The sequence below is a fragment of the Tauraco erythrolophus genome, chromosome 6, assembly GCF_009769465.1.
Source record: "Tauraco erythrolophus isolate bTauEry1 chromosome 6, bTauEry1.pri, whole genome shotgun sequence".
NCBI classification, from domain to species: Eukaryota; Metazoa; Chordata; class Aves; order Musophagiformes; family Musophagidae; genus Tauraco; species Tauraco erythrolophus.
Genome location: NC_141470.1, coordinates 68271391 through 68553409, shown reverse-complemented (window position 1 = coordinate 68553409; position 282019 = coordinate 68271391). Strand labels below are relative to the sequence as shown.

Sequence of the window (282019 nt, the reverse complement as noted above, 5' to 3'; positions counted from 1 at the left end):
AAAGGCATCACCAGTGTCTATGCGTGAGACAAGAAGTGTCCCCCACCCAGATTCACAGGGCCTGTTCCTTTCACCGCAGAAGGGAGTTAATCCACCTGCCGCAGTTTGATGTTGGCACATCTGTGCCAGCTGTTACTTCTCGCTACTAAGTAATTTGGTGCTTTTCTAGATTTCTGGAAGCCCTTTCCTCCCACCAAGGTTCCAAGGTATTTGGTGATAGCTTCAAGATGGTATACGCCAGTTCCTCAAGCACCTTGGGATAAATCCTGTTACTTCAGATCATTTGTAAGCAGCTACTGTTTCTACATAATTTAGCCCTTCCCTCCTCTTCATTTTTATCCTGTTTCTACCGGTGTTAACAACCTTGGCCATTTGTTAACAAGTAAACGTTCAAACAACAAGGCATTACACATTCACAGCAGTTGTCCTCGTTTATTCACGTTATCTTAGATATTTGCCACTCTTTGTCCTATTTGTACAAGCCCTGCTGAGTTTTAAGTCAAGACAGGGCTTGTGAGTCAGCCCATGTCTGTCCTTCACTACTTTTGCTGTCTCCTCCACCACCACCTTCTTCTCTCATCCTTTAGAGGATGGCAACGCTTTAGAAAATACCCGCTCCCGAGGCAGCCTTGTCTCTTTGACTTACTGCCCATAGGCTCCCACTTACCAACTTTCTGAACATACTGAAATTTGGTCCTATTCCCTCTCTTTCTCATGGCTAGAGTTCTCCAAGCTTTATTTTACTGTCACTGCCTCCCACATTGCCTTCTGCTTTCCCTTCATCAGTTGGCTCCTCAGTCCTCAGAATGGGATCTGAATGCAGACCATGTCATATCTGCAGCAAGAATTTACTGAGCAAACAGCATAGACAAAATACAAGGTGTTACCAACAGCACCTTTGAAGGTGGAGAAAAACAAGCCCACCCAAAGGTATGTCCATCCTGAGAGGACCATGGCAGGAAATCCCTACAGCCCTCAATCCCAAAGGAGCCGTTAGATGAGAGTTTTGTGGATCCCCGTTTGGGAAGTGCAAGCTTCCCTGGAAGAGCTGTTGGTAGCACCAATGGCCGTCAGCGGGAAGTCCACAGAGGCATCTTGGGGTTTTTCCTAAGGTTCCTTCCCTTCATGCCACCTCAAGTTATTCAGGTGCAGGGAACAGAGAATAGAGTTTTAACTCTCAGTCTGACTCCCGTTGACATTAATGCTAAAAATTCCTTAGGCACAAGTAGGACTCTTTATACGCCCAGCATAGACCACTCGGATAGGTGCATCTCCTTAATCATCTAAAATTTTCCTTCGTTATTTCCATAAATTTCATTTTGCCCTTTGATGCACCAATCTGCCAATTTTCACAGGAATGAGATGATGATTCATGCAGGGGAGCAGGATCTGAGAGAAAGCAGGCTCTGTCCTCCTAAAAATGTTATCCTAAAAATTATCTCTCGTGAGCAGACTGGCAATAAAGCCACTGGCTCTCTCCACCCACACCCAGATTCAAAGGACCAGAGGTTCATTGCTCCCTGCAGCCCTTCCAGGAGACAGGACAACCAGCAGCATGTCCCTAAGAGTCTTTCAGGAGAAACCAGCATCCTTGGAACTTGAGTGCTAGTCCATAAGGAGCTGCTTCATGTGCAGGATGTCTGGAAGGAAAGCAGTTCCACCAGTCCATTCCAAGTCAATGGGGCAAGAGAGGAGCTGGAAAACAGAGGAGTTGTGCTTCTCCCAAGGGAAAGGATGGCCCACTGCACCCAAACCTCACCTCTCTGCCCACAAAGGGGCTGCAGGGCTCTCCTGAAAGGCTTCCCATCCAAGATGGACCCATTGGCACAGTTGCATCATCCTCAATGAATCAAGCCACATGTTGAGAGGGAGGTCTCGACTCTCATGTTGGTTTTTTTCAGGGAGTCACAACCCACGATGCACCTAAAAATCAGCTATTTTAAGGCAAAGGCCTGTCTCCTTTTCCCCTTCTTGCTTTCGCGGAGCCTCCTAGAAACCTGGTTGAGCTCTAGGTAATTTTTTTAAAGCCTGATGCCATCTGTAGTGCCATGTAACAGCAGTGAACTGATTTTCTACCCAATGAGATCAGCTGGTCGCTTTGGTTTTCTCTAGAAACCTATCTCTTCAGGATCTTTTTTTTTTTCTTTTTTTTTTTTCTTTTTTTTCTTTTTTCTTTTTTAAGTCAAAGTCTGTTTCCCGTTTGGTAGGTGACCTGTTTAATGTTTTCCCTGTGTCTGGGAACTCCTTAGTGTAATTAGCGACCTTTGAACTCCACAACTAATCCTGAGCTATTTTGTATTCCTTACTCATCTTTAAGGCTGGACCTTTCTTTTCTTTTGAGTCCGCTGCCACAATTAAAGAAGAAACAGCTGCATTTCAAAGGGATTCCAATTCCAGAAGCTTAATCGTGATTGACATGTTCTTATTCTAAGCTATAAGAAACTCTAAGAGTCCTTTCTTGGGTTAAAACTTCAATCATTTTCTAAAAAATTATCTCAATATGGATTTTATTCATTTTCTTTGATAACCATTCTTTGCGATTTTTTTAACTTGAAAGATGCTTTGAGTTTGCGATGAATATGAACTGCGCCCACTGAAAGAATGAATGGAGTCAGGCACAGGCTAGATGCAGAAGTGGCTAAATTCCATTTATTGTCAAAATCTGATTATGAAACCTGATGTCTGCCATGTAGCTTGACATCCTTCCATATGCCCAAAAGGTAGGAGAGGTGGAAGCGCTTGCAAATGAACCCCAGGAAGGTCTGGGGAGGGAGACGGCATAAAGCATTCTCCAGAAATCTACATTTTTTTAGCTGTTTTTCCCAATTTTTATAGCACAGATTAAAAAGCCGTTGCCTTCCAGCCCTGGAAGAGCCCTTCTTCTCTCTTGGAGAAATGAATCCTCCACGAAAAGTCACAGCAAAAAGCGACTGCCGTAAACCAGGGATAATTTGTTTGGTTTAAAATCGTTGCCACAACCGCACAGCAAACCCTGAACAAGACTGCGGCGGTTAAACCTCTTCCGAAGGCTGATCCTAGAAAATGACGGCAGCCTGTTGGGTCCCGTTATTTAATTATCTCCATCTCACTTCCATTCGAATTCAGCGTGACCTCCGAAAGACGGGTGCCAAAAGAATTAAAAAAAAAACCAAACCCAAACCTGAAAATCTGTTTGCGTGCGCGTGTTTGCACAGACCCACGTGCGCGGTGGGCACATTGACCCGTGGGCATCGCTCGCAGCCGTGGCTATAAACCTGTCCGAAACGATCCCAAAAAATCCCAAGTAAGGCAGCAGGCAAGACCCGGTGTTTCTAAGACAAAGGTCAAATAAAAAAAAAAAAAAAAAAAAAAAGGATGTTAATAAACAGCCCTCTGGTTTAAAGGGACTCTTTTTAAGGATTACATCTTAAATTCCAACAAATCAGATTTAGGAGTTACTGAAAGTGAAATTGATCCATCCCTCAGCCAAACTTTGCAATACTTTCCTGTTCTGACATCATTTAGATAGTTAGCTGTATTATCAGATTAAAAACCATTGTACAGGGCCGCTGAAAGGAAAAGGAGCCAAAAAGCTAAACACTGCCTGAATTCTGAACCTTTTAACCTGGCTGAAGTACGTTGGTCCCTGTTATGCAAATACCTCCAATCCTCTGCTAAGTTCAGTGGAAATAATTTTCTTGAATGACAGGTTTATTCAGCAAGGATTCAGTTGGCGATTAATCCCCCTTTGATCTAAGGTATTTCACTTAACTACCAGTTACCTCGTCCTGACAAAGTGCAACCGAGATTAGGGAGATCACTAGAACACGACCAGGGTGTGCGTTTATTCTCCCCAACCGTTCAAAGCGAAGGGCCAAGAATGCAATCTATTTCCAGTATTTGAAGATGGAAAGTCCTGTCTCCCAAGTTAGAAAGTCAATTGAATACCAAATGGTGTTTGGTCCCGACGGAACGGGACAAACGGCTGAGGCGGCGTCTTCGAAACCGCGATATTCCCACTCGCTGTGGTTTTTGCTCTGCCCTACCCCAGACCTTGTTCTGCATCCAGGTTTTTCCTCGCTCTTCCAAGGCTGCCGCTTTCTTTCAGATTAGCGCGTGGCGCCTGTAGAAGGTCTCAGCTTTCGAAAAAGCAGATAAGGCACAACATTTTCATCCGTTCCATATGATTCCTTGGGATTCATCTTGCTTTTTGCTAAAAATTCCTTTTCTACTTCTCCAGCGAACACAGGCGTGGTGCAATATTTTGTGCCGAATCCTGTTTAGGAAGGAAAATACATTGCGACAGATTACCGAAGTCATTCACCGAGATAAAAAATTTCCGGCAACTGATCTGTGAAGTAATTATTTGAAGTAATATTATTTTTTTTCTTTGCTTACTCATTCACCAGTGTTGTCCCTTTGCTGAATTATGACACCATTTCGTCGAAGCGTTAAGTGTAAAAACGCTGCAGCGACCCAGACGGCACCACGGGAGCGCGGTCCTGATCCGGGGCTTAGCTGGGTCAGCCCGTGAGAAGCTGATTACGGGGCTGGGCATAAAGCTGTATTTTCTTATTGCAAGTGGAAAAGCGGAACAATATCATTTGTGGGATTTTTTTTGTTTGGTTGGTTGGTTAAAGCAGCCGCCAGGATTTTCACTCTAGACTCTCTGATTTTAGGAGGGGTGTTTGTAGGTAAATATGGCTGAGGGAGGGGAGAAAAATGATTTTATTCTACTTTTAGGACCTTACTCATCCTGAGATACTAGGTAGTTACTTAAACAAATTCCTTGTCTGTAGGAACTGTTAAAATCAATCTCCTAAAGCTAAACTGTGTAGGTATGTCCTTGTAGAATCGGGGCTGTATTTGAGCATTTCTGCATTCCACAGGCAACATTTAAACCATCCTTTAGATACGTTGTTGGGTTTTTTTATTCCCTTATGTTAAACACTTGGAGTTTTTAAAAAGCTGCTCCACAGAGCGAGAACTTGCATGGGAAGGGGCTGTAGCCTGCACTGGTGTCCCCCCACTCCAGTTGCATCCTCTCCTCATTTACTCCCATTTCCAATGAAAATTTCCAAAGCGTTTCCTTGCGGGACTCCTTACCCACAACAACCGCAAAATCCCCCCAAAGGCTCATCAAAGGCCCCCATCACACTTGATCAGGTCAATAATACAGAAACTAAGCAGGATTTGCACTCGAGACAGTAACAGCTTCTTAAGAGCCATTACAGCGTAGTGGGTTGAAGAAAGAAATCCCTTTTAAGAAATGCCAAAATCTGGAGTAACACGATAGTCTGTAAGGCTTTATGGTCTTTCTGGTAATTATAATGTTACGTTTACTTATGATTTGGGAAAAATAAAAAGGGAGGATTCTAAAATATTTTCTATATTTGATATGTTGACTATATGAACTCCACAACAAGTCGGTGAAGGAAAGAAATGAAGCTTTGAAAATAAGCCCAAACAGTTTTCTGCCCAACGTTAGAGCACAGCAAACACGACACAGTGACAACGAGCGACCAAAGTGAAGCCCCATGCTGGTCCCTGTACTGCCTCGTTAGTGGTAGATAACTGATGGCTCGATTTAGCTAATGACTACATTAAATTATTTCGGAAGATTGGGTTGTATTTATATGAGATATAGAAAATGCCTCAACTGGATCACTTGTGTTTTGAGCAAAAAGAAAGTGGTGGAGGGGGAGTGCTTTTTTTTGCATAGGTTGTATGTGTCTGTGTGCATGTATATACAACATATACGTATATAAGTAGTACAAATAAGATGAGAAATATCTTAAAACAAAATACCTGAATGGCATTTAACAGTTTTGTTGGCTATTTTTCCCCTGTCGAGTAATAACAAAGTTTCATCAAATACACAATATAGGATGATATTCTATTCTGATTACAGTAAAAACTGTTTCCTGATTCATCATAGTAATCTGTTGCTTAATTTCTTAAGAAAGAGATGTTTGCTCACAAACGGAAGATATCTCCAAAATCCCTAGTATGTGGATAATTTCTCTTTTCAGCCCTCAGCAGCACTTCTAGAGGACAAGTACCTTAAACCACTGCACAGAGCTCTGGTTTAAATGTGATGTACACTAGGTCAACCTCCTAATTTCAACAAAAGGCAGGGATATATTAATAAAGAACTTTACTTACTTCAGCAGCCCTGCAGTTTTCATGGACAAGGCTGATATTCTTCAAAGGCCTTTTCTGCCCTCCGGTGGTGACATTAAACCAGTGCTTCAGCTGCATAAAACAGCCTTGCAGGAAGGGATGGCTTCTTAGTTGTCGTTTATTTATGTTGCTTATATACGTCGCGTGGTTTACCCAGCAAGTAGCTGGTTCACTGGTGCAACTGGTTTGCTGAACTCTTATATATCGTGTGAGCATTGCAAACTCCTTTGCTCGGCTGCTTTGGATTCGGCCATCCCAGTCTTCACCCTTTTTATTTTATTCTTTCATTTATTGCTCCTCTAGGTAGATGTTTCCTCAGAGTCTGGCTAGGGCTAGCTTAATTTTGGGGCTGGAAGAGGGTTGGGAACAACTTCGTTACCAAAGCTTGGCCTTTACAAATATTTAGGCTCATTCTCAGCTTAATGCTGCAGCAGCTCCCGTCCCTTCTGAGCCCAGAGCAGACCCATCTCCAGCCCAGGCCACCAACAGCTCCCTGGAATGGTCCAGGTGAGCAGGGGTGCATCCTGCCAGGGAAACCTCTGATGACTACAACAACCTGTTCAAAGCTTTGAAACAGACTCAGGAGTATATTCTCAGATTGCTATGAAATCACTTTGCCACTTGCAGGACTTCTCCAAGGTTTCTTCCAGTTTTGAGATGCCACACTTGCAAAACTCAGGAGCACAATATTATGTGCCTTTCACCCCTAAACCTCATTAAAAGCACAACAGCAAGCAGAAACTATGATTTTGCTTCCATTTATCTACTTATTGACAGAAAAAGTGTGTCCATATTTAACCCTGAGCTTAACTGAAAGCCAGCAGAAACAAGGTCAGACTCGAGTCGGTATCGTTGCTTTTATCGATACCAGTGGGTGAGCCGAGACTGCAGACTAAGCAGTTAGAAAAAGAACGCTTCGCGTTGCTAAAACAGACACATTTAGCCTCAAGCCGCAGAGAGAAAAAGCAGCATGAAACGACATCAATCCGTTCCTACAAAATCACTTTTCAAATCGCTGCACTCCCAGTCCTTGCCCTTATCCATCCATTATGCTTCTCAGGCTCGTTTGTGTTTGTCCAAGGAGCAGGCTGGAGAATAACCGGTGCCAGATGAAGGGAGTTTTATTGTCTGACCAATTTGAGATGAGAATCAGGGGGAATAAGTCATCTCTAGACATTTCTTCACCTTCTCAACAGGTGCACGTATCTGTTTCTGCGGCCGAAGGGAGCTGCTTTCCTACATGAAACCGTAGATCCGCAGGCAAGCTCCTGGTGGCACTTCTAATTCAATTAACTTACTCACTGGAACTACCGGAGAAACTAAATATGAGGAGAACAAGAGGAGAGGCTGGGCCAAATTAATGGGACGAGATCCTTTTACAGGCTGGCCAGCAATCCTGATCAGCAGCCCTGAAAAGCAAATTGGAACAAGCAAATTGCTGTTGAAAAATTCTTTCAGCACTCGGCTGTCGCTACTCAGCCGGTCATCGCCGGGAGTCAGAGGTTGAAAAATCCCAGGTTGGTGCTGACAATGGAGGCATTATTATAACAAACATTTACATTTTATTTATTGAAGTGTTGGAGGTAGATTAGTCTCATCTTCAACTGCTCTGGATGGACTGCACCGTTCCGAGGGAAGACTAGAGGAAATAAGCATTTTATTGTGGAAAAAAAATAAATCTTATTTCCCACTCCCAGCATATTGAAAGGACACTCAGGTTTTGAAGATTGCACTCAGGAGAAAGCTTTCTTCCCCCAGCACTCCTTCTTTTTAGGAAAAGTGCAGTACCGAGTATTTTTTTCCCGATTCCAAATCAAGTTATCCCGAAAAGTATGTCATTTTATGCATACAGCTGACTTGACATGTACTTTTTGAGGAAGTCCTGTTGCTTTCCTTCATGGAGACCAGGGTACACAGCAAATCATCCGTTCAAAGTGTCCAACCAAAGCTTTATACAGAGGCAAACTAGTGTGTGGGTATTGTTTAAGTGGTTGTGTAATTGAATATCGTGATCACATATGCATGGGATATTCGTTAGCTTGCAGAAAGATTAATTGCATGTTTGTAGCCGCAATTTCCACTGAATCTGTTGACTTTAAATAAGTGGTGGAGAAGGAGAGGGAGGGGAAGCTGAGCTGGGGGAGCGGAGACAAGTAGCAAATCACATGTAAGTCATGAGACATCCTTCTTCTGACTTACGTCCTGAATTTTGTTTTACAGATAATAAAGCACTGATCCATCTGTAGAATAAAATGTTGGGGAAAAGAGAAGGGAAACATGCCCAGTTGGAGGCCAAGTGAATGGTTTCAACTGGAAGAATAATGACAGCGATTAAGCTCTAAGTTCCTGTCTCTCGCGGCAGTGCCGGCTCCGACGCGGTGGGTCCCACTCCAGGGCTCGTGTTTCTGGGGAGGGCTCTGACCTCAGATGTCCAAGCTGGGGGCACCATCTCCGGGATTCTGACCTAAAAAGCTTGGGGACCGCTGCTATAGAGGAAAAATATCCATTGCCACCCTCTTCCTTGGATCTTGTGTGACGGGGCATGCAGCAGAGAGCAGGTCTGGAGCTGATGTAACGACCTCAGTCAATTGATGTAACGACCTCAGTCAAATTGACCTCCTTGTCAATTATTTGGGAATGCTAAGCCCCAAATCTCTTCACTCTCTCTTGTCGCTCGTGCCTGCTGGCTCACAGACAAGAGCTGACGGAGCCCTTGTTCATGGGAAGATTTTTTCAATTTTTCTGTGGTTTCCTTCTCTTCTCCTTGACATCTGGGGAGGAAGGAAGACCAGAGAGAGGGTAGCAGCCAGTCTCTGATCCTTGCATCTGGCGAGTTCTGGCCCCAGTTCCAGGCTCAGTACAGACCTCAGGGATCAGATTTGTGTGTTGGGTGTTCTTGGCCAGCAAGGCTGCTGGTGACCTGCATGCCCAGACCGTGCCCTTCTCTAGAAAGCCATGAGCCTCCAGCACTCTTCTTCCTCAACAGGAGAAGCCATGCATGTCCAGCCCGCCTTGGCATGCCGTCGCGGTACCAGGCAGGGGCTGTAGCGACACAGTCATGATGGACAAGAGCATTTTGGGGGTGATCTTTTGCCTGTAGATCCCAAAGCGGGGTACTCCATGGGCCATAACATCTCTCCTGCCCTGCACTCCAGAATCAGCAGAATAGTAAGTATCAAAGCAATCCAACAAGTTGCCCCTTGCAGCACGTTCACTCTGGCTCTTCCTAGGCTGCAAAGGCTAGAACAAGCCATAACAGCTCCAACCTATATTGGAGGTTTGATGCCACACCCAGGCAGCCCTAAGATCTGGGACAATGGCCAAGGTCCATCTTGATCTCCAAAGCTGCACCAGATTGAATTGCAATGAGACCACGCTGGCCAGCAAAACTACTACTGCTGGACTTGCATGCCTACAAGTAGGTGTTGCTTTGATTTCCATCTAATGGTCAAAAACTGGCATAAAACATTGTTTCTGTGACCGCTCTCCAGTGTTCTCCTTTCGTGGCGCAGCCCCAAAGCAAGGACCATCTTTGCTTCGTGTCTTGTACAATGTTACCAGCGAGTTTCACAAAAGCACAACCTAAACAACTTGCTCAAGCAAAAATCCACAGGTGCTTCTGTCAGTGTCCAGCTAAATCATGCTCTGCAGTGAAACTTGGAGCATCATCATGCACTAAGGAAGGAGGGAAGGATGGAGAGGAAAGGTATCCACTGACTTTCTTTTGCAAAAGCATGATCATGTATGGAAGGAACTCTTCCACCCATTTTAGATGAGATTAGCAATAAATCTTCTTTTACCTCTGGGTAATGGGTGTAGGATCCCTTTACGCACCCTTGTAAGACTAAGGCAACCCTAGGAGCGTGAACAGTTGGACTATTGACAGCTGGTCCAAAGAGTAAGTTCATTATATTAAATTCTTTGAACCCTCTTAATTCCAGTGACTTTATTTAAAGCATTCAATATTTTCTATCATTTTTATTTCAACTTATTTTTAGCCTTTTTTTCATTGTCAAATGTATTGAAGCTGACATAATTATTGCTCTGACTTCCCCAAAGGCATGTATTTACCTACTTGTTAAAAGGCTTTTTCCATGCTGCCATGCTGTTGCTGTGACAAGATGACTTTGAAGGCACAGTAGGTAAAATAATATTGTATATTGCACAGCAACCCCAACAACGAAATGTTAATTTAACCAATAAAGTAACCACATCATAATTATAATAATCACTATTCCTTATCTCTTAACAGGGCTAAAAGTGGAATTCAGATTTGCCATGTAGTGCTTGTCAGCTCTGAAATTACTACACAAATCACTCAAAGCAGTAAAGTTTTTAGCCCCACTGCCTCTAACTCTGGGAAAGTGAGGAAAGAATTCCTGGTGGAGGGGACCAGTGTGGTCTCATAGCCACCATCTTCCTCCTCCAGCTCCCTCCTGCTCCAGCTTCCCATCCTGCTATGATTTTCCTTGTCAATGAGTGGGACATTTGGGTGGACAGTTGAGCTTTTTCCATCTGAGTACTTCTGCAACTGCTGTTAATGCATCCCTCTGCTCCATAATTCTAGGGGTCAAGCAAAACAGCCATCTTTAAAGCAACCAAATTCAAGGCATTAGCTCTGAGGAGCAGATGAAGGGCAACCACCATCACCCACACAGCAAGGGAACCTCTCAGTTTGGCTGAGCCCAGCTGGTGTCACAGGTTGGATCTACACTTCCCCATGTTTTATGCTCAGCTGTGCTAAGGCACGGTCATCCACACTATCCAGACTGGGCCAAATTTGGGGAGCATGTGACTCCCATCTCTTTTACATGTTTTCATCTTCCTTCCATCAAAATTGAGGTTCAAGAGCAGCAGCGCTCAGGCAGATCTCCCGCTGGTAACAGGTCATCCAGGGGGTGTGCCAGGACATTCTCTCTGATCAGGATGGTGTAACTGAGGGACAGTGTGCTATAGAGGTCCTTTATTCTGCCACCTCAGTGAAGGTAGGGGATGGAGACCCATGCAGCAGCAAAGACACAGGAGTTATTGAGATGTTAGAAACCACAGAAGTGCCTGTGTGGGAAAATGACTGAAATTGGAGGGGAATGGGAGAATATTGTTCCCCAGAATTCAGCTAATATTAGAGCAGCTCTGACATGAAGCACAGCTGCTGCTCTCAGGAACAAACAAGGCCTCAATATCCTTGAAATGGGGAGTAGAGTGATACGAAGGTATCATGGCTCAGCCCTGTTATCGGGGACAAGAAACAACGAACAAGGCCCACGCAATACCCTTGAAATGGGGAGTAGAGTGGTACGGAGGTATCACGGCTCATCCCTGTTATCAGGGATGAGAGGCGCCTGGTAAAGATAACCATAAAAATGCCATTGAGGGAAGTGAATCACAACCGCTGTCTCAGCAGTGATGGCGAAATTGTGTCCTTCAGCTACTAAGTCACACCTCCACCCGCCTCCGAGCTGCGACCAGCCCTCAAACGAGCAATTTACACCAATCCTAATTTGTGAACACCCCTCACGAGAGAAATTTACACTAATCCTAATAAAAGTTATGTATGACTAGAGTCACTCGAGCTCCACCTAAAAGATATGAAAAAAGTATAAAATAGCAGCAAACAAAGGGGATGTTAGGGAGAAGCCCCCCCCATCGGAACGTCTGGGATCAGTCAACGGGCTGAACCTCTCTTCTCCCCCCCATAGGGACGCCTATTGGGTAAGAACTCTGTGTTATGTGCACTTACTTAATTACTTACTAACATCCTGCTAGCTATTTAATATTATCACTGATCAGTAATCGTTTTATATTATCACTGCAGTATTTCAATTAAAGTTGTTTTTGTAGTCAGTCACTATCACCGGCTATCCTTGAACCTGTATTCTGTCACAAATAAAATATATATGCATGTTTCCGGAAACTTTTGAATTATTATAAGGAGTTGGCCCATAGTACAACTAGTGACGATCCCTTAATAAGTGGGTGAATCACCCTCCGACCCACTGAGCTGCCAAGAGAAGGCAGGGGGAGTCGGACCCAAGGGTCTCGCCTGACTTGGGAGCTGATAGACTGGTCTTTTGACCTCAAAACGTGACATGCCTGAAAACAGTCTCATAGGAATTAGGACTTCTCCCCCCAAAAAGGTGGCAAGGTCAATAGCCTAACTGAAGTGCATCTACACCAATGCATGGAACATGAGCAACAAACAGGAGGAGCTGGAAGCCATTGTGTAGCAGGAAAATTATGACATAGTTGCCATCATGGAAACATGGTGGGACGACTCGGACAACTGGAGTGCTGCAATGGATGGCTATAAGCTCTTCAGAAGGGATAGAGAAGGAAGGAGAGGTGGTGTGGGAGCCCTTCTTTGCCTCAGTCTTCAGTAGTAAGATCAGTTGTTCTCCAGCTACTCAGCCCCCTGAGCTAGAAGACAAGGACTGGGAGCATAATGAAGCCCTTATAATCCAAGGGGAAATGGTGAGTGACCTGCTACGTCACTTAGCTACAAACAAGTCTATGGGGCCAGACAGGACCCACTCAAGGGTTCTGAGGGAGCTGGTGGGAGTGCTCACCTAGCCACTTGCCATCATCAGTCAGCAATCCTGGCTAACCAGGGAGGTCCCAGTTGACTGGGGGTTAGCAAATATGATGCCCATCTACAAGAATGGCCAGAAGGAGGACCCAGGAAACCACAGGCCTATCAGTCTGACCTTGGTGCTGGGGAAGGTTATGGAGCAGATCATCTTGAGTGCCAGTACACTGCACATACAGGACAACCAGGTGATCAGGCCCAGTCCACGTGGGTTATGAAAGGCAGGTTCTGCTTGACTGACCTGATCTCCTCTATGACAAGATGACTCGCTTAGTGGAGGACAGAAAGACTGTGGATGTTGTTTACCTGGACCTTAGTAAAGCCTTTGACATTGCTTCCCACAGCATTCTCCTGCAGAAACTGGCTGCTCGTGGCTTGGACAGGCATATGCTTCACTGGGTAAAAACCTGGCTGGCTGGCTGGGCCCCAAGAGTTGTGGTGAATGGAGTTAAATCCAGTTGGCAGCCGGTCACAAGTGGTGTTCCCCAGGGCTCAGTACTGGGGACAGTTCTTTTTAGTATCTTTATCAGTGATCTGCATGAGGCGATCGAGTGCACCCTCAGTAAGTTTGCAGATGACACAAAGTTGGGTGGGAGTGTTGATCTGCTCAAGGGTAGGAAGGGTCTACAGAAGGGTCCAGACAGGCTGGATTGATGGGCTGAGGCCAACTGTATGAGGTTCAACAGGGCTCAGTGCTGGGTCTTACACCTGGGTCACAACCACCCCAAAGCTGCCAGGTGATAAAGGACCTGGGGGTGTTGGTCAACAGCCAGCTGAGTATGAGCCAGCAGTGTGCCCAGGTGGTCGAAAAGGCAAATAGGATCCTGGCTCTTATCAGAAATAGTGTGGCCAGCAGCACTAGGGCAGTGATTGTCCCCTATACTCGGCACTGGTGAGGCTGCACCTTGAACAGTGTGTTCAGTTTCGGGCCCCTTACTACAAGAAAAACATTGAGGTGCTGGAGTGTGTTCAAAGAAGGGTTATGAAGCTGGTGAAGGGTCTAGAGCACAAGGAGCAGCTGAAGGAACTGAGGTTGTTTAGCCTGGAGGAAAGGAGACTGAGGGGAAACATTATTGCTCTCTACAGCCACCTCAAAGAAGGTTGTGGCGAGGTGGGTGTTGGTCTCTTCTCTCAGGTAACAAGCAATAGGACGAGAAGAAACATCCTCAAGCTGTGCCAGGGGTGGTTTAGATTGGATGTTACGAAAAATGTCTTCACCAAAAGGATTGTCAAGCATTGAAATAGCCTGCCCATGGAAGTTGCTGAGTCACCGTGCCTGGAGATATTTAAAAGACACGTAGATGTGGTTCTTAGGGATGTAGTTTTGAGGTGGACTTGGCAGCGCTAGGTTAACAGTTGGACTTGATGATCTTAAAGGTCATTTCCAACCTAAACGATTGTATGATTCTATGATCAGGCAATTTGCTATCAGCCATACGATTTAGCTATGAGTCTTTTGTGCTTCTAAACCTCTCTGCTGGCTTTGAAAGCTCCATCCTGAAGCTCATTCCCAGTGTCACATAGATAAATGGATGCCAAATTCTTTTTTAGACTCAGAAATTATTTACTGAAAATACGGTAAATCTGTCGCAATGATGGACATTAAGGAAGGCAGAGAGTTTACAGTGGGAAAGAAAGGGAAAGAGAGAGATGGAGAGTGTTTTTTGTGTTTGAAGGCATGGCAAAGAGATATGACAAAGCTCCAAAAACTGTGCTTGCCCTTTTGCTGAGCAGCAAGTTAGAAATATTGTGGTTCCGTGTAGCTTGAAGGAGGATGATCTAAAGCTGTACAAGGGAATTAGCATGCCTTAATCCATGTCTGCTCCTCAAAATGGCAAGGCAGGAGCCATCTCAGGGTGGTTATCTCAGCCCCAGCAAGGAGGAGTTTGGCACTACAGATCTCACTGCTTGGACTGGCAGTGAAAGGGCCATGGGGCCCAGGCTGTGCCCAGGGTCCCATGCATGGTGTGAGACCTACAAGCAGACATGACACATCCAGAGACTTGCTTGGGAATCGTGTCCAGTTCAAGCAAAAGGGGCTGCCCTTACAACCACCTTCCATGACAGAGACAGGATACTTCAGCATGCTGAGTGCTTGCTAGCCCCTCATCAAGGGCAAGCTCAAATGCCTGTGTCAGGAAAGTGCCACAAAGCCTCCTGATATGTGGGGCAAGACTCTAGTGCAAATAGAACCACACAGGCTGGACAGGAGACAGCTGCAAGTAGAAGACCCCATAGATCTCTCAACATGGTGTTAAGCCTGGACTAATATCTATTCCTGCTCCAGGACGTGGCTTCCAGACCCAAGATGTCAAGGTTCCCGCTGGCCAGGAGCCCCTGTGGTACCAGGGCAGCTGTTGTACCCCCTGAAGGGACAGATCTGTGGGTGATCACAGGAAGGTCTCGACATCCTCTACAGAGGGGCTTTATGAGGACAATTATGTTACAGGCTGAGCAGCATTGAGATACTCTAGCACCACGAGCCTGTTTGAGGTCCGAAAACAGATTTTTCCCTTCTCACATTTTATGGGGTGTTGAAATAAAGCCAATCCACATTCCAGGCCAAATCTCCCCATCAAATGCCAATCTGGCTCCTGACTGTGATCCTCAAGCTACTGTTAATTTGTCACAGAAGCAATAGCAGAAATGAAAAGTGTGAAGAGAGAGCCTGGGTCCACAGCAGCATAGGTTCTGAATTTTGCTCCAGAATTTTTGACATGAAAATTGATCTATGGCTTTTCAACCCACCTTAGGAGTCACCCACAAGAAAGATAGGGACAAACTTTTTAGCAGGGCCTGTTCCGACAAGGGATAATGGTTTTAAACTAAAGAGGGTAGATTTAGACTAGATATAAGGAAAAAATTTTTTACAATAAGAGTGGTGAAACACTGGACCAGGTTGCCCAGAGAGGCAGCATATGCCCCATCCCTGGAAACATTCAAGGTCAGGTTGGACAGGGCTCTGAGAAACCTGATCTTGTTGAAGATGTCCCTGCTTATTGTAGGGAGGTTGGATCAGATGACCTTTAAAGGTCCCTTCTGACTCAAACTATTCTATGATTCTATTAAAGATCAGCATACCTAACAGTTGCTACAGGCAGCTTTTCAAGATACCATAGTTTTTCCCTTGCCTTAAAAAGCCATGGAAACAGCAGTATTTCAGGTAGCACAATGCAGCAAACCTTGGTAAATACTGAACTGCAGTCCTTAAACTGGCCTGACCAAATCACCCCACAAGAAAAGCAGCAGCTCTTGGTGGGTGCTGTAAGCCAGGGCTTGAATTGTGCTTTTGCATCACTAGCCACTATAAGTCCAGCAAGATATTTCCTATATTTCCCATTGTTACTTCAAAAGCTGATCTTTCTTCTTTCTTCTCCTCTGGGGATATCGCAGGGGCTGGACACCAGAAAATTACCCGCAGTGAATCCATCCTTTCCTCCTGCTAATGAGGAAATGTACCAGTAACTCTTCCCTCTGTGTTAAAAGAGGAGGGTTTAAGCCATCTCCACATGCCTTCTCATCACCCCAGCGCTCCCAAGAGCATTTAACACCAAATCCGCAACACGCATGGCATTTCCCAGGTCCCGGTGGTGAGAAACCTTCATTGTCACCAGCAAATGCCACATTGTACATTCTGGGGACTAATGGTGAGAAAATGTAACTGTGCCTCTTTTTAATTTTCTCATCAGGTTAGAGGCATGTACGTCGTAGGGGTTAATTGTCAGAAACTTTAATTGTTACCCTATGACTCCTGCTTCCCTTGTGTGCTAGTGGCACGCAGTCGGGGCTAATAGTGAGAAAATTTGACTGTAGCTCTACCACACTCTCTTCATTAGGCTAATGGAACATTTTCCTCTCATTTTCTCCCCAGGGTAGCTGTAGGAGTGCTACCTTATAATTGTTGCTCTTACTGTAATTGGCAGTAGTAGGAGGATGTATAATCTCATTGTCTTTCCTGTGCAGTGGTAGATTTATTTATGACCTATTGACAATTCCCAGCCAGCAGCTGCAGCGCAGTGAGTATTGCATTAGCCTTTCCCCCCAGCAAAGGGAAGACTACACGAAGGCTGTCATTAACTAGAAAGAACATGAACTCCAGATGTCCCACAGGACCAAATATTAACATCACTAACTGCAAACAAAGGCGCCGCTGACCCTGAGGATACGTCGGCATCTCATTCCCAGTGATAAGACCAACCTCTGTGGATCTGCTTGGTTTCTGGTGTGCTTCATCTCACCGGTAAAACACGAATGGTTAAATCCATCTTGAGAGTTGCTTCAGCAAATTAACACCAAAGATGGACCAGGCTGTCTTGGTGCAGATGCCACATGACTTTGCACCGTAGCTTGGTGAGAAAACGAGGTCTTGACTCAGCGGAGCCCATAAGTGAGGGGGGATGTTCCAGCCCCACTCAGTAAAGCACATAAAGACACGCTTAATTTTCAATTCCTGCCTTGGAATTTTGCTGAACCGGGACCTAAACTGGTTCGGCATGAATAAACCTGGTCCTTCTTCCCAAATATGACAGTTAGGATCCAGAAGCGGCTTGTAGGTCACAGGTGCTGTTGCCAGGTTGCTGAAGGACGCAGTTTTTTTGGATGACACCCTGCAAGAGGCTATTTCCACCCATGGCTGTGAGCAATCTTATGTCCCCGTGTCCTTCCTCTCTTGTCCTCAGCTCTAGAGGAAGACTCTGTGCTTACTCGCAGACCAATGTTTTCATCGCAGCAGCCTCAGACCTTTCAAAAAGTTGGAGTCAGTGCAAGTTGTGAAGCTCTCCAAGCTGGAGAAGCATCCTCCTGCAACAGCCTGTGGATGGGCACTTATCCAACGGGCCGAACAGGGCCAGGACCAGGCCCTGAGCTATAGTGTTACACTGTGCTATAGCAGCCACTGTGTCAAACTGCTGCTCCATGACCACCCAGGGCGGAGAAAATAATTAAAGGTAAGTAGTGGTGTAAGTCAGTGCGGGATCAGAGCCTGAATGGAGCTAATGCAGACCTCTTCCGTTTTCTGTTTTTCAGTAGGTGAAGTGATGCTCTTTTTTCCACCCCTCATCCCCAAGGCTGAGGCAATCAAAGCAGCATCTGGAAAATCCCTGTGTCTCCAAAATAGGGAGTACATGAAAAGCGAATCTCCCTCCTCCACGCTACTAGCTTTATTTATTTGTTTTTCCGTCTTCTCTCTGCTTTTCAAAAATCAAAGAAGAGAACAAATTAAAAAAAAAAAGAAAAAAAGAGGGAAGTAAAGAAAAGAATACTGACCCAAATTCACTGGCAAAGCCAAAACAAAAGAAAGAGGGAGGGAACCATAAGATGTTTGCATCCTGGTTCTGCGTTTGTGCTCACGACAAGGATCCTGCTCACCTTGGCACTGCTCAGCCAGGTCTATCTGTGCTCCCAGCTCTTCCCACCCCAGGAAAAGCAGGTTTAGAGCTGGTCAAGGGCATTTCATAGCAGGCAGGATTTTCTCTCGCAGAGGCATTTGCCAGCTACGCCCCAGAACGTGACCCAGGTAATGAGCTTTGGCATTTGCCACGTCACATGCGGGAGCTATTTTGGGAACCAAACCAGCTTTCCTATGCTGCTGAAATGCTTTGAACTCGGAAGGGTTGTCTCAGGGACGCCTCTAACAATGACAGCCGTAACACCCACCCTGACATATCTAGCACAGTTCACGGTGGAAGCTCTCCCAAGAAAGGCTGGGATTTTCAAAGGGGACATTGTATCTTTGGGGAGGATAGGAGATCCTGCCCAGCCAGGGGCAGAGATGCTGGAGACGGGGCTGCCCATGCTTGGCTGGAGCCTGGCTTTACTGTGGTGGGAAACTGACACATGTAGATGCTCTGCAGGAGCGAGAGCTTGGGTTGTCCCACGAGAACATGAGTCACAGTGGCCCTGAGGAGTTGTACCCTGAAAACAAAATTTTTAAAGAAAGAAACAGGCACATGGCCCATTCTGCTCTTCATATGAAAACACTTGACCAGAGTCAAAACATCCCAACGAAGCCAGCAGCGAGCTCCCCACTAACTTCGATGAGACCAAGATTTCAGCATCATTCACTGGTTTGTGCAGAGAATATTTTAATGAGTTCACAAAAGGAATTACTCTCTCTGGAAAGTACAGAAAAAAAGAAGAAACAGATCTATTTTTTTTTTTTTTTTAGAGCCTGTAAATAAAAGCTAGAGCTCATTGATGACTTCAGAAGGAGGATGAGTTTATTTCCCCAAGCTGTAACCATCCATGTCGTCATAGAACAGGATTGTCGTTGCTCTACCAGACCCAGCCTAGCAAACCTGGGATGGGCCAGATGACCATGTGTTTCAGACTCACACCCAGAAAAAAAAAAAAAAAAGGTAACACTTTTATAGGCTCCTGAATCCAGGAAAAAGGATTTTGCAGTACATTCGCCTGCGTTGCAGCTGGACCTCCTTCTTCCTGGCACAGCTGCAGGGATGCGACCAGCCACATCTGCCCCCTCATCCAGCTGAAAACTAACCAGGTTCATTCTCAACTACATCCTCTCCCTGACCTGGCTGGCCACAGCTTGGGAGCTGATACAAGCCTCCAGGCTGGATACAGCCCAGAACTTCATTTCACCTCCTAGATAGAAGATTATTCTCATTTAGGTATTAGCTAACCCTGACGTTTCACTGGTGGGCAGCTGGAAGTAGTACTCCCTTCAACTGGTGTCAGATCCAGCAGAAGACATCTGCCTCTGGCCAGAGGAGGTAATCTCTCTCTCATGTGCTCCCCAGCAACATGCACCATCCAGCGTTATCAAATCCAGCTGGTCTGCGTGACTGGCTCTCGCTCAATCAGCAGCTTATTTAGAAAAGTCAGTTTGCTAATTGAGAAAAGTTTAATGAATTTTTGGTGTATGAAAAAAAAAAAAAATTACTTTATATTACCAATGTGTTCATTTGAAAAATTCATTACATTTATGTATTGTGTTTTCATGTAAATACCTCTGCTAAAATGTATTAGCAAAGAATACAATATTATGGTTCATGCTTCATGTGGTATCTGAAAGGAATAATTGTATAACTAATCAGTGAAAACAAAGTAAATGTTCCTCTTGAGCTTGTACAATAAAAAACTGAATTAAAATTATTCAGGCTCAAAAATGCAAATATGCCATGTTTCCCATCAGCAAGAAAATAAAAAATTAATATTTAGAAACCTTATAGGAGATCCAAGGTCTCTGGGATTTTCTGACAGTATCATCACAAGCCACCAGTCTGGTCTTTGTTCAAACCATTTCTCTGTAACACCAGCCCCACCAAACAGTCCAGGGCTGGTTTGGGTTAGTTTATTTTTAGGGGGTGGTTTTAAACTGCAGCTTTCTCAAATGATGTCTCCAGTGTCAGGGCAGAACGGGAGCAAAGCAATACAGGGAAACAACCCCGGGGCTGTCTCGGAGAACGATGTGCTGTTGAAGTATATATTTGAATATATTCAAGAGCAGATATAATGCTGGCATTTGTAATTCATAGAATCATAGAATGGTTTCAGTTGGAAAGGACCTTCAAGATCACCTAGTTCCAACTCCCCTGCCATGGGCAGGGACACCTGCCATGGGCAGGGACACCTGCCACCTTGCGACCAGGTGGCTCAAAGCCCCATCCAACTTGGCCTTGAACACTGCCAGGGATGGGACATCCACAACTTCTCTGGGAAACCTGTTCCAGAGCATCACCACCCTCACAGTGAAAAAGTTCTTCCTTAGATCTAATCTAAATCTGCCCTCTTTCAGTTTAAATCTATTGCCCTTTGTCCTATCACTACACGCCCTTGTCCAAAGCCCCTCTCCAGCTTTCTTGTAGGCCCCCTTTAGGTACTGGAAGGCTGCTGGAAGGTCTCCCTGGAGCCTTCTCTTCTCCAGGCTGAATAGCCCCAACTCTCTCAGCCTGTCTCCATAGCAGAGGTGCTCCAGCCCTCGGATCATCTTCGTGGCCTCCTCTGGACCCGCTCTAACAGCTCCATATCCTTCTTGTGTTGGGGACCCCAGAGCTTAATGCAGTACTGCAGGGGGGTTCTCATGAGAGCAGCTCTCTCTCGTGAGAGCTTCTTGGACCAGCTGGCCACACTTCTTTGGATGCATCCCAGGATAGGGTTGGCTTTCTGGGCTGCAAGTGCACCTTGCTGGCTCATGTTGAGCTTCTCAGAGCCAGTCCTAGGGGAGCAGCACTGGGGGAGGTGACTCCAGCCTGAGCTACAATCACCATGACCGGGTCTGAAATGGTGCAGAACTAAGGGACAACAAATTTGCCTTCTGCTCTGGGTGCTGCTGCATCTCAGCCCAGCTCCAACAGCATCTTCCTGGAGAACTCGGACTTGGTGACTCTCTTCTCTCCATTTTATAGCAAATCATCTCAGAAATCCTCAGGGCAGGATAGTCTGTCCTGTTACCTGCACAGGTCCTCACCCCAGACCCAGGAGAGAGCAACGAAGCAGAGGAAAGGGCTTGGGATGGATTTAAACTCGCCACCAAGAGCGCAACAGAGTCATGCCCAGCACTGAGCAGCCGGTGGCAATGGCCATTCGCTGGGGAAGAATCAGTGCAGCTCCCATCCAAGCCTTCAGGAGTTATCTGGGGTTTCCTGCAAAATACAGATAGGAAGCAATCAGCAATACCTCTGGGTGGGAATATTGCTGAATTAAAGTAATTTCCCAGTTATTTCCCATCCATGTATCTCTTTCCAGCTCAGACTGGAAGCATGAGATGTTTTTTCTCACTGATCTCTTGAGGATCCCTGTCCTTACATAGGCTACTCTGAAAAGCCACAGATCAGAGCTATGCCAAGATGGTTTTTTGGAAGCAGAGAGGCTGGATGAGCAGCACAGCCCATGTAATTGGTACAGCAAAGCCACAGCCTCTGGGTTTTCTGAAAGGTAGGGAGAGTTGGCGAGCAGGTCAGAAGGAGGGAACAAACCAAGGAGAGTCCTCCTGACCCTGGGCCCTCCCAAAAAGTGGGAGAAAAGGAGGTTTTGCTCAGACTACAGAGAACTCAGTGTGGTCACTGATGGACTCCATAGCATGTCCTGACAGCATATGGAGCTGGGTGCTGTGAAAACTCTCAACCCTATGCAGGTTGCATGTCCTGACAACAAAGGAAAAAAAAAAAAATCCACTTTCAGCACCATTTTGGGACTTTTTGATTTTCACAGCCAAGTGCCAACACCTTTTTCTTCACTTGGGTACTAGCAGGGTTGATGGGCTTTACCCAGACTGCCAGCAAAGAAGTGGAGGAGATTCAGCGGAGCCAGGCCGACAGCCAAAGCCGCAGGGTACAAGATGGGGAGCACCCAAAGCTGCTCACTTGGGGGGGATGTGTAGGCAGAGCTGCCTGTTCCTGAGATAAACAAAGTCATCCAGGATGCTTTATGCTGGATGACACGAATCCCATCCCTCTTAATTGAGTGGAGACCCCAAACCTCTACACCTCAATCCAGCAGCTGGGGTGTTGCTTTCCCCAGAACCAGGCTCATTCCTGCAGAGGTGTAAATATCCGCAGTGCTAAATTATTTACTGCCTCAAAGCCAAAGCTGGATAAAAGCACTCACGCAGGCTTTTAAAGCATTTTTTGGAGGCTACCACAATAGCCTCGATCATTATGGATGCAGCGGCTGAGATGTATTAGCTGATGGCCTCTTGGTGGGACCAGCCCGGGCCCTGGGCGGGCAGGACAAGCCGCAAGGCCATCTCTGCTCCTTTGGGCTGCCGTGCGCAGGAATGGCCTCGCTCCAGCGTGCACTAGCTGTCACTAACCACAAGAGTGAGCCTGGACCACAGTTTTGGGAAAATGTTAGCATTCTGCTATGATGATGTTAAAACTTAGAATCATAGAATCATAGAATGGTTTGGGTTGGAAGGGACCTCAAAGATCATCTAGTTCCAACCCCCCTGCCATGGGCAGAGAAACCCTCCACTACACCAGGTTGCCCAAAGCCTCATCCAACCTGGCCTTGAACACTTCCAGGGATGGGGCAGCCACAGCTTCTCTGGGCAACCTGTTCCAGTGCCTCACCACTCTCAATGTAAAAAATTTCTTCCTTAGATCTAATTGAAATCTCCCCTCTTTCAGTTCAAAGCCATTGCCCCTTGTCCTATCACTGCACACCCTTTTAAAAAGTCCCTCTCCAGCTTTCCTGTAGGCCCCCTCTAGGTACTGGAAAGCTGCTATAAGATCACCCTGGAGCCTTCTCTTCTCCAGGCTGAACAGCCCCAACTCTCTCAGCCTGTCTCCATAGCAGAGGTGCTCCAGCCCTTGGATCATCTTCATGGCCCTCCTCTGGACTCATTCCAGCAGCTCCATGTCCTTCTTGTGTTGGGGACTCCAGAGCTGAACACAGTATTCCAGGTGGGGTCTCACGAGAGCTAAGTAGAGGGGCAGAATCACTTCCCTCGACCTGCTGGCCACGCTGCTTTTGATACAGCCCAGGACACGTCTGGCTTTCTGGGCTGCCAGTGCACATTGCTGGCTCATGGTGAGCTTCTCATCCACCAGCACTCCCAAGTCCTTCTCCTCAGGGCTGCTCTCAATCCATTCTCCGCCCAGCCTGTACTTGTGCTTGGGACTACCCCAACCCACATGCAGGACCTTGCACTTGGCCTTGTTGAACTTCATGAGGTTCTCACAGGCCCACCTCTCCAGCCTGTCAAGGTCCCTCTGGATGGCATCCCTTCCCTCCAGTCTGTCCACAACACCACACAACTTGGTGTCATCAGCAAACTTGCTGAGGGTGCATTCGATCCCACTGTCCATGTCTCCAACAAAGATGTTAAATATCACTGGTCCTGGTACTGACCCCTGAGGAACACCACTCGTCACAGGCCTCCATGTGGACATTGAACCGTTGACCACAACACTTTGAGTGTGACCATCCAGCCAATTCCTTATCCACCGAGTGGTCCATCCATCAAAACCATGTCTTTCGAGTTTAGAGACAAGGATGTCATGTGGGACAGTATCAAATGCTTTGGATACGTCCAGGAGGATAAGTCCAGTCTCTTCATCTTCAGGAGAAAGGTGGTGGCTCTACCCTCCTGCCCACACAGGATCGCCCAAAAGATCGCTATCTTCTCTGGAAGGTGCCTCGCTCCTCCCAGTCCCAACCATTACTGCTCCTTCTGTCTTGCATCCACTCGGACCCCAGCAAAACTGGGGTTTGCTTGAAGCACTAAGATGAGGTCTAGCTGTCCTGGGAAAGCCTTGGTCCTCCTCTTATTAAGGACCAGCCATGATCCTCTGCAGGCTTGGAGAGAACTAGGAGTTTGGAGCAGGCACTGTCTTTTGTTATGTGTCTGGGTAGGGGTTTTCCGCCCAAAGAACATTTTTATTTCCAAGTATATACCACAGGGCATCAGTAACGTTCCTTAAGGCTGTGAACACTGGAAATGAGTCCCTGTGTCTGCAGGGTGGGATCCTTCTCATCAGTCTTTAAGGGGTGTCCTAACTGCTAACTTCATCTGAGCTGTTTACTCAGGTTCTTGATTATAAATAGGCACTTTTAGGGCAAGACTCATCTGAACTGCTTCAGTCAGCAGCTGTAGGATGAGCATGGGCTGCAGGATTAAAAAGAGGGCTTCAGCCCATGTAAAGGAAGGCAAGGGTGTCTAGCTAGCCCAGCTGTAGGTGTTGGTGCTTGTAGACATTGTCTTTAGTCAGCAAACCTAACCTTCACTGTCTGGATATGACACATTTTTGTATGATTCTTTGGGGTAAAGTATCACCCTGGGAGATTATTTTAGGGAAAGCCAAACTGATCTGGAAATTCACTCCTGCTATTTGAGACCCACTTTCCATGCAGGACCATTCTCTCTGCTCTCACTCTGCTCTCATGAGACCCCACCTGGAATACTGCGTTCAGCTCTGGATTTCCCAACACAAGAAGGACATGAAGCAGCTGGAGCGAGTCCAGAGGAGGGCCACAAAGATGATCCGAGGGCTGGAGCACCTCTGCTATGGAGACAGGCTGAGCGAGTTGGGGCTGTTCAGCCCGGAGAAGAGAAGGCTCCGAGGTGATCTTATAGCAGCCTTCCAGTACTTAAAGGGAGCCTACAGGAAAGCTGGAGAGGGGCTTTTTACAGGGGTGTGTAGTGATAGGTCAAGGGGCAACGGCTTTAAACTGAAAGAGGGGAGATTTCGATCAGATGTAAGGAAGAAATTTTTCACTCAGAGGGTGGTGAGGCACTGGAACAGGTTGCCCAGAGAAGTTGTAGGTGCCCCATCCCTGGAAGTGTTCAAGGCCAGGTTGGATGAGGCTTTGGGCAACCTGGTGTAGTGGAGGGTTTCCCTGCCCATGGCAGGGGAGTTGGAACTAGATGATCTTTGAGGTCCCTTCCAACCCAAACCATTCTATGATTCTATGATTCATATTCGTCTATCACTCACATAGCTGGGAGTGACTGCTCTGAGCTTGGCTTAATCTCAGATCATTTGAGCATCAACTTCGACCCCTTACTGCAAGTGCTCTGTTCTGCCAGTGTCCTCTGAATCAGCCCGTGCTGGTTATTGCCAGAAGTAGGAGGTGGTGGAGCGATGAGTCAGTGCTGCATGGCTTCATCTTCTGCACAGATGGGCAGCCTTCTGCAGCCAACACCAGCTGCAAGGCCCAACACATAGGCAAGAAGTTTTTGTCTGCAGGGAGAAGATGAGCTTGAGAATAAAGCTCTGTGCCTTTAAATTCACAGTGACGTATGTACCAGACTGATAAAAGTGATGGCTGACCTGCATAGAGTTGAGAGTTTTCACAACACTCGGCTCCATATGGTGGGCTCACACTGAGGATCTGAGGTCTGGTTTGGAGCCGAACACTCCCACGTCCATGGGTATCTGGATGAAGCTGTTTGGGAGCCACTGTAGGAATCAAGCCAAGCTGCCAATTCTTGGACGTGGTGCAAAGCCTAGCTCCCTCAAAGCAAAGGTGATGGGGAAGATGGATTCGGGTTGGCAATAGCTCCCTGTCATTTTCCATTTGCGAATGAAGACCAAAATCTGCTGGCAGTTGCCATCTGTATCAGCCTACTTGGATGCAGCCACTTCTCTGCACGGGATCGAGGCAAAATAAGACGTCCAAGATAAACATTTGGTTCAAAAAGGGCTCACAGCCTACCAGGAGCAAAATGACATATTGTGTATCTGAAGGCCAGGGCTCCTCTTGGTCCATGTCTAAGCTCTCCAAAATGGGACTGGTGGCCTGCCCTGTTCATTGGTCTTGACATCATCTTTTTTTACGGATATAGGTGGGAGGATTGAACATAATATACATGCTATGAAAACAGTAGAGTAGATAACATTTTGGAAGCTACCGGGGTATTTCATCAGCAGTGGTTTCCTCGTTCTGCATCTATGTGGCTTCTCAAATAAGCTCGTTTTGAACAGCTTTTGTTGTATTAATTCAGCAGAGCTGTTTCTGTGGGCCTTTCATGGGGGGAGGTTGTTGATGCCCTCTGTGTGTGCACTTAAATGTTTTCTCCCTGTGCTTTGCGATGCAGCAGACTGAGGAAGCATATTCTGATCAGGCTTCTCAGCTCCCATGTGTCTTTACCAGCAAAGCATGGATTTGCAGGACTTTTTCTGCCTCTCATTCCACTGATACAAGAGTCAAATGTTGTAGCCAATAAAGCAAACACAGTAAAAAACCAAAATTCTTCCATATAAATAAGTATATAATACTTTCTTGTGTTTTGAATTATACCTTATAGATGAGGTAACGCTGTCAACAGCACTGGTCTAGAGCAACAGTTATGTTCAACAAGAACATCTAGAATATAAATGGGGCTGACAAATAACTGCCTATATGTTATTCCAATAGTCTTTGAAAAAAAAAAAAAGTGGATTATGTTAGGACACAGATTCTGCCTTCTCTTTCTCTGCATCATTTACCTTACAGTCACTAGGTATTGGGATCTATTCTCTTCCCTTGACATAAACCTTTAGCTCTGACCATCCCACGTAATTGTGTACTGCCAGCAAGCTGTGGCACCCCAGAATTCCCTTTTTTTTCAGGTCAGCTCCAAATATTCTGAATAGTTTGAGAAGACCTTTAGAGGACCCTGCTTGATAATCTCTCCCTGGTGAAAAATGATCATTATTTTTATATTTTCTTTCCTCTCTTTAAAAAAATAGTAATTCCTGAGAGGGCTTCCCTCTTACCCCATGAAAATGTAATTTCTTAAAGAACTTACTGCAATAAACCTGCTAAAAAGCTTTCTGTAGTGACTGATCTTCCCCAGTTTCCAATATTTCTGAGTATGATCTTTAAAGTCCTTTCCAACTCAAACCATTCTGTGATTCTATGATGAATCTTGCCAATGTGCCTGCTACAGAAACAAGACCTGCCAGTCTGTGGTTTCAGGGTGCCCCTTGCCTCACCCAGCATCATAACCACACTGCATCAGACTGATGGAACCCACGCTTGCTTTTTATCCTGTCTCCAGCACTGGACAAAGTGAATACCTAGGAAGTACAAGAACAGGATGACCATAAAGTGGTTTTTCCTTCGATAGCATCTCAGTCTCCAACAATTTGCCTCTTGGCAACTTCCTGAGCCAAAGATGTTTGCAGAGAGCTAGAAGCCTTCAGTCGATGCTTCTCGCTGGCCTCTTGAACCCACATACATTGTTGTCATTCACAATTCCATAACAATATTAAAAAAATGGTGTTATGTTTACCACTTTCTGTAAGCATCTCTGTGTTTGTAAGATTTTTTGGTTACATTTCTCATGCTCATTTTTTCTCTTTATAAGATTCAAATTCACAAGTCTGACATTTTCTACCCTGAATGTTTCAGAGGATGCTGGAAAACATCCAGTACTCATTTTATCACTCTACTTTTTGGCCAGATTTCAGTGTAGCCTTTTTGCTTTCATGCAGAATTAAAAGATCATATAACAGGTTAGTTTTTCATATGTTTTATTGTTTTAAATAATTAGATAAATTTAAGCTCCTTTTGAGTTCTCTTTTCACAGACTATGCAATCAATGTGTTTACTAGCAACTGAAGACATCATGAATATATGTGTGTATTAGAGGATAAATGCAGAAATTACATTTTGAATTCACTGACATGAGCATTCACCCCTACAACATGATTTTGAGAGTTCAATCAAGAAACAAAAACTTGTGAGCCCAAACAAAACATCTTGACTTTCTCATTTCAATTGCTAAATACTCACCCAGGCTGCATATGAATGAATTACCGACCCGAAATTATGTGCATAAATTATTTGGCAAACAAGTCTGAGTAATGAACAAATGTGGGTGAACTGCTGTGTTGGGGAAGAGAAAGCGAGGCACGATTCATTCAATCACCTACTCGTTATGGCTGATTCCCTAGGCTCAAATTAGGCGATAATCAAGGATCCTTCAGCGCGGCGGCTGGGGCGAGCTCGGAAGGGCTGTGAGCCTGCAGATGCAGGATTTGAGAGCTTCTGCATAGCTGAGGCCAGTGCCTTCTGCATCCGACGCTCCATAGCACCGGTGCACCCGGCCAGGTCTGATGCAGACAGAAACCCCACATGGATCAGGAAATTGCAATTCCTGATCTCACTTCAAAATACTCTGTGTATCTCTGTGCCAAATAATAGTCAACACGTGGGCTCAGCCAGAGCGACTGCTATCTCGTTGTGTAAGCAGGGTTATCACATAGGCACAGGTCAAACTTCCTTGTGCTGTATCCGAGTTTCAGTACTTACACTGGATATGGAACGTGCACTGAAGCCTCCCAAGGATAGCTCCTGGAAACTCCGCTTTTGGCACATACCATAGGATAAGGATAGGTTGGATGAGGCTTTGGGCAATCTGGTCTAGTGGAAGGTGTCCTTGCCCATGGCAGGGGAGTTGGAACTAGATGATCTTTGACATCCTTTCCAACTCAAACCATTCCATGATTCTATGATTCTATAAACGTCGATGAGGATTTCTTTGCAAGAAGCCCTGTCTTTCAGTCTCAGACCGTGTTGTGGTTTAGCCTGGCCTGCAACTGAAGGCCACCCAGATCCCAGGGGATGTGGAAGAGAATTAAAGGGGAAAAGGGAAGGAGATTCGTGCGTTGAGATAAGAACAATTTAATACTACTACTACTACTAATATATTAACATAAATGTGTATAATGATAATAATATATACAAACAAGTGATGCACAGTGTAGTTACTCACTACCTGGTGACTAATGCCTGTCCTGTCCCACTTAACAATCCTGAAACAGGTAAGTCCCAACACCGCAATCCCAGACAAGTGAGAAGACTGAGAAGAGAATGAGAGTGAGAACATGAGCCAGCAATGTGCGCTGTCAGCCCAGAAAGCCAACCGTATCCTGGGCTGCATCCAAAGCAGTGTGGCCAGCAGGTTGAGGGAGGGGATTCTGCCCCTCTGCTCTGCTCTCATGAGACCCCACCTGCAGTACTGCATTCAGCTCTGGGGACCCCAACACGAGAAGGACATGGAGCTGTTGGAGCAGGTCCAGAGAAGAGCCACAAAAATGATCTGAGGGCTGGAGCACCTCTCCTGTGAAAAGAGGCTGAGAGAGTTGGCGTTGTTCAGCCTGGAGAAGAGAAGGGTCTGGGAAGACCTTCCAGCAGCCTTCCAGTACCTAAAGGGGGCCTACAAGAAAGCTGGAGAGGGATTTTTTACAAGGATGTGTAGTGACAGGACAAGGGGTGATGGCTTTAAACTGAAAGAGTGTAGATTTAGATGGGATCTAAGGAAGAAATTTTTTACAATCAGGGTGGTGAAACACAGGAACAGGTTGCCCAGAGGAGCTGTGGATGTCCCATCCCTGGAAGTGTTCAAGGTCAGGTTGGTTGAGCCTTTGAGCAATGTGATCTAGTGGGAGGTGTCCCTGCCCGTGGCAGGGGGGTTGAAAATGGATAATCTTTAAGGTCCCTTCCAACTCAATCCATTCTATGATTCTATAGCACTCTGAGAGTCTGAGAGTGAGAGCCCCTAGAAAAGCAAAAGCCCTTCCTTCTGGTCAACACTCATCTATATACTGGGCATGACACTACATGATCTGGAATACTTCATTGGCCAGTTTGGCCCTCAATCCTAAATCTAAATTCAAACCATAAGGGGAGTCATGGACCCTCTGTCCCGGCCATGCTCCCCCCCAGCCTGTTGTGCTCCTGCACACTGGCAAAAACACTGAAAAGTCCTTGAGGTCTCAGTGCCAACTATAAACATCAGTGCGCTGTCAACATTCTTCTCATAGCAAATCCCAGACTAAATCCAAAACACAGAGCTCTTCTAGCTGCTAAAAAGAACCCTGTCCCAGACAAAACCAGGATAGATGGAACAGATCACTCTAAATATCCTTCCATAATCCTTGTCCTTGCAGTGTGGTAGGGCAGAGGGAGGAAGGGCTCTCACTGCCACTCCCAGGACATCAGTCCAAACCCTCCAGTCAACTTGGTGGTAAATGAAGAATCACTCAGGCTGAAGCAGAGCCACCACCCTGCCACCACACCGTTGCCTGCAAAGCTCTCCCCTATGCTCTCCCAAAGCATCTAACGAGACTTTGACAACAGGCTTCTCAGTAAACAGGTTATACTGCAGGATAAATCACCCCTTGTTCTGCTATCTGCTGCGTGATGACTTCCTGCTCTGCCAAGGAGCAAGAGGTACTTGTTTCCAAGAGGTATCATTATCCGCCAATGTGGAATTGGCTATTCCACATCCACAGAGTGGAATAGCCAATACCTGAAAATGTGAAAATGATGCATAGACCAAATCGAATCCAAATCTGTATTCGCAGTTGGAATTACAGAAGAGGTTTAAGAGTGATTTAGGACATCTCTGCCTCTTGAATAAGGTTGTCATCTAATCATTTCTTCAAAGGCACATTCTTCTTCTTCCATGCAGAATTATTGGTCACTTGGATTTTGAGGTTTGCGTAGGATTTCTGGAAACCTCGTTCTTGCTGAAGGATCCTGACAAACCTGTATGCAGCTTACACATGGAGCGTGACCTCTCACCAGCAGCTGCTCTCCATCCAACCATGCCCTCAGGCCCACCTCCTGCCCACACTCACAGCTCAGCTTCATGGCTTTCCGACTGCCCTTCGGCCTCACCGGGCACGTGATTCATAGCTCGGATGTTCTGGGAGAAGCATTGCGCTGTCTGTGCTAGGTGGTTACTCTGTGCGTGCATAAAACAGGGCCAGCATCCAGAAATCATCCAGGTAGCCAAGGATCAACAAAACATCCTCCATCCTGAAGTTTTTTAGTTAAACACCTCTCCAATCAGACTTTTGGCTACTTAATCTTCTGCTGAATGACAGGACGCAATGCACACTATAGTGGAGAGCAGTAGGTGGAAGTTTTCTTTGCAAACATGGGGCTAAATAGATTATTAGCATGGGCCAAAATGAGCTACGTTCTCCTTTTGAGTGTCCCCATCACATTTTCAGGGTCTGCCCTTAAAATGCCCACAGCCTTGGTTTGGTGGGCAGTGCTCACTCAGTGCTTAGGCAATGTGGACTATGTGTTTAAAATACTTTGAGGAATGTAGAAGCTATCTCCGTTTTAAAGGAGAGGAGAAATAAAAAAAAAAGCAGTCACATAGTGAAGAAGGTTTCCGCTGTACAAGGCCGCTGCCACCTTGACAGCTTTACCATCAAATGTCATCTGATTGTTGCAAAGGCTGTAGCAGCCAGTTGTTTTTTTATCCAAGGCACAACTTTTAGATCAAAACTGTAATTGTACCAGTTTCGTCCAGAGTCACGACAGGGGAATCAGTGAAGGAACAGAGTAAAAGCATCCAGAGCATCAAGAGTCCTGTTATTTTTCTTTCAGCAGAAATACACAGCGAAACAAGATTGAACATTCAGCTAAATTTGAATTTTGGTTCTGCTGACCATCAAAACAAGCATAAAGGTGAGATTCCCCGGCAACTTTTACTCCTGCCACCCTCCTCCAGCCGCTCCTGATTTCCCAAGTATCAGTAGCAGGTGGTGCAGGAGATACTGCCAAGGCTCACTTGGCGGATATTTTTGAAAGTATTAAAAAAACTCCCTTGAACTATTCTGAGCACTGCAGGCAGCACTTTTCTGCCTCAGAAAGAAATGTGAAAACTTGTATTTCCTCACTAAAAGCAAAATCCTGCTGCCTATCTCTGGCTCTGCAGGAGCCAACTAAGCCTCAGTGTAGAAGAGACAGTCTGAGTTGAATTCGTGCCCCAGGGAAATCAGAGCTGAGTTATTGTTCAGTGGCATCAGGATTTGATTCAGTGGGAACGGGAGAAAAATCAAGGCAAAACTATGAGATCCCAGCCAGCCATATACTGAAACCCACATCTAAGCTTAAGGTCACGAATAGTCCCAAATCAAATGCAAGTATTGGTCTTCAGTGAGAAAAAATGGGTTTATGCATGCATAGTAATAAATTTTAAGAAGGATGATGGTTTAAGTCGCCTAATTCCCTGCAGCATTTTGGAGTTTCTGTTTCTAGCTATCTTAAATATCTACGCCATGATGAAGAGAGAGTGACAAGATCAGCACTGCCGCAAGCAGGAGTTTCATTTCCCAGGCCAGCTATTCTCCTTCTCTGCTCCCTGAGGGAATCCCGTTGAAGGGGAAATTTTCCCCTGTCGTGTCATATCAGAGAAGCGAGCAACAGTTTCACATGCCACTTTACACCAAAACATTTAATGCTTGGTGCAACGTAACTTTTAGTATAATTAGATTAGCAGCCACAAAATACTTTGCTAGTTCTGTTGTCAGCGCCCGGCTGGAGAAGTTAATACAAAGAGTGATACGGCTTAAGCTTCCCGTTTGACACACCTGCCTGTGATGTAAACCCCACTTTTGACAATAAAAGATCATTCTATTGCTGGAATTTTCATAAAAGCAGAGTACGAAAAGACCTCAAGAACATTCTCTAGTCTATTCCTGTGTAACAAGAAGGGATCGGATGTAGGTTTTTTGTTCCTAAAAGCTTTCCCTGATAATCTTCTCCAGGAGCTTATTGCAAGACTCCACTGTCCACACAGTTAACATGTTTTTCAGAATTCTCTTGGTCAGTACTTCCTGTCATAGAATCATAGAATGAAGGGACCTCAAAGATCATCTAGTTCCAACCCCCCTGCCATGGGCAGAGAAACTCTCCACTACACCAGGTTGCCCAAAGCCTCATCATACCTGGCCTTGAACACTTCCAGGGATAGGCCATCTACAACTTCTCTGGACAACCTGCTCCAGTGCCTCACCACCCTCTGAGTGAAAAATTTCTTCCTTATATCCAATCTAAATCTCCCCTCTTTCAGTTTAAATCCATCGCCCCTTGTCCTATCACTACATGCCCTTGTAAAAAGTCCCTCTCCAGCTTTCCTGTAGGCCCTCTTTAGGCACTGGAAGGCTGCGGTATGATCACCCTGGAGCCTTCTCTTCTCCAGGTTGAACAGCTCCAACTCTCTCAGCCTGTCTTCATAGCAGGATCATCTTTGTGGCCTCCTCTGGACCCTCTCCAGCAGCTCCATGTCCTTCTTGTCCTGCCCACCATGGACATGAAGAAAAGATTATGGGGGTCCTGTGTGAGTTGACTCTTTAATAACCTGAAGAACCCCAGCCTGCTCACTTTTCCATCACAGGTCCTGTTCTCGAGCCCTCTGCTCATTGCTGTGTGCTACTCTGCACGCTTCCGAATTAGCCCCCATGGTTCTTGCAGAGCAAAGCCCGAAGATGGGCTCCAGCTGGTGCTCCCTGATGGCTAAGGGGAGAGAAAGGGCTCCCCTTCATGCTCTTTCCCAAAGAACTCCAGCTGTTATCCCATTGTTCTCCAGCCTGTATTTGTGTAGCTGTTTGTTCCTTACTCAGCCTAGCAACTTGTGATCATAGAATCATAGAATCATAGAATCATAGAATCATTAGGGCTGGAAGGGACCTTCAAAGGTCATCTAGTCCAACCCCCCTGCAAGGAACAGGGATATCTCCAACTAGATCAGGTTGCTCAGGGCCTCATCCAACCGGGCCTTGAACGTCTCCAGGGATGGAGCATCCACCACCTCTCTGGGCAACCTGTTCCAGTGTTCTACAACTCTCATGGTAAAAAATTTTTTCCTAATATCCAACCTGAATCTACCTCCCTCTATTTTAAAACCATTACCCCTTGTCCTATCACAACTGGCCCTCCTGAACAGCCTCTCCCCATCTTTCTTGTAGGCCCCCTTGAGGTACTGGAAGACCGCTATAAGGTCACCCCGGAGCCTCCTCTTCTGCAGGCTGAACAGCCCCAACTCTTTCAGCCTGTCCTCATAGGAAAGGTGCTCCAGCCCTCTGATCATCTTCGTGGCCCTCCTCTGGACCCTCTCCAACTGGTCCATGTCCTTCTTATGTTGGGGACTCCAGAACTGGACGCAATACTCCAAGTGAGGTCTCACAAGGGCAGAGTAGAGGGGGAGAATCACCTCCCTTGACCTGCTGGCCACGCTCCTCTTGATGCAGCCCAGGACGCGGTTGGCCTTCTGGGCCGCAAGAGCACATTGCCGGCTCATATTGAGCTTCTCCTCCACCAGTACTCCCAAGTCCTTCTCCTCAGGGCTGCTCTCGATCCATTCTCCGCCCAGTCTGTATTTGTGCCTGGGATTGCCATGACCCAGATGTAGGACCTTGCACTTGGCCTGGTTAAACTTCATGAGGTTGACACGGGCCCACCTCTCCAGCCTGTCGAGGTCCCTCTGGATGGCATCCCTCCCTTCCAGCGTGTCGACGGCACCACACAGCTTGGTGTCATCGGCGAACTTGCTGAGGGTGCACTCCATGCCACTGTCCACGTCACCGACAAAGATGTTGAAGAGGGCCGGGCCCAACACGGACCCCTGAGGGACGCCACTCGTGACCGGTCTCCACATGGACATCGAGCCGTTGACCACTACTCTCTGAGTGCGGCCATTGAGCCAATTCCTTATCCACCGAGTGGTCCATCCATCAAACCCATGCCTCTCTAGTTTAGAGAGAAGAATGTCGTGCGGAACAGTGTCAAAAGCTTTGCACAAGTCCAGGTAGATGACATCCGTTGGTCGACCCTTGTCCACCGATGTTGTCACCCCATCATAAAAGGCCACCAAGTTGGTCAGGCACGATCTGCCTTTGGTGAAGCCATGTTGGCTGTCACCCACCACCTCCTCGCTCTCCATGTGCCTTAGCATGGTTCCCAGGAGAATCTGCTCCATGACCTTGCCAGGCACAGAGGTGAGGCTGACCGGTCTGTAGTTGCCCGGGTCCTCCTTGTTCCCCTTTTTAAAAATGGGGGTTATGTTCCCTCTCTTCCAGTCATCGGGGACCTCGCCAGACCGCCACGACTTCTCAAATACAATAGCCAGTGGCTTGGCAACTTCATCCGCCAGTTCCTTCAGGACCCGCGGATGGATCTCATCAGGTCCCATGGACTTGTGCACCTTCAAGTTCCTCAGATGTTCCCGAACCTGCTCTTCAAGTACAGTGGGCGGTGGTTCATCCTCACAGTCCCTGCTAGTTCTTTCCACAGCTTGGGTGGTAAGACAAGAGGCTTTATCAGTGAAGACTGAGGCAAAAAATTCATTGAGTACCTCAGCCTTCTCTATGTCCCGGGTGACCAGAGCACCAGTATCCTTCCGGAGGGGGCCTACATTCTCCTTGGACTTCCTTTTGTCCCCTAATCACTAGCAACTTGTGATTGTCCTAATCAAAGTGTCCTGCCTTTTTCAGACTGTATTTCTGATTTCTCAGGATCCTTTGTGACTCTAACTGTGTCTCTGAAGTCCAACCTTGCGTGGCTTTGCCTCCAAATGTAAAAAATATCCTTTCTAGTCCACTGAAAATATTGAATAACACAGCAGCTCTCGCACAATGTCTCTTACACTTTACTGGTGAACCACCGAGAATTATTCTCTGAAACAATTTGCACTCAGCCATTCAAAACTTCATATATACCACATTTCCTTGGCTTGCTTATGAGAATGTCCCATCAAAAGTCTACCTAATGTCAAGACTTATGACTTGAACTATTCTTTCTCTGTCTCAAAGCCCGTTACCCTGTCATGTAAAGAAATGAGATCAGTTTGACACGATTTGCCCTTGACAAATCCATGTTGACTGTCATTGATCTCCTTGTATTCTCTTAAATGTTCACAAATTGTTTGTTTATTTGTCTCAAGATTTTTCGTGAAATTGCAAATAAGATGATGTGTCTATAATTCCCAAACTTCTCCTTCCAACCCTCCCCTTTTTCAGTAAGTTTCGATTCCCATCTTCCTCGTTCTCCACTGTTTTTAAAGATACCTACTCCCCTAAATATTTCATACCATAGGGAGTCTCTCAGCAAAAGAAAAACAGCAACTGGCAGAGGACTTTTTAAAAAGATTGTCATACTTTAATGACCATATGCTAAATCATATTTCAAACAGTTTTAGGTAGATTTTTTTCTGTTCTGTCTCTGTTCCTGCTGAAGCAAATCACAGATTTCTCACTGGCTCCAATGGAAGGCCACAGATTTTGAAAATTTATTTCCCCAAGTCCAGAGATGTTCAACATACATTGCTATGGTGAATGGTGAATATGGTGCCTATTGCCCAGTTTTCAGCAAGCTCACTTAAAAGGTTGCCCAGAGAAGTTGCAGATGCCCCATCCCTGGAAGTGTTCAAGGCCAGGTTGGATGAGGCTTTGGGCAACCTGGTGTAGTGGAAGGTGTCCCTGCCCATGGCAGAGGGGTTGGAACTAGATGGTCTGGAAGGTCCCTTCCAACCCAAACCATTCCATGATTCTATGATACAGTCATGTTCTTTTTTAATATGCTGTAACTGCATTCTCTTTTTGCTTGACAGCTGTAAACTAAATGCAACTGAAGTGGTCAAACTGAGCCTAAAACTGTTGATGGGTGTTACTGCAAGAAAGTATGCCTGAATTTCCTGCCAGTGTGCTCCTTCACACAATAAAGTGGGATGGGTCAGAGTGTGTGGGTGAGCAGTTCATGCAAGAAGATCAACATAGTGACTTGCTCAAGTGAAAATAGCTCCTTGTGCAATACTGAGAGCACCAAACAATGAGGGAGCAAGGAACCAGCTGGATGAGAAAGCCAAACACGTGTAATTCTCACAGCACTTTCCCTTCTGTGCCAGAGACTGTTTTCAGTGGAGTTGGGTCTGTACACACCAGCCGAGATCTTAGCTACCTACTTTGGCTTTGCAGCCGTACATCGCGCTTTCCCGTACATCACATTGGCAGCTTCCCTCTGAACCCCTCCTTCTCTGCACTTTTTCAATAAAGGGTTGGGAAGAGAAGAGCTGTCTCCAGCTGTTCGCAGTGCAGCGCATCATTTTAAATTAATCATTCCTCATTAGCTTCACAGTCCAGATGCCAGGCACAGCGGAATCAACTCTTTTCTATGGAATCAGCTCTAAGTAAGCATCTCTGCTCTTAAGTACATTTTCACTGGGTTTCTAAGCACACATCAAATCCAGGTCCAACAGAAAGGCAGAGAGATTCGTTCTCTGTTCTTTCTATTGTTTCTTCCAATACTTGTGAGGGCTGTTGTGTCCCCATGACACCAGGAGAAGTGAGAGGAGTCTTGGCAAGGTAGCAAAGACAGGAAGAAACTGTTCCTGAAAAGCTCAAGAGCTCCTTATTAGAGAGAGCATTCTTGAATGATCTCACCGACACACCTTCTCCTCCTCCTGCTGAGCCATGATTCCTTCCTGCCATTTAGAGCAGGCATCGGTAAGAGAAGCCAGCTTTAGCTATCAAGAAGGCACATGATTTCACCTATAGCAGAGAAAAAAAAGGTAAGACTGAGAAATGGGATAAATATTGTCATGATTGGCTCACCCTTCACAGAACTCCGCTTTTTTTTTTTTTTTTTTAACCTATCAAACCTCTCTCATTGTCATTTCACACAGTTGAAACGTAGCTACAGAGCTGGAGATGGCAATTCTGCTGCTGTATTGATCCTGACCCTACAAGTCCTTGTCTCGCACGGAGAAAAACGTTATCTTCCCAGGGACTGCTGTCAGAAGAGATGCAGGTAGTGACTTTTGCATCTTCCTCTGGTAAAACAAACTTGGTTTATGGCACAGGGTCACTGCTGTGGGAATTGCAGAGAGGCTGGAGTGCTGTACAACACTACCCCCTTGTGATTTCTCTTATTACAACACTTTCTAAACGGCAGTTTTTCCAGACTGACCGTTTTACATGGAAGACTCCCTCTCTGAGCAAAAATCCTACCATGAATCAGACAGTTTCCTCAGTAGGATCTGAACACCACTATTTGATACATACAAATACATTTTGGTTTTCCTGAATTCCTCTTTTCTTGTGCCTGTAACCTCCCATAATTTTTTATATGACTCTGTATTTGCTTCTTCAGGAACTTGGACAGACCTGGTACTTCCATCTCTGCCAGCCCATGTTGCACCTCCTCTCTAAATGCAGAGTTGAGTGCAGAAATTTCAGACGTGCACGTACATCTCTGCTGTCGCCTTGCATTTATCTGAGCTGCAGAGGGCCAAGGCCGAGCTGCTTTAGTTGAATGCCAGCATCTTTGCTCACACAGTTCATGGCTGGGCTCTGAGGTCACAGCTCAGCCAGAGCAGCCAGTGCAGCCCTGCGGAGATTCCAGTTCAGCTCCCGAACCACACAGGTGCATGAGCACAGCACTCTAAGCACAAAAGCTGTGGGCATTTAGCAGTAGCCTCACTTCAGCTGGATTCATGAATCTGCACACCCTGGGCAATTGTTCCCACCTTCTCTTTACCCTTAAAGCATCACAAAGAAAACAAGGAAATCAGCACAGGGATCCCTGTGGTGGTGAAACACTAGAACAGGTTGCCCAGAGGAGTTGTGGCTGCCCCATCCCTGGAAGTGTACAAGGCCAGGTTGGATGAGGCTTGGAGCAACCTGGTGTAGTGGAAGGTGTCCCTGTGTGGATATGCATCCAGCTGGCATGAATTTGTAATTATGTAATTAATCAAGGTTTAGGCCCTTCCTACAAAAGGCAGGCCATTTCCTCCTGGCTGTGGGAGATGTGACAATCTGCTGTGCCTATGTTGGTGAGCAACATCTGGTGACCCTGATGTGATTGAAGAATCTTTGATAGAATAAAGAGACCCTGAGCCAGAGCGAGAATTCCTTTGCCAAAGAAGGTAAAGCTGCTACCCTGACAGAAAGAGGGAAGTGAGAATTTATGGAGTCAGAATGTTGTGGACAGAATGAATAAAATCTTTGAAACTATTTAACTCTGCTCACTGTGAAGTTCTAAAAACTAGTAAACAAAAAGGGGGAATTATGGATATGTATCCAGCTGGTACAAATTTGTAATTATGTAATTAATCAAGGCCCACCTTCCTACAAAAGTTGGGCCATTTCCTCCTGCCTGTGGGAGATGTGACAACCTGCTGTGGAGCTGCAGCCTATGTTCGTGAGCAACATCCCTGCCTGTGGCAGCGGGATTGCAATTAGATGATCTTGAAGGTCCCTTCCAACCCAAACCATTCTATGATTCTATGCTCTCCATTGTGAGGTGCAGGCATGCTTGTACACCCAGCTGTCAAGAAACAGCAAAGCTGGATGCTGGTCCAGAAGGGAAGGGAAGCCAGGGACTGAGTGTGACAGCAAGGTGGGCTCAGTGGAAAAGATGAGGACAACAGGGTGGCCTCACTGACAAAAGGCACAGCCCAACAGCACCTGAGCAAAGCAAGCAGAAACGCTTCGGTGACAGTGACCAGGTTCAGCTGAGAGTCCAGCTTGCCAGATGAGTCCATGGCGACGGGGCAAGCGCAAGGTGAAGCAGGCATGGTCGTGCTGGTCCAAACCTCCAGGAAAGGGGATGCCCTCAAGGCCGTAATGCTGCCAAGGCCCACAAAAAACTTTTATGTGCCTACTTGAAAAATCAGATTCCAAAATGCCTCGTTTGTTTTTGGCTCGACAACTGGAAATGAAGAAGAGACGTAATTTTGTCACTGCTCTGCTGCTGAACTTAGAGCTGAAGTAACATGGTCACCGTCACATGCTGGGTAACTTTTTTAAACGATCGTTGTTGACAAGCAGAGAACAATGGAGGACGTTTTAGCTGGAAGGAATACTACTTCCATGTCAAATGCTCACGTCAAACTACTTCCTCTTCTTTGAGAAAAAGAAAAAAGCTTCTTTGTTAAGCACTGACTTGCAGCTGCAGTTTATTGCCCAGATTAAGTAGAATTCAACATTCTGTCTCCAACATCCTTATTTCTGGGATGTCATCTTTATTATGACAGGGAACACGACATATTTAGATGTCAATTTTCCACCAAGGTTTCCTTGAGTCCAGATTTAATGTAGAGCAACTGAAGCTAAATCAATGTGTAGGTACTTGCCTTAAATATTTAGGAGAAAAAGAGGAAGGCCATCAACAGCTCCCTTTCTTTTCACAGATAACAGAACTATATAGGAAGAGTTTCCTAAGTGTGTGCTGTTTCTTAATGAATAAATTAGACATAGAAACACCCAAGGTCATAGAATTACTGAACAAAGAGCTAGGAAAAAAGAGGCTGGTGTTCAAGCCCCATCTCTGCTTCAGAAGGTGTGGTTTGCAACACCATGAGGGCGCTCAGGGCTGCTGGAGGTTCAAAAAACAGTGAGAGGAAAGCTAAGGAATAAAATCCACCTAGTTATTAAAAAAAATGCGCTACTTCTGACTCAAAACATTCATTTCAAAAGCAGCTGTTGTCATAATAAAGACAAGAAATAAGACAACTAAAAGGCACAGTAGGCACTCAGGCTGAGAACATCTCGACAGTGGCCATAAGATGCCTTCCACCTAACTTCAGAGAGTGACAGTGGGGGTATCCGTCTGAGATGAACAGCTTATGCTGAGTTCCCTTGATTTGATGGGATGATGGCAACTCCAAAGCACAATCTACCTGACTTGCTTTAGAAATCCACGTCAGGATGAGCTGAGTCCCAACACAGGAGTGCCTCCTCCTCTTCATCAACATTAAGGGAATCAAAGGCTCCAGCTCAGAGGTGTCAGGGGAATCAAAGGCTCCAGCTCAGAGGTGTCTGTCCTACTCATGTCTACCTTTGGACAATGAACTGTTAAGATCGACATCAGAACTAGGACCTTCTGAGTTTGGAAGTGGTCCAACAGGTATCGGGAGTGGAACAAAAAACGTTACCAGTGTGTTAGAGAGCACCCAGAAGAGGCTTTTTTTTCCTGGTACCTGTAACCTCATTGTATGTAACACAGTGTTTTCATGATAAGTTAGATCATCTTCACTCTCCCCAACAACATTTGCTGGTGCTGGATCATCTTAACACAAGTATCACCCTACCATGTGGCTTGGGCGCTCTCAATCACACTGCTGCAACGTGGCAAAAGAGAACCAAATTCGGGCTGTCCCTACAGTGACAAGACATTTGTTTGCTCTTTCTGTTTAAACTACCTGAGGACAGTGAACCTCACGGCACTGCCGGTGTGCCAGAGCAGTTCCAATCAGGCCCACAACTGTCCTGTGGTGCCTGAAACTGCACACACAAAAACCCATTAGACCCTTGAACAAAATTATGTATGTGAACATCTTTGTACAGCAGATAGAAGTGCCTAAAAACCGACCTGCAGAGCAACTGGAGGACACAGAAAGCCAACATGAATAGCAATAATGAGCATTAATCTTTCTGATTGGAGTCTTGCAAAAGAAATAAATCTAAAAGGATATAGAGACCTGTTTCATTCTCAAAATTTAGGTATTTCCATCACCATTACTTTGAATAAAAGCCTTGTAATTCACTCAAACAGGTACTTTACTTCAGAACTCAGCAATTCGTGACATGAAGCCTGTAATGCCACAGTCTATGTTCTTCCTAACAGAACCCTGCTAGGACATGTAGAGCAGTCACTGGATTTTCCTTTTTAGTCCAGACTTGTCACTTCCTTGAAAAATAAATGTACCAAACGACAATGAGAAAGTCTTACAACGGCCCTGCAAAGCTTTTGTGTGAGAAAAGGAAGTACCGACTCCTTCTCTCCATTTTGAGAGGCCACGTGTGCTTTTTAACAGAATCCTCAAATCAAAAGGACTTGTTTGCTGCTATGATATCTAGCAGAGCGTTCTTAAAACAGAGATTATTTAACGCGGAGCAGCAACAGAGATGGCTGGAGACTCCTTCTTTCGGCCTTGCCGAGTTTCTGCTGTTATCAGTCGCACCACGCAGCCCAAGGCCTGCCTTTGCCTATCCCGACGGGGAACGACGTCCCTCACATTGCTCTGAAAAAGGAAGAGCAACAACTCCTGCACTCTTCTCTGCAAGAGTGCCACCAAAACACCGCTGGCAGTGTCCCTGTGGGCACCACCGCTGCCCAGCCAGCTTTGGGCTGATCGAACAGAACAAAGCACTAATGTAAGCGTCTCCTGGGGGTGTGAGGGAGGCAGCGAGGGGAGACGTTTGAGGGCAGCGGTGCCGGTACCAGAGAACTCACAGGCAAAGGGACACCCGCAGGCCCGAGCCTGACCCCAGCGCCGGCCTCCCCCGGGCAGGCCGCGACCCGCACGGCAGTGCCGCGGGTGGGTGCCCGGAGCCGCCTGGGCTGGTCAGCGGGGGGCGGCAGGGCCCTGCGGGACAAACACGCCGAGCTCTGGGCAGCGGGTCCCGACCGTCAGGGCGGCCGGGCCGGGCCGGACCCCGCCACCGCCCCGCTCCCGCCCGCGCCCGCGGCGGGGCCGCCCCGCCCCGCAGTCGCTAGGCCGCGCCGCCAAGGGAGGAAGTGTCGTAACGCCTGACAGGAAACTTGGCGGCGGGTTACGGCAGCGGCGGCCGCGCTTGGCGGCCGCTGGATGAGCGGAGAGTGGGAGCCGCGGCGCTGAGGAGACGCGGGGGTGAGTGGCCGCGGCGGCGGGGGGGGAGGCCGCGGCGGCGGCGGGGAGCCTCCCGGGGCCCGCGAGGCACCGGGGAAGGGCCCCGGCGGCGGCAGCGGGGGAAGCGGGACGGCAGGAAGAGGCGGTGGCGGGGCGGCGAGGCGGGGCCCGGGCACCGTCTCTGCCTTTGTTCGCGCCCCCCCTCCCCCCGACTGCGGCCCGTGAGGAGGCCGCTGCCCCCCTCCCCGTCGCCCCCTTCTCGTCTGACGCCCTCCTTTTCGGTGGGTTTGTGTCGGTCTCTCCCGTAGGACATGGCCGAGGTACCGCCGGGGCCTAGCAGCGTCCTCTCCCCGCAGGGGGACACGCTCTCCCCCTTCCCCGGAGGAGGAGGAGGAGGGGGGGCTGCTTCCTCCTCCTCTTCCACCTCCTCCGCTGCCGCCGCCGCCTGCACCGGGGCCCAGGACGAGGAGGCCGAAGAGGAGGAGGAAGAGGAGGGACCCGCGGGCGGACGGGAGCAGCAGCAGCGAGGAGGAGGAGGCAGCGACGGCGGCAAGGGGGGGCCGCAGCAGCACCGCCTCCACCACCACCACCACCATCCCCCGCACCACAACCACCAGCTCAACGGCCTCATCAGCCCCGAGCTGCGGCACCTGCGGGCCTCCCTCAAGAGCAAGATCCTCAGCTCGGAGGCAGGGGCAGCCCCCGAGGGGCTGGAGAACAAGCGAGCCAGCAAAACAATGGGCTCCGGACAGCAGCAGCAGCCGTCGCCCCCGACCACAGCACCGTGCTCGTCCCCCCTTACCAACCACCTCCCTGCCCAGGGAAGGACTGCACCCTCTCCTCCTCCTTCTCCCCCAGCAGCAGCAGCAACAGGGGACAGGAGCCAGCCTGCTGCCACTACAACTGCTGCTAAGACTGCAGCCCGCAATGGACTGGCAGGAGGGACTGGCTTGGAGGAGGAAGAGCAGGAGGAGGGGGATGAAGGAGGGGAGGAGGAGGAGTCCTTGCTGCTACTCTCCAGGTCCTTAGCAGCAGCTTGCAGTTTGAAAGGCTCGGGAACGGACTCTCAGCCCGAGGAGGACCTAACGATACGATACGTCCGATATGAGTCAGAGCTGCAGATGCCCGATATCATGAGACTGATCACCAAAGATCTGTCTGAACCCTACTCCATTTACACATATAGGTATTTTATCCACAACTGGCCACAACTTTGCTTTTTGGTAAGTGCCAGAGGGGGCAGGGAGGGCAGGAATTGGGAGTGGTTTGGGGCTGGGGAGGAGAGGATTACAGGATTCAAATTTGTGGAAATGCTTCTAATAATCTTATTGTGAATGAGCTTTTTTGGAAATACCTGTCTTCCTAATGAAGTTCCCTCGTGACCCATGCATGTATGAGCAAAGCATATGCTTGAAGTTCCTACTTCATTAATAGATGTTTTAAGTGGTGGGGAAAGGGTTTGAGCGCAGGGCTAGCATCCAGGAATCCAAGGCTTCTAATCTTGGTTTTGACATTGACTTTTATGACCTTTGGTAGCTCGTTTTATCGTTCTGTCTCACTTCCTAGGTTTGTGTTTCAAAAGGAGAGTACTTAGTCCACTAGTGTCTTACAAGTGCTTGGTAGTTCTTGCACGCTGGTTTTAAAACAGACTGCAGCACGGCCAGCCCATAAATGTTAAGTGTTACATGGAGAGGCACTGTTTGTTAAAAGGTTTTGTAGACTTTTTGGTCTACTAGCTTTGGGAATGTCAGCTGTATTGCTTCTTCCAGGTGTGATAGTGTATGCAGCATGCCGAAATTCTCGTGCTGTACTAACGATGTGTTTAGTTTTATATTCTTCCTACTGCACTATTGAAAAGATTCATTTAGCTGTCATCCTGTCTTTCCAAATGTTCAGCTCTTCTTATGGGAGAACTCGTGTGTCAGCTGAAAAACATGCTTTTTAGGATGCTAATCTGTCCACAGGTGTATGAAAGTGAGCGTCAGTTGGCCTGAGGGGTACACATGCACAGTGGGAGCTCAGCTGCGTTTGATTTACCCGTAGGAAAACTCCCGTCTGCAAAACACGTTTGTGGGAGTGTATGGCACTTCTTTGCTAAAGTAAATGATGAGTTCTTCTCTCTTGATGTTTTAATCAAGGCTGGGCGCCTCTCTGAAAGGAATGATTTAGCCAGAACCAAGACACCCTTCAGTTTAGGAGGATCTCTGTAAAATTTTAGTGGAATATGAGTACAGGAGGTGAGGCTAATGGAATCCATCTGGCTTTAAACTTCCTGAATGTTCTTGGTTTAGGGTCTGGTATAATTTATAGCAGGATTTATATGATTTATAGGAGGATTTTCAGAGCTGTGCCTCTTAAAACCCTGAAGAGGGAATACAGTAGGATTATAGGAAGTTGAGCAAACGATTACCTTCTGGAACAAAATAGAAATACGAAAAATATTTGAAAACATTGTTCGATGCAAAGTCATGTTTGCCATTATAAGGATGCTGATCAGAACAGAATGGTATTTTTCAAGCACTGAGCTATGTGTGTGACTAATTTACCTCGCACTGGAAAGAAGTGCTTGTGAACCACAGATGTCCCTGCTTTCAGCATCAAGTGTATCGTTAGTAATGCCAAGGTAACACTGGATACTCTTAGATCACAATGCATTTGTTTAGACTTTAAATCTCTATTTTTTTTTTTGTCAGGGAATAACTTGAGAATTTTGTTATGAAAAGAGCAATGGCACGTTGTTTGACAGAGCACTAAAACAGATGATTTCAAATATTTGTTTTTAACAAGCGCAGTCAAAGAGTAAGATTATCACTCAAGGAAAAGAAAGTTTCTTAGGTTTATTTTGTAGTGACAGCTTCTTTTTTTAATAGCCTTGAAGAGTCAACAAAACTTTCCTTGAACTCAGTGTATTTGCCATTTTTTTGAAGGGTGAAACAATGTAGAGTACATAAAACTAGAGAAGAGTATGTGGCTACGAATGTCTAAAACTGTTAGCACATTGTTATCTACCTTATAATTTGAAAGCTTTTGCAGTATGTTATGTCAAATTTGATGGTTTTTTTTTTTGTGACTGGCTTTAGTATTTTCAAGGTTTGTTTTTCAGAAGTTGTCTTGAAGCCTTTCTGTTCTAAAAAATTTAATTTGTTCCTGCAGTTAATGGATTCCTGAACTACTTTTATCTCGTAAGTCTTTTTAAAATATATATCTTCAGTCAGGGACTGCATATTCCAATTAGCAAGAACAGTGTCAGGGTGGTGAACAGAAGCATAGTGCCTGACCTCGTCTTTAATGCCTTGTGGCCTCACACCCTCCTGGTTTCAGGTTTTGTTTTGGTTTTGATTGGTCTTGGCGAGAGAGATTAGACTGAAGTTTGATTGTTTTAGAAAAACTATCTGTAGGGGTTCAATCAATTCCTTTACTGAATTTTGCCATCACCATTTTCTAAAATGGTCCAATGCACGCTCACCTGTCTTCATTGCACTGTCTTGAGCTCCTTTCCCTTTCTCAGTGTGTGAGGGGAAAGTACTAGCACCATTTAAATTTGAATGGGATGTGTGTTTTCTGTGAATGATCAGCGATTGTCCCCTGCTGTATTTATTCAGTAAGCCATCTTAAACACCATAATTTTGCTTTCTAGCATTTTGGATACCTGAAAGTGCAGACCTGTTTTCTGGAGGCTTTATTAACGTTATACCTGACAACGATTATCTCGTGGATTTGAAACTTGCTGAGTTTTGGCTTGACCTTCCCAAGGTGCACCATTGCTCTAATGACTAGTGCAACCAAAAGGGCTGCTGCTTACTTTTCCATTTTGTTCAACACAAGAAGAACATGAAGCTGCTGGAACGAGTCCAGAGGAGGCCACAAAGATGATCCGAGGGCTGGAGCACCTCTGCTATGAAGACAGGCTGAGAGAGTTGGGGCTGTTCAGCCTGGAGAAGAGAAGGCTCCGGGGTGATCTTATCGCAGCGTTCCAGTACCTAAAGGGGCTACAGGAAAGCTGGAGAGGGACTTTTTACAAGGGCGTGTAGTGATAGGACAAAGGGCGGTGGCTTTAAACTGAAAGAGGGGAGATTTCAATTAGATATAAGGAAGAAATTCTTCCCTCTGAGGGTGGTGAGGCACTGGAACAGGTTGCCCAGGGAAGTTGTAGATGCCCCATCCCTGGCAGTGTTCAAGGCCGGGTTGGATGAAGCTTTGGGCAACCTGGTGTAGTGGAGGGTTTCCCTGCCCATGGCAGGGAGGTTGGAACTGGATGATCTTTGAGGTCCCTTCCAACCCTAACCATTCTGTGAACTACTTCTTCCAGGCTTGTGCCAACCCTTGTGTTTCTCTGATTTGGGAAGCTGAGATAGTCCTCCCACCGCCACCACCACATATATATGTATGTGTGTGTTTGTTTTAGAGCCAGGTTTCTGTTGGTTTAAGGCTCCAAACATGTTCATAGTAGGATGTCGCAGACACTGGTGTTGGTGCCAGGGAAGAGGTGAGAATGCACAGCTGGAAGGAAGGCATAGGACCAATCCTAACCAGTCACTAGTGTGGTTTTGCTGTATAAAACCACTTCCTGACTGTACACTTAAAAAATAAGTTCATATTCCACTTTAAAAGGACCTGGAGATGCTAGGAATCTTCAGAACCTCTTCATTTTAAAGTCATTAATCTGTGTAACTGTCTTCCTGACTTGAGGGGTGACCAGTTGAGAATAGTCGACCAGTTGTGTTGCACTGCAGCATTATCTGGCTGAGCTGTTGCAAGGTAATAACCGTCTGCTCCACGGTCTGCAGCTGCCTGCTTCAACTCAGGTGTCACCTGGCTTTGGAAGAGCAGGTTTGCACAGTGCTAGGTGTGGAAGCCCTGTAAATGCCTGGGTTTTACCTATTCCCAGGAGCTCTGTCAGCCCAATTTCTCTTCAAATGACCCATGGTAGCCACGCCTCTGTCAAAAAACGACAGAGGGACGGGTTATCTTTTGTTTCATGTGAAGCATTTCTAAGCATCACTACAGCTTTGTCCCCCTGTGGATTGTAAATGTGCTTTTGAAGTTGTAGCTTGCTTTTAAAGTGTTTTTGTGGCTTCTGCTCTTAGCAGTGTTAAAATCCTGAAACTTCCATTTAGAAGTGATGCATTAAATGTTTCAGAAAATTGTTTTCAAAATACTTTAGCGTGGGAGAGGTGAGCTTAGGAAACCTTGCTCTGTGCCAAAGTTTGGATAAGACGGGACGTAATAAAAGCAGAGTTCTGGCTGAGTGTTGTAACCTCTCCTGTAATTCACAATACTGCACCACTCATCTGCCTTTAAGAAAAGTCTGGAAAATCTGTGCTTTTATTGGGTTCTTAACTTTGCCACTAGCTATAGCAGCATTTATAGTTTAAACTTTCACAAGTTTAAGAATAACTTATTAATTTCATCTAAGTGGTTTATATGTGTTGTAAATCCTACATGACTGCAGTTAAGATCTTGTTTTATAATAATGTTTTGCCTTTTTTTAATTGGAAAAGGTTTTTTATTTTATTCAAGAGTCTAAGCGTACTTCACGTTGAAATTAAGACTTGTAAGACGTCAACCCTGTTTTTCAGTTGCGGAAAACTTGGGGCATAAAAGAAGAACCAGAAAAGTTAGGAAGCTGTCTGGGAAGTCTTCCTAGCCTCATGGCAGATGTAGGAAGAAATTCTGTAACATCCATTCGCGATTTGCAAACTCTCTCTGTATTCCAGTGTCCTCTTAGGAATGGTGGTGATTTCAGGTACAGGCTTGCTGTGCTGCTTCTCCGTGTCAGAGGCTTTGTGAAAACTTCAGTCCTTGCAGCATCTGAGTGCGTAACAACAGCCGGTGGAGTTATTCTGGCAGTGCCCTTGGACATGAGGGAGTTACTCGTGTCCAGTTTCACAGAGTGGAAACAGAGCAACTTAGTGATTCGCCCAGTATCATAAAGGGCTCTGGCTGAACTGCCAGCCTTTAGGTTAAAACCGTTAGCCTAAACGTATCCTCTGGTGGCATTCAGTGACATGATCGCTACCTGTAAGCTGAAGGAGTCATACAGAGCTGTTTCTGTGATACAGATTAGATTTAGATGAGATCTAAGGAAGAAATTTTTCACTTTGAGAGTAGTGAGGCACTGGAACAGGTTGCCCAGAGAAGTTGTGGCTGCCTCATCCCTGGAAGTGTTCAAGGCCAGGTTGGATGAGGCTTTGGGCAACCTGGTGTAGGTGTCCCTGCCCATGGCAGGGGGGTTGGAACTGGATGATCTTTGAGGTCCCTTCCGACCCAAACCGTTCTGTGGTTCTATGATTCTATACTTTGGGTTTTGGGGTATGTGCAGAAGGGAAGCTGTGTTGCAGTTTTGCGTTTGAATCACAAAATATTTCTCTGTCAGGGGCTAGTTGGTTGTTTTAATCGTCTTCAAATGGGAAGAACTGTCACACAATCTGGTTGTGAAATGCATATTCAGACTGTGGCTGACAGACTTAATGCCATCTTTGCTAATGAAATGAATGCCAATTGTTTAATTTTGTGAAAAGTAATGTGCTTACTGATTTACAGACGTTTCTGTTCTAACTCTTCCGGTAATACATGGTTGCAATATGAAGATTAAAACATTAAAATCTAGTTTGTTTTAAACATTTAAACTTATTCATAAGAACAAAGTTGATGCAAATATGGGATCTGAAGTCACGTATGTTAATCCTGCTAATGACTTACGATTGAAGTAAATCTTGTAGTACTCTGTGGGGTTTAGAATATTTAAGAGTAACTTGAGCTGAATTCTGTTAGTGGATGCTCGTATGCTTAGAAGTACTGTCATATACCTGAAAAAAAAACTTTAGCCCACGATTGTTTTTTCATAAATGGTGTTGTGTGGCAACTACTTTCTCTCTCCTCCCACTCTCCCTGTTTCAGTCTGTTTTGTTGTTTTTTTTTAATTTGCACAGTTTAGTCTTCTCCAGGGAATTAAATTACAAAGTTTTACTTCACATTTTAGGTTCATTGCCAGCTTTAGATAAGGTTGGAGAGAAGGAGAAAGGAGAGGAAAGGCAACAAAAAACCCTGAAATTGAGGTGGAAATAATGCAACACTACCTCTGTAAGTGGAACAATTATAGATTAACTGGCAGACTTACGTGCCTAAAGACAGAGAAATAGACTTAAGGATTTGGGGAACTGGTAGCAAGGTCATACTTTATTCAGCTCTCTAGCAACAGTGGTAAAACCGGTGGGTGTTTGCTTCTTTGATCACTGAAACAAAATTCTTTGCTGTTCATTTAGCGTTTTAAATATATGATTAATGAACATAGCTTTTCTGAAAAGTGCCCTAAACAAGAAAGAACACAGATATGCAATGTCTAGAATGTCACTGCTCTTGAAGTGTGTAAGGAAAAAAAAAATCTTAAAAATTCTCCACATGACTGTTATAATCAATGATTTGCACATGCACGTGTTCGCTTCAGGGCAAAGCATAACTATAACATGCTAGTTTGTGGTGTGCTCTTTTTTTTTTTAGTGAGGTATAAGATTACATCTGGGTACTCTGCGTAATTATAGCAATGTTATGAACAGTCTGTCTGATGATACCCTCTATTTAACTCCCTGGTTTTCTCAGGTCTGAGCTGAGATAGAAAACTCACTGTGAGCTGACACTTTGCATACACAGTTTTAAGTACAGCTTTGCTTTTCTATGGAGTGAACTATGTTTTAGAACGAATGAAAAACTGCTTAGAGGCTGTGTGTTTCAACCCATTTAGATCATGCTACAGGTTTTTTTAGAAACCACTTGTTTAGATTGTTCAGGGTTGTTCTTGGATACTGCTAAAAAAAATTCCTGCCAGATAGGCACTGGAACAGGCTGTCCAGAGAAGTTGTGGCTGCCCCATCCCTGGAAGTGTTCAAGGTCAGGCTGGATGAGGCTTTGAGCAACCTGGTGTAGTGGAGGGTTTCCCTGCCCATGGCAGGGGTGTTGGAACTAGATGATCTTTGAGGTCCCTTCCAACCCTAACCATTTGAGGTTTCTATGATTCTATAAAAACTTAGCAATAATTGTATTTGCATGGTGAGCTTAAACTATATTAAAAATGGTGTTAGGATAACGCTGTGTCATAGAGCTTTGAAACTGCATCTCATATGTTTTGGGCTGCTGCGTTTCACCTTTGATACAGCTCCTGGTTGGCAGCTAGCTTGGTTAATAACCCACTATCCAGGTAGAGAGGCTAGAAGACGTTATTCGTCCTGGGGGGAAAAAGCTGTGAGTATGATCTGCACGAATGAATCTTCTGCCTGTAGAGCCTTAGCCTGCAAGCTGTGTCCAAACAGTTCCGGTGGTGGGAGTATGTTCTATAGCCTTTGGAGGAGCGAGCGCTGGGTTCACAGGTGGGCTGCACTGAGGCCTGGCGAGTCCTTTTCGTTTGGTGTGTCTTGCTGTTGTAAATTTGGATTATCCAGAAGCGCTTGTGCTGGCACATGCTTGTGCCAATCATGTGCTGCAGTCCCGGTGTAGCCGCTGCTCTTGAGCTGAAGGCTGGTTCCCCCCTGCAGATACAGGTCTGTCACAGTCTGTGGGTCCACTTAGACACCCATACGTACAATTTCGAGTTTCTTTTTATCTCTGTCTGTCTTTCCTGAATGAAGAGGAATTCATTCTCCCCTTGGATACTATCCCACTCTGCAGCATTATTCAGTTTTACTGCTGCAGGTTATAATGTCATCAGTCTCTCATGCTGCCTAATCCTTCGGTTAACATATGACTTAGTTTTTCATACACCCTTTCTCTAATATATTTCATGGCAAAATTTTGGTGAACACAGGGGTTGTGTAAGTGGCTTGATAAGTATTTGGGGAGGAGTTGGGTTCTTTTTTTTTTTTCTTTATATTTCAGAATAACTACATCTCCTTGACCATGCTTTTTTTGTGACAATACCGTTGGGATTAACTGTCAACACACAGCTCTTAACGAATGAAATCTTTGAACAGTTAAAATGTGTGAAATTAACTGTGCTTTCTTGTTTGTTCTTTGGGTGTCATGTGACTGAAAATGACAGTTTCTGAAGATTAAACGCAGCAACGTTTTTTGCTGATCCATTGTGGCCTTGACATTAAAACCAGACAGAAATTAAGCACCTTATCTATCACAGCCTTTGTACGTGAAAATTCAGATTACTATAAAACAGGAATGGACTTTTGCTCTGTGGCAGCCCATGTGAAAGGGTTATTTATGCCTTAACTTGATCTTGTCTTTTCTTTTTCTTTGGGTCCCCCCCCCCCCCTTTTCTATCACACGTGTTCTTGTCTGTAGACTTCACGGAATGGTTCTGTCCAGGACAATTCATTGATTGTTAATTGCCTGTAACTTTATTTGAGTGTAATAAAGAAGTAAGAGTCCTTTAATCTTATTTATACTTTTGGAGATGTTTTTAAAAATTATTTAATTACTTTTTTGTAGCTTTATGCAAACAAATTTTGTGTGACTGTTTCACTTAAAATGAACTGGTTTACTACTTTTGGCAGCACTGTAGATCACAAACTGAGAATTCCACGTGTATGTTTGTCTTTAAGGCCATGGTAGGTGAGGAGTGTGTAGGTGCCATCGTCTGCAAGCTGGATATGCACAAAAAGATGTTCCGCAGAGGTTATATAGCCATGTTAGCAGTGGATTCCAAATACAGAAGAAAAGGAATTGGTAAGAATAGCCTTTTTTGTTATTTCTTACTTAAAACCTGTAGTTGGGATAACTGTAGCTGTCATAAAGATTTAAGCTGAACTGAACTGAACTTGTAGATGTGGTGGTTTGTCTGTCATCCCTGCCTTACTTGACCACACAAGCTCCCCAGTGGCTTTTTTCTTTTGTTAAAATAACCTGAAATGCCCTATGAGATTTCCATCTAGGATACGATAAAGCTGAAAAGAAAGGCAGTCAGCAGTCCCTTACCTCTGCCTGTTACTGCTGTCAGATAACAACGGTGGGAATTGCTTTGTGGTTTTGTGTGTGCCCTCATGACTCTATTTCTACATTATGTTCAGTCTGTCTTTTTTCAGTGAACTTATCCTCTGGCCTTCCCCTATCAATTATGCACATATTGCCCGTTGGGGAGAATGTATGTAGCTCACTGTTGTGTTAATAAGTGAAGAAAAATAGGTTTGTATTCCTGCTCAAATGACTGAAACAGAGATCTGTTTTGTTGGGAAGTTACAGGATAAAAGAAATGGCTCTTGGCAGGGAGTTTGCCCTCCCTTGTTGATCAATTTTGCCCCGATGAAGGAATGTTCATTCTAACACCGGTTCTCCTAGCTGACTTAATTAAAGATCTGTTCTTATGGAACTTATTTTTTTTTGTGTCGGTTATTGTGAAATTACATTTTGTAACATTTTTATTTTAAAATGTAGGCATCAACTTTGAAGGCTAGAAATGTGCTTCACCGCTCATTCACACTGAACAGCTCAACTTTCATGATTAAAGACAGAAAGTTACTTGCAATCCAAAAATACAGTGATATATTGCAGAATGGTACCATTGTGTGTGTTCTCCTCTTAAAAAAAAAAACCAAAAAACCCACTACCAAAACCCTTCAAAAAACTTGAAGCACTACGTATTATCATGACTATTCAAGCATGTGCTTTTTTTTTTTTAATTCAGTGCAATTCTGAAGCCATTGTTGGTTTCTGTAGTGGAGCAGAGGGAAGAGGATACTGAGAAATCACTGTCTCTCCTTCCCTTTTAGCTGAGTCATGAAGGAGCCTGCCATAATTTAATTGCAGGTGCTTGGATTCATAAGTAAATAAGAACTAATGCTGTTATGATGAAGATCTCTGCAAGGTTTTTCCCTTGCTTTAGTCAGTTCATCATTTTAGAATTGCATAAACAGAATTTATATTTAAAGCCCTGCTTACTTTAGCATTATGTATGTTGACTTTCCTACACTTGCCACCTTGCTTTTTCCCAAAGTACGCTGTTAATCTGAAGATTTGTTCGAAATGTAGTACAGTTTTGTCATACGTTCAGTGAAAATTAAAGCTTTGAGAATCCTTTAAAACATTCTCTAGATTCCTTTGGGCTTTTTTTTCCTTTTCCTTAGCCTTCTTATGGAAGTGAGATTTATGCAATTTCATTGAACAGCAGTTTTTTCCACTAATAACTTTGAAATCAACTTTCAATTTCACCCCAATTCTACAGACAGGTAGGGATATGACATTTGTAGAACTGTTGTGAAATAGATGAAAAATAATGATAAAGAATTAAATGAATGCTTGACCAAGGGGAGGGGACGGGCTTCAACCATGTTACTAGATACTAGCAAATCCAAATGGGAGCAAGCCACAAGAAAAGTGGTTTCATAAGTTCTGTTACTAATAGAAGTATTTGTTTTAGTAAGAGGAAATTCCCTTGGAAGATGAATGTCCTTCAAGTACGTGCCAGCAGATTTTGACTTTAAATGCAACAAAAAGGAATGAATCACATCTTGGAAGGCTATATATAACACGATGTTAAACATAGAAGCCTGTTTCTAATATCCTTGTGTTAGAAGAATCTTGCGCTCAAGCTGAGTCTCTGGATAACTTTATGGATTATTTTGATGTTCAAACTTGAGACTGCAACTTGACTGCAACTTCTTGTTTCTTTTTTCTTTCTTTCTTTCTTTCCTCCCTGCTTGCCCCAGGTGTCGTGTCGTGTAGGTAGCACACACGTTAGTCATACATAAACTAGCATCTTTTTGTGTTGCAACTCTGACACTTACTGAAATCTGTATTTCAGGTACAAACTTGGTTAAGAAAGCTATTTATGCTATGGTTGAAGGAGATTGTGATGAGGTAAGATTTTATAATCCAAAACTTTCCTAATGTAAACGGTTTGCATTCTCCTTTATGTGGATTCATTTCACAGGTTTTTCTTCCACAGGACTTTTTTTTAGGTGGGGAGTGGGTTGGTAAGAAGCTATTCCTTTTTTAATAAAGGGAAAAATAACCTCAGAGAAACGCATGGCACAAATAGGAGAAGGATTTTCTAATTTTGTTCTAAGGGCTCAAAATCAGTGAGTGCTTCAGGTTTTGTTTTACTTGGTGAAGCTGCCTCAGCCTTCGGTCACAGGCACATTTTCCTCCGAAGACTCTAAGGTGGTACTGACCAGTATAACTTTCATGTTTCGTGTAATGCTTGCATACTTTCAAAGTACCCAGAGATACTGGAACGGTTTGTGCTGTGGTATTGCAGAATAAGGTTTTATCACAGCAGGTTGTCAGGCTGTCGTGACAGTGCATAGCTGTAGTACATCTGACTAACAGAACTCTCATCATTTAGCTTGTCAACGAAAACTTGGAAGGAAACTGACTGAATCAAACTTTCTCTGGCCTATATGTTATTAGTCTTTCCTTTTACCAGATTACTGTTCCTACTTTTTTTTTTTTTTTAAGTATAGAAAGGAACTAACTATCTTTATATGCCATATTTAACTTGCAAGGAACTCTCCCTGTATCCATCCTTTTTAATCCAATTATCTGTCCCTTTAATTTTCATCTGCTTGGTACAATGCAGTTGTTAGCTTGTTGCTGATACACGAGCGCTGTGTCATTTCAGCGTGTCATAGTTAATGATCCTTTGATCTCTCTGTTATCTCGTTTCAACTGCTCCCTCAATTGTCCTCCTGCAGTGTGGCGAAGGTTCTTATGCAAAATTACAACCTGTGTCGCAGGACTCCTGGCACGTTTATTCTTCTGCTTGTGTTACACCTCTTGCAGCATCCTTGCATGTGTTCTGACTTCGTTCATTGTTTGAGATATTTATTCTTCCCTTCACATTCCTTCATGTCTCTGCTTACTGGTGTCTTCCCCCTCCTCCCCCTTTATAATTTACGTTGTGCTCAGGCAGCGTAGTGCAATCTGATAGTTCTGCAATTCTTTTAAGTTCTGTGTTTTGGCTTGTTGCTTCTTTCATCATATGCAATATGCTTTGCTCTAATCTGTTTTACTGCTTGCTACATTGAACTAATCCAGAAAAGTTTTGTTTGTTTGTCTTTGCCACTGCTAGAGTATTCAAGATTTAAAAAAAAATAAAATAATTGAGGAATAGTATCACACTGTTCACATCACAGTTGGGGAATTGAGATGCAGAGAAGTGAAGTGAATTGCCTGTTGTTGTCAGAGAGTCAATACTGGCTATTTCTACTCCAGCTACCATAGTTGCAACAGTTACCAATGATTTACAAGTGTATGTACTACTTGTCATGTAACTTCATTTCTAAATCAGACTGGCTAACAGGTATATGCATAATGATCTCTGCCGTGTCTTTCATTTTTTTCCTCCTACTGTAATACTAGTCCAAATACTAGTCCAAGAGTCCTTCTTGCTGTTTTTTATCTTTGTGCAAATGAAATAAATGTGATAAGGATTGCAGGCTAGTCTGCAGTGAGACCTCGTTAAGTCTTAGTCACAGATTTTCATCCATGGTGTTGTTTGAACGCTCTGTAGGAAGTGCAGAGGACATCTTTGGAGACTGTTGCTATCCCTCTTTAATCCAACATGCTACAGTTCAAGCTCCTTGAAGCTGTGCTGGAGGGGTGCAGGCATGTTCCATTTCCAGTTTGGAAACTGTGTAACTGTTTGTGGGATGATGATTCTGAGCTAATTATGCCCTGCTTCCTGGGGGCTTTTGTATCAGCTGAGCCTTGTGCTGGCACGGAATTTTGAAACAAGATCTTATTACGCTTGGGCAATGTGGAGCGCAAGCAGAGTAAATTTCTGACTTTCTACACTGGTCAGCAGAGGTATACCCACACTTGTGCGATATGTTTATGTCGTTCAGGTATGTATGTATATACAGGATATCTACAGCCAAATAGCCAATGTTTTCTGCTTTTCTACCAAGTGTAGGTTTCTTCCAGATACACATGGTACAAAATAACGATGTTGTCAAACCGCTATGCGGTACAAGTAACCGAGTTTCCAGTCATGGCCAGAATTTGAAAAATCCAACTCTCCACCCATTAAAAGCTCTGTCAGACAGAGCCAAGACACGTACCCTCACCAGTTTTTCCAGCAGTTGTTGGGAGAATAGTTTCTGGCTGTCTGATTGATGCCTAGAGCTGATCAAACATGAAGTAGTGCATCACAGTAATTTGTCTTTGTGAGGTGTGTAAATAGTTTCATCATTTCTGCTGCTCTTAAGCTATTTTTCTACATCCCTTAATAAAATCAGAGGCATGCTGAAAATAAAAAGATGCTGCTACTTGATATAAGATGAACTGCGATGCAAAAAAAAAAAAAAGCTGTTTTTTGAAACTTGCTTGGAATAAGATTAAACACATGAATATGCAGCTGTGGGTGTCGTGAAAAATTTCCAAAGGCAATTTTTGGAAACTCTTCCCTTCAATCTAATTATGGAATAGATGCAGTAAATGTACTTAATTTTAATAACTTATGGCATATAATCTGATAAATGCTTTGTTCAGGATGTTACTTTTTGAAGTACTGTAGATTGGACTTCTGAGGTATCAACGTCGAGTCCTGAAAAATAAAGGATTTATACAACACCATAGATGAAAATCTTGAAAAAATCACTATTGATGTGCGGACATTTCAAAGTGTGCTGCAATATTTTGGTGATTAAGGACTTTTTTTTTTTTTTTTTCCTGTAAGCTAATTTATTGGGAATAAAGTAAGCCAGGCCTATGCAGAAAGTGATTTACAGCGCAAGCTTCTGTGGTCAGTCAGCTGCCTAAGACGTAGCTTATGCTATATGCCGTGCTTCAAAGCTGAGAGACAATGTCCTTCCAGCCAGGGGTTGTTTCCTGACTTGAGGAAGCTGTGAGTAAGTGAAGAAGTGAATTGGCTGGGGTGGAATCTGTGTGAAGGGGAGGAGATGGCTGTGAAGCTGGCCGTGGCCTGTATTAGAATAGAAACGAGGGAAGTGATCAGATGTTGGGGGCGGGTGGTTGAACTGGAAATAACCTTCAAGCCTGAAGAAAGTACTCAACAGCATGCTTTGAGCTGGAGTGTCTGCATATAACAGTACAAAACTTGAGGGATCTTTGATTTTTTTTAAATTTATCTATTTTTTTACCTCGCTGACTTTCTCAAGCATTTGATGTTAACGAATTCTAATATTTGGGGTAGTGAACTGAAGGTTTTCAAGGTTATAATGGGGTGAGTTTCCAGTAGGTGTCAAAGATTTAGAATAACTTTATGGGCTGGTTGCATAGAAAATGCGTACTATGGAAATAAATCAGGTGAAGGTGAATAGTTTTTCTCCCATCCTCAAAGTTTTGAATATAGTATTCTTCCAGTATAAAAAGGAAAGTATATGCTGACTTCAGCAAGTTGGGCATCTGGCTGCTTTTTGTACATTTGCTTAGTTTTTACTGACAAGCAATTTTCAAAAATTGTACTGCCTGAGACCTTCATGTGGAACTGTTACATTCCTAAATCACAATTAGGAAGGAGGAGTTGTTCATTCATATGTAGGTTTTCCATCTGTACTAAATGACTGTAAGTAATCTGCATACGATTCTTTCGCTTCATATTACTGAAATAACGTCCCGTGTAACTGGCAACTAATCAAAATGAGACGCTAGTGAGTGAGAGTTTCAGGAGCTTTTTTAAGCAAAACGTAGAATGTGAAAAGGAGTTGCAAGTTCTCATAAGAATTTCCATTGAAACTTTAGAGAGATTTAAAGTGAGGTTTTCTGACCACACTAGTAGATGTGTCATTTTAAGTCAGTACCACACTTGTAAAAATTAAATGTATATTTTCATATAATCCTGTTATGAAATTCTCAAACTATTGACATCTTACCTTTTTCTTCATCTACAAATCATCTATTGTGGTGTTATATTTTGGGTACTATCTTTCATTAAAAGTGAAAGCAGTTCACTGGTTAAGGACACTGGAGAATCACCCGTAACTGGAGTCTGATATGCCAGATTTACAAGTAAGAGTAGCAGCCTCTTCTGTGGGTGCTGAGAGAGCACTTTCTTTGCTTGCGCGTTTGGTTTGGCTGTCTTCATTCTGTGACTTGATTTCTAAACTCGAGTTTGTTCAGAGTTTGAACTGAAGCAGCAGGAAAGCTTGACCTCTCCGTTTTTCTTCAGTTTAGGAATAAATTCTAGCTATGAAAATGCAATGACAAGAAATATTGCACTCCCTTCTGACTGTAGAAGATTTCTTGCTTGTAAACCCAGTTAAAATTAGAGCGTTGAGATAAAATGTTAAATTTATGAAATTTAAGACATGAGAGAAAATAACAGCCTTCAGAAGGTTGCAACTTGTGCAGGAAATGCTGTTAAATGCAATCAGACCTCTCCTGGTCTCCAGGTGAGGATGTGATTGTGGTATTGGACAATTTAACAGGCATATGAGTACAACAAAATAGACCCTATGAAACCAGAAATAAATGTAATGGTTGAAGGTTTGCAGCTTGATTGAAAATCTCACACAGGAAGAGATTAATTCTTCACAAAACGAAGCTAAATTTGGATAAAATATGACTGTGTTTCCTTTTTAGGTAATAGAAGTGTGTCTTTAGCCCTTTGAGATCAATGCAATTATGTTGAGATCAGGGAATTATTTTTTATTGTGCTGAGTCTTCCTTGGAAATACCAGAGCAAATCTCTTGCGTTTGCTTTCAAGATGAGCATTCACTCAGGTAGTGGGATTCCAACAAACCTGAATTTCCACATTTAACCACTCCCTTAAATTTAGTGATCTGCAGCGTTGGAAGTCTTTTAGCACAGTAAGATGTGCAAGCGTGCAGTTGGATACAGGCTTGTTCTATCCCTCTGCCAGGTTGCTAAACGTTTACGAGAGGGAATGCCGTTTGTAGCTGGAGTCCAAATAATAGTCTCCTGCACTGTGGATTTACGTGGATCACATTTCCTCTTCGGCGTAATGCTTTGTTTTAATTTGAATTAAGAAGCTGTACAAGATGCTTCATTGTGTAGAAGACAGCACTCTTCAGGGAAACTGTTACACGTCGATAATTTGTTTTAAATTAATAGTTATCCATCTTAATGGATTAAGGATGTTAAAGGTACTCGACCAGGTCACAGGTTTGATAGCAGTATGCTGTGTGGTGCCAGCTAGAGAAATTCAATCTTTAATTCTTGCCATAAGACTAAGAATTGAATTAGGTTGTCTTAAGCATGCAGGTACAACAAACTGTCCTGCTGGAGTTTAAGAACTCTGACTATTAATATTTTAATGTGTGACTCTCTGTTCCTTTTCAGAAAATGAACTACTACTAAGTCTTGTTGTTCTTTGGGTAGTTAGCCAGAGGTTTACTGTTCTTTCGACACTCTTACACTGAGAAGCACAGGGAGAATTATCCATTGGAATGCAGTTAGAGCGACTTGAAACTTGAGTAATGGTCAAATATATACTTTAAATGGATTATTAAATCTTTTTGAAGGTGACCAGTCTAACTGCTGGCTGCCTCTCTCTATTATATTGACTTAGCCACTCCTCAGACTGCAGAAGACAAACCTGATGGAGCAAAAAAAAGGACAAATTTTCTACCAGGTTGCTCTTTGAAGTAGCTCAGCAGCAAGCCTAGTGAGCTGGCAGAAGTGGTGAGGGAGAATGGAAATGCAAGCCTGAAGGCAGCGGGGCCACAGGGTTCTTAAAGTAGATTGACTTAAACTGCTCTACAAATACGGACTAATATTTTGTTCCAGGTTTTAAGGGGGTGAGGGGATGTTAACCAGCTTTCCTGCTTTTTATTAGAGGAGAAGGGAGTCCTGGGTTTTGAGGTATATATTTCTGACGACACAGCGGGTTTATCAAATGCTGGTTTGGAAATAGCCATTAGTGGACTGAACACCAGCAGTGATCACTGGTGTGCTGCAGAAATTACTTGGGCTGTCTTTTCATTATATGGTCTTTCTGCGGCGTCCATCAGCTCTTGGTTACATGTCATGGGACTGTATGTAGTCTGGTCAGCCTGTGTTCTTGCACAGCTGCAATCTGTCCTTGATAGTAGAATCCTTAAATAATTGAGTTGGACAACAGTAAAGAGGTAAAACGAGTTTTTATCCTTTGGAGTGGGTGCACAGCTTGCTAGGTATGGCAGAGATCTGCTCGGTGCGATTGGAGAAAAGAAAGGAAAAGAATTCAGAGGGACCTACTTCAGCAGTTTAGTATTTAACTTCTTCTTAACGCTAGTGTAGATTTTTGCCTGTACTCAAAGCTTGTAAGATAATTTTGAGTCTTTGCTTATTTTGGACTACATTTACACTTAGGTTTGGTCTGAGCTTTTTATGGCAGGTCTTCCCGCAACTGGGATCTTATCAACACGGGGAAAAAGATGGAAAAAACCTGCTCTTTCTTCCTGGTGTGCACTCTGGTTTGAGTTGGGGGTGCTTGTGTTGAGCACAAATATTCGTTGCAAATGCCGAGTCCAACAACAAATTGTACAATGATGGAGCTTGTATCTAGGTCTAAATCTGTCCTATTAGAGGTCAAAGATGTTAAATGACTAAACAAAACTTCACGTGCCAAGTTCTTGTGACATGCAGGAGTTCAGTTGCTCATTCAGAATGAAAAGTTTGTTTCGGACCCTGACCTGTTTCGTAGGTTGTTTTTTGGTTTGGTTTGTTGTTTGGGGTTTTTTTGGGGGGTGTTAGTGGCAGGGTTTTTTTTGTTCGTGGTTGTTTTTTTTTTTTACCCTAGCTATTAGGTAATGAGTTGAAATACTGTTCACAGTGAAGAAGTAAAATCTTGATATCAATGAAACTTCCTTACGATGACAATTGTTGATTAACTGCTAGCTTTTATTTAATGGGGGAACGGAGGGGATTTGCTTGAATAAGTCAAGAAAAAATGAGCTCCGCTTATTGCTAATAAGTGAATGTTTAAATGCAAACTTTGAAATTGTTTCAGTAGTCATGTAATTGCAACTATGTTTCTAATATATGCTTTTCTCCTTTTTTTTGTTTTCCTCCCTAAAGGTGGTGTTGGAAACAGAAATCACAAATAAGTCTGCTTTGAAACTTTATGAAAACCTTGGTTTTGTGCGAGACAAGAGGCTGTTCAGATACTATTTAAACGGAGTCGATGCACTGCGTCTTAAACTGTGGCTGCGTTAAAAGAAACCATCACATCAAGCAACTGACGTCCCAGCAGCGCAGAGTTGTCCTTTGCATGCAATGCAATTTGTACAAAATTGCTTTGCAGGTGGACTTAGTGATTTCCATGCAGCTCTTTCTGTCAGTGTCTCATTGAGTGTCGCACATGTTTGTTGCACTTTGGCATGGCGCGTTTGTTCAGAATTAAACCCGATCGTTTCAGCCCGCGAGTTCTTTTGGTACCAGCGAGATGTGCCAGTCGATAGCCAAGATAAGTTCGTTCATTTGCAAGTCTGCTGACTGTATGACATACACAGTGAACCAGTATGTGGGACGCCACTTCCGGTTCCAGAAAAAAAAAGCCAATGTAGATTGTAAAAATTCTATAAGTATACTAACATTTCATACGAAAATTGCCATAGTTTTCTGGAAAAAGGCTTCAATTTTAGGTTTTATTTTTCAATATCGAATTTTCCATTCTTGAATATTGGTACCTCAGTGATTAGTGAATGAAAAATGTATTGTAGGGTGGGGTGTGTGTTACAATGAGTAACAGTAACAATTAAATTGCGTCTGCCAGTGCCTGTATAGATAAGTATATTTGTCTTCACCTCTCAGTTTGGAGTGCATGCTTTTATTCTTTTACTTTCTTCAATTGTCTTAGCAAGAAAATTTCTGCTTTTATTTAAATTCTGGATTTGATAATAAATTATTTCAGATTTTTATAATTTGGATACTTCTCCCAAACGAGGGTTTGCAAGGCCCTTCTTTTCTTATAGCAAGAAGTGTAAGCTATTTTGAAAACCTTGAGTAGCTGCTAAAAGAGAACCTGATGTCACCAGTAAATCTCTGCTGGTTTTGGATGCACTTTTTTCATTAAAAGAGTGAGGGACTTTTAAAAGAAGATATAGAAAATTAATGTAAATTGGTATGATTTTATTTAATCAAAATTATTGCTAGAAGCTCTGAAAAACAGCTATTTTAAGATAGTTGGAACAATTTTTTTTCCAGATTCAGATTGCTTTGCTTCAGTGTTCTAAAATGCCTCCATCTTTGGTTCTTGGTCTTGGAAATAAATTTCAAGGTGTATCGTATCCATTTTTAGCTGCTCTCATTTTCTCTAAACTTACATGAGCTAAATTATTGGGGGAATTTTTCCCCTTCAAAATCAAAGCAGCGGGGAAGGACTTCTTTCTCTCTCTCTTTCTCTTTCTCGCATTCACTCTTGCTCTGTTTTTCTCTTTTTTTTATTTTTCCTTTCTTTAATTGGGCTTACATAGGTTTTGCCAATACCCATCAATTTTTTCAGTAATTAACAGTGTCTAGGCTTTCTTGTTCAGTGTGATTATATAGCCCAGTTCTATCAATCAGTTGGGTTTTTTTTCACTTTGGAAAAAAGGTATTAGTTGACTTGTGGAAGCACCTATGTAATCTGTGAAAAGGATGAACTCTCAGTGAATCCGCTCTTCGATAGTCGAGCGCACTCTTCAGATTTGCCTTACTATACTTCTTTTTTTTTTCCCTTTTTTTTAAGTGTTTGGTTTGAGTCATGGGGTTTGTTTGGTTGTTTTTTTTTTTGGCTAATTACTGTGCATTTAAAAGCAAAAACAACAAAACCCCTACCTCCAGTAACATTTGGAAAAGAGCCCTGTGCAGGAAAACTGGATTTAAAGGAAAGCCTTATTTTGCACAGACCAATCGCACATGGTGATGGACGTTTCTTACCATGTACAAATTATGAGTTGTATTTGAAAATAAAGATTTTTAATGGAAATTGGCCCTTCTGAGTTTTCTGCTTGTAGTCACCATCTGTGCTTTTGAGGGGTTTGTTCCCCTCAGTAAAGAAAACTCATCTTTAAAACAATGCCCAAGTCTGTTACGCACAGAACATGTTGGAGGTCAGAGTACAGCCTGTATCTTGCCACTTCTGCCTTGTGACACGCCGCAATCTTTTTGTTCACGTTATCCTGATCCCTCAGGTTTGCCAGTTTTTCTGGGCAGCTTTTCAGGAGATTTCGTTCGTAGTTAAGACTTAAGTGTTGGTAATGTTAAGTCAATCAAGAACGGATTTCTCTCAACCATGTTCTAGTGGTCCAGGACGTAGTGCGGAGGCAGATCAGGGAGGTTTCATTCCTTGTTAACAGCTGCCAGACTTGTATGGCAAACTGCAAACTAGGCTGCCTTGTGTGTCTGCTGATGTTTAAGAACCGAAAAGCCAGACAGGCAAGTTATCCGTTGGTTAATATTTAAGCTGTGGGTGTCTTCAGATTCAAAAGCCGACTTAGAAGTTAGCCCAAGTCACTTTTCACAGAGGCACTGCCAAAACTGTCGCTTCCCAGCAAACTTCAAATACAATTCTGTTTGTTTATCGTAAGAAGCAGCTGTCGCCATGCGCGTTCTGAAAATCCTGCGCAAAATAGGAGCACGTTTCTTTGAAAAGAGCACGTTGCCTGAAAGGTTCTGATGCTGCTGCCGTGTAACACGCAGTTCGCCACGGAAGGTACTCAAGCTGTGTGTGTTGGTTCCTATTAAAAGAAACAGATTTGTTCTCTGTGTTGCTTGGGATTTGGATATCAAGTGGGAAGTTCTGAATTTGCAAAGAGATGAAAACAGGTTTTCAAAAGACAACTAGGAATGAAAAGTTGGTTATTTCTCATGTCTGTCGCTAAAACACAGTCCTCTCCCCCTCGCCTTTTGCATTGACACATCTAACTAAGGCGTTGATCACTTTTGTGTTTAAATTTGCCCAAATGTTGCTCTTGGCTGCCATGTCGGTATGGATGTTTGCATTATATTGTTTTTTAAGAAATAATCAGGTTCATCACCTTCAAGAAAAGTAGGCATAATCTAATTGGCGTTGCGTAGTACGTCACAAACTATTTTTCAGGGCACTGCAAAACATTGCTAAAACCGAGTGCTATGTTAAAAATAATTTCAGGTCTTGTGTAACCATTGCAACCTAAATTGGAGTTCAGGTATCAGGTGGGCATCTATAAAAATATCAAGTGTATCTCAAAATACTGGACTGCTGTTTTGAGTGGATTATATTCTTCTGTCCCTTTATCCTTTTTGATGAGAACAAAAACAGTGGGGTTATGAAATGTACAAGCTGTCTAAATACAATGCAGTCAAATAAATGGTTGTTTATCTATTTCCTTTTGAATGGGAATGCTCCAATGATTATTTTACTTTGTCCACAAAACACAAATGCATGTGTATTCTTGAGAGAGAAACGGTGGGGAAAATTTTACAAGACAATTGTTTGTTGCTACTCGGTTTTCCTTTCCATGCCTTTGTTAGAAGCATCTCGAATAACATTTATATGAACTTCAGCTTCATAGCTACTCTAAAATGGATTTTTTTTTTTTCATGTCTATTAAGTTATGACTAACATAGCCATCCTGGACTAAGGGTGGGGGATTTTTATTGTTTGGGTTGTAGTAAGCAAGAGTTGAGAACTGCTTGCAAAGCTGAGAATGCTGTCTTAAAACTGTCCAGGGGAGCCTATGGATTTTGAAAATCCTGTGTGCTTTGTTCCCTCTACTACTACATTTAGGCTCCTAAAACTTTCTAAGAATTTGCCAGCAAGTGTTGTGTGTCTTTGGCCGTGTGTTTGCTAAGAGGTGTGCGGATGACTCAGTGGTAACCAATTTCAGCTGGAAATTGTTGGTCACGTGCCAGCAGCTCCGAGTCTTCTGTTCTTCCAGCTTCTTTTCTGATTCCTTACAGCTAGGCTATCTAATTATTAGAGTTCGTTGTGAATTAAGGCTTCACAGACATTTTACCCCTTCTTACGCTTCTTCCTATTTGTCCCAGTAGTGGGAACTGTTCTACGTAACTGGAAATTTCTTTCCACCTTCAGGAACTGGATGCCGAGTGTTGCATGTAAATTTTTACCTGGTCATAAACCAGTGACAGACAGCCCTGCTGATTTCTTTGCTCCTCCGGTTCCTCTAAGTATTAAATTATGTGACAAATACGGGTTAAATTATTTTTCCTTGTCTTACACCAGGGCTATACATACACTGCTGTGCATCTAGTTAGTATGCATGGGCTAAAATAGATTTGGAGAGGCCTGGGATTTCTTTTAATGTGAAATTATAAGAAGTGTTTTTCTCACAGATAGTCCAGACTATAGAAGACTGGTTCAGTGATATTTATTTATTTTTTTAGGAGCGAGCATTTTATGTGTTGCCCATCAATGCACACTCTAACAAATCTCTGATTTCTTTAAATGTGCAGCACAGAGGGATCCTGAGCTATGGCTCATATGGGGCAAAAAGAGATTATCTGTAGGTCTGCAGAAATGTTTTTGGTAAAGCAGCGGAGAATTTTCTCCTTCTATTGCTGTTCAACTCCTTGTAGGAAAGACAGGACTGTGACTACTCTTGATCGTTGATCTTCATTGTAAGATTCAAGGGTAAGGTGAAAAAAGAGTGGAATTCAAAGAGTTTAGAGTAGATGAGGTATTGATCTTCTTAACTTGATGTCCTCCACAGGAGGACAGTCCTCCTTCGATGTATTCTGTCTGAGCCCTTTGCAAAGGAAATTGTGGATGCCTGCAGTTTCTGTGGAGTCGAGGAGAGACTGAACAAATACTGGAAAGAGGGATCTGCTGAGAGGTGCCAAGTAGACAAACGGTATGAGGCTCAGGAAGCTGCCAGAGCTGAAAAGCCTCAACAGCTGGAAGACCACTGGACGAAGTGTCACCCACTACGTATGCTTGCCCCATCCTTCCTTTTCCCAGGACATCTCCCTGTGGCAACTGTTCCTGTATTCCCATTTTGTGGCCAATACTTGAGATGAGAGGCTGGACTGGATGGGCTCTGGTCTGAGCCAGGGTACCAGTGTAGGACAGTGCAATGCTCCCGCAGGGCAGGGAGCTGCCCAGCTCCCAGGGACCACTTTCCTCCTTCACAGGCAGTACAGGCTGAAAAGGCTCTTGATTTGTAGACTTTGGATCTGTGGCTCTGTAGGACAAGTGGCACTTTTGTTCCATAATATTCCTTTGCTTTAATGCAGCGCCAGGAAAGCTGCCCTGGGGATAATCAAGAGTTTTCTGTGCATTTTCCTACCGTGCCAGGGGTCTGTCCTCCTGTACAGTCAGAGATGAGTGCAATACCCTTTTAGAACTAAGAAGTGCTTTTTGACCTTGGATTTTTCTAAAATGTGCTTTGTTAAATGAGGATCAGTTCTTGCACCTTGCTAGGATCGCACGTGGTGTGACCCACTGCTGAAGTACAATTGTTTTCTTCCTTCACTGAACATCTGTTATCATTTAGAAAACACAGCTAAATAAAAAAAAATCCCTTCTGTCTCACTTCCAGCAATCCTTATTGATCTTTCTTCAGCTACATAAGACAGAGAAAAGGTCAAATCCAATTTATGATTTACGCTCCGCACAGTCCTCTGCCAAAGCGCGAGGGCAGGTCGCTGCGTGCTTTTGTCGTGGGTATTTGTGTTAGCAGAGGCCTTAGGTTGATGATTCCTTGATTTTAAGTGATTGAGCAGGAAATGAGAAGAGATTTTCTTGATTTTTAAAAAGACCTGAGTGAGAACAAAAATGTATTGAAAAGTTTTAATAAGACTTTTTCAGAAATTTTCAGGTCTCTGGGGGAACACACACCACCCCTCAGATTCAGGTTTTGTTAAATCTCAGTATTTCACTTCCCTTTAAGCAGGGATGGAGAATGATTTTCCAGCTTTTTAGCCGTTGCCTCGCAGGTGGCTGGAACACATAATCTCCAGGTGGGAGAGACAGATTTAAATTCCACCTCTGCATCCAGAGAAGTTCCATCCTGGACCTGAGAAATTCTCCAACAATCAAAACCCTGACCCCAAAGAGCAAGAAAAAAATTGTCCAAAATATTTTCTGAAATTTGATAGGTGTTCTTCCTATTTTTTTTCCACCAGCTAATGCCTTGAGTTGTGTTTTGTTTTGTGTTTTTTTGGTTTTTTTTAAAAAAAATTCAAAACCAGGAGAGATCATTTCTGCTTAAGTGAATGCTTCTTTCCAGGTGCTGGAGAGATGGAAACACTAATAAAGAGGAGGTAGTGGCTAAAGATGTGATATGGCAGCTTAATAGTAGTAGCTGGTTTCTGCTTTCTTTTTTCTATCTTGTAGTAAGACACAAACCAAAAAAAATGAAGCAGCAGGTGATAAAATACTAATAAAGATGAAATTTGGAAAAGTAGGTGACTGAGCAGCTTTGCTAGAGAAAGAAAGCTTTATGCAAAGCTAAAATTATTACTGGTATTATAAAGGAGGGGGCCAAAACTGTTAGCTGTGCAACCCCCTTCCACGTAGGACTTGGAAAATACATGTTCTGTCCACGTGAATGGGCTCCTTTCCACAAGTAATTCAGAGCAGACAGCTAATTGAACGCTCTCATGTTGCCACAGCTCCCTCCCAGGGGATGGTTGTGCTGGAAAAGGCTCTTAGTCTCAATCAAAATTAGTCTTTAATATTGGAAAGAACAAACAAATGAGCCCTCGGAGTTTGATGAAAGTGGTTGATGTGTCGCTTTTGAATTGCGCTAAGTGTGCTTCAGCCTCGTTGACTCCCAGCAGAAGGGCTTGCTGGAGGAGCTAATTATATGAAGAAGAAAACCAGCTGCTCTTCAGCCAAATTAGGGATGTCCTTCTTTCTCGCCTCCCTTCTCCACGCAGCGACATGCTGATCTAAGAGTCCTGCAGCTTTCCAGGGAATAAACGGCAGTTTCAGGTGCGCAAAGCCGCTTTCAGCCTAATGAAGGGCTTGCACTGTCCATGCCTGATGCTGCTGTTCGATACAATTTGCCAGAAAATGTGATGTTTATTTTTAGTTCACTCCCCCCCTTTTTTTTTTTTGCACTGATAACTTGTTCCAGGAACCTTTTGGTTTCCCAAGGCCTGAAGTGTCTCTCCTGTCCGGCACAGAGTGTGTTTTTGCAGCTCTAAACGGAGCTTGTTGGGGACGAGTGAGCTGGGCTGTCTGAAAATGTAAACAGCCTCCCAAAAGTAAATAAATTGGGAAGTGGTTCAAGCCGCAAATGGCAGGCAGAGTCTTTTTTTTTCTGCAAATAGCACAGATTTTTATCTTGCTATTGGAAAGTGACATTCAAAAAAAAAAAAAGCTCTCTTGGGGCTGGAAGAGAAGTTCTTCATTACAGAAAACAGGGCTGGATATGATTAAAAAGCGAAAGTGTTCTCCTTGGGGTTTTTTTTTGTTTTATTGAAGTGAAAATTGAAAAGGTGGCAATCTCTGGGCTGTCAGTGAACGGTTTTATATATATAAGCTGACAAATGGAATATGTAGAAGGCAGCTACCTAAGCACTACCTTGCACTGAGCACCTCGTGAAGGAGCTGCACGTCGTGGCTGCTATAGAGTCTCTGCATACTCAATCCTACGCATCTTCTCAAAACAGGACAAAAATAACATTTATCGAGACTTACAGCCTCAATGTTTTGACTTCGTCCATGGAGAAATAGCTTTTCTATCTCTTAACAGGAATTCTGTAGTTCTCTGTGAGATTGTTTTGCAGTAAACTCTGCGTTCTTGGAAAGTCCTTCGGAAGAAGTGCGCTCTGAAAACTTCTCCAGCGTCAGAATCCCAGGAACGTTTTGAAACCTACAGAAAGAACCCTTTTTCTTTCGCAGGTCCTGGAAGTGACTTCTGGGTTTTTTTTGCTCCCCAGCTAAAGAGCTTAGTAAATGCTTCCAAGCATAGAAATAAAAATCAAAGGTTTGGAAAAACATTTTTTTTTTTAAATCTTTTTAAAGATCTTTTGCCAGCTTCAGCCGTCTTCCGCTCCTGTTTGAGCTTTGCAAACTTTTAGTTTTCAGCCTGTTCTAACATGGAAAGAACATATTGCTGTGCGTAAGTTTTCTTTGGGAAATAGTTTCCAGGGAGATTTAAATTTCTTTAAGTTGCACGTTTCCGATCCTTGAAATTCAAAGATCATTTTTTGAGATTTCTTACAGTTGTAGCCAGCCTCAAAACTACCTTCTGTTGGTCTGCATCAGAAATCTAGCGGTACTGCTGGGGCTATCTTACACTGAGTTGCATCTAAAGCATTCCCTGCTGTCTTACGGTGCTTTTGGAAGCTCTCCCTGACTGCGCAGGGACAGCGTTCCTGCGAGTGAGACGGAGAACACCCACCCCACCTCATCCACCTGCAAAGTTGTGCGTTTACTTGGACACGGTTGGCATCAGACAACAGGTTTAGGGCAGGTTAGGAAAGAGCTGCTGTCGACGGATGGGGAGAAAAAGGGGAGACAGAGTCTGGGTGTGCTGGCATCCTTTGAGACAAACAAATTCTGGAAACCAGAACTGCTGCTTCTTCAGTGGTGAGTGCTGTCATCGTACCTGGGAGTGTGGGAATTGTTGGAGTCTCATTCATATGGGAAGCTTGGGATACACTGCAGGGGTGTGTTCTTAAGAAACCTGCAGTTTTCATCCTAGAATCACAGAATGGTTTGAGTTGGAAAGGACCTTCAAGATCATCTAGTTCCAGCCCCCCTGCCATGGGCAGGGAAACCCTCCTCTGCACCAGGTTGCTCACAGCCTCATCCAACCTGGCCTTGAACGCTTCCAGGGATGGGGCATCTACAGCTTCTCTGGGCAGCCTGTTCCAGTGTTTCAACACTCTCATTGTAAAAAATTTCTTCCTTAGATCTAATCAAATCCTCCCCTCTTTCAGTTTAAAGCCTTGTCCCTGTGGTTTGTTGTCTGCGCTTTGGTTTTCTCTGCATGAGAAAACGACTTCAACTAGCGTTACCCTGCTTAAAACACCGACTCATACGTTGGTGAGGGAAATGCAGGAAAAAACAGAAGGCAAGAATTTGGTTTGGGAGTTGCCCTTTGTTGGTGCTTAGTTATTACAGGAGCCTGATCTCAGGGTTTGTGCCAAAGCAGTTTTTGCTGGGACTTTGTGCAGCCACGGGGATTAATCCTTAAAGCTGGTCCTGACACAGGATGGGGCCTCTGACTCCTGTGACTCAGATGAGGCTGGGGGGTTAGACTGCCTCACTTCAAACACCGAATTTTTCTTTAAAATTAGGATTTTAGGGAAAAACAGTGAACCACAGTAAGTTACAGCCAACAGAACAGGAATAAAGCAAACCATCCTTTAGCGGTCACCTGAAATTGCAGCTCTGTCAGAAGCTGTCTCAGCCCGGGTAGCTCTCGAAGACCTTTCTGGAACAGGCAGTAGCTTTAGTTAATACTGTTGAAGCCCTGCTGCCCATCACAGCCATCCTGGCTGTAACCCTGTTTCGGGATGCTGCTACCCCTTACCCAGCACTGATAGCAGAAGGACCCCTGGCCGTGAAACTACGGCCACAGTCCCACCCCTGGGTATTTTAGCCATTTGCCTTATTTCTTGCCGTTGTCCAGCAAGAGGTTTCACTGGGGTGCCTGCAGACCCGGGTGGTGATGGTGTTGAAGCAGGAATGGGGAATAGGGTTGGTTTCAAAAGGTGGCATGAAAATAATCATAGAGTGGTTAGGGTTGGAAGGGACCTTCAAGATCATCTAGTTCCAACCCCCCTGCCATGGGCAGGGACACTCTTCACTACACCAGGTTGCCCAAAGCATCATCCAACCTGGCCTTGAACACCTCCAGGGATGGGGCAGCCACAACTTCTCTGGGCAACCTGGTCCAGTGCCTCACCACTCTCACAGTAGGAGCTAAATCTGCCCTCTTTCAGTTTAAAGCCATTGTCCCTTGCCCTATCACTACATACCCGTGTCCAAAGCCCCTCTCCAGCTTTCTTGTAGCCCTTTAGGTACTGGGAGGCTGCAATAAGATCGCCCCGGAGCCTTCTCTTCTCCAGACTGAACAACCCCAACTCTCTCAGCCTGTCTTCATAGTATAGGTGCTCCAGCCCTTGGACCTCCCCTCCATAGGAGAGGTGTTCCCCTCCCTCGACCTGCTGGCCCAGCTGCTTTGGATGCAGCCCAGGACACGGTTGGCTTTCTGGGCTGCCAGCGCACATTGCCGGCTCATGTTGAGCTTCTCATCAGCCAACAGCCCCAAGTCCTCCTCAGGGCTGCTCTCAGTCCATTCTCTGCCCAGCCTGTACTTGTGCTTGGGATTGGCCCGACCCGCGTGCAGGACCTTGCACTTGGTGTTATTAACCTTCATGAGGTTCTCACAGGCCCACCTCTCCAGCCTGTCCAGGTGCCTCTGGATGGCATCCCTTCCCTCCAGCGTGTCCGCCACACCACACAGCTTGGTGTCATTAGCAAACTTGCTGGGGGTGCACTCCATCCCACTGTTCATGTTGCTGACAAAAATGTTAAACAGCACCATTAAAAGTGTGTAAAGGTGAGTAAAAAGGAGTGTTTGGTGGGTTATTTTCACCATACGTGTATCAGGTGTGGATAAACATGCAGATCCTCTTAATGCAAAGCCAAATCTCCTTTAGAAATTTTTTTGTTTCCTAGTACACTTGAGAAGCTGAATTTCATCTCCAAAATTTGTGTACCACACTGCTGCCCTTACCTGGGCTGCTTACCCCTGTGCACACAGGGATTTAAACAGCCAACAAAAACTAAAACCACCTTTCCTAAACCCCAGGGTATGTGTAATTTAAATGGTGTTCACAGCCCACTTTTCCAAAGACTGGCCCAACTTGCTTAGAAATGAATAGAAAATTATTTTTTTTTTAATTTAGAGGCTAAGGGAATGTTGCAGTTCTCAGACACAGCACCGTGTGTTCACTGGTCTCCGACTGCTCGGCTCACTGCAGATGTGTGGGTGAATTTTCAAACTGTTCTTTATCGTGAGCTTGAATGTTTAATTTGGGTGATTTAGGCTTGTCTGGCTCCTCCAACCACCCGCTCACCGGCATTGGTTTGGCTGTAAACACCTGGATACAGGACTGGGGGGTTCAGACTTCTCCACGTCCTTGCTCTGAATTCAGGGTGGTCACTCAAAAATCTCAGGGTACGGACCCCGTAGGAAGGATTTCTCTTTTCAAAACAAACTTTTCGTTCAAAGTAGCCAGTTCTTGCTCCGTGTTTAACACCTGGGCACCTTTTAAAGACAAAACTGACTGCAATTCAAGATTTTTCCCCTTGTGAAAGGCTCTGTAAAGCTTCCAACCCCTTTTCAGTCTGCTGGCTCCCATGACTGTGCCCCACATCGCTCTTTATCTAGTTCAACAAGTATTACCAGGCTGCTTCCCAAAGATCTGGAGTATCTACGATGCGTCTGAATTCTGCTGGGAGTCTGCTCCGCCGCTGCCTGCACCATCCAGCTCCTATGCATTAGGCGAATAATCTGCAGCGGTTTGGGCTGGCTGGCATGACTTGATAAGAGCTTTACATAGAAAGGAGGCAAGAGAAGGTTGGGATACACAGGTCTGATCTCTCTGCTTGGTTTTTAATAGGAAATAAGAGGAAAAGCAGGTAGACAAGGCTGTTCTGGTGGATAAAGCAGTACCATAGGGCGGAAGATAGAGAGCAAGGATGCATAAATCCCATATTTGTATGTGCTTTACACGCTAGAGTTACACCAAACCTGGTTAAATAGATTCTTCCTTGCCAGTAAGCGCTTGGTTACCCACCCCTCAAATTATCCCGCAGGGGTGGGGAAAAGGGAGAGGGATGGGGAGCGACTGGGAGAAGAAGGCGGCAGCAATGAGAAACCAGAGTTGTGGAGCTGATGAACTGTCTCCTGTGCATGGAGCTTGGAGCTCTGGCTGGTTTGCAGGGGGATTTTGCAGATAATCTGTGAGTGAAAAGCATGAAAACATGATGCCCGTTGCCAAGAGTTCAGGAGGGTCTGCACTGAAAGGGCAATGCTTAATTCAGCTGAGGGGCTGTGAATGAAGCTCTGGCTTCTGAGGAGATACCCGAAAGGGTTAAGAGGTGATGTCAGGAAGACTAACCGAGTAAAATTGAACTCTTGGTGCAGAATGGGCCACCGGACCCTATGGAATAACAGAAACAGGGTGAAAAAGCAGTCCTGGCTGCAGACCCGGTGTATGCCCTCCTCTGAGAAGATCGTATCCTTTGGCAAGGATATACATCTTGTGATGTATTTCTGCTGGGTTAGAGAGCTGAACCAGTGCCTGAAAGGTTCAGCTCGAGGAGGAAAGGCTGGAGGCAAAGGAAGGTGGACCTCTGTAAGTTGGCTGTGAAGAACCAAGCAAGCATCAGCCATCATGAGTAACTTCCCTCGGAGATAGTTCGGGTCTCACCTGAACACTGGCAGCACTAACTGCCCTCTCTGAGTGTCTTCCCATTGAGTAGCTTCCAACTCAGTTATAAAATAACCCAGATTTTAAACCCAGATTAAACCCTGCTCTTGTGTTCATCTCCTCTAGGAAGAAAAACACCTGCCCTTGAGCCTCTGGGTTTCTAGCCTCCTCTGATTAACCTTTCTTTCCCCATCGTGGTACAGCAGTGAGGACTCTTCCAGAGGAGCACAAAGGCAAAGGGGTTCCTCAAAAAGTACCCCTAAATTCTGTGTCTACCACATCCCCTGCTCCAACATGCACATGGCCAGGGAAGGACCACATCCTTCTCGTACTGGGTGCTCTGACCTGTCGCAGCACCGAGCCTCCTCTGCCATGGTTTAAGCAGGCAGAGAAATGTTTTTGTGTTTAAGAGCAGGGAATTAATCTACACCTGCCAAATCCTTCTTGGTAAAGAAGATTAAGCTTTACCAAGGAAACCTGAAATGATAAACCCTACTTTTCCATTTGAAAACTCCCTTGTTTCCTTTCAGTAAAGCTTATTCTTTCTTAAGAATGCTTTTGGGGTTATTGTCTGGCTCTGGCCAGTCACTGAAATAGGAAAAAATAATGAAAATTTGTGCAGAAGACCTTTCTCCTTCAGGTAGGAAGAGCCACTGTAGGAGGTGTGGGCTGCATCCCCTGAGCCAGCAGCATCTGCTCTGAAGCATTGTGGGGAGACGGATGCTCAGGGCTCCTTGCTCAAAGCCTCCACAAAGGCCACAGCTTTTACTTCATCTGCTTCAGTCCTGAAATATGATGGTGCTCAAGTCCCTCAAGAGACCCCTGAAGGGAACTTGAGCAGAAGTCCACATACATCTCTGAAAAACCACCATGGGAGAAATACGTTGGCTTTAAATGACAGAGGAGCTACAACTGTTAAACCTTTAGAAAACGTGTCTCTGCAGTAGAAGACATTGCAGGTTGGGAACCTGGGCAGAAGCTGAATAGCTTCAGATGATGCCATTTCAGGGGATGGGGAAAAAGCCCACGTGGTTCTTTCAAACCAGGCTCTGCTCTCTTGATCTTCCAGCACATTTAACCCAAGATGTCTATCTAGGAGAAAAGGCTGGGTTTCGTGTTAGCAGGCTTTAATGGTGTGGATAATGCGCCTGCTTCTCTAGGTGTTGGGTTACTGCCTGTCCTCTGAAAGCAAGAATATTTCTCCTCAAGGTTAAGAGCTTCATGTGTGTTTATTTGTCTGGTCACGAAAGTAAAACCTTTCTTCTCCTGACAGCTGGAAGGTGGTGGTTCTTTCTGTGCTGTGAAAAAAGCATCAGCAGAAAACCTGAGAGGATGTTGTTGACGTGTTTGGGGGTGGTTGTTTTCTTTTGCTGTCTGGGATCTTTTGGTTTGTCTTTTAAAAGAAGTCATGGTTCTTGGGCTCTTTGAAATGCACCGAGTTGGTGATTAAGTGGAGGAAGCATCCAGTCTCTGGGTGTGATTTGTATGCCAATCAGTGAAACCAGCGTCGCTGAATTCTATTGGACTTGGACATCAAAGCGGGCGGTTAGGGAATGGCGAGAAGATGATAGCCATGGGCCCGGGGAGCTGGTGGCGGTGGCTGGAGGCATCCTCGCAGGAGTGGAAGTCCCGGCGGTGAGCAGGGTAAGACTCGACTTTATACCTGACTCCATGGTGTTGTCTAATAGAGGAATCTGCATATGGTTGGCAAAATTCACCACTGAAGGGAAGTAACTTCGGGGAAAACGTTGTCCTAAAAGCATTTCATTATTTTTCTTATGACAGAAGCCGTCTGAATAGAAGCACTTTGGTACGTTGAGCCAAATTTTATCATGCCCTCCTCTCTGATTTTGCGAAAACTTCTTTGCTGAAACACCACAATTTCAAAAACAGCCCTTAATGACCATCAGTGCCATGAACCCCGAAGGCAAAGGGCCTCATTCTATACAAACAAGCAAAACAAACAGGTGGGGTTGCTGTAGGTGGGTGTTATTTTCTCACTAGGAGGCCTGAATCTGGACACATTTGGGTTAAGAGTAACAATTTTCTTTGGAACTTTTTGTTAGCAGGGATTCACTCCCTGCTCCAGATCTCGGTACCCCTCTCCAGTTCCTGGTGTGAGCACAAAGGCAGGTCTTATTGTGCTTAACTGGAACATCGGTTACAAAATCTGAGCACTTGAAAGGTGGAAAACAAAAGAGGTAAGACCTCTTTCATTTTAACTATTTCCCCATCACAACCACTTCCATGACTTCAATATAAACAACAGCCTTTTCCATCTCTACAGCTGCCTAATTTCAACCCAGACAGATAATTAGTGATCATAGAATCATAGAATCATAGAACGTGATCTTTGTTTTTTGTTTTCAGTGGATTTTTTTTTCAGTTTTTAATGTTTTGTAATAATTTTTCTTCTTCTTACACAGATGAAGACCAGGCTCCTACAATTTAAACAGCTGGATCAGAAAACTCACCAGTGCATTGCAACAAAAGAGTGACAACAGTAGCTAACCTTGCATTATGTGCAGCTGAACATCTCTTATCCCATGGTAAGTGAAGATGCATCACACTATGTCCCAGGTCCTTCAAGTCCCCTATCCAGAACATCTTTCTGTAGGACCCACAGTCCTACAGAGAGGAGACCAAACATCTGATCCTACAGCTGCAAAATCATAGGTTCTTCCACTTTACTTGAAGGGAAGCCCTTTGACACCTTCACAGACCAACAGACCCACTAAGACCACCATCAACCCCTACAAGCCTGGAGCTCCCACGAGGCCATAAAGCTCGTTCCTACTCTTGCACGTCATTAGCGACCTCCCATCGACACAAGCCGGTGCCCGCGTTCACCCGAGCCTGTGCCGTACCGAGGTCTTTAAGGGGGGTGGAAGTTGAGAGAAAGGAACTGATGAAACAGTGCCTCACTATCACTGTCCTGGAGTAAAACTGCTGTCCGGGTCTCCAGCACCAGCAGGACCACGATGGCTTTACCTCCTCATCACGCTCCTTCTCCAGGAGATGGCTTGTTTCATCTACCCCTGAAGCCATTCCTGTATATTAGATTCCATTGGGAAACATGGTTGCTTAAACATGGAAAAAGGGCTCTACTTGTTATAGTGTAAGAGTCAGTGCTGTGGTGTGAGATGCTGCAAACGCCCGGGCAGGACCCGTCCCCACTGCAGGGAGGTCAGAGCGGGCTCCCAGGGCCAAGAGCAGCATGTGGGTGTAAGAAAAGAGTTGGAAAGGGAGGAGCCCCTCGTCCTTAGAAACTGTAGAAGGTTGGCTGCCTTCAAAGCAATTTCCGAACATTAACTGAGCTGCACAAGATCCCTGCAGGTAGTTAATTAAGTATCATCTTCTTCTGAAAGATGGGAAGGAGGAGGAAAAAAAAAAAAAACAACTCTAAATGAGGGCACAGCAACGTAACATGCCTGAAGGATGAAGGAAACGGTTAGCAAAACCTGGAGCAGCAACGGGCTGTTCCCAGCTCCTCATCCTCGGCTTTGAAAAGAGGAGGCTGGGCAATTTCTTTTTTAGGAGGTGATGCTTCAGCAAAAAAGATTTAGGGGCTGCAGGAAGATTTTAGTCTTCTTGCTTCATGGCCACTTTCAGTCCTTTTGCTCGCAACAGCAAAGCGGACCTGGACAGCCTTGGGAATGAGAAAATTCGAAATAAAGGTTAAAAGCAAGAGTTACTGCAAATATTGGTTTTAAAGATCGAAGAACATGGTTTTTCTGCTCTAGCTTGAGAACAATAGTTTCTTCCACATTTTTGCTATTATTTTTAGTAACATCTAGCTAGATCATTGTTACAAATTAGCTTTACAAAAATAGTGACAATAACTTGTTGTGGCTGAAAACTGAGATCTCAATAAATTAAAACCAGAGAAAAACCCCAAACCAAAACCCTGCCCTTAACCTTGTTCTGATATTTTTTTGTTTTTTGGGTTTTTTTTTTTAAGAGTGGCCAGTTCTCAAGGAAAAGCGCAATTTTTTAAATTATGGTTTTTGCAAAGACGCATTTTGAACAAAATAAATTTTGCTCAAAACTCAACTTTGAAAAAACATCCAGTACCACAGTGGCACCGTATGCTAATTCTCCATCTGACATTAAAAAAAACTTTAAGTGTGTTATTTTACCAGTCCCCATCAACCTGAAGCAGTACTGGGCTCACAGTCACCGTGTAGTGCGACGTAGCGAAATGAAGCTTTTCGGTAGCTTTTTTTCAAGACAGAGGAGCACTGTAGGAAAAATCAGCTCCAGCAAGTCTCACAAGGGAGGCTTTGTGTGGCAAAAAGCTGTATTTTTAGGTCAGCTTGGCCAAACCGAGGGAGGTGGTTGGTGTGTCAAACAGAAGGGCCGGCCGGCTTCTAAGCTCAGCCTTTTTTTTGCGGTGCAGACAGAAATCCCGAGCCACGCTGGTTGCTTTCAGGTGGTGTTTGTAACTGGGATCAAGTGGCTACCAACGAGGGGCAAGTGGTTGGTCCTCGATGTTTAATGAAAGGTGTGCTTCTGCGTGGGGTGACTGCCAAGCTGATGCTTTCTTGCTCCTCTTTTCTCCCAGAATAGTTGTCATCTGGCATTTGAATTGAGTACGGAGTTAATGAAGTAAGTTCGGATGTTAAATCATGTGCTGCCTAAGCCAGGCAGAGACTTTAGAGGGAGATGAAGGAGGGGAAGAAATAGATGAACTGGGGGAAAGACAGAAGAGGAAGGAACCAAGGCTTTGTTTTGCAAGTGAGATGCGTTGATTTCTCCCATGTCCCTGCTCTCTGGAACGATGAAACGAGGTGCTCAAGGGATGGGGCAGGGAGGGAATTATAGCAAGGAACAACTCATCAAGTACATGCTGCTCTCCTGTCGGTGTGCCAAGTGATGTATTTACTTTCACCTCCGTTTTTGTGGATCGCTCAGCCAATGCTGGATGCACTAAGAGCCAGAGCCAGCACACGATTAAGCCTTTTTCCGAGTTGGATGAGGCTTTGAGCAACCTGGTGTAGTGGAGGGTGTCCCTGTCCATGGCAGGGGGGTTGGAACTAGATGATCTTTGAGGTCCCTTCCAACCCAAACCATTCTATGATTCTGCAGGAATTCACAGGATGAGCCATTCCCACAACATGTCAGTAGGTGGCAAAAAGCTACAACCCTTGTGCTAAGTGAGAAATAAATATTTTTCCTGCTCCTGCAAGAAGAAGAGGTATCTGTGGGGAGCTCCGTCCCGTCGGTGGAGATGGATCGTGTTCCCCCTGGGGTGGGAGGGGGAAGACATCCCAGAAAGAACATCCCGTATCTGGAGCAGGTAAAGAGGCTCAGAAGAGAAACAGGAGATGCCTCCCTCCTCTTAGTTCATCAGGGGACCCTTGTGCCATCACTTGACCTTGCTCAGGAATTATTTAAAGAAAGCTGGAAACCATAAGGGCTCCATTGCTGTTTCCAGCATTGGAAAACAACAGGTTTAGGGTTGTGCTATTGCGGCACAGTCTGAGGATACCTAGTTAGACAAACGAAAAACGTGTCACGCTTGGTATTTTTCGAGCTGATGATAATACTTTAATCTTCATGTACAGCCTGAAAGGGAGCTGCACAAGTCGATGTTCTGGGGCACTTTTCTCTCGTGGCTTTGTGTAAGAAGATTGAAGGAATCCCGGTCGCCTGTCACACACCTCGCAGAGAGGCACAACAGATCCAGGGTTTAATAAGGTTGGTGAATATATCCCAGTGCCTTTGATGGTGGGGTTTTTTTCTGCTTTTGAATGTGTGCGTGTGTTGGGGAAGGGAGGAGGATGTTGCATGATGCTGAAAACTTGCGTTCCTGAGGAGGTCCAATATCCTGAGCACCAGGTGGAAGATTAGAAAATCGCTTTAATCCAGACTACTCGATGAGATCCAGTTACAGCGTGGCTTTGTTCAACTTTATTTACCTAACACCTCTCTTTACTTAGTATAAGTAAATAATTTTTCTGTGCAGGGACAGTAACAGAGATATTACAGCAACCCTGGCTGCAAGGTCTCCGAAATGCCTTCTGCTTTTTGAAACACAGAGCTGAGGTTCACTGACATTTCCTCTTAAAAGCTGTACTACTGCTAGTGATTTGGCCACGTTAACCGCTGGTGCTGACTTCCCGCAGCTCGGCGGTCTGCTGCAGGCTGAGAATTACCATTTTGTTTTAACATTTCAGCAGAACCGGTTCAGCTAATCCTGAGCTGGAGGAACTTGGGTCACGCTGGGTAAGACCATACCACCAGTGAAATCATCTGACAATCATTTCACTGGGAAGATCAAATGTCCTTGTGCTTTGGGGCAGGGATCTATCTGCCCAGCATCTCCCCTTTCTTCAGGGCTGTGCCATTTGCTGATACCCGTAGCCACGTCATTAACCACATAAAATCTCCGTTCTTTCTCATTTTGGTGAAAACTGACAATGTGAATTCTCTGAAGGTGCTGCGACCGGGCTGAGCAGCCTCTGCCCCAGCACAGCTCCTACGTGGAGACACATTTAACCTGTAGGATGGGTCCAGCCTTGCTTTGAAGCTGTGTGGTACAGAAACACCTTCTTAGCCAGCAGGTAACTCACCCCATCTCAGGATAGACAGGGGGAAACGTCACCCCATGGAGATGCCCCCTACTCCTCCTCTTGTGCTCTCAGCTACAAACAGAGCTGGTGACTCTTTTATATTGGCTTCACAGCCCTTATATAGCCAGAATTAGGTCAGACAAATCCCACTCTACTTCCCTGCCCTGAAGCTTTCCCTCTTGGTTCTTCCTCCGTTGACTATGCATTGCCTCGTACCACCTAAATCAAACCCCATGCAGGTTTCCTCATCCTGTTCAGAGGAAAACAGCTCTGTAAAGTCTTCGTTGCTGAGTTGCAGCACATGCATTGTGGGTTTGTTTCCATCGTCTGTGATTTGTAGAAAACTCTAAGTTTCACTTTTAGTAATAGAGAAAACACTTTAATTTCCAGCCTCTGGAAAGGTTGTTAGAAACCGTGAGAAGAGGATGAGTTGCCATCTGCCTTTCTGCAGGTTACGATGAATTAACACAACTGAGAGCAGCGCCGTCAAACAATTTTGAGCACCAGGAGTAGAAAGCGGGTTTGCTGGTTTTATCTCCTCCATAAGAGTGAATTTTGCACACTGTAAATTGATAAATTAATAGTCAGTCTCTTCTCTGCACAGTTCGTGAGATGGATCGACTGGTCCACACGCTCTTCCCCGTGGGCAGCAGTCTTCCCCAATGCTGGCAACATGATTATTGGAAAACTAATCAGCTCTATCTGAGATAAATTGCATTTCCACCAATTATAACTTAATTGTTGACAGATGGGAACACAGAAGGGAGATGTGTCACATCATTAAGAGGACAGGTGTATAGACAAGTGCCAGATTAATTGTTCCAGCCCATTAAATCATTGACCTTTTCAGTGTACCCTCCACGTCGAATTCAAAGCTCTCACGATACTTCCAGCTCACACACGAAGACGGTGTTTATCAGCAAACTTCTCAGGGGCATTTTTTAAACACACAAACTCCAGACGTGGACTCATTAACCACGAGCCGTTCTTCTTTCTCATTAAGTTCTTTTTCTTCCTCCTTTTCTGTGTTGGGATTTGTTGTCTCAGCTTTTCCGTGAAATCATACACGGCATGTGGGCTTTCTCCGAAGAGCAATTTTCTCCATGAAGCATGTAGACAGGCTGTAATGGGCTATACATTTAGAGATGTCAAAAAGAGAGAGAGAGGTGAAATCAGGACAGAGAAGCTCAGTGCTGGGCAGCTCTGCTGGAGGATCCAGCTTTGATCTGGGGCTTTAGTTGTGATTTCCAACTCCTGCTCTGCCTGGAATTTTCAATAAAGACCGAGAGAGAGACAAATATCTAAATACCATTGAAACTGAGTCAGCCATGGGTGTCTAATTCCCCTAAATATGCGTAAAAATGTGTCTTCTGTTCTTTTTCTGGCTATGTAATCCAGGAAGCTGAGGATGCAGCACAGACACATCCAAAACAGCTTTGTGGGAGGTAGCGCAGTTTCGAGATAGTGACGCAGGACGTGCCTCATCTGTCCTGAGCTACCCAGACCCCACGCTGTCCTGGGTAATTGAGAACTGGCTCCAGATCTAGTTATTCTGGATGTTCTTACTTGAAAAATAAGAAATTAAGATTTCCAGCTGAAGGAAATTAAAATCACTGTGATGATAATTGTATTTGTTACTGCTGGAGTCCCTGTCCTGTGGCAATGAGGTGATTTGAAGATGTTTTATCCTTGGATAGGCTCTAAAGAGACCAAATGGAAACCAGCCTGGGGAGACAAGCAGGAGATATGAGGAGGAGTTAATGCCCTTCATCAGCTCTGCAACTTCAGAGGTAAAATTGACTCAGGCAGGTCTTTTTCCCAGGGCTGGGGTTGCTGGTGGGCTGTCTCCCCACCTTGTGCAGCACCAGTCCCCCACATATCCAGTTTGTCACATTAAAATAACTACATAACTGGAATCCCAGGGACTCACTGTGTTCCACAAAGCTGAAGCACCTTTACCACAGTGGTGTACGTGGACCTACAAAGACAACCAGATAGGAGACAGGAGAACTGGGTGAAGTTGCCTCTCAAATAACAAATGATTTTATAAGGAAAAGCTGATAGTTTTATGAAAAAAATACAGTTTAGGAGAGATGGAAACTGCAATCATTTCTTTGATAGACTGATACCCTTCATATAACCATTGTTTTCAATATACTTGGAAATGCCAGGTTGCAACGGGGCAGCTTGTTCAAATTCTCAGTGGATGCAGCAGCCTTGACCAGCACCACCAGAGTAGGTGTCTGCAGATGATGCCGGAGATCCCTCAGTTTCCACCGCTCACTGCGCAGCACTGAACCCCGGGCAGAGAAAACAAGTGAACGAAAGCCAGCTTTTTCAGAAAATTTGCCATAAAACCAGAAGTTAGTACTGAAGAAAGTGTATGTATTTCTGTGTCCAGGGCAGGAAAGGAGAGTCCAAAAAAAAAAAAAAGTCAAAAAGGAATTTTAGAAATGCCAAAATATTTATTTTAAAGACTTCCTAATGAATTGGGGTTTTGTTGCTTAGAAAAGGATATAAGGTTAAAAACAAGTTAAACAGAAAGGTCAAGTAACCTAAAGGCAAGCGAAAGTTTTCATTTCAGTTGGAACTTAATATTTGGGGTTAACCCAGAATATTTTCCAGCTTCTGCTTGTTTCTTTTGCCAGCCTCCTCCTCCTCCCTCTACCCCCATGTCATTGTTACTCAGTCCAAGCCATTTTTTTCCCGATATTTTGATTCAGCCGCATAACCCAAGCAGTCATTATTGACATCAGAGATCTCTTCATTTCCAGCTGTCCTTTCTACTGGCCCATAGTCCCAGAAATGCCACTTACAGCAAACATCGTATCTCCACCCTTGGTCCATCCATCTGGGAGGTTTCAGCCCCACCAGAGCTGGGGCTTGTTTCTTCAGCATGTCCCTCTCACCTCAAGCCATGCCACTAGAAATCCTTATCAAAGAAGTCATCGAAGAGAGAAACTCTCTCCGTCTTGGTTCTCACAAGAGTAGGTTTGTGGTAAATCTTCTCCTCTTCCCTTTCCCACTCCTCAGAGCTCGTGCTGGAGGTATCCCAGAACAGATCCCTCGTTTGTGACTCCTTGCAGAACCAGAGGTCAACCTTCCTGCTCTTGCCTGGAGAAAGTTCAGCCCCATCACGATGCCTGGAGACTCCTCCATCCCATGTGTTTCCTTGGGGAGGAAAAAAAATCGTAATTTTGCAGAGCTGTGAAGTCCCCTAGAGTTTATCTGGAAGTGGCTAGGGGCAGCTGAAAGCATGTAAAGAAGTTCCTGAGAGATCCCTGCAAGACCAGACCCCGTGCTCGGGCCTGGGCAGGGCCAGCTATAACATGCTCAGGGTTATATCTGGTGAAATCGCGTAGCCTGGCAAGAGGCAGTATGGTTTCATCCCCAAGCAGAAGAGAGCTGAGGCAAAGAAACACGAGATAGTAAGAGCAGCCAAGTTTGTTCCCCTTCCCCCTGGTGAAGGTTCACCGGTAGACAAGTTTTTCACTGATTTCAGCATTTTTACCTTCACTGATACGTTTCCAGCCTGTGCCAAAGGTTGTCACGTGCAAGAAAAGCAGAACAGGGCTTGTGCCTCGGGGATGTCAGCATGGAGCGGCGGCTGAGATCCACTTCAGTTTCCCCTTCGCTGGGGACAGTGAGGTCACCTCATGTGCCCTGGCATCTCCAACCCCCCCAGCTGCTTCCCCAGCCTCCATCAACCAGTGCCCTGAACCTTAGATCAGAGTCACGGCCAAATCCAAAGCACCGCAGGTCGGCCCTCTGGATTTACACTCCGCCCATCCCGGCTGCTCCTGCATTTTTCACGTCAGACGTTGAACGTGACACAAAGCTGTGGCTGGAAATCATCTAACCAGGGACACCTCACCTTAATTACACATCACCCAGAGGGACACGAATCTGTGATGGAAACTGCCTGGCTCTGGGCAGTGGGAAGTGGTTTCCATATAAAACTAAACCTAAAAAGTGAGTAACTTCAGTGACTGTAACATTTGCCCCGTGGGCATTTAAGGATGGCAGGAGTCCACAGGCTGTACTGTGCATATGAATGCAACATCAACGATGAAGCTGGGAGCAAATCTTGGGCAGCTGTTGCTCAAGGAGCCCATTCTCCATCTCTTGCCTGGGCCTCCCCAGCAAGGAGTATTGCTGTCACCCTTAAAGCTCTTCAGCAGCATCTTTCCTGCTGAGTTTCGTTCCAGCTTCCCAACATGCCTAAGGCTGCTCTGCCAGAGAAGACTTACTGCAAGGTTCAACACCCCGGAATGTATGTGAGTACCCTCCTTCAGTCCTTCATGTGTGTGCACCTGAGCATGCCCCAGGCTCAGGCGGGAGGTGTTGGTGCTGGGGCAGAAGTCAGGGGGCAAAACCTAGTGTAAGGGTTGACTTTCAGGCGGTCGTTTTCCATGTTTTTTCTACTTCACCCCTTTGGCCATCATGTTGGTGGAGTTTCAGAAGTTGCCCCCAGCCCATGTATGTTCATCTGTGCAGTGGTCTATATGCTCACCTAGTGGGATGCTTTTGCTCAATGGAGTCCCTGCCTCTCCAAGGACATGGGGCCCTGGGGACACCCTTTATCCTTGCTGTCTGTTTGCCATGTAGGGGACATGTGGGACTCTTCTGCCAGTGGACTGGCTCCTGCAGGAGCCTGGCCCTGAGGACTTGGCTTTTATGCCCCTGCAGCTATTCCGTGGCTCTTAATTCATGTCACTCAGGTCTTTTTGGATGCTATCAGAGAAGCAGCCCAGAGACCTGCATCCTGCTCTGAGGCATCCCAGTGCTTTTCATTACAACCACATCCCACTACTTTCACCCTTCAGTCTTTTGAATTTGCACTGTGTCACGGCAGGAGACGGAGCAGTGGAAGCAGCTTCCATAGGGAAACTTCTCTGATGACATTTGAGAGGCTGGCGAGTTTTATATCTCCTTGGCAAATTATTCTACTTACCACGGTCATCTCCATGAAAACACTGATTGTGCTCAGCAGGGACGAGGTCTTGGCTTTCGGCGCTGTCGCCTCTCTGGAGAGTGTCAAGGACATTCTTCGGGCTGGATTCCTTGATATTTTGTTTATTGATTTTTGCCTCCCTGTGGAGATTTCGCTTCAGCTCTGCCTGGGTTTGCAAACGAGTCATCAACACAAGCAGCAGAGGAGCGAACACATTATAACAGCTCGATGCGGCGTATCGTTAGGGGGGTGGCGCTGAAAATAATTACACAGTCGAGTAGTTTAACCAGGGAAACGGTATTTGCCAAACTGGGTACGTGACCGAGCATGACCCAGATGGAGATTTTTGGTTTCTCCATGAACCACGGCCAAATGAGAGCAAAGTGTTGCATAAATCAGATGTTAATTACTGATCAATACTGATCATTGCCGATAACGTTTTTTACAAGGTTATGTAGTGATAGGACAAGGGGTAATGTTTAAACTGAAAGGGGCTGGATTTAGATGAGATCTAAGGAAGAAATTTTTTACAATGAGGGTGGTGAGGCACTGGAACAGGTTGCCCAGAGAAATTGTGGCTGCCACATCCCTGGAGGTGTTCAAGGCCAGGTTGGATGAGGCTTTGAGCAACCCGGTGTAGTGGAAGGTGTCCCTGCCCATGGCAGGGGGGTTGGAACTAGATGATCTTTGAGGTCCCTTCCAACGCAAACCATTCTACAATTCTACGATTCTATGATGATAGTGGCCCCACCTCGCCTCTGCCTAAACCACCGGGAAAGATTTCTTTGCTCTTCCCAGCAAGAGGCTTTAAGCCTCCTGGTCCATGGGAGAGACACCAGAGATGGGCAGACCCCTCTCTGAGATGGGAAGCCCCAACTCCTCCCCAAATCCATCTCAGCGTTACCTCTCGGCGCCTGCGGGTCAAGTCCAGCATCTGCAGCTTGTGCAAGTGCTGCCGCCTGCCTGGGAGGTATCTCAGGCTTTGTCCCCTCTCCTCCAGAGCCTATGAGGTGTTTAAAAACACAAATAAATACACCTGCACTTTCTGAAAGAGAAGGAAACAGCCACCAGTTTGTAAACCCCCTTGGGTCCTCCCCGGGTAAAGGCAGCGAGCGTCTCCCTGCGTAGCCAACGTGTGGCAATTCATCACGGATTTCCACCGTGCTTACTGTTCATCTCACAGCCCTGGGGTATGGTGGGAAAATCTTCATTAAAACAATGTGTACGTGCTTCTGCCCCTCGAGGTGTTACCGCTTTGAGTCGTCTGCCCAAAATAATCTCATGATACAAAGGGAGGAACCGCTTCTGCACGTTTGGGGTTGCAGGGGATGTTTACAGCTCGCGGCGCTTGCAGCCCTCTCCCTGCCGACTGCAAGAAATGGGCGTTCAAGTTGCTCGGCCATTTGGAAAAATGGTCCTCAAACTTTTAGCTTCAAAAATATTTAAGGTCCTGGCTCAGCAGGTCCGCCTCGTCCAGGGAGCTGTCATACTGGAGATTTGGAAACTTTCCCTGTATCCTTTCACCCACACTCTGGTGCTTCAGCCAGTTCCTGGGCTTAGCCAGGGACGGGAGTGCAGCCGGTGTAAAACACCAACTTCTGCTTTTCTGGTTGCCCAAACCACAAGGGAAAGGATCCTGCAGCCAGCAACAACCCATACATGGGGCTCGACTCATGCACTTACCTTCTTTTTTGGGCTTGCAGCCACTTCTTGCTGACTCCAGGGCTTTGCAGGAGCAATTGCTTGCAGAGGGCCAGCAGGTTCAAGCCTCTACAAGTCCAACATTTATAATATTTAGCATTGCTTGCTCCACACAATCATAAAACCTAATATGAAACTACTTTGACATTTTTCCACCTCCAATTCTGGCCTGGCTGCTTGGGATACAGGAAGGAGATGGGCCTCTCTAGCAGATGCTCAGGGAGATTAAGGTCTCCTTAGGTGCTTTGGGAGTGGACAAAACTGGGGGAATCTCCTGCATTACAAAGGTAGATGTTTCTCTTTGAACCTCAACAGTGCCCAAGGCTCCAGCCAAGAGCAGAGAGAAGACAAACCCCAGCCCAGATTGCTTCATGTCAAAGCTGAATTATGGAGGTGGATCATAATTTAATATAAAGTCTCCTAGCAGGTCATCAGAGGGCAGATCCCAGTTACCTGAAACCCAGAGCACCATTCCCTCCATCCAGCCAACTTCTTTTACATTGGCCTGAGTAGGACCTTTCTCTGCAGGACTGTGTGTGGTACAAAGTGCCTTTCCTGGTGGTTAGTGAAGTGAGCAGAGACTTGCTTTACAGACTGCTCTGAGTATGGATTTTTATCTTAAGGAGCTAAGTTTTCTCCTTAAATCATGCCAAGCTACGAGACGATACCAGCTCATTTCATGGCTTGGTATCACTAGTGTCCCCTTCCAGGATGGAAGCTCAAAAATAAGGGAAGCATCATCAAGGATTTCATCAGTAAGATCTGACTTACACTTTACGTGGGACATCATTAACCCCTTGAATATGAGCTAGAGTGTCCACTAAATGGTGACATGCCTCTGACCATCTGCACCGAACTGCCAAAGCCTGAGCTGCAATTTTGAAGTGTCCTGTAAATCCATGCAATAATGCAGGAGAAAAACAGTGGGCAGCATCACGTAAAGGAGGCGTCTCCCAGCAGCCCCCAACACCAAGTTCACATGTCTCAGCATCAAAAACCCCCACAAAACTGAATATGAAGCTTAAAAAAATGGCACTAGATGGCAGCATGTGACACCACAAACTGCGGTCCGGGCTGTGCATCACTCCTAGATACCACCAAGGCATCAGCGCCGGGTGGCTGACGGCAGATAAACTCCCAAATTTATCGGCTCGGCTCGCCGCACTCGGCAGGGAAGCCAAGTTTCAGGCTTTCAGCTAAAGTTGTGTCGCGGGCTGGAAAATTGACTCTTTTCTTTCCTCTCTGTGAACCTCACGGGATTTTTCTCTGGAAATCCTCCCTGACCAACATCCTCTAAAAGTCCTTGAGAAGGCCAAGTCATCCTGCTCCGCTGTCTTTGAATGTATTCCCGCAGGGAAAAGGGCTTTTGCCGGTGCTGCTTACACTCCCTAACAGCAACGGCAGAAGCACGGAGTGGGATAACAGTGTCGTGTCCTGCGATGTACAATCAGTGTTTCAACAATGCATAAATGCAGCCGTACTGGAAATAAGATCAACGACTAAAAATCACGTGCTGGTAGGAGATTTTTTAATGAGGCTGCCATTCCACATGACAGTTCACCGGGCACAGCCGGCTTCATTCCATTTATTGCCTTATCCTCCCACCAAATCCGGGGAGACGTTATTCAATAGTTGGTGGCCACTTGTGCTCTCTGAAGCCACCAGTCTTGGCCAGAGCCACAGCCTGGGTTTCAACAGACCCTGTCTGGTGCTTCGTCTTTTCTTTATTATGTTAAAAAGACCTTAATCACAGCAGGGAAGGCTTGAGCAAAGCACCCCTGCCTCAGCGGGTTTGCTGTTGTGGGACATGTGCCAAATGTCACCAAATTTTGGACGAGTGGAGATGCTCTCAAGGAGGAACAAGGGGTTCTCGGAGCAGCACAGGGAGGTGAGATGTTCAAGCAAAGATTTTGATTGCAAGGGATTGTATAGGTGGCTGGGAAGGAAGACAACCAGTGGTAGCTGGTCCAAACAGCACCCAGTGCTGGGATGACCCAGCACCTACAGGAGTGCTATGGAGAAGCACGTGGCTGCTCTAGGCAAATACATCTCTTTCATGGGTTAAACAGCCAGGAAGTGGGTTTGCCTCTGTTTGTCCCCAACCACTGACAGCTGAGGGCTCCCCCCAGCTGCCTAATTAGGCTGATGATGTGCACCATGCAGCTGGGCCCTCTTAGAGGGGTCTCAGCAGCAGGTATGATGTTGGCCCTTAGTTGCTAATTGGAAGTTCTGCGTAAATGAGAGAGCAGGGGTTTGTTTCTAGTAGCCGGTCTCTTCCTTAAACAGGATACTCCAGAGCATGTGTGCTTGGAGGGATTGGCTCAAGTTAGGATCCTGTTTCCCCATCTGATGTTATTTCTTTGATCCTTGTTTGCTCTTAGTTTTGGAACCCCTTGGCCAAGTGGCAGAGAAGAACCACAGCAGCCAAAAGTTTCAGGAATGATCTGTGAAGGAGAAAGATCTGAGGAGTGAAGTGGGGAAGCTGTGAAATGGGACATAGGAGAGAGCAAAGTCCCTCAGGGACTGAATCCTGCTGCACTCCAGCCTTCCCTGCCTGGGCCTGCAGCTCTGACAGAGGAGGAACACGTGAAATTTGATATTTGTGCTGGAGGAGTTTTGCTGTTCTGGAGGTCCCTCCCTGACCCTCTGTGGAGACTGTAGGGAAGGAAGGAGAACTCAACCTTAGCCCAACACCGGCAGCTTTGCATCTTAAATAGTGAGCAGGTAAGAGATGAGATGTTGGAAGCTGTTGCTGGCTGGGTTGGAGGGGTGTGAAGAAGCATGGAAAACTCAAGTGGAGTGGAGAAAGCAGCATGTTCCTCTGGGTTTGGGTTTCAAATAACCTGATTTACAGCAAGAATTGTACAGCTTTGGTAATTCACCTCCAGCTCAGACCTGTGAGCGTGTGGTGGGGACTTTGAGGCCTGAGCCCCACCTGGGTTTTGTGTTGTATAAAAGCATCAGTGCAGAAAAACATCAGCGCAGAAAAATGCATGTGGATGGCTTCTTGTATTTTTTTTTTTTTTTTAATGAAATAGTAATTCTATCCCTTGTGCAGTATGGTACACTAGTGGTGTTTCCTTTCCTTCTTTGCAGTAAATTATATGGATATAAACATATTTTTGGAGCTTTAGTTATGTCGTGATAACTCTTATGTTGAGGGAAAAACCTGATTGCCAGATCAGGCAGAGTCATGGTCTTCAGGGCTGGGAAGTGCAGGAAGGGGAAAGGAAGGAGGTCAAGGAGTGAACAAAGGTGTTTTATGTTTGTTTGGGGAGATTTGGCATTTTTTATATATCTAGATCCACAGGTTGTGTGTGCATATATATATACTGTGCTATTGAGGGAAGAAGGTGAAGGTATATGTAGGCTCACAGCATGCACGGCAGTTCTTCAAACCTAAAACAATTGCCCTGTGCTTTCACCAGCCCCTGTCACAAAGCATGTCTGTCTGCTTCACCTGTCTCTCTGCCCCTAAGCTGGTGCCAGACCTTGATGAGATATTCGGCCTGAAGAGCCAAAACCAGCCCCAGATGATGCAAGTTGGATCCTTTCTGCAAAGGGCTCGAGCACTAAGATTTGGCTGCAGGTACTTGGACACCATAAATGAACATGGGATATTACAGGAGAGGTGGCCTCATGGCCAGCACTGGGACACGTGTCCTCGTTGGCTGTCTCCATGGCACATGAGGGCTGGCCAGTGAGGCACGACCCATGGAGTCAGGCAGGAGGGCAGAGGCAGAACCTCACTGCACTGGCCTCTCTTTGGCTGTTATTAGAAGATGAAGTCCTCACCCTTGTGCTGATGAACCAAAAAATAACTTGCTCTGCCTTGGGTATCAAACTTGGGCTGTGATAAAGCTTATCTAGGGATGATCATCCTACTTGCATTGCTGTAGGATATTTATTTCTCCCACTGTGGTGCTGTGACATGTGCCCACATCTCCAAGAAAGCCCATGTCAATGGGTCAATCAGAGCAACTCCTAGGGAGCTTTTCAAACTCGCCTTACTTGAGGTCTTCGAGGAGGGTGCTGTTTAATGATGCTGGTTTCTCCTTTTTCTGGCACGGTGTTGAAAGAAAGGGGCCCTTAAAGATTAGAGAAGAAATGGATGAAGTTACTTTTGGGTGATCATCAACTGCTAGACTGTACTCAGCAACAGTTTTCTGCCTTATTTTTAGGTTGGTGTGTCCTACTAACATCTCTCTTGGTGTACCCTCATAACGCATGGTTTAAATTATTCTATTAGCTGCAGGAATAAAGTGAGGATGTACCTGTGGTTTCTAGCAACTGTCTGCTACGTACCTCTCCTACTTCCCTCTACAACCCCTCATACATCCTATACATCACAATAACCATCCTCTGTGGCCTCCTTGGGTCCCCTCTTCTCCCATGGCCTGTGACCATCAGCTGGTCAAGAAACCTGTAAGCTTTGCTGCTTCCTCACTGCCTGTCCATTTTAAATTGGGGAAGAGGCAGCAATTTGGGTCTTTTGTTGCTCAGTCCCTAAGGCTTTGTTATTGCTAATTTTTTGGTGGAACTGAGAAATATCTCTGATGCTTATATCCCTAAATATCTCTGATCAGGGCAGGGCTGGGCTACAGCCAGCCAGGGTTACAGTGAAGTAAGCAGTATGATCACAGACCCTGATCTTTGGAAATCAGCCCAAAATAATGTGATACACACCAGCAATCACCTGTTAGTTATTAAAGTAGTGCTGTTTCTGAGGCCTGACCATGATCTGGGCTCAGGTCCATTCTGCACTGGTGCTCTTGGGTGGACACCACTGCCTTTTTATTATTTTTTTTTCCTACAGATAAATACTTGCATGTGCAGTAAGTCTTTTCTTTATAGAAGTTTCTTTATCCTCCCTGTTCTCCTAAAAAAAACTGTCTTGATGCATTCAAATGCCATTAAACACATGGAGTTGAGCGAGGTGGTGCTGAGCAGCTCCTGCTCAGACATGGTGGGAGACCCGAGGTGGCTGCAGAGAAGGAGAGCTCAGGATAAAATGCAGGAATTACATTATAGTTCATGCCAAATTTAATAGCTGTATTAAAAAGGAAAATAATAATAATTTGGAGGTTACCCTATGAGGGACTTCAGTGGTCCCTTTAAATGAGCCCTGTGGAAGATTGCCAAGGCAGGGCTCTTGGAGCAGAGGGAGAGAAGGCGGTGGAGCGTGTTGGGGTATGGGAGGAGATGGTGACTCCATCGGATAAATGATTGCTGGGCTCTGCAGAGCACTGGCAATGATTAACCGCGGAGCAAAGCTGCGGCTGCTCCGCACATGCAGGAATGGGCGACTGAAATGAAAATTTCCAGTGCAGGAGGCTCCTGGGACAACCCACTGGTGAACGTGGGCTGAAACAGCAGCTTGTAACAGCTGAAAAGGGATTATTCAGTTATGACCTCTCAATCTCCAGGATAAACTAGTGCACAAGGAATCTCTAATGAGGAGGTAAAATGTAAGGAGGTAGCTCAGCGCTGGGAATGTGGGACATGGCACAGGCCAGGGGATGGGACATGGGAGAAGCTTGTTCTGGTGAGGGCTATAGAATCATAGAATGGTTTGGGTTGGACGGGACTTTAAAGAGCATCTGGTTCCAACCCCCTGCCACAGGCAAGGACACCTTCCACTAGACCAGGTTGCTTAAAGCCTCCTCCAACCTGGCCTTGAACAGTTCCAGGGACGGGGCAGCCACAACTTCTCTGGGAAACCTGTTCCAGTGCCTCACCACCCTCAATGTAAAAAAACTTCTTTATATCTAATTGAAATCTACCCTCTTCCAGTATGGCTTTGGGGAAGTTATCATGGAATGGTTTGGGTTGGAAGGGACCTCAAAGATCATCCAGTTCCAACCCCCCTGCCATGGGCAGGGAAACCCTCCACTACACCAGGTTGCCCAAAGCCTCATCCAGCCTGGCCTTGAACACTTCCAGGGATGTATTATTTTCCCATTATGAGGTTTGATGGTTTGTGTTGTGCGTGTTTGGATTTGTTTGGGTTTTTTTAATCATCCCCTCTCATCCTATTGATGCGTATGTCTTGTAGGAGGTTTGCTCTTATCCTCTGCAGATACAGAACTGGGAGCTGAGTGCTCCCTGTCCCCAAATCTGTTGGGTCCTGGGGCAGGGATGGTCCTGGGCACACCTGTACAGTGCCAGCAAGGAGGGACCATCATCTCGCTGTGCTGAGCTGCCAGTGTCAAGCCCCATCTGAAGGTGTGCTCCTGACTTTTATTTTTTAACCCTGGGCTTTAGTAGCGACAGATTCTCCCCATTGGAGGAAGCGGGACTTAAGACAAGCCAAGGTGAACCCTCATAAACCAAATAAAACCTGTTTTCTTGGAGGCTTTGCTTATTTCGACAGCAGCTCAAGCTAATACATTGCTCTAGTCCTCCTGAGCGTACTCTTTTGATTTCTGAAAATGAGAAGTCATAGAAAACAACATTTATTGAGGGGCTTTTAAAGTTTTTCATAAAAGCACGCATTTTTTACAAGCCCTTGTTAAATGCCCAGTGACAATAACTTTCCAGAGCGGGAATATTTGGCTGTTTTTCTGTCACGAAGTACTTGAAACCCTTGGTTGTACAGCCACACCTGATCTGCATTCTCCCCAAGACCTCCAGCTTTGGGAACGTCACTGCGATCGTGCCAGAGGTTTATTTGCTTTCGCCTTCTCCTGATGCCTCTCAGTGGATGATCCTGAAGGAAATACTCGGCCTTCAGCGAAGCAGCACTGCTCGGTGCTTAATGCCGCTAGGTGTGTGTCAGGAATTCATTTTAGGAAACAGAAAAGAGGGGAGGAGGGTACTATGGCTGCGGATCCTCCTTCCTCTGCCTTGCCTTGCCCTTTCCCAAACCATGTTGGTGTTTGTGGGGGTTTCTCCCTGCACTCACCCAGTGGGTGCAAACCTCCTTCCTTACCTCTGGGAAGGGTTTGGGTATGGATGGCATTTAAATCTTGCCAGGAAAGGCTGCGAGAGAGGCTGCACAATGCCACTTGTAGGAAAACACACACAGCTACGCTGCCCACCTTCCTCTGCACTACCTTGTACAACTCTGGCTTCTGAGATTAGCCCTGTGTGAGATGTGGCTATAATTTATCTTAATGCTGAGTTTTACCTGCTGAGCACATTGCCCAGAATCTAATTCTACTTAAGGTAATGACGGTGATATGCAGGTGAGCAGAACAGGCGTTACGGGGCTGCAGTAGGAGGGCTGCAGGCTGGCGGTGTCGTACACCAGGTTGGTGCTGGGGAGTGGGGCTGTTCGTGGAGCAACCACTGATGGAAGCAAGGAGCCTGTGATCCGGGCTCTGGCGACTGGGATGCTTTCCAAAACAGGCCATGAGGGTGGAAAAAATGAGTTTTCCCAAAGCCAAAATACCCTGGAAACAGCAAAAAACTACTCGCATGGAACCGCACGCCTGCAGACCTACACCCAGCCCACCCTGCAGGGAGCAAACCCCTAGCCCCAGCCGATGCCCCTTGGGCCCCTGCCCTGTGCTTTGCAATAATTCGGTGATGACCCCCTTACCTGCAGAGGCTCTCCCATACCAGGTCTCCCGGAGAGGTGGAAGTTGCCGGGGAAAGGTGGGGTTTCCCCACTCCGCTGCTGCCGGTGGGTGCAGGCTGGGCTGTCCTGGCATGCCGTGGAGCTGGTACGGGGTGGCGAGAGGGGGCAGGTCCTTCCCTGCACGCATCGGTGCCACCTTGGTCACCCTGGGGTGAGCCTTGGAAGAGCTCAGGCCCATTTTGCAGTGGTGGCTTTGAAAGGAGAAGGAAAACCCTCTCGTGCACTGTCCTCCCTGAACATGGAGAGAATTTTTGAGCAACTGTGGGGCCTGGGGAGCTCCCTGCCAGCTGCCAAGGCCGGGGCTGGCTCCCAGTTATGTGCCTACACGTCCTTCCCGGCTCAGTTAAACATTGACCTGTCCCCGGCTATTCCCCCGCAGGGAGGAGAGGTGGCTGCTGCTGATGGAGAAGTGGAAAGCTGCTCCGGGAGCCAGTGCCAAGCCCTGGGGAAGCTTTGTTTTTTACCTACAAGTGATTTTTTGCCAAGCTTATGCTGGGCTGCATCCAAAGAAGTGTGGCCAGCAGGTCCAGGGAGGTGATTCTGCCCTCATGAGACTCCCCCTGCAGTACTGTATTCAGCTCTGGGGTCCTCAACATCAGAAGGACATGGAGCTGTTGGAGCAGGTTCAGAGGAGACCCCAAAGATGATCCAAGGGCTGGAACACCTCTCCTGCAAAGACAGGCTGAGAGAGTTGGGGTTATTCAGCCTGGAGAAGAGAAGGCTCTGGGGAGACCTTCTAGCAGCCTTCCAGTACCTAAAGGGGCTACAAGAAAGCTGGAGAGGGGCTTTGGACAAGGGCGTGTAGTGATAGGACAAGGGGCAATGGCTTTATACTGAAAGAGGGCAGATTTTGATTAGATATAAGGAAGACATTTTTTACAATGAGGGTGGTGAAACACTAGAACAGGTTGTGTGGAGAAGTTGTGGCTGCCCCATCCCTGGAAGTGTTCAAGGCCGGGTTGGATGAGGCCTTGAGCAGCCTGGTGTAGTGGAGGGTGTCCCTGCCCATGGCAGGGGGGTTGGAACTGGATGATCTTGAAAGTCTCTCCCAACCCAAACCGTTTGGTGATTCTATGATTTTCGACCAGGGACACCACCTCAGCTGGCTATTGGCTGATCTAGAGGTATTTCTACAAGCAACTCTTTTGCTAAATATTCAGGTTTTGGAAGGAAATTCAATCCTTGGAGCACCAGAAGGGTAAAAGTGTCTCCCACCCTGCATGGAAGAAAACACCGGCCAAAGTGAGTCACATTCTGCAGTTTTTGAGCTGCTGCAGGATTTGGGCCAAACGCAGCAGGATCAGTGCACAGGGGAGAGATCCGCGCTTCTCCATCGGATCCCAAGGCCTCTGAGAGGGCTCAGTTTCCTCGGAGCCGTGGGGAGCCATTCATTTCCAAGGTAGAAAATACGTAGGGAGAATTATTTATGCAACAAGATCAATATTGCAGAGTGGGCTTAGTAGGTTTGCAGGAGGTCAGAACACCTGTGGGCTCTGCTGCAAAACACATGGAAATCAGTAAACACAGAGAGTGTGTGGGACAGCCCAAAAGGGCATCAGAGTCGGGGTTCATTTAGTGGAAGCTTATCCCACTGGGATTCCTGGAGCGATCCTGTATAGGTTTGGAGCATTTTGGGTCTCTCTTGGCTTTTCTCTTAGGAGACGAGTACTGGGAGGGGGGTTGCACAGGGAAATTAGGGTCAGGGCAGAGCCAAGTGTCCAGCAGTCATGGCCAGTAGATCCATGGATGAACCCCTCAACTCCTCCTGGATGGAAATGGAGAGGTTTTGAGCTGCAAAAAGCCATTGGCTACACGTGGCACCTCTCAGAAGAAGTTATTTGTCCCTGGAACAACCCAACCAGTTCATATCTTCAGCCACAAAGTACCAACATCACTCGTGCCTTTGCCGTACAACAGGTCACACAGGGCACCAGGGAGCAGAGTAGCTTAGTCTGTGTGGTTTTTTTCTTCTTCTTCTTCTTTTTCAAATGAACATACAAAATCAACACCTTGCTTCCCTCCTGACTTTCTCAATGCTTAATGTCTGGTTTTTCATTCTTTTTCCCCTTCCCCCTCCCCTGCTGAGAACAGGTAATTCCTGTTAAGCAGCTTGGGAAAATTGTGATTTAAATGCAATGATGGATGTGTCGGAGCACTGGAAAAAACCCACGTGGATGTTAAAGCTAGCGCCCATCGTGCCATATCTGGGTGTGATGCTGTGGCCCTGGCTCTGCTGAGGTCCTCGCAGGGTCCCACTGCTCCCCATGCCACCAAACCCTGTCTCTTGGCCAGGTTTCTTCCCAAGCCATATGGATTTCTCCACCTGCCGTGCAGGATGGCACCGCACCCTGTCGTACAGCGATTTAGGGAAGGTGATTGCAAAGGAACAGACGTACCTGAGGTTGATAACGCTCCAAGCACTTCATCTCTGCGTGAAGAGATGCTCTGCTTTACATTTAAAGGTGATGCAGTATCCTTCTGGCTGGTCCATGAGGGCTCGGTCCCACCTCTCCTGCTGCTGGGCACCTCTGTGGTACACGTGCCCAGGAGTGTTACCCCGAGAGTGCTGCACAGCACCTTGATGCTGCATCTGTTCAGGAAAGTTCTATGATTCTGTGACGGATGTCTCTCAGCACATCCTTGAAAAACTTGGCATCTGTGTACTTTGGAGCTGCACTTTGGTCTTCACGTGCCTTTATTTGGTAAAGTGAGGGGCCCTAAGAGCAGCCAAGAGCAGCAGCTGTGGGTTTGGGGTGGGGGGAGGAAGGCAGGCTGCAGAAAGATGCCCTTCCTGCAGGGTGCTGGGACAAATTGAGAGCAAGTTTAGGGTTGAACTGGGTCCCAGAAGGGCCCAATGGTACTGAAAGAGGCTCCCAAATATTATCACTTGCAACTGCTGGGCCAAAATTACCCCTTCATGTCTTTACCTGGCTCCCAGGACTGCAGCTGTGCAGGGTGTTGGGTGGAGCTGGGAGGTTTGCTGGTTGAGCTGTCCCTGTGTGGCGGTGGAGGTCCTGGCTCAAAAGCGAGTGGTGACAGCCCCTGCTACAGCCCACAGCAACCCTGGGTTAATCCCCTCGCTTAAACCTGCCTTGGACACCAGTTGATGGCATTTATCGGAGGGGAAGGATGGACTGAGGTATGCCCAAGCTTCAGGCTGACTCCATCACTGGCCTCCTGGTGTTGTGAATCTCAGCCTTTTCTTTAACTGGGGGGTTATTTAACGCAGCCTTTTGTCTGTATTTAAGGTTCAGTTCGATTCCCAAGCGCTGTGCTGTAGAAACATGGGGCTGGAAGGAACTTTGGTCCCTCCCAGAAGAGTTGGAAACTCTTTATACCTTTCTCACATTTCATTTATTGCCTGAAACCTTCCACCAGATTCAGCTGGAACCTAGAAGTGACATGGATCTTGCCAGAATTGGATTTTCCAGCAAATTTATTAAGTCAAAATGAAATCATTGACTCCTAAGCACCCTGATGCCCTTATTTAAGGAAGACACAGGGAAAAGCCCAAGGGTAGGGCTAGGGCAGTGCTATAACTTAGGGCAGGGCATTTTCCCACAGAGGAGCAGTTTGTTACCCTCATAAGAAGGAAAGGTGAACCAAGGGGAGGACTCAGAACAGGGCACCCATCTAACACCTAACAACAACAGTGAATGGCCTCTGCCTTAAAACTTCTCCTTAAAAGTGAGCTTTAAATTACAAAAAACACGGGCACGGGAGGAGAGGGAAAGTGGGTGGCACTGATTTTTGCCAAAATAATGCCTGGAATTTATGCAAATCTCTAGTAAGTAAAGGAGAAGGAACTGTAACGATGTGAATAAGCCTGCTGTCATTTATCACGCTTGCAGCGCGTTTAGGCAGTGACAGCGTGAACAAACAGATCAGTGAAGAGAGGAAATTTTTACAATGAGGGTGGTGAAACACTAGAACAGGTTGTGTGGAGAAGTTGTGGCTGCCCCATCCCTGGAAGTGTTCAAGGCCAGGTTGGATGAGGCTTTGGGCAACCTGGTGTAGTGGAGGGTGTCCCTGCCCATGGCAGGGGGGTTGGAACTAGATGATTTTTGAGGTCCCTTCCAACCTAACCATTCTATGATTCTATGAAAACAATCCAGCACTGGCTGGGATACACACTGGTGCAACTAATAGATCCTATTATTACACATCTGTAAGGTCAGGAAATATGACTTGTTCTTCCCTCTGCTGCTTGTCACTTATATTAACAGGAGGTGTTCATCTTATCCCAGCCAAGGCTGAGGATACCGGCGGCGCCGAGATAACATTGTCCGTGGTGTCTGGTCGCCGAGCCCTCCGGAGAGGATGTGTGCAGGCAGCGATTCTCCAGGCGGGTTATTCGCAGCACGTTTTGTTTTCCTTCCAGGGAACCGGGCCCTGGCATGAAGGGGAATCTGCTAAGGCAGCCACTGGATCAAAACTGGCATTTTCCTCGGGGCTCGAAGGAGACGGTGAGACTGAAATGAAACCCGCACGTCACTGGAGATGACAGAAGGGCTCATCGGAGACAGAAGTAACCACGTGTGATGGGTCACTTGATGGGCATGATTATTGGTTTGTGTTCCTCTGATGGATCATCAACGTGCTGGTGCAAAATAGCCTCCACTTATTGTCTGATTTCATGGGTTTAATGGGTTTGCTCTGGCTGAAAGGCTGAGCTGCACTCTAGGGGAAAACAATTACTTTCCTCCCTTAATAAAGGAGATGATGGATGCCCCAACTCTGGAAGTGTTCAAGGCCAGGTTTGGGCAACCTGATGTAGTGGAGGGTGTCCCTGCCCATGGCAGGGAGGTTGGAACTAGATGATCCTTGAGGTCCCTTCCAACCCAAACCATTCTACGATTCTGTGATAAACTTCAGGTCGGGCAGTGGGTGAGCAAGGGGACCTTAACGAATTGCTGAGTGGGATGAGCACTGCTGGAAAGCATCCAGGCATGATGCAAGTGAGGGATTAGGGACCTGCTTGCCTCTGGGGCACTCATAGCTACAGCGGTGGATGTTGCCCAGGGCTGATGGTGGGACAGATGCAGGAGCAAATGCCTTCTGCCCACCCACAGCAGGGGCCGGAGGAGCAAAGCGGTGGCAGAGGGGGCAAAGCCTTCTGCAGCACTGGTCCAACCCTCAGCGCCATTCGCTGTAGAGACAGTGAGACAGGGGATACTCGCTCCTAGTAAAGAGCTTGGGTTGGGTTAGGCATTGTCTGTTAAGCCTGAGATGAGGCGGAAGGTGGCTGCTGGGCTCGGAGCTACATGCCTTTCCTGGCCATGAAACATCTTCAGTAGGGGAAAACTGACTCAAACACAGGGATTTCACATGATTTGCCCTGCTGAATACTCAATGAGATTCCTTCAAGGATCCAATCCTGGGCCTGAAGATGCTGCCATGAGACCACTTGCCAAAATGGACTCATGAATGCATACCAAAAGAAAATGTTTGGGTTTTTCCCATGTGTTCAGTTTGGCAGGAGCTAAAATTTCAGTAAAACTCATCTCTAAAACTATCTCTTCAGTGTAAATGAAGATATCAACTCCAAAATGGGCTTGGGGTGGTGCCCAAGCTGCCATGTGCTATTTGCTCTCAGCTGTGTTGTCGCATCAGTATCTCCCGTTTGCTAGAACTCACTTCTTCAGAACATTTTATCGTTTGGTGTCTTTCAAAAGCAGCAGACGAGGCTCTGAGCCCATCTTCTTACACGCTAGAGGAGACACTTAAGAGACCACATGGGTGTACCCGAACCTTACACCTAAGTTTAGTGCAAAGGGGATGGTTGGTTTCTACAGCCCTAATTCTGCTGTCGTGTGATGAAAGTGGTTGTTTTTTTAATATACAGAAGTATTCTGTTAGCTCTCCTGGTTTCAAGGAACAGTTTAGATGTGAACATTAAGAGATAAAAAAACCCAAAAACCAACAGCAAACAGAAGAGAGTCAAATAAAATGTGCTTTTGTTATTATTGACGTGAACTGCTTTGGTTGCAGCAGTATCAAGCCCTAATGGCCGTGGGGGCACTGCGGCTGCCCGTCACCCTCCAGCACCATCACTGTCACGCCTATCCCGGTACCAGCGATGCCCCAGGGCACTTCTCCAAACCATGGGGCTCCCTGGGACCCCCCATGTGCCTCAGTGCAGTACGAGGGGTTCGTTAGGATGCGCCAGCCAGGATGTGCTCATGGAGAGGTGAGCTTGCAATCAGCCCAGCTGATTCAATCCATGGTGGCTTTGTGCTGAGTCTTCTCTTGCTGGTGTTTTAATAACAAATGCAGTCGTTGCTATCATATAACTGGTATTATTAATAACAAACACTTCCTTTCCCTAATAATTTTCTCTTTTCTGGCAGAAATACCATCCAAAAACCCCTATTAGCTGCTGAACTCGCAAACAGTGGGCAGGTGAGTAGAGTTCAGCAATCTGTGACGCTTTCCAGTTGTTTCTATTCTTCTTCTTCAAAAAAATGCTTCCATCTGCATATCAAATGCTCTCAAATAAATGTCATCTCACGTGTTCAATCCTAGGAATGCTGCAAGAGAAAACAGCCAGCCTAAATTACACAGTGACAGGCTCAGGGAAGTCACTGGGGAGGGTGGGTGGTTGGTTTGTTTTAGCTTTTGAAATATTTTTCATGGTGGAGGTTAAGAAAAATATTTGTTTGGCCCAAAGGAAAAGCTGTAGAGATTAGGCAGTGCCATTTCCCAGGGACGCTGGCGACTCGAGGTGTTCAATCCTTTGTGAGAAACTGGTCATTCAGCTGGGAGTGCAGCTTTTCTGGGAGAAAAAGAAAGAGATAAATAAGGCCATCTTTGACTTTACTAAAGGCTCCCCAACTCCAGTGCCACTGCTGGAAAGTTGTCGGGAAGGGGACATAGTTCAATGTGGCTCTGGGAGAGACACAGGGCTATAGCACTGGAGTCAGGTGCCTCTCAGGGGGTTGAAGTTACAGGTGGTTTCAGGTTTATAGGATATTTATAGGATGTGGTCACAGGCTGGAGCAGACCATGGGTGTGATGAGCGGGGTCAGTTCTTTAGCAAAGGCTGGGAGAAGGTGCGAAGGCAGCTAAAGGTGTAGCAGTGGTCCTAGAGTGGAGGGTATGACCAATATCAGCTCAATTACTCAGTTTGGGTGACTAGGGCTGGTAGAAATCCTACTTTTGAGGGAAACCAGGCCTTGGAGTAGTGGGAGCATCATATTTGCGGGCAGCTCATGCATGTCCCAGGTCAGAGCTCAGGGGGTTTGTAAGCACTAGGCTGGAGTTGGCAGTAAGGGAGAAGGTGAGTGTCGAAGTCCAGCAGCGCCGTGGTGCGACACGGCAGCGAAACACTCTGTCCCAGCACCGGCACCCCACATTCACCCCAAACTCCTCCTACAGCCTTAGATCCTGACCACTGCTGGTTAATGAGGAGGCAAAACCCCGGCTCAGGTGGCAGGTACAGCCATGGCTTGTCACCGACACTGCATGTGACTCAATTCACATTTCCTGTTCTTTTTTTCCTTTAACGGAGCATTGGGAGGCAGCTGAGCCCTGTTCTTCAGGGCTTTGGGCAAGTACAGGCCAATTGCTTCCTCTGTAGAGATGGAAGCAAAATTAGTTTGAACTGATTTTAATTGGAAAATTAAACTCACGGAAGATTAAGCTCACAGAAACACACTGTTCTCCTGTGTTGAGCAACAGACTTCTCCAACCAGACTGGGAGACCAGACTCCAACCAGACTCCACCCCACCGATGTCCTGGGTGTCCTGTGGGTTAGGACATCGGTGCTGAGCCTTTGGTTTCCACCAGCTGCGGGGACAGCACGCAATGGAGAGGAGACACTCTTGTGATGCCGCGTCTCTGGGCTAACCCATCACTGCAGCACGTCCAGGTTTTGTGCGAAGCAGCTCTCATCACGTATTTCCTAACAGCATGACTTAACAAAAATGTAACGTTTTGCATGGCACAGAATATTGATCCTGCTAATTCCTAACATCAAGGTGAACATTGACTTCCTTCAGAGACAAGTTCTCAAAAATGCTGTGAGAGGTCGGAAATGGCTTTCCAAAACCACAACCTCACCGAAAGGTTGCTTTATTTCGAAGGTGAGTTGACACGTTTGATTTTGTGATTTAGCTGGAAATAACCAAGATTTGTGTCTTTGAGAAGGGCTCTGATTTTACCAGCAAAAGGAGATAAACGATGTAGACTTGATCTCTATATTTTAAACCCACGAGTTCAGTAAGACACAAGCTTAAATGGTTTTTATTACAAAACATTTTATTGTAGTTATTTACACCCGTTCCTTGATAAGCGTATAAATGTAAACATTTATTATAGATGTATTTCTCTTATCTTACAGTTCATCCCCTGTTCAGAGTAAATGTCGTTTTTAAGCATACAAGTAGTGAGGAAATTTAAGCTATATTCACAGAATATACACCTGCGTGCAGTTACAGTCCACCAGCCCTAAGCTAGTGGTATAGACACTGTCCCGTTAGCTCTGCTTCTGCTTCTCGTGTGTACGCTGGCGTCTGTGATGTCATCGGCGTGATCCTCACTTTTCTTCTCCTTCAAGCTGTTGATGAACCTCAGGGTTATTTCATCCCACTCCTCAGGGAGCAGCATCAGCAGAAACCCAATGCAAATGATGATGGTGGCTCCCAGCCTCACTACGCTGAAGATCATTTTGTGCTTCAACAGATCCACAGCTGTGAAGAAGAAACAACAACGCTGTCAAAACGGCAGCAGGATGATCTACAGCATCAGACCAGGCTGGCACGTCTCCGTAACCTCCGTGTTGCTCTCTGGCTGTGATACTGGCCTCATGGCTCTCAATCCTCTGCAGCGACCAGGTCCTTGAGTTCAGAGAGCAGCTTTGACCTGAGAGCGTGGTACTGGAAGTGCCACGTCTCCCCATCGCCTTGATGCAGGCTCTGAGGAAGCCTTGCAGGGCTGCTCTAAGCCTCAGGGTTTTCATTCCTGCTCTGACAGGGAAGATACTTTATGGTAAGTCTTCACCTACAGCAGGTTGTATCAGCATAATGTTTCCTTGGGCTGCATGGACCAGTGATGGGAAGAGAGCAGGATGCAGGTCAGGAAGCCGGAGTTGATGCCTGCAGACCCAGGCTCCCAACTCCAGCACCAGCAACAACATCACATCTGGGCCCTTCTGCAGCCTCTTACAGGTACAGACTGCTTTGCAGCCCTGACCTGCATTCCCCTAAAAATAAATGTTTCTTTGAAAACATCCTCAAATACCCAGAGCGTCGAGGCTAAGAGCATGGAGGAGGAGACTGGAAGAGCAGAGACAGAGGCTATTCAACAAGATAGGACCCTGGAGTAAACTTCCACGTATCCACCCTGTCCTGCTGCCCTGTGGCAAGTCACCCGCACAGCGCTGAGCTGCAGCATCAGCACGCCGACCCCGACACGTCTCGGCAGCAACCAGCAGCTTTCAGCCTGCCCTCTGCTCGGTGTGGGATGGATGCATCCCATCACTCCCAGAGAAAGGAGGCAAGACAAAAAGAAAGGCTTTCACCAACTGGAACACCCGCCATCACCAGGAGCATTCATGGAAGCCAAAGGAGACTGAATCGCTTTTGAAATCTGCAGCCACAGATTTTTCACTATTCAGACAACAAACTGCTTCTGCTGCCTGCACGCCTGTGTCCTTATCTTTCCACCACCAACCACGGTACTTGTACCTGCATTTCCAGGGACGCTGAGCACTGTGCCGATAGAGATCAGAATGGGGTATGTAAGCACGACGCCAACGTTAACCAGAATATTGAAAGCTGGGGAAAAACAGAGAAAATACTACATGACTAAGGGGGAAAAACACTCAAGTGAGACTCTTCTCCTCCACCTTGACCCTACAAGTACGATATGTGCTCACTATGCACACCACAATGATGTAGTTGTCACAAAGGGATTGATTTTTATTTTTTTATATATGAGTGTGAAAGGAGAGGAAGCATGGGGGGAAGAGGGAGGGCTGTACGTCCAAACCGTAATACCAAGGTTATCACACTTGTATTTCACAGCTTTGTCCAATCTTTAATCAGATACCAGCAATCTAGTTTTGCTGCCATGAGCCATCCTTTCTCCTCCTACTAGAAGGAGGTTGATCCCAGCTCCACCCTCTTGGCCGAGGCTGTGTTCTCCTTGTCTTAGTAGGATGTTTCACTAAGGTCTCTTATCCCTCTAGCTGGACCACACACCAAAGGTGACAGAAGCAGGAACTCATATTCTAAAGGACACTAAATACAGTTAATTGACAAAGTTAACTGTGAAGTAAGCAGACTGGAGTGAGACCATGGTCTTGCTGCCATGTTGAAGGCAAAATGAAAGCTGACAGAAGTACAAATGTTCAACACCATTAATTTATGGGTTGGGGTTTTTTTTACATGACAGCATTCCCAGCCAGCTCCAATTTCCTTGGAAGATCAAAAGCAAACTGCAAAAACTTCCCCTTTCATGCCATTCCCAAGGGTGCTCTTCCAGCTCTCGCAGCCAGGGGCTGGTGCTGTGGCGGGACCTCAGGTCCCTTCCTGATCACCCACCACCCAGTCCTTCTGGTGAGTCCTCTACATAAAAGGATCAAGTTTGTCTGCTCCGCAAGGTTGTTCCCTCGTGGTCGGGATTATACACTTGGGTAGATGGCTGGGTGATAAACTATCCCTACTTTTTGTTCCTTAGGTGCTCACAGAGCAGCTGCAATTCTGTCTGGCTGGAGCAGATTCAAGGTGCCCACAGTACCTCAGCTGTCAGCCTGACTATAGAATGGTTTGGGTTGGAAGGGACCTCAAAGATCATCTAGTTCCAACCACCCTGCCATGGGCAGGGACACCTTCCACTACACCAGGTTGCTCAAAGCCCCATCCAACCTGGCCTTGAACACTTCCAGGGATGAGGCATCCACAACTCCTCTGGGCAACCTGTTGCAATGTTTCACCACCCTCATTGTAAAAAATTTCTTCCTTAGATCTAATAAAAATCTCCCCTCTTTCAGTTTAAAGCCATTGCCCCTTGTCTTATCACTACATGTCCTTGTCTAAAGTCCCTCTCCAGCTTTTTTGTAGCCCCTTCAGGTACTGGAAGGCTGCTGGAAGGTCTCCCCGGAGCCTTCTCTTCTCCAGGCTGAACACCAATTCTCTCAGCCATGTCTCAGGACAGCCGCGTGGACAGGCTATGTACATCCTCCCTGTTTCCATCTAATACACTTTCAGTGGAGATAAAAACCTCTTCAATTATGAAATAATAAGAGACTTTACTAAAGGAAAGGATGTTGTTATATCTGGAAATTAAAACACCCCCGGGCTGAATCCAACAGATGTTCTGCCTGGCTAGAGGATGGCAATTGTGGCTCTGAAAGAGCGAGTGCTGTAGAAGGGCTTCCTCCTGAGGGGAGGTGAATCATAGAACCATAGAATGGTTTGGGTTGGAAGGGACCTCAAAGATCATCTAGTTCCAACCCCCCTGCCATGGGCAGGGAAACCCTCCACTACACCAGGCTGCCCAAAAGAAGACCACAGGCAATGAAACAGGCCCATCCTTTGCAGGCTCATGCAAAGACTGTGTGAGCTCTGCCCAGAGCCCTGCAGCACCCACAGAAAGGTGCCCTCACGCTGTGAGTCCCGATCATTGCAAATACCCACCCCACAGAGCGTGCCAGGAACTATTGGGTACATGCAGCCCTTTGGAATTTGATTTCTAGCAAATCAAGCTGTGCCAGAGACAAGGAAATACCAATGAAATCACAGTGGGAATGTGAAGATGAAAAGTGGACAATTAGTATGACTGCTTCATGTTTATTCTCTGCTATTAACATCAGTATTAAGGCTTCTTATGAAAAAGAGGAATCATTTCTCAAGGAGTACCTGTTTGCACTGAGATCAGATTTGATCTGCGAGAGAGCTCTGCTGCTTAAGGGGGCTGAGAGGGGGGAAATTGTTTGTGCCTGAGGCTAGTTTTGCACTGGGGCAGGGGGAGGAGGGAGAAAAGCTAGACAAATGAGTAAGTTTTTTTACCACGTACCTAACCAGAGGCCGGCTACTCCGCACAGGTAACCCCACGGCACAGCAGAGAAGGGGGACCAGTACTCCACTTTTGTAAAATACAGTATGATCGGGGTAACGGAGATGAAAATCAAATTGAAGAAGCCCAAGGTAGAAACAAAATGAGCCGCTTCGCCGAAGTTTGCACTTCCAAGAAACATTTTGAACAAAACCTGCAAAGGAAAGGGAAGAAGAGGGGTTTAGACTTCATGCCTTTCATGGGAAGCAATGTCTTCCTGCACAGAGGAGTCCTTGACTCCCTTGGGGAGAGTGGGGCATGGGGACAGCAGTGACCAGGACAGCGTGCCACAACCCGGCCCTTTCCTACAGAACTTTTGGAAGGTGGACTTTGGTCTGATTTCTGCCCTTTCCTGCATTTTAGCACAGAGGGGGATACCATGTTATTACAGTGCAGATGGCTGCATCTGTACAATAAAGCTTAACACAAAATGCCACGAGGAACGAGTGTAACTAAGAACCTGAAGACAACACTGTTCATGCAATGAAAGTTAGAGGATTTGGGCTGTGCTTGGCACTGTTAGGACCTCAGTGGCTTCCACAGCATGAACCTGCTGTGAGAGGAAAGCCTCATGGAGGATTTGTCCTGCATGAGCATAAATTCACGCACTTTGAGTGATCTGTGAACGCTCACAACGAATTATCACTGAGACAAACAAAGTCTAAAGGTGGGAGGCACCTTCTCATCCCACTACAACTAACTCCAAACTTCTTCTCTTTACACACATTTCACTCTCCACGAGCTGACAACAAATACAGCCACCTCTAGCCCACCCTGTTTCTAACTCAGATACATCCCTGCCCTCTTCATCCCTCATTTCAAGAGCAGCTGCTACTCTGGAGCAGAAGCAAAGCCCTGCGTGTCGCTATCACGTCGCCTGCACCAGGCACACCCAGGGGCTCCGTGCCCAGCACGAGCCGGAGAGCTGCAGTGTGGTCCCGGCATGAGCCGTCTGTCCCCGCTCAGGGAAAGCGGCACGATCCGCATTCACGCTCTGAGCCCCTTCGAAATAAGTGTTGATAAACTGCGGTGGCAGGAAATGATTAAAACATGATCCTTGATTCCTTGCAGCAGAGTAACAGAGATTTCATTAACGGCTCGTAAAGCAAAGTCATTCTGAATATTTGGCAGCTACCAACTAATTACCCTCATAGTAGATTTCCTGACATCATGACATCGCCTGGTCACAACACCAATGATGCAGGAGGGATGAATAAAACAAAACATTTATTTTATAGTGATTCGCTTTGTACTCGTGTCTTTTTAAGATTCGATGTTGAAGAATATAAGAATACTAACACACAGTTATGACCTACCTTATACAATGCAGATGTAGACGCTGATCCAACAGCATATGCTACCCCGATAATGGAATCACCCTGGAAACCATCTGCATATGCCATCATTACGATTCCTGTGATTGCCATTATTGCTGCAACTATCTGCACAGACAAAGCAAAGCAACGTAAAGCTCAGCGCAATTTCATTACATGGAAAGAGATTATCACTGTGCGGGGTTTTAACGAGTGTCACTATCTTCTTCCTCTGACCTGAAGCTTCCTTGCTTTCCCTTAAATAGGGAAAATTATGTGTGGGTGGGAGAGGTGTTAAACCATAATGAAAGTGTGTACACAGATAGTGGTATGGATCTATAGCATTGCAGATTCTCCTGGGACCTCCTGACAGAACATCCGTCATTAATTATTTTATAAGGTAAACATCCACTTTGGAGATACGACTCCAAGATCAAGAAATTTTAAGACACACTACTCTACTACACAACAAGAGAAATATTTAGCAATGCCACCAATTTGACCTGAAATGCAAACATTTAGATGGCTGACTTTCCTGGACATTGCTCCAGAAGAATGACCCCTGTATTGTGGAATACCAGTGTACCACTGGGAGCTCTTCCAGGCTGCTCCAGCTGTGCACGGTATTTCCTAACAGCCCTGCCAGCTTTCTCATACCAAGCAGATGTGAGCCAGACTGAGGCGATAAGCACAAAAATCGCACAAAACAATTTCAACAGAGCCAGTCAGTAGAGCAAAACCATGTCTCAAGGGACACAAGGGACAGGGACACATGTCTGACTCAGGTAAAGGTGTCCACACACGGAGGACAATGGGAAACCAAGAATCAACTCCCAGGGTGGAGCCAATCTCTGAGACTATAGGTAAAAACATTAGTGCTCCTAAATCCCATAGGTATCTCGGTCAACATCTTCACTGGAGAACTCATCTCCTGAGTGCAGCTTTAAGTACTTCCCTCTCACCATTAGCTCTATTTTACCAGTAACTGAGGCACACAGGTATCCTCCTCGCGTTGCAGTTGCAGTGCCGAAGGCAGTCACAAACCACAGTGCATGTCTATATCCCACCTTACTTCTATTTAAAACATCCAAGCTCCAAGATACAGTTCAACAAAGCTGCCTAGCTGTCACCTAAACCTGAAGATACCATTGATACTCCCAAGTTCACCACGAAATGACACTTGAAATCCAGCTCCCTCAGCTGAATGAGAAGGGCTGGAGTCACAGATGTACTGACAGTCTTTCAGGTGTAATGCAATGGTTAGATGAGATCTGGAAGGGCTTTAGCAAGAGAGGACCAGACAGCTTCCTTTCCCTCCTTCCCAGAATAACAGATCCCAGCAGTCATACAGTCATGCCATTCCGGGAGGAGGGCTTGACTCCCTTCATCCAGAGGAGGGACATGGATCCAAGACTGCCATCTCTGGACTTAGAGCTCTCACTGGTGAGCTGCTGAGGAGGACAGGGGAGCATGTTGCATCTTCTAGTGCCTAATGGAAGACATCACTCTCTGATGTTCACTCCACTGAAAAGTCAGGGCACATGACACACATTCCATCACCTAAGATGCAGTGATGCTTATTTTGATCCCTAAGCTTACATCTGCCCAAGGACCTGTGAGCAAAACAATGTTAAATTCTCTTAGGAGAATGAGTTTCAGTCCTGTTCAGTGGGAACGATCCCTACAGAGCTTCTCCCTCCTACATTTGGATTAGTGAGTAGTTCATTAGCAATGTAACTGTGTAATACCGCTGTTCTCCTTACAACTTACCCTGGGATACAAATACCACAAAAGTCCAGCCTTGAACAGCACAGAATTACACTCAGGGCCTCATCAGACATCTTCTGTCAGATTCCAGAAGCTCCCCCTTTCCCTGCTACACCGTCTGGCTGGTTTCATCTCAGCCTGCACTATACATCTTGCCTTGCACATAAATCCAGATGTAGCATTTCATCTGTCAGCTGGAATATTTCAGCTGTAATATATCAAGGAATGTCTCCCATAAGGCAAAACAGAAAAGTCCAACGTAGTCACCTCCTCCTTCCAAGGGAAAGGATCGAGGTTTAACTCTTAGTGAACTCACTGCTCAGACCCAGCGAGTGAGTCCGTTCCTTGTGTTAGTGGAAATGAGTAGAACCATCATCCCCAACAGGAGATTCTTCCTACTGGGGAAAACATCTTCCCAGTTTGACTAAACCAAATTTAGAGAGACAGTTTCCTAATTTAATCAAATATTTAGAAAGCCAAGCACTTTGTTTCCTGAAACGACTGAAATAATGGACACATAAGGAACATCACCTCATGAGACATTAGATAAATAAGACCTGACACTAGAAAACAGCAAGAACATTATTTAAGTTTCATGTTCAAAGCTCTTCCTGCAAATTGTACATCACTGCATTAGCACAGTTGACATCTGCCTGGCAATTGTCAGGTGTTGGCTTTAGAAACCTGAGAGCACATCCTGCAGGATTCTGGAAGCTGATGAGAAGTAACAAGGTCACAGTGACGCAAAGCTAGTCGTCGTAGCTGACAGTTCGTTAATCAAGGCTTTTAATTAATGGCTTTCTTTTGGAGCCTCCTAGGTAAGGAATGAAATTCGCTTGCTTTTGTTTCGTTTCGTTTTCCCCCTGGAAGAGAGCAAGACCAACCAACATTTTACTCAGGAACAATCTTTTCCCATGTGGAGCACAGCAGAAAATGAGGTGCTGTAGTAAAGAAACTTGTCTCCAGGCTAGAGTCAACCTTTTAGGGGAAAAAACCCCACTCTGTACCTGCCTAATAAGCATTCATTCAACTTCACAGATGAAACACAACCAAGGGCTCAAACACGCAAACATTGAAGTAGGTGGCTGAACCTAAGCACCACAAGCCAGCAGAGCTACTCAAATACGTGAAGGCTTTTAAATATTTGTGCTGGCTCTGAGCCAAAGCTGTCTGGACTTCCAGAAGTCCCAGTGTAACATGGATACGTTATTAATTTGTGAGATGTTCAGAAGTGTCCAAGCAAAGGAGATTCCAGTGCTGGCACAGATTGTGCCGTTTCCTCGTGCAGGGCAGTAGGCACTTCAAGGTACCTAAGACCTACCTGCACTACTTTTACAGGTAAGCAGCTACGTAATCATTGCTCTGCACGTCCTTCTCATATGAATGCTCTTTCTCCAGCTGGTGTTTTTCTCTCTTGAGTTGGGTGCAAGCTCCTTCCCACACCACAGCATCACCGCTGAGGGCACGTGGTTCTCGCTCCAGAACACAGGCTCCGGGTAGCTCGAACGCAGCCAGGGCAGCGTGCAGCCCCCAGCAGCCCTTCTGCAGCTGGCCAACGCTTCCACAGGCAGGATTATGCCGTCCCAGAAGGCGGCCATCCAGACAGGTTCGTCTTTAGACAGCCCATCTGCCAATCCAGCCCCCCAGCCTGGCCGGCGGCGGTTTTCCAGGGTGTGCGGGAGCAGCATGCCGGCACGCAGCCGGGGGATCGGAGAGCCGTCAGGAGCTGCCTGCTTGGAGACAGTTTGAAGACTGCCTGCAGCAACAGCGGGCAGGCAGGGAGCCGGCGGTGCTGGGAACGTGCTGCAGAGCCGTGTTGGCGGCTGGTTCCCACGGCCGGGCGGATGAAAGCCGTCTCAGCCGCCGGCTGCATCCCCATCTCCGACGCACCGCGGACGTGCCCGACAGCTCCGAAGCTCTGACACAGGTGCTAAGGGCTGAGCTCCTTTGGAAAACTGGCCTCGCTCCTGGGTGCTGAGCGCTTTTGCAAAAACACTGGCTCGGAGTATCCGATCAAGCTCTTATTCCTTTTCATGGCCTTAGAGTCCAAACAACCTAATTACAGGTGCTCTCCGAGAGGCTGGGGGGTGAAGGCAGCAGAGGCTTTCAAAGCAAGAAAGGCTGAGTCCACGCTGCTTCGTCGTAATTTAGTTCTCAAACACTCTCCTGTGTGGTTATTAACATCATTAAGTGTTATTCAGGCAGGAGGGCTGCTGGAAAATGCTGCTAATTACCTTTCCAGCCCTGTGCATCTGGAATCCGCCAGTTAGCAGCAAAACCAGTTTCTTTTACGTGCAGGATATGCTGTTCGCTTCTTCTGCCAGGTTTCTCTTGTCCAAACCTCACGGTGTTTACAGCGTTAATACTAATGCATATTTATAGCAACATTTTTTTTTAGTCAGTGAAAAATAACTAATAACTGAAAATAGCTTTAGTATTTCTCATCTGGGTTTCTTCTAGAGAGTAGGCTAGGAAAATACAGTATCTGTGTTTACTCGTCTAGAAAGAGGTTGCTTTTAGACAAATACTAGCTTAAAGGGATCAAAATTTCCTGTTTTTTCAGCTAGACTCAATATCATCTAACACAAGTGAGTAATAACAGCTGGAAGCTGAGATGATCAAGGGCCAGAGGAGGGAACTACAGCCTCAGAAATTACCGTTCCTGTTGATTTCTGTAGAGAAGAACTCAGGATTTCAAACCCTGCCTAGTCTTCGGCAGGCTGAGGGTAGGCCACATTCACCTGATGCTTCTGTATTTTAAATTGTATATGAAACAGATACACAGGTGTCTGGCTTCAGCACGGCAAGATGAAATGTCCACGTCCTCACCTTCAAGGGCACTACGGCTGAGGTCTGTGAAACACGGGTTCACCTCCTCAACTCTGCCTGGTCTGGACAGACCCTCCACTGAGCCAGTCCAACAAAACCCTCCCGGCAGATCCTCACCCAAGAGCTCACTTGTGTGATGGCACACATGTCTTGAGGTGCTCAGGCCCTGTGCCATTACTAATTGCCCAGCCAGCCTTCTCTCACCAGGAAATCAGAGGAATTGTTTTACTTTAAACAATTTCCTCTTCCATTCCCAAACCTGAAGCACAGTGCTCTCTTCAGTGTGCTGGTGTCTGCTCCAAGAGCTAGATCAGATGCCTGTAAAACAGGATGCCTCTTCCTTTCATTTCATAGAATCACAGAATGGTTTGGGTTGGAAGGGACCTCAAAGATCATCTAGTTCCAACCCCCCTGCCATGGGCAGAGACACCTTCCACTACACCAGGTTGCTCAAAGCCTCACCCAACCTGGCCTTGAACCCTTCTATTTCTTCTATTTCTGAACCTTTCTATTGCATTACTAATCAAAAAAAGCTGCAGCACTCATTTTTTAAAAAAATAAACCCACTCAGACAAGTGTCCCAATCCATCACGCTTTCCATGCAACTTAGATCCAATTGCTGGTGGTCCCTTCTGGTCACAGACCTCACACCTGGTCCCAGCCAGTCCCTAATGAAGTTCAAGGCTCTTGATAGTTCAATCAAGATTGTACCCAACACAACTATTAGGCCTTGAGCTACTTCAACAGGGGAATCTGCATTGGCAGAACAGGCAGAAGGGCTTGCTACTCCTTAGCCAAGGCATAGTCAACATTGCTGCGTATCAGGAGATTTGTGCATGTCAAATTACAGGAAACATGCTTGCTTTCCCCCAGATGCAGGTGCACATTATTTTGCTTGAGGTTTTTTTTTCTTCTTGCAGGGTCCATATTATTGCCAGTGAGTCCTATAACACTTTAGTGCAAAATATACTTTCTGGCAAAACAGCTGCTGTCCCTTTTAAACTCTATTTGGTGCATGCACGTGTGTATGCATTTATGTGTATGTAAACAGTACTAGGGTGGCACAAGAAAAATACATCCATATTGAAAACAGCTATCTACTCAAAGAAGGAATAACATCACTTTGGGTAGAACCTAAACATTTATCCCTAAGTTTAAAATAAAATTAATTGACTGTACTTCAGCACTGTGACCCAAGACAGAAAAAGCTTATATGAAACTGGAAGTCCTCCTGTTCTAATTCATCAAATTACACTTAGCTGTAATAGCTTCTTGAAATTCGCACATCGAATGACCTCTGGAGTCTGAGATCTCCAACTGATCTTCAGGCTTAGGTCTGCATCACAAAATTAAATGAGAAATGGTTTCATGGTATATGTACCCCACAATGCAGCAGTACTAGAGCAGCACAATAGCTTACGGATTTAAGGGCAATTATGAAAACAAGCGAGAGTTGAAAATCAGGCATGTCATTACCCTTGCTCCCATGAACCTGTCTTTCAGCACAATCCAAGAAAGCAAGAAGACAAAAGCTTTGTTACAACAGAATAGGGCAGAGACGTCTGTGGCTGTCAGCTTCTTCAAAGCCAGTAAATACAGGTAGTTAGTCAAAGTCCACAGAATAGAAAAGGGAGCAGTCCTTTTAAGAAAGAGTTTCAGCGTCAGACCATCTTCACCAAAAATCCGACTGCATTCCCTATGAAAAGAAAAGAGTTTCAAACTCAGCTCGGATTTTCCTTAGCATTCACTCCAGCACAGCAAACGTTCATTAGACTTTTATCGCATTCAATTAAGTGCTTTTCCTAACTACTCTGCACACCCACAAGAATCTATTGTTTAATTCGCGTAGAGAAAATAACCTACAATCTTCTTAAAACAGCAATTTCGCAAATAGAAAAGAAGTAACTTACCTGGAATAATCACACTCTGCACAACAATAATCCCAGGGACTCGCACAGAGAAATGAAGGTTATCTATAATGCACCGACAGTTCTCAGACTCTGCCTCCGAGGCCACGAACAGAGGGATTATAACCTTCATTTTTTCTCCGTAGCTTGACAATTTTTTCTTGTTTTGCTCCAAAACCTATTTTTCTTCTTATTGAAATATGTTCTAACGTATGACCGAGTAAGCTTCAGGACTCATAGAACGGTTTGGGTTGGAAGGGACCTTAAAGATCATCTAGTTCCAACCCCCCTGCCACAGATACTGTGCAATCGCCTAAAGATGCTCAAAAATACTGCCAGATGCATCACCATGGTGGGAAGGAGAGTCCTCGGACAGCGAGACTGAGCCAGCTGAACAAGAGCGTAAAGAAAGAAAGCAAAGGGGAAGGGAAGGGTATTTAACAGCTGTATTTTATCATACAGTGAAAAGTTGTGCTCGCTTGGAGAGGCTTCTATGCAGACTAAATTGCAAAGAAAATCTCTAGTTTCCCAAACACTGTGTCACACACACCTCGTGAGCTGTTTGCTTCCAAGGATTTCAAGAAAGGGAAGGATCAGTTCAGGAGACACTGCTTTTGGGGACAGCTGTCCTGTGCAAAGCGGTACCTGCGTGGGCTAAGAGGACACCAGCTTGATGAAAGGTACATCACTGCACCCCTCTGGAAACACCTCTACCTTTCCCAAACTGGGAAGGATGGGTTTATCAACGCCACTGTCTGTGCTCTTGGTTAAAGGGATTCCTCAAGATATTCCCCGTACGCTTCATTTCGTGACGTGGCAGAGTCTCTGACACGTCGACTCAAAACACGGGAAGTCCCACAAGTGAATGCTTCATGCAACGGAAACACCAACGGAGCGAACCAAGGCACTGCCAATCTGCAACACATCTTGATGAGGCAACATTAAGGGACTCATCTAAATGCCACGAGGCTTCGGGGCCCCAGAGTATTCACAGCCAGATATGGCTGTGATTGGAAGATTGCTAAAACACTAATTATGTAGAACTAATTAGTAACTTCAAAGATTGCACTGCAATGTGAAGTCAAAACCACTTGTTATTTGGGGGGTGGTGGTATCAGTGTAATAATTACACTGAGTTAGCTTTGCCTTTGAAGACAGAATCATTTTCAGGTCTCCTAAACCATTTTCAGTAATTCTGGGGAATTCTGCTGTTAAAAATATTATGGTTTTTTACTATTAAGAATGGAAACCATCACTCATTTTGAGAGAAGTAGACTAATAACACCTTTGTAATGCATGAGATCAGCTATGTCTTAACTTAAATGATTCTATGATTCTACTTAATAACCATTCATTCCCTGCTGCCACTAAAATGACCTGGGGTACAGAGTGCCAGAGTGTCCAACAAGTTAACACTCAGGCAGGCAGATCTGCTAACTATCTCCTTCACTCCAGTTGACCTCGACGTTCTTGGTAGTCAGCCTGTTCTCCAAAGATCAGAACAGAAACAGACAGGGAATGGCTAGTGGTGTGTATCATTTACCTGAGATGGAAAGCGAATACTGAGCGGAGCAAATAAATTAATGCTCAAGTTTGACTGTAGGCTTTTGTGTCACTGATTTCAACAGAGTTAAAGGTGATGAGTTTCCTCGTGTGAGAATGGAATCACTGGTAGCACAGACTTGAATGTTCGTTGACATGCAGACATAGCAGTTTATGTTTAAAAGATGTTTTTCTCCCCTTGAGACTCAGGTTGGATTCAGAGGGTGATTCTGAGCTCAGGCAACATCTCACTTCAAGACAGGTGGCCCCTGACCTGGATGCACCATGCTGTGTCACCATTACGTGACACCTGTGCCATGATGCCCCGTCTCCTGGCAAGAAGAGATCTGCATTGTGAACTACAGACCTGTACGGATGGAGCCTGCTCTCTCCAATCCAGTGGGAATTCTGCCATCAGTTCTGATGCACGATTGGATCGTTACATGGTTGTAAATCCAACCTGTCTCGGAAGCTGTCAGGATCTGTCTTAGAGGAAACAAGCTTGTGCTGTGTTAAAACAAGAGAGAAAGGTGCTTGGGCTGCTTACGGTAATGCAGGGCACAGTGAAGTACCCCACTGCTATGCTGAGAGTGTGCAAAGGCAGCAGCAAAATCATCCAAGGACATCACTGGTGGAGTCTGCAAGGCAGCAGGAAAAGCTCTTCTACAAATGTGCCATGGGAAATTATACCCCATCATCCATCATGCCCCCCCCACTGCCAGGGAAAAGCTGGGAATAAGTTTGGAGCTTCCAGTACCTGAAGGGGCTACAAGAAAGCTGGAAAGGGGCTTTGGACAAGGGCATGTAGTGATAGGACAAGGGGTGATGGCTTTAAACTGAAAGAGGGGAGATTTTGATTAGATCTAAGGAAGAAATCTTATACAATGAGGGTGGTGAGGTGCTGGAACAGGTTGCCCAGAGAAGTTGCAGATGCCCCATCCCTGGAAGTGTTCAAGGCCAGGTTGGATGAGGCTTTTGAGCAGCCTGGTGTAGTGGAGGGTTTCCCTGCCCATGCAGGGGGGCTGGAACTAGATGGTCTTTAAGGTCCCTTCCAACCCAAACCATTCTATAATTCTACGATTCTATGATTTTATGATTCTGCTGCTCCGTCCATGGGGAGGACGAGTGGCTTCCAAAGTCAAAAAGGTGGGGGAGGGATGCCAGAATGGGTCAGCTTTTCCTGTCCTGGAGATCTCTCAGATGTCTGCATGACGCAGACAAACTCAGACCAGAGTCAGGAGGATGGAGTCCAAAGTGCCCTGACTGCGAATCCTCGGAAGGAGTGATACCAAAAATTTAAAATAGTCCATTTGTATTCATTTTGTATATGTCCATCTGTATTCTATCTATGCAATAGATTATTCAAAAAGGTTAACAAGCAGAAAACTAATCACTTTGAACTCAAAACTAATCACTTTGAGGTAAGCACAGACCAGATCAACCTTGAATAACAGCCAGAACTGGTTAACCATTAGAATCAAAATAAAGGACACCTGGATTCTTCCTCAGAGCACATGCTCCAAAGAAAGTTCAACCAAAGGACATGTAAAAAACGACCACCAAAGGGTCCTGAAGACCCCAAAGGACCCTCACAGAAGACCCCAAAGGACTTAGGGCACATGTGTAATCAGGATGCAAATATTAATTTTCGGAAATGGGATGAATATGTATAATCATTCTTGGAAATCTAATACATATGTATACAACTGACATATAAACCCTACTAACTTCAACCAAAACCAGACACGTTCGGAGGAATTTTCCCCTGTGTCTCCAGTGCTGCAATAAAGAATGTCTGCCTCCTAAAACTTCAAAACAGGTCTTGGAGGGCTTTTCTCTGCTGACTTTTACGGTATCAGGAGAAAGACTCAGTGATTATTATATTATTGTGGGTTGGACAATGTGGGATGGTCAACTATTTGGGAGAGGCAGCTGTGGCAACCCCACGAATGTCACTTATCTCTGAGTTCCCAGAAGCAGTGGGAGGGATGAGCAGAGATTCACAGCTAGGAAAAGAAATCTGGAAACGCTGCCCAGGCCCCAGGCAATGGGCTGTTTAAGGAGATGAAAGAGGCTCCATCACACACAGCAGCGTACAATGACCAGACAAAACAGGGGCCAGCGGTTCCTCACCTCTCAATTAAAAAAATACAGTAAAGACTTGTGACAGGATCGTGCTGAGTGAGACAGAGACTTGATGTATTCACCTCTGTGCCTAGGAGAACTCCATGAATAATGCTCAGTGAACGAGGAGATAGGGAAAATACTTTATTTTTCCAGTCATGGCCACAGTAGATTGCCTCGGGCTTTGTGAGGGCTGGTTGCTCAGTGGTTAACTCAGCCTCTTTGGCATGCAACTAAAATTAAACTTGAAGGAGTCATCAGACATGACAGTGACTAAAATCCCAGGCTCAGGAGAGAGGGCTCCATGGATCGCTCCCCATATAGATAATATCTGTAGGCTGTCGACTTAAAGGCAGAGACATATCTGAGGGCAGCTGACCCTGAAACTATGACACAAACTATTTTCAAATGCACAAGAAGTCTACTTAAAACCTGCCCTCTAACATAAATAGCTCTTTTTATTTGCAGGTAGCCCTCAGCCATCAGCTCTGGGCAGCGTGCCATGCTCTCAGGAATTACAGCACCTCCGGCACTCATGCAGCTTTGCCTCTGGCACCCGCTAAACAGCTCCCGTCCCTCTTGGTTATTCTGATGCCAGCCCCTGCAGAAGAATGGGTTTATTCACCCCTGACGCACAGCAGCCTCTGGAGTGTAACACAGCAGCTGGATTTAAAACAGCCTGCAGAAAAAAACAGAGCTAACAGACTCTACCTGGGGTAACGTGCATACGGTGAAAGTAATTACATCACCCGGATTAAAACTGGGCAAGGCCACCAGTGACATTACGGTATCAAGAAGCACCACGGGACCTTTCGTGAGAAAAAGTTGCTCCTTCTATCTAAACAATGTCATCTGCTGCAATAAAATATCATCCAGCTCCATTTCAGGAGACAGACACCAAATAGAGTAATGGTGGTTAAGCAAATGGCGAACTGTTTTCCAGCACTGACCGAGCGTAAACATCAAGAGCCTGAACCCCTGGAGGGGTCCAAAGAAGGGCAACTAAACTGGTCAAGGGGCTGGAAAATAAAACGTATGGGGAGCGGCTAAGGGAGTTGGAGCTGTTTAGCCTGGAGAAGAGGAGGCTGAGGGGAGACCTGATTACAGTCTACAAATACTAGAGAAGGGATGGTGGGGAGGTAGGGGAAGGGCTCTTTACACTAGTGATGGGTGATAGGACAAGAGGAAACGGGTATAAGCTTAGTCAGAGGAGATTCAGGTTGGATGTTAGGAAGTATTTCTTCTCTGAAAGGGTTGTCAGCCACTGGAATAGGCTGCCCAGGGAGGTGGTTGAGTCCCCATCCCTGAATGTGTTTAAGAAAAGGGTGGATGAACTACTTAGGGATATGGTTTAATGGGGGATTAGGGACGGTTGGACTGGATGATCTCTAAGGTCTTTTCCAACCTAGAAATCTATGAATCTATGAACAGTTGTATTTGTCTGCTCAAGAGCTGGAGTAAAAGAAAAGGGAATTGTGCATGAACTTCTCACATAAGCAGTGTCTGGCTCGGGGGGCAGCACCACGGGAATGCTGTCTCCCAACAGGAACGGTCCAAGACAAGCCCTGGTTTTGTGCTGCTTGTCTTCCTCCCTACTGTTGAGCCATTCGAGGTTGGAGCAGCTTCAGGCAACAGAGATCCTCATCTCTCCTCTGAAAAGCCCTTTGCAGTGAAGATCTAGATTTGCAGTGCTATTCTGCAAGTGGCTGAGGAAGCTGGACTGAGCTACTGCTGCAACATAGATGGAGTGATTTGTAGGTGACAAACTTGCAGATGACAGATGACAGCAAACATCAGCTACTCATGGCTCTGGTTTTACTTCAAGTGATGTTCACATCTCGTTATGCTTCTCGCTAGAAAACCAACTCTTCCCAACATGTTCATATTTATTAAACCTGCACCTACTAACACTGCCTAGCCAGCGCCTCGAGGCTGCATAGTGCCTGTGGGACTAACCGCAGCTATTTACATCATGGATACGTTCTGGCAGAAAGCTGCTGAACGTCACAGTGTTTGTCCTTGAGAAGCCAAGAGATGGCGGATGGAGTGGTAAAAATTATTGACATTGAAAAGATCACCCACCTATTCCAAATCATAACTCTATTAGGATCCTACGCGAAGTCTGTGGTGGTACATGAAGTTCTGCTGTGGTAAATACTGGCAGAGTCAGATTTCCTATTGCTGAGCTTACTGAGCTTCAGATCTCTTTGTTCACCACTAATGCAAGGAGTTTCAAGGTCCTTATGCAGGACATACCTTTCTTCTACAATACTGAGGAGATACCAAGAGCTGCATCTTCCACCTCAAGACAACCAAGATACTTCACTGAAATGCAGCAGGGAGGTAATAGCCATGAGTTAGTTTCTAAGACCACAAAATTTAATCTCTAAGGTAAAGTGCAAAAGGTAAGAAATACACAATTTACAACCTCAAAGATTATAAACCTTTCAGAAAGTCAATCTAAAGTTGAAGACTGAGACTTTTATCCTTCCAAGTGGGATTTATTAAAGTAACAGTGGCTCTATACAGCTTTGCCAGCCTGGGGTAGCACTCTGTAAAGTCACTCACACAATCACTGATCTCTGCCAAGAGATCACAGACACTCTTTGTTCCGATCCACTGGGAATACCTGCTGGACAAAATGTCATACGTCTTTATAGCTCCTAGTGAGTAACTACATCCTCCAGAAACACAAAGGTAAATCACTTCTGGACTTTAGGCAGGCCTGGAATTGCTACAGGACAGGCTTTATTGACAAGAATTAGCTACTCCACAGAAATAAGCTAGCAAACGAAGGAACAAGAAACCTTGCAAAATGTAATAAAAAGCCTTGTAACAGGAACAATATCAAGAACACAAAAGAAGCAATGATACAAACAATTGATTTAGCTTTGAAAATAACCCTGTTCTGGGGAGGTTAAATGACCTCCAAAGATGCTCTCTGAACTAAATCTGTCTTTAACTCTCTGAATTTATAAACTACAAATGCTGCTTTTCAATTCTTTAAGTCATCAGAAAATCAAGCACTCACCCTGAAGAGATGTCCTTTCCCATACCCAAACTGAAAGGGTTTGGCTTGTCAAGTCATAACACGGCACAGACCAAGTAGCTGGTCCCCATCATGAAGTCAGTATTTGCCAGCAGTTACCTCCTCCTTGGGATGTGTCCTGGTTTTAGCTGGGACCGGGTTAGCTCTTCTTTTTAGCAGCTAGAAGAGCTCCGTGTTTTGGTTTTACTCAGAGGCTCGCTCTGAGAAGAATGCTGATAGCACACTGATGTTTGTGGTTGGACGTGAAACTCCAAGGACTTTTCAGTGTGTCATGTTCTGGCCGGAGTGCAGAAGCACGGCGGGATAAGGGGGGAGCATAGCTGGGACAAGGGGGACACAATTCCCCTTGTGATTTGTGGTGGAACTTAATATTGAGGGCCAAACTGGCCAATTAGTATTCCATATCATGCAGCGTCATGCCCAGTATAAAAGTGAGGGACAGACGGACAGAAGGGCTTTTGCGCTTTGGCTCTTTCGCCGCTTTTGCTCTTTCGCGCTTGCTGTGCTTTTGCTCTATTGCCTTTTTTTTCCCTCTCTCTCCCAGTACTCCCACTCTTGGAGTACTCTCTCTCTCTCTGCCCCTCTCTATTTCAGGGCCTTGCGTTCGTCTGGGATTGCAGCTTCGGGACGAGACGGGCTTCGCATACGAGGGGGTGGTGAGCATCTACACTGTGTATTAAATCATCTATATTAAATTGTTCTTACCTCAACCCACAGGTTTCCCGTTTATCCTTTAATTCTCTCCCTCATTCCTGGGGCTGGGGCAGAGGGAGTGACCGGCTGTGTGGGAGGGTCAGCCTAACCCACGACAGGATGTGAGCTCCTGATATATGTGGAGTAGGAAATACCCTGGGAAGATGCCTTTCCATCGGCCCATCAGCTCTACCAGCAGTCTCCTGTTCCCACACGTTCACAAACCTACTTTACATCTCCGTGTGTGCAGAAATTGCTCTGGGCATGTACACATGTGTCCTCAACTTCAGAAGCTGAACTCCTAACAGCTTAGGAAACGCATCAATTATTTAAGCATACTTTTATTACGCATTGCCACAAACGCTTTGCCCAAAATTTTGCTCTGATGGATATACAATCAACCAACTAACTGCAGAGGATCTATCTGCAGGGATACTTGTTCTCACCGTCTTCCTTACCTGCTGTGCATTTGTTATTACTGCGTCATTTGTTATTACTTTACCCCACCTCCGTAAAGCCAGGCTGACACTGTTAATGTTCTCACAAATACTCCAGCAAGAATCTGAACGAAGGCATCATTAACATACAAAGCACCAGGGTTCTCAGAGAAGCAGTTAATTAAGTGCAACTGTTCAATTGCAGTCACGCTGATTTGACAGAAATGATAATTTAGGGCCAAATTACATCCCAGATCCTGGCAAAAGCAGCTGAGGGAAGAATTTGGCCCTGCTAGACTCCAGCCTGACAGTCACAAATTGAATTCCCTGTGTGCTCAGTGACAGCTGTGCTGAACCCTCTGTCAGCGGGAACGAGGTACGGGCCACACGCTGGTTAATGCCTTGCAGAACAGACGATTCTGCTGAAGTCAATAAGATCGTTTCCAAAGCAAGTCTGCGCTGGAGTAACGGAATTGGGTCCCAGCTCAAAATCATCCTGTGAATTTTTTCCTTCCATGGGCAAGGCATGTTATTGCACTGGGTTTATCTGGTGGGTTTTGGTAGCAGGGAAGGGGCTACAGGGATAGCCCCTGTAAGGAGCTGCTAGAAGCTTCCCCAGCCCCAAGTCAGACCAGCCTCTGGCCAGGGCCAAGCCAACCCACACCTCTGTGAATGACAGATTTAAGAAGGGGACAAAGGAACCTGCGCCACTTGGGACCTGCAGCAGAGAGAGGGAGGAGGTGGGCAGCTGTCTGTGCTGGACCACCACCACTCAAGTGGTGATGGTCACGGCGGCGTGGCTTGGATTGCTCCAAAGCGTTCTGCTCCCAGGGCACCTGATGGGCAGAGTTCATCCTGCCGGGACTGCTGAGGTTCATCGGGCTGGTTGGGCTGGGCACAGCTGGCAGAGGAGAGAGGACTGAGATGTGAGAGAAATGTCTATGCAGACACCAAGATCAGCAAAGATGAAGCAGAAGGAGGTGTGCCGGAGCTGAGATTCCTCTGCAGCCTGTGGTGAGATGGCAGGTGGCCCCTCTGCTGCCCATGGAGATTAACAGTGGAGCAGAGATTCATCCGCAGCCCGTGGAGAAGCTCACGCTGGAGCAGAGATGTCTGTGCCCTAAGGAGTTCATAGAGGATTGTCTCCGTGGGAAGGCCCCCCCACGTTGCTGAAGATTGATGATGAAGCAGAGATGCAGCTGCAGTCTGTGGGAAGGGACTCCACACCGGAGCAGGTGGCTGCACCCTAAGAACTGTGACTCCGTGGGAAAGCTCGTGCTGGGGCAGTCAAGGTAAGGACTGCATCCCATGAGAGGGACTCGTGTTGGAGCAGGGGAAGAGTGTGAGGAGTCCTCCTCCTGAGGAGGAAGGAGCAGCAGAAACGTGTAACGAATTGACTGCAATCCCCATTCCTCATCCCCCTGCACTGCTGGTGGGGGAGGAGGTAGAGCTGGGAAGAAGGGAGGGGTGGGGGGAAGGTCCTTTTAAGATCTGGCTTTGTTTCTCATTATCCTCTCTGATGTGACTGCTAACGAATTAAATTGATTTGTCTCCAAGTCAAGTCTATTTTTCCCGTGACCATACTTGGTGAGTGATTCCTCCCTGTCCTTGTCTCGACCTTCGAGCCTTTTGTTACATTTTTCTCCTCTCCATCCCACCAGGGAGGAGGAGTGAGTGAGCAGCTGTGTGGTGCTTAGTTGCCGACTGGGCCTAAACCACAGCAGTTATATCTTGGCAAGCTGAATTCAGCTCCATCCTTTAAAGCAGCTTCTACTTCACTGTCAGATTGGTAGAGTAATGGAAGCAGGGGAGGAACTGTGAAATGAATTGTCCCAGGAGGTGGTACTTCCAAGCCCTGAGGACAGGTTAGATACAGATTTCTTAAGGAACGGCTAGGGTGAAGCTAAGCCAACTTGGTCCTGCTGCAGTGCTGGTAGTTGGACCGGGTGATCTCTGTGGGTTCCTATTCAACCTTGCATTTCGATGATTTCACAGTGGCTACTGAAGAGGGGTTTATAAATTCCCACCCCTGCAGACCAATGTTACAGTTAGTACTATGGATTCCTTTGCACTTGAAGTTGATAGTTCAATTATTACATGAAGCCACGTGGCGTAAGGAAAGGCTGGAGTCAGAGAGACATTTTCCCCTGGCTTTCACAACTGAGAGGAAGAGGTATTTCGACATGGAGCCTGAAAGAAGATGAGACACGGCCTTCACATCATTTCCTCAGGATGACACAGCCACTCCGCTATGCCAGCTGACCTCTCTGAGCTACAGAAGGAGGACAGTCAAGAGTCTGCAACCTGCTTTAATTCCTACCACATGTAAAAGAGAGCAGAGAAGGCTACTAGGGTGCTCCTCCTCCATCCTACGATCCAGCAGAAGGAGGAAAGGGCAGTTTTCATCCTGCTATATTTGCTGAGCATAAGGAGCAAGTCATGGTCTTCCTCATGGAAACCACCTCCTTAGCTTTGAGCACCTTCTCAACTCTGAGTTGTTTTGGTTGGACTTCAAGCTACCGTTCTATCACAAATGGACCAGAACAGATTAAATAATGGCCAGTAGAAGCCTGATCCAGACATGAACACAAAATATAGAGACATTAGATAATATAATAACAAGATTATAAGCAAATTGACCTTTTCATAACAGTGAAAAACCCCTCTAACAATCAATTTTCCATTTATTCAAGCATATATCACTCCATTTGTCAGCCTTCTGTAAGCTATTTATGAATGAGACTTTCCGCAGCACGACCTTTATTCTGCCTTCTGACATCATGGGTCAAAACTGAGAAGAACAGCGATCTCAGTCCACAGAAATCAGGTTGTCTAACGGGATATTGCCACGATAAAGCCTACCTGAATTTTTTGATTGGAGACTGCTTTTCCTGTGCAGTTGCAAGGTGCCCAGAATAATAAATGGGAAAAACCATAATGTTCCAGTTTGTTGAGAACCAAGTCATGAAAAAAGGACAGTCAAAGGTCTCATACGTGATTTTGACAAACTGCGTGGTCCCAACCCAGGAGGAAGAGACGGACAAAACGATCAGAAATCTCCAGATAAGCTTGAGAAACGTGGATGTGCAAGACTGGCATCGCGTCTCTCCTTCAGCTTCTTGGCTGCTGGTCTCTGTGTGTGTTTGTGTTCCTTCTTCTCCTGGAAAAAAAAAAAAATAGAAAAAGAGAAGAGTTGTACACCTAACGAATGTGTTCAAAACAATTCTTACCTTTTCCTTACAATTCCTCTACGCTCCACAAACACTGAAATCCCTCACAGAATACTTCAGTAATACCACCTCTCGTTTCAAGGGGATAGGAACAAAATACAAACACAACATGAAGGCTTGAGGTAACAGCATTATGGTTAAGCTGTCACCACTGTTTGCTTTATCAGCCCTTCTTTCCTTCTGCGAGCCAAATCTCTACAATAAGAGCTACATCCCCTGGAACCAATGACATTAGAAAGTCAATTACTGTGCGTGTGTGCAACATCAAAGCTATCTGAGCCTGTACGTCTGACGCCAGGAACAAGTTCTTATTATTGAAGATTTTAACTCAAGAATCGCTTTTTTTATTTGCAAGCTGGGACAGGAAAAAGAAACAGTTTGGTGGTTTCACATACCCAAGCAGAGAAAGGCTTTTTTTTCAGTGCAGTTAGTGTGTTTATATTTTTGAACATACAAAATGAAACTAGACAAAACTGAAGCTTGGTATGCCTAGAAATAAACCTCTGCACGTAAACAAGGAGGAATCAGAAAGTTGTCGTTTCCCATTATAGTACAGCGCTTTTCAGACCTATCTGCAGACCGCTGCAGATTTCCTATAAGAAGTGCGGCCTGTGTAGAGAAAATAATCATACTGACTCATGACTTCCTCTCCAGACACATCTTCCAGAGATGCAACCAATGAACCCTACTGTGATTTCACAGATTCCTGCTGAAAACAACGGATTGAACTGCGTTGGATATTGAGAAGCACGAACAGTGCTGTCCCACGAGCTCACGTGGCAGCATTGAGCTCCAGCCATTTACTCCATTAGACCATATCGCATCGGTTTAATACAAGAAACAGGAGGTCCTTCTAAAAATCTTGGCCTGCAGCTGTTCTTAACTATTACTATCAATTATCAGTCACGTCAACACATGATGTGATATATATAAGAAACAATAGAATTGTCGATGTTAAGAGGAGCTATAGATTCACCGCAGCGAGAGCATACGCTGTCTTACATTCAACTTCAATGTGAAAAAAGTACACTTTTAGACTCAGGTTGACTTTCCTTTTATATTACTATTTCTGCTACAGCCATAAAGAAATGTCAGACTAAGATTCCAAGTTATTACATTGATCATAGCAGGGAGTGCATTTGCAATCAAGAATTTTCCTAACCAGGACATGGCGCTTTTTGTAATCACAATTGTATACCGTACTTTTTTCTGAAAAACAATCAGTATTCAGTGGCTCCACTGTTTAGTGGTGAATCAAGAATTTAAATAAAATTACAGGTTTATTAAAAACACGCAGAGGATAATCAGACACAGCTCTGAAAAGGCAAGTAATCATTTTAGCATGCTCTTTGGCTGCTGAGAGAAAATAGCTATTTTTATGGTGCTAATAATGACTGACGCCTTCTATTAAAAGGTAAATTACAGTTTATTTGCAAGTTAGAATGGCTTAAAAAGAATATATTGTGTAACATCTACTTGCAGGTTTTCCTGCTAAGCAAAACTACCATGCAATTAGTCCTTCTTCAGGTAACAGTTAAGCATACAACAATAGAAGACTAAAGCACCTTTATCCACACTTTCTATTCGTCAATTACCAAATAATTATGTAATTGTTGTTACTACGTGTGACACTACCATCAGCATTTGACTTGGATTTTACAGTCTCAGGTTTGAATGTCAGGGAATGGCACAGAAATATACACTAGTCACAAGTCCTACCTTGGATTTAAAGATCTGTGCAAGTTTTAGCCTGATTAAATGCACGGCGGGGAGTTTTTCTAAGTGCTTAATGGGCAGGATTCATCCCATTAATGTAGTTAGCAAATAATTGTGTATTCAGACTAAACACGTTGTCTAGGGCCCCTTTATATTTGATGATAATGGACAGGCATGGTGAGAAGGTAGCTGATTTCATCCTCATATATCTAAGCCCACTGCAGGCACTTATTTCTCCCTAGACTAGATATTTACATTTAATTTAAGTGAAATTGAGATGGATTCTCAGCCAAAGTGACACAGTAATTTGACAGTTGCTTTCAAAATCCATGAGGTGTGCACACCTGGATCTTGACCAAAGAATCAAAAGGGCAAGATAAGAAAGAGCTTTAAAAATAATTACAGGGCTTGAACTCAAAAGACATACGGTGAGCAGGCACACAATTCATACTAAATAGGTTTAAGGATTTCCAAGTCATGAAGATGGGGCTGGATCGAGCTAGAAAGTAGCACTTGTGTTCAGATACCGAATGATATGCTAATGAGGAGAAAACAAACTGATCAGCCAAAGTGGTTGGTAGACGGTGTTAATTAGCAAAGTGGTAGAAATCCTTGGGGTCTGCATTTAGTTCGAGCTGAAACGAACCAACAGATTTACCCTGTCAAGAGCACAGAAACAATCTGAGAACTCAACAAGGATGAAATAACAGAGAAAGAACGCAGATGACACTGCAGGTGATACATGGAGATGATACTGGTCAATGGCAAACCGTGCAGAAAGGCAGCTAGCAGAAATACTCCTGCGTGGTCCTTTGTCTGTAACACAATTCTTGCTTGTGATGTCTCCGTGAGAAGATGGTAACAGAAAAGCCTTTTGCTTTTGTTTTTCAGAAAAGTGAGATGAGGAAAACTAAAACCTACAGATTTTCTTCTGAACTTTTTTGACTATTTGGCAACTACATCCTAGAAAATAATATTCTTTATATTTGTTTACCTGCCTGTCAGGTCAGTCCTACTTAGACCTCACTGATGAGGAAGGGAAGATCAGGATAAAAATGGAAATTAAAAAATGCAAAATAAATATTTAGAAGAGTATGATGTCAAGGCACTACTCTTTTCTCAAGGGGACTAAAGTCCTTACTTAGAGAAGATGGATTCTTATTTTGGATGTACCTTAGTGTCAGCACGCACAGAGTTATTCCAGCCTAACATCTGCAAAAATGAGAATAAAATCGTTTTCTGGTATCTTAGGTATGATCTGTACTGCAAAATGCTTTATCATCCACTCCTTGCAGCAATAATAACCTCCAATATTTTTCTGAGGGTTTCCATCAAGAGAGTACTCCTGGAGTACGAGATCCCTCCGTTTTCCAACACAAGAAGAAAACGGCTGACTCTTGCTGCCATCAGTGAAGTGACAAGAGGAAGGTTTGTCTCCCACAGTTCCAGTGTGCAAGGGAGATCCAACCTGTTCTTCCTGCTCACAGTATCTACACAGACAGTCTTCCAAAGAACTCAGTCAGTTAAATGATTTCAGTCATTTAATGGTTCTCTCCTCCTCAACAGTACAACTCAGCAGACTCAAAGGCCTGTGGTTGCGTACTGTAACTGATCCCATCCCATCCCTGCTGCTGGTGGATGGACATCATGGTGAAGAACTCGGTGTTCACCATACCTACGGGTTCATCTGAGCTAAACTTCTGCAGTAAAGTGGGTGACACATTCCTGATGGATGCCCTGACGTGCAGCTGATGATGATCTAACTGTGATGTTCTTCCCTAGATATCCTTCTCTTCCTCTTCATCAGACTGTCCAGGGTAGGGATGAGATTGTCATTGTCTTTGAGAAGGAACATGGCTGGCTCTTAAGGGTCCTCTTAAGGGTCCTGGTCTCTGGCCAGGCTGAAGCTGAGTTAAAACAACCGCTTTGTAAAAACTAAGTTGCTTGCTAATGTTAATCATATTTTCAAGATCTTCTGTGCCTACTGGATTATGATTTCTCAGCTATCTAACACGTTACATGCTCCTACTGAGGCCCAGGCCTTTCCTCCCATCCGTGCTTCCTTCCCGCCTGACCCCAGTTTGAACACAGGCACAGGAAGGACTTTTCGCAGCACCGAAAACCAACACCAACACGCTCGGACTCTGCACCATCTCCGAAAAGACAGACGGAAGAGGCCCCTGGCAGGCACGTCGTGACGCCGGGAATGCGGCCGTTATGCCTACCTGATCTGCTCTGCCTCTCGACTCTGCTGTGCCGACAGATTCCCGAGGGACTTCGATTCTGCAGCTCAAGAATGGGAGCAGCAGAATCTTCAGCAACAGATAGAGGGGAGAGCTGCCTAGTCATGCCTCTGTGTCTGCTGGGGCAGTTGCCTCCTGGCTTGCATTGGATGACAGATGATCGTGAGGCACCTGAGAAGAAAGAGTTTGCATCAGTTTGGCTGTAAAGTCCCTGGAGGAACGCGGGGCTTTCAAACACTGTCAGTGAAACGCACACAAACGATTCAGCGGGAGAAAGGAAGCACACTGCAAAAATCAAGGTTTCAGCTCTGGTCAGAATAAAGTAAATAAGTAAGAAAATAAATACTTCATTCTCTCCCCCCTTATAGATAAAAAGGTGCTGCATGAAAACCAGTCTTTTCCCTGAAGAAACGAGAGCCCTATGCTGCAGTATATTCTTAGCCCCACGGCTCCATCCATACGGTCTGAACAGTCAAAGGAATTTGTACTCACGTGGGCCCCTTCCTGAGCACTGACACTGAATCAGGCAAAAGGAGAGGTCACCATTCTCCCTTAGGCTGAGGAACCACTGCCTCCCCAGGTCAGTGCTGAGAGCTTCTCCAGAGGAGACCTTCCTCTTTCCATCCTCAGGAATGATCCTTGAGATTCTTGTATGGAATAAAGCAACAGTCACGGACAAGTCTTTTGGATGAAGACTTCTGCTAAACCATTGAAGAAGCCAGTTTTAAGCCTTTACATGCACCAAATCAGAATCTCGACATCTTCAGAGAAGTTGCTTTTTCTTCTTCTAGCTGCAGACAACGCTGAGATCTTGCATTTCACACAGAGGCTGTATAGAGGCATAAGGTAGCAGACAAGACCCAGATCCCAGAAATACTAGCAGTACCAGATGAAAAACTTGCCAGTGAGGAGGACACCACATTTTACGAGTAGGAGCTTGAAGGACTGGATTAAGAACCAGCAAATGACAGAAAAGAGTGCAGTGCTAGAATCTGGCAGAGTGAACCTGGATATCTTGCACGTACTTCAGTTTATTGAAGGTATCTAAGAGGTCAACACACCAGCAGCACAACAGAGTCCTCTTCTCAGACAGAAAGTCATGATGACAGGCCATTTTGGTAAGTATAAACGTGTGTTCATGGCCAGTTGAGATCACCCACTGCTTGTTTTGCAGCTGCTACCTCAACTGGTGACAATTTTACCTAAATTTATGGAAGACGCATATACCCAGAGCAGCCACTGACCTTGCCATGACTTGGAAGGACTTAGTTTGACAATCACACCTATTTCACATTGTAAAGAATACAAAAGTAGACACAAAACCTATGTGTAAGGTGCCAAATGTGCAACAAATACAGCAAACATCTCAGAGGGCAACATTCTTCATTGCAACATGAGCCATTCCGGTACATTTCGTGCAAATAACTCCATGCCAAACAACAACATGAAAATACACTCTAAAACAAGGACTATATCCAAGATTCAAGAAACTGCATGAATCAAGTCAACACCCTTTTGCCAGGGGAAGCTAGGGTTCATATAACCTCCAATGAACTTAAAGCTATGTTTGATTCACCAGATCTAACTACAAAGATCACAAAGGAAAAAATGTATAGAAAATAGTATTATACAGAAAAATCCTCTCTCAGCTTATTTAGAGCTTCCAAGGTTAGTTTTTACCTGTCAAGTAGACAAGTGACTGAACCATCAGCTAACCCCTTAGAGATGATCTTTGTCAAAGGTGCTCTTCCCTTTCTCCTCTGCCCAGTATGAGAGAACTTTGACACAAGGGGGACTTCCAAGTCTAGGTCCCACCTTGCTTCATAGTCCTTCAGACTCAATCAATGCAGCATACAACCCACACTCTGACAGCTGACCCACAAAAGTCAACTTTGAAAATTAAGACCTATATGAAATCTAAGCACTATATTGTCTCTCCTCGTTTTTTGGTGAGCATTACTCTCTATAGAGCTTTTTAGAGCCTACTGGATATTTTCAGACCCTTAAAAAAACATTCACCTTCATCTATTTAGTTTTTAATGGAGAAAAAAATGATCTAACAGCCACACAACTCCCCCCATGACTTCGTTCCACTCATTTCATAACTCCAAGTGTTACCTCTCCCCCTTGTCAAACAAGGATAATGTTACTTACTTCGTAAGACCTTGTAAATATCTTGCAAGTCACTCCGAGGTTGCAAATACATTAGAAATGGCAGCCCTTGGCCATTCACCCCACAAGAAGCAGCATAACATCTTTATCTGACAGCTGAAAGTTAGCTCCAGTCTCCATGAGGTGAAGGCAATCAGTACTTTTGGGGCTAAATATTCAAAAAAGCGCTTACAATTTTTCAAGTCCCCAACTCAAAGAAGCTTTATTTTCAGAAAGCACTTTCTGGCTGCTTGTCCTCAGAGATTCAGCCACCAAGGTGCCTCGACCCAAATCACTACTCACTTTGATACACATTATTTAAAGAGATTTCATTACGTTGAAAGACACATGCTGCATCTCAATTCAGATATAATTTAGAATAAGATCAAGATTCACATTACACTCAGCAGAAGTCTAGCAGATGATCCACAACCAAAATTTCAAGGAAACCTATTTTTCCTCACATGCAAAAAGAGCTCTGAGTTATTTATATCTGCTACAACAAAGCAGCACCAATCTTCTCCTACACATTGAGAAACCCGGCAGTTGAGACCGAAACTGCAATTCAAGAAATTGCATTTAATCGAAAGTCACTGCTTGATTTACTGAAATCTTCTTTCCTTATGCCTGAAAGCAATCAGATAGCGCAGCAATTTATCAGTATTTCATTGTTACAGCTAGAAAGCCCAGGCCATCTAATGCTCCTGAATCTGAACATATTTTACGGGTATACTTTGACAGGGAAGGTGAACAGATATATGCTGGCCTAACTTATCCAAACCTGGTACCAGCAGCAAGGACAACAAATCCTTTACACAGTACAATGCAACCTCACACGAGTGCAAAGTTACCCCACACGAGAGGAAGGGAAGGTAGGACTCATGTAACTCCCGTTCTTTGTCTCACACAGCAATTATCAGCTATCAAGCAGGGATCCACTAAGACCCTCCAAATCTAGAGGGATCAAAAGCAGCATTTCCCATTCAACTTCTGTATATCTTCATAAATCTCACTCTTATGGAGACGCCACGGTCTTAGGCAGTGAGACCATGTCCTCTCCAGAATGGAAAGCAGCAGGGTGCTGCCACAACTTGCCACATGCAAATGGAAAAGCAACTATGCACAAAAAAGGTACCATAATACATCTCCAGAGCGAAGGAGGAGTGATGCTGCCTGAGTTGGATTGACTGATTTTAGATGTCAACCTCAGGATGAGAAAAATAGTGCCCTGGAACTACCTGTATCTCCCTGTGTCCCTGGGAAGGACAACCATCCTGAGCAGAGATGTTTATACTGGGTCAGACTTCTTACCAGACTGCTTTACCTGACCTTCTTTTAACCTGACTACTTGATGCAAGAGGTTGCAACGGATATTGGTAACTCACTGTGTAGAGAAGCCTTATTCAGCTTCTAGAAGCCTGACACAGTCAACTCCAAGCATGAACATGGTCCATGGTTTTAGCATAGACGAATCACAGGTTGAGAATGAATCTACAGTTTGGGCATCATTCAAAATTTTTAGGGAATGCTACTGGAAGAGATTGGGAAAAAAATAACAAATAGGAAAAAACTTGCCAGACTGTCAGACCTTGCTGCTAGAAATGTTCCTTGATTTCTTGGAGCTTATAAACGAGTGTCAAAGCAACACTCAGTCCTATGGGATTGACAAAGGCAGGAAGGGAGAACTGGAAAGGACCACATATCATTGTATCAAGCACGTCTAAATGAGCCAAATCCATCCTGATGACTTTTCGTTATTGAATTAAAACAAACCCCAGCTCTTTCCCACTTTTTAAGATTATTTTTAGTTTCTTACTCTGTTTCAACAAATCTTTTCCTTGCCTTGCAAATGTGGATGCTTTGTAGCATAGGAGACAAAGTAATTTCTCTGCACATGAAGACCAAAGAGAAACTGGCAAGGAAATTCTGTGGCTTTCCATGTGTTCCTGACAAAGTCTGTCCTTATCTTGAATTAATTATTATATACTTATACAATCATAGAATGGTTTGAGTTGGAAGGGACCTCAAAGATCATCTAGTTTCAACCCCAGTCTATTATTCCAGTGTACTTGAATTTAGCAAGGTGGTCATGTTTGTGACTATCATAAACCCTATAATTAATATCACTGAAGTCCATGCCTTTTCACATTCCTGAGCATCCCTCTGAATTCCGGCAGTGGGAGGAGGTGACCACCATGCACTGCTGCCGCCGTGTCGATTCAAACCAGGACCCAGCAGCACATGCCTTATCCTGACAACTATTTTCCCCAACCATCTGTAAACTACACGTAGTGCCCTTGCCCCTTGCCTCTCTGAAAGATGCGATCTGTGATGTGTTTTTTTGTTCATACACAGACTTCCCTATGCAGCTCACGCAGTGAGAAAACATGTCCTTGCCTCAGCTAGAAAAATCACTCCTATTCTGCAGGGGGCTTGGAGAGAAGGGATTATGCTTTGAGGTTCAAGAATAATTATTTCAGATTATTTTTCTGTATATGAAATATTTAGCATGCGACAGCAGTGTTTCGAATACAAAAAATCCATGTCATTTTATTAGGGACAACTCTTCTGGTCTCAAAGTTGTTGCTAAAAATGGATCGAATGGACTGCCACTAAAATACTCAATGCAACATAAAAATGCAGCCCTGGAAGAGATTTTTATGGCCAGGTCATTACGGAATTGCTTCTTTCTTTTTCCTTTATTTTTTAACCAACTGCCCTGATGGAAATTTTGAATCTCTCAAACAGGTAATTAAATTCCCTTCTGAAAGCCATCCGTGCATTCGCATGCTGGATTACCAACACGAAGTGTTTGCTTATTTGGAGACAGTAACATCACATCTGGCTTGCTGCTATGTGCCAAAATGCATACTCTTTTTTCATTGCACAACTTAATCAACAGTTAAATAAGTAATGTTAATGAGCTGGACAGTTTCTTTGTATGAGGTTCCCAAAGCTCTGCAGAGGAGTGGTCACCTCTGGCTACCACTGCAGTCAAGAGAGAGACCAGCTTTTCCAAAAACCCAGTCAAGGCATCTACAATCTGCCTTTTACTCATGCAGTATTAAAATATGCTTATTTTACCGTGTCCTCAAAAGCTCAGCTACTAATATGTCATCGGTTTCGCATCGACAAAATGATGTCTTCATGCCACTGCCGCAGAAACAATTGCTGGGTTTTGACAGATGGATGGAGGTAGAAGCCAGTCTGGTGTTATGCGGAAAGTACGTCAATCGAACGTTCCTGCTAAATTGGGCCCCGGTGAAAGAACCGGCAACGTTTCCTTTACCCTGCAACGTTACCTGTCAGCGTGAGCATCCGCGGCGACGACGGACTCGCTCACACATCACAAGCCCGTTGTTTCCAGCAGCTGGTATGTGCACTCGTGCTGGTAACAGTCAGGTCACGATCGCGAGGGCTGGAGACTTCTGTGATGAAATTCTGGTCTTAGTGTCACGCAGCGAAGAGAAGACGACGTGAATTTTGCGGCTAGGGAAACATTGGATGCACATGGCCCTGCAGGAAAGGGTACTGAGTTGCACTGCTGTTGGCGAAGAGAGCTTGCTCTGCCCGTTTTATGACAATAAAACCTCATTAGGTTGGATTATCCATGTCTTTAATTGGATTGTTTGCCTCTGTTAGCACACGACTGGAGGCACGGCTACCCAACACTATCAATTCAACGGGGAGTTAGGACCACAGCTTATTTTATTTCAGCCAAAAAGACCGCCTGTAAAATCAAATCCTGCCCTTCCTTATGCTGGTGTAAACCCACAGCAACTCAATACAATCAGCAAAGCTGTCCTGGGCATACACTAAAGTACCTGAAGAGAACAGTTGACCCAGGAAGTTAAAATTCAAGGGAAAATTCTCCCCAACTTTTAATTAGTTCAGAACCAGCAGTTTGACTCAAGACATGAAGCTGTAGTTACATTTGCTAAAACCAAGCAAACCCACAATGGGGAGGGTGTCTGTGCAGACAGTGTGCTACTCAGGTTTGAGGAACAAGCATTTCTTGTTCAGTGAAGAAAAAGCATTTCATCGTGTCTCAGACATTTGGAGATGATGTTCTCCATTGAAACACATCCTTCCAAGACACTGCATCGGTCTCTGTGTATTAGAGTTATGCATATATGAGTAGAGCCCTGCTCATTTACTATTTGCTTGTTTTGGAAGTTTTTGTGTCTGAAGGGGATGAGAAGGTTACAACAGGGGTTTTTTTTTGTCCTAGGGGAAAACAAGCTTTTCAGATTTTAATGAAAACCAAATGACTCAGTGATGGTGTACAGCATTTCTCTTGTACTATGATTAACTATTGTCAAGAGTAGAAAGAAAAAAGCAGATATTTTTGTTGTAGTTTAACAGTGACATCCATCAGCAATTTCTGCCAATTATCCCTTCAGTGTCTTGTACACAGCCGTTCACTTCAAATCAGCAGACACCAACCTCACTCACAATTAGAAACTTCAACAGTTTCCACGTGTCCTCCTATCCTTGCTATAAAGTGAACAAAGAGGCAGCACAGGGAGTAAATGACTTAAATTTCACATCCTGTAACTAAATTAGTGCCCAGTCAAAGGATGTTGCACTCTACACACCCTTGCACCTTTATTACCCTTCCAGATCATAGAATCATAGAATGGTTTGGGTTGGAAGGGACCTTAAAGATCATCTAGTTCCAGCCCCGCTGCCATGGGCAAAGAAATCCTCCACTACACCAGGTTGCCCAAAGCCTCATCTAACCTGGCCTTGAACACTTCCAGGGGTGGGGCATCCACAACTTCTCTGGGCAACCTGTTCCAGTGCCTCGCCACCCTCAACGTAAAAAATTTCTTCCTTACTTGAAATCTCCCCTCTTTCAGTTCAAATCCATTGCCCCTTGTCCTTTCACTACTCGCCCTTGTAAAGATGAGCAGTTCCAGCCTGTGAAGGAAGGAAATCCAGGTTAGACAGTCAAAAAAAATCCTCCTTGTACGTACCAGTCATGCCTCGTGTTTTGGTATCGAATCTCACCATGCAGCTTCCCACCTCCCACCGCTCTGACCACTGCCAACGCACTGCGCTCCAGATCGGAACTGACACTGCGACGGCAGTGCCGCAGTCTCTCTCCCTGTTGCACCACCCAACATCTGGGGAAAGACCACTTTCACATCCCGCATCACGCACAGGGAGGAAAGCTCTGACTACTGTGATCATTAAGTGTCTGAAAAATGGTCTCACAGCAGAGACAACTGACAGAGATACCTGTCAGCGATGGTCAGGGTGTATCTGACTCTGCCTTAGTGGTGTGATGACACAGGTAACTTCCTGAAGTCACCTTCCATCCCTGCATCTCCTTGGCTTTGTGATGGTAACAGTGTTGGGACCTAGTCCCAAGGCGCTAACTTCTCCTGATTTAAGATCCAGACAGCTGAACAATAAGGCCATGAACCTTGACCCCACTTACAACTAAGACCTGGAAAAGAAGCACAACAATATAAACTAATATATAAACCACAAGAAAACCTGACAATAACTGGATAGACAGAGGATGCATCATTAAATCAAAGAGAAAAGATGCACCCAACTCAATATTGCCAGCCGCAATATTGTACATCAGTTTTGGGCCAAATAAATACGAAGAGCTAATGAGAAGGAGTTGAATGCATCTGCATCTAACACTATGAGATCTGGCAACTTAAGGAATTCTGAATTAAATTAAAACCACCAGAATCGGGCAGGATGATCAGTGTATGGCCCACAGAAGATGTTTCTGGACTGCACGGACAATTTGGAAGTTACATCATGCTGTTGTCCCAGGGCCCGATACGATCTGTTAGATGAAATCTGCAGTCAGAACATCAGTGACATCTGTTCATATAAAGTTCAAGGTCTGTCAAAGGCCCCAGCAAGAGAAGATACAGCATTTGCACACATTGGAATGGAAAGACGGTGAGATCTGTACACAAAGTACACTCAAATGCATCACCTTGCTGTTAGGAGGTGTAGCAGTAGTAAATACTGAGATTTAATACACATATATTGAATAGTCAAGGAGCTTCCATTTATGCTCCATACAGCCAGGTCATATGAGTAGATATATATATGATTATTCACCTTTTGCAGATAAGGACAGTGGGAAATAGTTGCTAAATAAGTTGCACAAAGGCATCTATTCACGCAGTGGTGGATTCTCAGCTCCCAGATCCCCACAGCAGGCTGCTGATCGCTTAGACTGGGGTTCCCATATTAATTGCCATATGCTTGATGCCTTGGCTTCTGCACGCAAACCTGAAAAACACACCTGCAAGTCTGTACATCCATCTTTCTGTACATCAGCTACATGTTTTTTTTATGAAGAACCTGCTCTGAGATGCATCCTTTCTGGGCAAACCAGGGAATACGATGTGCATGGTCTGCATCCAATGCTGTGTCCTAAAACCTCCAACGGGGGACTGCAGCACAAAATGAATCCAGGCTGCAACATCCGCTAGGTTCAACAGCTGCAACCATTTAAAAAAAAAAAAATTTAAAAAAAAAGCCTTTTGCAGGAAGCCTATAAAGGCTTTGCTGGCTGTAAGAAACCTGCAGACTGCCTTTTTGGGAGCCCTGAGGCATGAACGTGATGGCCAGCTATCTCTGCAGGACTTCTCAACTTGTTTCTTATTGAAGAAAACAGCTCTTCTTTGTATTGCTCTGGATCGAGACCCTTCCTCAAAACACAGAAAGACAATTATTAAGAAACCCAGATTTTTGTTCAAATCTGTGTTCCATTTGTTCAGCCACCTATATTTTACTGACAGTATGTTTTTTCCTGGGCTTTTTTTCCTCCTTACTCACTTTAAACCAGGAAGATTTTTTTCCTCATTCTCATTTCAGCATAACTCAAACAAATACTGCACTGTCTCTGTTTAAGCACTGACTAGGAATTCCATTGATTTGACACAAAAAATAACGCACCAGCACCTGCATGAGGGTGTCAGAACAAATCTTGGAAGAAACTTTTTCTGAGAACATCTGTAGTGGATCTGGCAGCTAGAGAGAACAATGATGTATTCTGAAACACACTGGCTACATGTATTTTAAAGTTACTGGGTGTGACATAATATATTTCGAATTTGAAGGAATGTAGAAGAAAGTGCTGCACATGAAATATGTTGGAATCAAAACTCAACTTCTACACAAAACAATCTATATTACTGTACCAAAAAAAAAAAAAGATTGAAAATAGTTATTTGCAGTGGAATATTTTGGACTGAATTCCACTGTTGTAAAACGTTGCTGGCAACCTCATTAGCCTTGAAGAACAAACGAAAACTGTGTCAAAATCTCACACTTAGGTGTGACAACTCTGCAGTTAGAAAACACTGACCTCCAGTAAGGGTATGAACATCTGCTCCTTCAGCACAGAACTCTTCCCTTGCAAAGAGCCTCTGCTTATTGCTCCTTCCTTACCCATCTGGACACTGTGTCCAGAACTGAGCCTGGGAAGGGCAGGATGAGGCACAAAAACACCTTCCCTCCAACCCACCTAACTTGCAAAGAAGTTGCATGAAAGATTGTCAGTCCCCTCCACACCGTGAACGTCCTAAAGGGCAACTTTCTGTCTAAGTGCTGCTGGCGAAAGCCAAGTCGAGCTGCCCCGGTGCTGCAGAGGAAGAGCAGGGTAGTGAAGAGGCATCCAGAAGTATGTCCGCACCCCAGTGTCCGGCCAAGCTATGCCCACGCCAGCAAACGACTCCAGATCACATGGACTGATCCATTCCCCACTGCAGTTCCTGGGAACACCAACTGATTTGAGTAGGGCCATGAAGACAATCTGAGGGCTGGAGCACCTCTCCTATGAAGACAGGCTGAGAGAGTTGGGGCTGTTCAGCCTGGAGAAGAGAAGGCTCCAGGGACACCTTCCAGCAGCCCCCTTTCCAGGGGCTACAAGAAAGCTGGAGAGGGACTTTGGACAAGGGCGTGTAGTGACAGGACAAGGGGTGATGGCTTTAAACTGAAAGAGGGGAGATTTCGATTAGATATAAGGACGAAATTTTTTACAATGAGGGTGCTGAAACACTGGAGCAGGTTGTCCAGAGGAGTTGTGGCTTCCCCATCCCTGGAGGTGTCCAAGGCCAGGTTGGATGAGGCTTTGAGCAACGTGTTGTAGTGGAAAGTGTCCCTGCCTGTGGCAAGAGGGGTTGGAACTAGATGGTCTTGAAGGTCCCTTCCAACCTAAACCATTCTATGATTCTATGACTTTAGTGAGCTTTGGCTTAGCCTCTGAGGAGGACGATGGGGGTACTTCCACAACAGACTATTCTGGGAGGATGAGGGAGCTGGACTGTCAGATGTTTTTATTCAGGTGAAGCCAACACATACCTGTCTGAGGGAACAGCCCCAAAGGGACTTAAAAGCCTTTGTCCCCTCATTGCATCTCCAGAGCATGGACTTTCTTTTAAATTTTGCTTACATAAAGAGTCCCTATGAGATCACCTCAGTAACAACTTCTGGATGAGTCCCTCAAACACACATTCAGAGGGATATCCTCTGCTGCAACAGGTCTACATGACTGTCCTTTTCCCCAGATGTGCTTGACTCAACACCAACTCAAGCCAATCACAGGATTCATTGCCCTGGGGTCAGACTCGCTCTTCACCACTCCAGCACTGACTGAGCAACAGATAAACACAAATTATTCGATTCAAAGCTGCACACCATCTCATTAAACTCTGTTACAAACTTTGTAATTAATTATACCAGACGCGTCGCCAATAGTTTCAAAGTTTATACACTTTACTCCAAAATCAAAGGTTATGAATCTCTATAAAAAAAATCCTTTCAAAACGAATCTCATCATTGCTCAAATTTAGTGACATTTCCAAAAAGAAACAGACATTCTGAGTTAAACTCTCATTCTACTTTCATTGCAGTAAATCAAGAATAGCCTCAATGAAAGCCATGAGGGTGCTTTGACATAAAGTTGTTGTGAAAGGAGTTTAGACCCAGCACACTCTAGAAATCCCTCTTGTGCATCTCATTATTAAATAATTATGATCTAGCTTCTACTTTCAAGAAACACTGCAATAAATCCAGGCTGGTTCACGGGTCTCCTAAGATCCAAGTGCAAACGCAATCAGCACACTGCCACACAACTCGGTATCGAATTGCTTGTATTTATCTCCTACACAAACTATGGCCTCTCCCCTTTGATGGGTGCCTCCAGAGAGTGATTCATTCCAGCTCCCTCAGATACCAATCTTGGGAGATGAATCACCTCTCAGAGGTGTCCAGCTCTCCTGCTGACTCCAGGAAGCTCAGACAACTTTGTTAGCACTTACCGAGGCTTACCTTTAGATACACATGGATGAGCCCAAACCTGACCGTCTCGGGCTCAGTCCATGGCAGCAGCACTGCGGCACACACTTTAAGCACACACTTCAATTTCCTTGCCTGACTTAGAGTCTAATTAAGCACATTTGAGGAAGGGTGGGTTAAAAGAACACTCTAAGTAAGCAGCTGAGGCAAAAGTGAGTATTTATCACTGTCATGTTGCATTTTATAACCCCTGGAGATACTTCTCACTGTTTTCTCCACTGCCCTTGGAGTAATAGCTCCGACAGGTCTCACTCCTGCCTTTCCGTGATGGCACATTTGGGATAAGTCTCCGCCACGCAGTGTCCGTACGACCCACCTGGCTCAGGCACTCACGTACATACAGTCCTCTCGCTGTAGCTGATGCCGTGCTGGGGCGCAAGGGCTGGCCAGACCGAGATGAAGACACGTTCTCAAAAGTATTGGGGGTTGTGGGTTTCAGCTTGATACACACCTCACATCTTCCAGAATCGCTCAGCCCACACATCGATCCTTCTTGTCGGCCGTCTCTGCTCTATTTCTTTCCACGTGAGCAGAGTTTTCTAACCAGTGACCTGCAAACATCTGGGTACCTGTTTACTACTGAAGGAGTCGTCTTGCCTGGATTTTACTCCACTATCCAGGAGTCAGCATTTTCTGTGGTTCTACCACGAGACATCTAGGAAGCCTCAAACTCCAACAGCTTGAAAACTGCCAATGTTGAGTGTGCTGCTGCCCCTTCCCTCCTCCTAGCACACAGGCCCAGAGCCCAAGTTGCTGTGGCATCTCTTCCTTGTGCCCTCCTCATGCCTGGGAAGGAAAGGGGGGACAGGCACGGTGCTCTTGGGAAGCTGGCTGCCCTACCCCATTAGGATTCTTTGGGAATCCCTGCTAACATCTTTGCTCATCTGTAAAACTGGCTGCACACATTCACGTTTAATGTATGGGTCCAGCATTAGTTCAGCTCGGCCAGCTTCATCCCTAGCAAGACTCTTTCCATTTTCAGCCTGTTGGCTATGACAAGTGCTGTCATGTAGTCACTTCCAGTCTATTGCCCTTTCTTCCTATGACGACTGGATTCACCCTCCCTGAGGAAACAGGCAATGCAATATTTGATACTGCTGCTGCAGCCCAGCATAGGGAGAAGGATAAGACTGGACTGAAGAGAGGTATCTGACAGCACTTGGACTGGTTAAGTTGGAGGTAACCAAAGCTTGTGGGTTGTCTTACACCCTACGGGGTAGGGACACCTCTGCGTTCCCTGCCTGGCGTAACATGAGCCCAGTCTGTGCCAGGAGCTCTCAGGGAATAAAGAGCAGCAAATCACCCCGTTAACCAGCACAGCAAGCCAGCTCACCTGGCTGTAACGCTGCTCCTTTAAAAATAGGTGAGCGTATGAAATCACATTTTCACACATCCTAAAATCTGGTGCTGTGCAACAGCAATGGACCGACAAAAGCAGTCACGTCTATCAGCTCCTTCAACCTTCTCTAACGCATTTCTTCCTCAAGAAAGAAACACCAGGTAACTACTAAACCTGCAGAATATTCAATATCACACATATACTCCCAAGAAAAATGACACAAACTACAGCCTGCTCTATCAAAACCCAGCCCCATTTGTAATTTAAACCAGTCCAACCCAGGTAGATTGAAGAACTGGACGTCACGCTCTGCTGACAAGCATTGGACCGTGTCTCTTGCTTTGTTTTTATCCTGGACGTAGCGCTGGATTTAACTGGCAAAAAGGAATCACACTTTCTTTGTTGGTCGGTATAACAAAGCTCAAACCAGAGACAGCACCCACCTTTCAACTTTACGGCTCGAGTGTTCTTAACAATGCACCACACCTGGGGGGAAAAGAATTCATCCTTGGCAGAACAACCAACTTTGGAAAGCACCACTCAGCTCTTTAAAACCTCTGACACTGAATATAATAAACTTGCAACGGTGCAGTTAAAGCCCGAGATTTCTACAGACATTTAAAACAAAAACTTGAACCTGGACATTAGGAGTAATTTTAGACAGCTTGCCTTTCGACCTTTGATTTATACCGCACATATATACCTGCTGGATATTTTCAGCATGCCGAGCTTTGTATCTGCATCACAGCTATTGGCACAGTCATATCTCACGCTGGACATCACCATCACATCTCCAGTCGGCACTAAAATGTGATGTGAAGTTGGTATGGACTCTGCAAGGAATGAGGCTGTCATGTCCAATTGAGAGCACACGACAGATTTCCCAACTTCTATCTTGTGGGTTTTGCATTAAGGAATTTACTTTAGAGCTGATGCTTCTGAAAACAAGGGAGGAAAACACAGTTTAAGGGAATAATTGCTATCTCAAGCAAGCACAAAAAAGTTGGTGCCTCTGTCTTTAAAGCAAAAAAATAGATAAATTTAGAGCATAATATTAAAACACTACAGAAATGTGGATAACATTACATGGACTTAATTTCACATCATTTTAAAAGCCAGCATTGAAGTACAACAACTTTATCAATTGTTCACATTTCAACCTTAGTTTCTTCATTGGAAATCAGTTACACAGCAGTTGAACACAAGCTACAGAAATTTAACTGTGCTTATCCCAGATGATATTAAAGTCTTAAAAATGCTATCCAAGCATTAGTTACTTTAAAAATACACATACACACACACACACACACATATTCATGTCGCTTTGCATGGAACAGAGTCGGAGGAGCATGCAAAGTCAATTCCTGCCCAGGGTTAGATATACAGGAAAAAAAGCATTTACCGTCTGGCACGGGCGAATTTAATTCAGAAACATTGTAAGATGGTAATGGTGCCACTCTTGCCGAATGTTTCTTCATCCTTTGAAATTGCTCTCCTACTCACAACTCACTTCGTCTTTAGTCTGCATTGCTCCTGGTCCCGAGTACTATAGTAAACACTCGGCTATGGCTGGTGCCTCGATGTTGTGCTGGAGATGCTGCAGTAGGACTATGAGTACTGATTTGCTGTTTCCCTGGGAAACCATTTGCAACACATTCAAACAATGCTTGACCTCTGCTAACACTTTTCTTTCATTCCATTGTTAAGCCCAGCAGATAAAACATAAACATATTAGCTATCGTGCTTCGCAAACTTGAAAGCGCGGCAGCCCCTTTGCACGAAAGGAAGGATTTCATCAAATATCTGTGCCGTGGAAGCAAAGCAGACGGGAGATTTCTCCGGCAAATGCAAGGGGATTATGCAACGCAATTTTCTAGTTCCTTACGCTGGGACAATATACGGATGATTACAGTAATTATTTTAAATAAACTTTGAAGAATGGAACTCTTATAGAGGCGCTAAATCAGGAATGCCTGGGGCAAAAGAGTCGGTAACATTCAGCTCTGCATCTGATAACGAAGCAGTGGTGTTGCAGGAGTCTCTTCTCTTTTAATGCCCTACAAAAATCATCACAACCAGGAGATATATATAGGCCACAGTTGGTCTACATTTCTTCCTTACTTCCCTTGAGGCAGCTAGGGCAGTTTTTTCCCCTCTTTCCCTGACATCTCTCTCTTCTCCTCCCTTTTTATTATTATTATTTACATTAGTGGAAGTAGTTCGCTTGGAGCAATGAGAAAGTTTCACTGAGCAAACCAGTGACAGGTCATACAATTTTTGCAGCTCTTGGAAAACCCAGTTCACTTGCGTAACCTGGCACTGTGCTGGGGGTTTTATTTACCAGGAGGTGTTTACCATCATCTCCTAAGGGTCCTGGCTTCAGAGCTCTTCACCAAGAGAACTAGTTTTCACCAAGAATTTTTAGACAGAAAGCTTTCTCATTGATAATCAAGGTATTTGCTATAGGAATTATGGGAAATACAAAGGAAAAGGACAGAAAGGCAGCTTAGCTCTATTGGAATCTGCCAGCAAAGCTGTCAAATTTTTAAGGGCCACAAGTATGTACCTTTCACCTGTCTTTGTGCCTTTGATAGCAACTGAATGCACGGATTCCTGGTCTGGGGCTTGGTCCTCCATCCACTACTGTTCCACCAAACAGGGAGAAGTTACGGTCATAAGGAAGGCCATAAAGTGATTTGAAAAGTATGAAGAATCACCAACCTAGAAGCAGCCTTCCTAAAGCAGCCTGCAGGGATCTCATGTGTTTTACGCAGTAACAAGCACTGTGATGGGGTATGTGTGCAAGAACTGTTCCCTTCACGCACCTGTGAGAAGCCAGGACATATGGAGGAGCAGAGGGGAAGAAGGAGAATCCTTGTTGGATCATTCTCCGGATGCAGCCACAGAAGAGCCCAGCACATGCGGAGAACTGAGCTATGTAATCCTAACTGATGAGGCAGCCCATGACTCCATCATACCCAGAAGGGGTAGGAAAGGACCCTTAGGTCTTTGGGGCAACCAAGCCAGCAGCATAGGACATTATCCTAAAAGCATGACCTTGCCCTGCACATTCCTTCAATGCTGATCTCTTATTCCTCTTTGGAAGACTGAGTGGCCTGCACTCTATTATTAAGGTGTTGTGACACAGTAAGGAAGAGACAGTGGTTAACTCTATGGAAGGGAAGGAGAAAGGAGAAAGCACCTCATCACCTGCTCTCCCAAGGCCATCCCATCTCAGTGTCAAGTACCTGGGACACATTACAGAAGGCGTACAGGGAAAAAAATGGTTACAGAAGTCTGTAACTCAGGCATGTCCTCTCCTGGAAAGCCTGGAGCTCTCCTGTAGGATCTTTGTTATATCCCCTGTGACTGATAAGGCTCTCCACAGTGACAAGTCTTTTCCAAAGCATCACACTGGATCACATAAAGCTAATGGGCTTTTAGTGCTTATCTGCATGCAGAGGATTTCCAGCCCTGTGTAACAACCACTATTCCAAAGAAAATGATCTTCCTAATTTGCAGAAGGAATTTTATTCTCCCCTCCAAAGTGCTGAGACTCAGCAGACTTTATGATAGAGTAATCACCAGTCAAGTAATTGCTGGCTCCACAATCACAGGCTATCTATTAATACATGTCTAGTCCTTGAGCATTTATATAATATAAACAACATAATAATATAACACAGAGATTGTTTTTAGAAAACCATTTCTGCAAATAGGAGCCTATAATGGAATCATTAACGAACCTTAACAATGGGGAGGATGAAACGCATGAGACAATGTCAAGCAATTTGAGACGTTTCTTTCAGACAATTTCAACATTAACGGCAGGACGTGACTGCAGCTAAAAGTTGCTGCATTTTCTTTCAAAGGGAAATCAGCCATCGTTTTAACACTGGAACTCAGAAGCCCTACTCGAATCCACGAAGCACCTTTTCAAACACCTACCTCAGTGATCTCCGCTTTGTGCAACAGTTACAAGAGAAAAGAGGTAGATACAAAAACTGTTTTAAAAATATGTGTGATTGGTACCTATAACTCCCATCAAAGATTGCAGCTTGAAAAGCATCAGCTTCTCTGGCTACACAAGCAAGAGCTTTGGCCATCTGTTTCTGCTCCTACTACGAACAGCTGATTGCATTGCTGTATGAGATGCTCTTCATATAGGTCCTCTGATCCTTCCTAGGTACTCTCTATCTCCACTCAAAGTGTGCTTAAGAAAAAAACAAAATAATACGGAGTGGAAGTGACAGAAGTAAGCTCTGTCGCTCTCTCCTGAGGTTCATTAGACACAAATCCATCCTCAAGTGGAATGTGATGTCCAAATTTACCAGGATGGAATGATAGTTACTCCACAGACTCAAAGTCAATGTGAAATCTATGGTCCTGTGCCATCCTATTCACCCTATGTTTATGCAAGGCATCGCAGTGGGAAAATATGTAGTGGAGGGTGTCCCTGCCCATGGCAGGGGCGTTGGAACTAGATGATCTTTGAGGTCCCTTCCAACCTTAACCATTCTATGATAACATGGTTTGTTTTCCCCCAAAATCAAGAGTAAATTAATTTCCAGGTACCTTTAAAACAGATTTTCATACATTGCTGTTTGAATCAAGTTCCGCGCTTTCTGTCTGCAACAGGTTAAAGTTTTCTTTATCCGCAGGGAGCGGAAGCTGTGTGAAACCTGGAAATCTGGCTCACGACTTCTCCGACCGTGAGCCTCAGATCACCGTCAGCCACTGCCGAGCTGCGGCAATCCAATCCAATCCAATCCAATCCAATCCAACCCGATGCTCCGCACAATCAATCTACATATTCAATCATTTTCACTCAGGGAGTCCCTGTTTGTCAAGGAAAGATGCAATACGAATTCGAGCAGTGTAAATTACACAGTGTGGAACTATACAGTGTGAATGGTAAGCCAGGCTGCAGGCTTGCAACCTCCACATCTGTTCCGAGTTAGGGCAAACACTTAAGATACTAACCCAATGCTCTCAAGCCAGATGAAGCATCCACTCCCTTCCATCAGTTTTATTGTAAAAGATAATCATTGAATGAGACATGTCTTGGCAGAGGTTCCTCATCCCCAGCCAAGAGTCCCAGCAGTCAGAGGCCTCTGAACCGTATCCAGATTGCTTCCCACCACCCTCCGTGCTCGGGCACGGCCACGGCGCACGCTGCCTGCAGCAGTCTCTGTCCCCTGGCTCAGTAAATATTAATCCAGACGAGAGCACGGGGAAGCTGTGAGTTTGCTGACTCACTACCCAGACGGCAAACCAGTGCTGGAAGCACAGTCAGAATTAGAGAGTGCTGAATCACACCCACCACCAAGTACTCCACGCTCACAGCAGAAAGGGACCGACGCCATCAAAACACACGCTGTCCTCTTGGCTTACAACATCTCTGTTTGCAGTAGTCAATCACACATATTGAAGGGACCTACTGCGAAAGTAAAGGCTATTTACTCTTCGTCACTGAAGTTGCAACCTGCTTCACTGAAGTTGCAAGAAGCTGTAGAACTCTGGGTAACCACAGGTTTATCTGAAGTGTCAGCCCCGCACACACGGATGTTTGCTTGCAACAAACTGAGCTCCAGCCACAGATGTACTTGGTTTCTGCTGACAAAACCGGCAAGCAAGAGTAAAATCATTTGGAGGTTTAGCTCATGGTAGAATATAAAGGACAAGGTCCCCATGAAGGACACTACACCGTCTCGCGTCGCTAGTTGGTTACGGTGTCTATAGTCCTAATCAATGAACAAATCGAGCTACGTCAGGTTCAGTTTGGGGAGCTTTTTGCTCTATGGGAAACAACTAACAACCAAAATTAAAATATTAAAATAATCCCGATAGGGAGTGGCAGAATATCTGATCCAGAGAAGATGACAAGTGTGCTATTGTCCCAGCGAGACGGAATCATCTCAGCTAAAGGTAAACAGCTGCACAAATACATAAAACCCCGAATTTCCGCATTGATAATGGATTGACCTCACTTGGCTTTGGACATCAAAGTCTGAACCAGCTCTATCAAAATCTTTTTAAAGGTGAGTGGTGGGAAAGTGGTATCCCTAGAAGACACCTCACCTGGCCTCTCTTGGATGTCTATTGTAAACTGTGATTAGTAGCTCTCTGAAGGCACCCACCTCTTCCCACTGACTAACAATGGTGGGGAGGTACTTGGTCACACCTGGTGATCTGGCTTTTAGGCACCCTAGTTAGGGCAGATGCTCCCAATGGGAAACACCTTGTGTGAACACCTGATAAAGACAAGAAAGGACTTTCTTTGACTCTAATCAATTTTGGAGCAATGTTCCGATCCAAAACTGTAGTCTTTGTTTGCTTTGAACACAAGATTTGTACGAAATCCACTTTGCATACGTCCCTGCAGCCAATAGGTCAGTCCATTTCCAATTATTAGACTATAAGACTCTCATAAACACCATTTTTATTGGCTCTTCCAGGCTGAGCATGTGTTTTAAGATGACAAGCTAAAAGGCCATTATCAAGCTCATTTTATCCTGTTGGAATATAAATTAGATGGAAGATGCAGAAGAGACAGTCAGTGATGTCAAAACAGACGTACCTACACAAGGGATTTTTACGTACAGCGAAGCCAAGGCTTTAGTTTGAACTTCTACCTTGCTTCTAGCAAAACCAGAAGCATACAGCAAATGTTACTCGATTCAAACAACAAACTAAAAAAAAAAAACTTTCAAGGCTCACGGAAAAAAGAACTGTATATCTCACTGCTGTGCCCAGTCATGCCATATGGATTTTGAAGAGTCAAATCCCGAATTCCTTACTCTGGCTCTGTTGGATATCCCTGCTCAGCAACCCAGAATATCAGCTCTGTTCTACTAAGCATCCCAGTAACATCTACCAGGCAGGTCATGGTCCTTCAGCCCCACCAGCGTATGCTCACACATCCTGCAGTGTGGACAAGACTGCACACACCTTTTCCCTCTGCGCTGTCTGCAGGAGAGACAACTGTCTCTGCACATCCAGTGGCTACATGACCAAAAACATGACTCCACCACAGAGATATGGCAATTAATCATTCCCCAAGTGTAAATTAACCAGCATCCACAAGCCCATACTTAGGTGGTGAACACCGCAGTCATACACCGCGGGAGAAGCAAGGCAGCCCCGACTCAGAGTGCTTAGAAGGTCCCTCTCACTTGTTTAAAGCAATGGTGTTCTCCATCACCTTCTGATGGATGGCATAAAAATTACCACATCAGCAATGGCGAGTTCCTGCCTGTCTTCTCCAGATCTTCTGTCCAAAGAGCTGGAGCCAGGGGAGCGATCCTGCAATGACATTTCAGCCTGGGAGCTATCGATCCCAGCCATCACTTGGATCACTTAACCTCGACTTGCCCAATAAACAGGTATGGCTTGTTTGAGAATATTCACACTGAAGGCACGCTGAAGTCTCATACATTTGTTCACCAAGGCAGAAACTGAACTTTATCCACATTTTCTGGTATTCTGCAACTATCACGAAGCAGAGCACCCATTGCCTGCTAAAATCTCACCTAGTAACTGCAAGAAATACCTACTAAATCTGAAGAGATTTTAATTCCCTTGGGGCTGCATGTTTCCATACTGACCTCTAGTTCATGTTAACATAGGTTGCTACTTTCAGTAAATCAGCCCAGGAATTCACTCCTTAATACCCACCTTGTTTTTCCAACAGAAAAATGCAATGTGATCTATTTTCAGGCTTCCCAAGCAGGCAATTTCCAGAAATGAGTAACAGCACCAGCTAGACATCCACTCAAAGATTAGGATATGAAGATTTGCAGTGGCACTCAGCTGTCGTTCAGGACAGGAAAGCTTCTCCCTGCTGCCACAAGCAAAGGCTTTTTCAGTCTGCCATGTCCCACCAGACCTCAAGGAGCTGCTGCCAACCTGCCGACTGCTTGACTTGCTGCCAGCTCCCACACCACTGTGATACCAGCGCAAAAACACTCAGATCACTGACAGCAAGTTGTGTCTTGGCTACCAGAGGCCAGATGCTGTATGCACCTGAAAAGCTCCTAACAGTTTTGGCACTACTAAGTGGGCAAGATGCTACATATCGCTGCAATGATATGTTGCTTACTAAGAAACCCAAAGTACCTGATGGCTCCCCCAATACAGAAATAAATAAATTTTTTACAATGAGGGTGGCGAGGCACTGAACCAGGTTGCTCAGAGAAGTTGTGGATGCCCCATCCCTGGAAGTGTTCAAGGCCAGGTTGGATGAGGCTTTGGGTAACCTGGTGTAGTGGAAGGTGTCCCTGCTCATGGCAGGGGGGGTTGGAACTAGATGATCTTTGAGGTCCCTTCCAACCTAAACCATTCTATGATTCTATATTCGCAGCCCTCCCCCATCAAGTACTCAACTGACCTGAAAGTACCAACATCTTCTATTGAGGTGCTTTTGGAAAGCTTTTTATTTGCTAGTGTTTTCAAGCTTTCCCTTGGAAGCATAGGGATTAAAAATTTCAGTTAAAATAAACCTCAGCTTTTCCTTAATCATGTGACTTTTGAAACATAAACCGCCCACCCACAATGATCATGAAATACACACTAACATCTTCAGAGCTTAGGATGCAGCTCCTTAGGGTTTTTATTCTGTTGTAAGATGAAAATCTCATACAGTATGAAATATTAATCTTATAATGCAATCAAAGATATAACGAAAAAATATGAATTGTGGTCATGGAGAGCTGTTCTTCAAGTGTAATAAAAGTCATTCAGTGTTTCAGGGGAACAGTAAATACATCAACTTAGATGCATCTCAAATATTTTGACATTGTAAGAAACAAGACATGGATTTCAGGTTGGCAGAAATATTAAAAGTTACCTCCAACATCAGAGAATCATTCCTACTTACAGAAGAATCAAAAAAAAGCTGCTCAACAAAAACCCAAAAAAGGATTCAAGAGGAACTTTGTCTCAGCTGCACAGTGCACACAGTGTCACTGGCCTCAGAGCCTCTGCCAGGCTGAAAGGATCCTGCTGCCCTAATCCTGAATCAACACAACAAGATTTGTTTAGTTCTCCATCATAAATTTCAGCTTATGAGCTTTAGCAACAACCAGGCACAGTGAAGAGCAAGAACCTCATGGGGAACATGCAGAAAGCTCATCTGTAGCATGCACAGACCTTGTTTGAGAAACCAGAGCTCACCAGACTCCCTCCAATATAGCCTACCTGCCTGGGGTGGAGGGATGTGCTCATTTGAGAGGCAGTGCTGGCAAAACGATAAGGCTACAAGATCCTGCCATAAGCTTCTGAAAAACTACCTGGGTAACCTTCAGCTACCCAGAGTCTGGGCATCTCCCATTAAAAGTCACCTGAATTTCAAACTCTTTCTGAGTTGAAGAGATTGTCAGACAGGTTCCTGCTTCAACCTGGCCGCTCCAAAACTCACTGGCAGTAAAACACACTGCAAGTAGACAACCAACACACAGCCTATTCAACAACAAAGAATAAATCCGGTATCAATTTCAAATATCCAATATAAACTTCCCAGACAGAACAATAAAATCAGATGCCCAACACTTAAACATTGTTTTTTTTCCAAGGAAAACAGCTTGGACATAATTGCATGTCAGATAATTATTTGTCTTCCCAATGTTTTATTAACAAAGCTGCCACAAGTGAAATAACCATTTTCTGGTTCTGCAATTATGAAGTGTCTCTTCTTCATCACAAGAGAACATTTGATTTGAGAAAACTTCCATTTTGTGTTTGTCATGGCGACTGTCGAGCGTGTCAGCGAGACAGTAAATCACTTCTCATATTTGCAATCTTTTGGGTAGCCAGGAATTAATTAGATGGCTTAGGACTTTTTTCAATACTGTAATCAGAACAGCAGAGCAGGCTAGAAATCCAGGGCTGGCTAGTCCCAAAATGTAGCCACCAGCATGCTTCTGTCTAGGCAGGTTCAGCAACAGGAGTAGGAGCTTGCACCATCCAACAGTGCAACCTCAGATGGCACCACAAAGTGCCTTGGATGAAGAAATGTAACCAATTTTTTAGGACAAATTACAGCATAAGATGATGTTTGTTGTCATGTTAGTGGTGCTGCGTTACATTTCACAGCCCCTCTAATTTTAAAGGCTGGGTGCAGAATTCACAGAGCTTTTGAAGCAAGATTTGAAGCTTCAGAAAAGATCTGAAAAAGGACCAGAGCAATCAGAGGTCTTAAAAAAAAAAACAAACCACACAGTTTATGTGTGTGAAGACAGAGAGAAGACAGTAAGTCAGCTTCACATGTGAAAAAGGTTGTTGCACAAAAGAAAGGATTAATTATGCATGTCTGCTGTCAGGGCCAGGAGAAAGAGACTTCAATTGCATTGATGGAAAGTTCAGTAGGACAGCAGGCCAACTGTGAAACAAGGAGAACAGAGAACCACTAAATGAGATGCCAGGGAGAAAATTCCCTGTGCAGGAGGGTTTTCAGATCAGGCTGTCTGGCACGGATGAAAGTGGAGTCGACCACCTCAGAGCATGAGGACAGAGTAGGTCCACTTTCTACCATAAAATGATAGTGATAAATAATTTTACTTCCCAAAGAAGAACAGATCTCCAGAAGGTGCTAAGCATACTCAGAAATACCAATGCTTCAATGTGACTACATTTGGGTATTTAAGCCCTCCTGAAAGTAAAGGCCTTGCCTTTCATTTAGCTTGTCCCCTTCATTCACTCAACCGATAGTCATCAAGCAACACCAAGCTAATAATAAAAAGGTGCTAATAATAAGAACTAGCTATTATTAGCTGAGCTAATAATAAAAAATAGGGTGAAGGAAACATACTGTGAGCTCAGAATGGCTGTCAGAAGTAGGATGCTCTGCAGAATTCCCAAATAAACATCCCATCACTGCATCCAAATCATTGCAAGTGGTATTTTCCAACCTGTATACCACAGGCAACTCAGAACCACTGTGAAGGACAGGCATGAAATGTTAGAAAGAAAAGCAAGCCTGCTGCCAGCAAGCACCACTCATTATTCGGGCTTCTATGTCTTCCTTGGAAGGAATTTAGATTTCTAAAAGTCAAAACAGTTTAACACTAGCATCAGACACTGGATTTTCCTTTCTGGAAAACACTGGAGCACCTTTCCTATGAGGAGAGGCTGAAAGAGTTGGGGCTGTTCAGCCTGGAGAAGAGGAGGCTCCGGGGTGACCTTATAGTGGTCTTCCAGTACCTCAAGGGGGCCTACAAGAAAGATGGGGAGAGGCTGTTCAGGAGGGCCATTTGTGATAGGACAAGGGGTAATGGTTTTAAAATAGAGGGAGGTAGATTCAGGTTGGATATTAGGTAGATTCAGGTTGGATATTAGGTTTTAAAATAGAGGGAGGTAGATTCAGGTTGGATATTAGGAAAAAATTTTTTACCATGAGAGTTGTAGAACACTGGAACAGGTTGCCCAGAGAGGTGGTGGATGCTCCATCCCTGGAGACGTTCAAGGCCCGGTTGGATGAGGCCCTGAGCAACCTGATCTAGTTGGAGATATCCCTGTTCCTTGCAGGGGGGTTGGACTAGATGACCTTTGAAGGTCCCTTCCAGCCCTAACGATTCTATGATTTTAGAAGATTCCCAAGGCAGATGTGAAGCCTTGTGACTCCTATGGCAGAGCATCAGGGATTCACAGGGAAGTAACCCGGGCAAGCAACTCTGTGTCCCAGCTTGGCTTCAGGAGCTGACCTTGAACACACAGTGTTGCAGCTTTTGAAGGGGAACAATGTGACCAAGTCCTGATTCAACAGATGATTCTGGTTTAGGTCCTATGGTAAGATTCATTTCCAGTAGCTCTGATAGTCATAAAATCTACCACTCCTTGGTTTCTGCTATTTTATTTAAAAGCATCTTTATTTTCTATTCAAAGTGCTGATCTGATGCCAAGGTAGCTTTGCTTCTGCAAAATTACAGCTACGTTTATTTACTGATGATGAAATAACAGCCCAAAATCTCAGCTGCAAGATATGAGCCTTACTCCACTACAGTCAGTCCTTGGAATCAGCAGTGAAGTAACTGTGGCTGTAAAGGCTCGGCCCAGAACGTCGTTCAGCACCCACAGAGCTCCTCTGAAATCAGTGGTCTCTGCTGAGTGTCAAAGTCCACCTGCACGCATCAGCTGGGGTACCACAGGGGATGCTCATGTATATCTGGTCCAGCAGAAGAAGGATCCCATGTGACTTTAATTCCCCCTCTTTTTTGCCCTAGAATTTGGGTGCACATTTCAAAATAATCAAAAAACCACCCCAAAACAACAGAGGACAAATTCAGCTAGTACTAATCTGAAATTCAATAAAATTCTCTGTAACAATAGTAACTTTTGGAATTTTCTAGTAGCAATTCTCTACAAGTTCTTGGGGAAAAAAAAGTAAAATCCTTGCACTACAGAAATTAAAAATGTTGGTACTAAGAAATCGCCAACCTTTTGTGAGCACTTCTTGCCTAATCTTCATATAATCCTCCCTAATACCTTTCAGTGTAAATCTCTCTTACGTGCAACATCTTATTAGTAAGACAATGAAGATAACACAAGAAGAGTCTCCTGAGCGGCATTAGGGGATTAAGGAAGGATTAAACAGTCAGGACACAATGAAAACGTGGAAGCTGTGTATTCACCATAGTAGTCTGGTTTCTAATACTCTCACTGGGTCAGTTACTGAAGTCCCTGGACTGTCCCGCGGGACTGTGCTCGGTGTGACGAGTGGTGGCAGGACCCAGCCATCGTCTCACAAATGGGGACGGTTTTCCAACATAAGAAGAGGGACACGGACTCTCTTCTTGACATATATGAAAAACCGAGTACATATGCACCAGAAAACGGTTAGTCAAAGTGAAACAGGCTTTTCCTGAACAGCTTTGCGTTTCTTTAGGATGATGATACACTCTTTCAGTAACATGGTTTTACGGCTACCTGAAGAGTGTCTTTCCCAGAGAGGAACTGGCAGCTCCGCTTCTTTCAAGGGTATTTGGCAGGTCACCCTCCCCACACACGTCCCCATCATGGGCCAGGGAAGCAGACACCCCATCACAGTGGCAGGTCCTGGGGCTCAGCCCCATGCAAATCTGCTCTATCTGATGGAAATGGGATGAGTAGTCTCCTCAGGTCCTCAGTCCACTTACAGAACGGATTGGTGGTTCAAAACAAGATGGTTCAAAGTGAAATTGCTCCAATCAAGGGTACCCCTGAGATCTCTGCCAACTTACAGTTCCTAGGGAAGAGACATACCCCTGCTTTCCCCAGCTCCCCAAGGAAGGCTTTGCAGGAGCTGAGATCCAGACCAGCTAGAGCCAGCAGTCATCCACGGACTTGATCTGCTCTTTACTGGAAAGACCAGTGCGTTTTATCCTTTAAAAATCAGTCCTTAATCTGAAATAAACTCTTACTCAATACTTAAAACCAAACCCATTTACTGCAACAAAGCACAGTATAGATCTGGTGCTGGTTTAACTTGTCAGAAGTAAATCAGAGCCTGCAGCAGGATTCTATTAAGTTACTGGAGAGCCCATCTCCTCATTAGGGAATGTGCTGTGCTATCAGCACTCAGTTCTCAAAGCAATCTGGCACCCAAATATTCCCTTACGCCCCTCGTTGGCTAGTGGAAGCTTCAAGCCCAAGACAACGCTCTGCTTACAATAAGCGTGTGCCAGCGTGGCTCATTAATGGGTAGGAACTGGTGGATCTGGTCAGAGCAGGTCAAGTGCATGGTCCTTGAGACACTCAGCAAGGAGGGGCACAGCTCTCCATAGCATGTGGGACACAGTGACCCACTCAGAGGCTTATTTCTAACACCTCAACACTCATGTTAAATACCTGAGGAGGGGTTGTCCCACCTTTCCATAATTTTTCAGCACCTGGAATCAACACCAATGAAAAGACGAGGGGTTTTAGACCTTTTACTCCTCCCTGATGAGTCTCTCGCAAATGTTTTGCCCCAGCCATGCAACACATCACAGCACAACAGCTCATTTTCCAAGGTTGCCTCTCAGCACTCCTGGATAGGCATCGTGTCCTGCCCACTGCACCAGCGTACGTAAAGTCTCCTCCCAGTAAGTCCTGTTCAGAGAACAGAGGGACCATGATTAATCCTGGCTCTTACACTTATGCCGTAAGGTTCCCGGTGCCATGTGGACCACATGCAGCACCAGTTGCCCGCTGGCCTTAACACACAGCTGGTGTGTTCTGCCTCTCGTAGAGTGGGTGGATTTGCTGGCACCTCCCGGGCGCTGCGGGCTCACCTCCCTGGCATGTCCCACCAGCTCTCCTGGGCTCAGCCTGCTACACAGACAGCAGCTTGGACCTCTGCAAACTGGCACTGTGAAACAAGGCTGGTCCAGCACACCTGTGACTAAACTGGTAACTTGGAGGGATTAAAAATGCAAGAGTCCAAAACCAGGCAGTGGCGCATTGGAGGAAATGTGACTTTGAGAAGAAACTGCCCTCCTTGGCAGGAGAATTGAAAAGGCCACAAAACTGAGGTACACCATAGGGTGCTTTGTGGCAAGCTTCCCACGCCTCTGGCTATGGAAGAACAGATCCAGATAAGGGTAAGGGAAGCACAAAAAACCCCACTGCTAGGTGTGGTGTGCTTCCATTGGGTGCGCTGGACACTGGGGAAGGAGTCACCCCGGAGATGCCGCAGTACCAACACCACTGGGTTTTCCACGGGGACCTTTTTGCAGCTGGATGTTGGGATCTGGCAGAAGGGATCCTTTGGGAACAGTGCTCCACAGGAAATGGGAATGTAGTGTAATGGTGCAGAGGCCCTGGCAGAGCACGCAGACATTTCTGCTTCTTGCACATGTGTCTTGGCAGTCATAAACCCTCTGCATTAGTTTTTCACGCACATAAAATGCCTGTAGGCCTAAGTCTGCAAGAGCTTGGTACGCCTGAGGTTTCCTGGGAGAGCTCAGTCAAACTAAGAAACTTTTTTCCTCTCTCCACCAAAACTTCAAGAGACTGAAGAAGGGAAAAAAAAAACTTTAAAAAAAAACCCAAAACCTCAACAGATTTCCATGTGCCAAGCTCACCCCAGCCTCTCCAGCTTGTAGGCTTGCACCGCTGCGGCTTACGCAGTGATTCAGATCTGCGTTTACCGGGCACACAAACTGCTCTAACAATGCAAAGTATTTTACTCCACCATACGCCATCCACAATGGCTTTCCCCGCTCTGAGGAATCCTATTTCAGGAGAGCTTCTCCAGCTATTATCTCCTGGGGTTTGTAACTGAAGAAAAACTCAGCATTAACCTAACTAATTACTTCAAAAGCAGGTCGCAGCGGTTTTCATTCCACTTGTTCTTTTATCTCTCCTTTCTCTTTTAGATATATTCCCCTGGCCCCTGCTCTTTCTGTTGTGGGATTCTAGGTGTTTAATACAAACCTCCTGAACGCCAAAAGCAACAAAAAAAAAGTGTAAAAGAGGAGAGGCACAGGACGGCCCACCCAGGAGAGGGATTTTACGCACATTAGCAAGTTGGTCTTTAAAGCGATGTGGAGTAGTGCGCTAGCTAATGAAGTTTTGGCCTCATTTTTGGCCTGTGAGCATGCCTGGACCTTTGTGTGTTTATATATAGAAGATACATGTATAGCCATGTACACACACACACGTACGTACATGTATACATGTAGGCTCTGTGCTCTGGCATTGCGGCGCTGTGAGACTGGCTGGCATGCACGGACACCAGGCAGCAACCCAGACCAGCCATCCCCTGGGCAGAGGGATGTACAGGCTCAAGCAACGGCTCTGCCTGCCATAAAGCAAGGAAGAGGCACGGGGTTCAAGCCCAGCCCATCCAGGCGGCAGTGCCAGTCAGCCCTGGCGCTGTGGACACCACCCAAGTGTTGCTGGGATAAGCCTGGACAGCCGAGATTTCCCTGCTTGGCTCAAGTATCTTCAGAGCTGTGGAGTGGTGCTGGGCTCAGACAAGGGCAAAAGGAAAGTTAGTTTTAACGTGGTCCCCAAATGACCTCGTGATGGTTTTGTTGGGGTAAATGAGGAGCTGAAAAACAACACAGGAACAAATAGCTAAGCATGCATGGGTCAGGGACAAGGGTAGATCAGCCCTTTGGCATCATGGCCTGATCTTGTAAACAGATCTTGAAACTTAGTTTTCATTCCTTTCAGAGGAGCACAAGCTACTGAGCTCCGGGCTCAGGAGCTCACGGTCCCCACCAGATCACATACCACCATGAAAGACCCATGAAGGACACAGCAGGAGGGGTCTGGCAATGGAGGAAGTGGTGCGGCACAGAGGCTGCTCTGGGAAGGTGCTGGGCACAGGGAGGACTGAGAGGACAGCTATGGAGATCAAGGCAAAGGGCAGGACAGAGGGCGGCAGCCCAGAAGGAGAAGCAAGGAGGCAATGAAGAGAGAGGAGGACAACTGACTGAGCAAGCTCCAAGCCACTGGTGCTGTGGCTTCACACAGCACTGATAGGACACCAGCTCTCCAAGATAAAGCTTTTGGAAGTCACTGAAGTCAAATTCAGCTTTAATCTCCTCTTCCTGTAATCCCTGCTTGTTTAAAGTAGCTATTTAAACACTCTTCCCGAAGAGGGAAAAGCTGCGATGGGAGACAGCATGGAAAACACAGACTGAAGCAGCTGCTCATCCTCCAGCAAAGCTTCCAGCAGCAGAGCAGGATGCCAAGTACTTGTCTTGGCATACCAGCACATAGGAGGCTTTGGAGGGAGAAGCTGGAAGCTCTCGAGCTAACAAAGAAAACCTCTTTAGGACACTCTGCACACAAACATCCTTCTGCTTGATACTCTACCTATGTTTTGGTTTTGTAGAGCAGAGCCCCAGGTTACGCAGCTGTAGAAAGGAGAAATCCAGCAACTACATCCTTTGCAGCTTTTATCATCATCTACCTGTGCCTTTCTAACCAGAGGCTCAATTTAATTACAAAAGTTGTGCTAAGCACAGCTGCCAAAAACACAGTCAAAAGCCCAAAACTTTTCCAAAATTTTCCTGGTGGCAGGTGAAGCAACTCTCTCTCTTTGCAGTGTCAACATGCACCTATCAAACTAGTCCCTCTTCTGTCATTCCTTCCCTTTGTCGCTCCAGCTGCAGCTCCCTCTTGTGGGCAACCTCCTCCACTTGTGGGCAACCAATGTTGTTGGGTTTTTTCCTAAAGCACAAAGCAAATTAAAAGACAAAAGCAATGTCTGCACTCCAGTGAGATTTGGCCATTTCTCCCATTTGCAGAGCCCCTCTTTTCCCAACTTGTCCCAGAGCAAGGAGACCCCATAATGGCTCTGAAGAGTCTCATGAGGACCAGGCACCCAACTGGCAGGTCCAGCTGCAGTGCTGGGAGCCTCCAGCAGAACAAACCGATCATCTCCCTCAATGATGCTCTCTGGCATGAGCTTCTGTGCCATGGGTAAAGTAGCCACGGGCGAAGCCTTCACTTCCTTTATGGTCTTCCTACTGTGTTTATAGATCTTCAGAAACTAGAAAAGATTGTTTCTCTGCTCATTTTCCAATGCCTGCCTGGCTCAGCAGGCCTTGGAAGCATGAAGACTAAGGCAGGCTGCAGAGCAATACATCCTTTGGTTCCCAGTGGCACCTGCTGAGTGCACAGCAAAGCTCAAAAGAGATGCTGAAAAACATCGGGCAGGGTCCCCAGCATCGACTCAATCTGTCTTAAACTTTAACATGTGGCAGCTGCACCAGCCGTAGGAGCAGCCCCAGGGGACAGAGCGCAACACGGGTACGTGCTGGCTCCCTGTGCCCCCAGCCACGGCAACAGCAGTGGCTCAGATGGCGTTAGCCAACACCTCCACCCCAGGAAAGAAAGACATATGGCTGCTATGGACCCCAGCAATCAAACAGCGGTATTTTGGTTGTTTTACAGCAATGTACCAGCTCCTTGATACAGGAAGGAATCCATACGATAACCTGCACCTCCAAACTATTTTCCTTTGCATTAGTGGAATACTGGCTGGAAACTGTAATCTCAAACACCTAAATCACTGGGGTAATGCCAGTGCGTTACATACTCTAAAAAACAAACTCTGTGATTCAGTGAGCAGCACCCCTGCTGACCGCGTTTTCAGGAGCACGACCAAGCTGTCCCTGTTCCGAATTCCATCAGTTCTTCACGGGTCAAAAATCAAAGACCAGGAAATCCATCCGTAGGCATTTCTAGTTGTGCTCATTAGTGTGGTAACTTAGTGCTATACACTCAGCTGGGTCATCTAATTCCATCTGAAGACTAACCCAAGAGCTGCCACGATATACTCACAGCTGTATTTTTCCATGTGCCTAAACTCAAGATTCTATTATTAAAAAAAAAATAAAATCTCGGTCTCTTGATTGAATCCCTGTTGTACTCCCATGGACAGCAGCACCTCCAGGGACTCTAAGAGAATGAAGCTGCCATCACATCAGGATAATTACAGAGACAAAGTTCTGCAGTTAACCTCCAGTCATAATTCACCAGCAACATTCCTGCAGTGGATCTGCAGATGATCCCCTTTTGGCAATGTTCAGATCAGGGTAACGGCTCCAGCTTTTGACAAATGCTTACGACCACATTTCACAAAAGCCAAAGTGAAATGACGGATGTGAATTTGAGCACTTGCAATGTTTCACCGCGGGGATGTAAGCGAGTCTATGGTCACTCATTGAGAATCTTGTATTATCCCTTACGTACGGAAGAGGCCTCCCTCCCTAAAATCCCCACTCCACTCTGCTGCTAGGTAAGGGACTGACCTGAGGCGAGCTTCCAACCTTTCCATGACTTAGTCTCTCCATCAATAACACAGTGGTGGAGATCAGGCTCTTCCATCCATGCTCAGGACCCAAATATAAAAGTGACCTGATTTCCAGGAGTCCCGAGCATCACAAATTCCCATTGACATCAAGGATAACAACAAGATTCAGCACCTCAGAAAACGAGGACATACACACTCCGAGGTGGCTGGGCACAGATTTAGAAGCGCGTTTGAAAATCTGGCCTGCTAATTTTACTTTCCAACAAACCGCTTCTTATTTATAGCTCAGACTGTATCAAGTATAGCACGTAGTATCCACCCAGGAACTGGGGTGAAAGGCAAGAACGAGGACAAAAATGCAAGAGGTGTTTAAAAACCTTGAAAGGAGAGAGGGGGAGGGAAAGCAGCAATATTCTTTAAGTGAAAATACACTAGATATTTGAGAAGAGGCACAGCCCAACACACAGGGCAGGGAACAGACCAGGGGATGCTGGTGGTGCTTAGAGCCACAGATCACCTGGTAACTTGAGTAACAACATTATCCAGAAGGTGAAGTGGAATTTGGAGATCTACAGTCCTCCCTTGCCCAGCCATAATCAGATGCCAAAAAGCATACAAAAGTCTCACAGAACTCACTTATTTCTTTTCTTTCAAAACTAGAACTTAAAAAGAAAGGAGAATTAATTACAGATAAGTATCTTCCTAACACTGGAAGTCTTGCATCTGGAGTGGTCAGCTTGGAGGAAGTCGTTAAAACACTAACTCTTAAATATTTGGAAGCACTCTAACTGCTATGCTACAACACATGTATATAGGCTGCTTCTCCACCCTGGCATGATTTTGAAGCAAAGCGTTGTGCTGTGTGTAAAGCACGCTGCTGTGAGACGAGCAAGCACGTCCCTGCCCACTCTGAAGATGCTGGCTGGCCCTACACGAGAGACCAGAGAGTATCAAGCAGTGGTGATAGCCCTGGACTCCCTGAAGCCTCTAGGAAGTTCTGCTGCTGAAACTGGTGCTTACAGAACGAGGCAAGGGTTTGAAGGAATCTCTGCCTGGATTTCACATCCTAAGTTTCCCCTAAGTCTCACTTCCAGGTCAAGGCCTGAGCAACGTATCTCACACAGCCCATAGCGTGGCCCACACGGATGAGCAGGGAGACAAATTTTGACCTCCTGTCTCCAAGACTAGCATTTGCCCTCAGGGCCATCCCTTCCTTTGTAAGACAGAGGTAGGAAAAACACTTCACTCAAAGCAAATTCAAAAAGCATTGACCATTTATCACGTGGAATTACAACCAGATGTAATGTAAAATAACCAGGTATCGATAAGTAATGGAGCTTAGATAGCAACTGTAATTCCCCGCATCTCATAGAATCATAGAATGGTTTGGATTGGAAGGCACCTCAAAGATCATCGAGTTCCAACTCCCCTGCCATGGGCAGGGACACCTTCCACTACACTAGGTTGGCCAAAGCCTCATCCAGCCTGGCCTTGAACACTTCCAGGGATGGGGCAGCCACAACTTCTCTGGGCAACCTGGTCCAGTGCCTCACCACCCTCAATGTAAAAAATTTTTTCCTTATATCTAATCGAAATCTCCCCCTCTTTCAGTTTAAAGCCATTGCCCCTCATCCTGTCACTATATGCCCTTGTCAAAAGTCTCTCTCCAGCTTTCTTGTAGGCCCCTTTAGGTATTGGAAGGCTGCTGGAAGGTCTTCCCGGAGCCTTCTCTTCTCCAGAACTCTCTCAGTCTGTCTTCATAGGAGAGGTGCTCCAGCTCCCTGATCATCTTTGTGGCCCTTCTCCTCCTCCTCTCACTCATATGTCTCCAGGGCTATCAGATTCAGGAACAACCACCTCTTTTTTATCTCTACTTCCCCCAAGGAAGAAGTCTTCCCTTCCAACTCCCTCTCTAGATCATTCAGGGTTAACTAGTAGTTAAGAAACGCCAGCACAACAGATGCCTGGTCTGTCTTTCCAGAGGCTGCTGTACTCAGAGATTTCTTCTCCTGTCCATTCACACGTGTCTTTTACGCCTGGGTGAACCCTGCTGCATCTCAGGAGAGTCCATAGCTCCCTCTTGTGTCACTAAAGCATTGCTGGTACTTTCACCTATGGACTCTCCGGCCACCCTTTGCATCTGGACACCTCACCTCCAAGCACAAACTCACCCTACTTGCACCATAAATTCACTGGAAACCTTCAGCACCTCCAGCTCGAGCTGCAGTCTCCTATTTTTCACGCCTGCTTCTTGCACCGGGTGCTTTCCAGGCTGCAAGGTCATAGATCAGTATCTCAAGGCAGTGCCAAACGGAGCCGGGCGCGCAGACGAAGTCGGCTTCCCACAGCACGCTCTGGGGTAGACGCTGTTATCTGGATATATTTGCAGGAAGACAAGAAAAGTCTGCAATGACATACTGCTGTAATTCTGCACCCGATGAAGTGGCTGCGTTTGAGGTTTCAAAGTACATTTGAAGCCCATCTGGAGGAATAATGTTTCTTAAGATTTTTGTGACCCTAAATTATTCATTATTCCAAAGAAAAGAACAATTTAAAAAAAAATATAAAATTTTAAGAGTTAGGAACAAATTCAAAGAGGGAGAAATCAAATACAGCAAGATGCCTCAAAACATCCTTATTTGAAGGGAAATGGGTTGGGCATCCTGTTTTTTGCAGCAGAGGGCTGTCAGATTGCCTGACTGCAGCTACATGAGGACAGTGTATTTTCACTGGCATTTTCCCGATGAGGCTTTTCACACACTGTCCCTGTCTAATACTCCTCTTCAGATCCAGAGGAAGCGAAGGACCAGCTGAATCAGAGCCAAGATGCATTTGTATCCATGTTTGCCCATTTCCTCTCAGTTTATACTGCGTTACCATCATGCATTAAATGGAATTAGCTTGTTGTTAAAGGCAGCAACAGAAGGAAAAGAGATTTATATGTGGTGCTCTTCTCCACACAGCAGCTTGACTCTGATGGATGTTACCAGATATTAGTCACCATCAAATGAACCCAATTGAATCATGTGGCCGTGCAGGTAATGAACCCTGCAGGAGGAACTACTTTTCAAGGTCAACCCATCACAGAACAAGTAGGGATCACCATGCCAGATACATTTGAAAGTAACTGGCAAGCCAACAGTGGTCTTATGCCTTTGATCTCTGCTGCATCAGGAGCTGGTCAGTGCTAGGATGCTGTGCCCTCAAAGCCAGTGAAGGAAGACACCAAGGTTCAGGAACAGCCACGTTGCTGCTCCCATCAACCCTCTGCAAACGGTTGTCGTCACTGCAGGAGGTTCTCCGTGGCATGTCACGGAGGCAACAACAAGTGGAAGTAGGTATAACCTCCCTGCAGTATCCCCAGATCAAGCTGGAACACCAGGCCTGCAGCTGGGACAGCATGCCTCCATGCAGACTGATGCTCTGGAGCAGAGACCCTCTGGTGGGTCCCCACAACGCTGCCAACGGAGAGCATGTCTGGGATGGCAGGGCAGAGCCCACCATAGGAGCACAGCTGTAGGCAGCTTCATTCGCTGATCGCCCTTCAAGCCTATTCCCTCATCACCTTCAGCCTGGCTGTGGTCTCCCTTCTGTGTCTGCGTTATTGCTCGTTTCCTGCCATCTATTCATCCCCCTCCCTCCAACCCACGAGACATCTCCCAACCCCTCTGGCCTCCCAGAATAACCCAGGCACTGGCTCGCCCAGACTGGCCCCTCATTCAGGCACAAGTCCTGAATGGCAACCTACCAGTTGGTCCCAGACACCTCAGGCCAACTGGGGAGAGAAGCTATCAAACCAAACCCTGCTCAGACCTCCTCCAAGGCAGACCCTACCCGGGGCTCAGCTCCGTGGCAGCTACAGGGGAGTCAGTGGACGTACACACAGGGCACAGGCACTTACACCATCCAAGCACCAGTGCTAAGATGGGGAACTCCTGAAAGGAGATTTGAGTCCATGGCAAACATAACCCTTGCGTGCATCTCCTGCCTTCCTACAGATGTCTCTCCTTCATTCCTCCCCTCGTGTGGAGACGACCCTGTCTCTAGCTGAAAAAAATTACTTCACTAATGAGGCTAGATTTTAACTGATAGTAAGTGACTTTATTTTAATTCATGCTCTAGAAGCTCTTGGAAGCAGGGATTATTCTTGCCAACTCTTTATTACCGTAAGCTGTTTGTTACAATTCTGGAGCATTTGGAAATTTCATCCTACGTCCAGGAGTTTATCACCTTCCAAAACTCCCTTTCAGGCTGTTATTTCCCAGACTGGCATTAAGCCTGGAGGTGAATTTCTTGAGAGTTCTAGTGTAATCTGTTCAGTATCTTCTTTATGACAATCAGTACACATAGCAGTACGATCTTCTGATGACATATTTAATCCAAAACTGTGCTGTTTGTTTTGTTTTAAAAGGAAATCTATCACAGAAGACAGATAGGGCTCTTGGTGAAAACAAAATCAAGACCTTGAATTGTACAACATCAAGAGACAGAGATGCAAGATGTAAAGCTGCAGCACCAACTCCAGCTCTCTCCCTTTACCTATATATGTACTTCATCCCTATGCAGAAGCAAAAAGTGATGTATGCTGAGAAAAATACCATAGAACGGTAAAACACGGTTACTCCTCCAGGAAAGCTAGATATGACTTCTTACTTTCATACTAAATTTTATCTTTCAACTGCACTTTCCTTGGAACTTTCTGGGTACACATGCAGTATTTTGGGTCACTGCCTTTAAAATGTATAACCATGAAAGGAGATGAGTGTAACCAGGGAGATACAGCTACAATTTGCTCTGGGAATCTTAACTAACTCCCCAGTTTTGCTGCAATTAAAATCCTAAATTGACTTAGAGGGAGGCCAAGATTTTCTCAGTCATTTCAATGGAACATTCTGACTTTACCAGAATCTCAAGAGATTAGATAATTATTTACCTTTCTTTTTCCCTTTAGGAAATTTTAAAGGGTGATTTTTATTTTACTTTCTTTGCATAGTGCTTAGCCTTAGCCAGAGAAGTGCTGAAAACTGATAGCTAGTGTTAATTGCTCACATACCATGTTAAAATTTCCTTGAATATTTAGCAGACATGGAAAATCAAAGTATAAGTTTAGTTACTTCCAGATTTAGGACTTTTTCCTGGTCACTTACCCACTAAAAATACTGTGTGGAAATCGCCTAGCTCTGAGGCAGTACACAGATGCAGACAGGGTGATCCGGAGCATGCAAGTGACGCTGGATTTGCACCTAAAAGGTAGAGCACCAGCACTACAACTCACCTAGACCAGCTTCGCTGAAGGCTGAGAACCAGCCTTGGGAAATATTTAATGTGACGGTCTGAGCAAATCCATATGGCAGTTAAATTTGGACCACTGAGTTTGGATGTTTGGCCAAAACTCCAAAGTAAATGAGTATAATCTCTGAAATATGAAATTTTGCAATAGCAATAGTAATAGTTTGACAGACATCACAATTCATGCTTCAGAGTCGAACTCAGGTCTTCAAAATGACCATGAAAGTGGTGTGAAACATGTTCTACCTTACCTCTGCCTTCTGCCAGCTCTCTAAGACATATCTAGTAGTGGTCACACTGCTGATAGGGTATGGAGCTAAACAGCTTGGCACCTGAACCACCCTTGCAATTCTCTCCTATAACTCTCCTGCAACCCAGAACCAGACCAAGCCTGTAAGGAGCCTTAAGGGCAACATCTGCAGTATAAATTCCATGCCATTGTCAAAAAATAAAAGTTATTTTTCAAAGCTGCAGCTCTGAATCACACAAAACAGGGCTAACCAGACACCTCCAGAGGTCACTCGATCCATTTCTCCAGCACAGTGAAGGATCCACTCAGCCTTGCAGAAAGATGTGTGCCTGACCTGCTATTTAAACCCTCCAGAAACGACTCTGGGTCGTGGCAATCCCAGGCATAAATACAGACTGGGTGGTGATTGGATCGAGAGCAGCCCTGAGGAGAAGGACTTGGGAGTACTGGTGGACGAGAAGCTCAATATGAGCCGGCAATGTGCTCTTGCGGCCCAGAAGGCCAACCGCGTCCTGGGCTGCATCAAGAGGAGTGTGGCCAGCAGGTCGAGGGAGGTGATTCTCCCCCTCTACTCTGCCCTCGTGAGACCTCACTTGGAGTACTGCGTCCAGTTCTGGAGCCCCCAACATAAGAAGGACATGGACCAGTTGGAGAGGGTCCAGAGGAGGGCCACGAAGATGATAAGAGGGCTGGAGCACCTTTCCTATGAGGACAGGCTGAAAGAGTTGGGGCTGTTCAGCCTGGAGAAGAGGAGGCTCCGGGGTGACCTTATAGCGGTCTTCCAGTACCTCAAGGGGGCCTACAGGAAAGATGGGGAGAGGCTGTTCAGGAGGGCCAGTTATGATAGGACAAGGGGTAATGGTTTTAAAATAGAGGGAGGTAGGTTCAGGTTGGATATTAGGAAAAAATTTTTTACTATGAGAGTGGTAGAACACTGGAACAGGTTGCCCAGAGAGGTGGTGGATGCTCCATCCCTGGAGACGTTCAAGGCCAGGTTGGACAAGGCCCTGAGCAACCTGATCTAGTTGGAGATATCCCTGTTCCTTGAAGGGGGGTTGGACTAGATGACCTTTGAAGGTCCCTTCCAGCCCTAACCATTCTATGATTCTATGATTCTATGACTCTGCAATCTGCTCGACAGATTCACTGCCCTGAACAGACAACCTAACTCTGCCTGACTGCAGCTGAAGCCTATTACTTCTTGTCCTGTTTCCAGTGGCCACCAGAATTAATGCAAGTTGACCATCTCAGTCTGGGAGAATCAGCAAGCTTTTCAAGCTTCATTGTCTGCTCCAACATCTTTCTGTGCTCTGAGCTACTGAGCGTGCAGCAGATTAGAGCTACGGCAATTCTCCTGTACGTGGCCACGGGCAGGCTATAGCTGTTCCCCTGACAGCAGCAAGGGAGATGTTTTCAGCTGCGCTCCCAGTACCATTGAAACAGATGTGTGCAATGGTCACACTGCGGGTTTTGAGGGCAAAATCCATGAGGGAAACTGCTGCCTGTACATAAGCAACTATGCTATTGAAGTTTGACAAATGTAGCTCAGCTCATCCTAAAAGGTATTTCCCTGTAAATTAATTGATGAGGGAGGGACACACACTGAGCTAGATTTACACAACTCTAAGATGGATTTTCCTGCACATAAGACAGCCCTACAGGCAGTGCTTAGTCTGCTCTGGGATATAAATAAGGAGAATCATTAGTATTTAATGGAAGAAGGTTGCAAGGTTTCCCAATAACTCTCTCTGCCATCTGGCTATGCCCATCCGAACATCTCCGGACAGTCCCACTGAGGCCATCTGTGGAAAACACAGTAAAGCTCTGTCGGCCCCTCCACCGGCACTGCCCAGCACAGGGCAGCTCACACCATCCCACTGAGGCACCCTCTCTTTGTTGGCCACAGAGGGAGATGGGCTCCCCTAGATGAGCCCTTCAGATCAGGTTTGGAAGGAAATCCTGGTTTTGCTTGTTTTTGTATGTCTGATTAAAAGCATAAAGACTCTCCTTTTCACGAACAGCCAGCTCCCAAAGACATCATTATTTCCTTGGCAGCACGATCCTCACAAAGCCATTAGACTATCCTAACACTCTCCGACATCCCCCCTCCCCAATCCCATAATAATATATGTGTGTTTAGCAAATAAATCCCACAAGGCAACACAACTTCCCATTTGACTTCTTCAAGAAAAACATCAAAGTGCTGTGCTCTGATTATTACTGCAGGGTGGTGCTTCACTCTGCCTTTCATCATGAAGGGACCCCACAGTGCTGCTGCACTGACACAGATACCTCATTAGGGAAAGATTCCATCCGATGGCAGCCAACAGCAGATCGCTCTCCTGAGCAACAAGGACTGAGCTGATCTCAACTCTTCAAGGCACTGACTGCTCTTCTCTCCATGTAGGAAACCAGGTCCCTGTTTGGTAAGTGGTTCAAACTCCTCGTCGTTGCCTTAAGAACAGAGGCAACAAATCCTAAATTAGGTATCTGTTGTAAGTGGCCTACGTGAAACCTTGAGTCTGTGCGAGTGAATTGGGACGATTCAGGTGGCAGATGTGCATGTGGTATTTATCTGCCTCATATGGGTGTAGGAAAAAAATCAGACAACTAATTCTTTAGAACTGCTCTGAGATCCACCAGCAGAGAAAGGCAGAAAAAACAGTCCAGCACCATCACAGTGCAGTCCCTTGGGAAGGAACTGAACGTTCGTAGGTTTATGGAACTCAAGGTACCAATAAAGTTATAAAGCATCAAAGACCCGATCTTTGAAAATACAGCTGCTGAACAAGGTTAACCACATTCATCAATCAACTAACGTATACACTGGCCCACTATTTATCATTGCTCTAAACGATCTTAACAACAGTCAGCAGGAACAGTTTCTTGCTGACTTTGTTGGCATTTAGGAAACCAACGTTTGTATTGGTTTTCTTCCAGTTTTCCAGAGTGAGTTGCACTGGTGCTTATAAGCCCTCTAAAAGCCACCGTTCTGGCAGTCCTGACCTTCTCCGCTCCATGGGCCTGGCTCAAAAGCTTTTCGGCTTCTGGATTCATTCCCTTCACTCATCTCTAGGCAAGGCATGCATCATGAACCTATGAAACTGTGCCAGGTTAGCAAAGTGTGATGCTTCATATGCTTTTTAAACAGGTGTCACAAATAGCAGATAACAGAGAAAGGAAAACGAGACTCTGGTCCAGGGTACTATCAGTCATTTAGGTTTTGTTCCTATGCAAAAAAAAAAACACAACAAAATGCTGCCCCACTGAAAATGATGGCAGTTCTAGCGTTCATCCTGCTGGCTTTAGGACTTGGCCTCAACCATCTTTTTTTTCTGCCACTCAGTGTACACAGCAGGCAATATGCTCCCAGACAAAACATAACTCGTCTTTAGATTCTGTTTTTCAGGAAACTTTGGGAGTAGGAGGGAAGACAGAAGTGCCACACTACAGTTTGCACATCAGTCAGAACGACAGCCAAGCTGTCCTCAGGCTCTCAAACCTACAACATCAGAGAGGACATCAGAAGGGCTTTGTGCCTGTTTTGAGGAAACCTCAGAGGGCGATGCAGGTGGCACAGCCCAGCACGGCGATCCCAACTGAGCCGAGTGACCCTTGGCTTGCATGTCTGCAGTACAAGCAGTACCAGTAACACTTGAACCCGATGTCTCTTTTCTGTTTTTTCTAGAAATCACAATGGGCACAATGCTTTAGGGCAAGGTATGTCAAGGCCAAAACTTTGTTGACAGAAAAGAGCCATGAAGCTTCGCTCCATCACTGTTTGTATTACAGGAGCCAACTCTGACTGTAGCTGGGCACCGCAAGTATACCAAGAACAGCCGGATCCTGTCCAAAACAGGCTGCATGCAAAGAAATACAAGGGAAATACCTCCTCTCTCTTCCATCTTAAGTATAACTGTCTTCATTTCCCAGAGGGGTGAAGTGACATAATCAGGAAATTAAGTTTCATGCACCCCCAAAGACATCCATGCACTTTATTCTCCCCAGCTGAGGTACCAAGTACAGTTCCAGATTGGAGTCCACAATTCTTTTACAAGGATAAAGACAAGTCAGACCCAGAACTGAACTGAGACCTCAGCTACTGCCCAGCAGCTTCATCACCAGCCTGTCCTGTTCTTCCTCCTGCTCTAATGGCTCAAACTAAAAGAAAAAAAAAAACAACAAACCAACCCAAACTGAAAATAACCACACTAGTGAGTTGATCTCAATAAGATATTTACAGCTAAAAGGTTAGTGTGAAGCTTAGTGCTGCCAGAAAAACAAGACAACCACAGTGACAGCCAAGTGAACCCTGTAAAGGCTTGAAGGAAAACCAGCCTGACCCTCAGCACTGCTCTCTGGTGCGCTTCAGAGCGGAGAAGAGAGTCCAACTGCCTCTCCCTTATTCATAGAGCCTTTGTTAAACTTAAGAGGGAGCACATGCTCCCTACAAGACTCCAGAAACTTTAATCACAACATCCAATTCCAAAGAAAATCCAAATACAAACACCTTGTATTAAGAAAAGTAAAACAAACTCCTTTATACTGGAGGTGTCATGAAAATAATGTGATTACACTAATTAGGAGCACACCAGTAGGTAGTTTTGCAAGCAAGAAACTTGCAAATGTCTCAAGAGACGTTTCCCAAACCAGGGTTTGATAAAAAACACAGCTGATTTGAGGTCTATGCACTGTGAAAGCTGAAATGGGCCTGATTTTCAGAAGATAATGGGACCTTACCTCTGAAAAAGGAACAGCCTTTAAAGCCTAACACCCCAAAACCACCGGGTAGTTTGAAAACTGCTCTCTTGTTCCACCCCAGGCCCCAACCTGCAAGATGACTGCAGCCAGAAGTGGATGCATTTTTAGATCACCTTACCCAGTGCTCAACTCAAAACCTCATGGATCAGTGCTCCAGTTAGAAAAATTCCTGCAACTGGGAGGGCGTGTGTATTCAAACCCTCTTGTTAATTCATCTCAGTGCTGAACTCAGTAACAGCTAGTACCTTCTGCACTGATCCAACGGTCTGAGCAGCCTCCCCACACATCACACACACATTGTTTTGACTCTCCGTGCCAGGGAGCAGGGACCGTGGATGCTAACCAGAAGGGAGGGCGTCATTTTTTGCTATTTGCAGATATTGCAAGTTGACATGAACAACAACTGACAGCGAAGCGCACGAGGAATTAAGGTTTCAACTGCTCTGAGAGAGGAGGATCACCCAGTTGGAAGCGTTTAGGAAAGGGACGGAGCTGGATGGCTCAGCTCAGCAGGTCAGGGAGTGGTAATTGGCAGGAGCAGAGCCAGAGGAGTCCCATGATAGCCATGTCCAGGCCACGCTCCACTCTGCAGTGTCAGAGCTCATTTCCCAGTCTTCCTCCTCTCTTTGCCCCCTCCTGTTCTGCTTCGTTTGTTGAAGTTTCTTCTCCTGCAGAATGCGATGCCAAGGTTCTCAAAATCTGCGTTGCCTTGAGTTAAGACACCTCAAACTACGTTCCGCCAGCAATCTGTGGGCACCCATCAGAGCCCTTTGCAGGAGGAAAATACTAACGGATTCTGATTGCTTTGACTTCAGTCCCTATTTACCAGTTCCAGAGACTCAAATAAGGTATCTGAGCTCAAACGCAGAATATTTGAAGTCCTGTTGATATTTTCCCCTCCTCCTTCTAGACCTGTGGAAGCACGACCAAGCATATCCTAAGCAGGCTGACATGTCACCGTGTTGGCTCCTGCTCCTCTCCCTGCTGTGTCATCTACCATAACATTTACTCTAACAGGTAAAAGAAGGAAGAAGATTTAAGATGATTATCCTGAAAACAAGTCAGCACGCTCAGTATCTTGTACACAGTGGTGATCCAGCTGCAGAGACATGCAAGTTTGTGTTTAGCATGGCTCAGACCTGTGTTAGCTCCACCTGAGTGTAACTATGTTGTACGTGAATTGGCATTGTGCAGCCAGTGGGCAAAGAGTACAGCTTCACTTTGAGAACAGAGATGCCACCACAAGGAGAACAAGCCTCTCTGGTCCATTAAGCCGTTGGGGGTTTTGAGGTGGGTGGTTTTTTTGGGTTTGTTTTTTTCGTGGCGTTTTTTGGGGGGATTTTTTTGGGTGAGAGAAGGAAGGTGGAGTGTCCTTTATGGCCATGAATCCTATTTGGGTCTGTACGTACTACTACAACTGACCAAAACTACCAGGTCTCTGCTTCAACACGTTTCACGTACAGTACAGTTCAACAGCTTCCCAGGACAGGACTTTTGTTCTACTCTGGATCCAAACTCCAAAGCAAGGGCAGTTTAGACAGACTGTATGACCATACATTACATTTATCTGTCTGCCAAGCCAGCACTCCACTGTGGTAGCCATGGCCAAAAAAACCCAGCTGGAATCACTTTCTCCTTCTGATTCAAAGTGTTTTGCATCAAGGGAGAATGAGTATTACATAGCAAGGTTTCCCCAGGGTGCCTGATGAAAAGCAGGAGTTGCAGGTCACTTCTGCTGACAGAGTGAAAATACTCAGGAAAATTGACTTTTTTAACACAACTGCTTGCTGCAGAAGTCACCCAGCCTAGGGCTTCTGTTCCCACAGGCACAAAGAGACACAAAGCAAAGCATCTGGTCAGTCCTGAGAAACAGTCCCATGAGTTTGCCTTTGGCTAGAAGATGATGGGTCACAGGACTTGCTGTGGAGGTGCAGAGGCACACCAGGAGATGAGATTTTTAAGTAGAGATCTGAGAAACAAGTAGAAAGGACGTGGCTGCTTAGAGGATGCCTCCCTCGTACAAAGGGTAGCAGAGGTGAAAGTATGAGGGTACTTTGTGAGAAGTTGTCTTGAACAGGCAATGAAGAGCAGCTCTGCAGAGCAAAGACCGCCAGGAGATTGCAGACAGGACACGGTTAGTTACATCTAAGGCAGTGGAAAAGAAAGGAGTCAAAAAGAACAGTAAAAGGAGTTAAAAAGATACAGTAGCCACACCACTCCAGGGCAGTGAACCTTATAGCCATCCAAGTGCTGCTCTAAAGGAGGCCGAGGGGAATAGGCAGACACAGGGATCCACCAAAGCTGCCCCTGGATTTAGCTCACTTACTTTCCATCTGAGCCAGACAGGAATGGCACAACAGCAGCTGTTGCAACTGGATTTTCTTATTCACAGTTTCCGTGTATCTGTCTCCACTCAGAGCTCTAACAATGATGGATTTCAGCTCTAGGCACATCATTCATGACTACGGTTAACCATGTTCTCTACTGTGATTTTTTTTTTTTTTCTCCCCAGCTATTGCTCACATTGGCAGAACATGACCTTTCTGAACCATAGAACTAGACTCCTTCATGTGTATTCCCCAGTTTCCTGCAGCTTATTTGTTCATGATGGACAAAATACTAACATATCTGGCATCTGGTGACTAGTTTCTGCACGTTTTTCTCTGAAAAATCTGAAGCTGAACCCAGCTGAAGACTAATTGCAGGTCTGATCTGGCACACCTTCTTGTCCATACCGCAGCTAAAGCTTGTTCTGGTCTCCAACTGTAACTCTGAGGAGATAAATAGTGACAATTCCTAAACTGCAGTGCAGAGCCCCTACGAAGACTCTGTCCCTGGGTTTGGCTGCTTGGTGCATCTCCACTGTCATAAGACAGCCACGGAGTGGCAGACAAGGTATCCTGAGAGCACATCAAGACATCTCGGACAGCTGAGGGCCTCACAGCACCTGTCTGCAGCACAAATCTCCCTGCCCTCCGCGCAAGGAGTCAGCAGTATCCCAGCCCTGCTGCGTGCTCCAGAGCTAAAAAAGATCGTTAGCAGCCGTGAGACAAGTCTAGATTTTGCAAAAAGCTCCTGCCTGACTGGCCAGCCAGCCCTGTATGATTCCTCCCTATAGATGACAGCATTCGACCATCCCATACGGAACCTCGTAAAGCCAACACAAACAACTGCCCTGTAATTAAACAGCAATGAATTGCTACAGAGAAGCCAGCATTGGGGGCAACATACCCCAAACCTCCACTTAGCTGAGATCTACCCAAAACCTCCACTTAGCTGAGACCCACCGACTGTGTTCTTCAGAGGGCGAAAGACAAGGTTATCTCCAAACAGGGCTCACAAGCAGGGGTCAGCAGTGACCCAAAGGCTCATTTGCACCCCACCACACCACAGGATGATGTTCAGCTGGCCTTGCTGTTGCAGCCCTGGTCAACAGTGTCTTATCTCCTCCAACCCATAGGACCTCTTTCAGCATAGATCCACTTCCAGCTGCACAAAGCCACCCCATCTGTATTATGCAAAAGCTCCAGGCTGCCCACACTAATTGCAGGATTCAGCCTTACATAAAACCCAGAGCAGAACTGGGTCCCTTTTCCCTATTACACTGAAGGTGGAGCACACACATAAGCCCATAACCCAAATAACCTGGCTTTCCACCTGGAGTCAGCAGAAGGAGCCAGCTTCAAATAAAAGCCACATTATCTTCTGGGAAATATCTGTACCATCAAATGCATGAGCCAGAAATAGACACTTCAGTAAAAGAGAAATTGCCCCCAGTACCAGCCAGCCATCATCAGGCCCCTGCTCCATCTCTACTGCAGTTCTCTGCTTACACACTAGTGCTTCCCTCCTCAGTTGTCCCATAACCACAGGAACAGCCTGGAACATGTTTCTCACCCAAACAACTTGATTACTTTATAGGCTTTAAGTCTCTGAACCGTAAATATGAAGAAAGATGCAGGAAATCTTACCTAGCTCACATTTCAGCGCTTGTCTCTCAGTGGGAATTTAATAGATGCCTGAACCTCCCACTTCAAGTCACCTAAACAGAATGGGAGAAAGTGGGCTGCTCGTTTCGACACAACCACCAGAAAAACACCAGCGAAGAGCCAGACTGCAAACGTCAAAACAAGTGATTGGTTTTGAAATATGGGGAAAAGTTCATTCTAATGATCCTAGCAGCTCACACACTTACATAACGTGAAAAAAGAAAGCAACAAAAAGCATCTCCAACTTCCTTCATTGGGTGGGGTGACAGCAGACATGCTGTGCCCACGAAACGTACCCCGCTCAGCCCAACGCGATGAGACAGCAGCCCGCTTGCAAAGGTACTATGGTCTGCAGTGGAAGGGAATCTGTGAGGATTTTGTTTAGTACCTACCTCAACTACAGACACTCGCATGACTTTGTCCTAATGTGTTCACCTCTCTGAAACTTCTTTGGTCACTTGAATTGGATGCTCCTGGGCAGGATCTGTCTTCAAATTCGAGCTCATAAACAGTATTTCAGCACAACACACTTCACATTTCAGAGGCAGCCTCTCAGGTGCTACCACAACAGTAGTGGGAAGTGGGAAGGATGTGGCTCCTCCTCAAGGGTCCCACCGTACTGCTACCACAACAAGTGGGAAGGATGTGGCTCCTCCTCAAGGGTCCCACCGTGCCGCTGTCACAGAAGTGGTCTGGAAAATCATGCCTGTAAACCAGTCTGTCCCCGGTCAGTCACATGCCAAGGGAGAAGAAACAAACCTGAATGTCAGAGAGAGTAGAGGGACTTAGATTCAAGGAAGAAATTCTTCACTTTGAGGGTGGTGAGGCACTGGAACAGCTTGCCCAGAGAAGTTGTGGCTGCCCCATGCCTGGAAGTGTTCAAGGCCAGGTTGGATGAGGCTTTGAGCAACCTGATCTAGTGGAAGGTGTCCCTGCCCATGGCAGGGGGGTTGGAACTAGATGATCTTTGAGGTCCCTTCCAACTAAAACCATTCTATGATTCTTCCATGATTCTATGACAGGAGGAAGGGAGCAGATCACAGATCAAGAACAGGACCTACTTTACTACGTAAAATTCCAACACATTCTTCATCTCTTCTGGCGAGGCTAGTAGCTCCTCAAATAAAGAACTGGTCTGGGCTCATATGGCTCTGCAGAAATAATAATTATTTTTCAATATCATTTAAACTGATGGGAAGAGTTATTTATTCTTCTTTTTACACATTTTTACTTAATTTATTCACTTTTCACCCAAGAAGTACATTGGTTTTAAAAACAGGACTTCAGAATATATATGTTTCATTGATTAATAACGGAGTAAATTAGTCTTTACTTACTTTTTGCTTAATGACCTAGCAAAGGCCTCAGAATTTAGCTTAATAACAGTGCTGCAAGATACTTCAACTGATGAATTATGGCCTAACAATTAACATCCTTGCAGTTGTCAGGCACAAAGCCCAGTGATGTACAAAGCCTCTGCATACACAGGCTATAAATTATTTCAGTAGCCCACAGTTTGATGTTTTTATTACTGTGATATCACAGCTGATATTCAACATATCTGTAAAATAGCCCAAGACCATCCCTTCTTTCAGTTAAAGAAGCTACAAACATATATATGCTCCAGAAAATCAACAACAGATTTAATACAAACTGTTAGGAAACAAACCCTCACGCCTAGATATTTTTGTCTCGAGAACTCATTAAAAATATCAAGTCAAATTTTGCTACCAAAAGAATCTTCTTAGCATAAATCAGGGAGCTGTTCTCAGCTCTACAATTCTCTAATCATAGTTGATCTCAGCCTGACCTAAGCCAGAGCAATTCATAGCAGTTAAATAGCTGCTCTAATTTTTGTGACCTGGTATGGCTCTTCAGAGAATACCCACCAGGTCAGTACACACGTCTACTCCCTGCAGATCCTACCCAAGCAGCACATTGGGCAGTGTTTCATCTCTTCTAGATTTTATCCAAACAACTTATAACAGCGCGGAAAACTCAATTTTCAAAAAGAAAGAATAATTCAATCTGGAAAGAGGGAAACAATATAGCACACTTGGATGAAGCCACCTGAAAACATAGCTTGGAATCTAATTCTCTACACAAGGCATGAGCAAACTGTGAAAGGAGAAGGCAAGCTACCGACCTCCCTGAGCTTTAGCAAATAACAGGGCAGGAGATTCACGTAACTCACAGTAGTCCAGCACTCAGATGCTGCTTCATGAGAAATAGGAGCTATAACTTGCCTGTCAAAGAAAAGGACTTCCCCTTCCAGCTCCTCCATTCTAGCTGTGATGAGGATTGTAGCAAAGTCCAATGGGACCAGAAGGTCCTCAGCTGGCACAGCAAGGATGCACCTGGGTGTTTCTATCCTTTCGCTAAACAGTTCAAGTAAAGTCAAAGATGGCCCAAGTTCCACTTAAACTGATAAAGACCATGAGACCTATTCAGTCAACAAGAAAAACTAGCACAGCAACATCAATGCAGCCTAAGTTATCTGGATACAGCCATCAATATTAGAGCAGGAACTTCTCCAAAGCCCTTCAGTTTGAAATCAGCACCTTTTGCTCAGAAGCCAACATGACAATCAGGTCTATTTGAAAATCTGCCCTTAAACAATACGTGAGCGTGTCCATCTTCAAAAAAAGAGCAGCTTATAAAAATCATCTCAGCTCATTTAGCTGTAAAACAATTGCGTACGTGCAGTTGACCAGGCTGCTTCATCAGAAGTTGTACACCACTGAAACATCTGAAACACTACTCTGAGGATTAGTCAAGGGCCAAGGGGCTCTTTAGAGAGGCTGTGCAAGTTGTCCGAGGTCTTCAGATCTTCTCTGGGGAATGGACAGATGAGTGAGATCACACTTCTTTGAAAGTGCCTGTGGGGTGGGGGAATCTAGAGCAAACGCTGTACCAAGAAGACATTGAAATCCATCTGTTTAATCAAAAGCAGAAAAAAAAAAATGAGGAAAGCAATAACACACTTCCTAGAAACTGGTTCTGTTATAGTGATATCAGTCAAAGCTTCAAGAAAAGGCTAGAAGTGAAGCCTTGAGCTGTGTCCTGTAAACACATTGTTCTGACCAGGTAGGTTTAGCAGTTTCAATCATCTGGTTGAAGGAGTTACTCCATCGACACTGGTGTAACTCCCACTTTGACTTGATAGAGGGGTACCCACTCCCATCGGCAATGGTGCAGCTAGCCATTGCCTGCACCTGCTTCCACCTTAACCCGATGAAAGGTTTAAATTCAGGGCTGCAATTTCTGTAAAAACAATCAAAATGGAAGCTTTGCAGCAGCTCAAGCTGCCAGGGAAGTTGTCGGTCCTCATAACACCCAAGTACAAGCGATCTCTCCAACTGCCAGGCTGTCTAGCCAACATGGAAACAACTTCCAAATTCTTCCTTCACTCACAGACAGGACTATATTGACATCAGGAGGAATCACAAAGTTTCAAGGGCAGAGTGTAAACTTTCTGCGTCGGCTTCACCATGTACCTGATGCCACTTTGTTTTAGCCACCACTAAAATTTATGCATCAAGCAACTCTTTCGCGAAAAGGATCAAGTTTGGCAAAATTTAGCCGATTTTGAATGCTCAAGACTGAGCTCAAATAGGCCCTCTGATCTCTGAAAAGAAGTCTTAGGAATGAAAAGGATGTTTCAGCGGAGAAGATGATCCAGTTTTGGTAGCACTTGCTTCCCTGAGCACACTTAGGCAGAACATTTAATCAATCCATTTAACATAAAGTGGCGGTTTGCCTGCGCACGCAGAATTGAAAGCACTTTATTTTTAGGCTCGAGTGGTAGAACTTCAACCTGACAATGAAAAAACATCGCAATGATTTAATGACCACATCATTTTGGCCAACCCAGCAGTTTGCTGACATTCGGTCTGTAAAAGCGAAGCAGATGTTCCCAGGCTTCCTTGCAATGATTTTTAAAACCAGAGGTTTTAAATGTACCACATGGCAGACTTCAGGCCCAGGACTGGCATTTTAAGGAAAAGGAAGCTTTACAAACCCCACCTCAACGACTGGGGACGTGGTCAGGAATCGATTACAAAATCTAGCATAAAAGACACCTAGTACTTGGTCAGGAAGGAAGGAGATACTGGAGGATACAAGGAGGGAAAAGCAGCGATATCACAAAAATTCACTAAAACGCTGGTGAGAAACAATGGAAACTGGCATGGAAGAAGAATACAGAATAAAAGAGGGCAACTGGAAAGGAGGAAAAACACTGAGGAGAATTAGCTTGAAGAGCAAGAGTTCCAGTAGCAATAGTGTATTTGTGCAGATGTTTTGCCTGGGAAGATCAGAGGCAGAACATCTCAGAGTCAGCAAGGCAAGAGTTTTTCAGGATGGGGTACAGTACCTGAATGCTCTTCCAAGCTACCCAGCACAGCATGGCAAAGAGCAATCCCATCAAGCCTCAAGACGCTGATCTGCCACTGCCCTGTACATGGTATAACATATCCCTTCCAGTGTGACACTGCAGGCAGTTTTTGTACACCCCAAAGAAGATGTCAGAGAGATCCTTCAGGAAGAGGATTTGCTACAACCATACGCTGCACTGTACAGATTTCACAAGGGCCCTGAAGCCACCATTCCTCTAAAGATGTAAAGAAAGCCAAATTTTTAAGCCTGCCTCCTCCACAAGGGCAGTAAGTTCTAAGAAGGGTTTGTCGGGTCCTGGTGCACTCCAGAAGGTGCCAGCATTCTCGTGATTCAACATCTTTCCAATAAAAATAAAGGAGCTTTTTATGAGGCTCTTGCTCTGTTCTCATCCCTCCTGATCTCAGTCCGCAGGGACAAAGTGACACTCCGTTGCCAGCACTGCTCCATGTTACAAAGCATCACACAAGAGCCAGAGATCACCTCCCTTGCTGAGGACAAAACATTGTGCCAGCTAGCTCTGGTGCAAGAAAGTTCAACCAGATCTCTCCCAGTCTACGGCAGGACAGCTTGAGATGTCTCACACCACTCCAACTATTTGGCTGGAGGATGTAAGGATGTCATCACCTGATGAAAGCCACATCCTGCCCTGGGGGACAGCCAGTCAAAACACAGCTCCAGCTCTCATGAGAGAAAGCTATGAAGAAGTGTGGTCAAAGGAGTTTGTCCTGATAACACCTCGTACTCCTAAACTACCCTGGTTTAGGTGTCCCCAGCAGGCCTAAGAACTCCCTGCAGATCTGTCAGAAGGGAAGGGCAGGACGAAGATGAATGACGGCTAGCAGGGACCCTCTTGCTGCCAGCACAGACGGCCAAGCCGTAAGTCCACAGAGGAAGATCTTTGCATCTTCTAATGAGGCCTCAGAGGAGAGGAGAGTAGCTGTGACTGTCATTTGGGAAATAGACGAGATTATTCTGCAGGTCGCAGACTGCCTGAAATGCCACAGTTGGAAGGTTTTTGAGAGCTCTAAGACCTCAAGTGGCTTTGGACTAAGGGGCTCAAGTGTCTTTGAAGAGAATTGTTTTGGCAGGAAGCTTTGTAAGAAGGGACAAATTGAAGACCCAAAGGCATGTCCCAAAGAACTGATGTCCTGGTTTCAGCTGGGATAGAGTCAGCTTTCTTTTTAGTAGCTAGAATAGCTCTGTGTTTTGGATTTAGTATGAGATTTGGTATATGAATGTTGATCATACACTGATGTTTTCAGTTGTTGCTAAAAAATCAAGGACTTTTCAACTTCCCATGCTTTGCTAGTCTGCAGGTGTACAAGAAGCTGGGAGGGAACATAGCCAGAGCAACTGATCCAAACTGGCCAATGGGATATTCCATACCATGCAACGTCCTGCTCAGTGTGTAAATGAGGGTTGGCCAGAAAGTTCTCTCTCTTTCTCTCTTCCGAGTTTGCGGTTTTGGGTTTTCTCTCCTCCAGGATCACTAGCTGGGGACAGGCTGGGCATTGGTCAGCAGCTGGTGAGCAACTGCTCTGTGCATCACTTGTTTGTATATTCTGTCATCATCATTATTATTATCACTACTATTTTTTTAATTTTTACTTCAGTTATTTAATTGTTCTTATCTCGACCCATGAGTCTCCTTGCCATCCCCCAGGGGAGGGTGAGCAAGCAGCTGCATGGTGTTTGGTTGCAAGCTGGGGTTAAACCACAACAACTGACTGGTGATCAGAGACCTCACAGCTCTATCAGGTACACTGCAAGAAGTCCATGGGGAACATTGTGACTGCAAAGCTCCCGTAAACCTCCTGGCAACAACTCTGGCTCAGGTGTATGTTGGGTCCAAAGTGGAAATAATCACCAAGGCACAGACACCACTAGTTAAACTCCTCAGAGAGAAAAATGCAGAATGCTTTCATGCTGCAGCACAATAAACGACAGGACTCTTTTTTCAAGAAAAAAATGCTTCTTTGCAAACAGCAGACTTATCACACGCCATGCAAATAAGAGTAAAAATTAGTGTAAGATGGGTTGCTAACATCATCACTCAAATCCTTCCTTGGAGATAAGAATTTCTCAAACCCAAAATAGGAAGAGCAGGTAGTCTCCTTTGCATGAAGATTAGCTAAAACGATGCTTAATCTTTCTTTTGGACTGCTTATATCCATGCTTCTCTTCAAGAATTCAGAAGGCAAAGTTCAATGCAGATAAGGCCATCATCAGCATAGGCAGGACCAGCGGAAAAAAAGCCACAAACCCTTGAGACTGTCTCTATTAATTATAAATCACTGAAAAACGTTCAGTCAGTTAAGCTGATGCAGATACTTGAAGTACTGCATTCAGTTCTGGGGTCCCCAGCACAAGAAGGACATGGAGCTGTTGGAGCAAGTTCAGAGGAGGCCACGAAGACGATCCAAGGGCTGGAGCACCTCTGCTATGAAGACAGGCTGAGAGAGTTGGGGCTTTTCAGCCTGGAGAAGAAAAGGCTCCAGGGACACCTTCCAGCAGCCTTCCAGTGCCTAAAGGGGCTACAAGAAAGCTGGAGAGGGACTTTTGACAAGGGTGTGTAGTGACAGGACAAGGGGCAATGGCTTTAAACTGAAAGAGGGCAGATTTCGATTAGATATAAGGAAGAAATTTTTTACAATGGGGGTGGTGAAACACTGGGCCAGGTTGCCCAGAGGAGTTGTGGCTGCCCCATCCCTGGAAGTGTTCAAGGCCAGGTTGGATGAGGCTTTAAGTGGTAGTGGAGGGTGTCTCTGCCCATGGCAGGGGGGTTGGAACTAGATGATCTTTAAGACCCCTTCCAACTCAAACCATTCTATGATTCTATGATTATGGCTGGCTCAGAGAAACAGCAGAGAGACCTTTCCTGGCTGCCAGCAGAGTTGTATTGACAAGTTACAGAGAGAGACAAGCTGGGGCCTCTTGGCCATGACCAGACAGAGTCACAAAGAGATTTCGCAGCTCCTCTGATTGCCCACCTTAACCAATGGGAGTAGATAACAGCAAGCTAATACAGTGGCTCCAGTCATTGAACGATGAGTCAACATCATCAAACCAAAACTGAGACAGATCCAAGTCCACCAAGAACAAAAGGAGATAGACTTAGTTGAACTTGGTCACAAACAGAGACTACCAGCCCACAATCGCTCCCCATCTAAATGAGTGCAGCAAGTAAAAAGGAGACACGTTGCCTAAACTTTACAGAAAGCTTATGAATAATCCTAAGGTCACATGAGGAGCCTGGAGAACAGCAGAGAACTAAAACCAAACTTCAGATCCATTTCCAGTCTTAACTCCCAAATCATCCTTTGTTTCCTCTGCAAAGGCTCGTCTGAGCAGACCCAAGATCATTCGCAAGCTCTAAATAGAGCACAGAGAATGGAAAATAACTTCAGTGCTGACAATATTGTCCCGATTTAGGTAACAAGTATTGAATTTTTGCCTCAGACACTCGAATGCAGATGAAAGCCACGCAGATTTAGTTCTTCCGTTTAATTCCCTGAATCTAGTCAGTGTTACCAATGCTATCACCAGACTCTGAGGACTGATTACCCATGTGCTATTTGAAGTCAGAGAGGTGCTTACATCTCATTTTATTTGGGCCCAGTGGGAATTGTAGGTTATGCAGGAAGTTTTAACTGACTTTGTTGTTGTTGTTGTTGTTGACAAAGCTCTCCCATCTGAAGGGACAGATCTCTGAAAAAACAAGCTGTTCTCCAAGCAAGAGAACAGATGATGCCTTGTTCTCCTACAGATCTAACCCTTTCCTACACAAGTACAGAAACCTTCCTTCCACTTCAGTCATAGTTTCATCTCTCCACAAAATTCTGGAAAAACTATTATCTTCCGTGAATCACCTTGTAAAGTTCTTTCCCTGTCATTTCAAGCTGAAGGAGCTCAAGTGGTCATACACATGCTACAGCTGAAGTTTTCCATCTGTGACTGAGAAAAACAAAAAGCAGTGGGGGAACAATCAGTCTATTTATCATTTATTCCTTCCCTCTAGGTAGATCTTCCCTCTCAATTCAGATGCAATGAGCACTCAAGCATTTGCCTGCAGTCTCACCAGTTGTCCACAGATGTTATGGAGATGGTCTTGACCGAGATGACCAATAAAGACAGTAATTTATCAACTGCCAGTATTTTTGCCAGGTTTGCATTAGGCAAAAAGTTCCAGAGTCTGCAGACAGGAAAGTTTCAAGGCATCACTCCAAGCCTCACGGCTGAAGGTAGGAGCAAACTTTGGAGATTTTTACAATCTCTATAATTCTTAATCTTCAAAGCCATCTCACAGGAAAATCCACTCTGCCTGGTCACACGAAGCAGAACCTCATTTGGGGCTTTCTGCCTTAGTTCAACTTCATTTTTGAGTTGCCAAACTGAGGACATCTAGTCTTGATGTCAGGATTGCAAGTGACAGAGGATTACAAACCAGGCAGGTACGTCTGTATGCCGGTGACATACACATCCACTTGGTATCCCCCACATCCTATATAGGCTCATGTCCCAGCTGCATTCGCTGTCTCTCTGCAAAAATCCTCCCCAGAAATCAGGTACAGCGGTACAAGCATCTCTTGAAACGACTGCTAGCCCATTACTTACTTCCAGTCAAGGGTACAGTCACAGACAGGGCCATCCCATAAGTCCCCAGAAGCAGCTATCACTGCTGCTGCAGCAGCACCCCTGCATTTCTACAACATCCATATGAAACACGAGTACGAACCGCAGCAGCAGTGGAGAGCCATCTAAATTCTATGCCTGTCACCACACTTCCTTCCCACAGTTGTAAATTTATTATCAAACATACTCTCAGACACAATCTGGGACACGTGTCTGATGCCCATGGTATCAGGCTATAAATAGTGTGATACAGGCAATCGTACTAGATATACTGAAGATTATTTGACTAAGCTGGGACTTTGTCCTGCTGAACACCTTGTCATCAGTACAGACACCGTGCAGAAGCTGGCTCAGATCAGCACAACCATCTCCTGGGAGCAGAGAGATGCTGAAAGACTGCAGTTATACCCTGTGTCCTTGTAGCCTTATGTTTTTTTAGCCTACATGACCAAGGCATTTCTAGTAAATGGAAAATTTCTGTAAGCAATAACAAGAGTTGTAGGGCCTACTGGAAAGTCCAGTAAAGCTTATATGAATTTTCAGCAGTGTTTTTTACTGGTCCTTGCTGGTTTTCTTTGGGGATTCAGGAGTAAGCAGACAGTCACTGCTTCATTCAAACAGTACTTGGCTGGTGAGCACCAGTGGGGACCATTTGAGCATTTGCAGTTAGGCTTTCCAGAAGGAAGGCAGGCAGCAACAGAAGTCAAACTAAATACACATTATTTTTACCTTATCCAATATCTCTGTACAACCCATGGACACTGCAAAGCGTTTAGCATCAGGGGAGCTGCATTACTCTTTTAGAGCTGCCACATCTCATACACTGGGCATGAAATTGGTGCCCATTCCCACACTAAGAAGGCAATGGGTCCTGCTTTGCTGAAGTGACACGCACAGCATTTCAGACCACACGAGTCCTGGCCTCACCAGGGCAGCGCAGAGCAGGAGAGCAAATACTGAACCATGTTTAAACGCAGATAAATCTGATCACATGCACTGAACGCATTCCTGTATATCACACCTGTGTGATCATCGTCTAAGAGAACACTGAAAGACAGCAGGCTGGATTCTCCAGTGCTTTGGAGTTCTCCAGTATTTGATATTGTCCCCCACATCCTCACAAATGAGCGTTGCACTCTTCTTCAGATTAGATTCTCCAGAGCACTTAAACCCGACTTTGTTCAGATGTCACAAGTTTTGTGAACCACAGGTTACAGGAAGATCCAAAAACTCAAGAAACTGGCTTGAATTCAGGACAGAAGAGGAGCATTCAGAGCATTCAAAACCCATATTTGAAGTCCAGAGTGAAACTCGAAGCATGGAGCTGTTCCCTGCTGCAGCTGACAGGGCAGCAAGCTCCCTGCTGCAAACAAGATAAACTATATATAAACCAAACTACCTGCTGTGAACATCCGAGAGCTGTTGTCACTGGTGCTACCACAGTCACTGTTGGGTTGCTGAGCTCAGCTGAGCTGTTGGCTAGTCACAGCAGTGACCACACTGGGACACAGTCAAGATGAGCCGTGGCAGCTTGTGGATCTGTTTTCCACATCCAGCCCAGCCAGGCTGCAGAGGTCTGACTTGCCTTAGGGACAGTTCGACAGGGTGCTAGTTTTGGCAGAAAAGCCAGTTTCAGGTGTTTCCATCCCTTCTCTTCTGTTTCTGAACGTTTACTCTTGCCATGCTCTCCCTTCTGACCGCTTCCTCCCTTCAGACGCATCATGCTGTAGGCCGGTTTCATTAACTGGTTCATTGAATTGACCAGGATTAAAACAGTGCCAAGCCCAAGCAGAGAGCTGTTTCTGAGAGACAAGGTCAAACTGCCCCTCCAAAGAGATGAAGCAGCAGAGGCAGCACCACAAAAAGCCCAGGGATGTTTGAGTGTGCCGTTTCCTCCGTTTGAGTTACCCACATCACCAAAAAGCCATCTCAGAGGCACCAAGTTTACACCACACAATGTGGATGTTGTGTACTATCCAGCCAAGGCAGAAGTACCACCTCTTGCTTCCCAGTTGGGAGGAGACCTATTGTGAGCGCATCCCCTGCCTGAACCCTCAGTCAGTCCAGTGACCCAACACTCACATTTCAACTGCTCCACAATGCAAAGCTCACGAGATCCAGCCCTCAGAAATCCAAGGTTGAACTGTCCTGCGGTCCACAAGCAGGTCTTTGAAAGCTACTTGCATCCACCTGGCCACATGCAATCTTGAAAGTGTAAAAGGTAGCTGAAGAGGGAAAAAAATAAATTTAAAAACAACGCTTGATCTACGTATGCATCTTATCTGCTTACAAAAAAGCAGAGGAAAGCATTGCCAACTGATTAAAATACCTTGAAGACACACAGTCCTCATGAGGCAAGATTCCTCCTGCAGCCACAGGGCTTTCCTATGAATAAAACACTGTCGACAGTGACTAGACATTACCATAATTCCTGGTAAAGCCAAAAGTATGGGGAAAAATGTAGCTATGCTATAGACAGAATAAAGAAATGCCTTGCAAAAGGCACTAGGCTTGTGAAATGGGCTGTGCAGGAATCATAGAACGGTTAGGGTTGGAAGGGACCTCAAAGATTGTCTAGTTCCAACCCCCCTGCCATCGGCAGGGACACCCTCCACTACATCAGGTTGCCCAAAGCCTCATCCAACCTGGCCTTGAACACTTCCAGGGATGGGGCATCTATGACTTCTCTGGGCAACCTGTGCCAGTGCCTCACCACCCTCAGAGTGAAAAATTTCTTCCTTAGATCTAATCTAAATCTGCCCTCTTTCAGTTTAAAGCCATTGGAAGTTTTCCCAGTCTGCACCAGGATGAGCGAAAGGCCATTCAACATAAAAACATAAAACAAAGAAAGAAAAGCAAAGAACAGGCAGTCACCGTGAGGTCAGGGTATCTGCTAAGACCAGTATCCAACTCCATGTACAAGGAATTTTCTAGAAACACCAACTGCCTGGAAAGCCAAACATCTATTCACACAAAATATTTTTGTTTCTAGGGATAAACCCTCCCCAAAAGAAAAAACACTCCTGTCAGGACCTGTCCAAAGCATCTCCACAGTCTAACAGAACTTCAGAGCTCAAATAAAAGGTGAAAGAGATCATATGGCTTGTAAAAGTTATCCTCCCAGCACAAAACTGCTTTTACCCATTATCACTTGTTTAGCCTCTTGTATGGTATAGATAAGTGCATCTAGCAAAAAATAACATGCACGGAACAAAGCAGCAATTAAAACTCCAAAACATCTAAAACTCTGTTCACAACAGGGTTTAGTGTTGCCTCGAGCAAGTAAAAGTTAATACAAGACCGATCCTGCCATGTCAGACTAAAGGTCCATCTAGGCAGGAAACCCATCTCCAACAAGGGCCAACAGTGATGCTCAGCAGAAAGCCCCAGATCAGAAGTAAACACAGTGGAATATTCTCCCAGTTTCGTTGCTCTGTGTCTCAGTAGGCTCCTGGTGGATTTCCAGCAATAACTTTAAATATTAGATCCCAACCTGCATTCAGTCCTTCCTTATTGCTACAACACAAACATAAAACAGAACGAAAGTTGGAGTTGTTACATCCTGCACGAAGAACGCAGAGAGGACTCTCTGCCACCTTCTCACCAAGGAAGAGGAGTGAAAGCGGACCCATAGGCATCCCAACATACTGGAATAACTTAAAGCCACCAAAAAGACTTCTCAAATCTGTGGGACACAAAGCAGATCCCAGGTACTTCACGGGGGGAGCGGGGCGGTGTGATATAGAATCATAGAATGGTTAGGGTTGGAAGGGACCTTAAAAATCATCTAGTTCCAACCCCCCTGCCATGGGCAGAGAAATCCTCCACTACACCAGGGTGCCCAAAGCCTCATCTAACCTGGCCTTGAACACTTCCAGGGATGGGGCATCCATATGGCCCCCTTGTCTTTTCCAAGCTCTGCTAAATAACTAATTCCTCAGCACAGCACCAGAGATGATGAGGTACACGAGGCACAAAACAAAGCCTGAACAGCTTCTCCCAACTCACCATTCAACTTGCTCCTCAAGCAAACAAACCGAGCTCCCAGTTATTACTTAACCCCGCACAAAGCAGCATGAGCCGTGCTACAGCACTGGCTTCAAACAGCTCTGAATCCAGAGAAGTGCCACTGTGCCCAAATGTCCTGCTGAATTTTTAGCAGCCCCAGCACCCTCATTAATCACAATTACCACTGAAATCCCAACTCAGGTAGTGAATCTAAAAGCCAATCAACTGTCCCTTCTTCACAGCAGGTAATTTTCAGGGCTTTCAGGACACCTGAGAAAGTCTTGAAAACAAGATTCCATCATTTGGAAAGATGGACACCATACCCAAAGCTGACACAATTAGGTTAATCACAACTAAGTGTTAAAGCAAATGTCCTTATAGAAGAAACGTGCAGGTTCCTCCTCTGGCTGGAATTTCACTCCACATCACCCATTATCTGCTCACACCTTCACCTCTGCTTGAGAGAAGCAGTTACAGGTAAAGCAATGAGATGTCCATGACAACCTGATGAGTCACTGTCATTAAGGATCATGCCACAGCCATCACCCTTGTGTGCCAACCATCTGATGATGAAAGCATCTCTCCTCAAGTTATGACTCTGCTGACCACACACATGGATACATCCACATACAGGCAGGGCTCAAGTCAGAGACAACGTCCCTCATCAAACCCAGGTCAGCTCTGTGGTGAAGAAAAGCTGCTCATCTGTAAAATTATTTTAAAGCTGGGCTCAGAGCAAGCCCTGAAATGAACACGGAGAGCACCAACCACAGGAAACCCACCTCTTCTCAAGCTTACACAGACACTCCTGCACACAAGACCTGTTCCTGCATCCACAGGGATGGTATCAATCTCTGTGCTACAATCATTCAGAAACTTCAGGAACAACAAGATCCTTGCTCTTCTTCCTAGAGAGAAACATGACCCACCTGCTTTTCTGTAACATCACGATTTCTTCACTACGCATGCACACAACCCACAAAAAGCTTAGGCACACAAAACTAACAGGGAAATAACTATGACAGGATAAAACAAACAACAGAAATCCTAGTTTTCTGCAGTTTTATCTCCTGCAATTACTTAGCTTTGGTATCTAAGATGATGCAAACTCAGACTGAAGCATTTCTTGTCATTATATAGTGGATAAGGACCATCTGCTTCTTCTTCCTCTAGTCTATGTCTAGTAAGGGTTAAGCACACACTAGAGACTTTTCCAGAGCCAAGTGCTGAGGAATTCTCTCCTTACCCTGCCTGCTGAATGCACTGAACTAGCAAAAAAGAATCTTTTTGAATTTGAATCTGAATTCAACTGAGATTCCAAGAGATTCAAAGGTCCAAGTGATTCAAAATTCTGGAGAGGATGAGACAAGCACCACACACACCCACGAACTACTGCAACATTACTGCCCCATATCCTGAGAAAATGAAGTTGAAAAAAGAATTATTACAAGTAGTGTTTGAAATATGTGAATGAACAGCCAGTAATGTACAGAACAACATTCCAAAGAAATTCAGTAAGAAAGTGTTAATAAAGGCTAAACCAGCATCTATTAACAACAAAATGAACTTGTGTCAACCAACATCAGGTAGCTTCCACCATCTATAATCCTTGGAGACACGTGTCAGAATTGGCTTCCATGTTATCATCCGGCAACTGTGAAATAAGAGGAGGGAAAGGGACCAACATTACTGACACAAGTAAAAATATTCATTAGTCTTGCAGTAAAAATATTCATTAGTCTCAGGAGAGAAGTTGAAGCTGGCAAGTAAAACAGGATTTTCTGTCCCCTGGAGAATCCCAAAGCAGCGAGTAATATCAAACTCATTCGGCAACATTCCTCATTTGAGATAAGTCCATTTTTTAATAAGTTACAAATCTTCTGCAAGCAAAGCTTGCTTTTAGGGAGAGGTACTTTCTTTCATTAGCCAAATCGATACATCGTCATTAAATCTGACACTCGAGCACTTCCAGCTACTAAGAGCCAGAATTATTTTTAAAAAGTAACATTAACCGGATGGAGAAGTTTCTCCAGCAAACCACAAATGTCCTCAGGTAAAGGGGCTCACTGCAAAGAACAAATCCAGCTGGAGAAGTTTCCATTTTTCAGAGTATTAGTCTTCCTTAGTGATTCATTAGTTTATTAAAGGCTCAGTGAAATTTTATTTTTTAAACTGCATGCAAAGAATTTTCTGGCTTTATTGTGTTCATAACATGTTTGTGCAGCTCCACAAAGCCTATGTCCCATCTCCTAAATTAACAGGTTGTATGCTTTGTTTCTAAGACAACAAATTGAATTAAACTGCCTGGGGAGCTGTACTCTCTTGAGAGTTCTCATTGGGGATTTAATTGGAAACACCGATTTTTTGCAAGTAGCTCCCAATGCTTTTGTTAGAAGTCAAAGAGAGAAGAACTTCTGGAGGTAGAAATTCATCTGTAGACAGTCACAGGCTAATTTGAGTACAATTCTGAAAACCCAGCCTTTTTTAAAATGAAGAAGAAAAGCCTGGTTCAAACACTCAGCAGAGGAACGCCCTTAGGCAGACTTGCCTGGTCTTGGTTTCAGTGGTTAGCTTAGATGATGTCTACCTCAGTTTAAAATCCCCAGGATAGATCATTGCTGGTGTTAGTTACTACTGATATCAAGATTGTTAACAAGTAAATATCTGCTGTAAGAATCCGGGAATTCCTCCACAAGGAAGATGACAACAAGTGTCGTAGTGTGACAAGTACTTAGTGTATTATTAACACATACAGCATCAGTCTGCCTTATATTTGTACAGCACCTAGCACACAGGTCTCACCTCACCAGAGGGTTAGCTTGGTCCATCAAACAATCAACAGTCTGAATGCTGCCCCTTTGCCAAGGGATAACTGAAGCCCAGAAGTTTTTCATTGATGCTTCTCACTGGAGGGGAGATGAAGACCCACAACCACTCCCAAAGTTTCCTTATAGCTGCCTCAAGTGAGATGACAGTCTTTTTAGAAGGGCCTGTTGCGACAGGACAAGGGGTAATGGTTTTAAACTAAAACAGGGTAGATTCAGACTAGATACAAGGAAGAAATTTTTTTACAAAGAGGGTGGTGAGACACTGGCACAGGTTGCCCAGAGGTGGTAGATGCCCCATCCCTGGAAACGTTTGAGGTCAGGTTGGACAGGGGCTCTGAGCAACCTGATCTAGTTGGACCAGATGACCTTTAAAAGCCCTCTCCAACCCAAACTATTGTATGATTCTATCACTGACAGCACGAAGGACCATTTCTTCTACCAGACACTCAGGCCCCATGCCAGCACCTGCTCTTGAGAACCGATTGCAACTAGAAGCCAAGTCAAAGGAAGAAAACCAGTCTATATACATGGGAGGACAGAAACCACAATCTCCAGCGTTACATGCTCATGGTCCCTAAACAACAGCAGTGCTGTATCACCAGCACAGACGTTTTCTTTGCAATAGATTTGCCTGTGCTCTACTAATCCAGAACTGGCCTCTTTAGCAGCTGGCAGTAAAAAGAAAGTGCCAAGTCATCTATTTCCACATTTGGGGATGATGAAAAGCACTTGAAAACGCTCAGCACTTCTGCAACAATTATAACAAGGACAGTACTTGTTTTGGGAAAGTATAATGTATTCTGGTGAGCAGAATCACATCAAAGAGGAAGCTTTCAGACACTTCAAGGAGCAGAAGATGAAGACATATATAGAGAGATATAATTATCACCATGGTCACAAGTCCCTCTTAGGCAAGGATCATAGGAAGAAGTAGATGAGAGAAGCACAGTGGACATACAGCTGAGGCTGTTAAGTTGGCGTAATATAAGTTCTCGTTACCTGGATATGGTGCGAGCTGGGCTGGTACTGCAGCACTGCGGCTCACTTTGCATGATTTTTCTACCTGAGGATGAGCTATAGCTGTTCAAAAACCCCAGTCTTTCTCTTGGGACAGCACTCCATAGACGTCTACTTCCTCTAAAGGGTTCCAAGCTGGACAGCAGCTCCATCACAACTAATTACAGCCTTTTCAAAGGTCTCTGCGAATCCCTGTTTCCTCCCTCCAACCTCCGTTTTGCTACACACCAGCTGTTTAGGCATCTGTGCCTGTCTGAGCAATGCCTCCACTCCATCATCGAAAGGATGTGAGTACATCTGAGAAAAAAAAAAGTCATGTCTGCAATTTGCGTCTGTCTATAGCCCCAGGCTGGCCCACTGCAAGGGAAAGGTGGCTGAAATCAGTAGAAAAATCAAAGGGATTCACCTAACGTAACTGCTGGCTAAGCCAGATTTGGGAAGTCTGGCCAAGTCTCTGTTGTTTAATTGGAAACCAAACTGGGGACTTAGTTTAACCAGTTCAGCCTCATCATCAACAACTGCTCAGAAATCTCATGCGAAGTAATATGCAGCACGTCCTAGTCATAGATGCAAGGTGGGACTACATGAAAAATTACTCTTCTTCCAGTTTTGGCAGAATCTAGGAAACAGGAGGATATGGCCTCATTTGGATGTAGAGGAAAGAAAAAGTCTGATGCACTCGAAAAAAAAAAATAAATCAAAAGTAACACAAAACTAAAATGCATTTGAATACCTCTTTTTTTTTTTGTCTTTTGACTTCCAGTCATTGCTGGACATTGCTCAAGTCCCCTTGACTCTGTCTAGCACAGAAATAAGCAAATCCAGAACAGCAGAGCCAGTGAAGCCTGGCTCTTATGGATTTCCCACTCCACATTGGCCTCTTCCATCAATTCTCTGACATCTAATATGGGTCAGGGCTTTTCCTGCAGCACAGGCTTCAACTGGGGCGTCTCCTCTTTCCTTATCAACTAATTGCTCATGGAATTTATAGGACCTTAATAATAATCATTAATTGTTACGCCAATAAGAATAATTTGTAAGATCAAATAACCCCAAGATCTGCACCTAGCTTGCTTCAAAACAGGGCAAGGAGTTCAAAAGTTACTGAGTAGGGAGGCCCTTCAGAGGGATTTGAACAGACTGGATCGTTGGGCTGAGGCCAATGGCATGAGCTTTAATAAGGCCAAGTGCAGAGTCCTTCACTTGGGGTATAAAAACCCCAAGCATCGCTATAGGCTCGGGGAAGAGTGGCTGGAGAGCTGCCTGGCGGAGAAGGGCCTGGGGGTGTTGGTTGACTACCGGCTTGATATGAGCCAGCAGTGTGCCCAGGTGGCCAAAAAGGCCAATGGGATACTGGCGTGTATCAAGAATAGTGTAACCAGCAGGAACAGGGAAGTGATCCTGCCCCTGTACTCGGCACTGGTGAGGCCGCACCTGGAATATTGTGCCCAGTTTTGGGCCCCTCGCTTTAAGAGAGATATTGAGCTCCTGGAGCGGGTCCAGAGAAGGGCGACTAAACTGGTCAAGGGGCTGGAAAATAAAACTTATGAGGAGCGGCTGAGGGAGTTGGGGCTGTTTAGCCTGGAGAAGAGGAGGCTGAGGGGAGACCTGATTACGGCCTATAAATACTTGAGAAAAGATGGTGGGGAGGTGGGGGAAGGGCTCTTTACATTAGTGACGGGTGATAGAACAAGAGGAAATGGGCATAAGCTTAGTCAGGGGAGATTCAGGTTGGATGTTAGGAAGTATTTCTTCTCTGAAAGGGTTGTCAGCCACTGGAATAAGCTGCCCAGGGAGGTGGTTGAGTCCCCATCCCTGGATGTGTTTAAGAATAGGGTGGATGATCTACTTGAGGATATGGTTTAATGGGGATTAGGGATGGTTGGACTCGATGATCTCTAAGGTCTTTTCCAACCTAGAAATCTATGAAATCTATGAGTAATAATAAGAGAACCACACCTCAACCATCTCCCAAGAAATCACGCTAAAATACAGCAAGAAAAAGAAATTCTCGTAACATTTTTCATCCACCTGCAGCCAGGATTGACTGAAAACACTGTGCAGTTTTCTCAGATGCATTTTCTCTGCAACGTTTCATCCAGTGACCTGTTATTTTCAGTGAAGAAGATTAAGAACTGAGGTCGCTTGCTCAACACTGAGGCTGGCAGCTTTATCTTGTTAGTTAACCGCAGAAGTCCTTCGCCTGGCAGGGAGCAAGCACGCGAGTCCTAAAAATACTCAGCTGAGATGGGGCAGTGCTATTTTATTTGAATACAAGGAAGGGGAGAGTGAGCACAGAATAGCTACTAACACATTTGCATAGACAAAAAGTTCAACCCACCCCCAGCCGCTTTCCCCAGATACTCAAGAGGTTTTTTTATTTAAGGACTTTTAAATTTTTTTTTGCTATAAAACTTCAGCCACAGAAAGGCTGAGATGACACTGGCACTGTCCCAAGCTGAGTGCAGCAGAGAGACGTGTTCCTCCCTCCTGTCTGACCGGCAGCTTTGCTGTTTCCAAAGGATTTATGGCAAGGTGGTGTTTGACTAGCTCCAAGATGAATCGCTCCTCCCACCCTCACCTAATGGCTCTCCAAAGGGCAGGAAGGCAAATCCTGCTCCCCAGACTGCTGCCAGCACTCTTCATAAAAAATTGGCAACTTTTCTTTTTCTGGAAGATGCGAGTGCAATGTGCCTGTGAGACCCCTGCTTGACTTGTGCAGTCAAGGGTGTATTTTGCACCGTGACTACTATTTGGAAAGGTCTCTCTGTGCCCACTACCTGTCTCTGCTCTTCCTTCCATGGTGATGCTGGGTGGCCGGAGGCAAAACCAATCTCAGCTCTCCCCTGCACAGCTCACAGTGTTTCAAATTGCTATTCGGGAAAGATGTTTGTGCTTTTTTATCCTGCCTGTGTTTGCTTTCTGCCGTTTTCGTGAGTTAAAACAGCACAGGAATGAGCCACATGCACCCAGAGCCCGTGCGAAGTAGAGAGGGAGCACACAGCTCAGTTTCTGCAAGTCGACTTGCAGTGGTTCAGTGCTACAGGCTGGAAATGCAGCAAAAGTGATCTGAGACTCGGGATTTTTAATTTATTTTTTTTTTCCTCACAAGAATTTGCTAAGGACAAGAACTGAGGGCTGGAGCACCTTTCCTATGAGGACAGGCTGAAGGAGTTGGGGCTGTTCAGCCTGGAGAAGAGGAGGCTCCGGGGTGACCTTATAGCGGTCTTCCAGTACCTCAAGGGGGCCTACAAGAAAGATGGGGAGAGGCTGTTCAGGAGGGCCAGTTGTGATAGGACAAGGGGTAATGGTTTTAAAATAGAGGGAGGTAGATTCAGGTTGGATATTAGGAAAAAATTTTTTACTATGAGAGTTGTAGAACACTGGAACAGGTTACCCAGAGAGGTGGTGGATGCTCCATCCCTGGAGACGTTCAAGGCCCGGTTGGATGAGGCCCTGAGCAACCTGATCTAGTTGGAGATATCCCTGTTCCTTGCAGGGGGGTTGGACTAGATGACCTTTGAAGGTCCCTTCCAGCCTTAACGATTCTATGATTCTATGATTCTATGATTCTAACTGTCCCCTTAAGCCTAGATGTTGTGCCTCAGGGACTCTTTAAGCACCATGCGGACAAACAGAAGTGTACCTGCAAGCTGGAACCCTCCAAATCCCCTTAAATTTGCCCCTAAAGACTGTACCACAAGTTCTATCCTCTGTCAGTCAAAAGCACCTCAGCCTCCATCACCAAACACAGGCACTGCAAAGCCCGTCCTGGCTGGTAACATAAGCAGAATGACATTCCCCATCCTGCTCTACCTTCCACTAGAGCAGCAGAGACCCTAAAGCAGGAACAGCGATTTGCATTGGAAATGAATATCAATGTGCACTGGTGGTTCTGCTGAGCCCAACTCAGCTGTCACAGCATCCCACAGCAGGAGCAGCGCTGAGAAAGGACAGAGGAGGAAGAAGGAATTCAAACCTACTCACAGAAAACAAATCTGTATGTTTTCTGCAGTGACAATTCCTCCTTCATCTTACTCTTCTCCATGGGAGGATCAACAGCATCTTCTGGGTCACTTGAAACAATCCTTCTCCACAAGCCTCTTCTGCTCCAAAACCCATCTGCCTCAAGAGAGTGAGAAATCACAGAAGAGAGTGCTGGAAGGGACTTTAGGAGTCCTTTATCCTTTGCTCAGCCTTAAGGCAGGCTCCGCTGTACTTACCATTGCTGACAAACTGCCACCCATCCTGTTCACGAAAAGTCACCAGCAGTAGGTACTCCACAGACTCCTCCTCAGTCAGTCCCACTGTATCATAGGCTTTTCTCTACCAAATCTTGGGAAAGTCTGTCGTGATAAAAAGCCAAACTCCCTTGCATCATCTTAAGCCAAATTACTTCTTGCCGTATCCACAACGGTTTGCTCGGAGAGCTCCTCTCTTTCTTTCACACATTTGAAAGCTCATATGTGTTCCTCCGTGCTGTCTCACCTGGACTAAAAAACAAAAACCTGTAGGTTGTGTTCACCAGCCCTCTGAACCAGTGAATCCCTTAAGACTTTTGGACAGTAGTGCCAAAAAGCAAGTCTGATGCTTCCCAAAACTTTGCAGCCCCCCTCCCCAGGGTAAAAGGATTACATCACACGGCTGACGTGCCCAGCAGAGCATGGGACAGCTGTACTCACAACAGCCATGAACCACGTAGATCCCTCTGCACGTCACTGATCCCTCTGGTAGGTGCCACGTCTTTCAGAGCCCACGCAAGCAGACAGAGCAGCCCCGTACTAATGCCTGAGCACTGTAGACACTCAGAAAGATCTTTACTGCGTAGATATGTCATCTTAATCTAATGGGAGGTGTCCATAAGGGTGAAACATGGAAAGGGAAGAAGAAATGTTCAGTCAGTCAATACTCAACAGACAGGGCAGGTTGTTAACAGTATCCAAGCTCTTACCGTGGATGATGCTGCTTTCTCCAGCCTGCTACTGAACTGCTTTGCTGAATGCTCACAGGAAACCACAAAGCCTGAGGAACAGGTCTTTTTTAAACCTACTACAGATGACAAACAGCAGAGAGCGGCTGCTTGGAGGATAACAGGGAGCACTCAAACTTGCACCTGGAAATGTGTTGGGATATTAGACAAAGCGAGGCCATAACATCCACAGGATTGCCATACTGAAAGTGACCTGTTAGGGCAAGGATGCCGAAACAGCCTGAGGTCACCAGGCTGACACTATGTAAGGAGGACTGAAGACAGTCTGACTCTGAATGACAGCACACAGAGACCAGGACCGGGATAAACGTAGAATCGTAGAATGGTTTGAGTTGGAAGGGACCTTCAAGATCATCTAGTTCCAACCCCTCTATCACGGGCAGGGACACCTGCCACCTTGAGGTCAGATGGCTCAAAGCCTCATCCAACCTGGCCTTGAACACTTCCAGGCATGGGGCATCCACAACTTCTCTGGGCAACCTGCTCCACTGCTTCACCACCCTCAGAGTGAAGAATTTCTTCCTTAGATCGAAGGGAAATCTCCCCTTTCAGCTTAAAGCCATTGCCCCTTGTCCTATCACTACATGTCCTTGCCAAAAGTCCCTCTCCAGCTTTCCTGTAGCCCCTTTAGGTACTGAAGGCGGCTGGAAGGTCTCTCCAGAGCCTTCTCTTCTCCAGACTGAACAATTCCAACTCTCTCAGCCTGTCTTCACAGGACATGTGGCTGGTCCTGTGATCACCAACACACCAGACCTGCCTGTATTTGCTGGGGGCGAAGCACCCAAAAGGGGAAAGCAGTTTGATGACCTTCAGTTATGCTGAAACTCCTTCATCAAGTAACCCAAACATAGAAATTATACCTCAAAGAGGGACAGAAAGTACAAGAAAGAATCATTTCTCCTGCATGAATTCTTACATTTCAGTCATAGCAAGCTCTGCCAGCAGAAAGAACGATCCAAAAGGTGTTAAGAGACAAGTTTGAATCCCTGCCCTAGATTGCCTGGGCAACCTTGGGTAAATTACTTCATCCATCCGTGGTGCAATTCCTCATCTATAAGGTCAGGACAACAGAGCTTGCTCCATGGCATATCCTCAGAACATCCCAGAAGGACAGTGAGTCACTGTAGTAGCAGAGGCCAGTTTTGATAGATGGTATCTCCACAGCATCAAAACAGCCACAATGACTACTAGTATCATCACACTCCTAAGATAAATGAGGACCTAATCAGAGGAGAAGAGAAACAACCACTTTGATAGTAAGCCAACTCTTCCAGGAGGAAAAGCCAATCAAGATTTTCCACTTTTTCACCTCAGCCATCCATCAAAAAAGAAGTCTTCTAATTGGGAAGCAGCTGAAGCAACTGCCTTTGACTCGATGCCATAAATTGGATTTCAAATCAACCAAGCAACAATATTTCCTTCCAAAGCAGAAAATTTCTCAGTGTTTCTCTGCCTCATACTCGTAACAGTTTAGTCATCAAAACAGACAGGCCGTGGGTAAAGCCACATACTTCATTAGCATGACAGAACCAGCCGGATGGAGACGGAAGGAGCTGCTCATCGGCAGTGCCGGTTTTGGGCTGTCACCAGCAGAGACACTGTCCCTCTGTGGAACCACCAGCACCCCCCCCAGATGCCAGCAAGATCCAAGGAGCATATTTCTCATAAAGACACACATATGGAACCAATCCAGGCCAGCTGGAGCATCTGCTTTGTATTTGCATCACTTCACAGGATCTTTCCATTGGTGGCTTTGCTGCAGAGATGAGAGCAATTAAAAAACCTCAAGCTCACGTCTGTGGTTCTACCTGTCTTATCTTGGCTCTGTGATTACCACTGAAACAATCACAACAAAAACTGGAACAGAGACCTAAACTCTGCTCTCAGTGAACTCATCTGCAGGCTCCAAACAAACTATGGACTTAAGAGCTTTGCTGTACCGAGCCCTAAATAATGGAGGTGGGAAGGGAACAGAGCTAAAAGCTAAGTGGGGCTTTTCACAGACAACGTTGACAAGATAGAGAATCCAAACAATATCGCTTCGGCACATTCTTAATCAAACCATAAAATAACACCGCAGAGCATGACAGCACTGTAGCAGTACAGGCGAGAGCACAGGAGCAAGAGTGCTGTGAGCAGGACACACCATCCCTGCCAACCTGCTTCCACCTAAGCAACCAGTGTCATAAAAGCATCCTGAAAGAGACCCTCTCTCTACTCATTAAGAAGCAAGAACAGAACCAGTGAAAGAAACCAGATGTTTTCTAGTCTCAGGTCACAATCCTGCTTATATGTTTATCAACCATGGAGGAGGAAAAAAAAAAAAAAAAAGAGAACAAGTTGCTCATTTCAGTCTCTCTTTTTGACCATATCTTGGATGACAAAGTCACAAGTTAAAAAAAAAAAAAATGAGGACAGCTACATTTTAGCTCTCAAAGAACGGCAGAACTGAAGCATCTCTTTTCCTGCCTTCATCCTTCAAGAGCTTCCAAGATACTTTCACCCCACACAAGCTCTACTTCCCGTCCACCACTGACCAGCAGCTGGTCCATGTCTCCGATGCAAAGCACATCATCCTAGAGAATCCTGTGGGACTTCAGATTTGGGGATTGCTCACTCACAGCTCATGCTTCTGAGGTGAAGCAAATCAGACACGTGGCCAACCACTGTAATGGTGACTTTAAGATGCAAAACAGAGGAGGATTTACACAAAGGAAACTACAAGAGGGCCTTCGAGCAGACAGGCTATAACGATCAAGCAAGGAGTATTATGTGGGACGGGGACTTCAAAGGTGACTTCTGCATCCATTAAGATGAAAATGAAATCACACAAGGCAGTCATGGGACAGGAAAGCAAGTTCTGCTGAAGCAGCAGCAGGACCTGTGAGGGACATCTCTTTAGCAGATCCTCTGGTGGAATGACTTTGCTCTGGGACCAGAATTCAGGAGGTCTTTTAAGGCTACAGCATTTCCAAACATGAACGCTTGCGGCAGGGTTTTCAAAGCAGCACTGGGCCAGAATTTCAATAGGGGTTCAAAGCCAGCCTAGCTGGGATTTGCCAGGCTCCAAAACCAAAAGAACAGTGAAGACAGCTGGCTCCTGTCTCTGAGGACACCTTACTGAGCCATGCCCTGACATCATCTGGGCCAAGGCTGCTGTGTACAAACTACCCCAGCATGCATAAAGACGGCATCTCAGCGAAGAAGGAATGCGTGGCTCAGTTCAACCAGGCGGATGAGAATAAGGAAAAAAGGAAATGGATTCTAAAGGGCAACACCCCTGCCTTCCCCCTCTAGAAAAAAACAAACCCAAAACTCCAGAAACTTCTTCCCAGCGAGCAAAACAGGGTGTCCACAATACTGTAACAACAGCTCCTCTACGAGGCACTTCCAACAATAAATCCAACACGTACAACCCCCTGAGCAAAGGTGCTACAAGAACACGGATCAGTAACGACAAGCAAACACGCGTTAGATGCAATTCAGTCCCGACTGCATTGTGTTTAAGTAAAAGGAGGTCATCTTTATTTCCAACTATGTGCTTTTTTATTATTATTTTTTGCTTTTTATTAGCAGTGTGGGAAAAAAGTGCAAAAAAAAGGCCTATTTCAATATGAGCCTTCCTCATCGCAAGGGATGCCAGCACGAAGGCAAGAGGCCAAGTGAGTGCCACGGGGCCAAGAGCTAACGGAGATGACTTCAGCCTCTCCCTGTTGGCTCTACAAGAGGGAGCTAATGAATTGATGATGGAGTGTGGTCCAGGGCACAGAGCAGCGGGCAGGGATTCAGCTGCCCTCAGGCTCTGCTGCCGGCTGGCCTGCACAGGGGAGGCAGAGCTTTTTGTGTCCTTGTGCCTCCCTGCCCCTTCCCACCCAGGGCAGAGGCTGAGGAGCTCCCCTCTTTTCTACAGGAAGAGTTGAAGCTGTATCCTGGATCTGTAATAGCAGAGAATTAGCTAAGTAAAATAACACAGCATCAAACCCTAATTGCAGGGAAAGTTTCATCAGGAAAATATGTTCTTCCAGCCCCACTGCTTAAAAACCCACAACAGCAGAGAGCAGTTATGGAACATTTAAAAGACCAAACACTCTGGCAGGCTGAGATGAGAACTAGAAACCTCATCTCCACAGGTAATTTTTTTACTAAGTTACGAGCAGGCAGAACCGTGACTTTGAATGAAAGAGCCAACTCAGCTTCCACCGGAGCTCCAGTACTGCCGCGCCAGCATAAATTTTAATAAAATAGCAATATAAATGTAGTCTTTTTACCCCTTGAAATGTTGCTGTATACAGAAAGAGACTCGCAGGCCCGTAAATAACACTCTATTTGAGCATTACAATGAGCTATTTTGCCTGTGTAAATAGGTACTCTATTCCAGCAACCTGACAGCAATTCGGAGCCGCCTTTCCCTACTCTGAGCAATAAAGCCACTCCACATACTGATAAACTGATTTGTCAGGTCTACTACTACTACAATTTTTTTTTTTTTTGGCCTGTTAGTCTATGCTCTTATCACCAAACAACTCAAAATCAAAGATCAGAAAATTTTTATTTCTTTTTTGAAGGAACAGCCTCTTTCTTGTCTGTCACAGCACTGATTTAAACTGAGATCAATGTGAGAGACGAAGATAGTGTAAATACACGGTGTTCCTTACAGACACTGATGCACCATAACGCAAACTAGCCCTTAACCAGCAAGGGAGGCTGAGAGAAATCTTCTTCCTTTGAGGTCGCAGATCCTCCACTGCCTGCTACAGCTGCAAGCAAGGTCTGTAGAATCATAGAATGGTTTGAGTTGGAAGGGACCTCAAAGATCAGCTAGTTCCAACCCCCCTGCCATGGGCAGGGACACCTTCCACTACACCAGGTTGCTCAAAGCCTCATCCAACCTGGCCTTGAACACTTCCAGGGATGGGGCAGCCACAACTTCTCTGTGCAGCCTGTTCCAGTGCCTCACCACCCTCAATGTAAAAAATTTCTTCCTTAGATCTAATTGAAATCTCCCCTCTTTCAGTTTAAAGCCATTGCCCCTTGTCCTATCACTACATGCCCTTGTCAAAAGCCGCTCTCCAGCTTTCCTGTAGGCCCCCTTTAAGTACTGGAAGGCTGCTATAAGATCACCCCAGAGCCTTCTCTTCTCCAAGCTGAACAACCCCAACTCTCAGCCTGCCTTCATAGCAGAGGTGCTCCAGTCCTCAGATCATCTTTGTGGCCCTCTTCTGGACTCACTCCAACAGCTCCATGTCCTTCTTGTGCTGGGGACCCCAGAGCTGAATGCAGTATTCCAGGTGGGGTCTCACAAGAGCAGAGCAGAGGGGCAAAATTCCCTCGCTGGACCTGCTGCCCACGCTGCTTTGGATGCAGCCCAGGACACGGTTGGCTTTCTGGGCTGCCAGTGCACATTGCCGGCTCATGTTGAGTTTCTCATCAACCAGCACCCCCAAGTCCTTCTCCTCAGGGCTGTTCTCGATCCATTCTCCACCCAGCCTGTACATGTGCTTGGGATTGTCAAGCTATCGTACACAGATGCACCTTTACAAACCTATTTAATTTTATTACCTTTAAATTATGGAACAGCCACACTGATTTCACAGTTAAGGTAGGAACTAACCTTAATATTTGTAAGACACTTATTTCTAACTTGCCCCAAAAGACTGCTTTCTTCATGAATTTTCACCACATGACAATTTCACCATTTCACTTCTATCCCAAGTAGAACTTGGCTTGCAAAGTCTACCATAAATCAGGCAGAGCAAAATAGAGGTGAGATTTCCCTTCGCACAGACGTGCTACCCTCCGAGTGCTGTACCTGAAAGAGGTCAGCCCAGAAAAGCCAGAACTGCTTTATTTACAACTCCTATGTAGGGGCCAGTATTTGAGAATTTAAAGTCTTGGTGTTTAAGGGAATAAAACATCAGTTTCCAAATAATAGTATGGGCTGGTTTGCTTCCTGCTGACATATTTCATTTGTGGGATTTACATGTTAGATGACTGCAGTAAAACGGTGCTGAGTGACACAAGACAAGTTGGCACCACCCCCCATTGGGAATGTGCTGAAAATATAGAGTAAAGGAAAGGAGAAGAGAGCATCACTGAGCAGAACACGGATAACCTCTCCCCCTCAGATCAGGCACACCAGTGATCTCTACCCAGAATGGGAAAGTGAGATACATTACATAAAGGTGCATTTTTTATATCTTATCTCATTTTCTCGCATCCCTTGGGCTCTTTATAGTACCAGCATCGACTGTACTAGAAATAGGAAAAAAGCTTCTCCTGACTTTACCCCAAAACTAGTGGCAGGGAGGGGAGGTGATGCAAAGGCAAACAACACTGTAGGGGAAACAAATTAATAGAAAGGAAACTCCTCAGACAAGAAACCAAAATTATTCAAGCAACGCTGCAACTGGAGCCCATCAGCAGGAAAAAGGACAGGACCTTCTAGCTACAAAGGTCACCTGGATCAACCACTGCCCAGGGTAGGCAACGAACGCAACCCGTCTTGAATATTCAGAAAGCAGCCCTGGCACCTTCATTTTTCGTGAAGCAGCAGATGGATTTCAGGACAGAGCTGGGTTTTGTGCCGACATCACAAATCCACTTCAGAGACCTAAAGCGGAACAGCTTGTTCTCTCATCCACGTTTTTCACAACTATGCAGCCTCAGGAGCTATCAGGCTGTCTTGTGATGGATGGCCTTGTGCCCAACACAGGCTTCCTGGAGGACAGCAGGAGCCATGCTGTTTTCACCTGGACGGCTGCAAACCTGGAAAAGGGATGATACAAAAGGGATGGTTGTGGCCCTGCCTCCTGCCCACTTCCACCTGTGCTTATGCCATAAAGGTAGGAGCACTCAGAAGTCCCTCTCTAACTTCTTTATGCCTCTGAAACAAGGAGTCCTCCAAGCAGGTCAATCAGCTCCATGGATTTTAAGGAAGACTGCCAATGTGTAGTAATAGCATAATAGTCACTGCTTTCAATGTATTCTGCTCCAACATAGGTAAACCAACCAAAACATGCATAGAAATGTCGTCAGGTCTCACTTTATCCTCTCTTGGTCCAAGACATGACCAAGCATAACCAATTAGAGGTTTGTCTAGACTGGTCTGGAAAACCACCACTCAGAGATCCATCCCTGCACCTCCAAGCACTGACCCATCCTTCCTGAAGTGTAAGCTAAACATCTCTTGTTGGAGCCTCGACCCAAATACATCTTGCCCATGCCTTCAAGGAACATGGAGAATAGCTCATTCCCTTCCTCTTAATGTTTTGAAGACCGACACCATGCATGACCTCAGTCTTCTCTGTCCCATACTGAACAAGCCCATGCTTTCAGTCTTTAAGGACACACCACATACTTGACTCAGCCACAGAGGTCATCACCCAGCTGCTTTCTGAAAGGCATTGGAGTGACCTTGACAAGAAACAGAAATTGTGATACTGGATCTAGATGATGGGCCCAAACGGTTTAAATTTTACTCTCCAACAGCTGGGATGTGAATCTCATTTGCTGAACAAGCAGAAGATCACAGATTTTGCTGAGGATAAGCCTTGGCAAAGGCTGCCAAGCTGGGAGGTACACTCCATTTCCTCCAGATCACTACACCTTCCCACAATAAAACACCAAATGGAAAGATTTCTTGCAATTTCAGGCCCAGCGTGAGCACCAGGTTTATTCCCATTAACTTGCAGAATGTCTCAGGGCAGCATATATCTTTATGATGAGGCTCTTCCCTTCCCCTACAAAAGCCCTACAAGCTGTCCAGGTGATGACTTCATGGCGCAGAGACCACGTGGTTCAGCAGGCAAGGACTTACAGCCACGTCTTTCCTCTGGGCACAAGCCACCTGCATGCACAGGACCAATGACTATCAGCTCATCACCCCTCCTAACCCATAACCCAGGTCCCTCCTCTCTTCCATAGACAAGGCTGATGTCAGAGCCTACAGGGCATCCTGGAAACACAAGAGTTGCCCAGAAAATAGACATCAAGATTTTCACATTAAAGTTTTTTTCCACAGAGAGAGAAAGCTGAGAGCCTAGAACATTTATTGTGACAAAACGGGGAGAGGGATCCTGCTCTTTTGGAGCAGGGAGCCCATCCTGCACTCCAACAGCTCAGAGAAGGACCTCATCTCTTCCTTGACAGGCTGTTTAATCACTAGAGCAGAAAAGCATGCTCCCACTACTCCAACAGGAGACAGACAACCTCACCCTACCACAGCCATCAGCCCAAAGCTGGGAGCACTCAGCAGGACTTGGAAGACCTGTATTTAAATTGCAGTGAAAGTAACTGAAGTTGGAGGGGATCTCCATGTACTTGCCCAATTTTCTTCTCAGGCCAGGACCACACATCACAGATAGGTCAAGTTGCCCAGGGCCTTATCCAGTCAAGTTCTGAATGTCTCCAAAGATGGACATTCACCAACCGACCCCTATTTCAGCACTTACCTGCTCTCATGATGGATTTCCCCCACTCCCAATATCCAATTGAATTCTTCTTGTTGCAACACACATCCATTGCCTCTCATCCTTATGAAAAAGATTCTGACTCCATTTTCTACATAACACATCTTTAACTAACTGGAGACCACAACTACATGCTGGGCCCTGGCCCTCTGACCACCTTGGTGGCCTTCACTGCATTTTTTTTCCAATCTGACAATCTCTCTCGAACCACGGGGCAGAGGGTGCAAAACAGAGCAGTCCAGATGTGGCCTCACCAGTGCTTCAGCTTGAGGGTTACCACCCTAGTTAACGCAGCCCAGTATGCTATTAGATTTCAATACCTCTAAGAGCACATACCCCAACTCATGTTCAACTTGTTGTTCCCTGGGAATACCAAATCTTGCTCTGAAAAGCTACTACCTACCCAGCCTGCACCGATGCAGTGAGTTGCTCCATCCCAGAGGCAGGATTTTGCATGTCCTTGATGAAAATTCCTGCAAATTACAAGTTTTAAGCCCCACGCTCCAACAACACAGCCCTTGCGTCGGGGTACTGGTTATTACCTTTGATCAGAATTTCCTCTTTGACCTGAAAGGTGCCCCTCGTTTGTCAGTTCAGATGAAGCATTCCCACAAGAACACCATCCCTCCAAGAAATTGCCATGTTCTGCCATCTGTCAGCTGGAAAATTCCCAGATGGGTGTTATGTGTTAAAGCCACTGCTCACATCCGAGATCTGTCCTGCCTCAGTTGACTGCTCTTCACACTGCACTGCGTGCTGCCCAGAACGTATTGATAAAAATGCATGTCTGATATGGGCTGGAAAAGGAGACAAAGTGGTAGCATTCAGTGTTCAGTGACAAACCAATGCCTCTAAATAGTGATGGATGATAACCAAGAAAAGACAGCTGCTGATTGCTCTTGCACTAAGGAAACAGTACCAATAACAAAAGAAAAAAAAAAAAAGTAATAATTTGAACTTGGCTCAGGCTGTGTGGTCTTTCTTATGTGACAAGTTAAGCTGAGAATGCACACCAATAAATTAAGGTTAAAGTAGAGCACAGTCAAGTTTTAACGTTTTTACCACCTAAAAGTAGGATGTGATTGCCATGAACAGCTAACCTAAAACACGTTGCTCAGCTCCAGGGCAATATTCACTATACACTCATATTCATTACAGGACCAGATACAAAGCAAGCCTAGGAACTTCTCAGTTAAGATTGCAAATCCAAACCTGTGACAGATAAGCAGTTTTGTTGACTACCATAACCCTAACTCTGCCCTGCCAATTATACCAAGCAAAAGCCATATAGAATCATAGAATGGTTTGGGTCGGAAAAGACCTTAAAGACCATCTAGTTCCAACCCCCCTGCCATGGGCAGGGACACCTTCCACTACACCAGGTTGCTCAAAGCCTCATCCAACCTGGCCTTGAACATTTCCAGGGATGAGGCAGCCACAACTTCTCTGGGCAACCTGGTCCAGTGCCTGACCACCCTCTGAGTGAAAAACTAATCTAATCTATAACTAATTCTGATGTTGGGGCCCCCAGAGCTGAATGTAGTATTCCAGGTGGGATCTCACAAGAGCAGAGCAGAGGGGCAGAATCCCCTCCCTTGACCTGCTGGCCACACTGCTTTGGATGCTTTGGACACGGTTGGCTTTCTGGGCTGCCAGCGCACATTTCCAGCTCATGTTGAGCTTCGCATCCACCAGCACCCCCAAGTCCTTCTCCTCAGGGCTGCTCTCAATCCATTCTCTGCCCAGCCTGTGCTTGTGCTTGGGATTGCCCCGACCCACGTGCAGGACTTTGCACTTGGCCTTGTTGAACTTCATGAGGTTCGCACAGGCCCACCTCTCCAGCCTGTCAAAGTCCCTCTGGATGGCCTCCCTTCCCTCCAGTGTGCCCACCACACAGCTCGGTGTCATCAGCAAACTTGCTGAGAGTGTGCTCAATATGAGCAGAATGAGGATACTTCAGCAATATGTCAGCAGAATAAAATTAAATGGGGGGTTGGTTTTAGACCGCCTTAGTTCTCTGACTCTTCTCCCCCACTTTCTGCCTGCCCTGATGTGATACAATGGGAATATACTTATTTTGCACAGCAACAATAGGAGCTGTAATCCTGTGGCTGATGTGCCAAGCTTTCCAAACACAGCAAAATATCTAAAACCTGGAATTGAGGTATTTCACTCATGAGATCAGCTGAAGAATCCTGAAGTGTTTAAGTGGTCTGGGAACAAAAAGCCTAGAAAGAGCACAACTGGTTCCCTTGAGCTGACTCTGTTTAAGTATTTAGATAACTAAGAAGCACGGAGAGATGCCAAACCCCTCCCACAGGCAGAACCCTGGTATTTGGGCAAAACTACCACACAACATTGAGGACTGCCATAGATGGAGCACTGGATCTGCTGACCAGGGAGTTTTGGAGAGAAGCAATAAGCTCCATTTCACTCCAAGGAGACAGACGCTGCACTGCAGTGTCCTACTCAAGCAGGGTAAATGTGACCCAGCAAGTGCAAAGCTGGGGTGCAAGCTTCCCAGCTTGTCCTCTGCCTGATGAAGAGTCTTCATCAGATTTCACCTGCTTTTTCAGAGACCTTCAGCACCTTGTGCTACTTCACTGGACTTGCTTCAGAGTATGAAAGCCTCCACTAAAAAGACTGAACAAGCCAAACAAGAGAGGCAAGATTATTTATACAGCAGATTTTGTTTACCAAGCCCATCTCCTCTGCAGAGTTGGCACGCAGCCTGTGCACCACATGAAGGAGTGATGGAGAGCTGTCCTGAGCAACAACGAGTACCAAACAGCAGCAACAAACAGCCAGAGGGGGCTACAAACCACATGGAGATCCAAAGGTTTACACACTTCCACATGCAGACATGGCTGGATTCCCTCAGTCTGAAACTTCTCTGAATTATGCAAGCTGCTGTCTGGCCCCTGTGCTCCTTTCTCCTCAATGCAGAGGGAGGTAAGGGCTAAAAAGTTGGTGTTAGCCTCAAGTTGAGATGCTCTGATTTGCTCTAGGAAAACCCCAAAGGTAGACTGGACAGGAGTAATCACTGCAGGAAAGTGTATCAGAGACTGAGCTGGCACAGAAGAGTGTCAGGTCTGCAGGATACAAGGTACAAATGACTCAGCTATGCTCCCGAGTGTGGGAAAGGTCCTGAAGTCACTTGAGACACTTCAGAGTGCACCAGAGTCCTTCAGTCCATTAAAACCAGCACATCCCACGCTCCATAGGCAGCAGCACTGTGCCCTTCATCACGCAAGAAAAAGGATTCCAAGCAAAATGGGACGTGCATTTGTTTTACTACCAATCCAAAGCAGGAAACTACAAGCCACACTTAGCAGTGGCAGGACCAGGGCAAAGCCTGCAGAACGGATCACTGGAAAACACTGTCACCTACTGCAAAGTTATCCACGCTTCAGCAAAGCAGTTAGTGGTATTATCTAAGGATTAAAATTACTAAGTGTTCCATGAAGACCTTGGATTATTGTGCTCTTGTGTTGGGTCAACAAGATGGAGATAGAAAGTATGAGAAAAATTACCCTTCTTACAAGTAAAATGAGGATTGTGCTCTCACCTGCCCCATTACTAGACCTCCAAGTAATCAAACATGGATATGATTTTGCTGTTCATTAAAATGAAACAGTTCAGGCAAAAATAACGGCTTCTGCTCCAACCCAATGTGACTAATCCAGCAATGCACACACCAGGCAATCTACTTCATTACTGTTGTAATAAAAAATGATTTCACGGATTCCTTTTTTTTTCCTCCCCTGAGATGCCAGCATATTGGTGATTACTTAGGATTATAGCAGCACTCATTCCATTAAGCAATCCATTTCACAAGGCATCTACGATTTAGACACACAATTCTGCAAAAGGCTCAATGCTGCTATGTATTTCCTTGGAAATGAGAGACCTGAAGAACAGGAAGCACAGACTGGGAAGTTTCCATCGACTTGAATGTCTACGCCGTCTGAGGATTGAGATCTTGAGAGCAATTCTTCACCAGCATTAACAGGCAAATTCTGCCAAACTCCATGGAACTGAGTAAAAGGTATTTGCTTTTACCTGTGCAATTGCCATCCCTCAGAAGCACACTCCTATCATCCAGGTGTGAAGTCCAGCTGTTGTGCCATACGCCACGGCAATAAGCAGCTCCGATGTGTATTCTCAACAGACACGTGAAAACTGAGGCGAAAAGATATTGCTTTCCTCTTTACCTTCACTTCAGAGTATAATCAGCCAAAACATTTCCACCATCCTGAAATCAGTGCAGATCCTCATGACAAGCATCATCTGCTGAGTGGACAGCGGGCCACAATCAGAGGAAGAGACTTGGTTATCGCTAGCCAGCTCAAACAGTGCAACAGGTCAGAGGAAAGCAGTCTCTGAAAAAAATTCCAAGCCACAAGGGAGTATTTATAACCACTGTTCACTGCTGCTAGTCTCTTTTTTCCATTTCTCAAATGCTCAATACCAAATCAAACTCCTTGAGAGAGCTGTTGTTCTCGGATCAATGTACGTTACTGCAGATCTGAGCCAGCTTCTTCAGAATATAACCATGAAGTTCCCACCGAAGGGTGAAACACAGCAATGCAAGGCAAGAACAACTCCTCTAAGTTCAGTTATTTTCTAGAAAACATGCCTGGTTTTTACCTTCTTAGCTGGGCACATCAAAAGTTTATGTTGACCTCAGTATCTGGTTTACAGTTTATGAGATTATCTGCATCCAGCAATTAAAAAATCTTGTTAAAGAAAAAAAGTATTCATCTTTGATAAACAAACATTTTTGTTAGCATTCCAGCAAAAGTGTAAGAGAAGGTTGATTGATTATGCAAGGCATTGATTCCTGCCTCACATATTTTTCACTCTATAATAAAGATGTTTAAGAGCCAGAAATACAGCAGCTGCAGTAATACGATGCAAGAAGTTACTATAACCAGCAGACAATTTGATCCCAAATTCAAATTTTCATTCTTGTACCCTTACAAAAGCATAATTAAATGCTAGGAGGTGAAAGAAAACAAATCTACTTAATACACTCCAAATCATTTCACACCAGTATAAAGCAAAATTCAAGGAATTTAGTTGGGATGATACCGAAACAGAACCCTTGCCTGCATCAACCAAAATTGACAGCAATACTCTTAAGGAGAAAAGCACCACAGAAAACCAAAGCAATAGTCTTATTTTACTGCTGAATCTTTCAATTCTGTATCCTTCCTTTGCCTTCCTTGGAAAGTGCATGTTTTATTTATGATTAGAGGAACTTATCCCTGAAGGGCATGTCTCACCAAGCTGATCTTTTAGGGGACAAAGTAAATTTAGTATGAACTTGGTCTGCTTCAAATTTCCAGAATGTTAAACAAGCCCATATATTTATATCAGATTCTCTTATCTAGTTGCTGTGTCTCAGTTATAAAGGAAGGAGCAGGCTCTGCTGCTAGAATTAGGAATGGCTTACTTTCACTCGATACCTCCTTTCACCATCAAAGACTTCTTACAGACAAAACAATAAAAGAAACCAGAAAGACAGGAAAAGCTTCTTTTACTGATAAACTAAGCCAAAGCTCTATGAAAGAGCTGAGAAAAAAACTGGCTAAAAATCCATGTAGTTGCCTTAGACCAATTTCAACCTACACAGAATTTCAAGAGACAGATCATTGTCCAAGGTATGCAACAAATTTTTAAAATAACAAACAAATAAAAAGTAACCCCTACAACACCACACGCACACCTCTAACCCTGGAAACACGACCTCTTGCTGTGGAAGTTTCCAAGCACTCATAGTTCTTTATTCAGCTGACCCAAAACCCTTTCTAGAATTTATCCTAGACATCCTGGAACAACTGGCGGTCAACCTAAGGAACTCTGGCCTCGACCGATGCACCCAGACAAGGCACACTCCTGTTCCACCACTGCAGATCACACAACAGCCTTCTCCTCACCCCGGTTACACGTTATGGTACTAACAGGGGCAGCGGACACAGATTTACATTCAGCTCAAAAGCAGAGACTTAAAAAGTGGTTAGATGGAGAGCGAATAAGCTTCACTGGAGAACGGACATTTGATTTAATCGGCACAGTTTGCACCTATTGTAGTGGGACTCTTCATCACCAAGGGCCATACCTAAACGAATGTTACAAGGTTTTAACTTCTTTTGCTCCACACCAAAGAGTGAGCATGGAAGGAAGGACGACAGTATTTTGCTCAGTACATCAGTTCATTTATTTCCTGCCTCCAGCAGATGAAAGCAATCCTACCCCTGGCTGATGACTAAGTAGTGCAAGGGAGGGGAAAAAAAAAAAAAAGCCAAAGATTAGTCTTATGAAGCTGGCCTTTCTGGAGCTAATCAAATCTTATTTCCTCTAATTTGATCCTTATTAGACTTTGCAAGGAAGATTTTCCTCAGGCCATGTAAAAAAATTCCTTTTTCATTGTCATGCTGCTTGTAGGAAGAGAATACATTTACATACAAAGAGCAAACTATCTCCAGATTTTCCAGCAACTCTGAGATGCTGTTTGCACAGAAAATCCTCTAAAAGAAAACAGAGCAGGACTGAGAACATCTGCTTATGCCCAAAGTGCAAATTTTTGTTTAGTTCTTCCTTCGAATGTTTGTTCATCGTATTAGAGAAGTCTTACCACTTGCAAATTATATTAAGTCCCTGCCAGGATAATCATGCCAAGTCAAATGCTTCAATATACAAGGTAATTCTCCAAGTAAACCTCTAGCTCCTTGCATCAAACTGTACCTCCAACTTTCTCATCTTTATCACATCAGCCTTAGTTCTGACAGAGCCAGGAGAACTTAAGTAAACACTTAGGTTTCACAAAACAGCCCAAAATTACAATATGGAAATACCTATCAGAAGCTATGAAGAGTTTCTTACGGTTGCTTCTGAAGAGCAAAGAGAGCTCAGAATTTGCACACTGTTTCAGTCACAGCAGCACAGTGGACACAACAACAGCAAGCAGGCAACTCTTCATCCCCAAGGACTCCAGAAGTTTCAAGACTTCACTAGTGTGGGGCTCCAAGTTAATATGCTGGGGTATTTGCTACTGTTAAGGCAGCTCTCATACAAGGAAAATAAAAGCAGCTCTTCCATCACACCGGCTTTCTCACATGACAACTCCAAGACGTTAGACCTAAAGAGCTGAAAGATGGCAGCTCATCATATCTCAAACTACTCATCTTGGGACGAGGCACAAATACTTACAGAGTAAGGAATAACACAAGTAAAGAAAATACTCCAAGCATGAAGAACGAAGTCAAGCTCAGCTCTCCAAACATGAAGGACAAAGGAAGGAAAAAGTGCTTCATTCTCAATCCTACTATTTGGGAAGCAAGTATGTGCTCACACAGTGTCAGGTGCAAAGGCTAAGCCTACGGAATATATTCTTGACACAGTAGCATCTCTTCTGCCTTGCTGCTCAGCTCCCTGTGCCGAAAGAAGCAGGGGAAAATTAGAAAAAAAAAAAACACCCACACCAGCACAACACAAATACACTATTTCTCAACAACAGCAGTGATGTTGCTGGAAACTCATAGTACTGGACACTAATTAATCACTGCTTTTTAATCAGTTATTTATAAAAAGCAGCTGATTTGCAACACAGACATAGAAACGGTGGAGACGTTCAAAGGTCTCTTCTCACCAACCTCTTGCTCAAAGTGGTACCAAGGCCAATATTAGATCAGATCAGCCATGGCTTTATCCAGCTGAATCTTGAAAACCAACAATAGAGTTTCTGCTGTTCCCTGGGACAGCCTGCTCCAATACAGCACTATGGCTAGTGAAAATTCCCAAAATGAACCTCCCAGGCTGCAACCTGAAGGATATTTTTCCTTCTCATATGGTTTGCATCATGCTGAAGAACTTGCCTCTATCACCTTCGCAACACCCTTTCAAACAGGCTGCCAGGGCTCACCGTGATGTTTAGCTCCAGCTGAGGCCGCAAGACCCAAGGAACAATTTTACAGGTTCTCAAAAGATGAGAGTGTAACTTGTAGCTACTGCAAAGGTCAATACCAGTGCAACACCAGTCAAACAGAACAAGACCACAGAGCACTGAGTTTCTTCAGGTTCACAGAATCACAGAATGTTAGGGATTGGAAGGGACCTCAAAGGATCATCTAGTCCAATCCCCCTGCCGGAGCAGGACCACCTAGATCAGATCACACAAGAACGCGTCCAGGCAGGTTTTGAACATCTCCAGAGAAGGAGACTCCACAACCTCTCTGGGCAGCCTGTTCCTTAGCTTTGAATGAGCGCTGAGTGACAGAGGGCAGATTTTAAAGTTCTCAGTAGCGTTTTGTATCATGACCAGGAAGGCAAACACAGAGCTGCTGCAGCAAATGGCTTCAACAGCCAAAATTCAAGCATCCCACTACTATTCACTTCCACACATGCATAGTGAATGATGGAGCCAAATGACCTCAAAATGGGTCAAAGCAAAAATATGGATGGCCACACCGAGACTCTAAAACACACTCTCTGAAAGGAAAAGTCACAGCTCAGGGAAGACACGATGCAATTCTTGTAGCTACCTTTCAGCCATCATATCTGGGGTAGAGGAACACCATCTAGGTGGTGTTCATTTCTGATGTAGGTGGTCCTGCTCCGGCAGGGGGATTGGACTAGATGATCCTTTGAGATCCCTTCCAATCCCTAACATTCTGTGATCTAGTTAACAAATATTCAAAGCCTGGTGGCATAGATTAAGCAAATAAAATGCTAGAGCCAGTCCTATTCCTATCCCTGCTGATGACGGGTTTGCACCTGTGCCCCATCCTCCTTCCTAGTCTCACCCTCTTGCGCTGCAATAGAGGGGATGATCTTTTGTGTACATTGTCTCTCGCTCTGCCTGTGTGCAGAGCAGGATGAGGCCTTGATTCCAACTGGAGTCTTCAGGCACTTCTATAAAACAAATGACAATTCATTACTGCAACAACAAACCATCCCCAAGACTCCATGAAAAGCATGTGGTATTTTTCCTTCAGCATGTTATCAGTATCACATGAAGTGCAAACTACTTTCTTTTTTTTTTCCCCCTCTCTCGAAACGAACATTTCTTAGGCTTTGAAGCATGAAATAAGTAGGCCCCATAGAGAACAGTATTTTTAGCTTCCAGGATCACATGATGTGCCAATGGCTTCTGTCAGGATGATCAGTCTTGCAAATTTAAATTGATTGAAGTAATGAGAGTGCTTGGCAAACATACCAAGTTGAAACACATAGAGGGCCAAAACTTCTAACCAGACAGCATGAAGTAAATGCAGTCCTCTTTATAAAACTCCTAAACAATTTGTATTAGTAGTGCTGGAAACAAGCTTACTGTGTTGCAAAAGAATAAAGAATTTTTAGTCTTATTTTTTTATTTTAATTTATCATAAGTGGTTAAATTTTTTGTCATCGCGCTGTCCTTTCTTTCCAAGTGTTTATACAAATCAGTCTCATCTGCATGAAGAGCTAATTAATTCAATATCACACAATAACTTCTGCAACAAACAAACAGCTGGATGCTTGGAGTTATCCTTGCATTATTCTTATCCCGGGTGGATGTGTATCCAGTATGCAAAACAGGCACAAATATATGATGAAATACTCTTACAAGCCAGGATTCATACTAATTAAAGACAGAACAGCCAGAGAAAAACTTCAGATATCCTCCTCAGTTTTGGTGGTTTGTTTGTTGGGTGTTTTCTTTCCATTGTGATCAGACATTAGAATAAAAATCCGATGGACAGAGATTTTCCATTCTTATGGCCAGGTGTCCATTACCATTCCAACTTTAGCTGGGCAGGTGCACACATGCTGAGCATCCACCAACACTCATACACAAACGTCTCTCCTACAAACACTAGAGAGAATTAAGGGCAAGAAAAGCTGAAATGTTGGAGGACAACAGAACTTGTACTGGTCAAGGTCAATGAAATTACAAATGAAAATCTGCCCACCCTCATGGTTTTCTAGGATTTTATGTTTCTTTGTTTTAATGGTTTCATGCTCTGGATATGATGCATTGACTGCAACACGTAAAATGTGTTGGGGGAAAAAAGCCGACCACCACATGGGCCAGAATTTCTCAATTGCACCAGGATAAATCTCCAACATTTCCAGTAAAATTTACGGGGTTTCCACTGGGGTAAAACACATGGAAAGATCTCCCCTGATTGCAACTGTTATTCTTGGGTTACAGGTAACTAGAATAAAGTAACTAGAATTTCTCATCGAGGTTGGTCCCCTTTTATATTTAGAATGTGAAAAATCAGAACTTTATTCAGAGATACAGTCTGTCACATAATTATGGTCAAGTCTAATGGCTAAAATCAGGTGACTTGCAAGCAAGCTCCACTGATGTAAGCTTGAGTTGGGGCACACACCAAAGATAACGTGTTAGAACAAGCCTGTACACTACAAAACAGTTCGTACTTGCTCACATGACTAAAAATAATTGTACTCCCTTTTTAATTGATTGGTACCTATAAATATTCACATTGATCCTGAAATGACTTTCCCCTAAGCAGGAACTGACCAATTCATGTCCAAACATGGGAGGCCAGGAGCTGGGCACAGCATCCGAGTTCACAGCAAGCTTGAGGCATAAATCTTCATATTCCCTTGCTAAAAGTCAGGGACTCCGAGTCCAGCTACAGCCAGAGACTACAGTGACTCTCCAAGGATTTCTCACAGCTTAGAGAAAAATTAACAGACTGCTATACTACGATTTTAACACACACACATTAAAATTTTATTGGTTTATATGGTTTAGATATTAAATGTTAGACTATACAAGAATGTATATTTGTATATAATGTAATACAAAAATAAAGGAGGTCAGATTAGGCAACCTTAACTGTCCCTTCTGGCCTTGAAAACACCTATCGGTCAAAAGGCTTTAAGAACACATAGAGAACGAGCTGATCCAGCTGCCAGGCAAACTCAGCCAAGGGAGTCTGACCAGATAAGAAGCAACCTGGTTCAAACATCTCTGAAATCTAAGGATGCCACTGGTGGTAGTAGACAATCAAAGCTCTTTATTCTCAGCAAGCAGATTGCCTCCGAAGGAAACATTATATAAACACGGTAGCTTGTGATACTGCTGGGTGAAACTCAGCAACTTTGGAGGTCCTTCTCAGCCTGCGTTTCTGCCAGGAAATTTCCAGTTCTGGTAGGATTGCTTTTCTCTGACTAATACCTGCAGCAAGTAAGCACCAAAAGCAGTAAAGGCTGAGCAGAGTCTACATCAAAGGCATTTTAAACTTCTACTTTCACGTTTCATCTGCGTGGACCACAGAGCACACACATGAAGGAGACCTCTGGAGCCCAAATACTAGCAAGAAGAGAATTCCTTGAGAAGTGGTTTCAGAGTACAGCTGTCCTCATGAAAATTCAAAAAGATCTCAGAGGATTAGTGATATCCAGGAGGCTCCACTACTTGTTCATTTCGGTGGTTATCAAAACCTCTTCTCTCACATGCTTTCCAACCAATGCAGCTGGAAATTCAGATGCATTAGATCTGGATGAACTAGATCTGCATGGACTAGTAGGGAAATCCTACAGAGGAGAAAATACAGAGCTTTTATTTATTTATCTAGCATGTTTTCTTTAATGCATGGCAGATTAACGAGAGGAGTAAAATCATTAATAGCCATCCATTGAGCTGGAAGAATGCAGAATACTTTCCATTTCCCCTTACTAGCCACCCCAGGAGGTTTATCTGTAAACCCACAAGAATTGCAAGAATTATTCTAACTTCTGCGTTACATTCAAGTCACTCAACCCTCCTCAGCAAGCAATTACACCAATTTGATTTTATTATGCTGCTCTTAAGCAAAACTAAAAGCTCAGACTGTACAGATAGCAGACTATACTTTGTTCAAAGACAATTTAAATTGCAGGTTACCACAAAGCGCTCTAAAACCGACCTCTGTTTCTGCAGTATTTGAGTATCCAAGGGGCTGGGCAGGACTCCGATTCCTGGCTACATCAGTGTAAACCTGGAATAAATTCCTATTCTGTAAAGGAGTTATTCATAAGCAGTTACTTCTGACTGAACTCTGAAACTCACCAATGGCCAAATTTCACATCTTGGAGGGGAAGGTGAGAGCTTAACAAGGAAGTATTAAAAAAAGCATCTTCAACTTGAGCAAACTGTGTATTCTGCATTTAAAAACTACCCTGACTGTCCACAGGAGCTTATGTGTCAGATGCTCAAAATCTGTGCTATAAATAGACTCCAGCAGTGTGGAAAAGCACAAGAGACATAAGAATTGTCAAACACAGACAGAGCACCTAAATATTCAGCGATCTAATTTTGATCTCACTCACACAAGGAATACACTGGTGTAATGCCGTATTTTTTTTAATGGAGAGAGGATTCATCTAGACACAAGATTCCTACCCTATATTTATTTCTATTTTTAATCCTTGTGATTAATTATTTATGTTACATGGCATGTTTAAGATCAGAACATACTGCTGCTCTGGAAAAACTAATAGAGGAGGCTCTTGTGCTTTTCCAGGTGAAAGAAAATAACAAAGATACAATCTGCTCTAATTTCACACAACAGTCTTGTCTTCCTGTGATCACTAAATTAAGAGTGCTGCTATCACTTTGAAACGGTACATAACATTTAAGATTTAGTCAGCTGTTTGCTTTTCTACAAAAAACTCAAACAAACATACTCCACGAAGCAACAGACAGAACCTGAACATATCCCAAGCGATCTGCTCTCTCCCAGTTTGATTCCTTCTAGTTTGCAAGTCAGGATCCACACAAATTATCACTGAAGAAGGCAAGAGAAAGAACTGCAGGCATAGTGCTGATAGATGAGTACAAGCCAAGATCAAAATTAACTCACTTTATGCACCAGTAAGTACAGTCTATTTGCAAGCAGATTCAAACAAGACAAGATACTGCAATGGGAAAACCAAGACCAAGAGTGACTTCTGCAGCCCTGACTCAAGGCGACATTCTCATTAATTTCAATAGTTTTGCCTGAGTCAGGATTCCAGCTCTAGAACCTTAATTACAGCTGAGCAATCACCCCACAAACAACTCTGCCAGCAGATCAGTACCTCTCTCTAAATCATGTAGCAGACAGCAGGATTTTTCTTTTCATTAGCATCTTCTTCATTCCCCATGACACCGCAAACACTCTGGGCCCACCAGCTCCAGCCAGCTGGAAAGTCACAAAGGGTTTGTCACCAACGTGCAAAAACACAAGTTTCAGTACTCAAGCTAACACAAAAACTAGATGGTTCTGGAGAAGACAGTCAACAGGCAGCTGATTTAAGGCAGCTTCTCCACACAATACAAAACGAGATGGGGGCACTCATCGCCAGAGGTTGTCATGGAGGCCACAAGCAAAAAAGTTTAAAGTTTGGGCTCTGAAGGTGACTGGCGGCCTGATGTTGGGAGGGGATGACAGAAGACAGTCACTTCATTCATGTCCTGTTTCATTTCCTACAGCATCTTCTGGCTCTGCCACATGACAACCTCATGCCCCTTTGAGTTGTACAAGGATTTTGGTGCTTAAACCAAAGTTGGGCCACCAGGAGTACAATGCTTCACAGGTGACATACAAAACACTAGGAAAAGGAAAAAATAATCATTAAACTATTAGTAAGAGTCACACTAACAAGAGATACACTGATGTTTATGAGCTCAAAAAATGATTTTCAGGAATTTTCAGAAACCAGCATGGTCATGACCTATCCAGCTGAGGCTTGGTATGTGGCAAGTGATGAAGAGTTCAGCTTGTTGAGTCCTTTGCTGCGGGTGGCTATAAGGAGACATCTCCTCCCAGAGACCATTTCTAGTGGGGCTTGGACTGAAAAGGAGATTCTCCTACCCAAGGTGGGAACTAATATACCCTATGGTAGACCTGCTAGCAGCCTGCTCTAACCTTACCACAGTCAGTGCTCCCTGTTCAGAAGATGTCCTTTACAGCCAGCTTACAAATACTCAGATTTTTCAGCCATGGGCTAGATGTTAGTTTTGAATTCCAGCCCCTTTACCCTTCAGGCCTCCCACGGATACAGCTGCAACTCTTGGTCCAACTCAAGAGCCTTTTCACTCAGTGATGAAGTGGCAGATGTTTGGACCCAGCTGCTATTTTAATGAATATTATTGACTTCCCAAGGCCACAGGTCAGAAGGCAGTAGGCCAGATGGCCTGGATTGGACAATTTCAAACAATCTCCTAAACACTCTGACAACATATTAGTTTATTGAGACCATTAAACATGTTTCTTCTGGTATTTAAACAGTTTCTGCTTCGCTATTCATTTGGCCTCTTATAATTTATTACGTAGGTGAATTCTTCAACCTGTGCAAAGGTCAGGGTGGCGTCTACAAAACACTTAAATCTGACTCCAAATGGTACCTGAACTTTGCTTGTGGTATACCATCTAACAATGTCACCCTCTGTGAGCAATATGCCAAAATTACTTCACTTGCTAAACGCTGGCAAAACACTGGAGAGAAAAATCGTAAAACAAGTTGTGAAGTTCATTTCAAAGGCGCCAATAACTTTGCCAACAATTTTCCCTCATTATCTGCCCAGCTCTGGCCTTGATTATCTCATAAACATTGGGGAAAATTAGAAACTCATCTTAACATATAAATTTTGAGTTCTTAATGGAGTAATGAAATACTGTATCTTAAACATGCCTCAGCAGTCACTGTTCTGTGGAACAGTAAATTCTGAAAAGAAACGAGGTGGCACCAAACCAAGGTCTGCCTGGAACTTCTGTATCTAGAGGGATGCATTTCATAGCAAATTTGGTCTGGTACGTCCAGGAAAAGAGCACTGGTTTCAGTTCTGGGAACTTAGTTTAAAAATGCTGCAGGGACCTTTTACAACTCTAGGTAGGCAAAAGAAATTTTGGAAGAGTGGAAAAGCACAACCTTGAATAAAAAAGAAATATAAGCAGCTGGATATAATAGGCAGCCTGTATCCTCCATTCCCATAAAAATACCAGATCACATAATCAAACAGGTTAGGTGTAAAAAAAAAAAAAAAAATAGGAGAACGACAGTCAGAGGTTTGTCAAGACTAAATCCCATCAGATTAATGTCGTTTCTTTCTATGACAGAGTAACAGGTTTGTGAATAGCAAAGGACAGGAGACATTACAGATCTTGATGCCAGTACAGCTGCTGATACTGCCCAGTACGACGAGACAGGGAAACGATTTCACTGGGTGGAAAAGCGCTCATGAGGCAAACCTAGGCTTGCTGTCAGTGTCCCGCTGTCAAACAGAGGGATGCTAAGTGAGGGTCCTCTTAACATCTGTTATTTTCATAATAGGGAGGTTAATCACTATGTCTAACTTTACATTAAACAGAAAGGCTGCAAGTATGTCGGGGGAAGAACCGGAATGATTTTAACAACCTGGAGAAATCACCCAGAAAAAAAAAATATTTGCAAAAGTGAAAGGTTACTTCCACTTAAGTGGAGAATCAGCTGTACAGACACAGTTCAGGGAATAGCCATGGCTCTCTACAAGAGGACTTGGAGTTTAGCGGAAACCTCAAGCTGAAGCTGCACCAATCATTATACTGTTGCCAAAAATTCAGAAATGAGATGGATAATCCATTGTACACTAAAAACGTGAAGTCATTCTTCTCTGCAAGGCTGCACTGCTGAGATCTATGTCCAATCTGAGGAATTTAAGAAAGGTGTAAGCTCACTGGATAGAGCCTAGAAGAAAAAGAAAGGCAAATTTCTAGACTATACACAAGGAGTGGGAGAATTTGGTTTGTTTAGTAAAGATGAAGGAAAACAAGAAAAAGGTCCTGAGATCTATAGGATATTGCTGCAGAGGAAGCGACCAGTCACAACGCAACTAGGACAAGTACTGGGTCGCTACTACACCAGGAAAGATTTAGCCATGAGGAAATAGCAGTTAGTGAAGCACTGGAACAGATTGCCTGGAAGGATGGGCAATCTCCACCACTGATATTTTAAAAATGGATTAGACACTTATCATTAAGAATTACACAGGTGATGTTGCTCATTGAGAAACTAGTTATTTCTCCATACATTTGACAATTCTGCAATCCTCTTATCAGATGATCACTGCTCAACTCCAAGCTCACCAAAAAAATTCTTTAAAAGTGGCCAAATCCCAAACATTGTAATCGGACTCTGGAATCTGGATCAATGGCAAAAATATCAAAGACCATGTCAGGTTCTGCAACTCTTTGCCATGTAACTATTTGAGGAACAAATCGTTATAAAGGCTGGGTAACATCCCATCAGAGAAAGAAGATAATAGCAGGTTGACTCACAACTTGGATGCCTGTCCACAATTTTGTAAAGTTTTAGGACTACCTTTGTGGTTTTACACTTGCATCCGATGTCCACAATTATTTTAAAATATTCTGCTGTAATAGAATAATCAGAGGCAATTATGGAAGGTCAGAGAAAGAGCAGGCATGATATATTCTGTTAGCTCCTTCTCATAGTTCATTATCTGGAGCTTCACTAACATATGTGAGACACATCCCCCAGCCCACTTCAGAAAGGCCAACACTCCCTGGGGGACGGCACTGAAGGGGTTCACAGCTTTCAGATCTCTCATCAAAAAGGTAAAGATGACGATTTTCAAATAAGGGAATGAGAAACCTTTTCCCCAAAAATCAAATGGGGTCATGCATAGCTGTAGAGTAAGCACTGTGGCAGAGGGATTGAGGCATCCTTTCACCAACCCAGAGAGGCAAAGGTCAGCTTTGGTCCAGATTTGCCCCAAAGGCTGCATTCCCAATTAATCCAGCTCCGAGCAGCTCCTTGCTCACTCAGACCAAGTGTTTAAAAGCAGCTGGACACAATATCAGCCACTTCATAACCTTACGTAGTGAAGCTTTTGGGCACTGCTATGCTTTAACTTCACTCATCCAACAAGGCATGAGGTTTGAGTGAACTGTCACCATGGCAAAATGCGCAAAAAGAGTTGAAGAGGAAACTCAGAACTTTCTTCTCTGCTCAAGTCACACATCAATGCCAGGCAAGTGTAAGCTCAAATGTATGGGCTGGTTGCCCTTCTCATCTCATCCACTCCAAACACACATGCTCCTTTCCCCTGCTTCTTACACTTGTGTGCTCTGATGGAGCAGACACAGATGCCTTTGCATCTCCACCACTGGAAGATCTTGCAGAGGGCAAAGAGCTAAGCTTCTGATATTCAGCCACACTTCACAGTAAGGGTCCATTTATAAAGAATATATAGAGTGTGATTAAGTTCCTAGTTATATCTAACAATCAAAATCAAAAGATCGCCATATAATTTATACAACCTATAGTCATCTAGTGATGTGCTTCCAATCACCTGTTTATATTTCTGTCATATTAAGACTAATCATCCTGCCTGTCCTTACACTAAATTCTTACTCTGTTTAGAAGTGGAGGAAAGAAACATTTCTTCTCCCTGCAAATGACTTCTCTGTTCTCAACATCCCTCTCTGCCACACTATGGCTGACAAGTTACGTATGATCACAGTTAACCTACAACTTTTTCCTTCCAGCTAGTAGCAAGGACACGTTTACAAAATTCAAAGAAGAAACCAATAAATGCTGACACACCTGCTCCTTAACCTCTTCTTTCTGTGTCCTACTCTGTCAGAGCAGTACTGAAACTATGGTTATGTCCACACAGTCTTTTACAGGTAGACATCAGCAAGTTGTGTCCCCATTCAGAGCCCACCACACACAAAAGGGCTTACTAGGGCTAGCACAGCGCAGAGCTGCCATGGCACCATAGTTTCTGGGTGTCGCCTGACATCCACAGGGCTCATGGCATGAGCAGAGCAAATCCACCTCTGCCCAAAGACCAAACGTACACGGCAAGAAGCTTGAGCCCATCACTCTAGAGCCTTCAGCTCTGCCAACAAAGCAAGCTCATTAATTGCCAGCACTGTATCTCTCCATCAGCCACAGGACTCCACCACAAACTCTGCTCCAGTATCTGATCTTGGTACAGGAAAATGAAGAAAGTTGAAGCAATTGAAAAATGCCTTTGGACTATGCTTTTTCTCAAGCTATCTAGGCTTCTCTGTAGCCTCTGCCAAAGCAGAGAAAGTCAGCTCTAATTTGCCATCCAGCTGCAACAGTTTACAAGGGTAGATAGTGATAGGACAAGGGGCAATGGCTTTAAACTGAAAGAGGGGAGATTTAGATTGGATATAAGGAAGAAATTTTTTACAATGAGGGTGGTGAGGCACTGGAACAGGTTGCCCAGAGAAGTTGTGGCTGCCCCATTCCTGGAGGTGTTCAAGGCCAGGTTAGATGAGGCTTTGAGCAACCTGGTGTAGTGGAGGGTGTTCCTGCCCATGGCAGGGGAGTTGGAACTAGATGGTCTTTGAGGTCCCTTCCAACTCAAACCGTTCTAGGATTCTATGATTCTAGCTCCCAGTCCCCATCAGCAGAGGATCACTAGATAGCTCCAATCCAGCCCTCTCCTGGCACTGCAAGGACTGCAAGCAGCGCAGTGAAACAGCACTGTGAGTACGTGACCCAACTCCACGCATGTAGCCCCCGACTGCCCTTGTTATGCTGGGAGAGCTTAAACAGCCCAGAAATGGGATAACTAAATTAGTTTCACTGATAACTTTCAGCATCTGTCTTCTCAGTGCTCTCTTATTAGGGCTCTCAGCCTGTTTTTTCCTATTGAATTCCTAGAGATCAAGAACCAGCCCAGAGTACCCAACAGCCAGCACTTGGATGTTAAACCTGCTCAGTCTCTGCCCTCAAGGAATCTCTGCAAACCTGTAAGGTAAAAACAGAAGATAACTTCATAAATCACCTTCTGTAGGTTTGCAAACATTATCTTATTATCAGCCGCTTCTTTGCACTTATGCTTGTGAAAGCAAGACTGAACTTTCTGTTTTACCTGCAAAGGAGGGCAGAGCACTCCAATCGGGCAGCGTTACATAAATGAGTTTCACATCAGTGGGGAGAGCCTAATAGATTTTGTAGGTCAGTGCTTCTGGCAGATATTTCTCTAAAGACTATGTTTTGAGTTCAAGGAAAAAAAAAAATACAAAAGAACTATCCTTCAAGTAGATATTTGAAGGCACAGTCGAGTAAAAGTTAATAAGAGTGGGGAAGAAAACAGAAGGAGGAAAGAGCGATTGATTTGTTGTAAGCTGATCTGAAAGTGATTCGAAAATTCAGGGCACGCGAGGACAAAATGAAAAAAAAATATTCTAGCAGAGAACAACTCAAAAATAAAAATAGCAGCAGTGGCTAAGAACAGTTCTTCAAAGGGATGTCAGACTTTACAATACTTTGCGCAGCAGCAACGACTAAAAAGGCTTCACGTTGTCGCTACACGGCGATATTAAAAAAACTAGAGTTCATTTCTTTGGGAAAAAAATAAATAACAAAACCACATACAGCAGAATAATAAAATGCAACCATAGGAAGGTTGCTTTAAATCCTATTTATAAAATGCTGGGGCATTTTCCCTGGTTCAGTGTAGTCACCACAATGTCAAATTCTAATTTTCAACACAGGTCAGAAACGCCGTAACTGGCAACGCAACGGATGGCATGGGTGACAAAAATAATTTCTAGGAACTGAGCCTTTAAAATAAACAAACAGAACTGGTGGCATTTTCTTATCGCCTTTTTTTAAAGCTAAGAGTTACACCGAGTATTAAGTTTGCTGTTATAACAGACAAACTTTTATGCTTTATATGAGTCCTCTTGTGCAGCAATGTTTTCTTTCCCTGGGCTCTTAAGGAGCCAAGATGTCTGAAACGACTGCAGAAGCTTCTGTCTCACTAACCTGCAGGAGAAAGAGGGAGAAGCTTACTTTTCCTTCTCTGGGCACCATGACATATTTGTGAGCCTAATAACATCCTTGCAAAGTAGATAAAATATTAAGTATTATCTCTATATTACACCAGCAAAGAAATAGAGGGCTGATAGTCAGCCACTGGTTTTCTGCAAGTACTAAATTAACCCTGGATTTATTCTTTCAAATAAGAGGAGATGATCATCATGAATATTTTATAACATTTTCTGTAGCCTTAATAAAACAATTGCTTTCTCTCAATTTTTTAAAACTGCAAAGGACTCACAACCATCATCTGTGATGCTCTACAGATCTTTACCAACAGCTGTGGTTCTGAAAATTGATCTTTTATTCGTCGAACATCAAAACAAAACCTGAAACTGTCCTGTAGAAACATTTTATGGGTTTTACTGCATCATCTCAAAGTCCCAAACAAAGGCAGGTGTTCCCTGTGAGACTTTTGGCATCCCAGTACAGCCCGGAGAAGGAGCCAAACAGTATGAAGCCAACATCTCTCCTCCCAGGCTAGTATCTTATCCGTGTGCTGGAAGGAATTATGGAATAGAAGATGTGTTAGCTTCACAGGATGCTTATTCACACCAAAGAGACCAATGCTTTTTTTTCTTTCTTCTCCTGTCTCCACATATATTGGGGGTGGGGGGGGACCAAGACTTCACGGGAGTTACTCTCATTCATCATTCATTCAAGAGCCGTATCCAAAGGATCAGCAGCAACAGAGATCAGCAATTCTACAACAGCAGAACAGACAAAGCCACTTTCCTATAGAATTGTGTCTTCTGGCCAGATTCTCCAGTGTCCAAAGAGCAATTAGACAAATTCATGGAAGAAATATCCATCAAAAGCTACTAAAATATACATACACCAAGAACTTCCCAAGACATAGATCAATGAAGGATGGAAGTGCACCAGGAACCTGCATTGTACTCTTCTCTGCACATCTCCTGTTGACCACTGTCTGAAGCTGGATGTTAACTAGATGCATCTTTGATAAGACCTCAAAAGTTTTACGCAGTCCATCTCACCTTCAAGAGTGAGCTAGTTCTACAGCTTCCCCACTGCAGGAGAACCAAGAGGGGCCCCCTTTTTCTAGCTGGCCGCCTGTTTTTGTAAGGTCCATAAGGGCTCCATGTCTTTCACACTCTCTGACTCCTGGCAAGTTTGCCTGGAGTTGGCCAATAGATTCAAAAGCTACAGGGGGAGGGAGCAGGGACAGAGACATGATGTTCACACAAGCCTTGTTTCCTTAAGAAACCAGGTTAAAAAGATCAACAGATGACGAGTTACAAGACATTCTGTAATTTGCTTTTAAAACACCCAGGAATGAGGTGCAAAGTCCTAACAGGGCATATGAGGATGTGTTTGACAAGGAGCAAGTGCTTATATTAGGCCCAACAACATAATCTTTAAAAAACAATTCCATCATAAAAGAGAGACCCAGTAACAACTCCAAAGAGCAGGAATCTGCTCACTCACAGATCTACCACAAGGTACGGGGCTATTCTCTCCTTTCTAAACCATCCCTTTTACTCTCTTCCAGACCTTAACAGACTGCTACAAAAATACCATAAATTATAGAGCATGAATGATGTCAAAGCCTGCTCTCAGAGGGAGGCTGAGAACAGCAATCATGTATTCTTCAGTTTGGCAATACACAGACACAATTTTTGTTCATAGCCTATAAAAAAGGCTCTGCACATCAAAGGCATCAAACATATTTCCTTTCAGATCTTCCCTTCAACCAGCCCAGTTCGATGCCACAGACACAGGGAGAGGAGGGAGGTTGATAGGATGAAAAGGGCAAGTCAGGACCAAGGAGAATAGCTTAAGCTGCTGAAATACATAGGGAAAGCATAAAGGCAGTAGAAGACCCAGCATACACATAGTTCAAACTGCACTGTGTTATTCCAGTTGGCTTCCAGAGAGACCTGCTTCTGAATACCTGAATGCGACAGGAGATAACAATCATAACCCTCAAATGAAGACCTATGAGTCTCCTCTTCATGTGCATAAAGGATATTTGGCAATTCGGGCTGCTCTAAACTACAGTACCTGTCCATAGTCCCAAGCTGGGAAACAAAAAAATTGAGGGAACACGAACAAAACGTGATAACTTGTTTTGCCACCACCTATCATCCACAGGGAGGACGCAAAGGCCAACAGTCATTAAGCCACCAGAGGATTCTCCTGCTCTAAGGTGATCTTTTTAGGACTGCTTCACCATGGGGAGAAAAAAAAAGCAGAGGAAATGATCAGAACCTTGATGCTATTCTCCAGAGCTGTGTTCATCAGAAAGTCCTAAAAAAAGGGCTTAACTTTTATCTACAACTAAACCAAAAAACCACCTCAGCTGTGAACACCCCACACCAGGGAGCAGCTTTGGAACTAAAGTAAATCTGAACCCAGACAACTGAGGCTGGTCCCTTACTATTATTTGTATGGCAAATCTGAGATCCCAGCTAAAATAAGAGACCAAAACCAACATGGGTTAATAATGTGCACAGTGATAGTGATAAATCTAAATCTTCTACCCTCCATTCCCCCCACACAGGGTAAATCTGAGAGTTGTGCCTGCCATTTTATTTGCCTCCTTAAAGCAGTTAACTATAAGGAAGGTCTCATCCCCACAAAGTGCTATGAAACTTTACTATACTGTATAAATGCTTCACACCAACAATAATTAAGCGGCACATTTCCAAAGAAGTGCCTCTAAAAGTTATCCATACAAAATTTGACAGCACTGCAGCCAAACCACACGTACACACACACCAGAGTGGTACATCCAGGCACCTGCCTTAGAACCTTTGGCTCTTGGAAGAGCCACTGCTGCATCTGCACACAGTGTGAATAACTAAGTTTCACCAAGTTCTCTGGAGTCTGCTCACGTACAGACACCTTTTCTTCCAGCTGACTTCTCTAAGCTCACAGCCGAGGATGCCTGTCTTCACAAGGATGCTCAAAACAGTTGCTCTGCATTCACTTCAAAGCAGATGTGCACAAAGACACCGCACAGACCCTAGCTGGAAACAGAGTTGCCCTAATTTGATCTAATTAACCTCCTTTCCAGCACTGAATATGTGGAAACAAACAGGATGCATTGGAAAATGCAGCTAAGCAGCCTCTTCACTGCTTTCGCCTGTCGCAGTGCATCTACAGGTGAAGTACAACCTCAGTCTTTTCAGTTGACCTTCCGAACCACCAGTGAGGTCTGCATCTGACAGCAGATGGCCTTCAGAAGGCATATTCCTGGACCCACACCTCCATGAAGACACTAGGTCAGTGTGTAGTTAAGTGCACAACTGTCATCTGAAGTCAGTCCAATGCTCCCAGCAAGCATCAAGCTTTGTGGCACACAACCACGGATAAATCCATGCCCATCGCCAAAGGGTCCCCCAAGAAAAGTGACAGAAGGCAAGCCTTGTATGGATGAATCACCTTGACAGGACACATATGGCTCAGCACACCAACAGCTCAACTAAGTTTTTCAGCTGAAAAAATGTCTTTTGTTCCTTCTTCCAAGGTTCTTTTTTCAATGCACGTGCAAAGTGATGCTTCTTTACTGATATTCCAGACACTTCACCAGTCTGATTTTTTTTTTTTTTTTTCTCAGAAGAAACATCCTGGAAATGTTTAAAGCTTTCTTCTCAGGTTTTTTCCATCCCATCCTACCACAGAAAGAAGTAAGAATTGATAGAAGATGAGGAAACTTCACCAGATGTGGTGATCTTTTCAATCTTCCTAGTGAATGCTAAGTTCAATCATTTTCCACCTATTTGTGTTAGCAGCCTCACTGAGTACTGAGAATGGAGTAAGTGCTTTCTCACATGCAAAACCAGTCCTCCTCAGATAGAAGTCCAAACCATGGTACAGAAACACCACAAAGAGTTCACCTTCCTACCATCCACGCTGTCACCATTGAAGAACTTACTCTGGTGGAGCACTGCGAAGCATCCCACTTGCACACAAGCTGCTACAAATTCTAGCCCCTGTAGCGTATCACACAACAGGTTATTTCTGGCACTGCAGAGAAAAGCCCCTATCTGCACCCACACAATTCCAAGGTTGCAAATTCCACATGGCAAGCTTTGTCTAAGAAAGGATTAAAACACCTCAGGTTTCAGACATACAGAAGAAAAAGGTCTTAACAACTGCACCATAACAACTATGCCATGTTACTTCCACAATGCTGAATACAAATCACATCGTGCAAACTAACGCAATCACTTTCCTGTCTCGGAGCACTCCGACAGAGAACATGTGTTCCAGCAGCCCACGATGTCAGTATTGTCCTTAGACATTCAGGTATATGATGCCCATTAGCTGGAATGAACCTGCCCAGTTGCGTTCCCGTGAATCCTACGAAAAATCAGTCCCCAATAGGAAACTATTGTTCAGCGAAGTGCACAGCATCTTCAACTGTCCCATTAATAACAAAGATGTGTGTTACTCTTCTGGGGGACGTTTTTGATGAGGGCTAAGTCTCTGCAGAAAGAGAGATAGCTCTATTGTATATTGCTTCAGCAGGCAATTGGTCAAGCAATCCTGCTTTGGTGCCATAAACAGCCACTTCCCAGTCGTAACACAAGCACAAAACAGGGAAGAATAAAACTGAAAGAGTCACCAGGTTGGCCTCAAGTTACAATTTCTTTCTCACTCTGCATGGAGAAACCACTACCGGGTCTATGATTGGTGTAGTAGCGGATTTGGTGGACTTGTTTGGTAAGGTCCTATTGACTCATAAACTGCCATGCTGGTGCTTGCCTCTCCCTTCCTCCCTTCCCTAAAAATGTAATTGGAAACTTGAAGGAGACTCAAAACAGGCATGGGAGCTCATCTTGCATCAGACAAAACAGACTGGACAGCTTTGAGACAAGGCAGAGTTTTGAGATCACCAGAAACAGCAGAAAACACCACTGTCTACCCTAGACCTGCATCCTGCTCCCATGCCTTAGCTCATATGGAAACCAGAACAGGAGCAAATCAGCTTCTCCCTCCTCGCCTCTACGAAAGGACAGCAGAAACGCCTTTCTCACCCTTTCACTCCGCTACCCCAATCCAGGCCACGCCAGCTGACCACAGGAAAGGGTAAGTCCATTTTATCAACAGTATTTGCAAGCAAAGTCTAGGAAGAATCATTACATTTTTGAAATAATAACAGCAAGATACTTCTTGCGTGGCAGATGCACTGAGAGCCTGGGACTTGAACACGCACCGCTTGCCTTTGAATAAATTCCCTGTTGCCACTCCAAGTGCCTGGGACGCTCTCACTTACAGCTCTCCCATCGCTGCGTAAGCCACACCCTGGGCATCAGCTAGGCATAACGTTACAGATTCCATCTTTGTGCCATGAAATTTGCCATTCTGCAGAGGGCCAGCCCAAATTCGTAGGGCCACCAGGGAGTCGCACTTCACCTTACTGCAAGAAAAAAGATTTCCATTCTCACTAAGTAGAGCCAGTCCGCTTACTTTTGATGAATAATTTAACCAGTCAGTTAAGCGCTGCACTTTTTCCTCCCTCCTATTTGCACATCTGCCACAAAGACACAGTGACTTTTTTCACAGATATTTTCATTATTCATTATTGCGATCATCCAGCAGCAGGTCTGAGTGAAAAAATGCCTGCCACCAGGTGTTGAAAAAACAGCAAGCTGCAAATTCACTTTCATGGGTGAACTCCCATGTAGGTAGCTGAGCAAAAGCCCATCAATTTCCAAATGTGCAAAAGGAATAATTGCAAACTTTTAAAACCACTAATAAAAACCTTGGACAAGGTTTGGAAGGACAGAAGTTTGCTCAGAACCACAGAACGGTTTGGGTTGGAAAGGACCTAAAAGATCATCTAGTTCCAACCTCCCTGCCATAGGCAGGGACATCTTCTAGATCAGGTTGCTTAAAGCCCCATCCAACCTGGCCTTGAACACTTCTAGGGATGGGGCAGCCACAACTCTTCTGGGCAACCTGTTCCAGTGTTTCACCACCCTCACTGTAAAAAATTTCTTCCTTAGATCTAATCTAAATCTGCCCTCTTTCAGTTTAAAGCCATTGCCCCTTGTCCTGTCCCTACACGCCCTTGTCAAAAGTCTGTCACTTTGGAATATTATTTTACAACATTTAACCAATATCACATATGCAGCTGCCTGAGAGGATGCAGAAGACAATGTAAGGGAAAGAGTGCTGGAAGGACAGGCAAAACAAGGGATCTCTCTTCTGTGCACTCCAGGAGAGCGCCAGGAGCTCACGGCACACCCAGGTCATTTCTTAATGAGCTATGCACAGCAGCAACTCTCAGAAGAAACAAGGAGAGAAGGTGGCACGCAGCTGCTGTCGTGGCAGCAAGTCGAGTGAGCTTAGAGCCACCTCAGGTGAAGCAGCACAAGCAAGGTGAAGCAGCAGGCTGCTGGAGAGCTGTGCCACCCGGGAGCACGAGGAGCACCCAGCCATCGCGTGGAGGGCCAAGCAGCGCGGAAGCCTTTCTGTGAGAAGGGCTGGAGCAAATGAGCACGAGAAGACAGAGGAACTGAAAAGCGGGCAGAGAACACACATAGAAAACTACCGAGTTAGTGAAAGCAGCTCTACCAACCTTAGCACCAGGCCAGGTTCAGCACAAGACCTGCTGTGCAGTCACCAGTGGAGGAAAAGACCACACCATCAAACATTACGGCTTGTTCTGCGCAATCTCCTGCACATTAACATCCATCCCTCACCACCTTACTATCTCAATTTCCCCTGCCAAATAGGAGTAATTTGTCTCAAAATCTTGGCAAACTTCTTTATGAGGCATCTTTAAAGCTTGGGAAATAATTCTTATTTAGATACATAAGACTGGGAGAGACTTTTTGGCCATTAATTTCAGCCTTCTGCTAATTTCCAGCCTGAATTTATTCATGGCCTGTTCATACCCATTTGTGTACGCGCCAACATGCCATTTCAGTTTAAATAACTCTTCTTTCCTACGTTTCCCTGTTCATTCTCCCAAGTTGTATTTGGAGCAGCAGCCATGCTCCCATCTTGTCTCTCCTACACAAGCCAAGCTCTATCAGTCCCTTTTTGCAAGGGTATGCTCCCCATCACCCTGGTCCCCGTGGTGTCCTTCCTGATTTAAATTAATTCCTGCTGCCCCTAGTTGTTCAGAACCACACCCATATGCCACAGCATGCTCAAGTACCACAGTTTCATGGCTCAGCTCCCCAGGGACTCGACCCAAACAGTCCCTGACAAAAGGCCAAGGACTGAACCAGTTTCCTCTCCTGCCAGCTAATGAGACCCTTCATCTTAGAATCATAGAATTGTTTAGGTTGGAAGAGACCTTCAAGATCATCAAGTCCAACCACTAACCTAGCACTGCCAAAGCCCACCACTAAACCATGTCCCTAAGCATCACATCTACATGTCTTTTAAACACCTCCAGGCATTTAAAACGCTCCAGGCTCAACCACTTCCCTGGACAAACTATTCCAATGCTAGATGACCCTTTCAGTGAAGAAATTTTTCCTAGTATCCAATCTAAACCTCCCCCTGGCACAACTTGAGGCTGTTTCCTCTCATCCAGTCACTTGTTACTTGGAAGAAGAAACCAACACCCACCTTGCTACAGCCTCCTTTCAGGTAGTTGTAGAGAGCGATAAGGTCCTCCCTCAGCCTCCTTTTCTCCAGACTAACTGGCCTCACTATTTCTGATACAAGCCAGGAAGCTCTTGGCCTTCTTGGTCACCTGGGCACACTGCTGGCTCACACTCAGCCAGCTTGTTGACCAATACCCCCAGGTCCTTTATCACCTGGCAGCTTTCCAGCCACTCTTCTCCAAGCCTGTAGCACTGCATGGGGTGGTTGTGACCCAGGTGTAAGACCCAGCACTGAGCCCTGTTGAACCTCATACTGTTGGCCTCAGCCCATCAATCCAGCCTGTCCGGATCCCTCTGTAGACCCTTCCTACCCTCAAGCAGATCAACACTCCCGCCCAACTTTGTGTCATCTGCAAACTTACTGAGGGTGCACTCAATCCCCTCATGCAGATCACTGATAAAGATACTAAAAAGAACTGTCCCCAGTACTGAGCCCTGGGGAACACCACTTGTGACCGGCTGCCAACTGGATTTAACTCCATTCACCACAACTCTTGGGGCCCAGCCAGCCAGCCAGGTTTTTACCCAGCGAAGCATATGCCTGTCCAAGCCACGAGCAGCCAGTTTCTGCAGGAGAATGCTGTGGGAAGCAGTGTCAAAGGCTTTACTAAGGTCCAGGTAAACAACATCCACAGCCTTTCTGTCCTCCACTAAGCGAGTCACCTTGTCATAGAAGGAGATCAGGTCAGTCAAGCAGGACCTGCCTTTCATAACCCACGTGGACTGGGCCTGATCACCTGGTTGTCCTGTACACGCCATGTGATGGCACTCAAGATGATCTGCTCCATAACCTTTCCTGGCACTGAAGTCAGACTGACAGCCCTGTAGTTCCCCAGCTCCTCCTTCCAGTCCTTCTTGTAGCTGAGCATTACATTTGCTAACCCCCAGTCAACTGGGACCTCCCCACTTAGCCAGGAGTTTTATCTTCCAAAACACTTTCAAGCCTCCAAGTGACGGGGAGGTCCCACACTCCAGCCATGAGTGCAAGGCTGCCATACTGTCCCTTCCAGCACAAACAGAAATCCACACAAAGCCTGGCAAGACTCCATTAAAGAATACATACCTGGTCTTGCCAAAATTAGTGGGCAAAGGAGTATTTGTAAAATCCATTTTGCTGAAAGAAATCACTTTGTAAGTTATTGCTACCAGTGCTGATGCATAGCCATATGTTTATTTAAACTTTTTTGCCTGAACAGAGGAACAAGCCTGTGAGGAGAAGCAACTACAACAACTGCATCCCATGCTGTGACATCCACTTGTGTCCCTAGAGTTGGTGGAGAAAAAAAGAGATTTTTTTTTTTTTTCTTGCAATCTAGGCCCTGCTGCAGCACACCCTCCCTAAAAGAAGGGCCGGAAATAATTCTCCTACAGAAAAATTTCTGTCCAGTAGGGAAAGGAAGGGTTTTGAAATAAGGCTCATTCCAGCCCAGGCCCACCTCTGGATTCTGTGCAACCCAAACACTACCAGGTGGCACAGGGGCAGCTGCCACAGCTGGTACAAGCTGAAGCAGCCCTGAGACTTCTTCAGCTCCCACAGAGGCTGGTTCAGACACCACTGTCTCCCTCCCAGACCCCCTCAAACACAGCACGATGAAACCAGCCTCATCCACCAAAAATTTCAAAGCACCTCTCCCAAACTGCTGCTTTCCCAGTCTATCCCACTGCGTATGCTCTGCACGGAGAAACCGAGGGCTCTGCGAACTGCTGGAGAAGCAGCTGGGTGCCTCCAGTACACAGACTGAGACTTCGCTCCTCTGGCTGGAAGTGACAAGCCATCAGGAGGGCACGGTGTTCAGTAAGCGTGGAGATGATCTCGGTTTGCCATGTGATTCGTACTGCAGCAGAGCTGCTGGCACAGCTGCTGCAATAACCAGAAGAAAATTCCCTCCAACGTTTCGGAGTTAGATTTCCCCTCCACAGCCTTCTACTCTGCTCAGAGAGCCGAAGTACCAAGCCACTGATGCTGGCTCAGCGTGCCTGTAGTCCCAGTCTTATTAAGCAGAGCAATTAAGCATGGACTTAACTTTAAACACATTGTCAAAGCCCAGTGGCTTAGTGCAAGTTCAGACTTGGGCAGATGCTTAAGCTCATTGCTGACTTGAGGCTTAACTTGCCAAATTAAAGCACAAAACCTTGCCTGAGCTGTTGTAGGGAAATAAGAAAACACAAAGCTCGTTCTCTGCAGCAACTGTGCTAACACTAAGGACAGGTTCAGCATTTCTTCCCAGGTGCCAAGCACCACTAAGGACACATACTGCTCTAAGGGCTTTCCAGCTCCCTGGCAGACACGTCTGACCACACAGCTGCACCAGGGTGGTGGTCACCCAGCATCACCCTATGTGCCCAGTAACACGGCCAACAGTCCCACTGCTGCATAAGCACAAGACACAACCCTCTGCTTCTCGGAGCTTAGACAATGCCAGGGTTTCAAGGCAGGTCCGAAGGAAAAGGAGAAGGGGATTTTGAGGCAGCATGGGAAAAACGTACAAAAGAACAGGTTTAAAAGCCTAGCAAGTGCCTGCTGGAGATTGGCATTCCTGATCTGCTGTGGTGGGAATCAAACCCTCCAGACATGAATGCATATTAAGAAAAGCTCTCCAAGCATGATGAAAAGAGAAGGTGATGGCCCATGTGAAGAGCTGGGAGAACAAGTGCAGCCACTGCATTTTCAGCACAGTGATGCTGTGTTTGTCCGGGCCTGAGAAAACAGCATTACAGAAATGCAGATCTGCAATGCTGAGAGCCAGGACAAGACATAAGACACTGGATGGTGGAAAGAGCTTCATCAAAAAGACATTATATAGGCAGAAACTGCTTGACTTGGAGGTGGACTTGGTGAAGCTGATGAAGATTAGAGATGAGAAACTTTGGCTGGAGCAGTTTTAATTCAGGGGAAGGCACAGAAAAGGTGTTAGGACAGACTTGAAGGAGAGGAACTTCGTAGTGTGAAAGTAAAAAAGCTTTCAGTACTGAGATGAAAGGCAGATGGGGTGGCAGTTGGAAAGAGTGAAAAAAGAAAGAAAAAAAACACAAAACCCAAAAACCATAATACGCTTAAGACTGGAGACACTAAACATGATTGTATTACCAGCAAAAAGAAGTCAGAAGAGAATGAGAAGTTAAGAGAAAGATCAGGAGAGGGAACAGGGTTTCTCACTGTTTGTGTAGGTGAAAAAACTGGAACAGACCAAATGAAACATGAAGGGAAGGGGTCACTACCATGGGAGCACCATCTGCAGCCCCAGGTCAAAGGCTGGAGCATCTGCTCTACACCAGCACCGTGCCCTGGGTATAATAATAACAGTCCATAATTATGGAGAAACTTTGAAGAAATTCACTGGACGAGAGACACAGTCCCTTCCCACAGAAGCCAGAGACCTCATAGATACTCTGTACATTTTAAACACAGGAATTGAGGGATCAAGCCATGCATCCAAAGGTACAGGATATCTGGGATCAGGAAGAGCCCTCTCCATCTCCCTCTCCATCAGGACATGGACCAGTTGGAGAGGGTCCAGAGGAGGGCCACGAAGATGATAAGAGGGCTGGAGCACCTTTCCTATGAGGACAGGCTGAAAGAGTTGGGGCTGTTCAGCCTGGAGAAGAGGAGGCTCCGGGGTGACCTTATAGCAGTCTTCCAGTACCTCAAGGGGGCCTACAAGAAAGATGGGGAGAGGCTGTTCAAGAGGGCCAGTTGTGATAGGACAAGGGGTAATGGTTTTAAAATAGAGGGAGGTAGATTCAGGTTGGATATTAGGAAAAAATTTTTTACCATGAGAGTTGTAGAACACTGGAACAGGTTGCCCAGAGAGGTGGTGGATGCTCCATCCCTGGAGACGTTCAAGGCCCGGTTGGATGAGGCCCTGAGCAACCTGATCTAGTTGGAGATATCCCTGTTCCTTGCAGGGGGGTTGGACTAGATGACCTTTGAAGGTCCCTTCCAGCCCTAACGATTCTATGATTCTATGATTCTATGATCTCACGAACAGGTGGTGGGAAAAAAAACATCATATCTTGCTCCAATTCATGACTTATGCAGGAGATGGGTTTTTGCAATATACATGGATGTAAATACCAGACCAAAATACACATTTCTGCTTAACCAGATGATTTACAGAGAAATAAAAAATGTATTTTCCTTCTCTATCAGCTTTTTTTTAAAGGATAAATAAAATAATAAATGTGCCTGTCTTAAAATTAACAAGTATCATCATATGCACGCTCCCAAGTGTGAAGTAGGTTAGTGCACACAAATATAGAAGATGAAGCAAAAGTCACTAGAAAATACTGCAGTTCTTTGTGATAACAGCTCTTGAACTTTACAGTCCTCTGACACCAGATTTCATGACAACTTGTGACCAGTCTTTAGCTTTCACACACAGAAACCCAGGGCTCCTGTTAAATCATGGAATACACACCGATCCGCTGAAGGAGGGATGTAAATCACCAGCACAACTCATGGAGCCTTGGGCTTTTTTTGTCATTTTCCAGGACCCCCTCCAAGAGTGAGCAGAGCAGAACAGCAGCCATCCACCCCCTGACTTCACCCTTCCTCAACAAGAGGAATCTTCCTGTCCCCAGCTGGCCACCGCAGGCTGGGGACAAAGAGAAGTCCCAAGGAAGGTGGTGACCATCAGCAGGTTGTCATTATCCCAGTAACATCCCCATCTGGTGCCTGGACAGCTCCCTGACCAGACCCAAGGGGTACCCAAGAAGCAGACAGCACGAAGCCATCCTGGGGACAACAGCTCATCCTCAGCCACCCTTCAGACCCAGGCAGGAACAAGGTGACAGCATATGCAGATGATTGCTGTAGTGGTTTAACACGCTACAGGTTCGGGCACAAGACAGGACAATGGCTCCTCTGCCACTGGGGAGGGTGGGGAGGCAACCCACCTGAAATTGGGAGCACACTGCATGCCACCAGTACACTGCTCTCCACCAAAACGCACCGGCGTCGTTCAGTTGCACTAAAACTGTATTTGGATAGCGGTGACAAAATCATGCCCTCGTCAAAATAAGATATCAAATACATCAATAATTAGTTGTACAAACTTCCCACCTTGAGTGCTTACACTCTGACAGTGCTGTAGCTGTACTGAACGATTAGCTAGGAGAAGAACTGTCAACAGCACTTCAAAGCAACACCACTTGAAGGCAACACTTCAGCCTAGACACAGGAACAGAGCACGATCTCCAAGGCAGGAACTCCAAGAGTGATTCTTGCTGCCCAAGTGCCAAGAGGCTCTATGTTCAAGATGCCTGAAGGACGCTTGTTTTTTTTTCCCCAGGTAGAAGCCGAACATCTTTGTGAAAATCCTAACGCATTAAAGCACTTTATAAACCCAAAACACACAGCCACAAGGATAGGGTAGTCATTCACCAACTGCAAGCATTCCAAAAATTATGAAGATGGTTCCAAATGAGACTGCTTTACAAAGAGCATTCATAGCTTAGAAGGGGTACATGCTTTTCATTTACCTGAGGACATTTAAATATTTGGATACCTCTGGGTTACACACTTCCTCTTTTTCTTTTTAAGCATGATGACCACAAATTTTGCTTATTTTCTTCAAACTGCAAAACCTGAGATACTAATCACCTTTCTTTTGCGTCAGCACCCAGTCTTCAAAGGTACAAAAGGCTACGAGACTTGCAGCAAAATCCCAAGAGTCAGCACTTTGGAAAGCCTTGGCCTCTCCCAGCACACTTTATCTAATTTTAAGCAGATTCAATTTGTAGCATCTACAGAACCTGGTCCTGAACTAAGAAAGCTTTTCTTTGTCCGGGCAGTCCTCTCCGGCCTCCCTGATGTACCCCTGCAGAGCCACTGGCACTGCCAACACTGAATTCAGGTCTGCATTTTGATAGAGAGTGGGAGTGTTGCTGCAGACTGAAAAATTGCATTCTGCCACTGAAGCAAACTCGCGACCAAGTATTAAGGCAGTATTCTCATCCTTCTCTGGTAAATCACACCGTAGAGATGCTCCAGAGCCACTGCAGAATTTGGGACACAGGTCCCACCTGGCTCAGACTTAAATAGTCCCCGGACTGTCATGCATCCATTCCTCCAGATTGCTCCGAGCTTTTTCCCCAACTCCTCTGACTACAGACAAACCAAGTGACCTCACCAAACCATCATACCACCTGTCATGCTGTTAGGATGCCATTTATCAACAACGGCTGAATAAAACCACTGGGCTTGACTGCTTGCTTTTCCAGCTGACCATTACACAAAGGAATTGGTTTGGGTTGGTTTTTTAATGGGTTCAACGCACAGCTTTCCTCCCTCTGTCATAAAAAGCCCACAGACATGTTTGTCTGATATTAGCAGTTTATTAATCATGCTTTTGTTTACTGTCGTATTAGAGCTGGAGAGCACTGCACTGTCTGTTCTGGAAAGCAGTTCCCCTCCTTTGATTTCAAGGGGAGTTTAAAGACGCAAAAGAAAGTCTGCTCCTTAGTGTTCACCTCACCTAAGGTTGATTTTTTTTTTTCCTTTCCCTTTTTTACCCCCCCCCCCCTTTGCCTCCATCCCCCTTTTGTTTTTTAAGCTGTGGCACACTGTAGCTTTTGCAAACTGCAAAGTAACTACTAAACAATAAAACCTTAATGCATCCATTTCCTCGGTGGTAAAAATGAACCATTTCTTTCATTAGCCGAACTTTCCCCGTTAAATAGCTCTACAGAGCACTGGGACATCCACAATTTCAGAGAAACCCGCTAACGTTCTCCCAGCTGCTAGAAACCCTAATTAAAAACTTCAAAAGCAAAACCAGCGAATTTCTGCAAAGACCAACTGCTTTAATTTCAGCTGCTTCTTTCAAGGAAGAAAAGAAACCAAAACCAAACAACAATAACAACAACAACAAAAAATAAAAATAAAGCGCCAAACCAACAGCAAACCCCTAAACCACAAACGTCTCATATTAAAACGACGCGAAGGAAAACCCCCTCGGTTACTCCTCACTTTTCTGGAAAAATCTTATTAGTTTTATGAGGAAGACGAATAATCCAGGAGCTTCACGCTGAAGCGGCCGCCCGGAGTGGGGGGGGGGGAAACCCACCGGGACCGAAACTTTCCCGGTGCGGCGCGGAGCATCCGGTGAGCAAACCCCCCCCACCCCCCCCTACGGGATGCTCCGCGAATTTGGGGGAGGGCGAAGGTGTGTGGAAATAAAAAAAAAACCCTACAAATGACAGCAAACTGCTCTCGGCCCCCCACACGCATCCCTCTGAGCGGTGGGGAGGGCATTTTGGGGGGGGGGAGGGGGGTGGGCACAGGCATCCTTAAGGCTCTGCCGCCGCCACCCCCCCCCGCCCCCATACACACGCACATACACACCAAGGGCCAGGAGAGGCGGGAGGGCGCCTTACTTTTCTGGCTGGAGTAGCCCGGGTAATATCCATAGTAGCCCGTGATCCGCAAGATCCTGTCCTCGATGGTGGCCACGCCGTTGGGTGCTGCCTTCCCATCCATAGAAGGCGGGAGCCGCGCGCGGGGCGGCCGGGCGGGACGCCGAGCCGGGCCGGGCTGGTAAGAGGAGGAGGAGGAGGAGGAGGAGGAGGGAGGAAGGCGGTACGGAGGCGGCCGCCGCAGCTTGCGGTGCCGCCGGGGCGCTCGCTCCGACTCCGCCGCCTGCTGCAGGACGGGCTCCGCAGCGCGGCGGCCCGCGCCCAGCCCGGCCTCTCCCCCCCACCGCCCGCCCGCCCTTTCCCGCCCAGCCCCGGCGGTGCGGGAGAGAGCGGGGAGGGGGGAAGGGGGAGGGGGTGGGACCGCTGCCGTTATTTAAAGGCGGGGGGGCGGCAGGAGGAGGCGGGGACGGCGGGTTGGGGCTGCAGCGCGAAGGCTGGCGCGGTGCCTCCCCGGCTGGACGAGGGGTGTCAGCGTGGCGGGCCCGGGCTCAGGTGGCTTCGGTCCGTGCGGGGGCACCCCGGTGTCACCCGGCTCCTGCTGAACCCCCAAATCCTCCCCGGGCTGATGGCTGCCTCCGCGGCGGCGGCTGTGCTGTCCCACGCCCCGGGGAAGTTCGGAGGAGGAGGAGGAGGGATATCTGCCTTCCGCCACCCAGGCGGGTCGTACACCTGCTCTAACGGAGAGCTGTCCATAGGGTGTCCTCTAACTCTTTACCTGCGTTTGTAAAAAGAGGTGAGAAATTCACCTTTTGGCTTGGGAACTCATTGGTAACCATCAGGCTTGGAATTACTTGACTTTTCCTGCTACTGGTCCTTGTTCTGCTTCTCTGCTAGGCTGAAATCATTAGTAACTAGCCTTTTTTCCTCCAAGATGTATTTCTGTCTAATAATCTACTCACTTTTTTCTGGCCCTTTTCATCGTTTTGTGGCTTTTTCATACCTTATCTTCACCTACTCTTTTTTCTGTCCAGCCATTTCCATTAACTGGTGCATGGAGAACCTGGTCAAGCCATTTAATATCCCTTGCTTCCTCCTCTGTTCACATTCATTCTTCTCCCTTCCGTGCTTGGCTAAATAAGCTGATGGCACAAAACAGCCTTTTACGAGCACAAACAAATAATAGATGTATTAAAAATAGCTGTTGCTGCGGCTTTGCATGGGGAGTGGTCAGCTGGTTAGTGTTGGTACGGCGCTTTGAAGATCAACGTTTTCTGGTGTGTGAATGCAGGTATAATAAATGCACTTCAGGTATTAAATACTCTTTTGATCTTGTTTTCTTGTCTCCTGCCACGCTGCTAGGTGATACTAAGGGCAGTTACAAATCGGGGATAAATCAACCACCTATAAGTCAGGAGTTTAAGGAGTGGCTCATTTCACAGCTTCTTCATCCCCTTGTAGGGTAGCTATGAAACAAGATTAGTGACTTTTAATGTTTTTCAATGTATAGATTTTTTTTTTTATTTGTTTGACAGAAACACAGACTCCTGCATGGCAAATTTACACCAACTGACAAGAAACATTTCCTTTTTTTACTTTAGATCTGTGGAGTGTGATAAGTACCCTGCATCTCTCCAGGATTTCACAGACCGTGGGACAGAAGAGGCTGAGAGCCAGACCATGTATTAGTTGGCTTTGAGAGGTGCCAGGTCAGTAGGAGCTGGTAAGGCTCTAACCCCTTTTGCAAGCTTAAAATGCTCTGTCCTAGTTAGGGAAGCACAGTTGATGCAAAAATCACTTGCCCAGTGTGTTGTGTGGAATCTCTGAATAAACCACAAGTCCCCCTCTTCCCAATTTCACCTCCAGTGGGAGTTGGTGTTATGAGAACATTACCAGCATTGATCTCAGCTTCAAAGTCAAATTTCGGGACTTAAAAGTGTTACTTTGCAAAGAAGGAAAGAAACGACTGGTTCATTTGAAGGTTAAACTAATATGCCCAGAAACAACTCTAAGCTTCAGATTCTTTCCAAACACCTTAGTTCTGGCTTAATTTTTCATCTCCTCTCTTCCTTTTATCCCTAGGCTTTCAAGGACATGCTGTGCATGTTTAATCATCACTAGATGATAATATAAGCAAAGCCATTCTTGAAATTGCTCCTGACTATGGTTCCCTTCCAACATCACTCTATGCAATAGATGCACAGTGGTACCCTCTGTCTCTTTGAAAGCTTATAATGAATTGCAGCTTCGTATTGTTTCTGAATTCTTACTATGCTGACAATTTTTCTTTAAAGAAAATCAAGCAGATTGCTTTTTCTGCCATTAGGCTTTTTGCAAGTTACGGTTAAAGGAGCGCAGAGGAAGCCTAGCTGAGGACGATGTGTGAACTACCATTTATTACCGAGAAAAAGACACTTACATGATTAGGGGCACATGGGGACTTATTTGTTTCATCTTTTCAAGTGAACAGGCCCATCAAAGTCGCTAGTTGCATAAATATGCTAAAGTGATTTTGCAGAGAGAATCGTGTATTTACCACTCTGTGACTAAAATCCAAGGGTTGATCCAGAAAAGAGCTTTAAAAGCATCAGTTCAACCTGGAGCTTGTTGTACAGTTTGAATTTCCCCCAGACTGTACAAATGAGTGTCTTTCTCTAGAGAAAGAAAGAGACTTAACACCATCAATGGCCACAGAATTTGGCCACAGTTTTTCAAAAAAACCCCATATGTAACTCCAGGCCATATGTTTGCAAAAATAACTTCTCGAGTGAGAGAACAATGTAAATGTCTCCTGATCATCTTGCTGATTCTGCAGACAGACAGTGCCAGTGCCTTTTTTGCTGCTCGCAGCTTTCCTGGCCAGCCTCAAATAGAAAGGAACAAGAGTCTGGGTATATTTCACAGCTGCCTTTCAAATCCCACTGGATGGTGCTGTCATGAAACAGCAAGTGTCCTCACGTGAGCAGAGCCTGAAGAAGCAGACCTTTCCTTACCTGCCTCTTTTCTGACCACATCAGGTTCTTTCTCCATGAGACAAGAGGCATCATTTCCTCCTTTTCGGTTCCTTATTTATGTTGCAAAGTACCCTAAAGACCCAATAGTGATAGCTCAGTAGGTCCCTGCATTGGACCAAAAGGATTTAGGGAAAGACATGGGGCAAGAGTGGAAGTAAAAATGCTTAGAGTTGAAGTGATTGCCTGAGATCCTAAAGCAGATCCTAGAATCATAGAATGGTTTGGGTTGGAAAGAACCTTAAAGATCATCTAGTTCCAACCCCGCTGCCACAGGCAGGGACACCTTCCGCTAGACCAGGTTGCTCAGAGCCTCATCCAGCCTGGCCTTGAAACCACAAGCTTTGAGGAATACAACCCAGTTCTCCTGCTTCCCAAGCCAGTTTCCTGTCCTTGTCCTTCACTACTTCATCCTCCTTCACATACCTCTCCAGTCCACCTGAGGTAAGAGAAAGAGACGATTTCTGCCCATGAGCAGAGGTTACAGCCAATCCTACCATCTCATCTCTTTGAGGAGGTTCTGACCTAAGCCGTTATCAGTAGTGAGCTATAAAAAACGCAGGCAGCTTTGGTCTGTCAGTGCTCGTTTCTTTCTAAATGAAGCATACCTTCGAGCCTGTGAACATGTGAAAAAAGAAAAAAAAAACCCGCCACAGCGAAGAATGTTTAATGCCAACTGACTCTTTTAAGTGAAAAATTAATTACAAGTTGATTATTCCAAATTAACTGCTTTCATTCCAATATACTATTGTTTTTTTTAACAAGAATGTGTCACTTCAACTTGAATTCTTGCAGCTTAGCAAGAATCTTTAAAAAGGCAATAGGACTTCTCTCATGTCATCTGGAGGAAATTATTTTGCATGCTCTGGGCTCAGTTCTCCTCTCAGACTAAGTTGTGCTGGTGTAAAACTAGCATAAACATGAAGAAACTGGACTCATAGATAGGGAAAAGAAAGTCTGTAGCATTTAAAGTTCCTCTGATTCTAATTTCTCTGATTTCTAGCCTAGAAAGCCAACCCTATCCTGGGCCACATCCAAAGCAGCGTGGGCAGCAGGTCAAGGGAGGGGATTCTGCCCCTCTACTCTGCTGTTGTGAGAATCCACCTGCAGTGCTGCATTCAGCCCTGAGGCCCCCAACTTAAGGAGGACATGGAGCTGTTGGAGCAAGTCCAGAGGAGGGCCATGAAGATGATCCAAGGGCTGGAGCACTATGGAGACAGGCTGAGAGAGTTGGGGTTATTCAGCCTGGGGAAGAGAAGACTCCAGAGAAACCTAGCAGCCTTCCAGTACCTAAAGGGGGCCTACAAGAAAGCTGAAGAGGGACTTCAGACAAGGACATGTAGTGATAGGACAAGGGGCAATGGCTTTAAACTGAAAGAGGGGAAATTTCCATTCGATCCAAGGAAGAACTTCTTCACTCTGAGGGTGGTGAAGCACTGGACCAGGTTGCCCAGAGAAGCTGTGGCTGCCCCATCCCTGGAAGTGTTCAAGGCCAGATTGGATGAGGCTTTGAGCAATCTGGTGTAGTGGAGGGTATCCCTGCCCATGGCAGGGGAGTTGGAACTAGGTGATCTCTGAGGTCCCTTCCAACCCAAACCATTCTGATTCTATGATTCTCATTGTCCTCTAAAGTGGTATCCATGAAAGTCACTGGAATATAGCCAGTTCCTGCACACTCTGCCTCACATACATCAGAGATGAAGGATGGATTAGCCTCTCCATGGACGTCAAGGTCAAAAAGGACTCATTGACAATATGAAACCATTTAGTGTAAAGATGCCTAAAGCTGGCAGCTTGATTTTAAGAGCTTTTCCTGTCTGTTTCAAAACTGGGGAGATTCCAGGTTGGAACAAAATTTGAAGTCCAGTTTCAAAATATTTCTGAGCATCACCAGATATTAAAAGGTTTTCATTTGGCAATGAGCTAGGCAGCTTTTTTAATGCCAGTTGATTTCATTGAAGGGAGGCAGAACAAGAAACAATCAATTCTTTCTGAAACTAAGGCACAAAGATGGTATTAAGGATGGAGGAGAAAGCTGCCAGAAAAATAACAAAAGGAAAGTTGAAGAACAAGGAGGAGAAATGAGAACAAGTGGGAAAGAAAAGAACAGAAAGAAAGAGAAATTTTGAAAAAGCAGAAGGCTGGCAAATGAAATGTCTCCATGGCAGGGGGGTTGGAACTAGATGATCTTTAAGGTCCCTTCCAACCTAAACCATTCTATGATTCGATGTGTCCATGCAGAGACTGGAACAGTGACAGTCTGAGATAGATAAAAATGCCTGCCTGATCCCAAACCAGGCTGTAGTTTTCACTCCTGGAAGGGGGATAGCTTAATCCCAGCCCTTAGAGCTCACCCATGCTCTGAGCCTGCAGCAGGAGAGGGGGTGAGAGGAGACACTGCTGGGGTGGAACATGCCTGTTCCATGGGCAGTGCCCAAAAAAATGGCTTATGCACATTTTTTCTTGCTACAAAGCAAATTGTATGAGCATGTCCACGCTCTGATCCACTCGGGGCACTAGGAGGCAGAGGGGTAGTTGCCATTTGCCCCCAAGATGTGTAAAAATGCAAGCCCCCCACCTCTGTACTTTTATTCCAAAGCTAGCAAAAAAGGAGCTGTCAGGGCGCTCATCATTTTTGTTTCAAAATAGTGAAGGGAGGCAGTTATTCCTCTGAGCCCATGCTCTCAAACGTTTCCTGGAAGCTTTTATTTAGCAGTAGCACTGCCAGTTTATTGATGGTTGTTTCAAAGAGAGGGGAAACAGAGAAGAGCCTCTGTCCGAATTGCAACTGGTTGTTGCAGGTGTTTGCTCCCTAAGGGTCATCCAAGGCATCTCTGCTCACCCTCAATGACAAAAAAAAAAAGAATAACAGTTACAGAACTCCATACAAATGCAAACAGCACACAGCTGCTGTGTTCTGCATCACTTAAGATGGGCTGAGACATGTTTTTGTAAAGTACTGACCATGCCTTCTCCTTTGTGCCCAGTCTCCCATCACACAGGTTGCACTTTCACTCCAGAAGTCTTCTTAATATGAGTCCACTCCACTTCTTAACGGAAGTCAGGGCTCCATTCATTGACCTGGAAATCATCACCTGGTGTCATTTAAGATGCCAAGGGACATCTGTGAAAACTGCAGAGCACTGGCAGGTATAACAGAGGATCTAAGGAGATGGTACGTTTCTGTGCCGGCAGCTGGAGGTGTCACAGATGGAGCGATGCAGCAATATATTCTATTGATATAAGACGGTGAGTTAACAAAGTTCGATGGTAAATGCAACAGTAGTTTAACAAAATTTGATGTCCAGGTACGCTGCATAGAGGACAAGGTCAGACAAAACAGTTGGGGAGAACTTCCCATTGATTCATGAGGTTCATAGAGGACCCCTTGTGTCTTAAACTCCTTCTCAGTGAGGAGTTTAGGTGCAGCTGGATCCAGACTTAGTCTCAGACATGGTCGACAGTTTATGTCATATATATACATAATCAGTCCTTTATATCGCTTGGCTGAGATAAAGTTTCAGCGTGCTTATTCCCAATTCACTTACTGAGTATCTGACGCGGTAAGGATCCTCTCAACCTCGAGGAGTAACCTTGAGAGACATCCCTACTCAAGGGGAGATCCTGGTGTGCAGCCCACTGCTGTGCAGGAGAGCTCAACAGGCTCTGGGCTGTCCACTACTTATAGAATCATAGAATGGTTAGGGTTGGAAGGGACCTCAAAGATCATCTAGTGACTCATAGGCATATTTGCACACCAGCCATATTTCGGTTGGCGCATACTCGACTAGCCCTCAGCGGTTGAGCAAGAGGTCTGGGTTATTGCACAAGAAAGCCCTTGACTATGGGGTTGTTATCTGTCTCTCCACATTCCAACTCAAGCCAGATGCAGCCATCACAACCGCCATGGGTGGTAATTTAAGCAGGGGCAGGAGGGGAGCACACTGCCACAGGAGACCCATGAAGTGTTTCATAGCACGTCCCAAATGGTTCTGAAGTTTTGCACGAATCAAGCCCTCAGTGTCACCACTAAGTAACTGAGGACTTGACTTGAGGAAAAAAGTCATCCTGGTGCTTCTAATGGCAGGGATGTTTCATCCTGAGTCATGTATACTTCCAGAAGGCCCAAGAGCAGGCTGTTGTGCTGTCTCAAGGCTGATGGATTTGCTGACTACGTGCTTTGAGTTGTCTGAATTGCATCTGGGAGCACATAGGGCAGCACAACTCAACAGAGGCCAACAACAAGCACTCCGATTAGCTGGGTAATTTCATCCGTGTGTGTGTGTGCTTATTCCCTTGAAAACATGCTGGCCAGTCAGAAAGATAAATTGTGTGGAGAAAGCAGGACCTCCCAGACCTGGGACAGTACCTTTAGCTGTGCTCTGCTTTCCCTGCTAGCCCCAGGAGCTTGGGTACATCACCCTTTGGAGCAGTACAACTGCAGGCTGAGCTTTTTTGCTTTGAGGAATGAGGTTTTTATGGCATGAGCTGTCTGTGAAGGTGAGGTTGATTTTTATCCTTTTCTTTCCATCTGTTTACCATGCTGGGCTAAGTCGAGCAGATTGCAGTTGGTCTTCACTGCCCAGCCCCAGCATGCTGACTTTGTCGTATCGCCCAGCAGTGTTGACATCCCTGACCCCTCTCCAGAAGGACCTCATGAGTTCAGATTCCTCCAGTCAGATTTGTCACGTTTTTGCACCTTTATTGTGTGACTGATCTGGCTGGAGCTCCACACACCCTCCTCTTTGGGCTCGTACTTACCACAATTGTAACCCAGCACTGTGACCTCTCTTCCGCCCCACGAGTGGACACGTAGGACTTGTGATCTGCTGCTGATGCTGCATATGTAGTCCCTGCAGCAGCACTGCATCGCACCCAAAGAGCCTGCCAAAGGAGCCCAGGCTCCTTCCCTGACCAACGCAATGAGCTTGACCCAGCCTCCTTATCCAGGTCTCATCGCATGTTGCACCCCCATTACCAACTGTTCAGTCCTTTTTCTGTCATATGCCTTAAATCTGGGATCTCGCATGACAGGATATAAAATAAACCTGAAGGGTCTGGCCAGTACCTTAAAAACATTGTGAGCTTTTCCATTGTATTTGCTGCAATGCATATTTACTATATTTTTCTGTCTTTGCAGCTACTTCATAGCCGTAGGAGAAAATTTACATCAGCTAACACTTTCTCTAAAGGAGCAGTGGGTGAAGTCTGGTTTTTAACATCTGGTTTCTCTCTCGAAAGAGATGCAGGAAAAAGAAATCTGGTGTCCCACTCCCTCTACTGGTACAATTTTTCAGCCATCACTTTGTACCAAAGGCAAAGCTGTTCTAGTGCTCCGTTTTCCAATGCCTCACCTGGCTCTGCTATTTGGAGATCTATCACTATGGACAAGGAGAAAGCTTGGGAGGGACAGCAAATATCTTTTGCAAACAGTTTTCTAATTAAACCCAGGTTGTCCTCAGACGACACTGTGTGTCCTGTGGCTGCCTCTGAACTTTCTGCTTGAGCTCTGCTATTTGGAGGTTTATTTCTGTGTCTATAGAGAGACCTGCTGCTGCCCAAACTTTTCTGCTGGTATTCTTTCCTGCTTCCATAAGCACACCTCTTCCTTCAAGATCACCTAGCCTGCTGCTTGTTTCATTTTAGTGCTTGAGCCGTTAGAGAAAGGATCCCAGCGTACACGTCTCATTCTCCACTTCTCATTGACATTGTATTTAAAGAGCTTTCCAGAATGCTAACAAGGACTGGGCAATCCTTTCAGTCTGATATTCTGATTTATTATAAAGCCTCTTATCCCATGTTTGTCCAATGCCACACATCTGTTTAAAATTGGTTAGAAAATGAGATACCTTGCCTGTTACCATTAAGCAGAGGCAGGGATGTCTCTTCCAGAGACCTGGACCATGCGCACATCTCCAGATACTAGTGTGCCAGAGGATTGATTACTCCCATCCTCAAGAGCCCCAGAGATCATAAAACCATTGAAAGCTGCACCTGACACAGCATCTCAAGAGGTCCTTGCAGCCAAGTCATCCTCCTGGGCTGGACAATCAACTCTACCTGTAGCCACTCTGTATTTAAACAAAATCCCACAACAGGGAGTCCATCCAACCCCAGAGCGCCAGGGAATCAGTCCTAGACACTGCGTTGTTAAAAAATCATTTCCTTTCTCTCTCTTTACCACAATGCCCCATTCCAATTCTGGTTACTTCATTATTATTGTGTAAGATATAATCGAATGTGACATACAGGGCCAGGAGGAAAATGGCAATATGGTTCTTCCTTTAACAACCCCACATATTGCATTGGAGCCACTTAAACATGGTCTTTGGTGTTTACATGATCAGAGTTTGGCTCGTGTCTCTAACAGGGCTTGTCAAACATCAGCGCGCACCAACGCCTTCTGCAGCCAGAACAAGCTGTCATATTGAAATACTGACCCAGATAACATCAAAACTATTTGCTATTCATCACATAAATTATTAAATCTTTCACCAGGAACGGAGCCAGCTGTTAATGTCTTTAGTGAAATATATTATTTTAAATTGTAGTACTTTTTTCTGTTTTCCAGAGCAACTTGCCATGAACAACACTTTCAGGGTCTGGTGGTGATTAATTTTCTGCTGCTCCTTCTCACACGATTTGAACCTTTATCTTTATGAGAACCCGGTATTTTTCTTTACTCAAAAAGAAGAAATGCTCAATTCATATCAAACGCTGCTGGAAGCATCAGTTTTCAATGACAAGAATGATACTTGGGGTGGCACTGAGATCTGCTTGAAAGAGTGCCCCAGAGTGCTCTGCAGAAGAAGGGTATTTTATTTATTTTATTTTATTTTATTTTATTTTATTTTATTTTATTTTATTTTATTTTATTTTATTTATTTTATTTTATTTTATTTTATTTTATTTTATTTTATTTTATTTTATTTTATTTTATATTTTATGATAGCCCAATGATATTTGGCAGAAGTCATGCTGCAGGGAAGGAAACCTCTCAGAGCCCGGGTGGTGCCGGGTTTCTGTTTGAAGCGTAACATTGAACTGACACATTTGCTAGCATAATCTCTAAAAGAAATAAATTTACTAATCTCGGGGCTGTGACTATTATACCATTGAAATTTAGAGCAGTAATAACCATTTCTTATCATTTGGTGTGAAAAATAAGGCCTTCCAGTCATTTTTCTTTGTTTGTAATAAATTACCTCCCTGCTAGCTATTTGATTGTGGTATAAATCAAATGTTTCCATTTCAAGGAGATGTCACGTGTAGCTGAAACTTGTGTTGCTACCTGTCAATTTATTACATGGAAAACAGAGACCGTTAAGGTTACAAAGTCAAGCGCTAAAAAGTTCAGAAATGCCAAACTAAAGGTTTTCTCTGCCATCAGGACTGTGCTGGATGGATTTTAATCACCTATTAAAAACACGCCCCGTATCCAAACTGGCTGTTGTGAAAGGGCTCTGGGAAGCCCCCTCTTCCCTGTGCAGCTGCCCCTCTTCCGAAAGCTGTATTATTTATGGCTAGTTCAAAGGATGGCTCTTCCTCCTCATCCTCTTCTTACCTCTTGACTTGGACATGGAGCCAACCTCATTCTTGGTCCCACCACACACACCCCCTCTCAGATCTCTAGGACTTACTAAGTAGCACAACCTCAAAGCTAGCTTTTACTTATCTCCCTGAATTCGAGTCCATATTCCAGGATACTATTTTTCCTGCAAGTCTCTTACCTCCTGGAGGTGCTGACACGGTGGGGACAAGACACCAAGTCACTATTTTTCCACACTCATTAGCCTCTGTGAGAGCTGAGCCCCTGTTTTCTGCACAGCACGAAACCTCTGCACTTGAATAGAACATGAGTAATTCCCTGTTGGACTTTTCTGGGACACTCATCACAGGAGAAACTGGAAGTTTTGCAAACAAAGTGCAAAAGTCACTTTTTTGGCTTCATCTTCACAACACACTGCCAACGTCAAAAGGCTTCACTGCCCTCATTTTACATGCAGGGAAGTAGGTGCGGAGACAAAGGCACTGATTTTCCAGATATTTAACTGTGGTTTAGCACTTTATATATTAAAAGCACAGCTCCCAGTGGCTTCAGTTGTAACTTGGAGAGCTCAAGACATCTCCAAATCAGGCCCAGCGGGTGTCTGAGTGGACCTCAAAAAATAAATCCCTTATAATCACTAACTGCTTGGGAAAACGTGCAATAAGAAACTTGCCCATCGTTCCTCCTCATTCTTTGGTTGCCTTGCCATGGCACACTTGGTAATGAAGCTGTAACAAAGGTTTTGCTTTCTTGGAGCAAATCTCAACCTCCTTAAGAGAATTCCACTGCTTAGCATGCGTACTGTTCGGTTCACCTGAGAGAGCATTCACTCCATGACACCATTGCTCAGTGAGACACGGGAGGAAAACCAGAGACAAAATGATATGCAACAGACAAAGACACATCATGACTGTATTAAAAAAACAAAAAACAAAAAACCCAACCAAACAACAAACCCCACAAATACAAGCAAACACTTCGGAGAGTAGCCTCAAAATGCAACGTAAGAGATTACAAAAACATAAAACCAAACCCAGCTGAATCTGTAACACACAGAATTATTATCACAAAGCCATGAACACTCATGGCGTTCAGCACTTTTAATTCCCTTTCAGCTTAAGCAATGATTGATTCCAGTTGTGTGCTGAGGCCTTGCCAGTTGCATACCAAAGGTCCAGACCATGTCCCCCCCTGCCCCTTGTCCACTCTGAGCCACTCCGTCTTGGTCTGCTCCCTTCTGGGTCTGCTTCTGATCTTTTCAGGACACCAACTGCTGTTTCTGTGCTTTTCCAGCATCAAGCCGGAGAAGTCAGCTTCTTGCTGACTCGATCACAAATTGGGCTCATCACCTCATACCTGAAAGAATTTATCTTCCAACAAGCCTTGTGTAAGTCAGTTCCAAGGAGAACTTGTCAGTAAGGGTGAGAAGAATTATCACACCTTCCTTCAGCTGTCCAAAACGTGCACATCTAGCCTAAACTGAACCTTTATGTTCCTGCTGTAATCAATGGAGAAAGATAACGAGTTCCAGAAGGTGCTTCATCCCATCCTAGCCCGAAAGCCTCAGACAGATGGCATGACATTTTCCCATGTGATTGCTGAGCTGTATCTAAAAGGACTTTTCTCCCCTGACTTTTTAAAATGTCTGTAGGTTTTTCTGTAAACAACATCTTACAAGTTCTTCTCATTAAAATGTGTATCGTGAAAGGAAATTTGTTTCGTTTCTTCAAAACCTTCCACTTGACCACTTGTTAGTGCCCCTCAGTCTCTTCATTATCAGAAACATTTAATCTTCTCCATGCTACTTCTGCCTTTACAAACCTCTGTTATGTTCTCTCCCTGTTAATCTCTGTTCCAAGCCAAAGAGTCTTATATATTTTGCTTTTCCTTGTGCAGAAGTTGTTCCACACCTTTGGCCGTCTTTCTCCAGTGCTGCCTGTCCTTTTTGGGATGGGGGAGCAGCACAGCACACAACGTAACTGCAGACACGCTGTGGATCTGCCGAAAAGCCAAGTGATCGTTTCCGATTCATTATTTATTACTTCCTAATAATCCTTCCCATGCTGTTTTCCTTTTTGAGCACTGCTGAGTCTGGAAGTGTTTCCAAAGATGTTGCCACAGTTTGAAGATCTCTCTTCTGGATGGTAGAGCTTGTCCTTATGAATGTTTTTAACAATATATTCCTCCCTTTTCACTACCTTTGAATGTCATCTAACATTTTACCACCTCATGAGTGTTTAAAGGTCCTTTATTTACCATTTGGACTTGCTCTGCATTTTTACCACCCTGAAGAGAAGGAGCCTTGATGACAGCCTTAAATAGATCCCTACCCTTTAGGATCATATCCTAATAACCACTTGAAGGAAGATTAAACAAAAAACTTTCCAAATAAAAAAATCTCTGAAAGCAACACAAAAATTTCCGTGATTTGTGACTCAGGGGAAAGGCCTGGCTGTCAGTGTGACTTGAGGCCAAATTTCAACTCCTTTTGCCTCAGGCTTCCCCAGCCGTAAAACAAAGATGCATTTATAGTGCCTGGCAGAGGCCAGAAAACTCCCCCCAGCCATTTCCACCTTCCATCTCACAAGATGCCAGAGCTCATGTGTGTTATTAGGATGACACCCTCTCTCCCTGAGATTTCTCCTGATGGGTAATACCTAATTGACTTGTCCAAATAGACAGTTACTCCCACCATGGAAAAAAAAATATCTTTATATAAATCCTCAGTTTATAAATTCCTTTAAAAGTTTATTCTCCTTCATAAGTAGCTCATAGATCTGCAGATGCTTTTAAATGGTTTGCAGCATGGGACAGCCAAGATTAATTCAGCTTTCCTTGTAGGTAAATGCTTCCTCCAGCCTGATCCCCAATGTGTTACAGGTGATACAAGTACAAAGCATCACTGCTAGCTACCTGTTTAACAAAAACCCAAATGAAATAAACCTAAAACACACACATTCCACATTTCCTCTATAAACATCCTTTTTTTTTTTCCAGGACCTCTTCAAGAGGTATCCCATTATTTGTGAACCCTTGGTTCATAGCTCAATCCTACAATAGAGAGAGGCAGACACTCCACCCCACTACGTTCAGAAGCGGTTAGTTTGGGCTGTTAGAAGGCAGAGGTTACCAGCAGCATGGGCAGAGAACAATTTATGTTCATTATAGGTTTTCATTTCAGATCTGCAAGGAGTGAGCTGCCTACTCCAGCAGCCTGGACAGCAAAGGGTGATTCTACATGAAGAGGGGACATGAAAGCAGGAGAGACCACAGGATGTCCAGGCCAGCTCCAGTGAGGACCGTCGTCTAGCTGACACTTCATGTTGTCTGAGAAGAAATTTGCTTGTGCCAACCACCACCGAGGCTCTGAGGCTCCGATCCACGAAGCAGCATTAACATCCGCAGCCGGAGACTGCCAGTTCCAGCCCGCTGGCCATGGGATGTGCCCCGCCAGCAGCGGATGAATGGCAGCACACGGTGATCGAAACCAGCAGCTGAAGGCACAGCAGCCTCAAACACTAGACAGCCACAGCCCTGGTGAAGACAGCACCTCTGCAGAAGGAGAGGAGAAGGGGCCTTTGAGCATCATTTTAACCCTGATTTTGTCAGAGTGATCAAAGCTTCCTTCTCATACTGCGAGCAGGAGACTCTCTCTGTTTTGTCTGCATCAGGAGATATGCAGACAGCAAGGCAGGGATGGGGCTGTGCTTCTCACCAGGAAGGTGGTGCGACAAGGAGAGGGAAGATCACAGGATCATGCCAGAAACTGGCACCCAGGGAGCTGTGACACAACCAGACAGTTTTCCTTACACCTTCAACCTGATCTAGTGGAAGGTGTCCTTGTCCATGGCAGGGGCGTTGGAACTAGATGATCTTTAAGGATCCCTCCAACCCAAGTCATTCTGTGATTCTTTGATTCTTGGCTACAACCAGTCAGCGAGTCTTGCCCTGCTCCAGCAGCTCCCTGGACTGAGTGTGGGGACTGGATCCTCAAAGGCTCATCAGTAAATCACTCCTAGCCAGACTGCTGCCACGCAAAATCCTCATTATGGTGTGGAGCTCCAAGGGTCACTACACAGTGCGTAAGGATAGCAGATGCTGAGAGATGGGATGCTCAGAAACCGGATTTAGGGTGCAAGGCTGTGCAGAATCTGAGCGAGCTTCAGTCTCAGAAGCAGGAGAGACATTAGTTTAGTGCTTTGCCCACCCTAAGTAGCCCAATTTATCATATGGCTGCATCCAGTGTCTGAGCAAGCTTCACTTAATGCCTTTGCAGTACAGTTTGGGTACAGACAAATCAACAGGCCTCCACCAGTCACAAGAGAAAAGGGAATGCGGGGTTTGATTTAAAGGAATTAAGCAACTGGTCTGGTCAAAGATAAACCACAATCCATGTAGCATATATTAGGACATGACCTTTTTCTCCCTGGGGTTAATCTGTTGCTCTCAACAGAGAATAAACTTCATATCAAAAATAGCCAAAAGGCTGGTTAATTAGGCTTCGACATGGAAATAATCTCTCTGATATGGATGGTGTGGGGACTTACACTTCCATCTCCCGTGTGCAAAGCAGAGCATCCTGACCACCAGGACGGTGATATGACTCTTGGCCAGTCTCTTCTCTTGTGTTCAAAAAAGTATAGTATATGTTTTTTGGACCTTGACTTTTATGTGTTTCTGACCTGAACTAAAAGACTTTATCTAGAAATTGTTTGTGAATAGACATAAAAATGACAACTAATTCTTTTAAGGGAAGAAAAGAGTAATTCCATACAGATGATGGCCAGAACCAGTTTATTCCTCCTCTTGCTTCTTCAACAGTGACTCTGTCAAATGAAATCCATCAGTGCAAAGTTAAAGCATTTCACATATAACTGAAAGAAAATGTCCCAGCACTGTTTGGGGAATGATGGAAAATACAAGTAATAAGAAAGGAAAGAGCTATATTATAGCAAAGTGCATGGAGGGAGTTTGTGAGTCTCTCTGCAATCAGCCTCGACATTTCTACTAGCACAAGAAAACGAACTCACAGTGAAAATATTAGTTGTAGTTGAATGAGGTACTTAAGGCAACAGGCTGGACACCTCAAACGGGACCCCAGCACCTTCCTCTTACCAGCAATTGTGCACTGGTCGCTATGGCAGGGAGCATTGTACGTACGCCCTCATCCTATCGAACTGGTCACAGCACACAGACTGTTGTTTGAATATCAGGAGTGCTTGGGGTAAATACTACACTGAAGTTGTGAGTAATATGCTCAGACATTCTCAAATGTGTGTGTGTGTGTCCCCCCCCCAAAAAAAAAAAAGCATTACTGAAAGTCTGATAGAGGCCTGAAAATCAAAATAATAATAAAAATTAAAGAAGTCTCACACTTATTCCTGAGCTACACGGCGCAGTTCGACACAGCCAGTCTTTCTGTCTTTCTAAACTTTTGTTTCAGGATTCATTTGCGCTAAGGGAGATTTGGGAGCAATTACAGTGGCTTTCACAAAGTAGTAATTTTTATATTTACAGTTCAGATACTGATAGTAAATACGACGAAGGGGCACTAAACCTTTAAGTAACTTGAAATATTGCTGTGCTCAGAGTTAGGCAAACTGAAAGAGAAGCCAGAAGAATACTTATGCAGTCCGTGTTATCAGAAACATTTCAAGAGACTGCATTTATAAAGAAAATTCTTCCAGTCAGTTATTAGCCGATAAGTGGAGCAGTTCATTGGCAAAGACACAGTAGTACACAGCAGGCTGCCAGAGCTCTTAGGGAAAATACAATTAACTTGGTACCAAAATTAAATATAGTCGATCTATAATAAGTGTGAGCAGCTTATAGTAAACCCAAAGGGAGTATTAAGAATTCAATCCATCAATCATCACAGCACGTAACCACCCCCAGACAACGTTTCTAAAAACCCGTTTGTAATTTTATGTCAGTTCCAGTTACTATATGAATAAAGCTGATCTTTGACTGATTTTAACTGCTATGGCTCCTTGAGTTTCAGTACGAAAATACTACTTCACACCAGTCCATCATTTTGATAGTCTTGATTTATACACGTTAACTGTTGCAGGGTTGTGGCTAGACCACTGGACTATCGCCACCTCTGCCAAGTAGTCTTTGAAAAGATTTGCACCAAAACATATCTCACTTTCTCCATCTATAAAAGGTGGATAGTGACATTACTTTCCACTATGAATTCACTGGAGACCTAAAGCAGCTTAACAGACACATGTTGGCAGTGCTGCAGCCAAGTTTCCTTTTGCCTAAGCTGAAGTCATCATGAGTAATGCCACAAACATGGGGAAGTTATTGTGGTAAAATCTCAGCACAAGAGACAACTGCGTCTCCAATCATTCTAAAGAAAAAAAACCATCAAGAATATTATTGCAGCTTACAGAAAACACTACTGCATAAAAGATTGCTGCCTGTTCTGTCTTACTCTGATAATCGAGTTTAGGCTCTGCAGCGGTGATTTGAAATTACAACACGTTCACTCAACAACTTGTCATTCTTTGCAGCCTCCCTTCTCCATCACAGGGACAGAAAAACACGCCCTGTCTCGGCCCCACAAGGACGACCCTGCTCCCAGCACACCTCCAGCCCTGACAGCGACTTCAAAGCAACCTCAAAACACAATTCAACTAATTTAGCTGCCCTAACAGCCACGGACCGATTTGCTTCTCTCACCCTAGATGAAGATCGATACTGACAGGAGTGCTGGTACCTGAGCACTCTGGTGATCTTGCCCACTCAACCATTCACAACCCTGGCTAAAACTGAATTTTTCCTTGAATTCCCCTGAAAAATATAATCCTTTCTTCTTCTTGCTGTTCAAGATCACATTATCCTGAGTAGGCAGAAGTGTCTTTAAGTGGAAATCTCAAGGTATGCTTCCAAAAGATACTAAGACATCGGTGACCGTTCATAAGATTGTCTTGGACTTCCAAAGCCCTCCTGGGATGTGTGGCCCTGACACGTGCTGGTTCCCCTGCCCCAAAGAAGCTCACAGAAACTGCAGCTTCCAGGAATTCACACAAGGGTGAGGAGACTTGTTAGGACCCAGGACCGCAAAACCACAGGGAGAGGCAGAAAGCAAGAGCATGCACTTGAAAGCAGAGGAACACTGATTTGGGATACCAGCCAGTGCAACGCTTGGTGCGAGCCCTGTCTGCCTCCCCAGCAAAAACGAAGGTTACCTCCAGCTGGAGTGAAGTCAGTGCTGGTGTTTGCAGCAAGTGTGGGCAAGGACAGTCACATAGAGCTCTGAAACAACTTATTGTCCCCCCCGAAAGTTAGACAAGCAACAGCTCTTGTTGTGGGCAATTATGCTGAGGCTCACACCGCCATCTCCCTGGCAGCTTCCCAGGTCCTCACCACAAGCTGCATCTCTGTTGCAGGGAGCAGCGATCTGTCCGACACGGAGCGAGAGGAGACTCCGAGGACACAGATGTGGTCACCTCTCACTAGTGGCCAGGGCAGGACTGGTGACAGCCAGGATGAGCCCCTGCCCTGCGAGGCAGCTGTAGCCTGAGAGAGCAGGTTTGGACTTCTCTCTGTACCCATCTCCATTCATAAATCAGGGGAAGTTCCAAAGCGAAAATTCCCACAGTAGGAGCATTTCAAACTCAGACAGTCTCCACCCAAGGCAATTACAGAGAGGAGCTGTTAATCACCATACAGACAGGGTAACCTTTGAGAACGACGTGATGAGAATTTGAGAAGCTGGAGTGAAAGTGTTTGCTTGACATGTTTTGATTCCAGCAGTGCATTTTCTTCAGAAATATCAATCAAATGTCCACCTCCCCACAGTTTCCTCTCTAGGTCTATTCAGCAATCATCCAGAAAAAAATAAACCATCTCCAGAGCCCACTAACCATTGGTATGATGAAACCTCATTCAGAGAGAAAGCCTGCACCAGTTGTTCTAGAGAGATGAAATGAATGTTTCTAGTCTTTATGTCCTGGGCATTTGGAAGACACACATTGACTGAGTGCTCAGCACAAAACAGAGCTGTTGTTTCACCCACAGAGACCAGGAGCTGTTCATGCCCCAAACCAGGGCACACAGGGAGCAGAGCTGCTGTGGGTCACCCTCCAACACGTACTTCCAGCACCAGGAGCATGGCACAGACCAGTGGTGAGAGCAATAGGGGAAGGACTTGGACCCTGAATAAGAAGTATGTTTACAATGCACAGGACACTGCTGCAACTCAGACAATACAGAGCATCCTCTGGGATGGACCAAAATAGTCCTTATTCACCTGAATTGTCCCGTTGGATCCCTCCAAGGGCTTGAGCAGACCTTTCACCGTTTCTTTCTTCATTTATACTGCTCAAGGTGGCATGAGCTTGCATCTCTTAGTGGAATCAAACCCTGTCTTCCTTCTCCCCTACAATTTCCTCCTGCCATTGCCATCAACGCTCAATCCAAAAATTTATAATATATCCAAAGCAATGGAAAAGTCTACAAGCTTAGTTCTCTCAGGTTGGCTGATGGCTTGTTTCTTGCCTAGATAATTCCTTGTTCCAAAGGCACAGCAGTGGAGGGTCCACTGCCTCCCTTTGAGGTGCTCCAACAGAGACTTGTTAGCGGGCAGTGTTGGAGATGCACCATTCCTGGAAGAAACCAGACCCTGGAAGCTGTGCAGATGATACAAAACCTGGACCAAAGTGGATTGAAGCGTTCCCAGACACAATAGACCCTCCTTGATCCCAAGCTGACCACTGCAGTGGTGGACATGGAGATGTTCACCAGAGGTTTGATCACAACCAAGGTAGGTCTGTATGAATGACACTATTAACTTCAGAAAACGGGAATCATCTTCATTTTGCTGCCATCCCAAGCAGCACCTATTGAAAGGGGCAGGCAGGCTGCCAACAGTAACGGAGTAAGAGGATGGCTAAGAACACGGAGGCTACTTACACCAAGTGAAACTGAAGTTCGTCACCTGGGCTTGTTCTTCAGGGTGCAGCTCAGGTGAAATCTTTAAGCGGAGCAGCCTTTAATGTTTATTAGAAATAGTCACTTAATCACCAAGGAGCCCATGGGCCTTACATGAGACATTCTGGTTTAAACGGCATTAACTGAGCGCCGTACCCAACTATAGAGATTTATGGATGACCTTCCTCTTAGTACTGGTCATAAATGCTTGAGCCAACGGCCACTCGGAAGCGCTCAGAGAAATAATTCATATTCTGGCCAGAGAGAGGGTTACACTGATTCAAATACACTTAGTTAAGCTAATTTTGATTAAGTCACCATGCCAGCACATGCATGGACAGATCTTGACAGCTTAGGAGAAGGATATTGATTTTTGATGCGGAGATGCAGCTTCATCGATGGAGTGCCAGCTGTAATATTTAGTAGTGCTGCTGTGCCACAGCTAACCCAGCAACGTGTCACCAGCTACCACCTATAACCTCTCAGATTAGGAACCAGGCTACACGTTTGGTGAATTATTCATTTCACTGCAGAGCGGCGCCAGCAGCCTGGGGAGTGACAGCCATGGTCTTTGAGTAATATGGAAGTAGCCAAGACCAAGAGATACTTGCCCTCTCACATTGGTTGGACTTGATGATCTTGAAGGTCTCTTCCAACCTAACCAATTCTTGATTCTATGATTATGGCTCTTTTCGCTGTTCATTGCTGGCAAGTTTGCACGTGCCTAGTGCAAAATTCTCGGTCCTGTACTAGAAAGGAAATTAAAAGGGAGAGGGAAAAAGCTTCTTATTAAAAAAATGCACTTACTACTTATTGCATGTAAGCTAGAAAGTCCTTTCATAGACCAACAATTGCTGCCTTTGATTCCTTTCCCACGTATCCTATAGAGGCTGTCCAAAAATTCCCCGAAAATTCTGGAAAGCTGTGTGGATCCTCTTTGGCACAAAAATGTTTTCACAGATACATCTAAATAAAGTCATGGAACATTGCTCCAGAGAAAGCCTGTGCTGCTGCTCAGAGTACCGTGGTGACTCTCCTGATACTTGGCAGGCTTCCGAGAGCAGCAGCTCCTGCTGTCCTGTGGTCAGCTGAGAACTTCAGCTGGTTTCAGTGTCTTCTCAGAGAAGTCTTTTGCTCTTGAGGTTGCTGGAAGAGTTTGAATTCATGACAGGAGTGAATGCAAGCTCAAAATGAAATTAAAAGATGATCCTCTCCTGAGTTTATTTCTTCAAGCTTGTGATTCAGGGGTTGGAGAAGGGCCTCTGCTCTTGATTTTTAAATATTTTTGGCAGACCAAAAAGCACTAAGGGAAGGCTTTCAGAGAGAGATTAAGAGGATGTTATACCTTTTTTTCTCCCCTTCCCCCTTCAATTCCAGCCCTGCTCTCTAACCAAGATGGAACAGAGCTGTATTTATTCTTTGCCACGCTTGAGATAAAGAGACTGGTTTGTGAAGAGCTTACCACAGGCTTAGAAAAGGGACTTACCAAAATCCTGCTGTTTTGTCTGGAAACGAAGAGTTCAGCTTTAACTCCTCTTTGCAGAGGAACAAGCAGCAACTACATTAGCTGGGAAGTCATATACTTCTTTAATCATCCTCTTGCACAACCAAGCACTGTTGAAACTCTTTTCCTTAGGAAGTTTTCACCACCCATGAACTCATCTGTGGCACAGAAGACTTGTGAGAGTATATGGACCAACCTCTGCTCCTCTGTCCCACCCCAGGTACCACCATCCCACACAAAGAGCCCAGCTGAAAGTAAATAAATAACTCAGAGGATAGTGGGCTCTCTGACATGAAGGTGGAACAACCTGCCCATAGGCAGTTGGGACAATAATATCCACCTGAATCTTTGCTAGTGTGAATTGGGTCAGGCCCTTCACAGCTGATGAAGCTGTGCTGATGAATAAGGTGTGAAGGTATTGAGAAGTCTTAGTTGTGGTGAACTTTGTTTTTCTTCTAAGGGACAATGCCTCTGGGATTGGGTCCAAGATGCAGCTCCATACGTGTGCTGGAGGGTATCAAAACAGCCATCAGCTGGTGTCTGTTTGACTTTTCATAGTCAGATGTGGAAACCACCTGAGGGGATGGGAAAAGGAAGTGCACTGCCACTGCTTTCCTGGGAGGTGGGAGTGGGCAGGAGAGGAGGGCCCCACGGTAAATCCATGCATGCTTCTGGCTGGGTTGCCATCAGCATCTCTCCCTGTCAAAGCTGTGATGCCAGGAATCAGAAGGGACACCAGTGACAGTACAGCACTTGAGAATCGTGGGAGAGGCCAGGGCTGCTGCATAAATGGCAGCAGATTCACAGGCTACGGAGATAAACAAGTAATGTGCAAATTATCTTTCACCCCATGGCAGACTGGAGGCAACACACAGCCCCATCTCGGGCTCAGGTCAGTGCCAGCAGCCAGCTCTGCCCAGCGCATCATCCCTACCATCCACATGGCACCTCATGGATTACGTGCTTTCTGCAAGGCGTTGTGGGCAGAGGATGTCTTACTTCTGTCAAAGCCAATGGCAAAAATCCAATCACCTTCGGAGAAGGCACGACTATATTTATTTTAAAAAATTAATACGTGTGCTCTGGGGAAATCCTCAGCTGTCAGAGCAGAGTAGGTCACAGCAGCATTTGATCTATTGACTCAAAAGCTACTGGTGGACATCATGTTCTTTATGGGCAGTTATGTGCCTCTTTTTGTCTGTATCAAGTAGATCATTGCACTTGCAGCCATTATTTTTTTTAAGAACTCTATGTGCTTTTAAATAAACCTTTAAAGTAGGGATTCAGGCTCCAGCCTCACCAAGAGCCACCACAAATGGACAGATTTGCTGCAAGGACAGTATGAACGGGGTCTGTGGTTGCTCAGAGCCACAACAGCGTTTGGTGACGTCCTGCTACATTGTCCCCATCCCAAATCAGAGCCTCTGCAGGAGAGCAACAGAGCATCGCTGACCGAGATAAGCTGCCTCCAGCTCCTCAGCAGCGTTTGCTGATCTAAGTTCAGAACCAGGGAGTTTTCTGTGCCCTGAAACATGACCAGCCAGGATCTTGCACTCATGGCCTCAGTAACACCAAAGGTCTCCAGGTCCACAGCTGAAGCTATCTGATGATAGCACATAAACCTCAGACTGGCCAATCCCCTTATTTTCTCCTGGGACCTACCTCCTTCCTTACATCCCACAGATCATCTCAAGCGTCTCTCAAGCAGAGACCATCACTTTCTAGTTATGGTCATCACTTGGATATGTCAGTGTGACTAAGGCTCCCATCCTTCTTTGGTGGAAGGCCAATATCTGCAGCAGATGCTGACCTGAGCAGTTTGTCCCTCAGTAGTTTTCAGCCTGAGAAGGCTCTTGAAGAAAGATGGAAATCAATTGACTGACGAGCTCCCATGTACTGGGCAAAGAACCCGATTTTGGAGGTGTCTCCCTGTTGGGTGCTGGTTACCAGCAAAAGGGTCCAAAATGGGTGGCAGCTGTTGGGCTGCAACTGAATGATGGAGCTGAGCCAGCTGACAATTTGTTCACTGAATCTGTGGATTTATCCCCCAGTTTTCCCACTCAGATCTAGATGGTTTTCCCCTGCATTCAGCCAAGACATCTCCAGTTTCTCCTCCACCACGAGATGCCCTGCAGGATATCATGTCACTACCCAAAACTATTTCATGAAGAACTCCTGTGGCCACCACCTCCCCATGCATCAACATCGCAGTGGATCTCAGATCCACTGCATCCACAGCAGAGCAGGGATGACCAGCCAGGAGCTGCCAACGATCAGGGCGGAGAAGCAAGAGGCAGATCTTTGCTCCCTGCTCCATATGAGAGACTCGGCAAGTCTGTGACTTGCGCTTTCCAACGTGCTGCAGAGCGAAAAACAGGGTCTCGCTTGCCTTGAAGCGGTGGGAGTCTGGGTTATGTACAGCCTCTCTTTTTCCCTTGAAAAGCATCTGTTAATGGAAAGGAGTTGGAGGGGAGCATCAGACAAAGAGACATCACAAGCACGATCCTCCCCATCAGCGGAACCACAGCTTGCCAGGAGGGTTGCTCACGCAGCCTACGCCTGTGATGTGCTATTATGTTTTATGAAAAGAAGGGAAAATGCCAAGTTAAGAACGGCTCGGCTATTTCTAGAGGGTTAGTGCTGTTACAGCTCTGAGATGACATGCAGTGGAGACTGCTGCCTGCTCCCAAGCAGCAATTCAGGGGCCAGCTCTTTGAGGAGGCATCTGAGCCAAAATAAAACGGATCCCAGACTAAGGCAGAAGCTTCCCATTTTGTCCATCAGGGCTTGACCTTCAAGTGCCAGTCGTTGATCAGGGCACACATTGGGCACAGGTTGGGCTGCATGGACCAGGATGGTATGGTGAAGGGCTCTGAGTATGTGTGATAGTTCCCAAGCTCTGACATCTCAAACGTAACATGTCACAGGGCAGCCTCCTCTCCTGCGACCATCAAGCTTTCCGCTGAAACCCCAGGGAGCCCTTTCAGCAAAAGGAACACCAAGCTGTGTGGTGTGGTGGACACGCTGGAGGGACGGGATGCCATCCAGAGGGACCTTGACAGGCTGGAGAGGTGGGCCTGTGAGAACCTCATGAATTTCAACAAGGCCAAGTGCAAGGTCCTGCACATGGGTCAGGGCAATCCCAAGTACAAGCACAGGCTGGGCAGAGAATGGATTGAGAACAGCCCTGAGGAGAAGGACTTGGACATGTTGGTTGAGGAGAAGCTCAACATGAGCCGGCAATGTGCGCTGGCAGCCCAGAAAGCCAACCATGTCCTGGGCTGCATCCAAAGCAGCGTGGGCAGCAGGTCGAGGGAGATGATTCTGCCCCTCTGCTCTGCTGTCATGAGACGCCCCCTGCAGTGCTGCATTCAGCTCTGGGGTCCCCAACATAAGAAGGACATGGAGATGTTGGAGCAGGTCCAGAGGAGGCCACAAAGACGATCCATGGGCTGGAGCACCTCTCCTATGAAGACAGGCTGAGAGAGTTGGGGCTGTTCAGCCTGGAGAAGAGAAGGCTCCAAGGACCTTCTAGCAGCCTTCTGGTACCTAAAGGAGCTAAAAGAAAGCTGGAGAGGGACTTTTTACAAAGGCATGTAGTGATAGGACAAGGCGCAATGGCTTTAAACTGAAAGAGGAGAGATTTCTATTAGATACAAGGAAGACATTTTTTACAATGAGGGTGGTGAGGCACTGGAACAGGTTGCCCAGAGGAGTTGTGGCTGCCCCATGCCTGGAAGTGTTCAAGGCCAGGCTGGATGAAGCTTTGGGCAACCTGATCTAGTGAAAGGTGTCCCTGCCCATGGCAGGGGGGTTGGAACTAGATGATCTTGAAGGTCCCTTCCAACCCAAACCATTCTATGATCCCGACAGCAGCCTCCTGCTTGCTCACGCTGCCTGCACGGTGCTGTTCCTTGGGTAGGTACGTTTGACCATCGAGCTGTCATGCACACAGCACCCTCCCTGAGTGGCTGCTCCCAGGGCTCCTGCTCCCAGGGCTCTACTGCAACTCAGGCCACCACCCAAGCTACTGGATTTTTTTCTCCTGTATTTAACCTCTCATTTTCCTGTTGCATCTCAAGCAACATGAAGAACTGAAGCCTCACCTCCTGCATCCCAGGTCCCTCCTCAGCTACTGAGTCGTCATTTCCCCTCAAAAGGAGCTTAAAAAAGATCAGTTAAATTATTTGCTTTGTGGTGCTTTATTAGATACTCCATGTTTCCACTTCAGCATCCAATTTCTCAGGACACCAGCACTGCAACAACTCCTTTCTCATCAGGGATATTATTTTAAAGGGCAGAATAATCAAATGTCACACACAGGTTTTCCTTGCAGCATCTGAAAAGAAAGTCCCTTGAATCTGAGATAAGACACATCCTGATCAGGTACAGAGGGGCGGGAAAAAAACAGATCAGAGAGATTTTGCTTTCATGTGGCTACAAGATAAATCATTGTCCAGGGCAATGGGTAGTGATTGTAACTCCCCTTTGAGTTTTACAGGACATCAGAGATCTGCCAGGCCTGAGATTGCCCGATAGCTACTGCACCTTCCAGGCTCCAATTACCCTCCTCACCGCTTTCAGTATCAAAGGCAAAAAATTGCTTTCTTCATGCTAAATGATCCGTGGAGTGGAGCCAGATGGGGAAAGGGACTTGGAGAAATTATTGCAGGCTCTGTTGTGCCCAGGTCTCATCCGTTTCTTTTAGTTCCTTCCAGAGGAGGAAGCACGGTACAGGAGGTGTGGGACCGAAGGTGCTGGTCTCTGCACCTCACGCTCTCCGTCATGAGCTGATTATTAGCTTTAGGCAAAAAAAAAAATTAATCTGTGCTCAATTTTTTCATTAGACACTTCAATATATCAGAGAGGAAGAATCAAACTGCAGAGAAAACCCCTTTTGTCTTCCAGCACTGTGCTTCCAACAGTGACTGTCATTCAGCAGATGGCCCTGTGTGTTTCCACGGAGCCATTTGCCCTCCTAAAATGGGGAAACTGCGGCAGAAGGCTGATGAAATTAATTTGCTAGTGGATCACCCAGCAACCTTTCAGCATGCGAACTTCAGTCTCTGGTGTCCCAGCCAGGGCTCAGTCCATCACGCCCTGCTGCGGTCCTAGAAGCAGAGACATCCCTTTGCTGACCCTCCATCCTGAGGGTTTCTCTCCTCCCATGCAGCGCAAGACCCACCAGGATGCTCAAATCACTGTCAGGAACATGTACTATCAAGGCCACGGCCTCCCCATCTATCAACATACAATGAACTTGGGCACAATCTGGCTTGGCTTTCACCCAGCTGTGACATTAGCTCCACCACACACTTAGGTGGCCACGCAATAGAATCATAGAACGGTTTTTGTTGGAAGGGACCTCAAAGATCATCTAGTTCCAACCCCCTTGCCATGGGCAGGGACACCTTCCACTACACCAGGTTGCTCAAAGCCTCATCCAACCTGGCCTTGAACACCTCCAGGCATGGCGCATCCACAACTTCTCTGGGCAACTTGTTCCAGTGCCTCACCACCCTCAGAGGGATGAATTTCTTCCTTACATCTAATCTAAATCTCTCCTCTTTCAATTTAAAGCCATTGCCCCTTGTCTTATCACTACACACCCTTGCAAAAATTCCTTTGGGCTCCAGACACCTACCACTAGTAGCAACCCTTGTATATGCAAATATTTCCATCACTGCCTAAAATGCTGCAGGTTCAGCCACCTCCATGATGATGTCCTGGGTTTTGCTGGCTGCAGACTTCAGCTAATGAGTGGGATTGACAATATTTCCAGTGACTGGATTCACTTGTAAAATCGCGGCTGTCTACTGCACTACTTCCTTTCTCCACTGTACCAATTCTGGATGACATAGATACTTATTTACTGTTGACTACATCCAGAATTATGTATATTGCTTCAAGTTCGTCTTACAAGCAGTGGCCATACGTGTGTCACCTCAAGGATGGTCAGGCAAACCAAGAGTCCTTCCTCCAGCTTCATCGTTCTTCAGATCAAAAGTTCAGTACATAAAATAGCACCGACTTTTTATTTCCATAGTGTCAGCTGAGGTCTCTTTTCTGCAGAAAATTCCAAAACTGTGGTTTTCCCATGTGCAGCTCTGTGAGCACCACAGAAAGGGCTCGAGGTTCACTCTGGCAGTGGAGCTTGCCAGCAATTCCCTCTAAGATGTTAGCTCCAGATTTCTCTCAGGCTGGTGTATCTAGGAGAGAGTCTAAACCCACATGAGTTTCCCAAACCACACATGCTTAAAGCCTTCTGTGGACCATGACACACCTGCAGATCTGACCCTCCACTCTAAGTGGTCTGAGCCGTTGCATGCCTGTGGACATTATCCAGCACCGCAAGCTCCAGATTGATTTGGAGCACTTTGCTTTGTTATGAGGTAAATAATAAATAATAAGATATTTTTCTTGTTTCCTATTTCCCCAAAACCTGCACTCTACCATCCAAAAAAAAATATGTATCTTTTGGCTTAGTGTTTCATCTGCCTCATCTCCTTCCTACACCCAGGTGTGATCATCTAAACATTTCGGAGCAATAGCACATATTTTTAAGACCAGTAGGCTGACTGCAAAACAAATATCCAATTAAAGACTCCTTTTTAATAGATGCTGTACAGCTTGTGTGTAGCCAAATCCCTTTATTAGCCTTTTATTTTTAATGCTGTTAAACCGTGTTCTTCAGTCTCCATTTTAGAGGAATGTCATAGAATCATAGAATCATAGAATGGTTAGGGCTGGAAGGGACCTTCAAAGGTCATCTAGTCCAACCCCCCTGCAAGGAACAGGGATATCTCCAACTAGATCAGGTTGCTCAGGGCCTCGTCCAACCTGGCCTTGAACGTCTCCAGGGATGGAGCATCCACCACATCTCTGGGCAACCTGTTCCAGTGTTCTACAACTCTCATGGTAAAAAATTTTTTCCTAATATCCAATCTGAATCTACCTCCCTCTATTTCAAAACCATTACCCCTTGTCCTATCACAACTGGCCCTCCTGAACAGCCTCTCCCCATCTTTCCTGTAGGCCCCCTTGAGGTACTGGAAGACCGCTATAAGGTCACCCCGGAGCCTCCTCTTCTCCAGGCTGAACAGCCCCAACTCTTTCAGCCTGTCCTCATAGGAAAGGTGCTCCAGCCCTCTTATCATCTTCGTGGCCCTCCTCTGGACCCTCTCCAACTGGTCCATGTCCTTCTTATGTTGGGGGCTCCAGAACTGGACGCAATACTCCAGGTGAGGTCTCACGAGGGCAGAGTAGAGGGGAAGAATCACCTCTCTCGACCTGCTGGCCACGCTCCTCTTGATGCAGCCCAGGACGCGGTTGGCCTTCTGGGCCGCAAGAGCACATTGCCGGCTCATATTGAGCTTCTCGTCCACCAGTACTCCCAAGTCCTTCTCCTCAGGGCTGCTCTCGATCCATTCTCCACCCAGTCTGTATTTGTGCCTGGGATTGCCACGACCCAGATGTAGGACCTTGCATTTGGCCTGGTTGAACTTCATGAGGTTGGTACAGGCCCACCTCTCCAGCCTGTCGAGGTCCCTCTGGATGGCATCCCTCCCTTCCAGCGTGTCGACAGCACCACACAGCTTGGTGTCATCGGCAAACTTGCTGAGGGTGCACTCCATGCCACTGTCCATGTCACCGACAAAGATGTTGAAGAGGGCCGGGCCCAACACAGACCCCTGAGGGACGCCACTCGTGACCGGTCTCCACTTGGACATTGAGCCATTGACCACTACTCTCTGAGTGCGGCCATTGAGCCAATTCCTTATCCACCGAGTGGTCCATCCATCAAACCCATGCCTCTCTAGTTTAGAGAGAAGAATGTCGTGCGGGACAGTGTCAAAAGCTTTGCACAAGTCCAGGTAGATGATATCCATTGGTCGACCCTTGTCCACCGATGCTGTCACCCCATCATAAAAGGCCACCAAGTTGGTCAGGCACGATCTGCCTTTGGTGAAGCCATGTTGGCTGTCACCCACCACCTCCTTGCTCTCCATGTGCCTTAGCATGGTTCCCAGGAGAATCTGCTCCATGACCTTGCCAGGCACAGAGGTGAGGCTGACCGGCCTGTAGTTGCCCGGGTCCTCCTTGTTCCCCTTTTTAAAAATGGGGGTTATGTTCCCTCTCTTCCAGTCATCGGGGACCTCGCCAGAGGTCTTCTCTAGCCTGTGCTCACCAGCTCATCCACTGCTGTTGAGCCTTTCGCAATTCACCGCTCCGTTCTCTCCTGCTTTGCTGGAAATAAGGATGGACTTGGGTTATTTCTGTTGCTTTGTGTTTTTTTTACAGAAGACAAATTCAATTACAAATTATAAAAGTCACCTTTGACTTAGAGCTAGACATGCAAAGTCACCCCTGCACGTCCCAGAGTTATTATTTCATCAAACCATCTGGAGAAGTTAAAAGCACAGCAACCTCTGTGCTGCTAAGGAGATGTGGGCTCCACACACAGGCCGGCCTCTGTCCGTGCAGCATCAGGGCTGCTGCTGGGTCCCACAGCCTCACCCCACTCCAAGCCCTCACCAGTGCTTCACTGCCAGTTTTACGAAGGTTACAGGGACAGTGAAGGTGACACTCGTGTGCTGATGCCACCCAGGGTGACATCGTAGCTGGATCCAGCTTTCTGCTTCCACTCAGATGAAGTGAGAGGTTGGGATTTACTCAGTTTCTTCTTTTCACCTGCTTCTGGAAAGAGTATTTGTCTCCTATCCATAGTATTCAGGCTTATAATTTTTGATGGGGTCCTTCCACCTTGTGTTGGTTTTGGCTGGAATAGAGTTAATTTTCTTCACAGTAGCTGGTATGGGGCTGTGTTTTGGATTTTTGCTGAAAAGAGCATTGATAATACAGGGATGTTTTTATAACTGCTGAGCAGTCAAAGCCTTTTCTGCTTCTCACCCACCCCACCAGCGAGGCAGCTGGGGGTGCATGAGAAGTTGGGAGGGGACCCAGCTGGGACAGCTAACTCCAAAGGGTGTTCCATACCATATGACATCACGGTCAGCATATAAAGCTGGGGGAAGAAGCAGAAAGGGGAGGACATTTGGAGTGATGGCGTTTGTCTTCCCAAGTCACCGTGACGCGTGGTGGGGCCCTGCTCTCCTGGGGATGGCTGAACATCTGCCTGCTGAGGGGAAGTGGTGAAGGAATTCCGTCATTTGCTTAACTTGTGTGCACAGCTTTTGCTTTCCCTATTAAACTGTCTTCATCTGAGCCCATGAGTTTTCTCACTTTTACTCTTCCAATTCTCTCCCCCATCCCACCCGGGGGGAGCGAGCGGCTGCGTGGGGCTGAGCTGCCAGCTGGGGTTAAACCACGACACACCTTTTGGTCAGCTGCTGAGATGCTGAGTGCCCTCAGCTTCACAGGCTTTTCCTGGATGTCCCCTCTGGCCTCCTGCACTACTGGTCCTCCTGTCACAGTGCCCCAGCCCTTGGCAGAGACTGAGCCTCTCCATAGCACCAGCATGTGCGCTCATTCCCCAAAATCTGTCCTGCCCTCATCTCTCTCTGTACTTTCAGATCCAGCACCACTGATCTTTACACAAATAGCCACACCAGCACCACGTTCTCTCTCCGTTGCCCACTTGGCAGGACCAGCCCCAACCACTGTTGTGTTCCCACCATTCTGGAGGAGCAGCTCTGCTCCATGAGCTCAGCTCAAGGTCCTTGTGCAGAGATCAGGTAGTTGGTGCATCACCCCAGCGTTAGGGGGGGAGCGCAGCTCATTCCTCCGCATGCCGTAATGTCTGACACGAAAGCATACGGATGTGTCATCCCTCTGATTTCTTCTCACAGCACCCTGGGGCTGTAAAGCAGCCACATCCAGGAACTCATTTAGCACCTAAGTACGTTACCCCATGTGGAGGAGATTAAATGTCATCCTCTGGATTAAGTTTGACATTAAAAACAATTACTTTTGGTACTGGAGGTTAAAAAGTGCTTTTGTCCCACACTGACACACGGCTGATGAAACTGAAGAGAGAGTTTGGTGAGCGATGGGCGTTGCTCAGATATTAGAGGAGGGATCTGTCAGTAAAGCTTCTCCTATCTCTTAGGAACAGGAGTGTCTTCCACAAAGACACAGTCAAACAGATGGCTACTCTAGCAGCAGTGAAAGCCATATGTGATCCGAGTGAGCATCTAAATCCCAGCCAAAATGTGTGCAATAAATCAGGAATCCTCATGGCTGAGGTTGGCTCCGGGCAGAACGAGCAAGGAGGGGACACCGCAGCTGGGGGCAGGTCTCTGGCGAAGGGGTGCACAGCATTCTTATCCAGCCCTGTGGCAGCGACCTCCTGCCTAACGGGCAGATCCTGTGAGTGATCGTAGTTTTGGAAACTCTTTTGTCACTTCTAGCAAGAACAAAACACCCCAACAAGGGGTGGTGAGGCACTGGAACAGGTTGCCCAGAGGAGCTGTGGATGCCCCATCCCTGGAAGTGTTCAAGGTCAGGTTGGATGAAGCTTTGAGAAACCTGATGCAGTGGTGGGTGTCCCTGCCCATGGCAGGAGAGTTGGAACTAGATGATCTTTGAGGTCTCTTCCAACCCAAACCATTCTGCAACTCTACGAGTCTATGATTCTATGATTCTGTGAACAAACCTCCACCACCCTTTTTGATGCAATGCGCCTACAGGCACAGTCCAGAGAAGCCGGAGATCTTACACCCTCCTGCCCATAAATAACTGTCACGTACCCAGCACTAATGCCCAGTGCAGCCTTCTCTCCTTACAGCCCTGAGTCAATGATGCATTTTACTCCCTCCCTCCTTTTCATTTTAAGCCCGAGACCAGAGTATTTTTTTATGTAGGTCTCCTTGGCCACAGCTGCACCTCGAACATAATATCGATCTTCTCTCAGGTTAGCTCTTCACACCCAACCGTGCTGAAGCGGTGGCAGCTCTGGTCTCCCGTGGGATGCAGGGACCGAGGTTGCTGGTGTGTTATTCAGTCTGACAAACCATGACCCCACCAGCAAACCCCACAACCCGTATGCCCACAGGGAAGGGTTTGTCACTGCAAACCAGTCCCAAATGTTCACGCGGTGGCAAAGCTCCCGCCCGTGGTGGCCCTGCTTCTGCTCTTGGAACAGAAATCCAATTTCTGGGTATTTCAGTCTGTACCCAAGTGAGATTTAACCAAACCAGAGTGCAATGCAAAACCAATCAGCCCATGGAGGGGAACGATGCTATTTGCTATTTTTTAATATCAAAAAAGCAAAAAGCAAATAATCTGATAAAAATATACTAGAAGCTCTGAAATTGCTTAAATAAGTGCACATAAGTGCAGAGTAAGTTATGGCAAGAAAAAAGCACAATTCTGTGGGCAGACAATCTCCAGAGGCAAATCAATAAGTTTTTAAGGGCATATTGACTATTGAGAACGAACCTTGGGAAAACAGATAAAAATGAAAAAATAGCTAGTCGATCAATTATTTAAAATAACGATTTTTCAGCTTCCCGATATAAAGTATGATTAAATTCAGTGATTTAAATATTTTGACTGGAAAATCCCAGGTCAAATTACAGCCTGATGCTGGCAAAGCATGTGTAAAGGCAGATGTTCTAATTTTACTGCAGAAATTCTTGATTTATTTCTGGATATCCTTTTATATGAATAAGGTAGAATTTTTTGCAAAGATTTTCTTTTCTCTTTTTTATACAATACCAATTTATTCTCTCTTACAAAAAAAAAAGATTAAAACTGAAGTGCAGTGAACCTCTGTTAACATCACCCTTTTTCTCATCTCCCAGTTCCATTTCCTCCGCTTCAGATGAAAATGAATTCGTTAGTGAAGAGCCTCAGCGACTGCAGTTTAGTCTTCGAGTCATTTCATGTATAAGATTTGGAAAAACCATCCTGCTGAGTGAACTCCTAATGGTCCGGGCGACACTTGCTCGCACCCCACTGGCAGCAGTGCCCGGGCAGCCTCGCCAGGCACCGCACAGGTCCCTTTCCGACCCACTGCTGGGGATTTATTTCCTGCCAAACCCATGGGCTTCACAACAAGGATGCTGTGAGCAAGAGCTGGAAACACCTGCGCAACGGAGCTTGTCACACCGGGCTGGATGTGGCATCCTTCCCTGGATGTGGCATCCTTCCCTGGATGTCAGGTTTGGCCCCTGAGCACTGAATTTGAAGCAAAACTTTAATTGCTTTCCCTCCAGTGCCTTCATTATTCATCATATTGAAATAAATACTATGCCTGGAGCTCCTGGAAATCTCCAGGAAGGGTGGGTAAGACTCCACTCCCAAACGCTGGCTCCAACACAGATGTTAACATTTCTCTTCTTGCACAATGTGAAAGACCCGGGACCTTTCTGGGGACATTTTTGGAAAGGGACACTCAAGAGCTGCTGTTCAGCTCCATCCGTGTCGCTCCACAGACCCCTGTGCTGAAGCAGCACCAGCGGCTGTGCAATGTCAGCGGTCGCTTAGGTCTCTGGCAACCTTTTAGTGTCAGTTATTTCACCTGGGCATGGATTTGGCCAATACGCACTTGCCAACACCAGGTAAGGTCCTGCCCTTGAATATTCCTGCCTGGACATCAAGGCTCTGCTGAATGTGGCCTTTCAGCCCTGGAATGAAATTGTAGGTGTCAACTGAAGGCAGCACCATGGGTCCGCCGACTCCTACCAAGACGTGGAGCTGGTCTCACACCGTGTCTCTCCTAGGGTTGTCCCCACCATGGAGCTGTGCCGAACTCCCCCACCTCCCCACTCATGCCGCTGGCCCCCTCCCTTCCAGGCAGGAGCCCAGCTCAATGCTGTGGGGAAGCCTCCATAGCTCCATACGAGAAGGCAGCGCTGAAGCATCCTACAGGTGACGCAGGCAGGTATGGCTTAGCCGTCACGGCTAATGTGCTGAGAGGGTCTGTGTGCTCCTCTTCCTGCTTTGATGGTAAAAGTGAGGACACCACGACTGCAACTCAGCCTATTCCTACAAGGAGCCTGGGGAGATTTTCCCCACCATCTGGATGCTAAGAAGACTTTTACTGGACAGAAAGAGAGTGTGGAGCATTTCCACCACTCCAGGAAGAGATTTTCAACATTCACCATCCTACTTTTGGGTTCTGCTTCAGAGGTTTTGCCCCCAGAGCCTCATCAAGAGCCAGCTCTGCAATCACAGCCTCCCTTTCCCTCCCCAGCACCTTCTCTTCTCCTCTAATTGCAAAGCTCAGCCAGTGCCTGTTTTGGATCCTTGTTGTGTCTCCTTCAGCAGATTTCTGCAGGCGATAAGCCTTATGTTAGACATGGGGTAAATCTGCAGGAAATCAGGCTGAGAAAAGACAGAACTCGAAGATACTCATACAGTAAATAAAAAAAAAAAACCCTGTGCCTAGCAGGTGGAAAATTTATGTTCCAAATACCATGCGGTTCTGTGTATACACAACCCACTGGTTAAACTTCTATGTGTTCTATGTCTTAGAATATATGTCAGTAATACAGTGCACTCACATATAGGCATTTGGTCGTCAACACAGTGGAGCAAAGAGCGCCCAGCACTTACCATTAAGAAAGGACTCACTGTGGAAACATTTCTGCTGGGAAATGCCACCATCATCTCTGCTGGCTCTGTGCTTCTGGCTCAGACCCAAAGCCTTTCCTTGCAGGCGGGGGCTGTCCTGCTCCTGAGCTCTTAGGAGAGCATCTCCATTGGGAAAAAAAAAAAGGGGAAAACCACTGTGTGTGCCACTGCAAGTCTTGAGCAAGCTGAGAGTCAACATCTTTGTGCACTAAATTTTTGCCAGGTCCAACCTTAAAGCACTTATAACCCCCATGAACACTGGGGGCTGCCCAGGTGGAGGATGAGACTTGCCCCAAAGTAAAGGAGCTTTTTGTGCCTGGCCCAAAGTTCTCAACCCAAGCGCAGGCCCTGGTGGGCTCAGACACCAGCAACAATGACCACCCATGGGTGGCTTTACCACCAAAGCAAGCAGGGAATGTTTTTTGGATTGTCCTTCCAAAATACATTGGTGGAAATAACCCCAAGCTGGGCTGTCGGCGCTGCTCCGCATGGATCGGTGCCTGGCAGCCGATGGAGTGTTTGTAACTGGATTAGGCTGAGCCCTGTGCCAGAGTGACCTCGTGCTTTGCTCAGCCCCAGGGAACCCATGCTGGGCAGCAACCCTGACGGGTGCCTGGGACACCCAGCCTGTCCCCTCCATCAGGGCACATATGACCTTTGCTCACACGTGTTTTCTGTGGCCTCAGAACAGCCCTGCACACACTGTTCTTGTGGGGTCTCTAATACGGTCTCTCTCCTCTCCTCTGTTTTCACAAACCCATGGCTTGGCTGGCAGAGTCAGGGTCATCAGGAGGAGACCGGCTGATGGAAAGAAGCTCACAGTGAGGCAGCGTGATCAGAGAGAGTAATTTCCTTAGGAAATAAACCTATGGAAAAAAACATTGTCATTGTTTATCTTCTTTCAGCAGGTTTTGTTTTTTCATTGGAAAAAGTCAGCAATGCAGCAAACAGCTTCATGAATACCCAGATTGTTTTTGGCAACTACCAATTAGCAAAGAATGTGTTCCTGCAATCCCCAAATGGCTATTTCCCTGGGAATTTCTTGTTTTGAACAAGTCATTTTGCATTAGAGAAAATACACACACTTGGACAAATAGTGCAATAATATTCACCTGCAACAAGGCTGCTCTTTTAGGAAACCTTTGCAGCTCCTACAGAGACTCGAGGCTCACCAGTGCCGTATGACTGGGGTCTTGAAAGATGTGTGCCCAGACTCTTGCTCACGGGGCCAACTGGGAAGGATAAGTGTCCTGGTAAGCACAAAGAGACACCTGGCTATATATAAAGATCAACAGTGTAAACATGTCACTGTTGGGGCTCAATACAGCTACTGGAAATCCAGTCGAGGGAATCTGGGGTGTTAATCATCACAGCCTACGGCCCACACCTACCTCCAGGTAAATCCTACCCAAAAAGTCCCAGGCTGAGGCTCCCCGCTGCTTGTATTGCCCTCACAAGCCCAGTCCTTGCACCGACCACACGGCATGGACAAAGAAATGCAACACTCGAGTCTTCCAGGCAACCGCTTCACAGCTTTACCTGAGAGACAGTGAATGCCGTGAACCACAGATCAGGGAGACAAAGTGCTTAAACTCGGATATGATGGACAGCTTTTTATTTCCCAATGTTTTAATTTAACAAAGTGCTACATTCCATAGTTACAGTATGAGGAGTTGTTCTCGTCCGAAATAGAAAACCACAAGAAAGCACACGGACTGCTAATGTCACTCTATAGAAGCAGTGCAGTCCAGAGAAACCTCACCTAGAGTGAACATCTGGCACAGGAGACACCCTAAAAAATCAGCAGCTGTCAAATGCAGGCACATTTCATCAGGGCAAGAGCTGCACGTCAGGCAGGTTGGTTCCTCACGATGGAAATGGGGCTGTAGATACCAAAGCATTTGCGTGATGCCTACAATTCTGGCTTGTGCTATCAGGAAAACCCAAAACAGAGGTGAGCAACTCGTCCTGTGCCAAGTCGAGAGATTATTATTGCTGCAGCAAAGTTGCCATCACAGCTGTGCCTTTGTGTGGGGCCCCAGCTGCATTAGCAGTGTCACGAGCCACCTCTTCATTCAGGGGCTCACAGTTCACCCACTAGTGCAGAGGACAAGGAGGGCACTTCTCAGCTGCTTTTCTTGTCCTGTCTCTTTTCAACAGAATCTGCTCATTTGGCAATGCAGAAGTATGGATTAAACCAGTAGAGCGTTAAGAAACTGGAGGTTTCGGCTCCCATCTGAAACCCTCCTCCCCTCCCTGCCTGCAATGTGACAATTTCAAGCAAATGAATCAAACCCCAGGAGCTGCACAGAGAATATTTTTAAGAGCCCAATCCAAAGTCTGCTGACCTTGGATGAGAAGGGAAGGAGCTGAATGATGCTTGTGCTTTAAGAATCTCTAGAACTACACTGACGTCAGGGGCACTGCAGAAAACCCTTTCTGTGGGTTTTCTCCTACAGCCTTCACTGGGACCCAAGGCTGGTTTTGACTGTCCATCTTGCCTCCACGTTAAGAATAGCTAAGCTGAAGACACGGGGAGCCTCCAGGCTCTGGGGCAGGTGCCTGACCAAAAACAACTATTCAACAAACACCTCCACTTTGTATGGACATCGGTTGAAATCTCTTTGCACTGCTGAGTGGCTTGGAAAGTTGGACAACAGTAGAGTTCTGCCAACAAGCAGCTCTCAACCAAGGCACCTTGGTTGATGGTGTTCAGAGCCAGAGATAGGCCTGGGAGTGAAGATGGACCACAAGCAAAATCTTTGGGCAGCCCTTCTAGCTTGTACGTCTGGCTCCAGCACAGACCAGAGAGCCAACACTGAACTGTGCCTGCAGCTGGACCTCCATTCTGGCCACAACTCTCCTGCTTGCCCAGTTTCTCCCACCATACTTGCCATAAAACCACTTCGCTATTTGCAACTATTTGTCAGCCCTGCTTGCAGCACCACTGATTTGCAGCATCCCGGCCACCTATGTCATGTCCTCGTCGAGTGAAGCCTCGTTTCCTGAGGACACCAGGGCACCCAGTTGATGCACTAAAACACCACCTTCGTCATTCTGACCAGCAGCAATGCCTTTAATTTCTCAAGTTCATTATGTTGAGGAGGGCAAAGAGAGAGAGTGAAACTGACTGCCACTGTAGAAGCATAGAATCATAGAATCATAGACTTGTCTGGTTGGAAGAGACCTTCAAGATCATCGAGTCCAACCATTCACCCTGCACTGTCAGAGTCCCTAAACCATGTTCCTCAACACCAAATCCACACGGTTTTAAACACCTCCAGGGATGGGGACTCCACCACCTCCCTGGGCAGCCTGTTCCAATACTTCACAACCCTCTCTGGAAAGAAATTCTTCCTGATATCCAACCTAAATTTCCCCTGGCGTAACTTGAGGCCATTCCCTCTCATCCTGTCATTCATAATGTGGGAGAAGAGACCGATCCCCATCTCCCTACAACTTCCTTTCAGGTAATTGTAGAGAGCGATAAGGTCCCCCCTGAGCCTCCTCTTCTCCAGACTAAACAGTCCCAGCTCCCCCAGCCGCTCCTCATAGGACGAGTTCTCTAAACCGTTCACTAGTTTTTGCTCTACTCTGAATCCGCTCCAGCACCTCAACGTCCTTCTTGTAGTGAGGGGCCCAAAACTGGACACAGTACTCAAGGTGTGGCCTCACCAGTGCTAAGTACAGGGGGACAATCACTTCCCCGCTCCTGCTGGCCACACTGTTTCTGATACGAGCCAGGATTCCATTGGCTTTCTTGGCTGCTTGGGCACACTGCTGGCTCTTGTTCAACTGGCTGTCGACCAGCACCCCCAGGTCCTTCTCTGCTGTGCAGCTTTCCAGCCACACTTCCCCAAGCCTGTAACGCTGCAGGGGGTTGTGGTGGCCCAAGTGCAGGACCCAGCACTTGGTCTTGTTGAATTTCACACAGTTGGCCTCAGCCCATCGATCCAGTCTGTCCAGGTCCCTCCGTAGAGCCTCCCGACCTTCAGGCAGATCAACACTACCTCCCAATTTAGTGTCATCTGCAAACTTGCTGAGGGTGCACTCGATCCCCTCATCCAGATCATTGATAAAGATGTTAAAGAGAACAGGCCCCAACACTGAGCCCTGCGGAACACCACTGGTGACAGTCCGCCAGCTGGATTTAACTCCATTCACCACCACTCTCTGGGCCCAGCCATCCAGCCAGTTTTTGATCCAGCCAGTTTTTGACCCAGCGAAGCGTACACCTGTCCAAGCCATAGGCAGCCAGCTTCTGCAGAAGAATGTGAAAGTCACTGTCTCCCAAACTGTGGATTTATCAGCACAACAAAAAGCCACGGCACCTCCCCACCAGCCTTCTCAATCCATCAAATCAACAACCCATCCATAAAGCTCTTCCTGCGCTGCCAGAGCTGGGGTACTGACACTCACACCAGCAGCTCCGCGCAGCCATCCCTCCTCCTTCTCCTCCTGGCCAGGGAGCGCTGCGTTTTATCAGTTACTTAACACGACTTGTGCCGTTATCCCACGCTGCGCAGGCACAGCACCATTAATAGGAACACAAGAGGAGATTGTCCTTCACAGGCTGTTATTGCTCAAAACCCTGCTGATCTCCAGCTGCTTTGGTCTCACTGGTACATCTGCTCTGTTCTGCAGTATCGCTGGCAGCTCCACTTTTCCAGTGTTATTTCAGGTGTCTCTTTCAGGCTTCAGTTGCATGCAAAGGACTCAGCCGGCCCAGCTACCATCCTTTCTGCTCCAAGGCAGATTCCTTCTTGCAGAGAGGCCAATGCCCTTTGTCACTACTTATTCTCCAAGCCTCCCTGGCTGGACCACGGTAAAGCATTTCAAGAACACCTTGCTGCTGCCTAGTCTTGTTTCCAGCCTGCCTCGTGCTGTTCTTGAAAGGCAAGTCTTTCTGGAGATGATCTCCAGCAAACTGGAATGGAGAAGAAGTCATTCCACCTTGCAGCCCCCATCACGCCTGGCCAGGAACGAATCATCAAAGAGCCCAAGGGACAACATTTCCCAATTCCCAAAACTGCAAAACAGCCAGCAATGCTCAACTGGACTGTTAACACCTCCCAACCACCTCCAAGCTCCAAGAGACTTAGGAATGAGAAGGAAATAAGGAGAGATCAGTCTGGAAGGAAAACTTCTTCCTTGGACTGATCACCTGTTACAGAAGAATGAGATTTAATTTTGAGTAGAGGCACCTGGACTTCACAGTGGGCTGCCAGTCAGTGCCTGTTAAAGACATGGGGCCGCTTTTAGCAAGGCAAAATTCTCCTGGTCAAAGTTTCAGGAATGAAAAGAGAGAGATGCAAGCACTGCAGAGCCCTGGCTGGGAAAGCCTGTCCTGGAGGGATTACGGTTATGAAGACTCTCCACCACGTTGAGGGATGGGGTTTTACTGTGCCTCCCCCAACCTGCTTCTCACGGACTCAGCAGGATGAATGTGTGAGGGACCATGCACAGCTCTTAGACTGGAAGACTAGCATCAGTAGCAGCATTTTGCATACAGGTTGTCCTGCCTATCCCTCTCCAGGTGACTCAGTAGATGAGTGGGTAAGGCCTACAGGAAAGTACCTGGGCTCTGAAGAGCACTGCTTGTTCAGAGGTGAACATCCCATCTGATAACCTGATGTCCAGAGGAGGCCCTGATCCTCTCAAGAGAGAACTGAGTTTCAGGAGGGTCTTCTGAATGTCCTCTCTACCTTGCAAACCCACTCACATGCCCGCAAAACATTTGCTTACGATCATCTACATCTACCCTTTGCACACTGACACCTTTACAAGGAATGAAATCCTGCACGTGCCCCTCCTCAAACCCTCCTCCATTCCACACCTTTGGAGACTCAGTGGGATTTGATCTCAGCAGATGTGCAGTCTGGTCTTATTTGTCTAATCAGGTCTCCTCCAGCAACAATTGCTGTTCCTTGTATGAAGCATGATTCCCCACAGAACAGTGATTCCCACCTCAGAAACATGGATGTTTTGCATAAATATCCAACTGAAGTCATTTCACAACTGGAAGCAGAGATAAAGTAAGCAGCCCTTTTTCTAGCTATTTTGACAGCATTTCTGTGCAAAACATTAGTTTCTCCTGCTCGGTTTCCATAACATCTCAGACACTGGCTGTCTCCCTGTGCCACCCGGTGCTAACAGCCCAGGCACCACGGCAGCTTGCCCTCACTCCATGCCACCCTTGGGCTTCAACTCCACAACCCTCTGCAGCCATCTGTCCTACAGCTTCACCTTTTCCCCCATGGCCAAGGGTTCCCAGTGTGACCATTTTGCCTCCCCATAGCACAGACCTCTCTAGCTGCAGCTGCTGCTGGTTTCTATTAGCCACGAATCCCTCAATGCTGACAGGGACCTGCTCCACAGCCTTCGGTGCCTTTCTGCATTTGGTGGTCTGGAGACAAGACCCATCCAGATCCCCCAAAGGTGCTGCCATTCACGCAGCCTTCAGGGGCTTAAAATGCCATTTCCAGTGGGTAAAGGAGACAGATGCTCCGCTTTCACCTCTATGTGAATGCAGCCTTGTGAAAGGGATGAACCAATAGCTAGTGTCCTTCAAACAGGAGGCAGAAGCTGAAGAACCCCCTGACCTGCCTCTTCTCTCACCCACTTGCACACTGAGCAAAAGCTAAGAGATCCATGCAAGACTACCCGTCAGTAGGTGAGCGCTGGTATTTACTGTGCTGTAACAGACAGTGCTGGTTGAAAATGGACTAGGATTTTTGCTGTGAATCAAGTGTTGAGGCCATTCCTTTGTGTCTCCAAGAAGCACGGAGCAGAGCTGAAGGAAGAAAGAAGAGGTGAGAGTCGGGGAACCGAGTGCAGAAATGTGCTTCAAACTGTATCAACAACACTGTAAGTGGGCACTTCTCAGGTGGCAAGGGATACAGTTCAAGTGTATAACTCATTAATTAAGCAGAGCAGCTAATCTTAGCACTAATGAACTCTAGCTCAGGTAATGTAACACTTAAAATTAACAAATT

The 282019-nt window shown here is 45.5% G+C and overlaps 3 protein-coding genes across 6 annotated transcripts; 1 reads left to right on the top strand and 2 right to left on the bottom strand.

The window, feature by feature from the left end:
* Window positions 1–42538: 42538 nt before the first annotated feature.
* On the top strand, window positions 42539–64750 carry NAA30 (N-alpha-acetyltransferase 30, NatC catalytic subunit). 3 transcript variants are annotated; one of them, XM_086612980.1, is made up of 5 exons: window positions 42539–42569; window positions 42857–43771; window positions 52094–52217; window positions 54289–54344; window positions 61471–64750. In XM_086612980.1, exons 2-5 carry the CDS (start codon window positions 42860–42862, stop codon window positions 61606–61608), a joined length of 1230 nt encoding a protein of 409 aa, XP_086469106.1. In that variant the 5' UTR covers window positions 42539–42569; window positions 42857–42859; the 3' UTR covers window positions 61609–64750. The 3 variants fall into 3 exon arrangements, with proteins under 3 accessions (XP_086469106.1, XP_086469107.1, XP_086469109.1); XM_086612981.1 differs by lacking the exons at window positions 52094–52217; window positions 54289–54344; XM_086612983.1 differs by lacking the exons at window positions 52094–52217; window positions 54289–54344; window positions 61471–64750 and adding an exon at window positions 46186–46333.
* An 18524-nt stretch (window positions 64751–83274) lies between these two features.
* CCDC198 (coiled-coil domain containing 198) lies at window positions 83275–94766 on the bottom strand. The gene is made up of 6 exons (XM_086613953.1): window positions 94550–94766; window positions 91018–91094; window positions 86989–87075; window positions 86210–86308; window positions 85306–85471; window positions 83275–83522 (listed from the first exon to the last, which is right to left on the bottom strand). The coding sequence occupies exons 1-6, from the start codon at window positions 94764–94766 to the stop codon at window positions 83275–83277; spliced, it is 894 nt and encodes a 297-aa protein (XP_086470079.1).
* An 8271-nt stretch (window positions 94767–103037) lies between these two features.
* SLC35F4 (solute carrier family 35 member F4) lies at window positions 103038–240608 on the bottom strand. Of its 2 annotated transcripts, none has more exons than XM_086613645.1 (8): window positions 240506–240608; window positions 129479–129667; window positions 125170–125467; window positions 114032–114251; window positions 107963–108088; window positions 106608–106800; window positions 104276–104365; window positions 103038–103279 (listed from the first exon to the last, which is right to left on the bottom strand). In XM_086613645.1, the coding sequence occupies exons 1-8, from the start codon at window positions 240606–240608 to the stop codon at window positions 103038–103040; spliced, it is 1461 nt and encodes a 486-aa protein (XP_086469771.1). The 2 variants fall into 2 exon arrangements, with proteins under 2 accessions (XP_086469771.1, XP_086469772.1); XM_086613646.1 differs by having other exon boundaries at window positions 125170–125464.
* Window positions 240609–282019: the final 41411 nt, after the last annotated feature.

What these genes read in the sequence shown, in the direction of transcription:
- CCDC198 (XM_086613953.1), bottom strand. Translation starts at nt 94,766, where the DNA reads ATGGGCCTGAGCTCTTCCAAGGCTCACCCCAGGGTGACCAAGGTGGCA. An exon ending in GTATGGGAGAGCCTCTGCAG is followed by an intron (nt 91,095 to 94,549) that starts GTAAGGGGGTCA and finishes CTAATCTTTAAG; the next exon opens with GGCCCCTTTCTTTCAACACC. An exon ending in CTGCAAGCCCAAAAAAGAAG is followed by an intron (nt 86,309 to 86,988) that starts GTAAGTGCATGA and finishes AACACCTCATAG; the next exon opens with GCTCTGGAGGAGAGGGGACA.
- SLC35F4 (XM_086613645.1), bottom strand. Translation starts at nt 240,608, where the DNA reads ATGGATGGGAAGGCAGCACCCAACGGCGTGGCCACCATCGAGGACAGG. An exon ending in CGAGAGGCAGAGCAGATCAG is followed by an intron (nt 125,468 to 129,478) that starts GTAGGCATAACG and finishes TTTTTTTTCCAG; the next exon opens with GAGAAGAAGGAACACAAACA. An exon ending in TCTCCAATCAAAAAATTCAG is followed by an intron (nt 114,252 to 125,169) that starts GTAGGCTTTATC and finishes TTCTTTTCATAG; the next exon opens with GGAATGCAGTCGGATTTTTG.
- NAA30 (XM_086612980.1), top strand. Translation starts at nt 42,860, where the DNA reads ATGGCCGAGGTACCGCCGGGGCCTAGCAGCGTCCTCTCCCCGCAGGGG. An exon ending in GGCCACAACTTTGCTTTTTG is followed by an intron (nt 43,772 to 52,093) that starts GTAAGTGCCAGA and finishes TTTGTCTTTAAG; the next exon opens with GCCATGGTAGGTGAGGAGTG. An exon ending in ATACAGAAGAAAAGGAATTG is followed by an intron (nt 52,218 to 54,288) that starts GTAAGAATAGCC and finishes TCTGTATTTCAG; the next exon opens with GTACAAACTTGGTTAAGAAA.